Source organism: Salminus brasiliensis, chromosome 25 (genome assembly GCF_030463535.1).
Source record: "Salminus brasiliensis chromosome 25, fSalBra1.hap2, whole genome shotgun sequence".
In the NCBI taxonomy this organism is placed as follows: Eukaryota; Metazoa; Chordata; class Actinopteri; order Characiformes; family Bryconidae; genus Salminus; species Salminus brasiliensis.
Window position 1 is genome coordinate 7,004,730 of NC_132902.1, and position 288,358 is coordinate 7,293,087.

The 288,358-nt window shown below is 39.3% G+C and overlaps 4 protein-coding genes across 21 annotated transcripts in view; 3 read left to right on the forward strand and 1 right to left on the reverse strand.

The window, feature by feature from the left end:
- Positions 1-27,962: 27,962 nt before the first annotated feature.
- On the reverse strand, positions 27,963-162,390 carry ptpn5 (protein tyrosine phosphatase non-receptor type 5). 17 transcript variants are annotated; one of them, XM_072671269.1, is made up of 15 exons: positions 162,122-162,390; positions 130,157-130,335; positions 122,743-122,769; positions 119,500-119,610; positions 101,547-101,624; positions 101,202-101,440; positions 90,467-90,653; positions 81,648-81,732; positions 75,249-75,325; positions 73,748-73,885; positions 61,792-61,902; positions 48,627-48,787; positions 48,205-48,318; positions 46,802-46,974; positions 30,563-30,656 (listed from the first exon to the last, which is right to left on the reverse strand). In XM_072671269.1, the coding sequence occupies exons 2-15, from the start codon at positions 130,313-130,315 to the stop codon at positions 30,646-30,648; spliced, it is 1,671 nt and encodes a 556-aa protein (XP_072527370.1). In that variant the 5' UTR covers positions 130,316-130,335; positions 162,122-162,390; the 3' UTR covers positions 30,563-30,645. The 17 variants fall into 17 exon arrangements, 12 of the variants coding, with proteins under 12 accessions (XP_072527372.1, XP_072527374.1, XP_072527381.1 ...); XM_072671278.1 differs by lacking the exon at positions 46,802-46,974 and adding an exon at positions 45,189-45,283 and having other exon boundaries at positions 30,592-30,656; XR_011978529.1 differs by lacking the exon at positions 30,563-30,656 and adding an exon at positions 45,265-45,283 and having other exon boundaries at positions 46,199-46,974.
- A 24,236-nt stretch (positions 162,391-186,626) lies between these two features.
- Positions 186,627-215,847, forward strand: ptprja (protein tyrosine phosphatase receptor type Ja). Its single transcript, XM_072670898.1, has 26 exons — positions 186,627-186,792; positions 186,910-187,164; positions 187,277-187,540; positions 188,003-188,257; positions 189,171-189,422; positions 191,649-191,906; positions 192,873-193,154; positions 195,178-195,447; positions 197,008-197,271; positions 197,858-198,118; positions 199,521-199,790; positions 201,383-201,628; positions 202,772-203,041; positions 205,191-205,337; positions 205,952-206,159; positions 206,762-206,880; positions 210,153-210,234; positions 210,329-210,376; positions 210,636-210,723; positions 212,297-212,387; positions 212,676-212,749; positions 212,876-213,010; positions 213,111-213,227; positions 214,008-214,168; positions 214,293-214,428; positions 215,660-215,847. The coding sequence occupies exons 1-26, from the start codon at positions 186,627-186,629 to the stop codon at positions 215,813-215,815; spliced, it is 4,875 nt and encodes a 1,624-aa protein (XP_072526999.1). The 3' UTR covers positions 215,816-215,847.
- A 3,521-nt stretch (positions 215,848-219,368) lies between these two features.
- On the forward strand, positions 219,369-233,240 carry slc67a1 (solute carrier family 67 member 1). Of its 2 annotated transcripts, XM_072671282.1 has the most exons (11): positions 219,369-220,089; positions 221,714-221,811; positions 221,912-222,057; positions 222,604-222,736; positions 223,678-223,784; positions 226,307-226,414; positions 228,730-228,830; positions 228,982-229,083; positions 229,541-229,661; positions 230,085-230,296; positions 232,509-233,240. In XM_072671282.1, the coding sequence occupies exons 1-10, from the start codon at positions 219,988-219,990 to the stop codon at positions 230,261-230,263; spliced, it is 1,197 nt and encodes a 398-aa protein (XP_072527383.1). In that variant the 5' UTR covers positions 219,369-219,987; the 3' UTR covers positions 230,264-230,296; positions 232,509-233,240. The 2 variants fall into 2 exon arrangements, with proteins under 2 accessions (XP_072527383.1, XP_072527382.1); XM_072671281.1 differs by having other exon boundaries at positions 230,085-233,240.
- A 1,359-nt stretch (positions 233,241-234,599) lies between these two features.
- The window catches only part of otog (otogelin), a gene marked incomplete at its 5' end in the record, with an annotated part of 55,489 nt that continues 1,730 nt past the window's right edge, over positions 234,600-288,358 (forward strand). The window contains 54 exons of the mRNA XM_072670899.1: positions 234,600-234,664; positions 235,088-235,142; positions 236,260-236,329; positions 238,266-238,364; positions 238,866-239,023; positions 239,662-239,783; positions 240,652-240,860; positions 241,713-241,843; positions 242,603-242,709; positions 243,347-243,456; positions 243,725-243,850; positions 244,667-244,775; positions 245,452-245,498; positions 245,911-246,056; positions 246,895-247,027; positions 247,144-247,321; positions 247,758-247,882; positions 248,203-248,415; positions 248,862-249,027; positions 249,238-249,312; positions 249,420-249,463; positions 250,682-250,847; positions 258,966-259,073; positions 259,273-259,411; positions 259,566-259,700; positions 259,950-260,093; positions 260,687-260,806; positions 262,133-262,249; positions 262,427-262,583; positions 264,158-264,184; positions 264,335-264,502; positions 265,168-265,446; positions 265,618-265,726; positions 266,238-266,317; positions 266,918-269,373; positions 269,534-269,711; positions 269,980-270,128; positions 270,976-271,065; positions 271,276-271,462; positions 273,481-273,701; positions 274,874-275,012; positions 275,934-276,122; positions 276,279-276,488; positions 276,935-277,039; positions 277,372-277,476; positions 279,268-279,369; positions 279,486-279,584; positions 280,391-280,431; positions 281,265-281,340; positions 281,434-281,612; positions 281,766-281,870; positions 284,786-284,905; positions 285,577-285,622; positions 287,526-287,597. Of these exons, the coding sequence (XP_072527000.1) occupies positions 234,600-234,664; positions 235,088-235,142; positions 236,260-236,329; positions 238,266-238,364; positions 238,866-239,023; positions 239,662-239,783; positions 240,652-240,860; positions 241,713-241,843; positions 242,603-242,709; positions 243,347-243,456; positions 243,725-243,850; positions 244,667-244,775; positions 245,452-245,498; positions 245,911-246,056; positions 246,895-247,027; positions 247,144-247,321; positions 247,758-247,882; positions 248,203-248,415; positions 248,862-249,027; positions 249,238-249,312; positions 249,420-249,463; positions 250,682-250,847; positions 258,966-259,073; positions 259,273-259,411; positions 259,566-259,700; positions 259,950-260,093; positions 260,687-260,806; positions 262,133-262,249; positions 262,427-262,583; positions 264,158-264,184; positions 264,335-264,502; positions 265,168-265,446; positions 265,618-265,726; positions 266,238-266,317; positions 266,918-269,373; positions 269,534-269,711; positions 269,980-270,128; positions 270,976-271,065; positions 271,276-271,462; positions 273,481-273,701; positions 274,874-275,012; positions 275,934-276,122; positions 276,279-276,488; positions 276,935-277,039; positions 277,372-277,476; positions 279,268-279,369; positions 279,486-279,584; positions 280,391-280,431; positions 281,265-281,340; positions 281,434-281,612; positions 281,766-281,870; positions 284,786-284,905; positions 285,577-285,622; positions 287,526-287,597 (9,106 nt within the window). The remainder of the gene's footprint in view (positions 234,665-235,087; positions 235,143-236,259; positions 236,330-238,265; positions 238,365-238,865; positions 239,024-239,661; positions 239,784-240,651; positions 240,861-241,712; positions 241,844-242,602; positions 242,710-243,346; positions 243,457-243,724; positions 243,851-244,666; positions 244,776-245,451; positions 245,499-245,910; positions 246,057-246,894; positions 247,028-247,143; positions 247,322-247,757; positions 247,883-248,202; positions 248,416-248,861; positions 249,028-249,237; positions 249,313-249,419; positions 249,464-250,681; positions 250,848-258,965; positions 259,074-259,272; positions 259,412-259,565; positions 259,701-259,949; positions 260,094-260,686; positions 260,807-262,132; positions 262,250-262,426; positions 262,584-264,157; positions 264,185-264,334; positions 264,503-265,167; positions 265,447-265,617; positions 265,727-266,237; positions 266,318-266,917; positions 269,374-269,533; positions 269,712-269,979; positions 270,129-270,975; positions 271,066-271,275; positions 271,463-273,480; positions 273,702-274,873; positions 275,013-275,933; positions 276,123-276,278; positions 276,489-276,934; positions 277,040-277,371; positions 277,477-279,267; positions 279,370-279,485; positions 279,585-280,390; positions 280,432-281,264; positions 281,341-281,433; positions 281,613-281,765; positions 281,871-284,785; positions 284,906-285,576; positions 285,623-287,525; positions 287,598-288,358) is intronic.

Genomic DNA, 288,358 nt, shown 5'->3' on the forward strand with positions numbered 1-288,358 from the left:
TATAGGGTATAATAAAGGCTTCATAAAAAAACAAACAAAAAAAACCTTTGGAATACTGAGTTAGATACATAAAGGATATTAGACAGGACTACATTTTATGGTAGTCTTTAGGTTAATTGAAAATCAGACAGTCCAAGAGACAGACTAATTATTGAAATTTCTGGTATATCCAATTGAGTTTTTTCTTAGTAGAAGGGTGAATGATACACAGAAGTATCTTTAAAGTGTCAAGCGTAGAGAGTAGGTGGAACCTAAGGGGGGGAATGTAAGGTCAGCAGGTCATGTTTTTGTATTACATGAACACTGATACCCATGGAGTACACTGTACTAACATACACTTTGTATCAATACCTGACAACCTTTCTAATTAGCAAATTCAGCTACTGTCAGGTCAATCCACTTTTGATTCAGGTGTTCAGCTGATCACAATTTGTATAATCTTTGCTGAAGCACTAATTAAATTATACAATATGGATTTTAAGATCATTAAGATCTACCATGCCTGATTGCAAGTAGCATATTCGATAGTAGAGTGTGCACAAAATAGGTATGTTATAAAAGTAGTGTACTAGGTTATAAGTGCTGACCTCATGATTTGCAGTGACAATCATTGGCAGCATCATTCTCCTAGATAAAGGTGGGCCTTCCCTTATAATAATGTGTTTCACTTCAGCAAATGTTTCCATATGTTCAATAAATGACTAAAATGTGACATTGACATTGCTTTCTAAATGTTTGGAGGTCATATTTAGCCTTGAGCCAACTTAATTCAATAGTTTGAAACTTTTTTTGGAAATTTGTAAATCTAAATTAACCTTTTCCCATGTATTTAAATTAAATTAATTTAAATTAAATCTCTTTTTCAAAAACAACACCTAGTTTGAATAAACTCAAGGGAATGATACATGACAAAACAAATAGGCTTTCTTTGAGGTTTCACTTACAGTGTAATACTGACCACACTATCCTTCTTTACCTCCTTTGCATTAATGTTTTAATAGTACAGCATAAAAACTTAAAATTTTCATTGGTCTTTGACCTTTGATGTCAGATATGTATTTGTTTGTGTAATGCACTGGTGACTGTTCCAGCCTTGTAGTTCACTGGGCTGTTTGATTATATCATTATTTTTGCTACCTCAGCCTGCTAGTGGTTTTGCTGTTTAAGGGGTTTAGGTCACAATGCAACTGTGACTTGCATGGAAAATAATGGTGAATTAAGAGTTAGTCAATCAGAGTGCAAGCTTTGTGATCAGTTAGTGTACCAATTGAAAACTGTAGCATTTCAGATGCAGAGAAAACTGGTCCATCATTAGAAATATGTTTGGAATGCTTTTCTTCTGTCTGCTGTAGGTTAGTAGCAAAACATTTTCAACTGTAATGCGGGTTCATGTACATTACTGCAGACACTTGTGTTTCTTTGTATATAATTACATTGTGATTGATTAAGTGATTGTGTATCGTTGTTACCTTTTTTCCAAGTTGATGTCTATCACTACCAAGCAGAAAATTGTCACAGTAACCTGTATACTTTCAGCTTGCGTAACTATTATATGTGCTGCCATATTAGACAGTGTACACTTGTTTCAGCCTTAGGATAAATCTTTCTTGAGGGTTATGGCATATTGAGTTGAGCTATTAGTTTATTGGTTTGATTCTTGTTCCAAACTAAAGTCAACTATTTGTATTTTTTCTATTGGTGTGTTCTAAGCTTTCTAGGAAAAAAAGACTATATATAGTCTTTGAATGAATGTGAAGACTATATATAGTCTTTAAATTATATGCAAATATGATGCTCTAAAATGTTTGGGTTTTATTTCAATGTTTTGAAGACTTATGTTCCTGAAGTGGAAATAATTAAAAGGTCTTAATATTATGATTGGTTTTGTATGCAAGACATTGAGTAAGCTTTTGAGAAAAGTACCAGTTAAAAGATGTTGCCTCTGTATCCTTAAAAGTTTGTCTGTATGCCTTATGTTCGTCTATGCTCAGTGCCCATGTTTATAAGTAGGTGGAGTTCTATCCATCATTCTGTAAATTATTTCAGAATATTAAACACAACCTGTGCCATCAGCCACGGCCGTTACGTCATTTGGAAAAAAATATAATACATAAAACATAATTAAACATCCCCTATTTTACATTTTCCAGTAAATTACTGTCCAAAGACACCAGCTTTCCCTCAGCAGCCAGGCAACTAAACTTAGTAAAATTTTCTTTTTTGATGAACTGCAAGAGATACAGCCAAATATCCTTTTTCAGTGCTTTATATACAGCAAGGATTGTAAGACAAAGTAAAGCCAACTGGGGAAACAAAAAAATTGGACACTTCAAACTCCCTATAGTTCCCTATAGTATTTGTTTTCTCCATGTTTGTATGGTATGTTATGGTGTTACGATCTTATGGAAAAAGAAATACAACATAGAATACCTCAAATAACAAATCCTTGTAATTATTGACAGCCTTCACATGTAAGTAGAAACACTGTAATCTCCTCATTGATGTTCTCAAAGCTCCTTGTATATTTTTTTTCCTCTATCATTTTAAATAATTTTACAGTCACAAGTTTATATTACTAAATACAGTGTACAAAGGCACTTGAAGTTAGTGGGTTTTCAAGAATGTGACAGTGCTAATCTGCACTCACTGTGTGGGTACCTACATGTGTTTTACTGTAATAATTTCTTTGCAGCAGTGTAAATTAGTAGTTGTCTCCTTGACGTACAAAATGTCTAAGAAGATAATGGCTTAAACTATGGTTTTGCAACTGTGTTGAATGCTACTTGTTGCTACATGTTTCCTTGAGTGTATTTATTTTCACCAAAATTGAATGTAAGCATAAAATCTTAAAATATAAACTAACCTTGAAGTACATATGATACATGATAACATTAATATATGTACACAGGCCCATAACAATGCATTGTATATAAGGATCTGTATATTCATATACATGTCTTAAGGAAAGGGATGCGTCTCTTCCTCATTTAATTCAGGGAACAAATGTTTTAGTGCAGTATATTTAGTCATACATCTTCAGCCAAAACCATTTTCTAGTTTATGTACATTCTAGTTTTTGGTTTTAGAATGTTAGTGTGAGTTTAACAAGGGAAATTAACCATTTTTATCCAGGAATACTGCCAGTGAGCAAACAGTGGTGTACTCAATGCTGTAAAAAAAAAGTTTATCTATGAAATGGTAAACTGTTTAAGTGTTTATAGTAACCTTATACTTGCTTTCTGTAGTTTTGATCAGATGTATATACCCCTGGTGAAAACCCACTTAAGAGTTTGGCTTGAAATAAAATATGTACTGAATCAGTTGGTAATTCATTTACCTCTTTGGTAGACATGGGTAAACACACACACACACACACACACACACAATTTATTTTATTTATTTATTTATTATATTTTCATTTCTTCTATTGCAGTTATTTGTGCATGCTTTAAATAACTTGGTTTATACATCTGGTTTACTGTTTAAAAAAAAAAAAAAAGAGGTCATTGGGCCAATGTAAAAAGCTTACACAGAATGAAGGACATTTATCCTAGATGTGATAATCTGCAGCTACTTTCTGTTTGTAAAAGCAAATGTGTAATATGTCTTGTGTACAGTAAAAGAGCTGTGGATGTGGTCAGGGTTGTCAGTTTTTGTTTGTTTATTTTAGACTAAACTTTCTTCTAAACAATTTTATGTTCAGCTTTCTGAAGTAAAATCTGTCATTGTTGTTTTCCAACCTATATAAAGGGCCCTTATCAACATTTCTCCAGTTTAACCACAACCACTAATCCCTCAGGGACTGATACATTGACTAAATTTATTCCGTTTTTTTTTTTTATCAATATTGACGCCTTGCGTCTGTTTTACTGGAATTATTTTATGTATTACATGATTTATTGTAAGTTTATTTAATTATTATTTTAATAATTATATAGTAATGTAATTACTTTTGAGTTCAGAATGACATTCCGTATATTTACAGTTTAACATCTAAAAAAAGTTTAGTTCAGGTAGAAAATGTCGCTCAGACTCTGTACACACTGTCATATGCCTAGTGACAACACTATACTGCTTTATAATAGCAGTGTACCTGATCCTTTTCAGAACTTGCCTTAAACAATGTATTTAGTTTGTGTGCTGTTCCTGAGCATTTGCTGTCAAACAGATATAGTCTGTCTAATTTCACGTAGTGCTTTAGTTTAAAGAACTGCCTGAACTAAGAATCGAAACACCAGTCAGATAGCTGAAAATGTTGTATCAGTGTACTGACGGTTCTGAATTTCAAAAAGTATGGATAGCTTTTTGTTTGTATTTGCTCAATTTGTTTGCCTATTCTGTACTCTGTTTCTAATGCAGGGATGCCCAGTTCCAATCTCGGAGGGCATGGGTTCAGCACAGTTTGGTGATATCCCAGCTCTCACAAACCTTATTGATTATTACTGTTATGTAATATAATTAGGTATTAGCACAGGGACATCACTGAACTTCAGGAGTCTCTTCAGGACTTCAGGAGTTAAGCACCTTTGTTCTGATGCATTGCTGGTTATGAAAATGATATATGCTCATTTAGTATCCATTATTGTAAAAGTTATTAGAAGATAAAATAATCTACAAAAGACATAAAATAAAAAAATTCAACATTTAAGCAAGTGTATTTTTTTTCTTATAAAACAACATAAAATGAAAGGAGCACCATACAAAAGCACTTTAATGTACTTTGGGCTTGTGTTGCAGCCAGTGGCACATATATAATTTCACTGGTTGAGGAAATAACATTACACGAAAGACCTGTGAATTCTGGAAACTGAGAAGGATGCCTTCTACAGCAGGATAATGATCCTAGGCACAACTCAAAATAGATAACTTCCTACTTTAAGAGGCACAAGCTGAAGGTTATTCAGAATCTCACAACTACAATCATTTTGCACGGAAGGAAAAACCCTAGGCAATAAGCTGTGAGACTTGCCAAGGGGGATGTTGCCCAAATTTTGTGCCATTTTCTTTTTTGTTATTTTACAACATAAAATCTGGTAAATAATTATGGAAATAAGTATTGCACTCTGCATGGTCTGTACAACCCCTTCATAGTTTGTACACGTTTTCCTTCTTACTTTGAAAATAAAAATCTATTTTTAATTAATCAGTCAATAGGACATTTTCCTAAGAATGCATCAGACTTGTTTGGATGATGAATTTTCTTGGTCTTCCAGATCTCAACTTGTACTCAACCACTCAGATTTTCAAAGTTCTAGGCATCTACTTAAAGGAACACATGGCTGCTGATTGTGGGGACATGATGAGGCGGTTGATGTATCAGAGAATATAAAATGTTTAAATATATTCATGTGACCTGGCCTTTATTTGCAAAGTATCAAATCATAGCCCAAACAAGCTAATTAATGCCTGAAACCTTGGTACCAGCTGCACTACACAGTAAAAAAAAAAAAAATACTATTTGAGGGTTTACATCATTGCGTTTACAAAACATGCCTACAACTTAAAACATTTCATATTTTTTTTATTGTGAAGCAAACAACAAATAGAACAAAATAACAGAAAAGTATGCATAACTATGTGGCAAGATGTGGCATGTGGGATTTTTGCCCATTCCTTAAGGCAAAACTGCTCCACCTTTTTCAATACGTTTCAATACATTTACACATTTTCCCCTTAAACCACTCGAGAGTTGCTTTAGCAGTTTGCTTGGGTCATTGTCCTTTTGGAAGGTGAATCTCGGTCACAGTCTCAAATCACTGACAGACCCAAATAGGTTTCGATCAAGAATATCACTGTATTTAGCACCATTCATCTTCCCCACCTCGACTCGGACCACCACCATGTTTCACTGTGGGGATGGTGTTCTTGGGGTGATGTGTTTCGATTTGTGCCAGATATAGTGTTTCATAGGTGTCTGAAAAGTTCAAGTTTGGTCTCATCTGACCAGAGCACCATCCTCCCTACATCATGATCATCGATCATCGAGTGATTTATTTATTATTATTTTTATTTAATAAATAACCCAACCCTGACTTGTACTTCTCTATAACTTTGTCCCTGATTTGTTTGGAGATCTCCTTGGTTTTCATGGTGTTGTTTGGTTAGTGGTGCCTCTTGTTAAATTGGGGTTGCAGTCTCTGGAGCCTTTCAGAAAAGGTGTGTATACACTGACAGATCATGTGACACTTAGATTGCACACAGGTGGACTTCATTTGTGACTTCTGAAGGTATTTGGTTGCAACATAACTTTTTAGGGGCTTCATAGCAAAGAGGGTGAATACATATGCACATATCACTTTTTTTTATATCCACAATGTATTTTTTTAATATATTTTTCACATTTTACTTCAGCAACTTAGAATTTTATTGTGCAAATGCATCACACAAAATTCAGATAATAAAATATATAATATATAATATATTATATTATAATATTATATATAATATAATATATATAATATAATAATAATTAAAAAAATATTGGAATTAGTGACATTTAAACAGCAATTTTAGCAAAGCAATTATTCCCCTTTGTTGTATAAGCTTAAAATGAAAAAAAAAACACCTCTGTTGTACAAAACCATAGAATTTTATAAATAGTGTTTATATTTTGCTTATATGTTGGAACAGAACTTGAATGTTCTGTATAGAGTTAACACAACTGGAAGTACTGAAACTTTATTACTGTGGCTCTATTTCTAACAAATTGTTATTATATTTTATATATATTTAATTGATATATATTTCATGCACAATTAACCGAATGGACAGAATTATATGTGCTGCTCTATGCAACAGCTGTGATTGGCTGCGCCGTACTAGTGGTGTGCTGAAAGTGAGTGTTGTGACTGGCTCAGTTCATCAGTAGTCAACATCATATCTAAAATGAATCAGCTGTCCCATTTCCCCAATTACTGCTCCTTCTGTCCATTCCTCCTGCTCCTCTCCTCTCCTCGATTCCTCCACCTTCTTTTGGGGTAGGAGAGCAGGAGTAGCAAAGGTTTCTGAACACAGCCGAGAGAGTAGTACTGCAAATCTATGAATCAAAACAGGTCAATGGATCCCTAAATGACCCAAAAGAAGACAAGTATCAGGGACCTTCAAGATGTTTTTAAGACAAAAACTGTGCTCTGTTGTACAGTGCACTGAAGATACAACAGTTCAATAGTTCTTATAAAGGCTCTTAAAGACTCTTATTAAACTATGTTTATGGGACTATGTACAAAACTTTTTTTAGCCACCAATGAAATGGTACAAGTATTATCTAACTTACCTCTACATGCTTGCGCTAAGCTTGTAGATGTATGGGCAGCTTATGCTGTCTAAAAAAGATTTTAGCTGCATAGTCCCATAAATATGGCCAGGGGTTCTTTTATTTTCTTTCAAGTTTAAATTCAGCAGAATTTTATGAGCTAGGGTGATTTTAGCACCAGCTTGTTCTCTTGCCTATCGAATATGAGAATATATATATATATATATATATATATATATATATATACACACACACACACACAGTGGGGCAAAAAAGTATTTAGTCAGCCACTGATTGTGCAAGTGCTCCTACTTAGAAAGATGAGAGAGGTCTGTATTTTTTTTATCATAGGTACACTTCAATTATAAGAGACAAAATGAGAGAGGAAGCTCTTCTGTCCTCCACTCGTTACCTGTATTAATGGCACCTGTTTGACCTCGTTATCTGTATAAAAGACACCTGTTTACAGCCTCAAACCTTGGCCAAGACCAAAGAGCTGTCGAAGGACACCAGGAAGAAAATTGTAGACCTGCACCCGGCTGTGAATAGTGAATATAAGGGAGTTGGTGTGAATAAATCAACTGTGGGAGCAATTGTAAGAAAATGGAAGACATACAAGACCATTGATAATCTCTTTCGATCTGGGCCCCACACACAATCTCATCCCATGGGGTCAAAATGATCATGAACAGTGAACAAAAATCCCAGAACTACACGGAGGGGTCTGATGAATAACCTGCAGAGAGCTGGGACCAAAGTAACAAAGGCTACCATCAGTAACACATTATGCTGAGAGGGACTCAAATCCTGCAGTGCCAGGCGTGTCCCCCTGCTTAAGCCAGTATATGTCCAGGCCCGTCTGAAGTTTGCCAGAGAGCTTATGGATGATCCTCCAAACTCAACTCACCATGTTTGGAGGAAGAAGAATGCTGAGTTGCATCCAAAGAACACCATACCTACTGTGAAGCATGTGGGTGGAAACATCATGCTTTGGGGCTGTTTTTCTGAAAAAGGGGACAGAACGACTGATCTGTGGGAAGGGAAGAATGAACGGGGCCATGTATTGTAAGATTTTAAGCCAAAACCTCATTCTATCACTGAGAGCATTGAAGATGGAACGTGGCTGGGTCTTCCAGCATGACAATGATCCCAAACACACCGCTCAGGCAACGATGAAGTGGCTCTGTAAAAAGCATTTCAAGGTCCTGGAGTGGCCTAGCCAGTCTCCAGACCTCAACCCCATAGAAAATTTGTAGAGGGAGTTGAAAGTCTGTGTTGCCCAGCAACAGCCCCAAAACATTACTGCTCTAGAGGAGATCTGCATGAAGGAATACCAGCTACAGTGTGTGCAAACCTAGGGAAGACCTAAAGGAAATGTTTGACCTCTGTCAAGGAAGTATTGAGTTCAACTTTTGTTATTGACCAAATACTTATTTCCACCATAATTAAAAAATAAAATCTTTGAAAATCATATAATCATATAATTTTTCATTTTGTCTCTCATAGTTGAAGTGTACCTATAATGAAAATTACAGACCTCTCTCATCTTTCTTTTCTGTTTGTGGAACTATTTAATTGGTTTATACGTTTTTTAAAAATAAACTTAAAAGAACCCAATGGTGTTTTTTTTTTGTGTTTTTTTTTAAATGTTGGGAACATTGGTCTAACCACTTTTTCACAGACAAATAGCCATTAAAATGAATACAGCAAAAACATCATACACAGGGGACTACTTTCAGTGGCCTGACTCTGGACTACAGTTTGAGTCTAATGGAGTAGGGTTTGATACATCGAATGGAGTTTGGCAAGCTGGAGTAGCGTTTACAACTGAACGCCACCACAGTGATGAGCAGGTGAGTTCTCATTATTTAAAAACCTACAAAACTGGCGCTTTATTGTGAGATAGAAAACCGACAGAAACCACGCATTAAATGCTTAAATGTTTGTTAACCTACAGGTAAGTGGTGTTTGCGTTGTTTTACTCCACTATTAATGTAATCTGTTTTTGTCTCCAGGCAGCTTTAATTAAATGTATTTTTAGATAGTAGAGCACAAAGTTGAAAGGTCAGAGGTGGACCTATCAACGTTATAGGAGCCTGAGGAGGAGCAAAGTGATGAAAGCCACCATGCATTATGGATAAAAAAAGCAATGTGTAAGATAGGGCTCTGAACTTCATGTATCTTACAGTGTCTAGAAAGTTAAATAAGAGCCTCACACACACACACAAACACATACAGTACACTGGTGGTTTGGCATACTATTGATCCTGTTGATTTATATAATTAATATTAAATGTCCTAAAACTGAATTGCACTATACAAGAGCAGTTTTCTTTACTAAAATGATCAATCATTTACAAAACAAGGATTATACTAAATTTCCGTACTAACCTATTTACTCTGGGCTCGCATGGCAGTGCCCTCTAGCTTCAGAACAAGGTAGAGAACATATTTAGCAAAATAATGGTGAAATAATCTATGTTAATCTAGTATTTGTAATTATATCAAGTCATATGGTATGCTGAAGCAGCCACTTGGGGTCGCTAGGCAAGTCAGAATACACGGCATAAACAGCAACGAAGGAGTAAAGTCTGCACACTGAAAGACAATATGGATACTTTAAAGCTTCTGGAGCACTCGTAATGCTGATGGCAATTGGTGCACTTTCAAGCAACAGTTTCTGCTGTGTGTTGCAGCTATTGGTGCTCACTGTTCTCCTAAAAAGAATTAAACCAATGAAAGGTATGTTTTCCGTTTTTGGACACAGCAACAAAAGCTGTTTGACAACTCTTTAACTGACTTTAAGCTCAAAGCGCAGACCTGCAATTTTGATATGCTAAAGGATTTAATCATTTGTGACCAGATGTCAGTGACAGAAAGATAAGAAAACATCTGTTAAGAAAAGCAGAGCTGGAAGGAGCTCAGTGTCCACTCTAATTTATCCCAAAGGTTTTCTATCGGGTTGAGGTCAGGACTCATCCGTGTCTTTATGTACCTTTTGCTTTGTGCACTGGTGCAAAGTCATGTTGGAACAGGAAGGGGTCATATCGAAACTGTTCCTGCAAAGTTGGGAGCATGACATTAATCACAATCTCTTGGTCTGCTGAAGTATTAAGAGTTCCTTTCACTGTAACTAAAGGGCCGAATCCAACTCCTTAAAAAACAACCCCACACCATAATACCTCCTCCTCCAAACTTTACACTTGGGACAATGCAGTCAGACAAGTACCGTTCTCCTGGCAACCACCAAAACCAGACTCGTCCATCAGATTGCCAGACGAAAAGGCCTGATTAGTAGCTCTAGAGAACACGTCTCCACTGCTTTACACCACTGCATCCGATGCTTTGCAATGCACTTGGTGATGTAAGGCTTGGAAGCAGCTGCTCGGCCATGGAAATCCATTTAATCCATCCTCTGCGCACAATGCGCCTCAGCATCCACTGACCCTACTCTGTCATTTTACGTTGCTGTCATTCCCAATTGTTTCCATTTTGTGGCATCCTATCACAGTTCCACACTGGAGTTCACTAAGCTCCTGAGAGCGACCCATTTTTTCACAAATGTTTGTAGAAGCAGTCTGCATGCCTAAGTGCTCGGCTTTATACACCAGTGGCCATGGAATTGATTGTAACACCTAAATTCAATGATTTGTATGGGTGTTTGAATACTTTTGGCAGTATAGCGTATGTCAGGCAAGTGAGCTAGCCATCCAGCATGTAAAGACATTCAATGAACCTGGTTTACTTACTGGTGCAAATGATGGCATGGCCCTTGGTGCATTTTTTTTTTTAGAAGAAATCAAAAGCATGGACATCCACTGCCAAAGTTAAAAAAACAAAAACAGATGATGTTTAATTACAATCACTGTGGTTCACATCTTCCAAGATGATGCCCAGAAAAATAGCAGAAACCATTTTGCCAAACAGTGCTTCTTAAGAGAGAGAGATGGAAACAAAGCACAATCTGTGAATGCAATTGAAGACACATCTCGGGGTAAACATTCTTTGTCGGAATGTTGCGGTGTGAAAATACACCTGAAATTAAAACCACAAATAGTTGGCAGCAATCAAAGACTAAACATGTGGAAAATTAAAGACAAGTTATCAGAGAAAATGAAAAAAATAATTCCTCATTAGCATGTCTGACATCAAAGCTATGAAAAAAAAACAAATACACAGAAAATCAGTGCTGCTAAAGAGCTACAATGGGCAAGCAATTGATTGTCTTGGCAAATGCAGGCTGAAAATAGCAGTGAGATCAAATCCCATTTTTTCCATAATCACAGTGAAGGTGAACGCTGTTAAAGTCCTGTATTTATTTACTTGTTGTCTCTTCCAATATATGTTTGTAATACAGACTGACAAGATAACATAATTTCATAGACCTGGAAATACCCACAAATACACATAAAGGATCAGTTTAAAGGGCCAGTCATAAGTTCTCCAGTTACATGCTGTCCTTGTTTTTTTGGACTTCCGGGCAGGTCTTTTAGTAATAAGTAATGTAGAGCAGATGGGAAATCCGCAAGAAACTATCTTGTCATGAAAGCCAACTCTCAGCGAGAAAACTTGAAGTCCTCATCAATAAGGTTGATGCCAACCGGCATATTATATTTTTAAAAGTTGAAGAACACTAATTCAGCAAAACAGAAAACATGTCAGGAAATCACAGACTGGGGGCCCTCACCATCCACTCCTCCCCCACAGGGCCCTTCAACATCGGTAAATGCCATACTGGGCCCCTCAGAATCAGGCACTCCCTGTCGTCTACAAATACCACTGCCCCACCACAGCAGCCTTCACACACCCAGGCCCATCTGTGCAGAAACATCCAGGAACTGAGGAACTGTCAGCTTTGAGTAAACAGAATCAGCAGCACAATGGGGCCTACCGGAGAAAGAAATATTATATTATATTAATGTGTGCTAGTTGCAATAATTTTGTTTTTCTTCAACAGACCCTGTGTGATCCTTCCTGCATCCCACACCCATCCCACAAATTCAGAGTTTCAATAAGGCTTAGAAATTAGGCCTACATGCCCACCAAAATCCAACCCCTCGTCCTAATCGTTGGAGGTAGTTGGTCAGTTAACTAAACATTATATATTTAAAACCATTCTAAAGATTTTTTGTATCCCCAACCTGTAGCTATAAAGTGATGTCATGTTTCCTGCAGAATAAGCCATTTTGGGACCAGATGAGAAATAGTATTCCTGGGAAACAAACCCATTACACAGTGTTGAGGGAATTACCACTGCTAAATCTCTGACATATGTCTCTCCTGTTCCTTTTATTAAAAAATATCCCACAGCCTGCACAATGTGGGAATCCACAGTGGTCACTCATAGTTCTAAAATATCAGGTTAAAAAAATAAGCATGAGGATTTATGTGCAATTAAGAGTCTTTTGCTGTAAATAGTATTGTTATTGCTCTTTTAATTCTTATTTATATTGTGTATATAGTGTAAATTATTTATCCAAATTTTTGTAACTGAGTGTCTTGCTATCCCTTTCTGCTGTTACACTGGGAATTTCCCCACTGCGGGACTAATAAAGGACTATCTTATCTTATATTAATTACTAATACTAGGTCAATGCCTAGACTAAATAATGTCTAATTTACATAGCCTAAACATTACATGCATTTACCATAAATGCCTTTACCTTTTTACATTTACCTTTAACCTTACCTTTAACCCCCTTGAAGTCCTGACCATCATCCAAAAACATTGCCTCAATAGTTCGTTGATTTTGTTCACCCTCATCTGGTGAGGGCCACTCGGCATAACCATGCCTTAAGTCCAGCTGTACAGCTTTTGGCTGCACTGCGTTTTTACACCTCAGGCAGTTTTTATGAGGTGCTGGGAGATGGCCTTGGCCTCAGCAAGGCATACATCAATAGAGCTGTAACAGCTGTTACAGCTTCATGAGAGGATGACCTTTCCAACCACACCAGAGGCAGTAAAGAGATGCAACAGCGCTCACACCAGAACTCGAGCTGGCCATTGGATTGTGCAAGCAGCGTTTCCGGTGTCTAAGCAAGTCTGCTGGTGGCCTACAACTGCACCCCACAAAATGCAGCGCTGTGGTTGTGGTTACAGCATTGTTGCACAACATGGCCCTGAATACAAATGTGTTGTTGCCAGAAGACAAGGAGAACTGAAGATGCTGAATGTCTGCCCCATGATAGATTGCATCCTGCAGGCCAACAAATAGGACCGCAATTATTAGAAAATATGTTTGGTTCATAATCCTGCCCCACCCCAGCTCCTTTCTTTTTGTGCACAGCGTTTTCCTCCACTAGGTCTATTTTAACATATCATCATCATCATCATCATCACTTTTACTTATAGGTTAAACGCTTTCACATTTATTTACTCTCTGGGAACCCAGTTTGTAAATATGCAGATTTCTGCCATATAACACAGTCACAAGTAGGTGAACAATATCCTTTTCCGACTTGCCGACCATTAAAAAAAATACATATGCTAATAGCCTACAATAGGTTTTACAGCAAGAGCACATATTCTCCATATTCAGGGCTAAGGCAAGTTGGCTGCTTGAATGATTTAACCTACAGGCCACCATTTTGAACCAAAACCCAGACATACATAGCTTATTTAACCAGCTCCCGTTCCAGAAAAAGGGGTACACATTCTCAAGCAACTAAAAAAGGCTGTTAATAGCAACTCTGACCCATACCTTGCACTGCTTAGCTATAGAGCTTTGCCACTTGAATGTGGTCTTTCTCCTGCAGACTTGCTGTTGAATCGAAGAATACTGACGACACTTCCTTTTTGTTCAAGGAAAAGACAATGCACAGTGTTGCAACTGAAAGCAAAGCAAAAGACAGCTTATGATTAATCAGCAAAAATGTTTTTAGCCATTGTCAAGAAATGACGAGGTTAGGATCAAAGATCCTGATACTTCGGACAAGAAAGCTACTGTCCTTCAGGAAGTGGCTCCAAGATCATACACAGTAAAAATGAAGGAAGAACAAATTTTCAGGTGCAATCATCGCAATCTTCTGAAAACACCTGAGACCGTTCAAGAACACAGACTCTCACAACAGCACTGGAACACAGACACACCAGACACATCTGTGTTAAGAAGATTCACACGACACATTAAAAAATTGTGACAATAGTTAGTGTTATCTATAAGTAAGTAATGCCAGAAATCATGCATTCCATTTGCCATTGTTTGTTTGTATCTTTTCATTTAATTCACACATACATTGTTATTGTTTGTACTTTTTAATTTAATTCATGCATACTACCCCATTGTCTAAATGTTTAGATGTTATCTTCAAAAGAAAAGGGATGTAAAGGATATTTAATGACATGAAGTCATTTGAAAATGTTACTAACAACCGCTAGGGGTCACTAAGCAAGTAGGAATACAGGGCATAAACAGCAACAAAAGAAGTAAGATATGGGGAGACGGTATAAGTGAGCTAGTTGAGGCAAGGGCTCTTAAGGAATGTTGTTCATGTTAGTTCTGATAAGTTCTGTTTATCATATTTTTGTCTTTCTCACTGTCTGTTTTTGACTTCCAACTCCCTTTCTGCCTACTTGTACGTCTGTCTTTCCACCTGGCTGACTTTGCAACTGTCTGCCTTTCCATATGCCTGTCTTTTAAACGGTCAGTTTTTCTATCTGTCTTTCAGTCGGTCTTTCGACCTGTCTATCTTTTTACCTCCCAGTCATTCTGGCTGCCTGTCCTTTTATCTGCATTTACAACCCTGACTTTCCATCAGTTTTTCTGCCTGCCTATCTCTTCATCTTGCTTGTCTTTTACAACTGTCTGTCTTTCTCTCTGTTTATCTGACTACCTGTCTTTCCAACTGTTATTTCACCTGTCTGTCTTTCCATCTGCTTGTGTTTCCAACCACCTGTCTTTCAGCTTGTTTGTCTTTTCATCTGTCAGTTTTGCTCCTTTCATGTATATACAACTGTCTGTCAATCTATCTATCATTCCATCTGTTTTTCTTTCCACCAGTCTTTACCTGTTTTTCATTTTAGCTGGCTGTCCTTTAATCCGCATTTACAACCCTGGCTTTCCATGTGTTGTATGTGTTGTTTTCCATCTGTTTCTCATCTAGTTTGTAGTCTTTTCACCGGTCTATTTTTACTTGCCTGTTATTCTGTTATCTCTCTTTCTTTCTGTCTGTCTTTTTACCTGTTAACTTTCTACCTGCCTGTCTTTCCATCTGTCCGTTTTTGTGCCTGTCTGTCTTTCTATCTGTCTGTTTTGTCTGACTACCTGTCTTTCTTGCTGGCCTTTCTATCTGTCTGTCTTCCCAAATGTCTGTGTTTCACTACATCTGTCTGTCAATCTGCCCGTCTTTCCACTTGTCTTTCTTTCTGCTTATATTTTCATCTGCCTTCTATCTGCTGGTCAATCTTTTCCTGTCTTTACAACTGTGTCTTTCGGTCTGTTTGTTTATCTGACTGCCTGTCTTTCCAACTGCCTTTCTATCTGTCTGTCTTCCCAAATGTCTGTGTTTCACTACATCTGTCTGTCAATCTGCCCGTCTTTCCATTTGTTTTAATTTCCACCTGTACATCTTTCTGTCCCTCGGTCATTGTCCTTCTGCCTGCATGCCTACATATCTGTCCATCTTACTCTTTAATTACAGTCTTTCTTTCTGTCTGTTTATCTGACTGTCTGTCTTTCCAGCTGTCTTTCTATCTGTCCGCCCTTCCAACTGTCTGTCTTTTCACCTGTCCATCTGACTATCTGTCCATCTACTTGTCTTTCCAACGGTCTTTATTCCTGTTATCTTTCTGCCTGCCTATCTGTGTCTTTCTGTACTTTCATGTACTTATGAGGGCAGTCCCTCTCAGTGTTGTGTACAGAAAGACTGGAGCATTTTTGCCTTAGTTTCTTCTTCTTAAACTGGAACTCTTCTAGTCTACTCTTCTGGCTTGCTCACAAAGCTGCTGCAAAAACTCTAGTTACTACCAGACAGCTGAATCTGCACATTAGGTTTTCTGAGGACAAAATGGGGTGCCTCAGCATCCAAGACAGCATTTGCAGAGAAAGTTCATTATCAGTGCGCTTGCTCAGTGCGCTTGCTCAGTGCTGTGAAGCTGATGTTCAATGCCTTGCTCGGTTTGGCTTGCTTTCCACTTTGTAACACTTATTATATCTAACACTACACAGTTTTACTGCGTCACACACTTGCTTTACTTTAGCTTTACCCCTGGGTATCACCCATTTACATCAATATAAACGTTATAAATATAAACCGAACCAAAACACACGTGAACACAAACAAACTGAACCAAACACACATGAACATAAATAAACATGAACCGAGTCACTGAATCAAACACACATGAACGTAAACGGGCCTATGGGCAGCGGCCTCCCCTGGGGCAATCTTGTGGGTCTGACAGCAATTACACCTTTTGTTATACAGATGTTTATTTCCTTTGTGTGTATTGGAACAACACAAAAAGGACAAATGTGGCATAATTTTATAATTTTGGCATAATTTCACAGAAAAAAAGGACCAGGCCAAATTATTGGCACCTTTTCAAAATTGTGGGTCAATAAAATGTGATGCTTGTTTAAACTCACTTGTGGCAAGTAACAGATGTGAGCAATATAGAAATCACACCTGAAACCAGATAAAGAAGGCATTACATTCTGTGTGTGCCACACTAAGCAAGGAGATCAGAAAGAGGAGGAGAACTATCTGCCGATTTGAGAATCAAAATTGTGGAAAAATATCAACAAGAATCTCAAGGTTACAAGTCCATCTCCAAAGATTTTGATGTTCCTTTGTCCACGGTATCAACCCATGGTTACAACCCATGGCACTTCTAATGTTCATGGACGTAGACGGAAGAGAAAATGATGAAAGGTTGCAACGCAGGATAGTGCAGATGGTGGATAAGCAGCCCCAATCAAGTTCCAAAGACATTCAGCAGGCTCAGGGAGCATCAGTGTCAGCGCAAACCATCCATCAACATTTGAATAAAATAAAATGCTATGGCAGGTGACCCAGGAGAACCCCACTGCTGAGACAGAGACATAAAAAAGCTAAACTGCAGTTTGTCAAAATGTACGTAACCCAAAATCCTTATTGGAAAACGTCTTGTGGACAGATGAGACTAAGATAGAGTTTTTTCGCAAAGCAAATCATTCTACTGTTTCCCAAAAATGGCCTACAAAGAAAATAACACAGTACCTACAGTCGAATATGGCGGAGGTTCAAAGATGTTTTGGGGTTGTTCTGCTGCCTCTGGCACTGGGCACCTTGACTGTGTACAAGGCATAATGAAATCTAAAACATTTTGGTTTGCAATGTGGGGCCCAGTGTCAGAAAGCAGAGTTTACATCCTAGGTCATGGGTATTGTGAAGTTCTGAAGTGGCCAGGAATCTGGTTCTAAATCCCAATGAACACCTGTGGAGAGATATTACAATTGCTGTTGGGAGAAGGTACCCAGTTGAGAGGTGTAAGAAGCTTGTTCGTGGTAAGAGGAAGAGGAAGAGACCTTCTACTTTTTAAAATTTTGCTGGCTCTTTGATAGTTACTAGTTTGTATTCTGTGCTGACCCTTGAAGAAAGAAGAAAAAAAAGAAGAAAAGGGATATCAAAGAAAACATCTTTGATATCCCTTTTCTTCTTTTTTTGTGATTTGAGGTTCAGTAAAGCCTGCATTTGGATCATGAACAGTGGGAACTGTTACATTAAGTATGAGCTTTTTAGAGGATAAATCTCAGTGTAGTTAATCTCTGTCTCACTCTATATGTGCATAATGAAACCACCTGGTGTGTTCTGACCTGGGTTCTGATAAAAAAAAAACTGCAGCTACATCTTTAGCAGAAAGAGAGAGAAAAACAATAAAATATATAATAAACTGTTTACAATATAAAATGTATTGCATCACATACAGTTATGTGCAAAATAATAGCAGTGTGTTTAAAAAAAAGCTCAGTACTCATAATAGCATTTACTTACATACACATAAAGGCCCTGGAAGCACTGCACATTCAATTTAAAATGAAACCATGAACAAAACAATATAATTTTAAAACTGAAAATGAAGAAAAAAGAATATTAGGCTGTTCAAAAAATAGCAGTGTCTGTATTTTCATGTACAAATATTTACAGTATAAAGTAAAATTTGTTCACATATTTAGCTTTTCTGTTGGTCTGGATGTTGTCTGCTTGCTGGTGTGTTTGGGGTCGTTGCCTTCTTCAGCATAAGACAACATGACCTCATTCAGTATTTTGGTATATTTAAACTGGTCCATGGTGTCTGGTATGTGATAAATTGGGCCAGACTCCAATGTATGAGAAACATTCCCAAACAATTATGCTTGAACTTCCATGTTTTACAGTCTTCATATTGTACTGTGGTTTGAATTCAGTGCTTATGGGTCATAGAACCAATAAGAACAATATTGCTCTTATCTGTCCATAGAACTTTGTGCCACTTCTCTTTAGGACAGTCAATGTAATTTTTCTCCTCTGGGTCGGTCACGTGCAGCGGCGCGCAGGACTTCATGACACGGAACATCTTTCCATCTTAGTGATTCACAGACTCTTTTTGTGAAAGGACTCTTATGTTAACATTTTGGTTTGATTCTGCCTTCACAGTATCCTGTGTTTGAATTCACGTTTGGTTAATGTGTTTCATCTGTGGCTGACGTACTTAAGGAGGGCTAGCGCCAGCAGCCAGTGCAGAGGATTAATGTCCCTAGGTTCAGTTTACCTCAGAGTAACTAAAGACGATGTCCAGTAACTAAAGACGATGTTCTGATGCACCGTGGTTCAGAGTGGGTCCGTTGGGTTTTGCCGATAGCCTTATAGCTTAGTGGCTATCCTTAGCTTTGAAGAACCTGGTTAGCTACCGCCCAGCTCAGACTCTCAGCTCTCTGTAGTCTACTCTTTGGCAGGTTCAGGAAGGGCTCGTTTAAGGGACTTGGCCTAGCTTCAGGCACGAAGTTACGTCACGGTCTCGGGTTCAGAGACAGGCTCTAAGTATCCACGGTGCTCAGGGGAGTTAGCTCTCTCTCATGGTTATGGCGTTCAGGTTCGGTAGCGGTTCCCTCAGCTCTGGAGTCACGTAAGTTCTGAAGCTTGTTCCTGACTAGCACGGTTTTTGTTTCTTCACGTTTTCACCCAGGCACTGCCTGTTGGTTTTGGTTAGCGTTATCTCTGGCTCAGGCCTCTGCCTGGCTTGCTAGCCTAGCCCTCGTCTCACGTCAGCCTCAGGTGTGCTCTTTTGTTATGCCCAGTTCTGTTGTCACCGTTGTTGTTTGGGTTGTTTGGTTCCCCTGGTAAATGTTGCTGCTTTGTTCTGTGTTTCTGCCCTGTTTATTTTTATAATAAAGTCTCTCACACCCTGCGGGGGTTCACCCTCTTTGTGTCACGGATCATGACGTGTTGGACACACTGTCACTACATGTCTATTATTATAACCTTAAATAGAAGACTGACTTTGAAACATTAACGTATGAAAATGTGATGCTTCAATCCAACATCTGCAGGAGTTTGAGTTTGGACTGAATCAAACATTAAGGTAACATCCTCCAGCTGGAGAAACATTTTTATATAACACTGGCCCAGTAAGTACCGAATGTAGTGCATGAAAGTTAATGAAGAAAATTCTAATAAGCAAAAAGAGCGAAGTTAAGTAAGCTGATATTACTGATTTTTAGATATAGATTTTAAGGTTCAGTGGTTAAAGTTTAGTAATTACGATAGATAGAATATCCCAGTTGGTTGCTATTTTGCTGCTAAGTGCTAGTTGGTTGCTATGGTATCCCAGGTGGTTGCTATGATATCGCTAAGTGGAAGCTAGATAGGTGCTACAATGTGACAAAGTGATAGGTGTGGCATTTGAGGCAGTTGATATTATTTAGCATAATGGTTGCTTTACAATGGCTGCTGCTGGGCTTTTGAGTGTGCAAAGTGTGGCATGTTTAGTAGAGACCCCTTTTCCACCACAAGTTATAATGATAGTGTTTGCACTGTGAGACTGTCAAATGTGAGCAGCCCCGGATGCCTTAGGGAGAGCTAGCATCCACCCGCCTACTTCGGCGTTAGAGCCTTCACAATGGGGCGAATGGATGACGCCTCAGCGGCATTGCTGGAAAGCTAAGGCTAATGCTTATTCGTGTGTCAAACAGGTTTGCCCAGGGCCCTACTCTAAATTTTTAAAAGCATTTAGTGATTTTGCCGCAGTTTACTAAAAAACTGCCAGGCCTATCGACCTTATCTTACACTTGGATAGAACAAACGGTCTAGAAAATACCCTTAGATTAAATAAAATTACATGGCAAAAAACTTGTACCTTAAAAAAACAGTGCGGAACCTAGAGCGGAAATGGCGGACAACCAGACTAGAGGTGTTCCACTCTGCGTAGAAGAACAGCCTTAGTGAATATAGAAAGGCACTCCTTAAAACTCGCTCAGCGCATTTGGCCTCGCTGATCGAGAATCATATATACGTATATGTCCTAGATTTCTAAATTTACTAAAAGCCAAACATATACTCAACTCCAGATTACAGCTTTTCTAACCAGTAATGTTTTTATGGACTATTTTAATAATAAAATAGAAAACATTAGACAACAAATCCAACCCTCTTTATTAAATTAAACATGGCTGTCACCTGGTGTAGCTGTTTTAGAACATAACTTAGTTGTAGAACAAAGGCTGTAAGCCTTCTACACACTTTTACAGCCTTATATTAGCAGTCATAAAAACTTGTGATCCTAGTGTATTGTCTAATTACAGTCCCATCTCCAACTTAACATTTATATCCAAGATATTAGAAAAAGCTGTGGCCCAACAACTCTGCTTATACCTGAGAATGACGTGTATGAGAAATTCCAATCTGGATTCAGACCCAATCATAGCACAGAGACAGCCTTAGTGAAGATTACAAACTATCTCATTCTTGCCTCTGATCAAGGCTACGTATCTTTATTAGCCCTATTCAACCTCAGTGCAGCCTTTGATACAATAAATCACACTATTGTACTAGAAAGATTAGAGAACATTGTTGAAATCACAGGAACAGCCCTATCGTGGTTCAAATCATATCTAACCGAACGTTATCATCTCGTAAAGGTAAAATATTTATCTTCAAATTACACAAAAGTAAGACATGGAGTTCCACAAGGCTCTATTTTAGGACTGCTATTATTTACATTATACATGTTACCACTGGGCACAGTTATAAACAGACATGATGTTAATTTTCATTGTTTTGCGGATGACACACAGCTCTATATATCAGCCAAACCTGATGATAAATCTAAATGAAAGAAAATTGAGGACTGTGTAAATGATATACAACTCTGGATGTCACATAATTTCCTTCTTCTTAGGAATAACAAAACTGTCTGATTTATTTCTGGTCCAGCTAAAAATCTTGGAGTCATATTCGATTCAGATCTATCATTTGAGCAACATATAGCTAATATTAGTAGGACAGCCTTTCTACATCTTAGAAACATTGCCAAACTAAGAAATTTCTTATCTCTACAGGATGCAGAAAAGCTAGTACACGCCTTTATTACCTCAAGGCTAGAATACTGCAATGCACTTTTGTCAGGTTGTTCTAGCAGGAACCTCAATAAACTTTAACTTGTTCAAAATGCAGCAGCCAGGGTCCTTACTAAAACTAGAAAGTTTTACCATATCAGTCCAGTTTTATCAGCACTGCACTTGCTCCCAGTTCAGTTCCGTATTAATTATAAAATTCTACTATTGACGTATAAAGCCCTACAAGGCCTCACTCCTGAGAACCTGTGAGATCTTATTACATATTATAAAGCCAAGTCAAATTTATTTGTATAGTGCTTTTTACAGCAGTTGTTGTCACAAAGCAGCTTTACACAATCAGTAAAAGACAAAAAGAAAAATAAATAACGTAAAAAGACATGAAACCATGAACCCATGAAACCCTGAACCATCAAGATTACTTAGATCTCACAGTGCTGGCTTCTTAGAAGTTCCCAAAATCCTGAAAACCTTAGCAAGGGGAAGAGCCTTTTCTTATAAAGCCCCCAACTCTGGAATAACTAAGATGTTAAACCCTAAATGGACTCTTAACTATCTACCACTACTAATATTACCACTATTAACCATTATTTCTCTCATTACTCCTATCACTGCCATGATTATATTAAATTATACTACACCATTATTAAATTATGATTATGATTATGTTTCATGCTTGAGCAGTACATCAGTTTAAGTGGTTTCTTGACTTTTTGTCAATAATTTATAAATTGTTCTGACCCGAGGATGATGGGTCCCCATTGTGAGTCTTGGTTCCTCCCAAGGTTTCTTCCTCCAGTTCTTTTCCTTTCTTGTCACTGTTGGCTTGCTCACTGGGGGTGTTTTTTCTGTCTTTTACTAATTACTGATTGTGTAAAGCTGCTTTGTGATAACAGTTGTAAAAAGTGCTATACAAATTTGATTTGATTTGCTATACAGTCACTAAGGTATCCCAAGTGGTGGCTATGGAGTCTCAGGTAGTTGCTGTGGTACTCCATTTTGATGATTAAGTATTAGAAGTGCCTTTAAATCATTGATACATTTGAAGAGTGCTTAAATGTCTGCACATCCTTCTTTTGTTACATGATTATATTAATATAATATTTTAAACAAAAATCGAAGACAAAATTAAGATTTTGCCTTCCCATTACTCCTAATGTATTTCCTATCATTCCTATCAAGTAACTCATATTAGGAATAAATGAGAAGGTGTTCTTCTAGAAAATAGTGGAGTGTTTTTTGATGGAGTTTTTATAAGAACTGAATAGGCACTTTACAACTTTACACTTTACAAAAGTTTGCAACCCCATTACTCCAAATTTCTACTGTAATGACACTTGTAAGTCATGTCATGAGTACATGAGAAGGTGTTCAATTAGAATGTAGTGGAGTGATTTGATAATAATTAATAAGTAATTAATAATAATTTTATGGGATGTCCAATTGGGGACTATGCAGAACCAAATACTTTTTATAGAACACTTTTTACATAACAGACGGTCTGAACAATCAGGCAGTACATTGCAAGGCATATCAAAGCTAGTTTATTCAACTACAAAATGGGTTGGAAGGACAGTGGAAATAAACAAAATAAAAAAGTCACAATCTGCCCTTGCAACAGCCCTATGTACTGCCATAATATTTTGACAAATGCAAAACATACAAACATTCTAGCATTGAAGAAACAAGTTCAAAATTAATAAAAAAAAATTGTGACTTGTACATTTGAATTGTATTTGTAGAGTATCCACTATCCACTACTTCTAGTTTAAATTCAAAGTTTAAGCACAGTTAACAAATACAGAACATGACACAGTTAGATGACAACAAAAAGGCTGTTATAATAACAGGATCTCGCAAAATAATGAGTAATGGATAAATGAGATTAGATAAATGAATATGAACGATGGTAGGCTGTTAGAGTTTATCACTATCTACTTTATGTTAAATGTGCATGTGGTAGAGCAGATTAATTTTACTTTCTAACTGACAGGTGTTTCATTTGTTCATGCATTACAAGCTGAAAATACTATTGAATAGGAATGAAAAACAAGTATACAATAAAATAATCAAACAATTAGGAGGATTTAAGAACAGTACATTAGAATTCTATATATTAGTCACTTTTTGCTCAAAGAAGTTAATAAAAAGCTTGATAGACAGCTAGCTGGCAATATAGATACATACATACATAAAGAACAAACAAAAAAAACATAAAAACATGTACCTGCAACAGGAAAACAACAAAGAAAAGATTAATTAACTTTGACCATGTATCAGTTTTTTTTTCTTCTGTGTAGAGGGTGTTTCAGCACTCTGCCCTCTGCCCGTGGACTATCTACAAACTTTATACATTAATATAATCATTTTTGTCATTGAACCTTGCATGAAGCTGGCAAACATTAAAAAAAAATATATATATAAAAAATAATATAATATGAAATGTATTCAAGCTAATAAAATATTAATAAAGGTAAAGATTTGTGGGTTTTTTAAATTAATAACTGGATAATAAAATTTACTTTTTTCAGTTGTTCTATGCATTTGCATCATCTTCTCTTGGCTAGTTCAAACATCGACTGACCTAGAAATCAGTTCTCCCTGTGGCTACTTTTGGAGTGTATTGAACAAATGGAATGATCACATAATGTGACAAATACTGCTTACCAAGTTTGTGATGAGAAAATGTTTTTTTGGGTAAAAATCCTATGTTTAGCACATACACAGTGTATTGTGAGCTAGACATCCTCTCTATCAGCAAAGACAGGGCTTCATATTAAAATCAAAATGAAAAGAAAGAAAGAAAAGTATTCCGCTGAGAAATGAAAACTTGAATTTATATTTTTATAAGATATCAATATCCCAATCAAACCAAAAACAAAAGTAAAACCAACAGTTGTCATGGCGTGTGCGGCCAGAAAATGACGGGATGAACACTTGCAGAGATGGAACTAAGCAAGGTTTTATTCAAACAAAACGGGGAAACAAAAGAGGGTGCCATGAAACCAATGAACAGCAATCTGGAACAGGGGCAACACTGGAACACAAACAGAACATGACAAAACGGTGAACACAACAAACCTGGGACTGGGAGGAGCAGGGAGCAACAGGGGATAGATGTGTAAACTGCTGTGATCAGAATGTGGGAAGGGGACAAACAAAAAACACAAGCCTAGCTTGGTAAATCAGGGAGAGATAACTGAACTCAAGCTGCAAGCCTCCCTTGGGAAAATAGCAGGAAGAACTTAAACAGCCACAAGCCGTGCTTGGCCGAGTGCTACTTGTGCTTGGGCGATACTAAAGGGAAACTAGAACTGAGAACTCTCAAAGTAAACAAAGGGGTAGCCGGAGAACCAGCTGTCTGAACTAGATAACCGGGCAAGCCCAACCTGAGTATGCCGTGACTGCCTCGTGAGCTTAAGCCACCAGGGAGCATGAACTGGACGCAACGTAACAGGCTTGCCTTGAGAACCAGACTTGAACAGGATCAGATACTAGCCAACAGGAACACACCACAGACACATGGAGAATCAATTCACAGCAGTCACTCTCTGTAGGGAGGCTCCTTAAATGCTTCCAGTCCCAGGTGCAACACATGAACACGGAATGAACACAAATGAACCAGAAATTAGATGAAAGTCCTTATGTGGGCCTGTGGGCGGCGACCCAGGATCGCCCCGGGGGAGGGCACGATAACAAGGCACCGACAACAGTAACATTTTAGGGGTCCAAAAAGGTCATACTGTTCACATGTCATCCCAATGACCTAAACAATTAGCTGTAAAATGATAAATGTGGAAAAAAGATCAAGAAGATGGCTCCACCAAATATTAATGTGTGGCATTTGGAACATGTGAATCAGATTTTAAATGACAATAGTAATCTTATCAATCTGGTAACAAAAACTATTATTTAGAAGGGCTTTTTCTTGTGTTTTCCTCTCTGGCACTGTATACAGATATTCTCTGAGAAACTCAATGGCAATCTCAGAGTATTCACCTGAGTATTATCTAGAAAGCCTTAGAGTGGCACAGCCAAAATGTGGGATGAGGGTTTGTGGACAGGTTTTTACAGAAATTTCAAGTTACAGAACTTAAAGACTGCCCATTCCTCAACATCTTTTTTTTTGTTGGTGCAGGTACTTTTTCTTAGCAGGCTGTGCCTGGGATAAATGGTGCAAAATACATTGTGACTGAAGACAACGACTGTGACTGTTGCTTTACTTTTTCTTAACTAAATGGAAAAATGCTGTTTTTTGTAGCCATTGTTGTATAACTTTGTTCTCCACATATGCTGCACATATGTCTATAGAATGATGTATTAGTACTAATTAATACAATTGTACAATAATCAAGCAAAATTAATGATTGAAAGTTTTTGAACCCTTTAGAATTTTCTGTATTTATGAATATATCTGGCCTAAAATGTCAAGTCCTAAACATACATAAGTAGTACCAAATCAATCAAATGAAAATTATTAGGCTTAGTAATTTATTTATTGAGAAAATGATCTAATATTACATATCTCTGAGTGTCAAAATAACCTTTGTGAACCTTTGTTCAATTATTTTAACAGTGTTTTCAATCAATATAAAAGCAGGTATGATTGTGCGCCCTGTTTTATTGAAATAACAGGGATCTATCTACGTATATAAGACTTATCGTCACAACCATGTTCATGGAAGTGTATCATGGTACAAAGAAAATTTCTGAGGGCCTCAAAAGAAGAGTTGATGCTCCTCAGGCCGGAAAAGGTTACAAAACCATCTCTTAGAGGTTTCCACCAACCCACAAAGGGTGACCAACAAAGATTCCACTGCTGGGTCATCAGGTTCTTAATTTTGGAGTGCAGAGGCATGAAAACCTGCAGAAAATATACCAGGAAGAATGCATAGAAATCACTGTCAAACAATGTGTGCAAATCTGTCAGAAACTCCAAAGGACATTTAGTGTTGATTTTGCCCTAAAAGCAGTTAAACCAACAACTAATCTGATATGACTGAATGATAATGAAAGCAGTATTTCTTTTTAAAAGATCTGCTGAAAAACAATCAAATTTGTAACATTTTGTGAAGAACCTTTAAAGATGTTAAGTACCATCACTTGTAAAGTTTGTTCACATGCATACATCTCTATCAAAACATGGTTCTTCTATGGCATCACTCCTGTTGAACCAATTCAAGCACTATTATTTTTAGTGTAGTGTAGTGCAGCACTGATTGATAAAAATCAGGTTGTGGAAATGAGGAAGGAAATGATGGAGGCTATTAATAGCATTGGTAAGTCTTTTCCAACATGTAAATGAAACCTGTATTGTCTACAGTTTGGTTTGCTTTGTGTAAGGCAACCACTGACTAAATAAGGTTTCAATTACTGTGCAGAGACTATAAAGCTATAATAAAAAGTTGACATTTTATCAATATTTCCTGTAGCTGCAAATTATTTCCGCACGGTGTTGAGAAGGAATTTCCAAAAATTCCTTCCTACAAATGTGTTCTTTTTATAAATATTTCTTGAACTCTTGCAAGAACAGCCTTTGCAAGGTTATGTCATTTTGATAAGTCAAGACTCTACCTTGACCATTCCAAAATCATTCTGGAGTTGATTTACTTGCTTGCTTTGGCTCTTTGTCTTGTTGCATCTCTTCAGCTTGAGGTCACAGACTGCTGCTGTTACATTAATCTATAAAAAGTTTTGATTCACCTTTGAATTCATTGTTCCCTCGATGACTGCAAGGTGTCCTGAGGCAGCAAAGCAGTCCCAAACCATGATGCTCCCTCCACCATGCCACACCAGATAGGATGAGGCTTTGGTGTTGTTGTACTGTATTATTTTCTTTCAAAGATAGTATTGTGCATTTGTACTAAAAGGTTCTACCTTTCCAACTCCATCTGTCCATAGAACATTTTATCAGAAGCATTGGAAACTTAAGATGGGCTCCAAATTCTTTGCTTACTATATGGTGTCCTACCATGATTACTATTCTTGTTCAGTGTTTTTCTAATAGTGGACACACACATAAATGTGTTGGCTGTAGGTCTTCTGTTGTAACCCTTGGGTCCTTTCTCAGGATTTCCGATTGTGCTCTTGGAATGATCCCAACAAGACAGGTTGGGATGTATCAGTAACTAGTCTTTTAGTGCTTTTAGTTTTCTCAATGTACTCAATAAAAGACACACTTCAAATGACCATTTTAATGGAGAAACACATATAATGTTTACTTACTTTCTTGCAACTGGATGTTCTTATCAATGGGTAAAGAAATATTATCTTGAATGGCCAAGTTTCCATGGTTTGCAAATGCTGCTTAAAAACATCTGATTTAACTCAGCAGTTACATGCCAACTGTAGGTTGTGTTAGAGCAGGGAAATCATGCTGAACTTTGGCCCTCACTTTACCAACTGTTCTGAGCCATCATGCAAATTGCCCCTGCTGCTAAGAAGCTTCCTTTATGCCCCTTTGTATTTTTTGTCATTTTAGTCACACCCTTTTGAGAGTCATTTGGACAATTTGGACAACTGACTGATAAGCAATTAACTGGCCAGATGTGGTCTATTCCCGCATTATTCCATGACAAATTAAGAAGATAAAAAGTCAATTACAAGTAATTACAAGTTAAATTTGCATTTGGTAGTTGTTCATGGAACTCTCAATACGACACAATCAACAATTTGGCACATTCGCAAAAAGAAAGAAAGAACTGATGAGCTCAGCAACACCAAAATTTCTGCAAGAGCATTGACTTTACAGCATCTAGTCAGAGGGTTTGCAGAAAAGTAAGATTAGATAGAAAACACACAGAAAAAGTAAAAAGAACAAAGAAAGGAAGGGTATATAAGCATGTCATGGATGGCACTATTACGACGTCTGCTTAGTCAAATTCTGCAAGACTAATAAAAACATACCATGAAATCAACTCAAGAGCTGCTCAGGATTAAAAAAAGAAATGTTCTTAACAGTTGCGGTCACCAATCCTCAACCCAATTGATCATGCTTTACACTTACTGAAGACAAAACTAAAGGCTTATAGACCCACAAAGAGGCAGCATTAAAGGCTTTGGAAAGCATCTCATGCAAGAACCTCAGCAATTGGTGATTTCCATTGGACTTTCACTTTTCAGTCATTGTCACAAATTATTTGCAATGAACTACTAAAATAACTCATATATAACCTCATATATGACTGTTAGTTTGTCCTTTTACTTTTGAGACAGTGAAAACGAAAAACAAAAAAAACTATGGCTTTAATTTCTAAACTGTTAAGGAAGTAATTTTAACTCCTTAAATTAAAGCTGAAAGTCTACACTTCAATCACATCTTGATTGCTTCATTGAAACTTCATTGTGTCACTGTCCAAGTACTTTTGGGTCCTTGACTTTATATATATATATTTGTCTGGCTCATAATTAGATGCTTTTTGTTTCAGTTTCTGTACAATGCAGACTTTTCCAAAATACCTTGAAATAGTTTGTTCTCTTTGGCAGACTTTGCTTTTTAAATCTTGCTAATGAAAGCATCTTCATATTGTGACACAAAAATATATATTTACCCCCACACTAAAAAGTGTTGATTCACAGAGGTAGAGTCTGTCAGCAAAACATTCACTTAAATTTAAAAATACTGTGACACATTGTGGCAAAATGTGGAACGGAATGGTAATATACTTATCAATGGACATAGTACAATGACTTCAGAAGTATATAGCAGGTATATTGTTTGCCTGTTTACTAGGGAATGTCTTCAGCTTTCATCATGTTTCACTACACAGAGAGTTAATGACACAAAACACAGGATAACTAAACACACACATTGAAAAACAAAGAAAAATAAAATAAAAAAAGAACATTCAGATATTTCAAACATTATTGTGCATTCAAACAAAAAAAAAAGTCTTATGGAGGGCATTTCTTTGCTAGAATCACTGTTTAAAGGTCTTGAATCAATGTTTTCAATACAATGGTTTCCAGTAATCTGAAACTAAAAATATGCCTAAGTTTAAGATGCTTCTAAAATCACTGATAAATATATAATATTAAGAATTGATATATAATAAATTAATACACAATGTCAGAAGTGATCAAATACCAATGCACCTCTTCAGTCTATTAATACTTAAAATATTGATTAAATCACCTAAACATATCATAGTGTATTTTAACATATGCATATACATTTATATTATTAATAAACAGAAAATTACAAAGTATGATTTTATAGTGATTCCAGGTTTTTGAACTGTAGTGTATATTTATATTTAATTAATTATTTGATTTTTGCATCCAGTTTTAAAGAGAAAGCAATTTCTTTAAGACGATATTGTATGTGCTACAGGTTGAGCTTGAAAAAAAAAAAAAATTGTAGCTCAAATTAAAAATAGAGATAGTGAAAGGTATTTCCAGGGGCAGTTTTCTGTTTTAAGGCACTTCACAGAAGTTTTAGAAATGCTATCAAAATAGATATAGCATTTCTTGCCTTTTCAGGTAGTTAGGATCCATGCTGCATGCTAATAATTAATTTTAAAAGGGCAGGGGCAAGGTGAATATTGGTGTAGGTCTGGGTTGGTGTTTGTAGAATGTGTAGTTATTCATTTAGACTATGCTGTGGTCCTCCATGATTATGAAGTCTAGCTTAGTCCAAAGAAAAAAAAAGAGCAAAAACACATACTTGGTCATAATATATTACAGTCTGTCACAAGAAAAATGTTTGGCTCAGGTCTGGTGCTGGCAGATGTGAGGTGTTGATAGACCAACAGAAGGTCAGAGTTCGCTGCAGGACATTCTATTCTTCTGATCTCTGACTCAGCTGCCTCTCATACAGGCTGAGCACGTGATGCACAAACTGGTACTGCTCCGCCGTCTGAATCATGCCCCCCCTACACAACAACAGGATTACATATTACTGTTATGAGGTGTCTGTGCTGTATAGTGCCTTGGTAAAGATGAGGAAATGTTTTTGTTTCACAAATTGTGTACTACTACTAATACACAAATCCACGAGTCCACTGGAGCACTAATCTAAAAACATTTCTTCAAGTACACAGAAAAATCACTCATTGACCAGACCTACCAAAAGCCTGTGAGATGCTGATAAAAGAGGATATTTTCTCATCTCTACTAAGGGTGACAATAATTATAAATATTCTACAGGTTCTATTTGTATATGCACTTTAAATATATAGCACAAAATATAAGACAAAATAATATTTCTCAGCAGATAAGTTAAAAAAAAAGACAATATAAGTATGAAACCTCACACAATCAATTAAAAACAAATCAAAGTTTATTTGTCACATACATAGTCATAAAATTGTACAGCTACAATACTTAGGCAACTGTCACAGTCACAGGAAGGAAGATAAAAGGCACACAAATATACATTTGTAGAGATAGAAATAAAAGGGATTAATATATAAAATAAAAACATATAGAGATCAGATAAAAAATAAATATGCATAGAAAGAAACAAATATATAGAAAGAAAGAACAAATATAGCACCGAAAGAACATATATACATAAAAAACTAAAGATTATTGATGAGGTTGTAAAATTTGGACAGGAGGTAGTAAAATATTTGTTTAAAAAACAATGTAAATAAATATGTAAAGGAAGAACGCTATATAGTAGGCTTCATATAGTATTCACGTTGTATATGCAGGAAAATTGAATTAATGCCCTGGCTAAAGGCCCAGATTGCCTGGGGGTAGAAGCTCTTCCTCATCTTTTCTGTGTAAGTCTTCAGGGAGCAAAACTGTTTCCCTAAGAGAAGAGTCTATTTGTTTTGGAAATTCTTTACTAGCTTCCTTGCCTTAATCAGGAGTGTAGGCCAGGAAGCTTGGTCCGAATAATACACTCAGCTGATCGCACCCTCTGGAGAGCCTGCCTATTATGTTTGGTGCTCGTTTTAAACCAGTCTGTGAGGTTTTCTTTGATGATGCGTGGAAGGTTCTCTGTGGGCCTTCTTCACCAGTGATCCAAATCATCCAGGCAAAAGCCCTCCATGGACAGCTTGGATATGGCAGAATGACCACAAGTCGTGCAAGATGCGAACACCAAGGTACTTTAAATTGTCTGCTTTTTCCACTGCAGCTCCACTGATCCTGAATGTTTAGTAGCTCATATCCTGCATTTTGCTGCAGCCCACTCTCAGCTCATTTGTCTTCCTGATGTTAAGGAGGAGATTGTTCTCCTGGAACATCTACATTCTCTATCCCTGCCATAGGCTCCTAAAGCCACACTATGGAACTGTGACTCGAGTTTAGGCTGTGGATGGTTTTATTTACCCACAGCTTCTGACTTAAAGTCTAGTACTGCTAAACCATGTTTCAGTAAGGCAGAGGAGGTTGCAGTCCCAAAGGTCCCTTTGGAACTCAGAATATCACTGGGCCAGCTTGGAACCAAATAGAAACAAGAGTGTTGCTTTTGTCACTGTTGCAAGCCGTGGTAAAAAGAAAAAGGCTAATACAGGTGAAATTGCGGCAGCCAACATCACTAGCACCATCTTGGAATATTACAATACAATAGTTTTAATAAGATCTCCTGTCTAAATAATCCCCTAAAATAAATTCTGATGTATTTATTAATTCCTTGAGCCATTGAACTCTGTATCACCCTAAGTGATTGCTAGCTTTTGGCAGCTTCACTTGTATTCCATGTGTTGTTCAGATGCTAAGTCTTGTCTAAATGGTGTGATGCACCTTACATTTCAAGTACTTACAAGTGGACCCTATTATTTAGACCCCTGTTCTTATGCATTTTAATAACTTTAACCTTTAAAGTAATTGTCATGATCCACTCGGTCTGACAGTACCCCCCCTCCAAGGCGGCCAGGTGGGTCCCCCGATGGGCCAGCAACCTGCAGAGCATGAACGGCCACCGAGGAACCCCGCTAGCCTAGCTTGCTGGGACATGACCGCCGACGTGGAGGACGGCATCTTCTTCGCAGGGGCCGAGGCAGCAAGCCCCGCCTTTGCTGGACCTTGGGCAGCTGGTACAGCTTGCTTTGGGGCAGTTCTGGGTACCACCGCCGGACCAGACCTTAAACCTGGGGCAGCTGGCCCTGCTTGCCCGACAGGGGACGCAGAAGCCACTGCCCAGACACGAACCGAGGCGGACGAGACTGCCGACGTGGCTTGAGAGGCGGACGGGGCTGCCGAAGTGGCCTGAGAGGGCGCACTGGGCGCCTCCTTGAGTTTACTGGGCGCCTCCGTGGCTTGACTGGCAGGCTTGGCCGCCTCCTTGGCTCGACTGGCGGGCTGGGCCACCTCCTTGGCTTGACTGGTGGGCTGGGCCGCCTCCGTGACCGGTGAGGGCTCGCTGTGCGCCTCCGTGACCGGTGAGGGCGCCGGCATGACGTGATCCAGGGCCGCGAGCACCGCCTTGCCTGTAGCCGAGGAGCTGGGCACCGTAGCAGAGACCCTAGGCTTAGACCTAGGGCCCTGGACCTCAGGAGCAGATGTCGGCTTAAGGTGGCACCTGCCCACCTCCATGTGCTCGCTGACAGGTACCGCAGACGACCACGTCAACGATTCTGGACCCGTAAACCCACCCCGACGCTGCATAACCGGACCGGTCTGCCTTCCAGGCCCGGCAGCTAAACCCCCAGCTCTCTGTGACTTGGGCTGTGACATGGTGGGGGTAGGGCGACCTGGGAGCTGGTCAAGCCTGATGGCGAGCGCTATGAGCTCATCCAGCTCAAGCGACTCACCTCGTCACGGCAACTCCTGCTGCAAACAGGGGGCAAGCCCGTTGCGGAACTGGGCAGCAAGCACAGCGTGATTCCAACGCTGAAACACCGCCTTGAAGTGCTTCAGGTACTCAGAGAAGGGCTCCACGCTAAGCTCCTCCCAGGTGGCTATGGCCCAATCCAGAGCTTCTCCAGCGAGAAGGGATACAAGAAAGGCGACCTTCGCCTGGTCAGTGCTGGTTCCTTGACTACATAAATAAACCGAGCACTGAAACAAGAACCCCTCACAAAGCTCTGGATCACCAGAATACGTATCCGGAATGTCCATCGCATATGGACTAGTGACTTGGCTGGGAGAAACAATCGGCTTCATGAGCCTCTGGATGTCACCCAATAGTTGGGCGACTAGCTGCCATTGGTTTGCCTGTTGCTGCCTCAGGCGACCAACGGCCTCAGTAACACTCTGTAGAGAATGCTGCTGCTGCCCCAAGACTTGTCCTTGGGCGCGAGCAGCTAGATCTCTGGCATCCATCCCCGCTGTTCGGGGGTATTCGGCCGAGACTTCTGTCATGATCCACTCGGTCTGACAGTAATGTGTGTTCTTAAGTCCTTTAGGTAAATACAGTACTTATTCTAGCATGAGTTAAGTTGTTCCGTTTCTCTAAAATATCAGCATAGCAAAAAAACAAACCTTCTTTTGCCACAACATATCAATTTCAATGTTAATGTACATTATACGTTATGTTTTCATTATGCTATATACATATACACAATGTCATGAAACTAATAAAAACTAATTTCTTATGTTTGCATATTAGTCAAACTTGTTCAGATATTTTAGATTTAAGTTTATAAATGATAATTTCCTTAATTTAAAAAAAAGTCCCTGTGTAAAATCCCACTGATAATGACACTGATAATGAAGAGAAAGGTTTGTGTCGTAGGCAAGAGGAGTGCATGGAAAAATGGACCCCAAGCAAGAATTAAGAGACTCAAACTGCAATACTTGCCAAAAGTTACTTAGTAGTTGATTCTGTCCTTCTTTCTCTTTTGTTATTTTGAAACTGTAAAAGATGTGGAGAATGTAATCTTGTTTTAAATATTAAATAAATGTGTTGAAATTAGATAATCTATTTTTTGCTGAGCTATTCACATTATTAGATATTTGACCAGGGGTGCCCTTACTTTTTTTTGCCACTGCAAAAACACATGAGATCAGGAGGGTGGTAAAAGCTTTAACATGGTTTGTAATTGTCACCGCCCAGGGGCGGTCTCGGGCCGCGGCTCACAGGCGATCTAGAACTCCCCCTTCAACGTCTTGTCATGTTCATGTCATGTTTAGTTATGTTCTGGACTTTTATGTTGAAAAGGAATCTTGTGTTAACACCTATCATCGCCATCTTGGTTTTAGGTTGTTTGACATGTGTCTGTTCATCGTTTGGTATGTGCTACACCTGTGGGCTGGTGCATTTAAGGACGGCTAGAGCAAGCAGCCAGGGCCGAGAACTACCTTTAGTGTACCACATGCACCCAGGTTATTCAGGTAATGGTAGAGACTCAGTATTCACCGGTCTGGTCTGTAGAGTCCATCCTTGTACAGAGGACTCTCTCTCTACCTTGCTAGCTTAGCAGGTGAAGCTAACTAGCTAGGCTGCTCTTGCCTCAGGGTCTATTAGGGAGCTACTGCAGGTCTATGGCGATCTTTCGCCAGGCTTCATAGGTTCAGCAAGCTGGGGTCCTGGAGCTCCGGGAATGAGCGACTCTCCGGCTTGTTTCAGCAGTTAGCTCTCCTCACCGTCGGACCGGAACAGTCGTCTAGGTTTGGCGGCTGACTCCTCATGCTCTCAAGTCTAGTAAGTTCAATGCGCCTGACTAGCGCTACTCTTTATGTCCTAGTTCTTAGTTTTCCCAAGCTCGACTTGGAAGTTTATGTTTCTGAGTAGCGGTATTGGCTCAGCCCCGGCAGCTAGCACAGCCCTAGTGCCTCACCAGCCCCAGGTGTGTTCTTTTGGTTTGCCCTGTATTGGTTGTCATGGTTGTTGTTGTTTCGGTTCCTCCTTATCCCTGGTAGTCATTGCTGCATTTCTGTTTTGTTTATGGTTTATTGTGATCAATAAACTCTCTCGCCTTGGTCCATCCCCTGCGAGTGTTCACCCATTCTTGTCAGACCGTGTGGATCATGACAGTAATATGGCAAAGTTTAATTTTAAAAGCTTTTACCTGGGCAGTAGGTTCATTAGCTTAAAGCACTAAGAATAATGTTTATTTTTATTTTATATATACATTAATGGAAGTGAAATATACATTGCTCAAAAAAATAAAGGGAACACTTAAACAACACAATATAACTCCAAGTAAATCAAACTTCTGTGAAATAAACTGTCCACTTAGGAAACAACACTGATTGACAATCAATTTCACATGCTGTTGTGCAAATGGAATAGACAACAGGTGGAAATTATTGGCAATTAGCAAGACACACTTAATGAAGGGGTGGTTCTGCAGGTGGGCACCACAGACCACTTCTCAGGACCTATGCTTTCTGGCTGGAGGATAGTATGAGGACCCAACGTCCACAGATGGGGGTTGTGCTCACAGCCCAACACCGTGCAGGACGCTTGGCATTTGCCAGAGAACACCAGGATTGGCAAATTCGCCACTGGCACCCTGTGCTCTTCACAGATGAAAGCACATGTGACAGAGTCTGGAGACACCGTGGAAAGCAATCTGCTGCCTGCAACATCCTTCACCGTGTGAGACCATATGCTGGTGCGGTTGGCCCTGGGTTCCTCCTAATGCAGGACAATGCAGAGCCTGCTTTACCCCAGACCCCAGCTGCTAACCCTTGTGGGAAATCCTGACTCCTGACCCAGACCTTGGAGGAATCACTGTCTCCGTGTGTAGCTTGTTTTTTCTGCTTTCTATCACTTTCTAGCGCTTATTTTTTTTTTATATCTGTTTAGTCATCTACTTTTTTTGAAACTGCTTTTAGATTGTGTTTACAGTCCATGGGTTTATCAAAAAGACAAAACATTATTTCAGTGCCCAAATCAACTGCGGTAAGTTTGTACTTTATTATGGCTGTTGTTGGGCTTTTTGAGTGTGAGAAGTGCGGTATGTTTAGCCTAGACCCTTTTTAGGGTCACATAGTGATGAGGATAGCATTTGTACTAAATGCGAGCTAGTTGGCTTTCTGGTGGAAAAAGTGGACCAGTGTGCATAATGGGGTTATTAAAGGATAGAGAGCAAGAGTCACTGGTAGCAGCCCCTGCTTTAGGGAGAGCTACATCTTTGGCAAAATGTTAATTCGTCCCCCCCAACACTGTCTAAAGCGCACAATAACCGCAATGACAGCTGTACAGTTTACTAAAAACCTCCCACCCCTTAGCTTACACTCAGTCAGACCAAACAGAGCTAGTTAAATTAACAAACGATCTAGAAAATACCCTCCGATCAACCTTAGACAAAGAGGCACCGCTTAAAAGTAAAATGATAAGGCAAAAAAGGCTTGCACCGTGGTACAGTGATCATACTCGTACCTTAAAACAAACAGTGTGGAATCTAGAGAGTAAATGGCGGACAACCAAACTAGAGGTGTTCCACTCTGCGTGGAAGGACAGCCTTGGTCAATATAGAAAGGCACTCATTAAAGCTCACTCAGCGTATTTGGCCTCGCTGATCGAAAAAAACAAAAACAATCCCAGGGTTCTTTTTAGTGAGATCCCTAAACTTACTAAAAGCAAGGCAGATACTCAACCCCAGATTCCAACATCTTTAACCATTCATGTTTTTATGAACTATTTTAATCATTCATTGGCTCAAGTTAAATTCCGTATTGAATACAAAATTCTTCTATTAACATATAAAGCCCTCCATGGCCTCACTCCTGAGTACCTGCAGGATCTTATTACATATTACGAACCATCAAGACTACTTAGATCTCAGGGTGCTGTCCTCTTACTCGTTCCCAAAATTTAGAAAACCTCAGCAGGGGGAAGAGCCTTTTCTTACAAAATCCCCCAACTCTGGAATAACCTTCCAGATAATGTTCGGGACTCAGACACAGTCTCAATCTTTAAATCTAAGCTGAAAACTTATAGTTTAGCTTTTGATAATGAATGTTTCTTAAATAAAGGCTGCAGGTCCAGGGGTTCACGGACCCAGGGAATTGTAGGACACTGAGATGCTGGAGCTGCCGTCTTGCTGCTTACACGCAGGTTTGTTGACGGTGGAGCAGATAGATGCTGGCATTTTTAGGATGCTCCCATGTCTGTGTTACCCTCTGGCTCTCTCCTTTTAATTAGGCTGTTATAGTCGGACCTGCCGGAGTTGTCAGACACACTCTGATACTGCTCAACATTCTCTGCCCTCCATAAAATTCCTCTCAGAACTAACTCTCTCTTTTTACCTTCTCTGAGTAAATGGCCACCCAGCCCAACCTGCTGGAAGACTGCCCGCTGAGGTCCCCTTTACCTGCGTCAAACCAGCTGCCACCTACCAGTCCAACCAGCAGGCCCCCCATCCACCACCACACATAGCAGACCAGCGGCTCACCCGCCTACCATTGCTACCTCAACTGCCACTATTAATATCACCACTATTAACTATCTGTTGTATCTGGTTTGGTAATTTTTATCATTAATGTTTAAATAGTTCTGACCAGAGGAGGATGGGTCCCCCTTGTAAGTCTTGGTTCCTCCCTAGCTTTCTTTCTCCAGCTCTGAGGGAGTTTTTCCTTGCCACTGTCGCTGTTGGCTTGCTCACTGGGGGTCTTTGATCCTTCATGTCTTACGTTATTTCTTTTTTGTCTCTGTCTTTTATTAATTACTATATAGTAAAGTTAGCTGAGGTAACTTGACCATAGCATTTGTTTGTTTACCAAAAGACTGGCTGCTTTCCCCTGTGTAAATTTTGATCACATGGGATCAACTGTGGCTTTCTGTCATCTTGAACTGGCTTTAATTTACTGTAGATGCTGCATAGCGTGTTGTGGAAAGCTGAAAAATTGTTTTTCTTTATTTTGTATTACTCTGTATCCATTATTGTATTCTATTACTTTGTACCCTCTACTATCCTACATTGAAGCTTATGTGGCTATATTAGTACATCTGAACATAACAACAGACCTATGTGGTGGTACAGTGACTTTTTATTTATTAAGTGGATTGACCAGAGGAGGATGGGGACCCCCCCCTTGTCAGTGTCGGTTCCTCCAAAAGGTTTTCTTACAGCATTGAGGGAGGTATTCCATGACACTGTTGCCTTTGGCTTGCTCACCTTGGGGTTTTATGTTCCATAGTTGCAATCAAAATTATTCAACCCCATTGCAAATTAGTTATTTTTTTGGAACATTTACAAGCATTCAGCTGCTTGCAATAAACCAAACAAGAATAATTTCAACAGCTAAACACAACTAATATAACATAATATAAAGAATTATTCTGAAGCTGCAGAATTTTTATGACCAGCATCTTTAGTACTTAGTAGAGCACCCTTTTGCTGTTATGACCTGCTGCCATAAACAATGGCCTCCAGTTTACTAATGTTCTTGCATTTTTGAGCCACAACCACATTCATTAAATCCCACCAAAGATTTTCCATGGGGTTCAAGTCAGGCGATTGTGATGACCACTTTAGAATCTTTTAGGACTTCTTCTGAAAGTAGAGGTGTACAGGCATGGAGATCTTCAGCACTTACTATGGGCCTTAATGTGCAAACTGAAACCTCATGCTGCAGGCTTTTTTTTGCAGTCACTCTAAGGTTTTTGACCACCAACCTCCTCAGGAATTTTTTTTTTTTAAATCAACAAGCAAACAGTCGCTTTCCTAATAATGGAGCTATGTAATAACTGAAAGTTTGGAAGAAGGACCACACCCAAACCTCCTCTCTATTACTACGCACTATAAAACCGCTCCGTCCTTCTCGTTCTCATGGCGAAAATTTACACAGACCAAGCTGTTGCTGCCTTCTCAGTGTTTTGTCACCTTTGCCCTTGCTACCATGGACCTCCCATTACCTCCTCGGATGATCTCTCTCTCCTTCCCCTCCTCGTTCTGCTCCATGGCTCAGGACGGTTGTTTCTGTCTCGGCCACTCATGATAGCGCAGCCTTATCTGGCTCTTCCCGATGCATCCGCTTCGCCACCCGTCCCTTCCTTCATTTGCATCTCAGGGAATGCCGTGTCTCCTGCTGGTTCCGACAGTCCTCCTTACATCCTCTCCACTGCTCCTCTGGCCACCCCGCCTGCTGGTCCTCTTGTCTCGATCGCAACATGTTCTCCTGTGGACATGGCTCTCTTTTCTTGCTGCTCAGTCTCCAGACTCTGCTTGCCGCACATTCGTTGAGGGGGATGTTATTGCCTCTGTGTGATAGTCTCATCTTCGTGCCTTCTGTGTCCTTCCAACCTTCTTGGAATCACTTTGGACTCTGTCCTGTTCCAAGCCCCCTTTCTTCAGGGGGAGACGTACAACTGCCCTCTGGGAGCTCTACTCTGTTGTCCCCACTCCTCCTTGGGTGCATGAGTGGACAGGAAAGCAATGCTACCCCACCACTGTCCCTGCTCCTCCTGATGGTCCAATTATACTCAACCTCTATCGGGCAAGGGGGGTCTGGCTTCGGGTCCCATCAGCTCAAAGCCCTCCAGAACTCAAGTCCAAATTTCTCAAGTTCTCCTTCCTTTCCTCAGCTAGCAAGCGTGGTCCGCACTTTGCAAACAGCCTTTTATTCAGAGAAATTTTCAATAACCTTTACAGAGCAACTGTTTGCTAAATTATTTTGTTATTAGTTGAGAGTGATGACTTGTTGCTTAGTCACTTTAGATTACCAAAATCCATTTATCATTTTATACAACATTTGTGAGCCCGCTGGGGATTTTTTGATTGAGAGATTGCTTGATGAATCAAGAATTTTGTGTAAACTAGGCATGCACCATGCTTAATTCAAAATATATATATTTGAAGGAGCTCTAGCAAAACAGGTACAATATTTGTATGATCTTTCTATGAGAGACTATAAAGACTGTCAAATGGTTCAAAACTCATGGAATAAGTTCACACCAAGTACACCATAGTGTTTAACCTACACCAATCAATCTGACAATCTGCACAAAATAAGTCAGCTTTTAGACAGCATAATTCATCTAATGTCTGTTCTGCCAAGTGAGCAACAAATAGAATGAAGATAAAGGTGGTGATTTGAACTTCATTCAACAAAATGTAAATTTATCAGAATAATTATTTTTGCTTTTTTTCTAGACATGTTATAGACATTTTCCTGTGATTCCTTAGTCCAAGGGCTTCATTATATGGTGTTTATTTGAAATCAATGTTTACTAATAGTTTACTAATAGTCTGCCACTTGCATCTAAAGACAATCTGTCATTATAAATTGCAAAGACTGAGAATCTTTTAGATTTACTATTTGCAAGACTGCAACTAGATTTCTTTTGAGATTATTTCATTGAGATTATTATGCTCCTGGTGGAAATTAGCAAAGAGAGAAACTGTTGAACACGAACAGGAAACAGAAGCAGCATTTGGCCACAGCTGCCCTTGTGTGTGGACACAATCTTTCCTGCTTCCTGTTTGAGGCTGGAAAATCTCACCCATTGGTTATTTACAATGTCCATGTCAGGTTTTGCATGGATTTGTCTGCTACAGAGAAACTGTTTGAAAAGTCATTTGGTGTAAGGTCGGCATAACATGCAAACAAACATCTGAGTGAACAAACCCCAAGTTAGTCCTGATATTAAATGTGTTTTATCTCAAGCACACCTGATGCAACTAATGAGGCTCTCTGTCATCTGATTGCATTATCAATCATTCTAAATTATTTGAAAACTGCAGTAACTGCATTGAAACCGCGTCGCGGTCCACAGGCTTCAAGTTCAAGGACTCTTAGGTTCACGTTCATTGGTTTAAGTATTCACGTGTGTTTTGTTTCAGTGATTGGATTCACCTAAGGCTGGGGTACTTAGGGAGCTAACGCTGACATTCTCGTGGCCGAGAATGATCCTTGCTACGTGAAGCTGTATGGTTGGCTTCGCTGTTCCAGAGATTCTAGGTCTGTCTATGGTGTGTCTCTAGAGTTCGCTCTTTGAGAGCCGGTTCATGTTCAGGAGTATATCGCTTCATGGTTTGCAGTTTGGTTGCCCTGAGGATTCGGCGGCCAATTCCGTTGTTCTAAGTCACATAAGTTTAGTTGCGCCTGACGAGCGCGGTGTTACGTTTGTTTGGTTCTTCCCTATCTCGCCTGGCTCCCTGGCTACCAACCAGCCTCAGGTGGCTTTCAGGTTTAGCCCATGTTAGTTTGTCACGTTTGTCTTGTTTATCCATTATCCCTTGTTCTTGCTGCATTCTTGTGTTTTCCCCTGTTTTGTTTTAATAAATCTTGCATCGCACTGTCCCTGCGAGTGTTCACCCGTCATTGTCTAGCCTAGCCAGCATGACAGAATTCTCGGCCATAAACCCCCGAACAGCGTGGATGGGTGGCACTGAATCTGGCTGCTCGCGCCCAAGGACGAGTCTTGGGGCAGCAGCACCACACTCCGCAGAGTGTGTCTGAGATCGCTGATCGTCTGATGCAGCAACAGACGGACCAACAGCAGCAAGTCACCCAACTAGTGGGTGACATCCAAGGGCTCACGGAGCCGTTTTTTTCCCTTGTCACATCCTTAGTCAGTATCCGATGGACGTTCCGGATACGTATTCTGACATTCCGAAGTCAAGACAGCACCCCGCGCACCCTCCGAAGTCAAGACGACGCCCCGCGCGCCCTCCGAAGCCATGGCGGCGCCCCGCACGCCCTCCGAAGCCACGTCGGCGCCCAGCGCGCCTAGTCAAGCCACGTCAGCGCCCTTGCCCGCCTGTCAAGCCACGTCGGCGCCCCTGCCCGCCTCTGTTCATGATTCGGTAGTGGCATCTTCGCCTCCTATCAGGCAAGCAGTGCCAGCTGCCCGAGTTCCGGCCATGGTGGTGCTTGCTGCCCTGATGGCGATGGCGCCTCCAGCGTCGGCCCCTGCAACGGCCATGGCAGCCCCAGCGCCGGCCCCTGCGAAGTGGACGACACCCTCTGTTTCGACCCCTGCCAAGTGGACGGCGCACTCTGCGCCAGCTCCTACGGTGCCCTCCGCGTCTATGCCTGCGATTATGACGCCCACTGCGTCAGTTCCTGAGTCTGCGGCCCCTTGGATGGCGCCTGCCTGGGGTACTGATGACCATCGGCCCCCGGGTAGCCGCAGTTAAGTGGTTTTGGTTCTCGTCTGATCTCTTGTTTTATAGTCATGTTCTTGCTCACGTTTTTCACCCCAGTCTTGTCTTGTTTTCATGTTTTCTAGATTGGCCTGTGGAGCCTGTGCCCCGGGACGTGGCCACTCCGGCGGACTCGCCACCGGAGCCTGCGGAGGCGAGGGGACCCCCATCCACGTGGTCAGGCGGGGGCTGGGTTCCCATAGGCGTGGGGGCCGGACGCAGCGCATTATGGTTCGGGAGGGGTGTGTCCCATGTGGGAGCTAAGTTGTTGCTTTGTTATCCTAGATAGTTGCTATGGTGTAGCTGAGTGGTTACTAGGTGGTTGCTATGGTATCTCAGGTGATTGCTATGGTGGTGTTAAACAGTTGCTATGGTATCCCGTGTGGTCATAGGAGGTTCCCTAAGTCAATGAGAGTACACAAGAATATTATTAATATAGCAGACAACCCTTCTGTTAAGCAAAAATATTTTGTTTATGAAAGACTGAAAGATAGAGGGGTGTTAACAAATCTCATGACCGTATATTTGTAGTGGTCTGATGATGTGGTCACAAATGTTTTCCACTTGTCTCCCTCCCGAAATCTGTCCAGGTCATGTATTCAGGTGGGATGGATGTCTGTGTCTGTGCTTTCTATATGCTTCACAGGGACTGACTGAATGAGAAGGAGTATAAGTAGGGACACTAATGAGGGTATTGCAATCAGATGGCAACAGTTAGTATTCTAGGAAGTATGACATCATGACTTCTGGTGGACAGGTTGGGCATTACATGTTACAGTCTACTGCAATCACACTAATAATAATAATAATAATAATAATTGAAATGATATGGTATGTAGATTGTTGCCAAGTGGTTTCTAGGTGGTTGCCATGGCCTTGGTATCTCAGGTGATTGCTTTGGTGTTGCTAAGTAGCTGCTAAGTGGTTGCTAAGTTGTTGCACTGGTTTAGGTGTGTGATAGAATTTGGGGTGCAAAAGGTTTTACCCAAAAAACGGTTGGTCCAATAGCTCATCCAATATGTTTAGCTAAAATGTGGATTGAACACTTTTGCTCAAAAGCTCATCCAATGCGTTTGGTTAATAGCAGTGTCCACAAATGTTTGGCTACCCCACATTGCCAAACCTATGATCAAACATATCTAATATATTTGGTTAACTGAACTGTGTGCACAAAAGGTTTGGCTAAATATAAAGCATAAAACTGCACTAATCGTTCTGCAATAGTGTTCTAGAAAAGTAGAGGATTGAACACATTTCAGTGCATTCCTATGGGCAGAAAAATATGTTGCTAAATGGAAACTACATGTCTACATCCCATAATCAGACTGAACAATCTGGAGCCGGAATGGTATCGATATATTGAAAACCGTGGGACGAGACGCGCTTCAAAATTCAAAATAATAATAATAATAATAATAATAACAATATTTTTTTGAATAAGACAACAATATACTATAATAACATAAGACAAACAGAAACAAACAGTGTGATTCCCAAATGCTCATCCAATACCTTTGGCTAATAAGACCATAAAAACGTCTTGGGTTACTAAATAAGTTACATGAATCTCATCTCAGAACTTTCCTTATAAGTTACTATACTCAATTAAAGTAGTCACGTCACTGTACTATATGGTGACCATGATAATAATGCATTTTTATCCTTCTTTGCATAATTTGGAATCGTTTCTGCATTATAACTTCTACATGTTACCCATGTATGTATGTGCCTCATACTCACGGGTTAAAAGAGTTTAGCATTTATGTAACTGTTCTAGCTGAAGAGGACGGAAAATAAGCTTGTTATATAATTAGTTGCTTATTTAGAGTAAGAACTTTGAGTCCGTGTGGGACATGCTCACACACAGACACACACACATAGCAAAACAAACAGTGGTGCTTGTCCTCAGACAGATAAAAAGACACCTCAAAAAGACAAATTTATTGAACCTTTGAGCAAGTCTACATGAACTTTTGACATCCTGCCTAAGGAAGACTTGCTCCACCTGAACAAAGCCTGCTCTACCATTCAGGATCGCTTCCCTACTTGGCTGAAGCAGAGAGTGCCTGCTCGGAAGTGCGACAGCATTCCTCAGGGCTCCCCTTCTACTAGCTGCGGCAAAATGAGCGGAATGCAGAATACTGGTCACTGTAGATGGAGTGACCAGTGAGTTCTCAAAGGAGATGGCAAGATCGTTTTTAAGTCCAGCAGTTCCCGGGATGTACAGCAGCTCTGTCTTGCTGGGGTTTAACTTGAGCTAATCATTCATTTGAACATATGTGTGTGTATGACCAAGAGCACTGAACAGTTTGTATGTGTTTGTGTGTGTATGTGAGACGTTCAATATGAATCTCATATTTGGTCTCAGTTATTACCCAAAGAATTTTCAATGCTCCTAACCAGATGGATTGATTGACATGTTGTGAATGTCATGTGTTAAATTTAAATTGTTTTGGATAATTATTTACTTACATATTCCACATGTTCTTTTAAGACCAGTGTTGAGATGATCGGATATAAATCAGAGGACTAGTTTAAAATGTGTCTTTTTCAAACAATGCACATTTCTAAAAAAAAAATGGAGAAGGAAAACAATTAGTTAGTAAGGCTCACTACAGTGTATTAGAAAAGCATGATACATTTACTCATTTTAGTGTTTTGAAATGTGAACAGCGCACCCAGTGGCTGATACAGATCAAGCTTCAAATGGTAGTATTGCATGTTGGCCTTGTTTTTTGAGTATGACATCAGACTCTAAGTACAATGATCCAGGACAGCATATAGTAGCGGCATACAAATTGTCTTGTCATGGGTGGAGTTCTCAATAATCCTCCTGGACTTTCTCAGGCAGTGGCTGATGTAAAAAAACAAACGGTTTGGAAGCTGAACCAGAATGATTTGCTGGACTGTTCCTGTACCAGATGGTGATACAGCCTGTCAGAATACTCTCCACAGTGCAGGTGTACAATGTCCTGAGGACATGGGGATTCATACCAAACATTCATGTCTGAGGTAGAAGAGACGCTGTTGTACTGTCCATGTGAACACCAAGAAACTTGAAGCTTCTGACCCGCTCCACATTGGTCCCATTGATAAAGATAAGGGTGCGAACTCTCTCCTGCTTACTGAGGTCCACTATCAGCTCCTTGGTCTTGTTGATGTTTAAAGAGGGGTTATTATATAAGCTAACCTCCTCTCTGTGGGGTGCTCCTGTCTGTCTGCATTGGAGATCAGGCCCACAATTGTTGTGTCATCAGCAATTGTAATGAGGACATTGGAGCTGTGTCTGGCTGTGCAGTCATGGGTGTTCAGGGAATACAGGAGTGGGCTGACCACACAGCCCTGGGGCTCCGGTGTTGAGGATCAGTAAGGAGAATGTGATGCTGCCCATCCTTACTACTTGCTGGTGGCCTGTCAAGAAGTTCAGAATGCAGCTACACAGAGAGTGTTAACTGTAGTCCACAAACAGCATTTTTACATACGTGTTTTTCTTGTCCGGGGGGAGAGGGCAGCTTGCAGAGTGAGGGCAATAGCGTCATCAGTGGATCTGTTCCGCCCATATGCAAATTGTAATGAGTCAAGGGTGGCAGGTAGTGAGAAGAAGATGAAGTCCCTAAGCAGAAGGTCGGGGAAGGCTTTGTATGCCTCCCAGAAGGGTGTGTAGCAGTGGTCCAGAGTCTGTGGTTTCCATGTGCTGCACAAGATGTGCTGAAAGAACTTGAGTGCTACTTTTCTCAGATTTGCTTTGTTAAAGTCCCCAATAACAATGTATGCAGCCTCCAGGCATGTGGTTTCCTGCTTGTTTATCCCCTCATACAGTTTCCGGAGGTGCCAGATCTGTGTCAGCCTGCGGCGTTATATACACAGCATAAAGAACAACCAATGAGATCTCTCTCGGCAACCACACTGGCCTGCACGAGATGATAAGATATTCCAAGTTTGGGGAGCAAAAAACCCAATGAAGTGTACATTCCTCCGATCACACCAAGCATTGTAAATCAAATGCTGGATGGCCTGGCCTGGGAATTCTGGCTGACATCCATGAAACAGAAGTCCCTCGTTTTACGGTGGAATAAGATCTGTACCTGAAGTTTGCTCAGTTAGTTGTCCAAGGACTATACGTTTGCCTGTAGTATGCTGGGTAGAGGAGGGTGGTGAGTGCATCGCCTCAGCCTGACGAGGACTCCAGCTCTCTTGCCTCTTTTTCGGCTTCTTCAGCAGGTGCGTGGCCAGGCGGCCCAGAAGAATGACACTCCTTCTGTGTTTACAAACAAAGGATCTGTGTTGTAAAACTCGAAGGTTTGCGGTGAGTGATTGTCGATCATGACAGAACGATCTGTTGTGAAGTGTTAGAAAACTACGACGACTAGAGAGAGATTGCAACACAGCATTCAAGCTCTGTGCCATTTTGGGGTATCTGTAGCATTTAGATCTACCACACACCAGTTGAGAGAACGCATGTGGCACCCTTTCTCTTCTTCGCTGTCCAGTACTGTCTGTGCCTGGATGAGCTTTTGGACCAAGCATGAATTGGGCAAAAGTTTGGCACCCCACATTTCAGCCAGTAGTCAAATGCTTAGCAACCTAATACCTTAACAGCCACCTAGGAACACCTTAGCAACCAGCACCTATAACAGAGCAACACCTTAGCAACCACTCAGCAATACCTTATCAACCACCTACCACCATCTTAGCAACAGCCTATAGCAAACACATAGCAACACCTTAGCAACTGTCGAGCAATGCCTTAGCACCAACCTACCAACACCTTAGCATCCCTCTACCAACACATAATCAACTGTCTAGTAACATTTTACCAACCACCTACCAACAACTTAGCAAAACCTGTTATCTTAGCAACCGCCAAGCAATACCATACCAACTACCTAGCAACACCTCAGCAACCACCTACCAACACCAAATCAATTGCCTAACAACACCTCAGCAACCACCTACCAACACCAAATCAACCGCCTAGCAGCACCTTAGCAACTGCCTTATCCTACTTTAGCAATCAAGACCTATACCATAGCAATCACCTAACAAAACCTTTGAAACCATCAGGATGCTGTAGTATTTTTAACATTACATCCAAACACCATTCAGCTTTTCCAACATGTAATAATCTTGTTTGTCCAGCACATCCCACAGAAGCTCGATCGGAAAGAGGAATTTGAAGGTCAAATTAGATACTAACCACTGCATACCAAAAACACTCTGCAAACTGTCATTTTGAAGATCATCTGACCCAGTTGTGTAGCCATCCCAATTTGGACCTTGGTCAAAGTTGCTCAGATCCTTAGACCCATTTTTCCCACTACCAACAAATCATTTTCAAGAATTGACTTCTTCAATTGCAGCCTAATATGTACAGCATATTCCTCCCCTTGACAGGTGTTATTATTTACTTTATCTGTCAGTGGTATCATTGCTACTGGAACAGATACCTGTATCTATAAAAACACACATACACACATTTATTCTCTACCTGTCCAAACGTAGCTGGCTGGTGGTTCTCAAGATGTCCACAATTCCTTCACGTCTCAGCTGCTCACATAGGATAGTAGTGGCAATGAAGCAGCCAGTGCGGCCAATACCTGCACTAAATAGAATTTTACAGATAAAATAAATTCTTTTTAGGTAATATTACAGTAACCTAATTTTTTTTTGTTTGAGTGAAAATAATGCAGACCATTTTAGTTTAAATGCTGGAAAACGTGAAGTATTGTTAAGATACAACACTACTGTATTCACACACACACGTCTTTAAAACATAGGTTACACATACAGGTAGGTGTAGTCTAATAAACTGACATATTTAATGCACATTGTCTCTTCTGCTTGCACTACCTCACAATAAAAACTTTATGTGTGTAACTTAATGTGAAAATTATGAGTTTATAATGGTACCTGCAGTGGACAATGATGGGACCACTATGACGTGCAGCATTTTGCTTCGCTTCTTCTACTTCTTGAACTAGTTGTAAAAGAGGTGGGGCTTTGTCTGGAGTTTTCTGATCTGGCCATGATGTGTACCAGTAGTGTGTTAGACTGCGCTCCTCACCCTCAAACTACAAACACACACATACATACACACAACACATTTGTATGTTAAGAATGATATGTGAGAAAAGAGGTAATACATTTTGTAGTTTCTGCACAACAGATAAGCTTGAAATGTTGTGGCTTGTTCATCTAATGCATGTATTTGCTCATCAAATATGATGCATTTATTTGTTCTTTGAGTCTCATGTGGACACAGGATGACTGTAACAGGAGACATTTTCAAGTAATTCAACCAAGAGACGTTATAAATGAGGAGACCAGATAAAGTACCACTCTTTAACAAAAAGAGGCAATCAATTTGCTGGTTATAGATAAAGCCCTGTCCTTCAACAAAAATAGCCAGTGAGCTTGCTGGTAACAAGCAAAAGAGGGTCAGCGATACTGTGATGCTGTATCTTTATTGTCTTTATTGTTAGTTAGACAATGCATAAAACAACCTTAAGTTAAATGTAGTTATATCTGAGATATTTACAAATTTAGCTATTCTATATTATTCTATTATAATATATTATAGCTATTCTATATTATTATTATTATATATTACTCAACGTATTCAATACCATAATATATATATATATATATATATATATATATATATATATATATATATATTATATATACATATATCATATATATTATACATACATGTGTGTGAAAAAAATGTACATGCTTTTAACAAAAGCCAGCTTGCATTGCAGATATTTGTTATTTTCCCCTTTAAAGTGGTTCTTTCTATTTAAACCCCTGATAACTTTTTAAGTTTATTTTCAACTTATTTTTACATTTAAGATGGCTGATTCATTGTGATCAAATCAGTCTCTAAGGAGAACTACTTGTGCTTCCCCAATAAAAACAAAGCTTTTATTACATGTATCTTTTTTTTAGACCAACAAGTTGATAATTTTTCCAAATTTTTGCCAGAAAAATATTTTTCTCAGAATCAGCTTGAGATTGACCTTCCAGTCACAAAGCATGAGCTGCACACTCAAAGTCTCAGTAAAAACAAAACTTACATGTTTTTTTGTATGACTGTCTGTTTCTGCAAGACATATTTTATCATATTTTTCATTTGACAGCAAGTATGCCCAAATTGTGATTGATTAGGTTAACTGATTAGAACCCCAGTCTGCCACTGGGAAAGCTATGTTGTTATCCATTATGCTACACCATGGCTGGGGTTCAGTTCTCTAGTCAGACAAGTACACTATGGTACATCAATAACAATCCTTAGGATTGTCCTTGTAAAGACTCTTAACACTACATTTGCCAACCTGTGTATGATTCAAATGTAAGTCACTTTGGATAATAATGACTTACCTTTGTAAATATGTGGGTATACCTTATTGTAATCCTTTACAGGCTGGTAGTTGTCAATGACTTTGTTCAGGATCTGTATTTGAATATCTTTGAATGTGGCATCATGTGCTGCTTTTTCAGATATTAGTCTAGTCTGCTTTACATTGCCAAACATGTTTCAAATTTAACAGTTCTTACAGTAAACATGTCTAAACCCAATTGTCAGTTGAATTTGGTTAACTGTTTAACTGTTAAATTGTATACCATCAAGAAGTGGGCAATCACTTTTTCACATTTGTGAAAAAAGTATACATTTTAAATAGCTCTTTATTTCTTATTTTGAAATGATCTGGATAGTTTGAACATGAAAATATGCAAAAATAGAAATTTGCCCCCATTTTAAAAAGATAAAATGATAAATAAAACCATACACACAAATAAAAACACATGACAAAAAAGAACAGCAAGAAAATAGAAAGCGGCCACTTAAATATATAACCAAACAGAAATAAAAAAGAAGACACCTTCAAATCAAGCCATGATAAAAAAGGCTGCCATATTGCTGCACAAATGGCATGCTGTTTCTCAAACAAACACAATCTCTCTGCAGAAAGTTGCTGCAATACAAAAGAGTACAAGCTAATTGCTAAAGCTAGCATGAGTTTCAGTTTGATTTTGGAAAGCCACAAAAACATAAATCAATCAGCAGCATGTGTACTCCTGTACAATTTATTGTGGAATTAACAACATAGTTGCTACTTTTTATAAACCCAGCTGTTGTCCAATTCCCCTTTAAAAGCTGCAGGAGTGGCAGTTTTAGATTACATTTATTTTATATGCAGTAATTAATAACTATTAAATAACCATTATTATTAACTAACTAGCTGTTCAATTAAAATCTACAAGCCTACAATCCAAGAGCCAGAAGTTAGACTGTATGAAATTACATAACTCAATATGAATTGTATTTACCTGAGAAGTAAATTCCATAATAGGGAGATTTCTCATGGCGGCCATGTTAACTGTGACCATTGTAAGTACATTGATATACTGCAATAAAGTCAGTTTCATGTTCAGCATTTGTGAGATATTAATTTTGCTCTGCCTCACCATTTATCATAATGTAGGTTAATCTGTGAAGTCACGCATTTGAGTTCATATGATGTAAGACAACAACCACAATCTTTACTGAAGTTCGCTTTTATGTTATTATATTTGACAAAGATCAAAGCGCACCCCCGTCCTGCATCGAGCTACACTGTTAGGAACTCTAACACAACAAACAAATCTATCTAACAAACAAATCTATTACATTTTCTCAAAATATGACCTTGTTACGTCAAACCATGGTTAAAATATACACATGTGGACAAATTTGTTGGTACCCCTCAGTTAATGAAAGAAAAACACACAATGGTCACACAAATAATAAATAAAAATTCTATGATTTAACAGAATTATTTTAAAAAGTAAACTCATTAAACAGGCCTGGACAAAAATGATGGTACCCCTGAAAATAATGTGACCAAAGGGACATGTTAAATCAAGGTGTGTCCACTAATTTGCATCACAGGTGTCTACAATCTTGTAATCAGTCAGTGGGCCTATATATAGAGCTACAGGTAGTCACTGTGCTGTTTGGTGACATGGTGTGTACTACACTCAACATGGACCAGAGGAAGCGAAGGAAAGAGTTGTCTCAGGAAATTAGAAAGAAAATGATAGATAAGCATATAAGACAATCTCCAAGCAGCTTGATGTTCCTGTGACTACAGTTGCACATATTATTCAGAAATTTAAGATCCATGTGAATGTAGCCAACCTCCCTGGATGTGGCCGCAGGAGGAAAATTGATGACAAATCAAAGACATGGATAATATGAATGGTAACAAAAGAGCCCAGAAAAACTTCTAAAAAGGTGAACTTCAAGCTCAAGGAACATCAGTGTCAGATCACACCATCCAATGTTGTTTGAGCCAAAGTGGACTTCATGGGAGATGATCAAGGAGGACACCATTGTTGAAAACAAATCATAAAAAAGCCAGACTGGAATTTGCCAAACTACATGTTGACAAGCCCCAAAGCTTCTGGGAGAATGTTCTATGGACAGATGAGACAAAAATGGAACTTTTTGCCAAGACACATCAGCTCTATGTTCACAGATGGAAAAATGAAACCTATCAAGAAAAGAACACTGTCCCTACTGTAAAACATGGAGGAGGTTCTGTTATGTTCTGGGGCTGCTTTGCTGCATCTGGCACAGGATGTCTTGAATCTGTGCAGGGTACAATGAATACTATCAAGAGATGACTATCAAGGGATTCTAGAAAGAAATATGCTGCCCAGTGTCAGAAAGCTTGGTCTCAGTCACAGATCATGGGTCTTGCAACAGGTTAATGACCCAAAACACACAGCTAAAAACACCAAAGAATGGCTAAGAGGAAAACTTTGGACTATTTTAAAGTGGCCTTCTATGAGCCCTGACCTTCATGAGCAGTTTGCTCATGAAGAGTGGGCCAAAATACCTGCTGAGAGGTGCAGAAGTCTCATTGACAGTTACAGGAATTGTTTGATTGCCGTGATTGCTGTCATGATCCGTTAGGACAGACACAAAGAGGGTAAACACTCGCAGGGGATGGACCAAAGCGAGAGAGTTTATTGCAAAAATAAAACAGGGCAGAACACAAAACAAAGCAGCAATATTTACCAGGGGATAACGTTAAACTAAACAATAACCGTGACAACAGAACTGGGCAAAACAAAAGAGCACACCTAAGGCTGACGCGAGACGAGGGCTAGGCTAGCAAGCCAGGGAGAGGTCTGAGCCAAAGATAGCGCTAACCAAAACCATCAGGCAATGCCTGGGTGAAACGGGGTGAAAACACAAAACCGCGCTAGTTAGGCGCTTCTGAACTTACGTGACTTCAGAGCTGAGGGAACTGCTACCGAACCTACCGAACAACAGAACCGAACCTGAAAGAGGGCTAACTCCACTGAGCACCAGGGATACTTAGAGTCCTGAACCAGAGACCGTGACGTAGCTTCGTGCCTGAAGTTACGGGAGCTAGGCTAAGTACCTTAAACGAGCCCTTCCTGAACTTGCAGAAGAGTAGACTGCAGAGAGCTGAGAGTCTGAGCTTAGCGGTAGCCAACCTGGTTCTCCAAAACTAAGGAGAATAGCCTCTAAGCTATGAGGCTATCGGCAAACCCCAACGGACCCACTCTGAACCACAGTGCATCAGATAAAACACTGGACATCGTCTTGAGTTACACTGAGATAAACTGAACATTAGGACATTAATCTTCGGCCCTGGCTGCTGGCGCTAGCCCTCCTTAAATACATCAGCCACAGGTAAAACACATTAACAAAGTGTGAACACAAACACAAGACAGAACAAAACTGTGAAGGCAGAATCAAACCAAAGTGTCAACATAAGAGTCCTTGAACATAAAGAGTCCGTGAATCAGAAAGAATCAGAAAGACGTTCTGTCTCATGCAGTCCTGCACGGCACGTGACCGACCCCGAGGCGGGTGCGGCAACGCGGGCGTGACAATTGCCTCAAAAGCTTGTGCAACAAAACATTAAGTTAATGGTATCATCATTTCTGTTCAGGCCTGTTTAATGAGTTATTTTTTTTAATAATTTTGTTGAAGTATGGTTCAAAAGCAATGTCTGGCTTTCATTGGTTAATTTTTATAGCATTTTTATTCATTATTACTTTTGTCAGATTTATTAAGTTATTTCTGTGACCATTGTGGGTTTTTCTTTCATTAACCAAGGGGTACCAACCATTTTGTCCTCGTGTGTATGTATATACAGGGTGGGCCATTTATATGGATAAAATGGGAATGGTTGGTGATATTGACTTCCTGTTTGTGGCACATTAGTATATGGGAGGGGGAAAACTTTTCAAGATGGGTGGTGACCATGGCGGCCATTTTGAAGTCGGCCATTTCGGATCCAACTTTAGTTTTTTTCAATGGGAAGAGGGTCATGTGACATCAAACTTATTGAGAATTTCACAAGAAAAACAATGGTGTGCTTGGTTTTATATAATTTATTCTTTCAGGAGTTATTTACAAGTTTCTGACCACTTATAAAATGTGTTCAAAGTACTGCCCATTGTGTTGGATTGTCAATGCAACCCTCTTCTCCCACTCTTCACACACTGATAGCAACACCGCAGAAGAAATGCCATCACAGGCTTCCAGTATCTGTAGTTTCAGGTGCTGCACATCTCGTATCTTCACAGCATAGATAATTGCCTTCAGATGACCCCAAAGATAAAATTCTAAGGGGGGCAGATCGGGAGACCTTGGGGGCCATTCAACTGGCCCACGACGACCAATCCACTTTCCAGGAAACTGTTCATCTAGGAATGCTCGGACCTGACACCCATAATGTGGTGGTGCACCATCTTGCTGGAAAAACTCAGGGAACATGCCAGCTTTAGTGCATAAAGAGGGAAACATCATTATGTAGCAATTTCAAATATCCAGTGGCCTTGAGGTTTCCATTGATGAAGAATGGCCCCACTATCTTTGTACCCCATATACCACACCATACCACCAATTTTTGTGTTCCAATAGTCTTGGAGGGATCTATCCAATGTGGGTTAGTGTCAGACCAATAGCGGTGGTTTTGTTTGTTAACTTCACCATTCACATAAAAGTTTGCCTCATCACTGAACAAAATGTTCTGTGTAAACTGAGGGTCCTGTTCCAATTTTTGTCTTGCCCATTCTGCAAATTCAGTGCGTCGATCTGGGTCATCCTCGCTGAGATGCTGCAACAGCTGGAGTTTGTAAGGGTGCCATTTGTGAGTAGCTAATATCCGCCGAAGGGATGTTTGACTGAGGCCACTCTCCAGTGACATGCGGCGAGTGCTACGCTGTGGGCTCTTGCTGAATGAAGCTAGGATAGCCACTGATGTTTCTTCATTAGTGACAGTTTTCATGCGTCCACATTTTGGCAAATCCAACACTGAACCAGTTTCACGAAACTTGGCAAGCAGTTTGCTAACTGTAGCATGGGAGATGGGTGGTCTCGTAGGGTGTCTTGCATTGAAATCTGTTGCAATGACCCGGGTACTGCGTTCACCAGACATCAACACAATTTCTATCCGCTCCTCACGTGTTAACTTCTGCGACATGTCAAAGGCTGTAAACAAAGAGAAGTTAATGTAAATAACTCATGAAAGAATAAAGTTATGTTAAAAGTTTTTTCTTGTGAAATTCTCAATAAGTTTGATGTGTCACAAGAACCTCTTCCCATTGAAAACTAAAGTTTGAAAATGGCCATCTTGAAAAGTTTTGTCCCTCCCATGTACTAATGTGCCACAAACAGGAAGTTAATATTACCAACCATTCCCATTTTATTTAGGTGTATCCATATAAAAGGCCCACCCTGTATATTTCTTTCGTACCACAAAAATTATGCATATGTAATTACTCAAATAAATATATTAAACCCAATGACCGTTAGTTGTCATGGTCTCAAACTCAATTTGGAATATACAGATATATAAAATATATGTATAAATTATCAATACATTGATTTTCTTGTATGTAAGGAATACATTTCAATCTATTGCATAGCTGGTTTAAGACCATTAAGTCTAATGACCATTGAGTTCAGTAAGTTGATTTGTGTAATTGAATTTGATTAAAATAGTTTTAAAATGAATTAATTTCAAAAATAAGATTTGTACAGCATGTAAGGGATATATAGTCATGTAAAAAAACATAAAATACAAACACAAAAGTATACTCTCTTTGAATTTTATAATCTATGATCCAGCAAATACTCCTGAAGGAGTATCTCTGGCCCTATCACAAGGCGCACTGCGCTGCTCATTGCTATCTTATGCCTATATACAGCGCCCGCTACAATTATTGCCACCCCTGTTTAAGATGTGTTAAAAGCAAGAGAAATCCTTTTCTTTCTAAAAAGAACATGGCAACACAGCTAAAGTTGGCAAAATTAAATCTGAACAAACCACAAAACTTCTGGAACAATGTCCTTTGGATAGACAAGACTAAAGTGGAGATTTTTGGCCTTAATGTACAGCCCCATGTTTGTTGACAACCAAACGGTGGAGGGGCGTGCCCATAATATGGGCCATGCCTAAATATGCAACCAGGGATTCCAGAAGTCGGCTGCGCATGCGCTTTGTGGCCGACTTCCCTTGTTAGGCAGATAGCGAACACATGGGACCGGGGCTTCATTAGCCTAGACGTTTCAGTCTCAGTTGCCATGAATTTGCTCTGTTGCAACCTCTGTACAACAGCGTTTCTACGGTCTGCACAAAGGGAAAGTACACTGATCTTGATATTTTATGTTTGGTCTGACTACTGTTGTTTATGTTTTCTTGTCTGCCCTGTTATTTAGGTCCTGTTTGTTTGCCACTGTTTCTATCATTCTTGTGTTGTCTTTTGATCCGAAGCTTTGCTTTGTAATTCTAAGTTAATTGTTTGGTTTTGTTTGATCCAAAGCCTTTGTAGTTATTGGTTCCTCATTTTGTTTTGATCTAAAGCCCTGCTTTGCTGTTTCAGTTCATGAGTTTTGTCCTCTGTTGTACCCTTGTCACTGCCACTTGGATTAATGGAGAGCAGAGAATGTTGAGCAGTATCAGAGTGTGTCTGATAACTCCAGCAGGTTTGACTATAACAGCCTAATTAAAAGGAAAGAGCCAAAAAGTAACAGACATGTAAGCACCCTGAAATTCTAGCGTCCATCTGCTCCACCGTCCACAAACCTAAGTGATTGCATGCAAGCAGCGAGATGACAGCTCCTGCATTTCAGAGCATCACAGTAATCCAGCCTTAATAAAAGCGTGTAATAATCTGCATAATAATGAAAATTAACAACATCTAAGCTTATAACTAAGCCCTGTGGTAACATGTATAATGTAAAATAACAGCAGTCCAAAAATACAGTCTTGCGTATCTTTCGTTTGTGTAATTTGAAGATAAATCTTTTACCTTTACGAACTAATAGCATTCGGTTAGATATGATTTGAAACACGATAGCTGTGATAGTGTGATCTATTATATCAAAGGCTGCACTGAGGTCGAGTAGGGCTAATAAAGATATGTAGCCTTGATCAGAGGCAAGAAGTAGATTGTTTGTAATCTTTTACTTGGGCTGTCTCTGTGCTGTGATGACAGCTTTTTCTACTATATTGGATATAAAGGTTAAGTTGGAGATGGGTCTGTAATTGGACAATACACTAGGATCAAGATTTGGTTTCTTGATAAAACCTTTAATGACTGCTATTGCTAAGGGATTGTTAAAAGAGTTCTGATTATAACTGGGAGTATTTCTTTTAGTATTTTTGAGGTAATTGGGTCAAGTGTACAGGTTGTACAATTTGCTGAGGAAATAATTTTTCTAGTTCTGGCTGTGGAAGTGGGTAGAAGGCTTCCATCCTTTGTTCTACAACTAAGTTATGTTCTAAAACAGCTACACCAGGTGACGGCCATGTTTGATTTAATAAAAAGTGTTGGATTTGTTGTCTGTTTTCTGTTTTATTATTAATATGGCCCATAAAAACCGCTGGTTAAAGAAGCTGGAATCTGGGGTTGAGTATGTGCTTGGCTTTTAGTAAGTTTAGAAATCTCACTAAAACATACTAAAACAATACTGGGATTGTTTTTGTTAATCAGCGAGGAAAAATACACTGAGCAAGCTTAATTGAGTGCCTTTCTATATTCACTAAGGCTGTCCTACCCTGTAGAGTGGAACACCTCTAGTTTGGTATTTCCGCTTCCGTTTCTGCACTGTTTGTTTTAAGGTATGAGTTTTATCACTGTACCATGGTGCAAGCTTATTTTGCCTTATTATTTTACATTTAAGCGACACCACTTTGTCTAAGGTTAATTAAAGGGTTTTTCTAGACCGTTTGTTAGTCAATCTAGCTTCGCTTGGTCTGACTGAGTGATTAGACTCAAATTACTAAATCGTTTAAAAATTCAAAGTAGTAGCCTTTTGAAGTTAATGATCTAATATTAAGTAGACCGAGCTTTAGGTCTGAGGCGGTGCTGTGACCATTTAAATGTGTGAATTTAACACTAATTAAATGTAAATGTAAATGATTAAAACAAGCTGATTTAGATGTTCTATGTTTTTGGGTTTAATTTGGAACAGTCTCAATACGGTAAATCCAAGGTGACGCCTCAAAGCAGCACACAGGCGGTTGGTTTAGCCTGTCTGTCAGCTGCCTTGTCACTGGATTGTCAGCTGCCACTCTGGATTGTCAGCAGCCTTTTAAACTACTCTGCCGACTAACTAACAGACTATGCAGCACCAGCAGCCTCCTGTGTGGGGTGGACGCCATTCCTACCTAAAAAAACAGGCTTGCCCTCAAACGTTAACCAATTATTTATGAAGCCCACATGATTTTTCACATGAACACCATTTGGATATCCAGCCATTTATCGCTGTGAGTCTGCTGTAAGACTTAAGGCAATGCCTCATTGGAATGGGGCCAGAGCAAATTACGGCATTGAACATCGTCTGGGCCAGTTTAACCACCTCTTTAATGTTATCCTTAGTTACTTCTGACTGCCGCAGATGAATATCATTAGCCCCTACATGAATGACTATCCTCAAAAATCTCCTGTTTGCTAGCTGCTTAAGGTTGCCACTAATGTCCGGCACTCTGGCTCCTGGTAAACAGTTAATGGTGGGTATTGTGGATAAATAAATTTGTTTCAAGTATGTGATGCTTATTTAAACTCACCTGTGGCAAGTAACAGGTGTGGGCAATAAAAAAATCACACCTGAAACCAGATAAAAAGGAGAGAAGTTGACTCAGTCTTTGCATTGTGTGTCTGTGTGTGCCATACTAAGCATGGAGAACCGAAAGATGAAAAGATAACTGTCTGAGAACCAGAACTAAGGAAAAGTCCATCTCCAGAGATCTTCATGTTCCTTTGTCCATGGTGCGCAACATAATCAAGACGTATACAACACATGGCACTGTAGCTAATCTCCCTTGATGTGGACAGAGGAGAAAATTTATGAAAGGTTGCAATGGTCCCCAAAACAATTCAAGCTGTCCTGCAGGCTCAGGGCACATCAATCAGTCGACATTTGAATGAAATGAAACGCTATAGCAGGAGGCCCAGGAGGACCCCACTGCTGACACAGAGACATAAAAACTGGATTGCAGTTTGCCTAAATGTATGTGAGTAAGCCAAAGTTCTTCTGGGAAAATATCTTGTGGACAGATGAGACCAAGACTGAACTTTCTGGTTCTACTGTTTACCAAAAACAGAATGAGGCCTCCAAAGAAAAAAACAAAAAAAAACAGAAAGTTGGGTTTGTGTCCTAGGTCATGTGTCTTCAAGCAGGACAATGCCCCGATGCATACTTCAAAAAGCACCCAGATATAATAAAAACAAAGCTCAGGAGAGTTCTGAAGTGGCCAGTAATGAGTCCGGATCTTAATCTCATTGAACACCTGTGGAGAGTTCTTAAAACTGCTGTTGGGAGAAGGCACCCTTTAAATATGAGAGAACTGAAGTTTGCAAAAGAAGAGTGATCCAAAATTCCAATTGAGATGTGTAAGAAGCTGGTTATAAAATATATATTTATTAATTTAAATATATTTAAATTTTGGTTTTGTTTTTGTGTTGTTAGCAATACACACAAAGTAAATAAACACTTTTGACCATGACTGTAACCAAGTTATTGCTTGTTATTCACATTATCCAAGGTGGTTCTACAAGCTATTTAGTCATGGGATGTACTTATTTTTTCATGCATGGTTTTAGATTTTGGCTTCATTTTTGTTAAATAAATAATGAAACAGTGGAATCTAATTTTAAGACCTGCTAAGGACCTGATTTCCTGATGAATAAAAACATAGAATTCAAAGAGGGTGTACTTATTTTTTCATATTTTTATATCTGTATATAAATAGGTTGCGGTGAGAGCCATTGTGCTGTGGCTTAATTAAACATAATAAGTGAACTTCAGTAAATTTTGTGGTTGTAGTTTGTCCATCATATGAAAACAAAACTGCAACTGCAATGGTTAATTTACATTTTTATAAATGTTGAGGAAAAGCACAATGAACCTTTGAATACATTTTGAACATAAAACTAACTTTACCGGGGTATATCAATGTGTTTACTGTCAGGCCCTCGTCATCACCCCTTCCCCAGGGCGATCCCGAGCCGCCGTCCACAGGCCCAAATAAGGACTTCCTGTTTGTTTCAGTTGATTCATTCCTGTTCATTTGTGTCGATTCATGTTCAGTTGTGTTCATTGCCTTGTTCATGCATTTCACCTGGGGCTGGGAGTAAATAAGGAGCTTTACCCCCTTTGTTCACTGCCATGAACTGACTCATCTGGAATCTGTAGGACGCCCTGATGTTCCTTACGAGTTTCTGGTGTGTTCAGGTCAGCTCCAGTTCTCGACTCACATTCAGGAGTAGGTCTCCCTTCTACTCTCGTGGCAAACGAGGCTCGCTCACTTCCGTTTCAGGTTTCCAGGTGACCCACGTTCAAGCAAGGCGACCCATGCTCACAGCAGCACGCTGCTTATTCAGGTTAGGTTGGCCTTGCCGTTTGGTCTAGTGGCTGGTTCCCCAGCTCCCCTCTTTTGTTTACAGAGCACTGCTTTAGCCTCTGTTTACGTTAATGCCCCATCGCCCAGGCTCTGCCTGTAGGTTTTAGTTCAGGTTCCCTTTTGGTTTTCTCCCCTTAATATCCCTTTAACTCACTTGCCCCTTTCGCTTGCTTTGATTCCATCTCCGCGAGTGTTCATCCATCTTGGTCTGGCCATACACGCCATGACACCCACAAATGGGACAGGTGGGAATCTTGTGTGTGCATGATTGGACTGAAAACAACCCAGGAAACTTTTCACATTTATACATGAAAGAAAAAAAAGAATTAACTCTTTCTCTCACGCCCACAAATCAGAGAAACTTTTTTAAATTACAAATGGTACTTTCTGCAGAGGGATTTTTTTTTCATGAGAGACCATTTTCATGTTCACTGTTCTTTTTTATGTGGGTTTACCCTATTTAGCCAACAACTTATTTTATATACGACTGAAAGGAAAAGGTAAGTGAAATATCTAATTACACTGAAAGTTTAAAGTCTTTCATTGAGCACACTGAATAAACATCCAGAGTGCAGACTAGACAAAAAATAAATGACTCCTCGAATTTTAAAACTTGTAAATTCCCCTTTAGGACCAATCACTTCCACTCAATGTTTCCTGTATCACTCTTTCAGCAAATGATTGTTGTTTTGGGGTGTTTTGACCAGAGGAGGATATGCTTTAAGGCTTTGTTTCTCACAAGATTTCTTTCTCCAGCTTTGAGGGAATTCTCCTTTGCCACTGCTGCTTTTGGCTTGCTCACTTGAAAATGCATGTTCCTTTTTTATATCGTAGTACTGGATTTATGTATGCTCCACTACTTAATACAACTTTTTCCAATTAGTTATTGGAGAAATAATGAACCATTGTTTTAGCCTGTACTGTGGATGTTTACTCAATATACTCAATAAAAGACATAATAACTGTTTGAGATATTTGTTTAGTTTATTAGATTGTGTTTGCCATTGTGACTTAGATAAAACACAATTTATTAATAATTAATGAATAAATTCAGATAATTCCAATAAAGATCATTTTTGCAACTGTAACAGTGGTAGAAATAAAGACATTGTGAAAACACTTCATGCAGTCACCTTCACAGTGAAGTTCCTCAAACTGTAGTCATCCGCCTGGATAACCTGATTGACAGTGATTTCAATGCCTTCCCAGATGACACTGCTTTCTGGCCAGTACTCTGTGCATTTCTATCTCACACACACACACACACACACACAAACAAACACATTGTTACTTACACTATTATCTGTATACATATATTGCTATGTACATTTATCACATTTATTAATTTGGATTCAGGCAAAAATAGCTACACTTGTTAAGGAGTCAAGGTCACAGAGAAAGCCGTGAAAGCAAGGAAATAAAGTGGAAAAAGGCAAGACAATAGGAAGAAAAAAAATAGAGGTTGAGGAGAGAAGTTTATTTTATTCATTTAAATGTGTTAGTACATTGTCTAGTAAAGAGAGGTTTGGGAGATTAAAGGTTGGAAACAAAGTCATCTACAATTTTATGGTATTTTTTTGGTAGTTTTTCTTAGGTTAGAGTAACATTGGGTTTGATGAGTTGATGCTAAGAGGAGTTAGTCTTTTCTACTCTAGGTGTCCAACGTGGGCGTTATCTCTAGAAGATCGTTGTTAAGTGGTTGCTCAGGTTCTGAATACTGAGATGCAAAGGCTAGAAAAGAGTAAGGGGGAAATGTGTTCACTGTGTAAAATGCTTAGAATTCTGCATTAATTTCAGGTGAGCAGTTGCTTCTACAGTCACCAAACATTCTGTGTGTCAAACTGCCTAAAACAGACTAAAATGCTTAAAACTACTTAAATAAACACTCTAAAATAATATCTCTAATATCCTCTAATATCTCCTCTAATATACTCTATCTCTAAAATAAGCCTTATTTTAGAGATGTACTTATTAATGTAGCACCATGCAAGAAGAGACACCACCCAGTCCACACAATGCAAGATGAGGGTGAATCAGTCGAAAGGCTGCATCCAGTTTTGACAGACAGCTATTTTGAGATCTCCACTGTCACTTAATCACTGGGTGCTTCAGTCCCATCACGGATTTTGCGAATGAAGTCGAAAAACAAACTGCAACCCATTTCTTGGTTATTTGCTTGGTGAGATTACTTAACCATTTCCATTTGTTCATTGTGAAAATAAAACACATTCATAGTATTTCCTGGTTTCAGTTTAACATAATTTCATTTCCATGTTCAAGTTTAATACTGTTTTGTTCTATTAATCATTCATACTGTTGACTATATCAGAGTGAACTAGCCAGCCAGCAAGGTGCATGAGAATTGGCAGACCGTCAACATTGGTGCTCCTCAAGGATGTGTTCTCTCTCCACTGCTCTTCTCTCTCTACACCAATAACTGCACCTCAAATACACCTCAAATACAGTCTGTTAAATTCCTGAAGTTTGCATGAAGTGGTGTAAAGCGCCACTAGACTCTAGAGCAGTGGAGACGTGTTCTCTGGAGTGACAAGCTTCTCCGTCTAGCAAACTGATGGACGAGTCTGGCTCATTTATTGTTTCTTCTAAAATTAAGAGTATTACAAAAGAGTTTATCCTTCTTTTGTTGAAGTAACAAGAAGAGCATTAGTGAGGTCAGGATGTTGGATGATCACCACCTCACCTCATCTCCAACTCCGAAACTAATGAAAAGTATTAGATGGAGCATCATCTTTCCAGGGAACACAGTTCCACTTCTCCACAGCACAATGCTTGGGGGCTTTATACCTCTCTAGCTCCGGTGCCAATAGGGTCATGTTCATCTGCGCCAGAGAGCCCTGTTCTATAGGCCATTGTGCTTTTCCTTACTTCGAGTCAACATGGAACAGAAACAATTTACTGCAGACACATAAAGTGCAAACATAAATGTGCAAACATGGAATCAGAAAAATACAATAAATACAAAAGACATGAGACACATTAGACAGACAGGGCATCATCCTGACGTCTAAGGTTACTTGATGTTATGATGTAGCCTATTATGATGTGATATGGGAGCTTGATGGATTATTACATCAACAAGGGTATTTCTTTTGTTAGTAAATAAAAATATAAAAATATAAAAAATAAAAGAAACAGTAGAACAAAAGAACAATAAGAAAAACATAAAGCCTAGTTTAAATAGTAGTTTTGGTATTTAAGGAAAGATTGTAGTACTGACATCATGCCACCAGATCTGCCACCTCACCTTGTATGTGATCTTTTTAACTCCAGTAATCGCTTCAGTGACTGTAGTATCATCAGCAAATTAAACACTGTGTCCATTTTATCCACTCTATTTGACACACCTACCTTGTCAGCCCATCTTGCAGATTTAAAGTCAGAGATGATAGCTCTGTTCTATTGCTGCATAGTTTGTTTTGTTCATCCTCTAGTCCTTCATCAGTGGTCACAAGATGCTGCCCACAGGACACTGCTGGCTGGACATTTATTCTCAGTCCAGCTGTAAAAGTTGTTTAAATATTCCAGCAGCACAGTTGTGTCTGATCCAATTGTCCTAGCACAACACGATGTAATATATATATAATATGCCACCACCACAACCTGCTCTGTTAAAGTCCTGACCTTTGAAGAAAAGGTAAAAGCGGGCCAACTGCATATACAGAGAAATAGACAGATAGACTACAGTGTTTTATATGGTCAGTGGAGCAATGAACAGAGTATAGAAACAAGGAGGTGAACTTAATGTGCTTTTGTTTTAGTGAGGAGATTCTTCAAGATTTCTTTAGTGGAGGCTGGATTATTTGAATGCCTAATAATTTCTTGATTATAATATTTTCTTTGATTAGGAACCTGTTCTATAATAGGTTTTTAAAATGGCACAAAAATGGCACCACCATTTGAAGGGCAATTTTAGTAGTATTTAAAGTCCAATTAGGTGCTTTGTTTAAATTATATTCATGCAATGCTTTGCATTTAATTCATACAATAAAAATGCAATCCATTTTTCTAAACACTAATTCTTACTCTGTGGATTAATGATAAATCTGCATTAACTTTATTTTACTAGTGTCACAGCAAAGATAAAAGCTTAGGCTAACTGAACCAAACTGAACCAAATATGTAATTTTTTCTGACCATAGAGTAAACAGGAGCCATAATGCCATGTTCAACTTGACATTTAACTTAAACAATTAAAAAAAATGGAAAAATAATGTACAGTGGCAATGTCAGCTAAGTAACTGTGTTACACTTCAGGTTTTATTTATGGAACTATTTTAGTAATACAATATGTACCAAGAAACAAAGTATTCAAGTTTCAAGTCAATAACAGTTTAATAAAAAAACAGAAAAGCTGTGTGCTGCAAAGAACAGTAAACAAACTATCTGGAAAACAACTAAGTGACAGACCTTCGGACCAATGAAAACATGGCATGGGTGGGACTGTATCAGTCTGACCTTGGCCATAATTTTTTTTTGCCAAAGTGAATGCACTGGAACTGAAATAGGGAAATGCATGACTGGTCAAATTCTGTGTCTAAAAGGTGAGTAAGGAGATACGTTCAGACATAAGCTTCATGTCTTCTTATGTTATTTTTTTTCTGTCTTTTACTAATTACTAATTATGTAAAGCTGCTGTGTACATTTTATGCACTACATAAATCATAATGCTGTGTGATTCTGTAATAAAGCTGATAAGATCTATTTTGTCATGCCTTCGCTTTTTCATTGGACTCAATCTCCCAGATTTCACCTGGCTGGTCACGTGACTCCAAGCTCTCACCTGGCTGGTCACGTGACTCCAAGCTCTCACCTACGTTCACGTTCTCCAGAGTTCTAATCTGTATCACAGATGTTGTGGTTGGTGTGGCGCAACAGATAACAGCACTACCTGCCAGTGAGCTACCGCACCATGTGGGAGACTGGGTTCGATTCCTGGTCTGGGTGACTATGTTGCGCTACACCAATAAGAGTCCTTGGGTGAGACTCCTAACACTGCACTGGCTCTCCTCTGTAATAGGAGTAACCTTGTAAGTTGCTCTGGATAGGAGCATCTGCTAAATGCCATAAATGTAATGTAAATGTTGTTGATCATGTCACATGCATTTAGTATTTAAGTCCGGGGCTCTAGAGTAGTTTGGTGCGAAGTATTGTATCACTCATTTGTTGATCTACTGAACTTTGCTGGTGTGACTACTACGAACTTGGATTGTGTATCTGTTAGTAAAGCCTCTTTCACCTTTTACATCTGCGAGCATCTGACTTTGTCTGGAGCATTACAGTACTACACAACTCAATCTCTTAATAATAGTAATAGTGAATGTTTAATCCATTTTTGTTTGCACACTATACTACTGTTCAGTGACAACACAACTGTTCCAGGAAAAATTGCAGACGAGTCTGTCTGCTCTCGTTTTGTCACAAAAACGCACGCGAGAAGTGCTGGAGGATGATGCAATACTGTGTGTGAAAAAGGGTTTTTTCTGAAAAACATGAATGTGGATGTCTGCAAGAAACAAGCGGCTTAATTTAATGTGGATGCATGAAAAGATTGGATTTAGAGAGTCTTTTCACTTCTTCCTCGGCTTACCTCTCTTCTCATATTCTCATTGGTTGGAGCGTAACACTGCACTCATTGCCAGTCATAACCTGGTCATCACTTTTCACACTACAGGATTTCGACTTGCCGATAGGTCCAGATCTTTAACATGCTAGATATTTTTGTCAGTCACGTCTTTGAAAAATTCCAACATAGTGGTCTAGAGCAGATTTTTAAGCCCCGAGCAAACATAGATTTGCTTCTGAGCTGATGTTTTTCTCTGCAACTTCTCCAAAACCTTCCACATCAAGGCTAAAATCGTGTTGTGTGAACTCGGCATTGTATACAAATATGTGCTAAATATTATTTCTGTTGCATGTGTGCACATCTTTTTGGTGACGCTTTTTTTGTCTGTGGAATCTGTGGAAGTAGCTAGTGTTATACAGGGTGGGCCATTTATATGGATACACCTAAATAAAATGGGAATTATTAACTTCCTGTTTGTGGCACATATATGGGACTTTTCAAGATGGGTGGTGACCATGGTGGCCATTTTGAAGTCGGCCATTTTGGATCCAACTTTAGTTTTTTCAATGGGAAGAGGGTCATGTGACACATTAAACTTATTAAGAATTTTACAAGAAAAACAATAGTGTGCTTGGTTCTAACGTAACTTTATTCTTTCATGAGTTATTTACAAGCTTCTGACCACTTATAAAATGTGTTCAAAGTGCTGCCCATTGTGTTGGATTGTCAATGCTCTCCCACTCTTCACACACTGATAGCAACACAGCAGAAGAAATGCTAGCACAGGCTTCCAGTATCCGTAGTTTCAGGTGCTGCACATCTCGTATCTTCACAGCATAGACAATTGCCTTCAGATAGTGGGGCCATTCTTCATCAATGGAAACCTCAAGGCCACTGGATATTTGAAATTGCTACATGATGATGTGTTTCCCTCTTTATGCACTGAAGCTGGCACATTCCCTGAGTTTTTCCAGCAAGATGGTGCACCACCACATTATGGGTGTCAGGTCCAAGCATTCCTGGATGAACAGTTTCCTGGAAAGTGGATTGGTCGTCGTGGGCCAGTTGAATGGCCCCCAAGGTCTCCCGATCTGACCCCCTTAGAATTTTATCTTTGGGGTCATCTGAAGGCAATTTTCCAGGAGGAGTACTTGTGAGACCATTTGTGGGTGATTGAAAGTTGCTAGGTCTTTCAACATCATACACCCTCGCCCAGGCGTCCCAACCAGAGGTGATCAGGCCCCAGCTTGTGTTTAAGTAGCTTATTAAGTCCACAGATCCCTCCGCTTGATCCACAGCCATCTCAATGCTTTCTCTGCAGCATTAGAGATCTTCCGGATGGCTTTTCTGCTGTGCAGACATCAGTACCATATCTGGTTTGAGTGTGGTCTCTGCAATGGTGGTAGGAAATTCGAGCTGCCTGCCTAGGTACACCTTCAGCTGCCTGCCTTGCTGATGACAGAAGCCCCCCTGCCTGGCTTGGGCTTTGTATTTTCTTTCTTCCCGACTTTTACAAAGATAATGGAATGCTTTGCAGGTTGTTGCTGCCTGCTGAAGGAGATGCCTGTGCTGACGACATCTGCTATGACCCTCAGCACCTAGTCCTGGTGCCAACGATAGCAAACTTCTCCCAGGGCTTTGCGGCAGCAGCTCAAGATGTGTTCTTTTCTCTGGCACAGTGGCCACGGCAATGTTTCTTCCAGGCACCAGCAGAAGAGGCTGGATGATCTGGGGAGGACATCATAGACTGACTGAATCAGAAATTTTATCCGGTGTGGCTGTGCTCTCTAGAGCTCTGACCATGTGATCTTCTGGTCCACTGCCTGCTCCCATCGCATCCATGCCTCCTGTTGTCACCTCTCCACCAGCTGACTAGAGCGAACTTCCTCCACTCCCGTTTAGAACCTTCTCCTGGACCAAGTGAAGCCTTTCTTTCCCCTGGACTTGGTTGTAATAAGGTTGTAGTTTGCTACCAAGGCCAGCCTGTCCTGACGCCCAGTCTGTCCTGATGCCCAGCCTGTCCATCTTGTCCACAATACTGCTGAGGCTATGTGGCAGACCCAGCCACCTCTGCAGGTGTTGGGTGACCTTCCTCTCAAAGGAAGACCAGCAGGGCCCAGAGCAGCAGAATGCCATGCTGGTACATCCAGGCCTTGAACTTGCCTGGCAGCCCCAACTTGTCCACTGTTCTTTTAGGGTGTAGTCAAAAACCTTACCAAGGCTTTTAACAGGCTTTTCGCTGACTGGTGGTATCTGGACACCTCCAAGGAAGAAGTGAAAACTGTTAGTGACCTTCCCCCTTTTCAGTACCAGGGATCGGGACTTAGCTGGCTTAAAGCTCTACTGGGCCCAGGTGAAGAGACTTCAACAACATAATTATAGCCAGTGCAAAATGGTACATTCCATGATAATGTCCTTTTCCAACCAACAAACTGCAGATGTTATCGTTTCAGATGTGACTCTCAGACTGAAACAGTTGTAATACATTCTGGCAAGGCCCTTAATATTGTTTATTGTTGAACAGTTTGCCAAAACTTATTTGGTGTCATTTGTTGATCATTTTGGGTGAGCTCTATGGCCATGTGTTTTTGGTTTATAATATAAATAGGCTTACACACCTATGCAATTATGTAAAGATTCTTGGCCATTTAGACCTTATACCTAGGTTTCCTTTTGGAAATTACCTAAAACTATTGATAAAATGGTTCAAAGGCTACAGATAATTTACTCTGTCATATAAAGACATTAGGAACTCAATTGTTCCACAGAAGTTAATGTTACCTTACATTGTCCTACAACACTGAAAATGCAGCATTCGAGTGGTCCTGTTCCTCAGACCCTTGAGGGAACAGTTTGCCAGTTTAAAAAGAGCTGTCAATAGATAAATTCATCATTAACATGCCGTAGAGTGATTGTTGCAATAAAATTACTGCATTAAAATAAACTTTAAGGGAGTGGAACACGTTGTCTGCAAAGAGTATAGACATGCCACAAAGACTATCTTACTGACTGAACAATCCTAAAAATGTTTTGTCAGCTTTCTTTCTTGCTCTCTCTTCTGTACCTTAGGTTTAAAGGCTGTGTACATAAGTGTGCCTGGTTACATGTACAGTGTGGTTTTGTTCTCATTCGACTTATACATGTAAATTCATCCTAAGCCAACCTAGTAAATACTACATTACATTATATTTTGTTTTTGCAATAACAAGAGAGCAAAAAGTAAATATTAGCATAAAGGTATTATTATTATTATTAAGTTCATGATGCAGTTTGATTTTCTACAGACTACAAGAAAACTGTAACAATTTGAAAGAAATGTACATACCAGTTGTGTATAAAATCTTCACACTGAATGACTCAAGATTAACATTAACATAAAATATTTTTCGTCACAATATTCATTAAAATAAAACAAACATGGTTTGTGTTGTTGGTGACAGTGTCTACATACAATGTGCTGTAGTTTGAAATTTGTAGGGTCAAAATACTGCTGATATTATGTAGTATAGGCTATGTTAGCAGTCTGGGTGTAGCATTGTTGAGAGTCTACAAACGTAGTTGCAGTTGTCCCATCAAATTGGGTCAATAATGGAATGTTCCAGCTGACACATAAAATGAGTGACATTATCAGGGCTACAAGAAATGAAGAGTAGCTTGGAGACCAATGGGAGTCATTCAGTGTGAAGATTTTATACACAACTGGTATGTACATTTCATTCAAATTGTTAGTTTTTTGTAGTCTGTAGAAAAATAAACTGCATCATGAACTTTCCCATAATAATAATAATACCATTATTAATGTTGTACAAAGTAAAAAAAAAAAAAACATGGCCATAGTGCATAGGGTATGGCCATAGTGCTTATGGTCATACCCTTGTTGAGAATGTTATGCTAAATTTAAGTGAGTTACCTTTCCTTTGCAGCTATTATCCTATATTATTTACATTAGTCAATCTTGGTCTTGGAGTAACCTGCATTTTAGCTTTCCAAAAACAACACACCTTAAATAAATGAGTAGGGAGTGTGTGTATTACAGCAAGGAAAACACTAGAATTTACAATACTCCAGAAGTCAAAACTGTATATTCTCAGCATGTAGCTATTTAACCCTAGTCAGATAAGGATCTGGATTTAGTGTATTTTATGTCTGACAATGCATATAACAGCCAAAAGTGAGTTTTCTTTGAATACTGTTTTTAAATTATTAATATTATGGCTTTAAAATGTTTAAAATATTAAATCATATTACTTTGTGCTCATCTTAAGGTCATATGTTTTATATTCATATATACAAAACAAAATTATGAGTAAGTTCAGCTGCTTTAGCCGCTTTTTGTCTGGTAGATAAAGGAGTATAAAGCCCCGCAGCACTGGGCTGTGAAGCATTTGAACTGATTTCTTTAGGCTCTCTAAAGAAATCAGTTCAAATGCTTCACAGCCCAGTGCTGCGGGGCTTTATACTATATGTTTTTGTATATCCAGCCAATACTCCTGGGATATGTTTGAGTGGCATTTTTTATCTATAACTAATCCCCCATTCTCAGTACCTCACTAATGTTCACTAATGCTCAAATCCTCAAAGCAATGTCACAAAATCTACTGTAGGGTCTAGTGTAAGAGGGTGTTACAGCAGCAAAGGGAACAACTCCCTATTATTACCCTTGATTTCAAAAGAGACTGTTCAGGCTATTCAAGGAAGTACTGGTGGACCAAACGAGTAAGATTTTGATGTGGCACTGCCACTTACAGATCTTGGGTCAATGCTTGATCTGGAATATGCTCAGTAAAAAGAGCTCAAAAACAAAATGCTAATAACACATTACCTTCACATTTTTCAAATTATTCCGAAGGTCTCTGTTTTGTACACAGTTAACACAATTGTTTGCAGATCACTGTTTTAGGGCTTAATTTCTTTTCTTTTTTTTTATTGTATCTATTTCATCTTATAAGCCTAATTTAAAACCATTTTACAGCAACGTACATGTCTAGTGCCAAGCTAAGCAGTCCCAGAGCATCATTGAAGCCATTGTTTCGAAAGACCTATACCCAATGGCCCCAAATTCAGCCGATAGATTGTTTTACAGGATAGCCATAAGGTCTGTTGACAGAAAAGGTATTGGTAGAGTCAGGGAAGCCACTCAATACATTCTGACACTAGAAAGAAATTTTAAGACCAGCTATGTACTCAACATCATACTGATGTTTAGTATAGTGTAGTAAAATCAGTTGGTGGGGTTCAGATTGACCTAAAGCCTGATGCGCGACTCCCATTTCAAAAACAACATCTACTAAATGCAGCAGCACATTAGGGACTCAACCAACATTTGAGGAACTAATACAGACAGGAGTCCTCATAACACTTTCATATTACCAGTGAAACAGGTTCCGATAAAGGGTGCTTTTGTGTTACTGTCACTATTGTAACAAATTGTTTTTTTTGCTAAAAGTGCATAGGAACACCAACCAGACCTTGTTACAATGGGGAAATCAAACAAACATCAAGCTCCCAGAGAGAGTTCTGCAGACGCTATGAGAGCTCAACCTGCTACGTGATCCAGGCCTGTAGTCCACGGCGTTGCCTGATGACGGAGGCTGTCGGAAGTCTCATTGCAAGTGGTGCGAGCGAAAGCAGAAGCGCAAAAAGAGATCTGGGATCTGCGCAAGGCTAAAGACTAACCCTAGCCATCTGGCTAGTCCATTGCTATTCCTTGCAAACATTAGAGTACATTCGAGTCCAGCGAACTACTAGATCAGAGACTGCTGTGTTTTAGTCTTTGTGGAATCGTGGCTTAGCGGCAATATTCCAGACAGCGCCATTCAGCTAGTGGGGCTAACCTCGTTCAAAAAAGCAGATAGGAGCGCAGCTCTGTCAGTGTTTGGGAGCTGGGAGCTACATAGCCTTGTGGAGGGCATATGGCAAGGTATCCAGGCAATCACCAACTACAGGACAATGCCACTGTCCTGTGACTGTGATGCCTCACTCCCTGATACCCTGAACGACTTCTACGCACAGTTTGAGGCACAAAAAAACATGTCAGCAAAGAAAGACCATGCCAGACGGGCAGATGTGAGGATTTAACCCATGGAAAGCTGCAGGACTGGACAACATCCCTGGCAGAGTGCTCAGGGAATATGCAGACCAGCTGATCGATGTTTTACAGACATCTTCAACATATCCCTGAGCAGCTCCACTGTCCCACATGCCTCCAGTTCACCACCATCATCCCGGTACCAAGTCCAACGTATCCTGCCTCAATGACTACCGTCCCATTGAACTCACTCCTATCAATAACTGCAATTTTTCATGCACTTTATGCCACTGCATTTAGGTTTGAAAACACAAGGACTGTGATTATAAACAAAGTATGTTATTATGCACTGTAGAGGCCCTATGGCAGTCAAAAACGAACTGTCATTACACGTATGTGTGTAAATTTCTATATTGATGTAATAAAGGTTCCTGACTTCTTCCATTTAGGTTTGAAAATGCAAGGATTGGGATTGTCTGAAAACAGTTAATTGTGCATTGCAGAGCCTCCCAATTGTTTAATATAGAATTCTATGGAATTTTAGCCATGTAACTAAACAAAAGTCATTCCTGTACTTATCTGATCGATACATTGGAGTCAAAACATTGTTCGAAAGTATTATAGGAAAAGTATTTAATCATGCATTGTAGAGCCTTCCAAAGGCTAGTTTGGCTCAACTTGGCAGTTAATGTCATACTGTTATTACAAAGATGCATGTAAATTTCTGTATGTTGACTTCTGAGTTGCCCATTTAGGTTTAAAAACACAAAGTCTGTGAATATATGCAAAGTAGGTCATGGGTTAGTGCAGAGTCTAATGTAAATTTTAACTTAAGACAATGAAATTGCTATGCCTAATTTAAAGGACTATTTTAACTGGCCAATGAGGAAAAACATTTTTAAAACATGTAATTGCAATGTTGCAAGAGCTTCTGCACTGCTGTTTTGTGTGGTCAAGTAAAACCTATTAGATATAATAATTAGATATTGTTTAAAAGAACATCTAATTCTTTTGAAAATGTAATTGAATAAGAATATGCTTATATACACACCATTCATGTTTCAACCTGATTGTTGGTTCTAGTAGTTACATTTTTGTTTCTCCATATTTCCTACATAAATTCCACAAGTTAACTTTTTACTTATTTCTGGTGATTATTTTGTCTATGACATCACTTCATAACTTCACCACTCAATCCATTCTTGTTGAAAAATTTAATAATTATTTGTGGCTTTCCACCTAAAATATGACATATGATATGAGAAGCTCCACTTACAATATAGGAACACTTTCTAACTGTATAAATACACATTGTAGTCCAGATCTGTTTCTCTTTATACTTTGTTAGCACCCTTTTACCCTGTTCTTCAATGGTCAGAACTCCAGAGGACTTCCACAGAGCAGGTGGGTGGTGGGTCATTTTCAGCACTGCAGTGATGCTGACATGGTGGTGGTGTGTTCTCATTATCTCACTTACCTCATTTTTCTCATCAAGGTTGGTAATCATGACAATAATTGGGCAGTGTTGTTGCCAAACCATCCTCCAGAAATCCCCCACTGTATTAACAGTGGGACCTTGTGTGGCAATGTATGCCTTCTCCTGCCCACCATAGCCCTTAAAAAAAAAAAAAAAAAAAAAAAAAAAAAACACTTTAAGGAATAACTTAACTTCTAAACTAAATCAGCTCAGAGTAATCATTAACCATTTTGTTGTGTTGTAGTGACCAGGCTGCTTTTTTATAAGTAAACTTTAAAATGGCAAGGTCATCAAAGATTCTAATGCTAACTCTGAGGACACCGCTGATTTGCCAAGCTGTAGAATCTAAACACGATGCAATCAAATCACTATCCATCCATTCATCCATTTAAAGCCAAATGATGGGTCAGAGTTCCAAGTCACCGTCAAAGTTACAGCTTTTGTACTGCAAAGTTACACTGTCAACTCACTGTCCACTCTGACAGATACTTCTACCTACTTGGTCCACCTTGTAGATGTAAAGTCAGAGACAGAAGCTCATCTTTTGCTGCAGATATTTCTGGTTGGAGGGCTATTCTCTGAGAGTCATTGCTGGACTGAGAAGTTTATGGCGCCTATTTGGAGTGTCAGTTATTCTTCTGGAATACAATACAGCCAAATAACAGCATCATAGTGGTTGTGTTTTAATGAAAATGTAAGGTCATTGTGCTCCAGCCTTAACATTTGTGCAATTAGGAAGGCGCGGTATCGCAGGTCCTTCCTTCCTGCTGCCGTCAGACTGCACAACCAGCACTGCTCCCAGCGGACCACATACACACACACTTACACTACACACACATGTTCAGGGAATACTATGTGCAATACCCCCCCCCCCCCATGTGCAATTAAGAGTCTTTTGCTGTAAATAATATTGTTTATTGCTTTTTTAATTCTTATTTATATTGTGTATATAGTGTAAATTATTTATCTAAATTTTTGTAACTGAGTGTCTTGCTATCCCTTTCTGCTGTTACACTGGGAATTTCCCGGGACTAATAAAGGACTATCTTATCTTATCTTATCTAATTAATATAGCTTGAACTGGTTAGGATATTGCATTTCATTTGTACAAGTACAAGTTCATTACTATTTTGCTAATTTTGCTCTTTCAAATAAATGCTATTTTTTCAAGCTGCAGATAACGCAGTGCCACTTCATGGTACCAGATGCTGATTAGGGACTGAACCCCCTCTCCATTCCTTGCACAGTATACAAGATGTGTAATGTTGAAATTAAATGAAAAGCACTAATTCACTGGCTTATTATTGTTCAAGACTAACAGCATACAGGTAACAGCGGGATGAATTTACAATTGTACTTAAAACTTCACAGAGAAGGTGCTTTAAACAAAAAAGATGAAGCATATGATGTGAGATTACTGTAAAATAAAAAGTACAACAATATTTTTACACACACTGAGCCAAACTAAAATGAATCGATTCACATTCAAATATATACTCACCTTCAAATAGTTGGCATTAATGTAAGTGCTAAGGAAGTCCTCTTCTGTTGATTGAAGACAAACTCTACTATGTGTGTCTGGAACATTGACATGAGAAGTTGTGTGATATATTCATTTGTTTTGTTCTATATAATATCATATAAAAAATAGTGTTTTTAGACACTGTAACTATCTTTCTAGACATACAATTAGAATTAGGGGTTTTATAAGAGTGTTATGTAATTACATTGACATGCATCTAAAAAATTAAACAGTGCTTTTCTTGTGAACTTAATTGTATTGCCATTTAAACATTTTTTGTGACTGAAAAGATGCAACATGCAGACATTCAAGCACCCCTGGTCTTTTTTTTTAACTGTGAATAGTTAAGTGAGTAGAAAATGAACTAAACTGAAAAAACATGTGAAAAAAGTAAAGGACCACCAGGCAAATGTTTGGGCATCCCAAGACATTGGAGATGAACAGGTAACTTTTACAACCGTCTCAGACCTTAATTCACTTGTTAGGGCTATGGCTTTTTCATAATCACAGAGCCAAGAAAAATGTTAAAATGATAAAATGTTATGGTGTCTTTTACAACCTGATTTCACAAAGCAGCCTTGTAGTTATCCAGACATAAAGACAAAAGGAACAACAAAAACATGGTACACGTATAATATGTGAAAACAAGGTCCAGCGCGTTCGCTCCTCTCGTTGCAAAGTCCACATGTTGATGGAATTTATCCGGCGACAATGAACAGTCCATCTGGGTGTTTGGTCTCCAGATCGCTGATGGTCCCGTGCAGTTCACATAGTGCCTCCTTAACATTCATGAACTCCACCAGCGGAGAGCAGTACTTGGCGACAGTCACAGCGTTGTTACACCATTCCGTGTTGATGTAAACACACACGCCTCCACCGCTGGTCTTCCCGGACAGAGCCGCGCTCCTATCCGCTCTGAACGAGGCTAGCCCATCTAGCTGAATGGCGCTGTCTCAAATGGTGTAGCACAGCATAGTCACCCAGACTGGCAATCGAACCCCAGCCTCCCATGTGGTGTGGTAGGTCACTGGCAGGTAGATGTTGTTAACTGTTGCACCACACCAACCACTGCATCTACTAGGGAGCTACCAGCCTCTCCAGACCCCTGTAGGGCCTAAAAGGAAGTGTCACTCCATGGGAGATGAGGGAGGAGAGGCAGCCGAAAGTGTCCTGGCTCAAAAGGCCACCCTTCCGAAAGGTCACCTCTCGCTCACCTGCCACGACTATAATTGAGCTCCCTGTCGACAGCTTTGCTCCATGCGCATGGGGCACAGAGATGAGGCATGCCGATGACAGAACTGGGGTCCTCTTCCCCGGTCCTCCTGAAGGTTCAGCTTCGGGGTTCAAAAGGTGAGCTGCACATTAAGACTAACCCAATGTTCGCTCTCCACTGCCAGGCACAACAAAAAGGGGGCTTCTTCAAAAAAAGGGGGCATCTTAATCTGTGAGGCTGTCTTTGGGGATAAAGGGTATTTTATAAGCTAGGTGACCGCTAGGGGGATGTCTATGGGCCAGGTGCATAGGAGTGTCCATATGGGAGCGAGGAATTATTAGTAATTCCTCGCTCCCATATGGACATTAACTTCCCTAGTAAGTGATAACTGATACAGAAGATTGTTTTGAACAAAAAAATGGGTGGGAGACAGGAGAAGAGTCCCACTTAAGCCGGTCGTCTTCATGACCGGCTTAAGTGGGACCCTTCTCCTGCCTCCCACCCATTTTTTTGTTACTAGGTTACTAGTTCCTCGCTCCCGTATGGACACTCTTAAGCACCTGGCCCATAGACATCCCCCTAGCGGTCCTCAGCTTATAAAATACCCTTTATCCCCAAAGACAGCCTCACAGATTAAGATACCCCCTTTTGTGTCTCTGCCAATGACCAACCTGTGTAAAACGCTTCATGTACCACCCCCAAACCGACATACTTGTATTCATATTCATATTCATACATATTGTATATCACTCGCTCATCTACATATGGAAGTTCCTTCGCTTCAAGGTGGGGCATCATTTGCACAATCTGCAACAGTCAAACAGACAATCGGACTTAATTGCAGCCCAGGAGTTTTGATGCACATTACACATACTCAATACTTTTTCCCCAATCCGCATACATATACACTCACCAGTATGCACACATGACTTACTAATAAGCACAATTAATAATGCTGTTTTATGTAGTTAATTAGACATACTGTGCAGTCAAGCCATCGCTTTCATCATATAATGAAAACATTTTCAGTGCTGTTTTTCAGCATGATTTCTGACCAAGCAGCAAGGCAAGTGTTGAAACTGACTCATAAGCTTGCATACTACAGGGTGGGCCATTTATATGGATACACCTAAATAAAATGGGAATGGTTGGTGATATTAACTTCCTGTTTGTGGCACATTAGTATATGGGAGGGGAAAACTTTTCAAGATGGGTGGTGACCATGGCGGCCATTTTGAAGTCTGCCATTTTGGATCCAACTTTAGTTTTTGCAATGGGAAGAAGGTCATGTGACACATCAAACTTGTTGAGAATTTCACAAGAAAAACATTGGTGTGCAGTTTTAACGTAACTTTATTCTTTCATGAGTTATTTACAAGCTTCTCTTTGTTTACAGCCATTGACATGTCGCAGAGGTTAACACATGAGGAGCGGATAGAAATTTGTTGATGTCTGGTGAACAAAGGTACCCCGGTCAATTCCAGCAGATTTCAATGCAAGACACCCTACGAGACCACCCATCTCCCATACAGTTAGCAAACTGCTTGCCAAGTTTCGTGAAACTGGTTCAGTGTTGGATTTGCCAAAATATGGACGCATGAAAACTGTCACTAATGAAGAAACATCAGTGGCTGTCCTAGCTTCATTCAGCATGAGCCCACAGTGTAGCACTCGCTGCATGTCACTGGAGAGTGGCATCAGTCGAGAATCCCTTCGGCGGATATTATATATATATTATATATATGTCCTGTGACATTTTACTTGGAGCAGCCTGGTAAGTGAAAACTGGAGCAAGTTTACCACACCTGCTTAAAAAATTAATTGAATCTGTCCCCCTACTCTCGGCCCTCTCCCCTCGTCTCTTGTGCTGTTCTGCGATGACCTTTCAGGGGCCCAACACCAGGAAATGCTCTAGTGTGTGAGTCAGTTCCGTGATGTGTTGTCCAACCCCCCCGGCTGAGGCAAATTCGTATGTACAAGGAACTACTGCATTAAATTTGGTCTGTTAAATATGCAATCTCTAGGACCTAAAGCATTAGTTCTAGCAAAGCACGCAAAACTCAGGTTATGAAGCTAAATGTTAAGTGTTTAATTTTAAAAGGGCAGATCCATCTTCAACTTTGAAAAAGCAGCACACTTTTCTGCTTATGGCAGTCTATCATCCTCCTAGACCATATACAGATTTCCCTAGAGAATTTGCTGATGATTAATCAGAAGTAGCTTTTCAACTGATAATGCATTAATTGTTGTAGATTTCAATATTCACTTTAAAAAGTAAATTTCAATTTCAAATTAGTACGCTTTGGGAGAGAAATGAAAGAAACTTAAGCACGTTTCTGAGCCATGATGGCCGACCCATTTACAAATTTAGCTATTCATGTAATGACAGCTTTTTGTAAGCATGCTGATTAGTTTATATGATATGTAAATCAGTTCTTAAAGCTGAAATATTCGCAGCCTACACACACATTCAAATGTGTGCTCCTTCAGCCTTGCTCAGACATAGCTCAGCTAATGGAAAAACTTGCAGTAAGGTTTGAATGCTCTATATGCTTTCTTCAGGTGCTCCTTTTTACTTTCAAGTTTTTAAGCAGTGTGTGGTGTCACTAAGCAAATATAATACAACCATTAAAACCAAAGGATTAAATCAAAGAAATGTCCTGCTACTAAATACAGGGTTGGTATTCAATTGACGTTTGTATGCACTCATCTCCTAAGCTAAGCTCCTGCAGTTCTGATTTACGATACTTCATATTGTAGGTGTGGGCTAATAACAGCAAAGCCCATTGTTGCATTTGGCTAGCAGCTAGCGAAGCTACGCGTGCAGTCCTATAATCAATCAGCAATGTGAATCGCCTCCCAAAGGTAGTGGTGGAACTTTCGAACAAGTGAAAATAATTCCTAATGCGAATCAAATGCGATTGGTTGTTCCACTCCTAATGGCATTTTGTGGGAAATGACTGCACCACACCATAAGGTAAAGCGTTACAAGAAAGCTGGATTTGCAACTTTGGGTCAAAGTGGGTCAGTACCTCTCACTGTAGCAGTGCTTCCTTGGCCTTTTCAAATGCATCATTGCTGTTTTGTCCATTTCTATTGCCAGCTGGTGTAGTAGTATCAAGACTGTAGCCAGGCCCTTAATGAATTTTCCATAGTAATTCAGAAGCCCCAAGAACAAGCGAAGCTGACTGACATTCTGTGGGGCAGGGGCACGTACAATGGCCTTTACTTTAAAAGATGCTTGGTGAAGGTCCATAGAATCAATGACCCAAGTATTCCACAGTTTGAAAAATTCACATTTGTCTTTGCAAACTCTTAGACCATAGCCCTTTAAGGTGCAGTAATGTTGCATCAAGATTGTTCAGGTGTTCCTCCTCTGACTTCCCAGTTATTAGAATATCATCCAAGTAGCACTGGACCCCTGACAGGCCACTCAGGATCTGGTCCATCGTTCTTTGGAACAGTGATGGTGCAGATGTGTATTAAAACGCTGGCCTCCGGCCAAGCCAGCAAAGAGGTCATCGGTGTGTGGCAGAGGATACTGCTCAATGGACAGCACTGGATTCAATGTGACCTTGAAATCACAGCAGATTCTAACCGCTCCATCTTTTTTTTTTAGAACAGGTATGATGGGAGTTGCCCACTCACTAACACAAACTGGCTCCAGAATGTCACTTTTTACCAAAGCCTCCAACATTGCCTGTAGTTTTGGCTTAATTGCAAGGTACCTAGGCTTACTGTCAGGATTGACATCCAGTTTCACCATGGTTCCTTTCATAGTACCCAACCCATCCTTGAACAGCTCTGTGTGCCTGTTTAAAATGGCAGAGAGATCAGTGATGCCTTTGGACACCATTTGAACTAAAGGCCATCCAAGCTGAATCTTTTCTAACCATTAGTGGCCTAGAAGTGCTGGGTAATGGCCCTTTACAATGTAAAGTGGCAGTTTTGCTGACTGACCATTTAACTGCATTTGTACATCAAAGACACCTTTAATATTAACATGCTCACCTGTGTATGTTTTAACAAAATGTTGCTGGGTTCTAATACCAGCCTGTCCCTGACAGTGTCGTTTAAGACATCACCAAAATTCACAATGCTCTGAAATCGTCACACTTTCTCCCTTCTCTTTCTCTCACACTTTCTCTCTCCTGATTCCTCTTGTGAAACCTGAATCTATCAGATATGACCAGTGGTTCTAGAAAGAATTCTAACAAGAGGACATTCACAATGTCTGCGTAGGCCCTTGGTCACTTGGATGGAACATCCAAAGTTTACAACTGCTGTTTTTCCACCCCATTTCCTGAGTACACTCACAGTATCACTGGTGCAAGTAGTCCAGGAAGAGCCTTTACCATCCATCCATGCTGACAAGGTCTAAGTTATCTTTAGCTTGTTCATCGCAGTTAAGCTGCCCTCTTAGCCAATATGCCAGTCCGAGAGTCCAAGTATTACTTTTTTCCACTCGTTAACACGTTATATCGGCAGTACTTCAGCTAATACTGGATATACAATAAATAATCAGAAAGAGACAAAGGTGTGTAGTTAGCCTGAACAGTCGCGTGTTTACTTTTACATTTACATTTTTTCAGGGTCATCACAACTCATGAGGGAGAATACAATATATCCCAACATTCAGTGAATTACCACAACTACGGTCAATCAGACAACCAGACAATCAAGGACAATGCTTACGAAATACATCACAGTAACCTTGTTTAGACTCTAAACCTAATCTAAACTCTAATTTCACCATTAAATGATCTGCTAATCCTAAAGGTTTACATTCTTTTACCACTCACAGATAAGTAATATTGGATCATTTTCTTCAATTAATTAAAAAGTCAAGCCTAATGTTTTTGTCTTATTTTTTAAATTTCTTTTTAAGTTTTATGTCAAATTTAATACAATATTCTAAAACTAAGGTTCATCAACCTCAATCCTCAAGACAGCTTAGTGTTTACAGAGACTGTCCAATACCTAGATTGGCTAATCAATCTTAGATGAAAATAAATTAGGTTACTGGGTTTTATTTTTATCAACTCTAATGCTATAGTGTTTTACATTCATGTTATTCAGCACTCATTTTATTTGAAAAACTTTTTTACATTTTTATTATTCTCTAAAAACAAGCTTTTACACCATATATTTGTATATATACTCACTTGGCAGGATGGTTTTGTAGCGATTTTTCCTCACCACACCTGGGATGTTGTATTCCTTTGGATCCACAAAGTTCATAGGTGTCTCCTATTTAGGGAAGAACAGAAACAGGATCAAAAATAATGGTACCTGCATTGTAATTGATCAATGACTTGTTTAAACCTGAAGTGGACATTTGTGTTTGTGCACAAATGATTAGGGATATCTAATACAATCATAAGTGATTTGCTTATACTGTAGTACATTCCAGGGATGGGGGAGGGACAAGATATCAAAGAAAACCTCATGCAGGTCCAAAACTACAGACTTGGATCCAGAGAAAAGGGAGAAAATAGAAGACAGGCAGAGAGGTGAGCTAAGAAGTAGCTTGACTTATTTATCAAATACTGGGGCTAGTGTAAACTTTGCTTGCCAGCAAAACAGACTGCAAAAAAATGTGAAGTTGGGGAATGGATGGAGCTATACAAAATGACCCAGATGTACACTATATGTCCAAATGTTTGTGGACATCCCTTCTAATGAATGCATTCAGCTGCTTCAAGTTAAACCCATTGCTGACACAGTCCAAACATTGCCAAAAGAATAGGAGTCTCTGAGCAGATAAACATGAACCTATTGGCACCATGCCTGATGCCAGGCATGGGCTAGAGGGGTATAAAGCATTGGGCTTTGGAGCAGTGGAACTGTGTTCTCTGGAACAATGGTGCTTCATCCTATGCTTCTGGGATAAATTAGGGAGATTAGGATGAGATGGGGTGGTGATCAACCAACATCCTGCCATTGCTAACACTGAAAGCAATCAAATCCTCACAGCAGGGCTGTAAAATCTAGGAGAATGCCTTCTCTGGATGGTTTTACATGATAAACTCTTTAATACCTTTGATTTCAGAGGAAACAATGAATGAGTACATGTTCCAATACTTTGTTAATATAGTGTATCTTATATTTAATTGTCAGTGGTTTAAATATTTTGCTATTCAACATAATGTGTTGTATTTGACTCATGATTCAGTTTTTTTTATATGTCAAGTGTTACTTTATAAATAGTGAGTAATTATTGATGTGATGATGATGACATTTGTTGACTTTAAATGCCAAACCTGTTAATATTCTATAATAATATTAATATTGTTCATACAGTGTGTGTGCATGCATATCTGTGTGTGTGTGTGTGTGTGTTTGCATAAATATGATTATGTCCTTGCAGGCAAACATGTGTTTGTGCTCCTTTGTGTACACGCTTAAACTGTTAACACACCAGTAGAACTATCAATGTGTATGTACAGTGGAGGAAATAAGTATTTTACCCCCCACTGACTTTAAAAGTTTTAATACAAAAAAATAAATGAAACGTCTCATAATTTTATGCCAGCTTTATTTTAACAGTGACAGAATATTGAAAGAAAAACTGAGAAAATTACATAAATAATAAGAAATAAAAATGAACTTGAAATTCATTGAAGGAAATAAGTATTTGACCCCCTAGTAAAACATAATTTAATACTTGGTGGCAAAATCCTTGTTGGCAAGCACAGCAGTCAGATGTTTTTTGTAGTTTTTTTTATAAGGTTTGCACACACTTCAGGAGTAATTTTGGCCCATTCCTCTCTGCAGATCATCTCCAAATCCTTAAGGTTTTTAGGCGTGCATTTGGAAACGCGAAGCTTCAGCTCTCTCTATAGATTTTCTATGGGATTGAGGTCAGGAGACTGGCTAGGCCATTCCATGACCTTGATATGCTTCTTATGGAGCCACTCCTTTGTTTCCCTGGCTGTATGTTTTGGGTCGTTGTCATGCTGGAAGACCCATCCATGACCCATTTTCAGTGCCCTGGCAGAGGCAAGGAGGTTGTCACCCAGGATTTTGCGATACATGGCCCCGTTCATCTTCCTGTCGATGCGGTGAAGTTGGCCTGTGCCCTTAAAAGAAAAACACCCCCAAAACATAATACTTCCACCACCATGGTGGACGGTGGGGATGGTGTTCTTAGGGTCATATTCTGTATTTTTCTTCCTCCAAACACGTCGAGTTGAGGCCAAAGAGCTCAATTTTGATCTCATCTGACAACAGCACCTTCTCCCAGTCTCTCTTGGAATCATTAATATGTTCATTGGCGAACTTGAGGCGGGCCTGGACATGAGCCTTCTTGAGCAGAGGTCGATTGACAGTAATGTTGTACTTCCACTTCCGAATAATTGCACCAACAGTTGTCACCTTCTCATTCAGCTTCTTACTTATGGCTTTGTAGCCCATTCCAGCCTTGTGTAGGTCAACAATTTTGTCCCTGACATCTTTAGACAGCTCTTTAGTCTTGCCCATGGTGGAGATGTTGGAGTGTCTCTTGGCAGGTAGCCTTTTCACAGGTGTCTCTCATGCAGGTAACGACTTAACTGAGATTAGGGTGTGTCAGTGGTTTGTGGGAGCCAACATTAGTCATGGTTTTTAGGGGATCAAATACTTAGTTCCCTCAATGAAATGCAAATGATTTTTTATTTAAATATTTCATTTTCTAGATCTCTCACTGTTAAAATGAAGCTACCATAAAAAAACATAGACTGTTTCATTATTTGTCAGAGTAGAAACTTTCAAAATCAGTGGGGGGTCAAATACTCATTTCCTCCACTGTATGTGTGTGTAGGAGGAAGAGAACTGAACAGTTTGTGTGTGTGATTGTGCTTGCATGCATGGTGTGTTAGATGTCAACATGGTAAAGTTGAGCAATGTGGCCTTTGTGTGCGTGTGCACACTCTTAAATTGAGACTATTGAGGCTACAAGCTCCAATTTGTACTACTGTTTATATTTGCACTAACCATACCCAGATTTTTAATCTGCTGCATATGTCACTTTACTTTTGATGTAATTTCAGGGACCTCTGTACATATACTTTATTCATACACTTTATAAGTACATTGCTACATATGCCAATTTACTTCTGATGTCAATGTCAGGGACCTCTATTTATTTATACAAAAACTTAAACTCTTACATTCCTACAAATGAGTAAATTACCATTTCTATGCATCATGTTATTTAATGTTTATTTAAATGTTTGATGTTTGTTTCTTGCACCATGGGTCTGAGAGTAATGCAATAAAGCTGACTTTGACACTTACTCTGCCCATATTCATTGTGTATGTGTATTCTAAACATGTGTGTGTATAGGGTCCTCCTAAGCTGCAGAAATGTTGGAGGAGGGGTTCTGTAGCTTACTTTGCTGGGACACTTAACATTGCTGATATTTACTATATAAATGAAAATGTGAGATTGTGTGCAGATTTTGAGAAATAGATGTACATAGAATACCACATGCATGTATTTTGAAATGCCTAAAGTACTTCAAATAAAAATACTACTACTAGTATCAAATAATACTACTTAATTTATGTATATGTTAGAACAGTAACACCTTTTCAGTGGTTGATTTACACCAAACACAACATACTATCTCAGTCACATGTTGTATATGTTGTATATAAGTTATTACCCAAAGAATTTTCGAGACTCCGCCCAGATGGATTGAGTGACATGTTTTGGATACCCTGTGTGACAACTATTCCCAGACACTGTACTTGTTGATATAAGACCAATATTGAGATTATGTAAATTGAAGGACTAGATCAAAATAAGTCATTTTCAAACAATGCACATTTCTGAAAAACAGTTCCACAATTTTGTATAATTTGAAGATACAGCATTTAACTTTTATGAACTGATAATGATTCAGTAAAATATGATTTGAACCATAATAGGGCTGTTTCTGTTATTCAAACCATGTTCTCTAACCTTTCTAGGAGATACTGTGGTCTATTGTATCACTACTTAAAGATACACACTTTGATACATTTTTCAAGAGAGAGTGAGCATCCTTCATGTACATAATTGACATACCAAAAATCTCAGAAATCAGAAATCTCCTCAATACCTCAAAGGAGTAATAGAGTGCAAAAGAGTAATAGCTGTACTTAGGGGAAAATATATCTAACTAGACACAAAAGATACATAAAGAACAAGAAATGCAACACATGATACAGCAAAAAACATTACATGAAACCTATGCAGAAAATCCAACAAAAGAAACTTAACAAAAAAAATTCTTACTTTCACTGCTTAGGCAATGATGAATACAATGATAAATATAAAAAATACCTTGCTAATCAACTTTTCAAAACATTTTCATAGCTACAATTCAGGGACCATCAGGAAATATCACTCAAGATCCTAAATCAATAAATTAGACTTGTAATGTACTATAACAATCTGTAATCTAATAACAAAGTTAAAACAGAAAGGGGTGAATGCCTTCTTAAATAATGTACCAACCACCCAATACTTTGCCATCCCAACAAAGGTGACAATGTCACTGACACTAATAAAGGAGGTGAATAATTCTACACTAAGCTTCGACATTTTGTGATGACAGCAAAGAAGCAAGTGGCGGAAGGAGCAGCACACTCATTGTGCAGGGAGGATGAAGATGAACAGGTGGTTCACATGCAGAAAGCAGAAACACTGCTACAAACTGTCCAGTGCAGCCAGTGGAAGAGCAAGAAGCAGAGAGGAGAAAGAATAGGGATCTGGGGCCATGAAGAAAGGGGGGGGATGCATACATGCAGATAAGTACATCTTTTTATTATTACTCAAAACTTCAGACCATAGAACAATGCTATAAATATAAATGAAATGTAATGGTCACCATTTGACAGGTTTGGTGGACCCACATTTTCCAACTGGGAAAACAGCGTTGTTTGTTCTGGGTCTGACAATCACTTCAAATGGTTTACAATGAGGTTTACAACGGCCACTGAAAAAAATATTATATGAGATGGTTAGAGAAGGTTGTAATATACCATTGTATGTTTGTAAACTGAAACTAGAAAGTGGAATTTTGGAAACCCACATGTCATAGTGTAGGAACCCTTGCCCACCAGTAGGTGACTGCACCACCAATGCACATTTAACACCAGAAGAAGAAAATGGGTGTGGCTACACAGGTGATAAAAAGACTGTCCCAACAAAGAATCTCCCTCTCTGAGTTTGCCCAGCCAGGTAAACACCCAACAGAGAGAAAGAAAGGAACCAAGGGAGCCCTCTCCATTGTCGTAACAAAGGACAGCCAGCTCCTGATGTGCCTAGCTCTGATCTTAAAAACCTTTAGAATTTCAGCTGGACGTCTGATCAGCATTTCCACACAGCTACTTTCTGCAAATCAAACTTGCAACGGGTGGTCACAACCTGAACAAGAGTAAATTTCTTTTACTTACAACTGTGAACTTTTTTTTTGGACCAGAAGCAGTACCTGGACGGCACGTCAAGAATCTTTATTCTTCAAGGAATGGTGAAAATTTCCTCAAATCAGCTGAAGATGACAACCACTTAACATCTGGGTGTAGTCTAGAGAAAGATTCCTTATCTTGAGGTTTAATGCATTTTAATGTATTATTGTTTTTTTTCTAAAAGACTGTGGTTACTACTCATTGCGCACACACGCAGTCTCTCTCTCTCTTTCTCTCTATCGTTAATAAATGCTTTGTTTATGTACACTAAGTTGTCTGTCTTGATAGCATTCAATACTGGTTGTTGCCAAAAACGGAAAAATAATTAACCTTTATTAAAGCCTCCTTCAGAACGCAAATCAATCACCATTGTCTCTAGTTAGAAATTAGTGGTTGGGATATTAATGATTTGAACATATATAAAATTTACACAAATACAAATTTATTGAAGAGACTGACTTTTTTTTAATTGTTGAGAATTCTGTGTCTGGGTATCCACCCCATTTTATGATGCTGTTGTAAAAACATGCTAATTTCCCCCACAATAGCAACATGACCGGTTTCTGCTTTGCAAGGATGATCTAATGGCAGTGAGGTTGCATCATTGCACTGCTTGTGTGAGGAGGGGACTGATGAACTATACAAGGAACTCTGCACGGGTCCCAGAGCTTGCCACGTGCTTATTGGCATAAAGGGATCAAAAACACCTTAACAGGCCAAGTTACATGTAAACATTGAACCCCTTCTTTGCTATCACCTTCAATATTCTTGCATCTATTGATGTTGGAGAGTTTCGAGAGTTTTGCTTGAATTTCTTTTCAGGATATTGGAATAACTCCTTGTTGGGACATGGTGGCCATCCACCAACCATCCACTACTCCATTCATCTGGACCATCCTGGGTTGCACGGCACTCATAAGTAAACTTCAGTAAGTCTTCAAGTATGTCTGGGCCCACTGTAACTGTGTTGGTTGGGGGGGGGGGGGGGGGTATCCTACACCTTGAGGGTTGCGGGACCCCAGAGGCACCCACAGCTTCAAATGCATGTTTGCTGCTTTCTAATGCCATTTTAGCAGCTGCTATCTTAATCTGATGAATTTGTCCTTGCTAACCTTCCTCATTATGCCTTCATCTTAATCAGCCATACCTTTTCCTACTTGGACCAAATGTGAGATTTACATATAGCAATTAACTTTGAGACAGGGTGCTACACCACATTTTCACTTCAAGTACATCTATTTCTAAAAATGGGCACACAATCTCACTTCATTCATTCATCCCAGCAAAGTCAAGTGACAAAACCCCTCCCCCAATATTTCTGCAGCTAAGTCCCTTGGTGAGGGGACACAAACACACACACACAAGCAGGAACAGATATTCACAAACAAGAGAAAGACCTCCACAGTGACACATGAACAAGTCCAGTAATCAAGAATAGTCAAAATGTTCACAAATACCCATAAATCAATACTTTCAATACCTACTATATACACAAATCAATACCTTAATACCTACTATATACGCATAAAGTATAAGGGTAGAGTATACATGTACATATGAAGTCTAGGTCAAAAGTGTTGGCACCCCAGAAAATAAAGTATTTCTCGCAGAAAATTATTGCAATTACACGTTTTGTTATACACATATTTATTTCCTTTGTGTGTATTGGAACACCACAAAAAACAGAGGAACAATGCCATTAATTAATTTATTTAATTTAACGCAAAACTCCAAAAATGGGCCGGATAAAATTATTGGCACCCTCAACTTAATATTTTGTTGCAAAAAATGACAGAAATCAATCACTTCCTATAACCATCAACAAGCTTCTTACACATAATTATAGCTAATAAGTTTACAGTATTGGCTTGAGGGGCTCCGCCCAAAGGGAAGTTGGCCATTTTGGAATGAGTAACCTATTTTTGAACTCCTCCCAGACAATCAGTTGTTTTTTTGGTATTTGGTAGGAATAAACGTCTGACATATGTGATGACAAATTGCAAAAAGATTGCTGACAACTGACCACAATTGAAATTCACTATAGAGGTATATCAGTGGCTCTGTAGTGTCACCTACTGTTTAAATGCAAATGTGACATCTTGGAATGTTGGAAGTCTTAGCCAATTTGACACAAATTAATGTTTGGTAAAGTTTAATAATTCTTTGGTCTCTTGCCTCATGTTTAGCCAGTGGACTCAATAGCGCCCCCTACAATTTCTAAATAAGTTAATAAAGAGCAAGGCCCTTTACTCTCTCTGTTCCCCGGGCGCTGGAGTTGGCTGCCCACCGCTCTGGGTGTGTGTGTGTACTCACTGCCCCTAACACATGTGTGTGTGTGAGTGTGTGTTCACTACCAGATGGGTTAAATGCGGAGGACACATTTCACTGTACAGTGTACCTTTAAAGGTAAAGGTAAAGGTGCACGTATTTGTCACTGTACAGTGTACACTGTACAGCGAAATGTGTCCTCCGCATTTAACCCATCTGTGGTAGTGAACACACACACTAATAACTGTGGTTGACATAATATTTGTCAAATGACAGACATATTTCCTTTTGAGTTGTATTAGCTCTGTCCCACAGGAAGCCAGCCATATTAGAATTTGTGCATTCTTTCACATATTTTTTATGAAAAAAAAAAAAGAGACATCCTTGAACTTTTTTGAAAATTAGACATAAACTTCAGACAGATGTCATGAAAAATCTTCAGTGAGGACATAATGATGGGCAGTTGATTAACCTGATACACAACACTAGGCAAAATGCAAAGTTTGTCATGGCCACGATACAGTTGCTCAGAAATCCATAAAAGTTGGTTCAAACATAAATTACATCATTACACACAGTAACTTTGGTACAAGTGACTCCACCCAACCGGAAGGCAGCTATTTTGGAAGTAGCATTTTTTAAACATATTTTTTGCAAATTCTTTAGAAATTCTCAGACTTCATTAGATTCTTTTGAGAGTTGGTAGGAATACCAAATTTCAAAAGAATCTAATGTAGATCAAGGGCAGAGTTGATTTACTTTAGACACCAAACCAAAACAGGAAGTGGATGTATCTTGAAAATGCTTAGTTTGCTCAGCCTTAAAATATGTATGGTTACTAATGGACCAGTTCTTATAACACAAATATGTTTATTATCTGTCTGTACAGAGTCCGGTACAGTACAGTACGGTCATGTAATTGGTACTGGTACAGTAATGTTACCGCAGGTTGAGGTCAGCTTTGTTTTTGGGTTTGCCAGATAGTAAATGTGATTTGCGCCGGGTGTAGTCAACAACAACACCCCGCCCTGTTTTTCACCATTTTATGGATTTCCTCATGTACACCTTGCCCAAGAATCACTGCTTTCTGCTATATTTGTTTCTTGCTTTTGCTGTGCAAAGTGTGTTACTTTTCTTTGTTTGATTTTTGTTTAGTGGTATTAGTGGTATTGTTAAACCGAAGGTAAACAGACAATGCAAACCCCCAACAATCTCCTGCCTCCTGTGGGGTTTTAAATGCTTTTTTGTGCTTTACAATATAATATATAATTAAACTCACATAAAACTCTGCATGTAGTGCAGCGTCATCCAAAGCACGCATGTGCAGCTGTCCAGGTGTGAGTGGATTTGATGCATTCTCCAGGTACTCTTGAGTGCTCTGCTCTCGAGGGGACAGCAACGCTCCGTATGGCTCTGTGGTGCCGGGAGTGCACATATCCAAAGTCAATGACACGTTTGAGCCTCTTCTGCAGTGACACAAGATTTAGACAACAGAGTAGGGTTGCATATTAATGACCAGAGGAGTAGTTATAGTTAATGTAATGAATGTGTAGTGAATACCCTACCTTGCCTACTAATATACAAACACAAAAAACCCACTGTACAGGGGTGGAGCTCCACGAAAACCTTTGTTTTTTTTAATATATATTTTAAACACGTACACATCTGACACTTTGGGGGGTGGGGGTAATATAACTAAACACATACTGAAGAAATGTATTTTAAAAGTCATTTGCAATAAAACTACTATTTTTTCTGTGAGGAAAAGGTTAGGACACCCCCACATTCATTACTAATTCAAATTAGAATCAGGTGCAACACATTAGCTGTAGATGTTTAGAACATCATTAGAGGGAATTTATTTAGAGTCTTATTTAACCTCAGACATTTAGTTCAATTTGCTCTTGATTGGTAAAGTGAGTTTTTTTACCATTACCAAGGTTTTAGATGCATATGAGTCTGGGAAGGGATATTAAAGCTCTTTGAAAACTTTCACAGTTCAAACAATAATTTACAAATGCCAACATGGCCAAGTCAGGCCATCCTGAAGCATTCAACAGCAGACCACAAAATGCGTAGTCTCCAACAATCCTAAAATGTCATCACAGGCTCTACAGGTAGCTCTTGCCACAACTGAAGTCAAAGCACAGCCAAATGAAACCAAAGTTGAATTTTTGGACACAGTAACAGAAGACATGTTTGGTGTAAATTAGACACAGCATTTGAATACAAGAGCAAATACCAGCTCTCCAACATTGAATCCACTATGAATTTAGAAATTGTAATTAATAAATTGTGTGCTAACTTTTTCACTTGACTGTACAATATAGCAAGTAAAGTATTCTTATGTACTATGGCGCACCCCTGGGGAAAGAGGTGTGGCCACCGTGACCTGGTAGACAGGCTCAAAGACAACACAGGCTCAGATACCATTATTTTAATTCACTCTCCACCACACTTAAAACTAAACAGAACAGGCCACACAATAGTAACTTGTTTGGCATTTAGTCAACAAATGTAGTAAACAAATTAATAAGTTGTTTCCATTTAATGAATTTATAAGTCAACACATGAAATGTGAAAAATGAAATCGCGATATATGTGCACACAAACATACTCACACCCGCAAACTTAGACATAGGGTGCACACACCCAGGAGCACAAGCATGCAAACACGTGTACAAACACACACATGAATGCCCAGGTGATCTCACACACACTGCAATCCTGAGCAGTGTATCATATTGAAAGTTATCTTGTCATTTATTTCTTTTAGCCCTAGTTTAATCTGGAGCAGCTGTATTTAGAAACTGGCTCTTGACCTTAATCTCTTTGCTTTGCTTGTAACACACCCCTTAAAGGCTTAGACAGAGAGCCCATAGATAATGGAAATCATTGGTTTTCTTCATTCCAAGATCATCTCTTTTTGTCACCCGACTCCCAACAATCACATTATTTTTTAACTACCCCTGGCTTGCCTCAAACAACCATGTGATTGCTGGTCAACAAATATTTAAGTTCAAGTCATTAGGGTTTCTTTGGTACCAGATTTGGGTATGTTGGGTAAAAATCCTAGTTTGCGCTGACTAGTAAAATTGAGAATTGAGAATTTTGGAATTTAATTAAAAGCGTTACTTTGTATGTATCTCAAAGGAATGTGTTACTGAATATATTAGGACCTTTCAGTGAGCTTTCAAGACTTAATCTTTTGTATGATGCTTATTTCCTTTTTACTCTAAATGGTTACACAACAAAAATAATACACTAATCTTGCTTAAGATGTTGCTTTTTCTAATAGGTCTCCCTCATCATGTGGCGAGCCACAGGGTTCAATCCTAGCTTTCACATGGGAAATTATTAGACAGCAAGAAACACATTTTCGTAGCTATTATGAGAAAATTGCAGACATACTTTAAATTCAATCATATGTTTCAAATGAATATATCTTGAGTATTAGTCATATTTAGTTGTGCTGCACAGCATGGAGACCCAAGAGTTTCAGTAACTAACTTACTGAAAGTTAGTTCTAAAAAGCAATCAACCATAGCAAATAATGACCCAACTAATAAATGTCAGAAAATAGTTAATTCAGCCTTAAGACATAGATTTTTTTTGCTTTTTACTTTTTATTGCAGTTGTGATTTCACAGATCTTTAAGAGTTTACTGAGGTTTTGATCTCTATATTTAAGTAAAAAACAAACAGTACCTTGTGAAAGTATTAACCCCCTTGGAATTTTTCCTACTTTGTTGCATGGTAAAATAAAATTAAATCCACATAAAAATCTATTTAAATTAGTTAGTAACCTGTTATTTAAATACATTTTTATTTGGATTTTATGTAATGAACCTACACAACCTAAACAATCTACACGTGAGGAACAAGATGGCGCCGGTGCGTGGCGACGTCGCAGGTGTGCTTCTACCTGTGCTGTTTCTGTTTGTTTTAGTTTTATCATTACGTACTCAGATCCATGCTGTTCAGGACTATGACAGAAAGACTTTGCTGTGCATTCAATCCTTTGTTACGTGTACACCTGATTTAACATTAAATCCTGGACATGAGCTTGACTACATCTGTAATAGGAAATGTGTCAGTAGAGCCAGTGTTCTGGTGTGTCTGTGGACTTGGTTGCAGAATACCTTGCTAATGCACGGACTGGGTTAGCGGAATTCTCATTGTCACATCGGCTGGACTGCTGGATCTACAGGCTGCTGCACAATTCTGTCAACTTGGTCAACGGTTGTTTTCATGTGATTTTAAAACAGCTAATCTGCTCATCAAATGCAGGGGTATAAACTTGCATAATCTTCACACTATTACTCATATTTTTACATGGCTCTCAACTTTGATTGGGTTCTTTTACTTGGTGATTTTAATATACAAGTAGAGAAGGACACTGATGTGCTACAGAGTTTTTAGGAATCACAGAATCTCTTAACATGTCAACGCATTACTGGCCCAACTCAAACTAGGGAATTTTTCAGATCTGGTTTTAACTCTGGGTCTGACTGTTTAATCTGTCTGCGTAGAAAATCTTGCATTTTTGGACCATAGCAGTATTATCTTCAGGGCAGAACTTCAAGGCCCTATCTCTAAACCTAAACGCACTGTTCGCTTAATAATGAATCTGTAGTTGAATAGTCTTTTCTCTAAGTTACATCTTTTAGTGTCTCTGAGTAATCAAGTGAATGTACTTCTGTCTTAGATAACATTGCGTCTGTCAGAACCAGAGTTAAATCACAAATAAATTCATTATCTTCATTTAAAAGATCTGTTACTTACTAAACAGGTCTTGTCATGCATTGCTCCTTGTTGCTGCATCTGGTAAACATGTATTGTAATGTGGTGCTCACCTACAGCGGGGTTTGTACCCAGGCCGCCATGTTGATCACGTGACCAACGGCCCCAAGTGCAGAGCACTTAATCTTAAAGCAGGAAAAACTGAAGTGAAAATAAAGTCACCCGAGAATGGGGTGGGTTTGAAAACGAGTGGAAAGAAAACAAACGCTGTCTAATATGAGGGAAAAGGTGGGAAAACAAACAAAGGCTGCCAGGGGGGAACGCTGGCTACCTCAAAAACAGGAAAATGAAAAACTAAAGACAAAAGGACCTCCCGAAAGAAATAAGAGGTTACAGGGAAGGCAGACCCTCTTAACCTCCTCTGTTAAACAGTGTACGCCGGCACACCACCAACCGTACACGGGCCCAGCAGATTGGCGGGACCCACGGAACACAAGACAGGCTTGATGTTGGACACATGGAAGGTGGGGTTAACACGCATCGAAAGGGGGAAGGGCAAGGTGGTAGGTGACAGGATTGACCCGGCGAAGGATCTTGAATGGTCCAATGATAGGTCAGAGCCGGCCTCTGCCTCCTGTCCGTATATCGCTTTTGAGTAGCTACTGGAGACAGAAGGGACCTACAGGAGACAGTGCCTGACCATTTGTTCAGCCGACTGGACCCCCGTCCCTGTCTCCTGTCCTGGGTGTCCGTACTGGCACTCAAAGGGTGACATTCCCAGAGACGAGTGCCAGAGGGTGTTATGTGCATACTCCGCCCAAATTAGTTGATCAGACCAGGTAGACGGTGAGGAGGTGGCCAGACAGCGGAGGGTAAGCTCCAGGTCTTGATTGACCATCTCTGTCAATCAGACTGGGGGTGGAAGCCAGACATGAAGCCAACAGTCGGCAAAAGGCTCCCCAGAACCGGCGGTGAATTGGGGCCCACGGACACAATGTCGGAGGGGGGGGTCCGTGAACTCGGACCACCTGGTTGAGCACTAGCTCGGCCATCTCCTTAGCTGATGGCAGCTTTGGGAGAGACACAAAGCAGCCAGCATTGGAGAACCGATCCACAATGACTAGAATCACAGTGTTGCCACGTGACCAGGGCAACGCCATGATAAAGTCAAGGGACAAGTGGGACCAAGAACACATGGGAACAGCCAGTGGAAGGAGCAGACCAGCGGGCCTGGTTCTGGGGTCTTTACATTGGAAGCACACCAAACAGGAAGCTACATGAGTGCACAAGTCTCCGTCCATGCGGGGCAACCAGAATTGCCATTGCAGAAGCTTGAGCATGCATGCAGTCCCTGGGTATGCTTCCTGGGAGAACGCATGGCCCAACTGAAGCCCTCGTTCCCTTACAGGCCCGGGTACGTTAAGTCGATCCAGGCGGCCACCACCTGGATCAGGTTCAGTGAAGTGAGCACGCTTGACCGCATCCTCTAGTCCCCATTGGATGGCCGCCACATTCTGGGTTTTGGGGACTGCGGTTGTTGGTGTGTTCAATAGAGGAGGGGGATTCCTCTGACAAGAGAGAGCATCGGGCTTGATGTTCTTTGAGCCCGGAGGGTACAATAACGCAAAATCGAACGCAGTCTTTCACTCATCACCCTCTTTGACCCTGACAAAGTTGTAAGCACTGTGCAGGTCCAGCTTGTCATTAATGGTAATTTTATTGAGGCCTCTGTAGTCAATACAGGGCCTCAACCCCCCCCATCTTTCTTCCCCACGAAGAAGAAGCCGTCCCTAGCCGGGGAAGTGAATGGCCAGATGAACCCTAAGGCCAGGACTTCCTGGACATAGTCCTCCATTGCCTGATGTTCTGGTGCTGACAAAGAAAACAGCCTACCCCTAGGGGGGGTAGTGCCCAGGAGGAGGTCAATGGCGATGTCAAAGGGTCTGTGGGGGTACAGCAACTGGGCCTGCCATTTACTAAACACCTCCCAAAGGTCCCAGTACTCCCTTGGTACCCGCAAGGAGGAGCTGCATGGCCTGGACCCTACTGCCGGGAGGCATCTCTATCTCTCGAAAAGAGCCTGAGCCTCGGGTGGGTCTCGAGGAGCTCAGGAGGCTCTGACACTCTGCGCCCTACACTTCTCCTTGAGGCAGTTATCCACTCTTTGGGCCAACTCAATGAGTCGATCAAGGAAGGTGGGTGGGTCACAGTTGGCAAGCTCATCCTTGAGCCCCTCACTGAGACCATGGTGAAAGGCTGACATGAGAGTGCTGGCATTCCATCCACTCTCTGCCGATAGCGTGCAAAATTCAATGGCATAATCAGCCACCGACTTGTTTCCCTGACGCAGGTCGGGGACTGGAAGGTTGAAGGTTTGCAACAGTGCAGCCTTAAACCGGGGTTGAACTGGGTTAAACATACATGGGGTTGGTGCTCCCACACAGGGGGGCCCAGGCTAATGTCCTACCAGTGAGGAGAGAGATGATGTATGCCACCTTAGCATGCTCTGATGGAAAGAGGGATGGCTGCTGCTCGAAAGCCAGTGAACATTGAAGCAGGAACCCTCTACAGCCTCCTGGTTTACCAGCATAGCGCTCTGGGGCCATTAGAGAGTCTCATTTCGGTTTGTGCAGTCTTTTTTTTGTGCATTTTTTTTTAATTTTCAATCTAGAGTTTGCCCTAAGCATAGCACAGAGACAGCTCTGCTCAGAGTTTTAAACAATCTTTTAATATATGGTGACAGGGGCGAAGTTTCTGTGCTAATTCTTCTAGACATCAGTGCAGGTTTCTACACCATTGATTGTGGTATTTTATTAGAAATTATAACTTAGAAACATAGCATCAATGGTCTGGAATTTCTGGGATGACACTAAAGTGGTTTCACTCCTATTTATAAAATAGGTCATTTGTAGTGTCTGCTGGGGGTAGGATGTCTGCATTGGCATCTCTTACCAGTGGGGTACCACAGAGTTCTATTTAGGGTCCTTTGTTATTTTCACTGTATATGCTTCCCCTGGGTAACCTCATTCACAGTTTTAATGTCTCTATTCTTTTTTATGCTGATGATACTTAGATTTATTTAGCTGTAAACCAAAATGACATTGGGAGACTGGTCAGTCTTACCGACTGTGTCACAGATATTAAAGTATGAATGTCTCAAAACATTCTCAGGTTGAATGGGGACAAGACAGAAGTCCTTATTATGGGTCCGGAAAATGTGTCCACAGGGGTGCAGTTAGACCTTCACAAACTAAACAACAGTTAAAGGGTGACGGGGCTTTTGCAGTTATGCTTCCAGACTGTGGAATAATCTTACTACTGACATCAGATTGGTTCATGTTTTTAAGAAAGGTTTAAAGACTTATTTTTACTTTCTTGTTAATAGTGTCTGAACCTTGATAATATTGACTTTTTGACACCTTGATTGTTTTGTGTTTTAGATGATTTGATTTATCTTTATACATTTATCAGTTTATTTTGCCTATAAAGCACTTTAAAAAGTGCTATATATATATATATATATATATATATATATATATATATATATATATATATATATAATTATAATAAGATTATTTACTTACTTTACTTACAAAACAAAAGTCAAAATTTATGAAATTTCCCATTACCAATTAATCAGAGAGGCAAGATAACCTTAAAGAAGCTGGAAAGTGTCATAGCGGAGACTGGAGACTGAATGTCTGGCGCAAACCAATCACCCCAAGAACACAATCTCACAATGTTATTTAGCACCAGGGACTGGGAATTAGGCCTTTTAGAACTGAAGGAATTTCATTATTCCAGAAATTTGAGACTGGGACAGAGGTTGATCTTCCAGCAGGACAATGACCCTAAGCATACTGATGAAACAACACTTGAGTGGTTTAAGGGGAAACATTTAAATGTTTTGGAATTACCCAGTTAAAGCACAGACCTCAATCCAATCAAGAATCTGTGGTATGACTTAAAGCTTGCTGTACACCAACGGAACCCTTTTGCCTTGAAGAATGGGCAACAATGTGTAATTGCGGCAAAAGGTATCATTAAAATTATTTAATTATTTTCCAAAAATGTGTAGCATTTTTTAATCAAATTATCTTTAGAAATATTAAGTATTTGTCATGTTGGGTCAGGCATGGCAGGAAAACAAAATAAATTAAAAAAACAAACAAAAAAAAAAAACCACTTGCAGGGATGGACGATACAAGAAAAAAACAGGGCAACGTAACAAGCAATAACCAATCAGAATGTAACCAGGGGCAGAGCAAACTAAGGGACAGAACTAGAAAGCAAATATAAAAACATAACTTTGCAACACAAACAGGGCGAAACAACACACCTGGGACTGGGAGGAAGCTGAGCGGGATAAAGAAGAAAACAAAATATAACAAAATATACCTTTTATATATATATATATATATATATATATATATATATATATATATATATAAAATAAATAAAAAATGGTGGGGGCTTGGACGTGGCAGTAAACAAAACACGAAGCAAGGCTTCGGCAAAACAACGAACAAAAACTCAAAGCAGGGCTTCGACCTACAATGAACAGAAACAGACTGGACAAGAAATGCCAGGACCAGAATACTTTCCCCTTGAACAGAATGCAGTGGTACAGAGGTTGCAACAGAACTAATGCACAGCAAAGTCAGACTTCCGGCTTCTTATTTGGGTCTAGGGCCGGAGTCCTGCGATTGCCCCGGGGGAGAGCGTGATTACAAGGGCCTGACAGTATTCCATTAAGGGAGATATAAGCAACATAATTCACTAGCATTTCAAAAGACGACAGCAAAGTTTGACTCACAAAAATTAGTATACCTTCCGCTGGCAAACCGGTTGTCCTTTCTTAGACCACTTTTGGTCAGGTACTGACCACAAGATGTTTGATGAGCTCTCTCAAGACCTTCACAACCTTATTGTTGCAAATCATACTGAAGGCATTGGATACAGAAGAATTTCTAAACTATTGAAGGTTCCAGTGAGCACTGTTGGGCACTGTTGCACTCAACCACCATGGCCTGTGTGCATGTTCACCACGCAAGACTCCATCGAAAAACATGTTAAAGTGTGTCTAAAGTTTGCTCAGCAACATTTAGGCAAGCCTGTGGAATACAGGGAGAAATTAGACCAAAAAGTAACTATCTGGATGCCATTATAGACACCATGTTTGGAGGTCAAAAGGCACTGCATATCACCCCAAAAAACCCATACCGACAGTGAAGTTTGGAAGTAAAAACATCATGGTGTGGGGCTGTTTTTCAGCATATGGCACTGGCACACTTTATATAATTGCATGAAGGATGAATGGACAAATCTACAGAGACATTTGTGATAAAAATCTGCTGCCATCTACCAGGATGATGAAGATGAAACAAGGTTGGACATTTCAGCAAAACAATGATCCCAAACACACAGCCAAGGAAATTCAATTGGTTTCAGAGAAAAAAAAAATAATGCTAGAATGGCCCAGCCAATCACCTGACCTGGATCCAATAGACAATTTATGGAAGGAACTGAAGCTCAGAGTTCATAGAAGGAGCCCACGGATCCTTCAGGATTTGAAGAGTGTTTGTGTGGAAGAAAATTACAACTGTGCAATGCATGCAACTAGTTTCTCCATACAGGAGGCATCTTGAAGCTGTCATCACCAACAAAAGCTTTTGTTCGAAGTGTTCAGTAGGTGTGTTCAATACTTTCCCCCTGTGTCACTTCTCATTATTACACATAACTTCATTTATGGACATCTATGGTTTGATTTCTTTGCATGTGTGAATGGGTTGTTATGGACATCTGGTAAGAATTTCATGTCAATAGCACCTTTATAAATATTTTTACTTAGAAAAAAGTGGTGTCTAAATATGCCATGGCCTTTACAGAATACACACCACTTCAGTGTGAATTTCATGTTAGGGAGATTTTTTTTCTTTTTCTTTCTAGGGTACAACATACAGCCAGGGTGTGTATGTATGAACCCTGAAAAGGCACACAGTAGTAATAACAGTAGTAATAAGGCTTAGACCTGGCTCAGTTAAAGAGTTTTTCAGGATTCTTAAATTTTTGAATGTAGCATGATTGCAGCTTCCTTTACATGCCTGCTGAAAGGAAATAAGAAAACCCGAGATGGAATGTTGCTGCTAAAGGCGCGTTCAAAGCTTTAAAAAGACAGGTTTACCACTGCACCCATTTCTCAAACGAGGGAATTCAGAGCTGCCTTTTGTAGTGGAGGTAGATGGGTAAGAATAGGTGCTGTTTTGTCTGAACGCACACCACATAAATGTGCTTAGTTCTCCTGTAACCTTTTTCACAGAGTGTTCACAGACCATTGCAATCTAGAATACTTAAGGACAGCCAAAAGATTGTATGCAAGACAAGCATGTTAGTGACTATTTTTCAATTCAGTTTTAACTTGACTATAACTCATCACCCAGAATCCAAGAATGGCAAGGCTGATGCTCTCACACGTCTGTTTCCTATCTCTAACACCTCTAGTTCTCTAGTTATGATAGCCTGAAGACACAAAGGGCCCAATAATAATAATAATAATAATAATAATAATAATAATAACAAATAAGTTACAATTGTATTTGCTATTTGCTTCAGAGTAAGCATACATTTTGAACAAAAATGCTGTATCTGTTTAAAATTGTGGTAGTGTTAGCAGCATTCCTATTCTTGAAAGAAGATGTTCAATATTAAATCGGTCATCATTTAGAAAACATTACTAGAGATTCTTAGGCAATACAGATTGGCTAGCGATGTCTCTGGCGTCTTCTTTGTTCTGTGCATCATGCGTTGTGCAAACCAAGCAAGTGACACAGATTGGGCAGCAACAATTTTCTTCAAAACAAAAACTACTATCATGATATAAGTATGCTCAGACCTGGAACATTAACCATAATCTGTGGAAAGGCCAGTGGGAGAGGAATCATGAATCATGCTTAGGCACCTGGACCTATTGTGAGTACACATTAAAACTTATTGTATGTAAAATAATAAATTTCAAGAACGCTTGAAAATGGAAGGCAACTGTACATGGTGGGCATAAGTAATTATGTTTAAAACCCAGATTCTGATCTACTTTGTGGCACTATGTAAAGTATAAAATATAAATCAGCACTATATAACATTATACATTTCTCTAATATATATCACTGCCTGTATCTCACTTACATTAACAAATACATACATACACTATACATAACCTGTTACTTAGACATATGCATGGTGTTCAGTTACTTAGAGGTAAAGTGTGGGAATCACCTTTCCTGCAAGCCCACAGGTTTGACTGTTAGAGTAGTGGGGTCACCTTCTGTCTTCATATCCATAAAGCAGTCAAACACAGGTGTCTCTGGAACTGCATCCAGATCATAGAAATCCTCTTGCTTGACATCAGTCCACTCTGAGTAAGTAAAGGATGGCTGTCTGCTCATAGACTGGCGACGATCATCAGGGAAGCCAGTGGAGCTTCCTGGTACCAAGGTTCTAACACAGAACAATGCCTAGGAAGAATGAGAAAGCTGCAGCATTAAACAGCAGACTGATGTGTGCATAGAATATGCTGCAGGATGTAACAATGAGCTCTAGAGATTATGTCAGTGTACTCACTCCAGTACCAAGAATCACCACTCCAAGGAACAGTGTTGCTAAAAGTGGACACACACACTCAGCTCTCCAAATCTCCATCTGTAGACATAGGTAATTAGGCATTAATACTTTTGAGCACTTGACTGGGCTAATCATTAGCATTATTTCTTCTGCAGCACCTTGAACAGAAAACAAACCATTAAACAGCTGCTTTGCTATATTTCTTACATATTACTCTTAGGATCAGTGTTGATAACTTTAGGAACACAATATACCATATATTTCTGTATTAGTCAGGAACAGACAATAATAGACTCAGAGCTGTGCAGTTTTACAAATTCTATATTTGAGATCTCAATAAAATTGCTAATACTATTGATGATTTGATATAATTTGTAGTAACTACTAGATTTTTTTGTTTCAGGCCTTCAGGTTTACATGTTACTTAATTCTTCTTACCTTCTGAGTCAGTGAGGAGTATCTCTGTGTGATACTAATAATTACTAATAATTAGCATTAGCTTTATCTGAAGCTACAGAAATAGTTTAATCAAAAAGTAAGTACCATTTTCAAATTACCTTGATTTCTGCATTGCTTACTAATAAAAATGTGATGTCATTATTTTAAAGTCACAATTGCAGACAACCACAATCTAACTAAGGCTAAACTAACACACAAATGGTTATACTGTCAGGTCTTTAATTGAGCACATTGAGTAACCATAATAGTGTAGGCTAGAAAAAAGTAAGAAAGCATGTTAATGACTATGATAATGAGTTATTTTAGGGAAAGGTGTTTCAAAGAAGTAGTTGAGATTGGAGGTGTGGGCGAAAATAGATTAGTGTTTACCACATTGTGTAGCAACTCATAATGTACTCACTGCACATAATATAGTAACTGCACATATTTAAAAAGTAATGTAATGAAATCTCATTAATTATTCATCCAATAAAATACGATTTTTTAATATAACATAGTAAAGTATTATAGTGTGTTATTTCACATTTCATTTGTTTGCACTGGAACAACACAAACAACTGAAAATGGTAAAATCTGATATCTTTCCACACAAAACTCCAAACATAGACTGGACAAAATTATTGACACCCTTAGCTTAATATCTGGTAGTATACCCTTGGAAACAATAACAATCATTGTTTTGTAACAACAATAATTTGAACCATAACTGGAATTATTGAACTACTATTCTTTTGTCAACTGTTCCAGGTCTCTCGATTTGAAGGGTACACTTCTCCCAACTGCTGTTTTTAGATCTCTCCATAGGTGTTTTATAGGACTTAAATCTGGACTAATTTCTGGCCACTTTCCAGTGCTTTGTTTTGGGCCACTTTCCTGCTTGCCCCACACTGTGCTCCAAAATTCTTTGGTAGTCTTTAGATTTCATAATGCCCAGCAAAACAACCCCAAAACATGGTAAAATGATGAGATCAGTCAGCATCTGTTACTTGCCACACATAAGATTAGAATCATATGGTTAAAATTACATTATTTCTTACCATTTTGAAAAGGTATCTTGAAAAGTAAGTTTGTCCAGTCTATTTCTGGCATGGGAAGATATTAGATTTCACTTTCTTTATCACAATAACACAGAATGACTCCGAGAATTTGAACTTGACTCCTAATGTCCATCCATGCTCTCGGTCACCTGAGTACTGATGTTTTTCACCTGTGCCATGTCTGATTAGTATAGTATACAAGCTTGGGCTTTAGCTTTGCACTTTGATACAAAGTATTGTATCCCTTTTGGTGATATACTGAGTGAATTATCTATGTTTGTATTCTGATTTTTCGACTCTGCTTTTTTGCCTTTCTTTTTGAACTTATTGCTTATCTTTGTATCACTGGATTTCGACCTATTGCTCGTGTTTTTGCCACTGGACTTTGGATGTTTTCACTTGTGATGTTTGTTTTGCTCTACCTTTTGGAACTGACCTTTGCTTGTTTTTTGACTACAACTTTGGACGACTATTCTTGCAGTAAAGTTATTCTTTCATTTTACGTCTATGAGCATCTGACTTCTTGTGGAATGTTATATTCACTTTTTTGTGTCCAATGTAAACACAATTAATAACAATGTGAATACCAAATAATTTGTAACAAATTCTCTGCATAAATTTCAAGTCAGTTCTTTGGCTTTCTGTAGTTTGAAATATGGCTTTAATTTAATGTAGTACTGTGAAAATGCAGCATGGCACATTGCGGAATGGAAAAGTGCTGTAATGAAGTCACAAAGCACCTGTGTGTGTCAACGTGTGGTGCTGGTGCCTCAATCCTTGTCTGGACTGTTGGTTTTCATTGCTCAGTTTTATTTCACACAAACAGATCTCTACGTCACTACATCAGACGCCCTGACTAGACTCAGAGGAACCTTGGAGTAAGGTTGAGGTTTTACCTTACATACCCTACAGAATATATGTATGTATTTATTTATTTATTTTTATTTTATTTTATTATTTTTTTTGGAGGGGGCATGCTAAACACCCCTTCTAGTTTAATGCTGGTGTAATATAAACAATAAATAGTAGTACTACTACTACTAATAATAGCAGCAATTAGAAGATTAAACTTCTAAAAGTCTACCATTTATTTTGGGTGGGCAACTAGTAGGGTGAGCAGTTGATCTGAATCAGGTAGCAAAGAGAGCAAAAGTAAAGAGATGAAATGAATTCTGGATATATAGAGTACAAACAATGTGAACATTTTCAGAGTCTGGCTAGTGGCTCTAAAAGGAAAGAACAAGAATGTAACAGACACAGGAGCACCCTGAATCAATGTTCCACCATCCACAAACCTAAGTGAAAGATTGAAAGTGGCAGGACGACAGCATCAACACAGCACAATTTAGCTGGATCTGTAACCTTTATCCTTTCAACCTAGACTTGAAAATTGAGACAGTGTCTAAGTCCTCAATATTATTCCAGAGTTGGGAGGCTTTATTATAATTAAAGGCTCTCCCCCCTGCTGGAGCATTCTAAATTCTGCAAGAAGCTAATAAGTAGCAAACACTGTGTGATGTGAAATTGTGATGTTTGTAATAATAGGACAAGGTCTTGCAGGTACTCAGGAGTGAGCCCATATAGGGTTCAGCTTCCAAGATGGTGCAGAGAAAAGCAAAAGGTGGAGCTGTGTGTTTTTTTTTTTGGAACATAGCACCCAAGTTCTTTCAACACATCTCCACCAATGCCAGAAACAAGTTCAGGGGTTAAACACAATCACAGACTTTAAGGGGAGCTCTCGCTCTGCCATAAACATCAGTGCTGCACCCCTGGGAAAAGCACCATCCGTCACTGATTCCCACCCATCCTCTGTATCCGAAGCTGATGTGCACAAATTCTTTAGGTGTGTCAACACCCATAAATCTGCTGGCCCAGAAGTCATACCCTGGCATAAGCCAGTCACCTAGTCTTTGCAGACATCTTTAACACATTTTTCCCTCTCTCAGTTGTGTTACTCTTAATACCCCCCTCTGTTTTTCAAGCTTTTATCAATGAGGTGGAACACTGGCTGGAAGGAGCAAATCACCCTTGTTGTCTTAACCGATCTCAAGAATCTAGAATATCTACATAGCGCTAAATAAAATGAATGTTGACAGGCTCAATGGTCCTTGTTTTTCTCATGCTTCCGTTTTACTATTACTTATAGACCTGGCTCCAGAAATACTAAGGCAGATGCACTCTCACGTATCCATCAGGATGACCAAATGGCAAGTGAGTGTATGTTATGCATACTACCCCCAGAAGTGTCAGTATTGTCCATTAGGTGGGAAATAGATGAAGCTATTACCAAAGAATTAGAAAAGGTTGTTATCCCAACTCAACTCAACTCACATTTTTAGCTTCTTGCTCAGTATGTTCTCAATGCAAAACCCCTAAAACCTTACCAGTTGGGAAGTTGGTACCCTTACCGGTTACTAATTGCCCCTGGTCCTATTTGGCCATAGATTTTGTAACTGACTTGCTGGATAAGGTTTCACCATAATCCTCACTATAATTGTTTCGCTCGAGGAGTGAGATTTATCCCACTCATTATCTGCCCATTGCATTCCAGACCTGAAGCAGTCTTTAAGCATGTATTTTGTGTATATGGCATCCCAGAGGACATTGTTTACCTCGCAAGAATGTCCTTTTGTCCTTTTTTGAAAACATTGGGGTGTCCATTAGTCTGACCTCAGAGTATCATCCGCAATCCAATGGACAATGTGAAAGCATGAATCAAGAATTGTGTAAATTTTGGTATGGCCAGAAATGGAACTTGCACACAAACTTTTCCGCTGGTATGACTCCTTTCCAATGTATCCTGGGGCATCAACCTCCCTTGGCATCATGGACTGGAACGTCTTCTGATGTGCCTGCAGTGGACTCTGGGATGCACAGGAGTGAAGAAGTATGGGAGGAGGATCAAGCAGGCTTTTTAGTGCAGAAAGGAGCAAGCTGACCGCCACCGCAAAATAGCCCCAACCTATCAGACTGGGGACAGGGTTTGGTTGGCTACTGGGAACTTCAGGAATGTGAAAGGGTGCAGGAAGCTTCTGCCTAAGTATATTGGGCCGTTTAGGTTTGTACAGAGGATTAATGAGGTAACTTATAGATTGGACTTGCCCCCTAGCTTTGGAGTGTCGAGGTCGTTTCATGTATCTTTGCTTAAACCTGTCGTAACAGGTCCCTTGGGGGAAGCATCGCCGGGCGTCACACCACCACCGTCGAACGCAATAGATACCTGGAGGCAGAGACAGCAGCTTCATCACCTGGTGGACTGGGAGGGATATGGCCTGGAGGAGCAGTGCTGGTACCTGCTAGTGACGTCCTGGATCTGACGTTGATAGCAGAGTTTCACAGTAGTAACCCCGACAAGCCTGCTCTTCGTCCTAGGGGGCACCCTAGGGGATGTCTGAGAGCGCCTGACCCTCTAGATTTATACACCAGCCGATGTCTGAAGGAGGATTATTAAGGACTTCACCTACCAGAGCCACTGCCTGTTCTCACAGCTGGCCAGCGACAGGAAGTACAGAAGTATAAAGACCAGAACCAGTCTGTTCAGAGACAGCTTCTACCCTCAAGCAATTAGGCTGCTGAATGAACAATAGCGAAGCGTACTGGTCCACAGTCCACAAGCTATCACACCCCCACCCCATACAAACACACTCTGCACTTACTACTGGAATTCCTATGCCCACTCACACTACACACTAATGTGATGCTCACTTACAGCGGGGTTTGAACTAAACAAGTGTATGTGTGCCAACATGCGCGCGCGCACACACACACACACACACACACACACACACACACACACACACTGCACAGACACAGGGAAACAAACACAGGAGGAACACACAAAGGAGAGTGACACCCACTCAACCTTCTACTCAAGACACTGACTGGCACACACACTCGACCAGAGTCAAAAGATCCAGCAGCTTAAATAGCCTACTGCCCAGGTGTAGTGAATTGGGCTCAATTACTGGCTGGGGTGACTCAGGCCCTCCCCCTGGTGGCAGGAGGAGGCCTTTCCCTAGAGCTACCTCTTACAGTATTCATACCTATCCAGTGTCTTCCGTCAATAATAATGTAAACATTCAGATTATATCAAACCTGTACAACTGTTTTAAACAGCGCAATATTGTAAATAGATAGTCTGTATACATATATATATATATATATATATATATATATATATATACACACATATATATGTGGGTATAGTATATGTATTTTGTAAATATCTGGGTTTTTTGTTTTACTACTGTGGGGGACTACGCATCTAGGTGTTTCACTCACCTTTACACCTTTGTATGAATGTGATGTGACAATAAATGTGATTTGGGTTGATTCGTTTTTTTATGTCAACAGAAGAATTTTATTGTTAAACACGGCAGCCAGTGCAGTGCTGACAGATCTGGGCTTAAATGATAAAATATTCTGGCTTTAATTAAGGATCCTGGCTGCAGAATTTTGATCTAGTTGAAATGGAGTTCGGTTCCAGCATTTCACAGTGCATTGCAAAAGCCACGCCTTGAAGTATTATTGTTTCTGCAAGATTTCTAGCTGCTAAACCAGGTATAGTAAAGAAAATAGTAAGATTTATCTTGCCTGATAATTCCTTTCTTCCAGTTCTGGACCCCAGTCTTATTTATTCTAAGTTTGTAATCAGATTTGGCTGATGTTTGTTAGACACTGTTTGTGTTACAGTGAAAATGAATGCAATATGTACTTATTACTTTACCAATTGGCTACACGTATAGTGTGAATAATAACATTCCTAAAATAGAGCCTTACAGAATTCCATCTCTCACTTTTATATAATTGGAACATATGTCCTTGCAATATCAGTGAGTTCTTTGCACATCAGCTGTGGACAGACACTGTGTCTGGAGAAGGTGTGGTCTTTCTTGTCTTTCTCGTGATTAAAACTGACTGACTTCCGAATGAACTTGCATGTGCTCTGACTCGCTTGTCGCACTTCCGCCTCCTAGCACACCACTTTCAGTGTCTCTTTCTCTTAGCCAGCGGCTTCACGCAACGTTGTGGCAAGCCTAGCGTTGTGGCAAGCCTGGCGTCATGGCAAGTCTAGCGCATGTAGCTACAAGTACAAGCACTCCCTCTGAAAGCAAAGTCATACAACCACCTAAAAATATAGATTTGACTGAGCGGATCTTTTAGATAGCTACTGGAAACATTATATAGTCAATGGTTTATCTGTTGCTGAATGAACACAAATGTTTATTACCATATTGCTGCACCTTAAAAAAAAGCCCTGAAACTCAATTTTCCCATTTTTCATGTTCTAAAATCCTTACATTGTTTTAACGTTTATTGTGTAACCTAGTTTAAACCGATTCGCTCTGATCTGTGAAATTGCTGTCTTATTAAAGGCTGATATTATCGTTTCTGCCACCTGATGTCACAAATCAAAGTTCATCAAGTGTGTATAATAAAAAATCTGTATATAAATAAAATTAGTATTCTCAGTGATTGTATGTAATACAAGGATTTTTATGAACAAAAAAACATTTTTGTTAAACTTAATTACATTATAAGAAATTGCAAATCACTCAAATTGCAAATCACAAAACTAAAAACAAATGAAAATGAATGATTTAGGATCTAAATAAAAATCTATTAATTACCTTATATACAATAAAACAAACAATGTAGCACAATTTGGGATGTTATAATTGCTGCACAGCATCTTTTACATAAAACAAATAAATGGCAGTCAAGCTTAATTTGACTGTATGGGAACCCTTATCCCCTTCATATTGTGTGACAAAAATACAAATTAGTCAGAATTTTCTGGAAATAGCTTCTGGTCTTGTTCATGATGTAGCTAAATGTCAAAACAGCGTTTTGGTGCTAACAAAGGTAGTAATCAACAATCAAGTTCTCACTATGTGTATGTAATAAAACAAAACTTCTTTAGGTTAAAATAAATTTTAATTGGTAACTGTATTCCTATCTTTCTTCTTGTCTATATAGCAAGTGCATTTCCAAAAAAACAATAAAGTTGAGACTTATATACTTATAATTATAATTACCCAATAAACATATAATACAAATTATTATCTTAATCGTAAACCACTGTATCCTGATAACACTGTTTGTAAAGCAGTATACTTTGCATGGAACATCCCTGTTGACCAGGGATGTAGCTGTACACAACGATGGGAACAAAGGTTTACTGGATTGTTTGATCTTACTATTTGATTTTACTATTTAATTGCCAGAGTTTTTTTTTTACATTTTTGCATTTCATTAACATGTTAAATGTATGTTCATGAAACAAGCTTGCTTCATAGAAATCATTCAATTGGAATATTTAATCATGTTTAAATGTATGCCTAGTATGGTTCCATGAGACAAGGTTGTGTCCACACACATATATGTTCCAGTAAAATAAAAATTAATGACAATAGCTAAATGATGGCTTTTTGCAAGAGGTGCCACATAGCCAGTATTATGTGTCAGTAGCAGTTTTCTTATGTAAAGACTAGGCAGTAATTATTTACCTACAAAGTACTTCAATGCCAAATGTAAAAATGTCTAAAAAGGTTTGGTTTCAAAGATTTTCACTTTTGTGTAATGAAAAAGTTGTTCGGAACACTATATTACATGATGTTAAACCAGTGGTTTAACAATATGTTGAAATGTCTATAAGATTGTCTGTTTTTTTTTCTAAAAAATGCTCCCCTAGTGGAGTTCTAAGAATGTCATTAAGAATGTCATTGATCTATTTTTTGTTTAAACTACCTTCCACATTGTATTAAAAAATAAGATATAAGGAGAGGGGCAAACACTTTTACACCACTGTAACTCCACAGAGCACCAAAGGTACAAGGCTTATTGTTTATTTGTTTAGTTAATTTATTTTATTTGTATTAATTTATTGTCATGTTCACTCATCAAACTCATTAGTCAAGTCAGATTTATTTGTATAGCACTTTTTACAACTGTTGTCATCACAAAGCAGCTTTACATAAATAGTGATTAATAAAAGACAGAGACAAAGAAGAAAGAAGAAAACAAAGAAAATTAAACCCATGACAAATAAAATAAACCCATGACAAACAAAACAATGTACATAGGGTATGGGCTTTGACAGGGTTCAGGAGATCCATAGTGCCACTAAACGCAGACAATGGTTGGGATGAAGGTGATCAAACGCACCAGATTCGCTACCAGACAAAATTCAGTTGGTTTTATCTGACTCCATCCAACAGAAAGTCACCCATCTTGGTTGGAATGCTCAACTTTCAAAATGTCATGCTGTGTTTAGGGTTCTAGATCAGCAATTATTGATTATAGTGGAGCAGTGAAGTGATATAGGTGGATTAGTATTGCTTTTCCTGTCCACTCCTGCCTCCAAAGAAGAGGAAGAGGACGGAAGGGTCGACAAGGGAGCAGGAAGAAGCTGGATGAGAGGGGCAGCCGGAAGCTTCGCAGGAGAGCACAATGCAACCAGCAAAGACCCGGCAGTAGTACTCCAAGTCCAGAGAACCCCAATACATGGAGGGATTCCACTGCTAGTGTTCAGAATAGCTTGTGCAGAGAAGAAAAAACACCACCAAAATGAAAGACCAGATTTAGAATAATGGCCAGATAATCAAAGGAAGGTGGACCAAAGGATATTATGGTAAATGGAAAAGACAAGGGCAAATTCCAAACCCAAAATAAATGTAGAGTGATTGCCGCTGCACTAATGCTGTCCGTCTGTTCTTTGTGAAAACTCATGCAGAATAAAGTGATGCAGATGCTCATTCAACACCTGTCCCATTCAACACAATGCAGAGTGAGAGACGCAACAAGCCCATGTTCACACGCAAATAGCTTTCAGGTATGCAGTTCAACCTTGACTAGTTCAAAATGCTGCAGCCAGGGTCCTTCCTAAAACTAGAAAATTTGACCACAGTAGTCCAGATCTATCAGCACTGCATTGGCTCAGTGCCAATTCCATTTAAGTCAGTTAAATTGACTATAAAATTCTTTAATTAACATACATAGCCCTACATGACCTCTCTCCTGAGTACCTGTGAGATTTTATTATGTATCATGATCCATCAAGAATACTTAGATCACAGGCTGCTGGTTTCTTGGTAGTTCCCAAAACTCAGAAAACCACAGGGGGAAGAGCCTTTTCTTATAAAGCAACTCTGGAATAACCATGCAGATAATGTTCGGCACTCAGAGACACAGTCTTAATCTTTAAATCTAGGCTGAAAACTCATCTGTTTAGTTTAGCTTTTGGTAATTAATGTTTCCCCTTAGATAACGTTTGCAGATTCAGGGGTTCATGGACACAGGGAAATGTAGTATACCGAGATGCTGGCGCTGTCGTCTCGCTGCTTGTACATGATCACTCAGGTTTGTGGACAGTGGAGCAGATGGACGCCAGTGTTTCAGGGCGCTTCCATGTCTGTGTCACCTTCTGGCTCTCTCCTTTAAATAGGCTGTTACAGTCAGACCTGCCAGAGTCGTCAGACACACTCTAACACTGATCAACGAACTCTGCTCTCCATAAATCCATTCAGAACTAACTGTTTCTTTATCTCTGAGTACATGGTTGCCCACTGATCCAGCCTGACCCCTCTACCTGCATCAGACCAGCTGCCACCCACCAGGCTCCCTACTACCCATGACCAGACCAGCTGCACACCCTCCTACTACTGCTACCTGCCAAATGACCATGTTAAAACCTAAATTGACTCTTATCTATCTGCCACTGCTAATATTAACACTATACCACTTGCTCTGACTATATTGTTATACTAAACCATGATTATTAGATCATGACTAAGACAACAGTTTTGGTGGTTCTGTGAATTTTATCAATAATTATTCTGACCAGAGGAGGATGGGTCCCCCTTGATGGGTCTTCCTCTAGCTCTGAGGGAGTTTTTCCTTGCCACTGTCGCCTTTGACTGCTTATTTTCATGTGTTCTTATGCTGTTGATTTCTTGTACTTTTTACTAAATACTGATTGTGCAAAGCTGCTTTGTGACAACAACAGTTGTAAAACGTGCTATACAAATACATTTTATTTAAAAATATACAAATACATTTAATTTGAAATAGCTGGGATCTCAGGTTTTGCAGGTTGTTTAAAGCATAGTAGTATGATTTGGCATCAGATTCAGAAAGTGAGGGCAGAGATAAGAGAATACCATGCGGTATTATAAGACTTGGCTAATGCTTTTGGCTCTGTGCTGCATGCTTTATAGCAGAAAGCATTAGAGTTCTTTCATGTACCGAATAGGATTACAGAGATGATCCAAGCTTATTTTGCAGATATTCAGTTTTGCTTTATAATGTTCTGGCAACAGCTGGAAATTGTTAGCATTTACAATGGCAATGGCAGTGATTTTTAGGGTTTCTATCTGGGTCATAGGTAGGGAGAGATTGCATAATGGTACCTGGCTCCTGCCAATTACACAATACATGATGATGTGACAACCTTAACTATTCTGTGTACTCAGCAGCTACTGGACAAATTAAATGATAATCTTAGGTTGAAAAGGATGAAGGTTAGGTGTAAAGTATGTCAATCATAAAACTAAGCAATACCTTTTATCCTGAAGAAACCAGTTAAGAGTTTAGGTAAATGGTATGGTGCAGCACTAAAAAATAGAGAGTAGGTTGTAGGATTTAGGGAGGAAATGGTAGTGGCGATTAATAGCAATGTTAAGTCTTTTCTGACAAGTCTTTGCAGTTTCTGACAGTTGACTATTAAAGGGCATTACTTAACAAAGAAAACCCCTTCCCATTTCCTGCTGTCATCAATGGCATGGAAGAGAAATATCACAAAACCTACGAAAGAAAATAATTTATTTACACAACAAAGGTGAAGCCTACAAGAAGATCAGCAAAGCTTTACTTATCCGTCAGAATACTGTAGCAAAAGTGATACAAAAATTTAACAAAGATGGAGCTGCAACTGCATCTCCCAAAGACGTCCAGGCTAAGTTATCACCTAAACAGGAGTGTCTTCTGATGAGAAGGCTTGATGTAAATCGGCATGCAAGTTCACTGCAGTTAGCTAATGAAGTAGAAAGGTAATTTGGGGCGACTATTTCCTGCGATACAATACAGTGTACACTGGAATGTGATTTTGCCAGGGCCCATGCTAAAAGGGATGAAGACTACTGGGATACTCTGGAGTGAAGAGACTGAGCTAAATGTTTTTGGAACTGATGGCAAACTGTATGGTGTCGCAAATGTGAGGAGTTCAAAGAAAAATGGTACCTACGGTGAAACATGGTGGGAGCAGTGTCTTTATTTGGGGCTGCGTGAATGCTGCTGGTGTTGGGGAGCTGCATTTTATTGATGGTATCATGAATTCACAGATGTACTGCACTATTTTGTAAGAGAAGGTTCTACCATCACTCTGTGCCCTTAATTATTTTCAAAGTATGGAAAAAGAATGATGTTTTAATATGTTGCAAGCTTGTTCATTCCATGCCTAGAATACTTGATTCTGTTCTTAAAAATCAAAGAGGTCATACAAAATACTAGTATTCCTTTTTGCATCAACTAATTTGAGTAAAAATAAGTTATAGGTCAAACAAATGTTCTGTGAAACTCAGTCTTGTCAAACTTTTGAAACTTTTAGACCTGTCCAGAGGTCCCTGTGATGTGAAAATCGGCCTACATTTTTTCTGTTCCGAAGATGCTGCCACCCAGTAACATCAAGAACTACAGGCCAATGGCACTGACGTCACACGTCATGAAGACCATTGAAAGGCTAGTTCTGGATCAGCTACTTCTGGACCCCCTCCAGTTCGCCTAACAGAGCTGAGGACGCTATAATTGTTACGGTGTGGTGTGGGGTTTGGACTCAAGTGCAGTTAAAGTTTGTTTTATTATTGTCAAATGAGAACTCCTTTTGTGGTGTGTGCTTGATGACTGTTGGGCTTGAACTCCCAACTTTGATAATGGGAGCCCAGTGTATTTCCACTGTGCCACCACAGCTGTGAGGGGTGGCAGTATAAGCACTGAGCGTAAGCAACACAAAAAGGCGGGAAAACAAACAAAGGAAAACCAAACTAAAGACAACTCAAATTCTTTTCTCTTTTTCACTTTTCTCTTCACAGCTGTTCACTTTTCTCTTTTCTGTTCACAGCTTAAACTTTTCTTTTTTCTTTTTTTCCACAGCTGTTCACTTTTCTCTTTTCTGTTCACAGCTTAAACTTCACTTTTCTCTTTTCAACATAAACCCACTGTTACCGTTCGCCCCTCTACAAAGGTGCGACGGGGAAGTGTGTTTGGCTGGGTGTATTTATACCATGCCACACAGGTGGGTCTGGTCAGCATTGATTACCGCTGGGAATTCTGGGGCTTGGAGTTCTTTGCTCCAACCCCACCAGCTTTCCTACTTTGCTGGCCAGGCCCCCTGCTGGTGGCTGACGGTACATGCTGCCTGCTCACAGTACCCCCCCCTAGGGACGGCACCCGACGGCCCCAACCCAGCTGCACGATCACGCCTGAAATCCCTGATCAGCGTAGGATCCAGGATTTGGTGTGCTGGAACCCAGGACCGCTCCTCAGGCCCGTAGCCCTCCCAGTCAACCAGATACTGAGTACCACCCCGGACCGTACGCATGTCCAGCAAACGCCGGACGGTGTACGCTGGGGCACCCCCCACCATGCGTGGGGGAGGGGGCCGGGCCCGAGGTGCAGGGGCCCCACACACAAACGGACGCAGGCGGGACACATGGAAGGTGGGATGAACCTTCATACTTGCGGGCAGTTGCAGCCGGAAGGAGACCGGGTTCACTCGCCGAAGTATCTTGAAGGGCCCCACGTACCTAGGGGACAGTTTGTGCGAGAAACCCCACAGCGGGAGGTCTCGGGTGGACAGCCACACCCTTTGACCCACACGGAAAGATGGAGCACAACGCCTCTTGCGATCCGCAATCCGCTTTCTGGCCATCGAGGTTGCCAGTAGGGTGGCCCGAGCCTTCTGCCAGGTCCTACGACATCGACGGACAAGCTGCACAGCAGAGGGAACCCCCACCTCCATCTCTTGTTCTGCGAACAAGGGAGGAGAGTACCCAAATTGGCACTCGAATGGAGACATGCCCAGGGACGAGTGCCAAAGCGTGTTGTGAGCATACTCCGCCCAGGGCAGTTGGTCTACCCAAGAGGCTGAGTTCCCTGCCGTCAAGCAGCGGAGCAGCTGACCAAGGTCCTGGTTGGTTCGTTCAGCCGGTCCAGTCGATTCGGGGTGGAAACCTGAAGTAAGGCTGACCGTGGCTCCCATCAACTGGCAGAAGGCCCTCCAAAACCAGCTGGCGAATTGGGGTCCCCGATCTGACACTAGGTCGCAAGGCATTCCGTGCACCCTCACTATGTGCTGCAACAGCAATTCTGCTGTCTCTTGGGCCGAGGGGAGTTTGGGCAATGCAACGAACTTGCATGCCTTGGAGAAACGGTCCACGACCACCATTATAACCGTGTTGCCTTTGGACGGTGGAAGACCCGTCACGAAGTCCAGGGACACATGGGACCACGGACGAGCCGGAGTCAGCAACGGATGTAAAAGGCCAGGTGGTCGGGACCGGAGGGTCTTGTTTTTGGCACACACTTCACATGAGGCAACATAGGCACGTGTGTCCTTGTCCATTCCTGGCCACCAGAAGCGTCTCCGGAGGAACTCCAATGTCTGGACCGCACCTGGGTGGCCAGAAAATGGGGAAGAATGTCCCCATTGCAGAAGCGCCTGGCGAACTGCGGAGGGCACATATTGCCGACCAGGAGGACCACCCCCGGGGTCAGGCTCCCGTCGGAGAGCTTGCACTATGTCTTGCTCAATGTTCCAGCGGAGGGGAGCAACTATTTGAGAGGAAGGGATGATTGGTTCTGGCTCTGGATTGGGTCTCCGGGGTTCCCACTGCCGGGATAAGGCATCTGGCTTGGTGTTCTTTGAACCCGGCCGATAGGACAGTGTAAAACGGAAACGGCCAAAATACAGCGCCCATCGGGCCTGCCGAGGGTTTAGTCGTTTGGCCTGCTGTATGTAAGCCAAATTTTTGTGGTCCGTCCAAACAATAAATGGGTGTTGGGCCCCCTCAAGCCAGTGCCTCCACTCCTCCAGGCGTTGAGACAGAACCGCACCTACGCCTACATCTGAGGCGTCTACCTCGACGACAAACGGTTCATTGGGGTCCGGTAGCTGTAAAACCGGGGGTGAGGTCAACCTCACCTTAATCTCTTCAAAGGCCCTTTGAGCCTCCATGGACCAACGAAAGGGGCCTGGGGTCTTTCGAGTCAGGGCAGTGAGGGGAGCCGCCACTGTACTGAAGTTCCGCACAAAACGGCGAAAGAAGTTTGCGAACCCCAGGAAGGACTGGACTTGCCTGAGAGAAGAAGGACGTGGCCAGTCCTTGACGGCCTGAATCTTGGTTGGATCCATTTGGAGGGTGCCTTTGGAGATTATAAACCCCAGGAACGACACAGTCTCTGTGTGGAACACAGACTTCTCCAACTTGACGAAGAGACGGTTCTCCAAGAGCAGTTGGAGGACTCGCCTGACGTGTCCCACGTGTTCCTCCAGGGACTGGCTGTATATTAAAATGTCATCGAGGTAGACATATACGAAACGGTCCAACGCCTCCCGTAACACGTCGTTGATAAGACGCTGGAAAACTGCTGGGGCATTCATGAGGCCGAAAGGCATGACGCGATACTCATAATGCCCTGTAGGGGTGATGAAAGCGGTTTTCCACTCATCCCCCTGTCGTATGCGGACTAGGTTGTAGGCACTGCGCAGGTCCAGTTTGGTAAAGACTGATGCCTGCTGCAGTGCCTCAAAAGCAGTCGACATGAGGGGGAGGGGATAGCAGTCTTTCACAGTCATCGCGTTCAGACCTCGATAATCTATGCATGGGCGGAGTCCGCCATCTTTCTTCCCCACAAAGAAGAAACCAGCCCCAGCCGGGGATGAGGATGGACGTATGAAACCGGACTCCAATGCCTCCTTAATGTAGGAGTCCATGGCAGCACGTTCCGGAGGGGAAATCGCAAACAGGCGCCCCCTCGGGGGAGTGGTCCCCGGAAGATCTATGGGACAGTCGTAAGGCCTGTGGGGGGGCAGGATTTGCGATTCCTCCTTACGGAACACAGCACAGAGATCCCAATACACCTCAGGAACCCTGTCCAGATGAGGAATGACTGACTTCGGCTTAAGGTCTTTCTGGGGGGGTTCTTCCTTGTGACCCAGACAGGTCCCCTGACAATGTGGCCCCCAAGCATAGACTGAGCGGGTTGTCCAATCTATTCGAGGGTTATGGAGTTCCAGCCAGGGGTAGCCCAGCACCAACTGCAGATGAGGTGCCTGAGTCAGGTACAATTCCACCTGCTCAGTGTGCGCCCCAATCCGCAGTGTTACTGGTTGGGTGCGATGGGTCACGGGACCAGATCCCACAATCCTCCCATCTATGGCATGGACAGGTAGTGGGCGTTCCAGGGGGTCCACGGGAAGGCAGAGACTAGCAGCCAGTGAACTGTCCACAAAATTGCCCGCAGCCCCAGAATCCACAAAGGCTTTCAGCGATGTATGTTGGGAGGTCCAGGCTAGGGTAACCGGGAGGTGTAGTCCTGAGATGGGGGATACCACATGGTCTAAGGCCGAGTCCCCCGCTCGAGTTAGACCCTCTCGTTTCCCGACTTATAAGGGATTGTCTTAGACCTGTTCCCTGGGACAGGTCTGGGTGGTAGATGGTCAGGTAACCGGGCACCGCCCAGTTGCATGGGCTCAGGAGCCTCCCGTGGTGGGGGTTCCCAAGTGGGATTTACTGGTTGCTGGTGCCAAGAACCCGTAGCACGAGGGTTACGTGCTCTTTCTCTGGCTCTCTGACGTATGCGGTTGTCCAGGCGGATGCACACGTCATAGAGGTCGGTGAGCGTAGAGGGTAGGTCACGGGTGGCGAGCTCGTCCTTCATCTTGCCATTGAGACCCCGTAAAAAGATCGGCCTCAAGGCCTCTTCACCCCAAGCACTCTCCGCTGCCAGAGTGCGGAAGTCTATAGCATATTCTGCTACAGAGCGTGCACCCTGGGTGAGGTCTAGCAGGCGTGGGCCAGCGTCTCTGCCCTCTAATGGCTGGTAAAACGTCTGACGTAACGCCTTAGTGAACGCCTGAGCAGTAAGGCATTCAGGAGAGTTCTGCTCCCACAGGGCCGTAGCCCACGCTAGAGCTCGGTCCGTGAGCAGTGACACCATCTAGACCACTTTGGAGCGGTGGCTGACGGTGGCTGGTGGCTGACGGTACATGCTGCCTGCTCACAATAATCTACCTGCTACTTGTGAGTCTCATTTTTTTTTAGATATTGAGTGCATTTAACAGCCTTTGGCCTGCTCTTATGAGTGACAAGCTGACAGTGAAACAAGCAGATGGCCTGTGTGACATGTCCTGGATTGTGGACTACTTGACTGGCAGACCACAGTATGTATGACCCCAGCGCTGTGTGTAGGACAGAGTGGTCAGCAACATTGGAGCCCCGCAGGTAAGCAGTAGCAGTAGGGTTGCAAAGGGGTGGAAAATTTCGCGTAAATTGCCGTTTCCATGTTTCCATGTTGAACAAATGACTCAGTGGTTCTGTCCAACAGAAAGTTAACCATTTCTCATGTTCCATTTTTCACGGAACACATATTCTCTTAAACATTCAGTTGATTTAACTTCAGAAATATTTGATGAAAAGTTGCAAGGGAATAAATAATACTTTAATTTGTTGTAACAGCAGATGTGAGTATTGGAGGACTTCTAAAACATTTGAGAACACATAAAAGTAAAAGTTATATTGAGTAGACAGAACTATAAATAAGATTAGATATCTAAGCATTCAAATAACGTGAAAAACATCAGGGAACAGACTGCCATATATGTTTAACTATTTAAAATATTGATTTAAAAAAATAATTTTCAGGTCTACTTAGAATCTTGAAATCTTAAATTATTGAAAATATTACAAAGTAACGGCATTGATAAACCTTTATAGTAGTCACATGCTTTAAAATCTTTAGAAACATGCTTTAGAATCTTTAGTATTCTTTTTGTTTCTGATGCTGATTTTAGATGTCTGGTAGCACAATGCTAGCAGACACCATGCATACGTTGTTGTGTTGAAATACTTGAAAAAGACCATTTTTAGAATGTTCTCTGTGGACTTTGCTAGCAGTTTCTTCTTCATATTTTAACTAAACAATTCTAAATTGATTTTGCAGGTAGTACTTACCTGGTAAACTAATTTAATACTAACTCTACTTCATAAAATTACCCTAAAGAAACAAGACATTAAAATGGAAAATGTCAGATATGGTAACTAGAAAGATTAAAAACTTACAGCTTATTAAATAAACAAAATATTACACTAGAAAGGGTAAAATTCCACTGCACATGATCTGCTAGCATTGTAAATGAATAAACATTCGCTTTTTTTTTGTATTGTTCTGTAGATAGTCACCTGTTGGTCTGACGAGTCAGCAGTTGACAGGAGGTACTGCAGGAGGTCCAACACTTTGTGTGCTGCTGGGAAAGCTCTGTATCCGTTCAGCATATACAAAACCCACAAACCCTGCACACAACACATACATACAAATGTCAAAATGCATTTTGAGAACTATTCATGAAGCTATTTGAGTATTCATTAGTATTCATGAAATTTGACAACATTTTAGATATCTGCATGTTATATAATCAAATTGTTTGGATAAAACTATTTGAATATTTATTATTTATTAGTAATCGTTAAATAATAGAGCGCTTGAAGGTATATAAAAAAAACAAGACAATGTGATCATTCAACTAGATTTTGAATAAATATTTACTGCATCAAAAATAAATTGTTGGAGTGGTGATTATCCAACATCCTGTCCATGTCAATACAGTGTGTGTGTATGACGAAGAGGACTACTCAGGTTGTGTGTGTATGTGTGTGCGTTCCTGTCGGCAGGAGTCTTGGCTGCAAAAATGTTGGGAGAGAGGTTCTGTAGCTGACTAAGCTGGGACACTTAGCACTTAGTGTGTGCACATTTTGAGAAATTAACACAATGGGAATGCCATATGTATGTACAGTGGGGAAAAAAAGTATTTAGTCAGTCACCTATTGTGCAAGTTCTCCCACTTAAAAAGATGAGAGAGACCTGTAATTGACATCATAGGTAGACCTCAACTATGAGAGACAAAATGCTTCTTATGAAGCCACTCCTTTGTTGCCCTGGCAGTGTGCTTGGGATCATTGTCATGCTAAAAGACCCAGCCATGTTTCATCTTCAATGCCCTTGCTGATGGAAGGAGGTTTGCACTCAAAATCTCACAATACATGGCCCCATTCATTCTTTCATGTACACGGACCAGTCGTCCTAGTACCTTTGCAGAGGAACAGCCCCAAAGCATGATGTTGCCACCCCCATGCTTCACAGTTGGTATGGTGTTCTTTGGATGCAACTGAGCATTCACTCTCCTCCAAACACAACAAGTGGTGTTTGTACCAAACAGTTCTACTTTGGTTTCATCTGACCATAAGACATTCTCCCAATACTCTTCCGGAACATCCAAATGCTCTCTAGCAAACTTCAGACGCGCCCGGATTTGTACTGGCTTAAGCAGGGGAACACGTCTGGCACTGCAAGATCTGAGTCCCTGGCAGCATAGTGTGTTACTGACGGTAGTAAAAGGTAAAGGTGCACGTATTTGTCACTGTACAGAGTACACTGTACAGCGAAATGTGTCCTCCGCATTCAACCCATCTGGTAGTGAACACACACTCACACACACATGTGTTAGGGGCAGTGAGTACACACACACACACTCAGAGCGGTGGGCAGCCAACTCCAGCGCCCGGGGAGCAGAGAGGGTAAAGGGCTTTGCTCAAGGGCCCAACAGTTGCAGCTTGCTGAGCCTGGGAATCAAACCCACAACCCCGTTATCGATATCCCGACGCTCTAACCGCTGAGCCAACGTTGGTCCCAGCTTTCTGCAGGTCATTCACTAGGTCCCCCCGTGTGGTTCTGGGATTTTGCTTACCGTTCTTGTGATCATTTTGACCCCATGGGCTGAGATCTTGCGTGGAGAGGACATACAAAAAATTCAGCTTGGAGGTGTTTGCATGCATTCTGCAAAGCTTTGCAGCAATGACAAAACTGACCTGGATCTGGAAGAGTGCCTGCCATACGGCTGTCTCCACCCCCACTGTACTCTTCTAGTGTACAGCAACTTTGGATTACCCAAGTCATAATTGTGCTAAGCTGGGGTGAGGCAGGCTGTTGGATGTTGAACTAGACAGAGCAATGTAGGACACTGCCATTCTGCCATGGCCGAAATCTTGGTGGGATCCATGCTTATTTCTTTTTATTTTATTATTTTTTATTTAGTTTTTAATGTATATACTAATAACATAGACAAAAGAAAAACACATCATATGTTTATGTTATGTTTATATACATGTACACATAAATACATGCATACACATACATATACTGTACATAAAAGAAATAAATACATACAATTAACATGATGTAATGGGAGAGAGATATGATCATTTAAATTAGATTTATTTGTGGTTGTATCTTCAATCTGTTCCAGTGAAATATCCTTAATATAATCAATAAATGGTTGCCAGATTTATAAAATACTTTGCTATTATTATTTATTTGATAAGTTATTTTTTATAAGGGTATACAGCTTTTAATTTCAGAAAGCCACATTCCAACAGGAATAAGAGCATCTGATTTCCACTTTAGTGCAATACATTTAGCTGTGGTTAACATAATTTCAGTAAGCTGTAGATCAAATTTATTTCTAAAATCTGCATTCATATAATTTCCCAAGAGACACATTTCTGGGTCTACTGGAAAAGTTATCTGAGGATAACCGCTTAATAATGAAGCTTGTCTAATCTGGATTAACTAACAACGGAGGATAAGTCTTTTTGCTATCATTGTAGTAACCAGTTTGTAGTCTGTATTAAGAAGTGAAATTGGCCTGTAGTTGGCACACTGTAGTGGGTCTTTCACTTTCTTATAAATAACAGATATAATAGCATTAGATTCTGGAAAACGTTTCCCCTGTCTTGCTTGCTCTAATATTTCCATTAAAAGTGGAATAAGGAGATCCTGAAACACTTTATTAAATTCAGGAGGAAATCCATCCTCCTGGTGATTTATTTGCTGTGGATCAGAACAGGTCTTGGAGGTTCGTTTTTTTAGCAGGTTTAGAGTTGCCGTTATTCTCCAAATAGTCCACTTTGCTTTTAGATTTCTGACAGCCAGACATCTTGCTTGTTTGTAGGTGACCAAATACTTATTTTCCACCATTATTTGCAAATAAATTATTTAAAAATCAGACAATGTGATTTTCAGATTTTTTTTTCTCATTTTGTCTGTCATAGCTAAGGTCTACCTATGATGTCAATTACAGGCCTCTCTCATTTTTTTTAAGTGCGAGAACTTGCACAATTGGTGACTGACTAAATACTTTTTTTCACTGTATGCTATTGTCAGGATAAACCGTATTAAAGTCTTTCTGTCATCCATCTGTGCCCCTAATGATTTTGCTTTTCATATTCTGCATAACATGCCAAACCTTATTGCACTTAAGAGGTTATTGTGCAGTCATTGGGACAAACTTCAATGCTTCCATACATTCACAGCTGGATTGATCATCAAGAAATTCTGACTCTTAACCCACTGTTGTCTATTGCACTTACCAGATTTATGCTAGAATCTAGTAGATCCTTAGCGCATTCAAAATAGTAAAAACACAAAAATATTAGATTAGATGCAGTATTGCCTTAAATTAGGAACCTTTTAGAATAATCAGGTGGTGCTTTAACAATACTTTGTTATTTGACTCAAATTTCTGCATCAGCTAACACAAGGTTTAACTGACTTTTTGAAACTCATGCTCATCAGTGCCAAGCACACAGGTTCTATAGGAAACTACCAAATGCTACATATAAGGCAATTGTCGCTTGCCTTAAATGTAAATCTAAATGTAAAATAACTCCATTTCCAAAGCTGACATTGACATAGAACTAGGCCTATCACTTAGATAGGCCTAACCACCTACTTACATTAAAACTAAAAGAAGATGAATCCAGAGCATTTTTTGATGCAACCAGAATAAATAAGGCAGATGTAGTTCATGAACTCAGTAATATCAACAATGTTTTTAAATTATTTTACTCCAAACTACACTTTTCAATGTAAACTTTGACAGGAATTCTTACTTTCTAAAAACGTTTTTGGGTTATTTGACATCTTGTGACAGGACCTTCACAAATGTCCTTGCCATTTTTTCATGTTAGATCAGAGTATCCCAATTTTTTTAGTCATTAATATTTCTGATGCCGTTTCTGACAACGTATCTCTGTGAGACTGGATTTTTTATATTGGTGACACTCAAGACCAAATACAGGAATTGGCTAAATTAAATAAAATCAATTTATTTTGTATAGCGCTTTTTTACAACTGTTGTTGTCACAAAGAGGCTTTCCACAGATCCAGTAATAGTACAAGAAACAAAAAAAACATAACGCATGAGCAAGCCAAAGGTGAAAGTGGCAAGGAAAAAAACAGTCTCAACAGTGGGCACATGTGGCCATCTTCCGCCGGCCAAAACTACTTGAAATGAAAATGTCACCGTACCACCACATAAGACTTTTTTTTTCTGCTCCAGTACACTGATGCAATCATAACACATTTTACTAACGTAATCACAGTATGAGATTATGAGGTAAGAAGACTTAGTCCAAGATGGCGCCGCTGACGACGGCCGCCGTAACGACTGCTCTGACCACATCTAGCTTTTTTTAGTTAAATTTAGTGTTTTTAGCTATTTTATTCAAACCTTTTCATCATGGCTCATATTGTATACGACCGAGAGACTCTTCTTTCTGTTAATTTACAATTCACTCACCTTAAATCGCTGCTAACTCCGGATCCAAGCTGGCCGAGAGAAATCCTGAAGGAGGACAAAGAACGGGACGCCGAACTCCACAAGAAGCGACACCGAGGAAAGCGAGCCGGCGTCAGAGACAGACTGAGAGTCAGGGCACACAGGGCACCTCTGCCTAGTATTCTCCTAGCCAACGTCCAGTCTCTAGACAACAAACTCGACGACCTCCGGGCCAGAATCAAGTTCCAGAGAGACATTCGGGACTGCAACCTCCTCTGTTTCACCGAGACATGGCTGAACCCAGGGATACCGGACCACGCCAGCCAGCCGGCCGAGTTCTTCTCGGTACATCGCATGGACAGAACCGTGAAGTCGGGGAAGTCAAGAGGTGGTGGAGTATGTATCATGGTGAACAACAAGTGGTGCGACAGTGCTAATGTTGTGACCCTCGTACGCTCCTGCACACCAAACCTGGAGCTGCTCGCCCTAAAGTTTCGTCCCTTCTATCTTCCTCTGGAATTCACCTCGGTCATCGTCTGTACAGTGTACATTCCACCCGATGTACAGAAGGACACCGCACTGTGTGAGCTTCACGACACACTCACACAGCTCCAAACCCACCATAAGGACGCTGCACTCATTGTTGTTGGGGATTTTAACAACGCCAACCTCAAAAGTGTGGCAGCGAACTTTCACCAACACATCACCTGCCCCACCCGGGGCCACCGAACTTTAGATCACTGCTACACCACACACAAAGACAGCTACAAAGCACAATCAGTACCACCGCTTGGGAAGTCAGACCACGCCGCCATCTTTCTCCTACCAAAATATAAACAAAGGCTGAAGCAAGAGCTTCCGGTGGTGAGAGAGGTCGAGCGCTGGACGGACCAATCAGTGGCCGCGCTACAGGACGCTCTTGATGACGCGGTCGGAAAGTAGCGGACGACACCGTCCAGAAATCTACAGTCAAAACATTTCCCAACCAGAAGCCCTGGGTGGATAAAAGCATTCGGGAGGCTCTGAATGCGGACATCTTTAATCTCTCACTGACGCAGGGGATTGTTCCATCGTGCTTCAAACTGTCCATCATCGTCCCTGTCCCGAAGAAACCACAGCCAGCCTGCCTCAACGACTACCGCCCAGTCGCCCTCACATCAGTCGTGATGAAGTGCTTCGAGAAGCTGGCGAGAGACTTCATCACATCCACGCTGCCCGACACCCTGGACCCGTTTCAGTTTGCATATCGTCCAAACCGTTCCACAGATGATGCCATTGCTCACCTTCTCCCCACATCGATGACACATCTGGATGCTGGGAGGGGTAATTATGTTAAAATGCTGTTTGTGGACTACAGTTCAGCATTTAACACTATTATTCCCTCAAGACTCACCACAAAGCTGGAAGATCTAGGTCTCCACCCATCCATCTGTGACTGGATCTCCAACTTCCTCACAAACAGACCACAAGCTGTTCGGGTAGGCAAGCATGTCTCACCCACCCTCACCCTCAGTACCGGAGCCCCTCAGGGCTGTGTCCTTAGCCCTCTGCTGTACTCGCTGTACACCTCAGACTGCAAAGCCACTTCCAGCTCCACCAACATCATTAAGTTTGCTGACGACACAGTTGTGGTGGGCCTGATCTCAGGAAATAACGAGAAGGCCTACCTGGAAGAGATTAGAACCCTGGAGAACTGGTGCCAGGATAATAATCTCCAGCTAAATGCCAGCAAAACGAAGGAGCTGATTGTGGACTTTAGCAGGAAACAGCAGAAGAGCTACCAACCTGTCCACATCAGTGGAACGGCAGTGGATAGGGTAGAAAGCTTCAAATACCTTGGAGTGACCATCTCTCAGGACTTGTCATGGAGTTGCCACATCAACACCATAACGAAGAAGGCTTGTCAGCGCCTATACCACCTGAGACGACTGAGGGACTTCAGACTGCCCTCCAAGGTACTACGATCCTTCTACTCCTGCACCATCGAGAGCATCCTCACGGGGAACATCACAGTCTGGTTTGGGAACAGCACCAAGCAGGACAGGCAAGCGCTACGACGAGTGAGACGTTCAGCAGAGCGAATCACTAGGATGGAGTTTCCTGACCTGCAGTCCATCTACAAGAAGCGGTGTTGGACCAAGGCCAAGAAGATTGTGAAGGACCCCAGTCATCCCAACAATGGACTGTTTTCTCTGTTGCCCTCTGGGAAACGCTTAAGAACCCTGAAGGCTAACGCAGAGAGAATGAGGAGGAGCTTCTTTCCACAAGCCATCCGTGCCCTGAATGGGGACAGCGACTAGGACACTAAATTAAAATATCTACATACACAAACCGGACCCTCACTCACTACAATACACAACCATGGCTCACGGAAAACACACTACGGACAATAACGAAAATATTTCTTTTTAACTCACACATACACTCACATACAGATAAATATGTACATATGTATACATATATATATATATATATATATATATATATATATATATATATATATATATATATATATACATACACACACACACACAGACACGCACTATTTCATCTGTGTATATATATTTGTATTTTTATTTTTTTGCTTATATTTCTATATTTTCATATTTTTATATTTTATTTTTTAACTTAAATGTAACTTATTCTATTTTTATTTTTTATTTTATTTTTCTTTTGTACTTTTGCACTTTACTTCATTAAGTTAAGGTTTAGTTAAGTTTAAATGTAGATCTTTATTGTATAGCTTTGATGTGGGCAAACTGTCATAAAAGCATTTCACTGCAAGTTATACTGTGTATGACTATGTATGTGACAAATAAAATTTGATTTGATTTGATTGATTTGATCTGATTTGAAGAATTATGATGGTTGATCAAATCAAATCAAATCAAATCAATTTGTATAGCACTTTTTACAACTGGAGCTGTCACAAAGCAGCTTTACAGAATCAGTAATCAGTAAGAGGACAAGGGATCAACAAGACATAACAACTTAAGACCTCCAAGCAAGCCAAAGGCAACAGTGGCAAGGGGGAACGCCCTCAAGGCAAAAGAAAGAAATTTGGGAGGAACCAAATTATTGCTAAAAGTCACCACATAAGATTGTTCTACTGCTCAGGTGTCAAAAATAATCTTTATATCTCACCATATATATATATATATATATATATATATATATATGGTGGTCTTATGATCTAAATCAATTATGATGCCAAGATTGTTAGCTGAAGAACCAGGAATAACAATAAAAAACAGCCAAGTTTAACATTCAGTCTGATTTCTTTATTTTTATTTTCTTTATTTGTTGCGGCTTTTGGACCCAAAAGGAAAACCCCTGTTTTGGCACTGTTTAGAAGAAGGAAGTTATATGACATCCAGCATGTTACATCCTTTACACAGTCCTCAATTTTCTTTAATCTACATTTGTCATCAAGTTTGACTGATATACAGAGCTGTGTATCATCTGCAAAACAATGGAAGTTAACGTGGCAACATGTATAATGTAAATAATAACAGCCATAAAATAGAACCATGCGAAATTCCATATCTTACTTTTTTGAAGATAAATGCTTAACGTTTATGAACTAATAACATTCATTTAGGCAGTAAGGCAGTTCCTGTGATTCCAACCATGTTCTCTAACCTTTCTAAGAAGACAGTGTGATCTATTATGTCAAATGCTGCACTTAGGTCAAGTAGAACTAATAAGGATATAAAGCCTTGATCGGAGGAAAAAAAAAAGATTGTTTGTTATGTCCACTAAAGTTGTCTTTGTGCCATGATAGGGTCTGAATCCAGATTGGAATGTCTTGTGGTTGTTACCCAGGTGAGCAGAGTTGTTGGGACACAGCTTTTTCTAAAATGTTAGATTAGAAATGGGTCTGTAATTAGACAGTACATTGGGATCAAGATTCGGTCTCTAGATTCTTCTAGGTTTTATGACTGCTAATTTAAGAGCTTAGGGTACACGTCCTTAACTATTCTACTATTGTTAAAAGAGGTCTTATTATAACTGGGAGTACATCTCAGTAGTTTGAGGGAACTGAGTCAAGTGTACAGGTTGTATCTGCTGAGAAAATAATTTCCTCTAATTATGGGTGTGGAAGTGGATAGAAGGCTTTCAGCCTTTGTTCTGCAACAAAATTTTGCTCTAAACCAGCTACACCAGGTGGGACGTGGTCTACGCTGTGCGCAGACTGCTGGATTCTCTGAGGTGAGGGGGACTTCTACAGTACCTGGTGGATTGGGAAGGATATGGCCCAGAGGAGCAGTGCTTCACACCTATGCAGCTCTGGGTCCGCCTTGATTGGGCAGTCCAGCGGAGGGCACAGTCGTCGTTTCCACTCAGACTGTTTGCCAATGTTATGTTTTTGTTGTTTGCATTCATCTACACTTTGGAATTGACCTTGGACTGTGTTTTGACTAAGAACTTGGTAACGTCTCCATTAGTAAAGCCTCTTTCATATTTCATCACTGCAAGCGTCTGATTCTGTTTGGCTCATTACACTTCTTAGTTTCAGCATTCATTTGTATTTGATTTTATTTTTGATTGTATTTGATTTAATTTACAACGAAAGGCCTATCAAGTCCTCCTTATCAGAACCTTCCTGGACAGCACTGACAGTTACTCCAACAAAAGCAGGATCAACTCTTAACTCATAATTGGAAGAAACACTGAATGGGAAAATGTCCCAGTACTTTTGTTCATATAGTGTATGTCTGTTAAAGTGAGATTTTAAAAAAATAATTTAAGTCAGCAGAGAGTTTTGTATACAGCTTCAACAGCTGCTAAAACATGCTTAAACCATGGTTTGAGCCAGGTGACTCTCTTAAAAGGATGTGGTTAGCGAAGTTTAAATACTTGTTATTATTAGAGCATTTGACAGTCAGGGTCAATAGAGCCAATTCTAGAACTATTACTTTGTTTGTAGGCTATCTGTTACATTAGTATGTTATGAATATATGGGGAATCTAATCCAACTTAACTGCTAAACTCTACTATTTGGGGACCAAGTCTGACTTGGTTTATGTATTTATTTATTTTCCTTTTCCTTGGCAGGCCCTTGCTATGTACTTAGTTTAGTTAGCTTAGTGTACTTAGCATTACGATGTAATGTAATGCAATGTGTTCATTTTTGATAAAAGTAAATAAAAATATTGTTCACAAAAATACATATCAATAAGCCTGATAGCTTTTAAAAACAATTATTAAAAAATATTTTGGCCGCAGAGAGCAAAAGTATGTGGAACTGGGATCCAGTAGTGAGAAGAATGGAATCAATTAAGGACCAGCAAATTCTGGAAGGAAAGATTACTAAGTATGTAACAATATCAGAAATATGGTACCTCACTTAACGTCCACAGTATCAATGAAATTCTATGATTTTCAATACTAATTTCATTATAATGCCAAAAAATATTGAATGAAATTACATAAACGTATTACAACATGAAAAAATATGGCATTAAATAATGGCACAAACATTTGAAGTATTTAAAACTAACAATACTTTGTTATAAAACTCATTATAGCACAGCATGCCAACAGTGGTACCAAGCCTGGACATAAGAGGTAAACAAAAAAAAGGTAAACTTGTTGATTACAACAAGAAGACCACTGACATGGTGTCTAAGTATCAAGTCTAGCATTAGCATATAACCATGAATCTAGTGATCATTATATGTCAGCTATAAGATGGTAAAACCAACACAGCACTTCTTGTAGGTAGTCACAGTTGTTTATTTTAACTTTATGGCTTTACTTATTTACATTGTAATGGCATATGTGAGTATTGAATGTCTTCTAAATTGTCAGTTAGGACAAAATAAAAATTTAAGCTATGTGAAAGCTAAGTAGACAGAACTCAAAAAAGAAAGTTACTGTTAGAAGCATTCATATAAGGAAAAACATCAGGAAAGATACTGATACTTATCTGTTTTTGTTAAGTCCTGTAAGTGGCCACCAAGATCTAGTCTATAGTTAAAGTAATTGTTTTGTTTTTTGTTTTGGCATATGCTCACCGCTGAAGTTATATTTCCTCCTCCGATTAAAAACAAATTTATACTGGTTGATACAACTTTACAGAGTCTGGTGTTCGGTCTCACAGAGGGTCTGGGGAGAGAGCCCACTCTTATTTTCTGTTACACTAGACCAAGTTGTAACACTATACTGCACCAGACTCCAGCTCTCTAGAATCCAAAGAATAAATATGTTTGTTAACTCACTGTGACTTGAGAAAGTGTGTATAGCAGAAGAAATGCTCCAGCTGTAATGCTTGCTCTCCACATTCTACTCCACAGAGCCAATGACGGATGACTGGGGGTATGTGTGGCATCGCTACCTTGTTCCCTTGGCATATCTTGCTTAGTAGGAGACTCTGCCATGCTGCTCTCCTTTAAATGTTCTGGAAAACAATATGTAGCAAAATAAAGAAAGAATGTTAGAATATAAGACTCATAAGGACATGCAAGAACACAAATGTACTGTAATCTCATATATTGACAATTATATATGTAGAGGCCTAAATTATTTTAAAGAACATTTTAGCTTAATTAATCAAATTGAAGTGCAAATTCTTACTAGAGGTAACATGATAGGCCCTTGTTGTTTAGTTTGTCTTTTTGTGCACAGCAAGTAGATATTTTGTTAGATTAGCACATCCACAATTCTGCAGTAACTGGCTTCATGTACAACCACTGCAGAAAAAAATCACTCAGTGCCCAGAACTGTTCACACAACAAAGAATCCTTGTTATTATCCCACTGACATGGGTGAACAAATTACTTACAGTCTCCAAAGTAACACATGTTTTAGCAGCCAAATGAGGGTACAACAATCAGACTTAAAACAAACGGTATGCAATTAGAGCGGAAATTGCTGTCAACCAAGATGGAGGTATTTCACCCTGCGTGGATGAGCAGTCTTATTGAGTATAGAAGGGCACTCATTAAAGCTCGCTCAGCATATGTGACTTCGCTGATTGAGATTAACAAAAACAATCCTAGAATACATTTTAGTTTTATTTCTAAATTTATAAACAAAAGGTCAGGCAGATATTAAACAAATAATACAACCTGCACACTTGACTCAGTTCCCTTAAAACTACTAATAGAAGAACTCCCAGTTATAATTAGACCACTTTCAACAATATTAAACTTTGTCTCTTAGCTTAGGGCATGTACCCCAAACATCTTAAATTAGCAGTCATAAAATCTATTAAGAAGAAACCAAATCTTTATCCTAATGTACTAGTGTCTCATTACTGTACATATTCTGCCCCTGTTCCTGTGTAGCTACAAGCTCGGCAGATAGCCAACAGGTCTCCCAAGAAAAGCCGGACACCAAAATTCTTCCTAAAGCTTTACTTGAGACTCATTGTAAAACTACAAAGCAGAAACACAAAATACATCTTAGTTACATTTGTTTCCTCAGTGCACCCATGTGACACCGCACATTAAATTGAATAGAAACCAATACGTTAGCTTAAGGCTAACGCCTATGGAAGAATCCACATAGATGCTAGCGGTTAGCATTTACAAAGTAACTCGAGATATAGAACTTATTCTGTTATCAACCAAGGTTTACATCAGAGGTAGTTTCAGTACAAGATACACATCAACTGAACATGAAAATACTTACAGGCAAATGTTTTCCTGGCCACACAAACAGAATGAGAAAATGTGACTGTCTAGCTTCCCCATACAGCCCGAACCAGCTCCGGCCACACGAAAGTCACAAACAAACTTTACTGCAACAAATCCTGACTACTAGGGGTCTCCCTTTGCCCAATGTTTTAGCAACAGAACATCACACTCCCCGCCTGTTATAATGCCTTATAACACTATTCCCCTTTTACAAGTAAAATAACCTCTGAGACAGGCCTAGAATAAACCTTCTGGGTGCCCTGACGGACTATCTTTACATCCACTTTGCGGACCTTAGAGTCTTTGCTGGGAATGGCGTTCACCACCACTCCAACAGGCCACTCGTTTCTCTTGACTTGTGTGTCTTTAAGAAGCACAACATCTCTTTCTGCCAGGTTTGGCTTGTCCACATGCCACTTCCACCTTGGTTGTAGTGACACCAGATACTCCTGACGCCAGCGTTTCCAGAATGCATTAGCCAGAGCCTGGACCTGCTTCCACTGCTTGCTGTAGAGGTCTTTGAGGTTGTGCTCTCCTGGGGGTGGCAGCACTGGATCAATCTTCTGTGTCAAGAGCATAGAAGGTGTCAGAACAGTGGGCATGTCTGGATCAGAAGAGACAGGAACTAGAGGTCTGGCATGAGTGCGTCCGGATGAGGTGACATGAGTCAGATGGAGGGTCTTTATCTTAAGCAGTAGGGCATCCAGTATTCTACGAGCAACACCTATCATCCTCTTCCACACTCCACACGTGTGAGGAGTGGGGAGGGTTGAATGTCCATGTGCTGCCTCGGTCTTGAAGATACGTTGTCAATTCAGGGTCTTCAGAGTTTATTTTAAGCTCCTTGCATGCCCCAACAAAGTTTGTTCCTCTGTCCGAGCGGAAGAGATGAACAGGACCACGGACAGCTGTAAATCTTCTCAATGCATTTACAAAGCTTGAGGATGACAGAGATTCAAGCACTTCAATGTGCACAGCTCTTGAAAGTAGGCAGGTGAAGATGACCGCCCAGCGTTTATTCTCTGCAATGCCACCTCGAGTTAGTCTTGCACTGATGATCCATGGGCCAAATGTCGACACCTACGTTCGTGAACGGAGGACCTGGGTTGAGTCGTTCAGCAGGTAAGTTTGACATTTTTTGTTCTTCCATTCTCCCTCTTGTTACAGATCACACATTTGTGTATGATGTTTGACACCAGTCTTTTGCCTCCAATCAGCCACAGACCAGCAGAACGGACAGCACCTTCCGTCAGATGCCTGCCCTGATGAGCGACCTGTTCGTGGTAATGTCTTACCAGTAAGGTAGCTATGTGGTGCTTCTTGGGGACAATGATCGGGTGTTTCTCCTCCCAGGGTATGTCAGCCAAAGAGATGCGTCCTCCAACTCTCAGCAGGCCATCTGCATCAACAAAGGGGTTGTGAGCGTACATCTTCGTCTGCATCTGGGTCTATAACCGCAAATGTCTCCGTTTGTGAGCAGGTGTCTCTGTACAAGAAAGCTGGACCTTTAAGCCAGTTGGTGTCTTTCAACACAGCTGCTGGCACTGAGCGGGTCCCATGGTCTGCAGGGTTGTGTTCTGTGCTGACAAAGTGCCACTGCTCAGGGCTTGTGTACCTCCTGATGCGAGCAACTCTGTTGGCTACATATACATGAAATCTTCTCCTTGAGTTATGGATGTAGCCCAAAACAATCCAACTGTCTGTGTAGAATGTGGTCTTGTGAATGTCTATGTCCAGTTCGTCAGTGATCAAGTCTGCCATTTCGGTGGCCACGACAGCAGCACAAAGTTCCAATCGTGGGATGGTGTGCGGAGGGTGTGGTGCTAGTTTTGACTTACCCATGAGAAATCCAACATGACTGTTTCCCTCCATGTCTGTTGCTTTAAGATAGGCCACTGCAGATATGGCCATAGCGGACGCATTAGAGAAGACACAAAGTTCTCTGTGTCTTGCAGAGCACAGAGAAATAGGCACAAAGGTTCTGTCTATCTGAAGCTGTTCAAGCTCACAGAGTGAGTCAGTCCACCGTCTCCACTGTTCTTCCTTCAACGCTGGTAGGGTATCATCCCATTCAGCCTGTTTAGTAGACAGCTCCCTGACCAAAGCCTTCCCTTGGATTGTTACTGGTGACACGTATCCCAAGGGATCATAAAGGCCATTGACAGTAGACAAGATTCCTCTTCTAGTGAATGGCTTCTGTTCTCTGGACACGCAGAAGGTGAAAGTGTCAGACTTCAGGTTCCATGTAAGGCCTAGACTCAGTTGTAGTGGCAGGGGGTCTATGGTTAACTGGTCCAAATTCACTAGGATTTTGGCCCTCTCTTCAGGGGGAAAGGCATCCATCACAGCCCGGCTGTTTGATGCTATTTTTTGCAACTTGATGCTCGACTCTGCTAACATTTCCTGTGTTCTTTTCAGGACCGAGATGGCTTCGTCTTCAGTGGGAAAAGAGGAAAGCCCATCGTCAACGTAAAAGTTCCTCATGATGAATTGTTTAGGTTCAGAACCATGTTCTTTCTCACCATGCAGGGCTGCTTTTCTCAGGCCATATATGGCTACCGCAGGGGAGGGAGAATTTCCAAACACATGTACTTTCATGCGGTATTCTGTGATCTGCTTGCTTGAGTTGTTATCTTCAAACCACAAAAATCTTAGAAAATCATGATGTGCTTCCCGGACAATGAAGCAGTAAAACATCTGCTGAATATCCGCCATCACAGCTATGGGCTCTTTGCGGAAGCGCATGAGGACTCCCAGTAGGGTATTGTTCATATTGTTCATGGGAAGCTGTGGGGAGGCTCATGGCTGTCAATCTTCTCCTTTACGACTAGGTGCATGGGCTAAGAATGGAGTGGTGCCCACTTACCAGCACACTGGTTCTAAAGACGCTGACACTGGTTGTCCTGTGAGTTCTTCCCAGGCACACGTCTCTAATGATCACCCATCCACGGTTGAGCCGCTGGGCGAATGGCGAGCTGTGAGGGCCATTACACTGTTCTCGTACCTTGTGCACCTGGATCAAGTCCCGCCCGAGGAGGAGCAGGATAGACGCATCTGGGTCTACAGCTGGGATTTTATCCACCAGGTGCTCAAGATGAGGATGATATCTGGCTACCTCTGGCGATGGTATTTCAGACCTATTGTCTGGCAGCATGTCACATTCAATCAAGGTAAGCAACGGAATTTGTATGCTGCCATCTAGCGATTCCACAGTGAAGTTGCTGGCACGTCGTCCTGCGTTCTCAAACACCCCCAAACATGTCTTTAGAGTGTATGTTAATCCTTCTCCTTTAATGCTGAAGTGCTCAAAGAACTCTGTTCTGCACAGTGACCTGTTGCTTTGCTCATCAAGAACTGCATAAGTCTTCAGAGCTCTGTCTCTTTGCCCTGCAGGATACACAAGTACAAGACTTTGGAGCATGACTTTGAGGTGTTAACACTGCCGCAGACTTTTGTGCATTTGGGATTCACTGATGGGACAGCCTCCACTTCCTGTCGCTGCTCTCCGCCATGGTCTGTACCAGCCTGTTGCACATCAGCGTTCCATGGGGCAGGCCCTGGATGCAGCGCTGAGAGGTGTTTGTCACTGTTGCACTCCTTGCATTGCAAGGCTTGTCACAGTCTTTGGCAACATGGGTAGATGACGCACAGCACCTGAAACAGATGTGTTTTTCTTTCAGATATGCTTTTCTTTCATCTAGTGTTTTGTTTCTGAAGCTGCAGCACTTTCTCAGTGGATGTGGCTTGTTATGTAGCGGGCATTGTTTTTCGGGGTTACCATGAGTTGCTGTGAGGCTGCCACCGCCATTGCTGTCGGCTGAAACTTCAGTCTTTTTCACAGCAACTGATGTTCTTAACTGGTTACTGGTTAGGCTACTCTTTTCTGTCTTGGCTACGCACCATGATCCTGTTATACTGGCAAAGCTGGGGTCATTGCGTGTTTTCGCTTGTTCACAAATGAAGTTTATGAAGACTGAGAACGGTGGGTATGGAATTCTGTGTTGTTCTTTGTAACGTGATCCAACAGTTATCCACTTTTCTTCTAGGGTGTGCGGGAGTTTCTGGACTATGGGGCTGACTCCGCGGGAAGTGTTAAGATAGGAGAGGCCAGGCAAGTACCCATCCACCTTAGCTGCTTCAAGCTCCATCAGAATGTCTCCAAGTTCCCTTAGCTTGTGATTATCCCTGACTGAGATTTTGGGGAAATCTTCTACTTTTTTGAGGAGGGCGTTCTCAATCACCTCCAGTGAGCCATAAACATCTTCCAGTCTCTTCCACAGCATCCTGAGGCCTAAAGGTGGATTGTGAATGTGTACCGCTCTGATTCTTCTAGCTTGCTCAGATGATGATGGCCCAAGCCATTTACACAGCAGATCAAGTTCCTCTCTAGCAGAGAGCATTAAGTCTTCAGTTGAGCTGTGGAAAGATGCCTTCCAGGCCCAGTAGTTCTCCGGCTTGTCATCGAACTTCAGCAGGCCTGAACTCACCAACTCGCGTCGCATCAGGTACTTCGACAAACAGAATGAGAACATGTAACTGTCTAGCTTCCCCATACAGCCCAAACCAGCTATGGCCACACGAAAGGCACAAACAAACTTTACTGCAACAAATCCTGACCACTAGGGGTCTCCCTTTGCCCAATGTTTTAGCAACAGAACATCACAGTACACTTGCAATACGCTTGCACGCAATCACTCAGGTTTGCGGACGGTGGAGCAGATGGAAGCCAATGTTTCATGGTGTTCCCATGGCTCTGTTACCCTCTGGCTCTTACTCTCTGACTAGGGTGTTCTAGTCAGACCTGCCGGAGTCGTTAGCCACATTCTGATACTGCTCAATATTCTCTGTTCTCCATAAATCCATTCAGAACTAATTCTCTTTACCTTCTCAGAGTAAATGGCTGCCCACGTATCCAGCCTGACCTTTTAGAATACTAACCACTGGGGTCCCCTTAACCTGTGTCAGACCAGCTGCTGCCCACCAGACTGGCCACCAGACTCCCCTGCCATCCATGTCAGACTAGCTGCCCACCTGTCACTCCTACCTGCCTAACACCTATGTTAACATTTACATTACTTAAGTATGTCTTTACTCGTAACTACCTGCCACTATTATTATTACCACTATTAACAATCATTACTCTTATAACTCACTTCTATGATTATATTAGTTGGGATCAAATAGGTAAGATAGTGGTTGGGTAAACAATTTTACTGATTTATCACACTCTGTGGCTAGTGAATATTAGGAATCCAGGCCTAGATACCTAATGAGCAAGCAGAGGGCAAAGAAAAACTTCTTAAGAAGTATAAAGAGAACTTGAGAGGAAACAAGGCTCAGCAGGAAATCCCATTCTCTTTTGGTTGGCATCGATTGTGGAAAGTTACTATTGGCTTTATTAATGGAAGTATTATGAGTCAATGGAGGAAAGAAAAACTTTATGGCCAAAAGGCAGAGATCGGTTGTTAGAAAGTAGCAGTTGCTTTAGGGTATTGGTGTTTGATTTAGGCAGTAATAGCAAGGTAGATGACCAAGTTAGTCTGCCTGTTTACTACAGATAGTGGTTCAGTTATCAAGGTAAGAAGAAACTGTTGTGATTCGAGAAGAATTACAACAGAAGGTAAAATGAAAATAGGTAAAATGAGCCCAGATGCATGTGGAGGCATGGATTGTGCAAAGAGTGATTGGACAGAGCGAGTGAGAAAAAACTGAAGATGGCAGAAGATGCCTGAGGTGTAAGTAGTTGGGAGTCAGCAGACAGTGTGGGAAGAGTGAGGAGGAATGGGATGATTGAAATGAGTAAGGATGAGTATCAAGTGTCAAGAGTTGACATAAAACCGCAGATGAAAGAAAGAGAAAGAAAGAAGAGCTAGGAATACACATTTAGGAAAAAACACACAACCACAAGGTTATGACAAATGCAAATGCATAAAAGCATACAACATACAGAAAGGCAACAGCTTTGAACATTTAAATCCACAACAGCTGCTGCAAATATGTCAACAGGAGAAAATACATTCAAAATTATTTAAACTGCATATGCCACTGTATGAAGGGCCGAACAGAAAAAGCACTTTGGGTCTGTCACGCCAGTGTCTGTTGTGACCTGGCACGCTAGCCTAGCCCTTGTGTCTCGCCGGCCTCAGGTGTGCACCTTTGTTTTGCCCAAGTTCATTTGTCACGTTTGTTTGTTTTGGTTATTCATTATTCCCTGTATTCCCTGTATTCCTTGAGTTTTTCTTGTTTACCCCTGTTTCGTTGCTTAATAAAGCATTTTCGCTTTGGTCCCCTGCGAGTGTTGGTGGTCACCCTCACTGTCTGACCTAGCCACTCATGACAGGGTTTCACAATAGAAACACTGGATAGATTGAAACTTAAATACTGAATGAGCATAATCATATTTATAATGCTTATAATTATTTTCCTAAATAAATCGCACGCCGTCAAAACAACTAGGCGTGTTTAAAAAAATTTCCCTTATTTTCTATTCAATCTTATATCAAACTAATATTTAGTTTAGATGAACATACTATTCTCAAACATAAATAAACCAGCAATAGCTCTGTTTCACTGTTCAGTGAAAAGTTAAACAAAGTGCCACATGAACTGAAATAATACCTAATAATGTCTTTATAAGATCTGCCATTAATGAGCATTTACTCCAATTCATACAATTTTATGTAAAAGTCATATCTTAAGGATGTGTAGATAAAAAGGATAATTCTTTAACCCTGATGTTTGCATGCTTGCAAACACAAGAGTTTACACAAATTCAGATAATCAGGGCTGAGCATCTAATCAGCATCTTGCCCCAAAGATATTAGCCCCAGAATTGCCCCAGAATTGCGCTGTCTACTAGTTAAGATGATTTTAGCATCAAGATGCTTTTGAGAAACTGGATCCAGTGCAGTATTTGTCATCATACTAAATTTGTCTTTTTTATACATGTTTACAATCTTTTTAAAAGCTCTGTAGTTTAGAATTATATTTTCAGAATAACATTACTTTGTAATCAAACATGCAGGCAAACTTTTCAGTACTTTTTACCTATTGTCTTGGTTAAAACTGGGTCTTTTCCAAGCTGAAATCCTGTAGTGTGAAAAGTGTCACATCCAGGTTATGACTAGCAGTGAGTGCAGTGTCGCGCTCCAGCCAATGAGAATGCAGGGATAGAGAAAAGCCGAGGACGAAGCAAAAGCACTGCCTAAATCCAGTCTTATCGTGCATCTACATGTGTGTAGTGCAGGGGCATAATGTAGTTTCTATCAGAACACACTGGCATACACTCAACCATAACACCTACGTTGTTATTGCAAAAATGTATTTTTTTTTTACTTACAGCTCCCTCTGCAGAACAGGCAATCCCTGCTGGCCTTGCATCCAAATCCACTCATCCATATTGTTTTCCCATTTGTTTTTGTTTTTCCAGCGCATATCAGCACACAAACAAATTTAGCCACTCTCTTCTTAAGGACATTCACATCCATGTTTTTCAGAATAAAAAAAAACTCAGGCACGGTATCATGTCACCCTCCCTCACTTCTTTTGTGTTTTCGTTACAAAACGAGAGCAGACAGACTTCTATTTTTCCTGGAAGGGTAGTAGGGTAGTTGGGTAGGGTAGTAAAATGTCCCTACCCAAAAAAGTATGCTTACATAATCCATGTGATGTATTTTTTTTTGTGTGATGTGTTTTCTCTTGGCTGTTAGATTTGGCTTAAATTATAATTATTATTAAAACCATGTTATTTTTTTAAATAAACGTGGTTGTAATTGTGTGTGTAATTTGTTTCACTTTTTTATGTATTGTTCATTGTACAATTATTTAGTCAATACTTGAATTAAAATGCAGTCATGTCAAATGGCACTTTTGGTCAGGTGTAAATTTTGCAGGTATAAACATTTCGAGATCAGGAACACAAAAATGATGTGATTTATGTGCAAATTCGTTGTGCTTGTTTTTCATGATAAGACTCCTTGTGACTCATGATTGTTTTTCATGATAAGACTCCTTTCTTTTAGATATGCTTTAGACATGTTTTAAATATGCTCTTGAAAGAATTCCCGCCAAAATATGTGAATGCATTGTATTAAAAAAAAACAACAACAAAAAATGGTGTACAACTACTCATTACCTGACATAACAATTAAAATATCAAAATTGCGAAACCAACACAGTGCTTCTAGTAGGTAGTCACAGTGCCCAGATGACCAGAGCTTGGAGCTTCTAGATATAAGTAAGTCAAGTGTGAGTTTCCCAATAGCTTCATAATGCTAAGTACTAAGTTAAGTAGTTCCTAAGAACATTTGTTATTAACATGAGTTTCCCAAAAAACTCATGATTAATCCAACCTACTCCTTATTCACAAAGTGCTTCTTTTGGTGTGTTTTGCCTGCATTTCAGCACCTGAAAGCCAGGGATCGCTAACTCTCAGGGGAAGGAATCCACAAGGGAAGGGAAAACAGATGAGTGCTAAATATTGCATGCCTGATTGGCTGTACCTCAGTGCAGTAAGTATCCTGTAGCCCTGTCAGTAGTAGGCACTGATCCAGCTATGGTCTAGCTGCATTGGCAATTGAACTGTGCCTTAAAAATTGAGATTCAGAAGGCTGTAAAGTTGTGACAGCTGGAGTAGGGGCTGGACAGCTTGCTCCTTTGCCACAAACATCTGCTCCACCCTTGTCTACTGGAATGCTGTCTGTGGAATGTACACCTTCATCAAGCCACTCTGCTTCGTTTTAACCTGATGATTTTGCTAAGTAAACAGATTAAGTTGATTCCCATTTTGTTGCTTTTGAGTGAGTTTGTGCTTATGTGTGATTGTGGTGTAGTTCGTGTGTGTGTCTGTGAGTCTCTGTCTAACTGCTCATTCACACTGTTTTTCTTCCTTTACGTTCTAGGTAAACATATTCAGGTTTCTGCTGTCGTAAACCTGGTCATTTTATTGCAGACTGCCATGTTCTTTAAGGTACCAGAGCTGCTTAATCTTTTATTTTAGATAGTGTTCTTAGGCTGTCAAATGACACATATTGTGGTTATGATGTTCTCATTCAGGAAATAGAACTTCTGTTTAGGTGTGATATTTTTACTCAGTTTGAGTGGTGCAAAGGTAGTTCCTGTCCCTGAAATGATTAATTAGACCAGAATAACTGTGGGAGAGGATGCTTTGTGTCAGAAGTTTCTTTCTGTTTTTCCTCAATGTGTGGTGACGCATGCTCATACAGGTGGTGATTTAACATGTGTGATTTGGAATTACTGTCTGTGAAATTATTGTTCAGAAAGTTTTATTGACAGTAAGCTTTAAAGTCAGCTTATGATCAAATCAAATCCTTGTATATTTATTTGGAAAGAGCTTTATTACAACTGGTGTTGTTACAAAGCAGCTTTACATGACCATTGTTTAGACAATGGGCAGGCTGCATACACAATAAGTAGAAAAACAATAAATATAACAAATTACAAAATGTGCAATGTACATGTGCAAATGTGTGCATGATGGCTGGGTGATTAAGGTCCAAGCTACTGTACTAATAGTAAAATGTAAACCAGGGATGTCTTGTGTGTGTGATTGAAGAGTAAAACAGGGAGTTCAGGAGTGTATTCTGAGGTAGACTAGCCTGGTATTGTAGCAGCATCACATATGTAAACTAGGTGTACAGTGCAGTAATGAGTATAGCAGCTATTGTTCAAGTAGAAAGAACAGTACATTGCTTATATACAGAGAGGAAGTTTCAGTTAAAGTACATACTGCAGTCCCTGAGCTAGTGGAGCTTAGTGTACTTATATAGATTGAACTGGAGGGACTGGAGAGAGAAAGAGATGCACCAGTGTACCACTCTGCAATGAGCACTCCCTCCCTGTATGGTCCCTCATCATTATTAGGGATGTTGCAGATTATTGTTGTATCATCTGCAAACTTGATTGTAGTATTGGATTTGTGTTTTGAGATGCAGTCATAGTTGTATAGAGTGTACAGCATGGGTGAGTGGATGCTGCCTTGTGGGCAACATTTGCCGAATGTGAGGGTGGAGGAGATGTGGTCACCCATTGTAGTCCATGATCCAGTTACAAAGTGTATGGTTTGGAGACCAGTCTGGATGGAATCATGATGTTAAAGGCAAAGCTAAAAGCAACAAACAGCATTCTGTTTGCAGTGCAGTAAGCATTGCCAGTGAGATGGCATCATCAGTAGATCTGTAATAGCACGGTAGGAAAACTGATCAGGGTCCAGAGTGCTACGAAGGCTGCTCTTTATGTAAGCCAGGATCAGCCTTTCGAAGCACTTCATCACGATGGGTGAACGACAGTGCAGTAGTCATTCAATCAAGAGATGGTGAGTTTCTTTGGAACTGGGATGATGATTGTGACTTTAAAGCAGGATGGAACAGTAGACTGTGCCAGAGGGACGTTAAAGATGTATATGGAGGCAGCAGCCAGCTGGTTGCCACATGAATGTAGGGCTATATTTCACCAAAAAGGGGTCACAGGAATCAGTGTTTAATATAGTGAAAATCTTAGTGATAAGCTAAATGCATATCACCATGAAAGGTCTGTCAGAACTAAATGCCAGTTGAGCCACAACAGTGATTCAAAGCACCAACCAACATGCTGAAACGTTGAATCAAGACAAACATCAGCACCTTTGTTGTGGACCGCAGTCACAGAGCAATTATCTCTGATATTCAATGCAATACAAGGAGTGATATCAACAGTTTCTCCTGCTTCATACCAACTTGCCGGAAAACACACATCATGTCACCATTCACATACATTGGTAATTTGTGTGCTCATGTAAACAGAAAGCACACTGTCTGCTCAGTTGCAGAAAACACTATGAACAAACAACAGCAATGGTTTTTTTTAATACATTATGAATAGCATTGTGATTTATTTCCATCATTATATTTTTACTGTCCTTCTAAATACAGACAAAATAACATCATCCCATTACAAATTCAAATACTCAATATCAATCTATATCAGAGACAAACATTGCTTTTGTGCCCAAGTATTGTGGCATAATGCGTGTTTAGCAAAAGGTGATGACCACATTTGTTCACTTCGTTATTTGTCTTTGTAATTCATTAAATATTTTACATTCCCAACTGCAGAAAATGGTCAAGTGACAGGACCATTTTGAAAGTCTCAATTTCTGGCCTTCTGCACTTAAACACATCCCAATAGTTTTAAAACTAAAACTACATTGTTTTAGGGGCTTGGAACACAGTGGTAGTGTGAAGGACATGCATAAACATAGAAATAGTGATGTAAAATAGTAAAATGTGATGACAAAATTGTAGTATTGTGGACAATGTCTACGTTATTAACTGCGGTAAGTTATGAATTTATTTCACACACTAGCCACCTACTGGACAGGGTGTAAATTACTCACATTACATTAGATTGCCCTCAGTGTTCTAAGACTTCTGTCATTTTCAAAAAAAACAATTCCACCTTTACACAGTTCATGTTCATCTGCTCCAGAGAGTTCTATTTTACCGATAAAATAACTTCTTTACAAAGATTAGGCAAGCTGTCTGTGTGAATATTTACACATCTGTGTCAGCAATGGGTGCAACCTAAAGTTAAAGAATGCATTCATCAGAAAGGTGTTCCCAAATATTTGGACATAGTGTAGATGTATCATGCAAAGTCTGACCTTTGAGCAATGCTTATTTGCATAAATACATTTTATAGCGGTCCTCTGCACCAAGCAATTCACATACTTGGGCATCAAAACTTCCTGTCAGCCACCAAGAGTTGCAACTCAATTTCAGCCCATTACTTAAAGCAGCATTATGCACACATTGGTATTTATTGCTCTTGGGCTTCCCTTATGGTTTGTAAATTACTTTTACACGTGTCATTAATAGAAATTGCACTATAAGCCCCCCTTCTGGACAATTATAAACATGTATTTGTTGGCATGCTGAGAGATACAGAACTTCATCGAAAAAAATGAGTAATGAGAGGATTTTACACAAATATGAAGGTTATGCAACGTTATGTAATTCTCGTGTTGGCTTTGTTGCCTACTATGTTGTGAATCTATGTTTACAATTTTCTCTGAGAAAAGCAGTCTGGCCAGCTAAAGTAGATAACATTTACATTTATAGCATTTAGCAGACGCTCCTATCCAGAGCGACTTACAAAAGTGCTTTGCTTTTACTACAAGAATAACCTTAGCTAGTTTGGATAGACTAAGATTCTAAGATACCTCTAAGATTAGATACTACCAAACACAAGTCAATATGGAGACCATAATACTGTACACATTGCCTGAGTACTCTCGGAGGAGGTGGGTCTTCAGTCTGCGTTTGAAGTGAGCGACTCTGCTGTTCGGACAGTCAGGGAAGGTTCGTTCCACAACTTTGGTGCCAGGACAGAAAAAAGCCTGGATGCTTGAAGAGATGGCGAGTCAAGCAGAGCCGTATTCGAAGCTCAAATGGCTCTTGGTGCAGATTGCCTTTTGACCATTGCCATCAAGTATGGAGGGGTTGGTCCATTGTTGGCTTTAGGCCAACATCAACATGAATCTGATGTGGGCAGCTACAGGAAGCCAGTGAAGAGAAAACAGCAGCACAGTTACATGACTGAACTTAGTATTGCTGAATCATACCAAATGTAACTGGACCTACACATTACTGTAATCATATCCTTTACTTATTACTTACCCTATACCTAATCTCTTATGAGCTACATCTTAGGCAAAATGTTAATGTTGTTGTCAGCCCAGCAGCTGTTTACTGGACCCTGTACTTTGCTGCCTCATTTTGGTTGTGTTTGTTTGTTTTGTTTGGTCATTAAAGACTATTTCCTTGCATTGCTCTGTCCCTGCGAGTGTTCCCTTGTCTCGCCTAGCCAGCATGACAGAATTCTCAGCCGACACCCTCCGAACAGCGGGGATGGACGCCTTGGATCACGCTGTTCACGCCCAAGGTCAATTCTTGGGGCAGCAGCAACACGCTCTGCAGAGCATGTCAGAGACTGTTGGCCACCTGGCGCAGCAACAGGTGGGCCAGCAGCACCAAGTCACCCAACTAGTGGGTGACGTTCAGGGGCTCACGAATCTAGTAAAGACTTCGTTGGAGCCTGCTAGCTCTCCCAGTCCCGTCTACACACCCCATAGCGCGTATCCGGTTGGCAAACCGGATACGTACAGTGGCAATCCAGAACTTTGCGAGGGGTTCTTGCTTCAGTGCAAGGTCTTCTTTAAGAATTCTCCGACCGGCACTGACCAGGCGAAGATCGCCTTCATAGTATCCCGGCTCGCAGGGAGGGCTCTGGATTGGGCCACTGCCACCTGGACGGAGCTTAGTGAAGGATCCCTCTCGGAATACCTTAAACATTTTAAGGCGGTGTTTCTACACCCCCGAGAGGGACTCACCAAGGGCGACCTGCTGCTGCGCATGGAGCAGGGCTCCCGGTCGGCTGCTCAATACTCCCTGGAGTTCCGTACTCTGGCGGCAGGGAGCGGATGGAATCAGCTGGCCCTCTTGGCCCTGTTTCGTAACGGGTTGAACCCCCGTCTGGCCTGTCGGGGCGAGACGTTGGAGCTGGACGACTTCATCGCGCTCGTGATCCGGCTGGACCAGCTCCTCGGTCGCCCTACTCACCTCAGACCCTACGGAGCTGGGGGATCGGTCGCCTGCCCCAAGAAACAGGCCAGCCAAGGTGCACCAGGGAGTATAGTATTCTCCAGTTCAGCGGGTACGACGGCCTCCGCCTCACCAAGTACACCGGAGAGTGAGCCCATGGAGGTGGGTATCGGCCGCTTGGCACCGGAGGGGAGCTGTGTTTCTACTGCGGGGATGCGGGGCATCGTCGCAGAGACTGCCGGAGGAGGATCCTGATGGCTTCCCGCCCAAACACCGATGGGCGCGGGGAGGGGACTCCTAATGTGGTGAGTCTGCCCGTTCCGGGGCTAGTGTCAAGGTCGATCACGTTGCCAGTAGTAGTGACCTACCAGTCCCAGTGTGTGTGTGTTGCAGCGTTGATCGACTGTGGTGCGGAGGGGAGCTTCCTGAGGGCCGACATCGTGGAGCGTCTGAGAATCCTGGTGGAGGAACTCCAGAGACCTCTCCACATCACCTCCCTGGACGGGCAGCCCATGGGTCCTCGCCCCATTACCCACGTGACCACTGGGGTCCACCTAGCCGCGAGTTTCTTACACCAGGAGGAGGCCTCACTGCTGGTACTCCCGGCCTCCGAGCATGCTCTGATACTAGGTCTGCCATGGCTTAGTAAACACAACCCTCACATCTCCTGGCTAGACAGGGAGATGGTATCTTGGTCCTCATATTGCCGCACACACTGCCTCAATCTCACCCCCCTTAGCATCGGGTCCACCTCTGTGAAGAGCCCTGAACCAGAATCCCTAGTCGTCCTGCCGTCCGAGTATGAGGACCTTGTAGATGTCTTCTCTAAGTCCGGTGCTGCTAAGCTTCCCCCCCACCGCCCGTACGACTGCGCCATCGACCTAGTGGAGGGAGCGGTCTTACCTAAAGCACGAGTTTACCCCCTCACTAGGGAGGAGGAACGGGCGATGGAGGATTATATAGACGAAGCCTTAGCACAGGGGTACATCACGCCATCTAAGTCTCCTGTAGTGCCAGGGTTTTTCTTCATTCAGAAGAAAGGGGAGGGGTTGAGGCCGTGTATAGACTACAGGGCACTTAACGCTATTACCAGGCGCTTCCCCTATCCCATGCCATTGGTCCCGTCTGCCCTCGAACAGTTGCGGGGGGCCCGGGTGTTTAGCAAGCTGGACTTGCGCAGTGCATATAATCTCGTGCGGATCAGGGAGGGGGACGAGTGGAAGACGGCGTTTATGACCATCAGGGGGCATTACCAGTATCGGGTCATGCCGTATGGCCTAGCCAACGCCCCCTCCATCTTCCAGTCATTCATTAATGACATCCTGAAGGACTACCTCGGACGATTCGTGGTGGTCTTTCTGGACGACATACTGGTGTACTCCCCCGACCTGGTCACCCATGTGCGCCACGTCCGCCTGGTCCTGGCGAGACTCAGGTCCCACCAGCTGTTTGTTAAATTAGAGAAGTGTGTGTTCCACGTGCCGGAGATACCTTTTCTGGGTTACATTATTAGCGAGCGGGGGGTTCTTATGGATCAGGCAAAGGTTCAGGAGGTCCTGGATTGGCCGTCACCAGGCTCGGTCAAGGAAGTACAGAGCTTTCTAGGGTTTGCAAACTTCTACAGGAGGTTCATTAGAGACTTCAGTAGTTTGGCAGCGCCCATCACGTCATTGCTTAAGGGAGCCCCGCGGCCGGCGTCCAAGTGATGCGCCACACTCAAGCGTGCTTTCACGTCGGCCCCATTGTTGCGCCACCCCGATCCCCGTAGGCCGTTCGTGGTGGAGGTGGATGCCTCCAGTACAGGGGTGGGGGCCGTCCTGTCACAAAGACAGGAGGTAAGCGACCGCTTACACCCCGTTGCATTTTACTCAAAGAAGCTCACAGGAGCAGAGCGGAACTACGGGGTAGGGGATCGGGAGCTCATGGCGGTCAAGATGGCGCTGTCCGAGTGGTGTCATTGGTTGGAGGGCGCTGCCCACCCATTCCTAGTACTTACTGACCATAATCTCCGGCAAGCTAAGTGTCTGAACCCCAGGCAAGCCAGGTGGTCCCTGTTTTTCGCCAGGTTCCAGTTTCACATCAATTACAGGCCGGGCTCCCGTAACACTAAGGCGGACGCCCTCTCCCGCATCCACCAAACAGCGGAGGGGGGGGAGGTCGACCCGGTACCCTTATTACCACTTTCTGTCTCAGTCGCGGCGATTCAATGGGACCTAGATATGGAGATAGCCGAGGCGCTTTCCCGCACTGTCGTTCCTGCGGTGTGCCCCCCAGACAGGGTCTGCGTACTGAGCACGTTCCGGAAGAGGCTCATTGGTTGGGCCCATGCCTCTCCAACGGCCGGCCACCCAGGTGAGACCCGTACTTTCCACCTACTGGCAGGAAGGGATGCGGGCAGACATTCACCGTATAGTTGCTTCCTGCAGCACCTGCGCCCTGTGCAAGACCCCCAAGACGCTCCCCTCGGGGAAGCTCATGCCTCTGCCCGTCCCAGACCGCCCGTGCTCTCACCTGGCGGTGGACTTTGTCACGGATCTGCCCGAATCGGGGGGTTACACGGTGGTAATGACGGTGGTGGATCGTTTCTCGAGGGGGGTTAGGTTCATCCCGTTCCCTACGCTGCCGACCGCTATGCAGGCGGCTCAGGCCCTGGTAGACCGCGTCCTCTGGAATTTCGGAATCCCGGAGGACATCAGACCGAGGGGCCCAGTTTACATCCCGGGTATGGGGGGCGTTCTGCGAGCATCTGGGGGTGAGCGTGAGCCTTTCCTCTGGGTACCACCCTCAGTCTAATGGCCAGTGCGAGCGCACTAACCAGGAGCTGGGGAAGTTTCTACGGATCTACTGTCACGACTACCCCAGCGACTGGTCGCAGTATCTGGTTTGGGCCGAGATGGCCCAGAACTCGCTGAGGTGCGTGACCACTGGCCTCACCCCCTACCAGTGTATGTTAGGATACCACCCCCCGTTGGCCCCTTGGACTGCTGCGGAGACCCGAGTGCCAACAGTCGATGCATGGATGCGCTGCAGCGAAGCCGTCTGGGCCAAGACCCATCAGCACATCCAGACCTTCCTGCGGCGCTATAAGACACAGGCCGACCGGAAGCGTGGGGAGACCCCATCATACGCGCCGGGAGACCGTGTATGGGTCTCCACACGGGACATGCGGACTGGTCTTCCGTCCCAGAAGTTGGCAGCTAAGTACATGGGTCCATACGAAGTTGTCAAACATATTAACAAGGTTTCTGTTAAGGTTCGTTTACCCCCTCACTCACGTATACATCCGGTGTTTCATGTGTCGCAGCTCAAGCCTGTGGTGCCTGGGCCCCTGGACGAGGCCACCGGACACGCCGCCGGAGCCTGTAGAAGTGGAGGGGACCCGACTTCAGTATCTTCTGGACTGGGAAGGGTATGGTCCGGAGGAACGCTCCTGGGAACCGGCTGGAAACGTCCAGGACCCGGCATTGGTCCAGGAGTTCCATGAACGCTGTCCGGACAAGCCGGCTGCCAGGCCTCGCGGTCGCCCCAGGAAGTTGCGGGCCCCCGCCCGTGGAGGACTCACCAGTCAGCAGGGGCCACGGCCCGTCTCATCCGGGTTCTCGGGTGTATGGCCGGCGACCGGGGCGTCCCCGTCGGGGGACCCAACCGGCCGCCTCAGGGGGGGGGTACTGTCAGCCCAGCGGCGCGATTCCGGGCCGCGATCCACAGGCTCCTGGGGTCTTTTAAGTTGATGTTGAGTTGATTTCTATGTTCAGGTACTTTCTGTTTCACCACCCGTTGTCTACCAAGGACTTTTATGTTGACAGCGGTCGAAGTAAGATGCCATGTTTTCTGTTTATCTCTGATTTGTTTCACCTGAGTGCTGGGGTACAAAGGGAGCAAACGCAGATGCCTCGGCGCCGAGAATTACTCTTGCGATGCCAAGCTGTGAGGTTGGCTTCATGTTCAGGAGACTTCTAGGGAGGTCTACGACTTCAAGTAGTATATGCTCTATCGGAGCGGTTTCACGTTCAGGAGTTCACTGTCTGGTTCACCGGTTGGTCGCCAGGGAGATTTGGCGTCCGGTTCCCTTGCACCCTAGTCGAGTAAGTTCATCAGCGCCTGACGAGCGTGGTTTTGGGGTGAGGTTTTTGTTTGCTAGTTTCATTGGTTCCTTTGCGTTCTAGCCTTCCTCCCCCCGTTTGATTTGTCCCCTCTCGCTTTGCTCCCGGACTACTTTCCAGCCTCAGGTGGTCTTCCAGGTTAAGCCCCATTTCAGTTGTCACCTGTTTGTTTTCTGTTTCTGTTTATTGGACCCTGTACTTTGCTGCCTCGTTTTGGTTGTGTTTGTTTGTTTTGTTTGGTCATTAAAGACTATTTCCTTGCATTGCTCTGTCCCTGCGAGTGTTCCCTTGTCTCGCCTAGCCAGCATGACAGTTGTCCCCCCGCCACTGTCTAAAGCATGCAATAACCCCAATAACCGATGTACATTTTACTGAAAAACTCAAACAAAGCTAGATAGATAAACAAACATTCTAGAAAAAACCCTTCAATCAACCTTAGACAAAGTGTAAAATTAGCTTGTAAAATGTAATGTAAAATAACAAGGCAAAAAAGGCTCGCACCGTGGTACAGTGATCAAACTCTTACCTTAAAACAAACTAGAGCATAAATTGTAGCGGACCAAACTAGAGGTGTTCCACCCTGCCTGGAAGGACAGCCTTGTGAGAATACACTCATTAAAGCTCACTCAGCGTATTTGGCCTCACTGATCGAGCAAAACAAAAACAATCCCAGAGTATGTTTTAGTGAGATTTCTAAACTAACTAAAAGCCAAGCACAAACTCAACCCCAGATTCCAGCTTCTTTAACCAGTAATTTTTATGGACTATTTTAATAATAAAATAGGACATATTAGACAACAAATCCAACCCTCCTTATTAAATCAAACATGGCCGTCTCCTGGTGTAGCTCTTTAAGAACATAACTTAGTTGTAAAACAAAGGCTAAAAATATATATATATTTCCTCAGCAAATTGTGCAAACTGTACACTCAACCCAATTCCCTAACAAATGCTAAAAGAAATACTCCCAATTATAATCAGACCTCTTTTAAGTCTTTTAACTCTTTTAACTTTTAGTAAGTTCATCCCTTAGCTTAGGGCAAATCTTGATCCTGAGGGGAGATGTGCTGTCTCGACGGCTTCTCCATTTTAGACTTAGTCTGATCCACACAGAGTTTGTCTAACGAAAATTTGACCATATCAGTCCAGTTCTATCGCACTTCATTGGCTCCCAGTTAAATTCCGTACTGACTACAAAATTATTCTATTAACATACAAAACTCTACATGGCCTTGCTAGTAACTGTGATATCTTATTACATATTATGAACCATCAAGAACACTTAGATCTCAGGGTGCTGGCTTCTTAGTAGTTCCCAAAATTTAGAAAACCTTATCAGGTGGAAGAGCCTTTTCTTATAAAGCCATTCAACTGTGGAATAACCTTCCAGATAATGTTTGGGACCTTTAAATCTAGGCTGAAAACTCATCTGTTTAGTTTAGCTTTTGTTAAGAAAAGCTAACAAAACCTGAGATCTAAGTGTTCTTGATGGTTCATAATATGTAATAAGATCTCGCAGTGTCCAACTGCTCCACCATCCACCAACCTGAGTGATCGCATGCAAGCAGCGAGACAACAGCTCCAGCATCTCAGTATTAGGCTGTTATAGTCAGACCTGCCGGAGTCGTCAGACACACTCTGATACTGCTCAACATTCTCTGCTCTCTATAAATTCATTCAGAACAAGCCCAACCTGCTGTAAGACTGACCGCTGGGGTCCCCTCTACCTGCATTAGACCAGCTGCCACCTACCAGTCTGACCAGCAGGCCCACTCCTCATCACCACCACACATGCCAGACCAGCAGCACACCCTCCTACCACTGCTACCTGCCTAATGACCATGTTAAAACCTAAACGGACTCCTAATTATCTGCCACTATTAATATTACCAATATTGACTATTATTACTCTCATTACTCTAACCATCACTGCCATGACTATATAAAGTTATACTACACCATGGTTATTTATATATATATATATATATATATATATATATATATATATATATATATATATATATATATATATATATAGTACAACAGTATAAATGGTTTATCAATCATTTGTAAATAATTCTGACAAGAGGAGGATGGGTTCCCCTTGTGAGTCTTGCTTCCTCCCAAGGTTTCTTCCCCCAGCTCTGAGGGAGTTTTTCCTTGCTACTGTCGCTGTTGGCTTCCTCACTGGGGGTCTTAGATTTTTCATGTCTATTTATGTTATTGATTTTTTTTTTGTTTTTTGCCAGTTACTGATTTTGTAAAGCTGCCTTGTGACAACAACACTATACAAATACATTTGATGTAAGATAACATTTAAGGTTACCATATCAAGCTAGAGTTGTTGCTGTACCTTTACAGGACAAGTGAGGATGTGAAACCCATCACTGTAGCATCAAGATTATTTAAATATGTTTCCATTTATTGTTTACTTTGACATTCAAAATGGTAGATGGTTGATTCTGAAAAGTGGGGTTGCAGACAGCAGACTGGTTCGCCAGTCTGGAATGTAAACTAAACAAATTAATTGTGAATGCAACATGCTGTGTTTTACGTGATAATGTCGCAGGGCATTCTGAATGAAGGGATTTTACCTTATACCTTATTATTTTGTCTTATAGACCAAGCACATTACTTTCCAGAATGGTCAGCCCATATTGGACTGACACAGAGAAAGAAACAGCATGGTACAGGGCTTCCTGATGCTCCACCAGTCCCTCCATCGACTTTACCAGCTCTTTAACCTAGATCCCTTCACCTACCCACACAGAATGCAAATATGATGAATGAGTTTTACAGAGATGCTGACCTGTAATTCCACCCTGTGGAAGCCTGAGAATTTCATATGTGATTGTAAATGCTACACTAATACACCACCACCGTGTCAGTGTCACTGCAGTGCTGAGAATGACCCACCACCCAAATAATACCTGCTCTGTGGTAGTCCAGTGGAGTCATGACCATTAAAGAATGGGGTGAAAGAAGGTTAACAAAGTTTGCAAAGAAACAGATGGACTACAGTCTGTAATTGTAAAACTACAAAGTGCTCCTATACAGAAAGCGGAGGTGAGAAAATGGTCCTTTATTGAAAATACAAAGAAATGTAATTAATAGTGGCTGGTCAGTATGTACCCGTGTAAAAATTGCTAACCAAGTATTTTATTTTTCTCAAGATTCTAATCCACTTTAGCCTTACTAGACACACATGGACACAAAAAGAATCAGACCCCTCCTCAACCTGCAGTTTTTTTATCTGTAAGTGAACAATGTACTATTTAGTGTTAAATGCAACACATTTTGTCTGCAACAAACACTGGTCTGCTCCATTTTAGTCTAAAATGACCCTTACAAATTCAGATAACAAAATCATAATTCTATTAAAAGTTAGGGCAATCGAAATTTTACTAGTACCTTAAATATTTTAAATTCATTTAACAGTGTTTTCCTGTTTTTTGTCCTGTATGTCACAGTGGTTTTGTATGTCTTCATCTTGTCTACACGTCTTGAAGCGTACATACTACACATTTTTAGAGCTAAACTCCGAATGTGGAGAAGAGCTACGAGACTGCAGCCTGTAGAGGCTCTTTGGACAACAAACAAACAAAGAGGCTCTGGACTACATACGTCTGCTGCGATCATCATAGAAGACTGGGAGAGACTGTTGTATTTTTGTGTTTATGGAAACTTGGCTCAACAACAACGTTCCAGCCCACATGCTACCGGGCGGACAGAGCTCTTGTGGAAGGAGGTAGGACCCGCGAGGAAGTGTTCTGTGTTTACATTAATGATGCCTGGTGTCACGATGTTGCTATGGTCTGCTCCCTGTTAGTGGAGTTTATGGTTATCTACAGAGGAAATTTACAGCTATGATAATCATTGCTTTTTATATCCCTCTGAGCTCCAACAACAAAAATAGAAGTGAGCCACTAAACGAACTGTATAAGCACATCAGTAAGCACCAAGATATTCTAGCACTATTGTTTCAGCACAGCACTGGACCAAGTCACACACCACACCACCCTGCAAGTGATCACAAGGCACTCCCCCTCTCCCCACATCGATGCCTCTGACCACATCACTGTTAGGCTAATACCAGCATACAGACCACTGGTTAAAGTCACCAAACCAGTTTGCAAGTAGGTAGGATTGTAGCTGGATAGGTTTTCAGAAGCACTTCAGGACTGTTTCAACACCACAGATTGGAATGTATTTAAAGAAGCTGCTACCAACAACACCACAGATCTTCAATAGTACTCAGATACTGTCTGTTCATACTTCACCAAGTGTACTGATGATGTAACTGATCTTAAGAACATCACTGTTCAGGCCAATCAAAGGCCATGGCTGACAGAAGAGGTGAACAGCCTCCTGAAAGCCAGAAACACAGCAAGAGATCAGGTGGGCATCAGGAAGGCTAAGAAGCAGTATTCTAGCAGGATAGCTCATCACTTCCGCGACAGCAAAGATGCACGGAGATGTTTGTTGTGGACTTCAGGAAAATGCACTCCCAGAAGAGCCAGAGTCCCAACCCCCAACATGTGCAAATTCTACAGAGGTGACCCGCTGCATCACTGTGTGGTGCGGCACCTGAACCACGGCCAGCCCTGTTTCCCTTTTACCCCCTTAACATACAAATTATGGATCCTGCACACAAACAATTTTTATATATATTTATTAGTTGTGCCCGTGCTACTTATAAAATGGAATTGAGCTTGGGGAGCACTGCTTTTTAGGTGGAATTGATGTGATGTCACAATGAGCCCTTAACTCACACTTTCACTTTTTAGGTGAAACAGCTTTAAAGGTGGATTTGCGCTTTATTAGCACTGAACTTTAAGGTGGAACTGCTTTTAAAGTGGAATTGAGCTTAAGCAGCACTGCTTAACACACACACACATCCAAACTCATGCACAGAGCCCAATGTCTCGAATGCTCACAGCCTAATGCTCAGCAGCATCAGCACACACAGTGAATTCTTTAAAGTGGAACTGTGCTTAAGGTGGAAATGTGCTTAAGGATCACTGAATTTTATAGTGGAACTGCTTTTATGGTGCAACTGCTATTAAGGTGGAACTGCTTTTAAGGTGGAATTGCATATAAGTAGCACTAACCTTTAAGGAGGAACTGCTTTTAGGGCACTAATTTGGAAGTGGAACTGCTTTTAAGGTAGAATTGCACTTTAGTAAGATTGTCCTTTATTAGTCCCGCACAGCAGAAAGGGATAGCAAAACACTCAGTTACACAAATTTAGATAAATAATTTACACTATATACACAATATAAATGAGAATTAAAAAGCAATAAACAATATTATTTACAGCAAACGACTCTTAATTGCACATGGGGGGGGGGGGGTATTGCACATAGTATTCCCTGAACATGAACATGTGTGTGTAGTGTAAGTGTGTGTGTATGTGGTCCGCTGGGAGCAGTGCTGGTTGTGCAGTCTGACGGCAGCAGGAAGGAAGGACCTGCGATACCGCTCCTTCACACACTTGGGGTAGCACTGAACTTTAAGGTGCAACTGCTTTTAAGGTGGAACTGCACCTAAGTATCACATAATTCTAAGGTGGAAATGCTTTTAGGGTGCAATTACATTTAAAATGCGTAGAATTTAAGATGAAAATTATTTTAAGGTACTCCTGAGTTTACACTGACACTGAAATTAAGGTGGGACTAGAGCACTAATGCAATCAGCCAGCAACACCAGAGAAACCACCACAGAAACTAGCAACAGCAGCAGGCGGTGAGAACAGTTTAAGCTGCGCAACCATTCTGCATTTCCTTCAGGAAAAGCACATTTCTAGTTATTCTTCTTCTCTTTTATTTCTGCCATTTCTTTGCCGCGTAACTAGTCCCGCAGTTTCGAAATATTAACACAGTTTTAAACTCCAGATCGTCCGGCCCGATAGTGTGGTGCGTGTATACAGCTTTTTGGTCGGACTTTGACTCATACAGTCCCCCAACTCTCAAAGCCAAGATTGAATGAGCTATGGCTTTTCTGAAGAGTGTGTGCATTTGCCTCCTCCACTCGGTTCGGAAAAAACAGTTTACTGTAGCTTCCATATATTTACAACAAACAATTCTGTGTTTTGCAACTCACTTAACCTTTTATGGCACAGCATGTCGACAGTGGTACCCAGCCTGGACATTAAAAAACAACAGGTAAACTTGTTGATTAGAACAAGAAGAGAACTGACCTTGTTCATAGTATTAAATCCATAATTGGCTTACAGCCATGAAGTGTGATCTTGTGATCATCCGCTTCAACCGCTTTCTTGTATAAAAACTGGTGTTTTGACTGTCAAACTGTGCTGTTAAAAGTTAAAACCAACACTGTGCTTCTAGTAGGTAGTCATAAAGGTCAGATAACTAGAGTTTGGCGCCTCTAGGTATAAGTAGGTCAGATGTGGCATTTGTAGTGTTTAGAACACCACAGGGGTTGTGCTAATATCACTTGTTGATGAGCCATAGCAGCGTTAGTCTAAACATGCTTATGGTGGCCTTTCTGAACACAATTCACAAACAATAACAGTGACAAAACGTATTTACTTTGAATTCTGTGTACAGATCTAGATGTCTATTTTTCAGGTGCTTTGAAAGTTCAAGGTATTTCCTATTTTTGTTCTGAATGCTCTGGTCATCTGTTGTTGTTATGGTTACCTTCCTTCCTTTTCTTCCCCCCCTGCATTATTATGCTGCCCTCGTCAGTTCTGGAGAATTCACAATCTTCTGTATCTATGACAACTGCAATAGTTTCAGTTCCTTTTAGTGCCATATAAAAAATGTCATGTTTTTAGAATTTTAGTATCAAATAGGTACAGGAGTATCGGTTCTGAAGACATCCTTAATAAGGATTTCTGGTGTTCGCAAATGTCTATTTTATAACGAAAACATTATCTGACCCGTTGACTGACTCAATGTAGACACGTCTTGTTTTTACTGGACATATATTTCATCCAATCATAAGATGCTGGTTCTGGTTAAAATGCCCACTTGACTTTAATTGGACAGTAATTGCATTTCTTTATGGCACGAAAAACCACACTGCTCCTAACAAAAGGCAATCATGTGCATTGTGTTTGCCTTGCCACATTCACAAATACAGTTGGGCTGATTGCTTTTTTTTAGGTGGTTTGTGTTCAATTCTGATATAAATTTAGCATTTCATTCTTGACATGCAAACACAAACACAAACACATTGTTTTCAGAAGCGTGAGAGACATTAAATCAGTGTAATGGATATTTTACTTTTCATTTTGGCACATTTTCCGCAGATCAGTGTTTTAAAACAATCTTGTGCATGCAAACGCCTTAAATATTGTCTTCTGCATGTATTGCCATTTCTTTTTAAATCACCCACAACATTTCTACTACATGCATCTGCAGTCTATAACACTGTATCAAATCAGCACTTGAGGTCTTGGTAAATGAGGTCCCTGAGTATTCTATTGTAGCAACATAGTAACATTGTTGTTTTTTTGGCAACAATGGATTATGGATTATGACACTGGATTATGATGCAGGAAATGTGGAAGAAAAAGGTGAGCAAGGACTGGTTGTATGGAAACTTTTTGTTATTCATCCTATAACCACTTCCATAACATTAATACCATCTTCTTGTTTCTATGCTCATTGTGCATGTTAACCTCCTTTCACTCTGTTCTTCAACTATCAGGACCCCACAAGACTACCCCAGAACAGCAATTATTTAGGTGGGGGACAATTCGCAGCACTGTAGTGACACTGACATGGTGGTGGCTTGTTCCTTGTTCCTTCTCCATTTTTTCCATGCTGATAACTTTCAAACCATGGGCTTTTACACATGAACCAATGAGATTGTTAGGCCCCCTTTCCAGATAGATGAAACGGCCAGTACAAGATACTATGCAGCTCGTCACTTCAATTGACTTCCAGACACAGAGATGAGAAGACGCTTTAAAGAGTGGTCATAATGGTTAAAGACATAATCAGGAACTCAGCCATGTAGCGATTTAGTTTTAGGAAGAAGTTTAGCTCTGGGTGAGTTATGCTTTCGGGTTTTTTTTCCAAGTGTGTAACCTCACACCTATGTTCTGGATTTATTAGTACTTTGAGTATACCCAGCCATAGAAGACCAATATACCCAGCAATATGAACAGAAACTAGTTAAAGAAAGCCAAGCCATACCAAGCAAAACCAGCACAACAAAATCTACTTCTCCACAGAGCCACGCTATGACCTGGACCAGCCCAAGTCCGATGCAGATCGTGGAACAGCCAGACAAAATTGTCGAAGCAGCCTTTCCCAAAGGGGGAAAGGAATCTTGGTTCCAAGGGTCATCACTTGTCCCGCGGTTCTTTATTATAACACATGAAGTCCAAACTATATTGATTCTGATTTCCACTAAATTAATCTCAAATCCGTTATTAAACTCCTCATCTGGTTGCATCAGCTGTGTTCATTAAGAGGAAGTAAGAGGATAGCTGAATTGTAAGGATCCTTCCTTTCAGTTCATCATCAAATTTATGTGTCAGCACATGCTAACACTATTCCCTCTGTTATTAGAAAAGATGCCCAGCCCAGTTTGTTTCCCAGATGAATGTTCCAGTCCAGGCCAAAGATCCTTGGCCTTGAATAAGGGTGAGATGAAAGGGGATGAGCTGCTCTACCTCATGTCAAACAGAGCTTTGGTCTGTTGTCTGTGGTGTTCTGCGCGGTGGTAGGTGTTATGCCTGGCACCCATTACCATGAAATCTGCCAATGAGCAACAGATTCACAATTCTGAAAAATTAATCTCCCCACACTAAGCAGAAGGCCTCCTTACCGGAATTTAGCAAGCAGACACTTCACTGTGCAGCCCTGCAACCTCCATTGGCTACTGCTGGAGCAAAAGAGTGCTGCTTCCCCTGCTGTGCCTCTTTGCTACTTTCTTTCAATCAGCAAGAGCGCAGCCTCCCTTTTCTGAATACTGAGACACTGCTCCCTTGCTGTATCTCTGAACAGCAGCAGCTTCACCCCACACAGCCACCATGTAATATTTCATACATACCATGTAATATTTCTGTTTTATTTAATACATTTTGTATTATTGTTGTTTTATTTCCTATTAGTACACTACGTTATTGGCTCTCAGCTGTAAATTTACTAGCTGTAAACTGGGGTTAAGAACAAATTCAGATTTGCTTTATTTCTCTTTAGACAAATAAAACATTTTGGGTCTGTAACTGAGAAAAAGAAATAACAGCACATTTTGCTGTACAATAGAAAAAAGACAGATAAATGACATGAGTCTAGTATCTGAAGTATCAAACTGACAGATCCTTTTAGCCCAAAAGTTACAAAAAGGTAACTACTGCAAATACATGGCTGTCAACGGTAGGGTCTCCTTGATTCCCATGGCAACAGTAAGCAGGGAAAACTGCGCCGCTCACTTGCTAATGGTGGAGCTGCGTTTTTTAAAATGAGCAGTTGTGGGCGACAGTGTGCTGAAAAACTCAAATTGTGAAAGTATGGTTCATTTTCACATATGGATTGGCCAACACCTAGTCCAGACCTGAACAAATGAATGCAACATCAGACAGAAATAAATGTTGTGACATTGCAAAAGCTTGTGGAAACGATGCCACAGCAAATGTGTGCCATAATCAAAGCTAAAGGCGTACATTACACCACAAATGGGATGTTTAAAATAGAATTTACAAGCACAACAATCTGTACACAGCTGACAACAATTCATGCCATATGTGGATCTGCACAAACATTTTTTTGGCAAAATGTTATCACCCTCCTATTCCATGCCTTAACCATCCAAATCCATCCGTCACTAACACTAATACACCTGTTAGAAGACAAATCAGCAATAAATATAACAAAAAGAATCTAAAACATTCTAATTCTAATTCTAATTTTTTTCTGTTACATTTTTAAATGACTGTTTTAAACTTTATAGTGTGTCTATCTTATAATATAGTCTAGCTGACCAACCTGACCGCTTAGCTCCCAGTTCCTTTAAAACACTTCAATCAAATCACTTTGTGCAAAGTGTGTGTGTCTGTGTGTTTTGTATAAATATCTAGTAGTACATACTTGGTAGCTGTTTGTCGATTACTCATGTGAAAAACTGAATGAGCTATGGCTTGTTTGTTTTGTACACTAAAATAAGGTTTAGGGTTGTTTTTGCGTTTCTCAGTGCAGCAGACGTCAGCTGAAATCATGTCTGTTAATGACACTAAGAGGACGCCAGAGGGCACTCTGCTACAACAAAGAGCGGAATGGGCTTTAAAAGCAAATACCTGATCCATTAAAAAAATGCCTGGATCGACCGTGATCCAGAGTCACTTCATCGAATCAATAAATCCAAATATAGAACAGATGTGAGTGATTGAGTAGGTTATCATGTTATGTTAACTGATGTTAACCGATAACTGACCAAACTCGCTGACTATGTGACACATTCTAATGTTCTGTTCTATATCTCTCCCACATTGAAATATAAATAAAACAAATCCATGAAATACTTAAAGTGAAGATAATCCAACAGACATTATGACTAGTGGTGTTAAAATCACCTCTTTTAGCAATAGTAAATCTGTCTCTTAAGGACTGTGTAAAGGATGTAAAATGGTAGAACTTCCTTCTTCTAACAATAACTGACAAAACAGAGGCTCTCCCTTTAGGTCCAAAAGCCAAACAAAAAAACTGACTTGGCTGATTTTTCTGTAATTCCTGGTTCATCAGCTAAAACTCTTGGCATCATATTTGATAATTACTTATCTCTACAGGATGCAAAAAAACGATCACATGCTTTCACTATCACATTACCTCAAGGCTAGATTACTGCAACACACTGTTATTAGGCTGTTCCAGCAGTAACCTTAGTAAACTTCGACTAGCTGTTTGATAATTAATGAATTGGTTTCCCCTTAGATAAAGATGGCACATCCAGGGGTTCATGGACACAGGGAATTGTAGTATACTGAGATGCTGGAGCTGTCGTTCTGCCGCTTGGATGGTGGACAGTGTTTCAGGGTGCTCTCTACTTTTAATTAGGTTTTTATAGTCAGACCTGCCGGAGTTGTCAGCCACACTCCAATACTGCTCAACATTCTCTACCGACCTGACCCGTTAGAAGACTGACCGCTGAGGTCCCCATTACATGCGTCAGACCGGCTGCCACCCACCAGTCCGACCACCAGGCTCCCCCACCACCCTTGTCAGACCGGCTGCATACCCTCCTGCCACTGCTACCTGCCCAATGACCATGTTAAAACCTAAATGGACTGTTAACTATCTGCCACTATTAATATTACCTTAACTATCTAATACTAATACCTTAACTATCATTACTCTCTTTACCTTTACCATCACTGCCGTGACTATATTAAGTTATACTACACCATGATTATTATATTATGATTATGAATATGTTGCACACCTGAGCAGTAGAACAGTCTTGGTGGCTCGGTGACTTTTATCAATAATTTATATATAATTCTGACCAAAGAAAGGATGGGTCCCCCTTGTGAGTCTTGGTTTCTCCCAAGGTTTCTTCCTCCAGCTCTGAGTTTTTCCTTGCCACTGTCACCTTTTACTGATTACTGATGGTGTAAAGCTGATTTGTGACAACAGCAGTTTCAAAAAGTGCTATACAAATAAATTTGATTTGTTTGCACAAAAATGTGTATAATATCTAACCTTGAAAATACATATTTTTTAATATTTGGGGAAGAAAAGTCAATATAGTCTGGTCCCATCTATTTCAAATTTGCATAGCATGTTTAGCATCCTTTAGAGACCTAAAGACACTGATGTACACACATTCTGATGCTTATATTTTCTAGGTATATCTTTAACAGCAAATATAACTGGCAGTAAAACCCATGTAGTATGTCAGTTAGGAAACTGTATGAGGTAAATGTGTTCAAAGAACTGATGAAACTTTCATCACCACTGAATTAATTATTTCAGTGGGTGTATGTATCAAAAAACAAAACAATTGTGTACATGTTTATTTTATTAAATATGTCTGCTGTTCACTCATTCAACATACTCAAGAGAAGAGTTTAAAGGAATCACTAAAAGGCCAGTTACATTACAATAATAATAATAATAATAATAATAATAATAATAATAATTATAATAATAAAGCATGGTCTGTTTCTGTTATATAGTTTGGAAGTGTTTGGTAATGGGTGAAGAGGAGATACAGCACTGCCTGAATTAATGCACAGGGCAAACTGGTTGATGATGGTAGAGACTTTAGAGACTAATTGGTTGGTCTCCGGATCCTCATTATAAGATTATAGCAGTTAACCTGTTTATGGACAACCGGGTCAGGTGATCTGAGTAATCCGGACATTTTGTAGCAAATTAAAAACAATTGCGCACCACAGACACAAGATGGTGGTTTAGCCTGGTCTACAGAAACAGGTTCCTCTAACGGTAAAGTGACCTGTAGTGTACTTGTTGAATGCGGAGTTTTAAAATGTCAGAATTACAAGAAAGTTCTCTGAATCAATTGACTGAAACGCGATTCTTCAAATATTAAGGTTAGATTAAAAGAAAAATCAAGTTTTATAAACCTGAGAAATGCTTAACACGGAATGTCACTGAAACAGCTTCCAATGAATTACTAAATGCACACGAGAACAGACATCGCAAGAAAACGAGGGAAGAGGGAAAACGACCCTCTAATGGGTGATATCACAAGAGCACAATAGCATCATCTCATCTAAATACCGTTTCAGTGTGCAACACATTGCCTATTGCTGCTACTTGCCAGATCAGTGATACCATCAAAAAGAATCAGAAAGAAAAACGCTTCGGAAAAAGCCCTGGCAGAAAAAAAAACAGAAATGCGCTTACCTTACAGATTGATGGAGACGATGGGAATGAGCGCAATGGCTCATGTAGCATCATTAATATTCACATCACAGCTCTCCTAGATTCGCGCGGAGGAAGAAAAGGTAGTGTGATATGCTGCAGTTTCCGCAGAACGAACAGAAAGGCCTTCCACCGCTCCGCCCGTGCATTTAAGTCCGCCGTACTTGCATCGGTTGAAGGCTGAGGTGTGTGTGTGTGCGTGCGTGCGTGACGTGTGTGACGTATAAGGTGTAGTTTGTCGTGTATTTTTGTTTGTTAGGGGTTTTTTTTTTTGACGCATGGACAGTCTCTTGTAGATAGGAACTGAACGTGTCTGCTTGGTAACCTAGACAACGGAGCAACGGTCGGATTGTGTGGGTTTCAGAGAATGCTCTTTCAGCAGCTCGACTTCATTAGCGGGTCCTTGCTTTTCACCAACCTAAAATATCCAATCTGTTGCTTTAATATCCAGAGAGAATCTGAGCTTTGAGTGCGGACCGACTATTTTATCATTTTGAAAAAAGGGATCATGTTTAGAAAAAAGTCCTCAGAGCGATTAATGCACACACGCGTGCGCGCGCACATACATGTATGTGCACTCTGTCTTTTTTGGACTGAGCTAAAGTAGTATTCATGTAAATGCCATCATTTGTGTATTCATGTCATTTTAATACCACGCTGGTGTTCTGCAGAAATTGCCACCACTACCATCTAGTGGCAGAATCTGTGCCTCACTAAAACTGTTTTTAAGAGAGATTTGATTTTCTCAAATCTCTCTTAAGAGAGAATTGTTTTTCTCCCAAGTATGTCATGGTTTCATATTAAATATTGATAATTATACTTATTAATGTCATATGTATACCTGAAAGGGTAGGTTAATTGCAATATAAACAGATACTTGCATGCCCACATGCTGTATTTTCACTGTGTCCATTTTATTTAAACTTTAAAATGCAGGCCTGGTGATCAGACTTTATTTTAACAGAAATACCACCCAACCATTTAAGGTCCACTCTTCCTAAATGAAGAAGAACCATATTGGGAAGGCTACAACTACAAAAGTAAAATGTTAGGCACATGTTATAAGAAAGACAACATTTTCGAGGAAGAGAGCAAACCTTATATGTATAAAGTGTGTGGTGTGTTGAGGTTGTGGTGTATAGTGTGTGTAGTGTTATTAGGTGGTTGCTATGGTATTCTGGTTGTTGCTCTGGTATCCCAGGTTGTTAGTAGGTGGTTAATATGGTGTTGCTAGGTGGTTGCTAATGTATCCTAAGTGGTTGCTATAGTCTTACTAGGTGGTGGCTGTGGTTTAGCTAAATGGTTGCTATGGCACACCAGGTGGTTGTTATGGTATCCTAGAAGTTTGCTATGGTGTTAAGTGGGTTCTTCCTAGGTGGCTGCTTTGATATTGCTATATGGTGGCTAATGGTTGCTATGGTGTCTGAGGTGGTTGCTAGGGTGTCCCAGGTGGTTGCTATGGTGTTACTATGGCATTCTGGGGTTTGCTATGGTGTTGCTAAGCAGTTGCTATGGTATACCAAGTGGTTGCTATGGTGTTAGGTGGGTTCTTGCTTGGTGGTTGCTATATTCTACTCAGAATTGAGTCGCATTTATTGTATTTATTGTATTTATTGTATGTATACTTGTTCTGGAAAAAAGTAATTTGATTTCACTGTGTACGTGACTTGACCTGATTTTACATTTTACAAGAGCAGACATATGTATAAAAATATGTGCCCATTAACTTAAATTCCCAAAATTCCCAAATGCACAAGCACACTTTTCAGATACGTGATCCTGCCAATAATAATAAGAATAACAACAACAAGAAAACAAAGAACAGTAAGTTGTTTTTTTCCAAATAGGCACTAGCAGTGGAAACCTTGCCTCAATGTACCCTGCCACAAACAACACAAATCACCTGAATGCCTGTCAGCGATTCATTTAAAGAGACCAACTTCAAGCTAGAGCATCAGAAATCCTCAAAATCTAGTTGCATCAAACCCAATTCTGAATTAATCAATTAAATTAAATGTAATTAAATACTTAACATGTAACAAATCATTTTATGGTTCGGTTCACACTACAGTTTAGACATCACAGTTCAGTACAACAAATGCACTGGACAAGTCTTTTTAATGTTTATTTTAATTTTTATTTCAGACACGATGATTTCGAGCAAAGCTCATCTTGGCTAGTTGGTACCTGGTTAAAGGCATACAACTGCAGTGGTTTACAGAATTGTCCCTGTTCTATGCCACTGTTCTATATCAAACTCATATAAGGAATGCTTACAGGTACGTTAAGCTGTGCTAATGCTAATACACTGAGAACTTGAAGCAGGAGCACTGCCAATTGAACAGGACTCTCTAGAGCAGATAAACATAAAACATTATTCATTGTTTAAAACACCCTGTCACAAACTGCTACTGCAAACACACCTGCACCATGAACTCTGGATAACAAACACATACATATTGTTTTAATTGTCTTAAATTGTTCAGTATGGCCAACTGAATATGTGAATGTAAGTATGGTAAATGTAATATGAATTGTTCAATACTTATTTTAAGTGCCACAACTTCAATAGCCCTAAATCATGGGAAAAGTATTTACATGTCCTCTGTCACTATTTTAGTGGCTATTTTAGAGTTTTTAGGTGCTGTAATTGAAAGGCACTGTAGTAAACTTAAGTTTGCTTTGGTTTTTCTTAAACATTTTCTCTCTTTCCCCCCCATATTTGTTATTTTTCTTCTGTTCCCTTCGGTTAATTTTTTCCAAAAAAGCATGATCAACTCTTTTAAATACTATCAATTTTGGAAGAAACAATGAATAAGCGAGTAACTGTAAACGTAACGTAAATGTAAGCATTTCACAGATTTTTATTATCATAAACCTGTACATTTAAACAGTGCATTATTGTATGTATAGTTAACATAGTTCATGTTTATATATTCTGTATTCTTATTTTGTATATACTTTTTTTTATTACTACCATGGCGGACTATGCACCTAAGTGTTTCACTCACTTACACCTATGTTGATGTGACCGGATTGAAAGTCTTTAAAGCAAGAGAATAAACAAGCTCTATTGTGATTGTCTGTCTAACTCAAAGAGCAAGTAAAAAAAAAACGTTTATTTGTCTCTGACAAGCTGGAAATGTTAAAACCAAAAAGAGTATATAGTTAAACCAATTATTTTAAAAACGAAAATACAGCAGCCCCTCCTCCCCCTGCCTTGCAAAATGGTATTATCTATCTTTTTCTCTCAGTGCAGCATCGCGCACACACACGATGTGTCAGTGCTGTATTTGACTGTTGTCGTGTGTCTAGTAAGTTTTGCAAAGGAGTATTTTTGTACTTTATTATTCAGAACCCATTTCAGTCATTATCAGCAGTCCATATTTTAAGCACTCTTTATTCTGTTAGTTAGGAGTCACTATCTGACATTGTTTAAATTTAGCAGGCTAATGATGCAGGTGGTCCGTTTAAAAAGGAGTGAGAGAAGCTGTAGCTGCTGTGATATAGATTGGCCTGTGTGTTATTAGAGAGTGCTAGAGTAGTGCTGTCTGTGTGTGTATGAACTAATTCACGTTACAGAATGATAAGATATGAAAAGATTATACTATAACGTAACTATGTGGGTGTGGTCAGCCAGTCACCTATGGATTTTCAATTCTTTTTCCAGAAAAAAAAGGCAGGTTCAACATGATCTTGTAATAGTATTGATAACTGATTATTAGAATTGGTTTAAATGAAATACTCATTGCTTGTTTGTTGCATTTGATAATTGGTTAGCAGCTCAGAGAGGAAGCAATGAGAATAGAGAGGGGGGGTGGCAGGATAGAGAGCAAGAACCAGATGAGTAAGCTGACAGTTAACGTTATTCAGTAGCACACAATTATAATGCCAAGGCAGCGTTTCTTTTTTACTGCACTAACTGCAGTAGAGTCTACAATAATATGATCTCCTGTTTTTTTTTGTGGATTCTCACTAACATTTTGTGATACACTGATGTGGTGGTGGTGTGTTAGTGTGTGTTGCATCGGTATGAGTAGATCAGATACGGTAGAGCTGCTGATGTTTTTAACCTCAACAGTGTCCCATGGGCACCATCCTGTGACCACTGATTAAGAACTAGAAGATGATCAACACAAACTGTGCAGCAACAGATCAGCTTCTGTCTCTGATTTAACATCTACACAGTGGACCAACAAGACTTCGGAAGGTAATTGGTTGCACCAGAACTTTTTAGGGGCTTCATAGCAAAGGGGGTGAATACATATGCACATGCTAATTTTCAGTTTTTTATTTCCACAAAAATGTTTTATATAAATGTTTCTCATTTCACTTCACCAACTTGTAGATGCTTCACATACTTCACAACCTTGACTCTAAGTCTGGATCATTTATTTAATTTAATTTCAGAAGTATGTATATGTTTTTAATATACGCCAGAGTTAATCATTCAGTCCAAACAAAAGTTTGCATATTATCATGTATTGGCCATTATAAAACCCTGATATCTTGTACGGAGAAAAAAGGGGGCTCGAGTATTTTAGAATGTGTATTGCTCAAACACTACCACTACCATTAATGTATAATGAAGAATAACTCTTAATTGCTTGATTAGTTCATGATTGGTATGTGTCTTATGAAGGTAATATATTATTATTAGCGACAACCTTAAGCAGCTAGCAAATAGGAGATATTTAAGGGTAGTCATTCATGTAGGGGCCAACAATATTCATTTGCGGCAGTCTGAAGTAACTAAGGAAAACATCAAAGTGGTAATTAAACTGGTCCAGACAATGTCCAATGCAGTTATTTGCTCTATGTCAGTGTCACGCCACCGTGTTCTCCATCCACTTCTGTCAACCACAATAACTACAATTTCCATAATTTCCCATATCATGGCGTCATCATGCCACCTACCTCAGCCAATCAAGACCAGCTCTCCTGTTCAAACTGTTCAAGGTGCGTGTGTGTGGTACTAATCACACACACCTGTTTGTCATTTACCTCTTTGGATATATACCAGTTTATACCAGTTAAGTTTGTCTCTTTTCTGGTTTGCACATTGGCTTTGGTTGTCTGGTTGTTTTTGATTTAGTCTCATCCATGTCTTCTCTGTTAGCTTTGTTAGCTACTTGTGCTTTGGTAGCTTGTCTGGTAGCTTCACTACCAAATGTGGAAGTGTTCTTATTTTTTACATCCCGAGCGTCTGATTTGTCACCTTACTATTACAGTTAAATGATTCTTTCACCTGCCGTTTTAGAATGAATAAAAACCTTGTTTTTTTACAAGAAGAAATTGCTCTGGGAGGGTATGGTAAGTTAATTGCTCACAAATGTGCATTTCTGTGTGTACTAAATGGTTTGAGGACTGATTGATCTGTGCTACAATACCATATATTTGAATTGAATAATATTCTGTTTTGTTTTGTTTTTTTTTTGGGGGGGGGGTGTTTCCACAAGATATTTTTTATTATTTATTTTAACTTTATTTGAACTTTTATTTTATCTATTTTACACATACAGTTATCCTACCGAACAGTTACTTACAGTAGAGAGGCGCTCTTGGAGTTATAATAACCTTACCTCTAGCCTTTCTGATTACGACTTTTATTCGCGCTCGGACACCACCGACACCAGACAGCAAGGCCCAGCAGCAGTGATCTTGACGGCCTTAGAACTGCTGATGGTGAAGTGCAGACCCTTTTATCAGCCGAGAGAGTTCAGTGCTGTGTTTATCCTGGCTGTTTACATTCTGCCATGCCTGAACTTGGCAACGATACTGGGGCTGGTTCATGACGCAATCAGCAAACAAGAGATTGCACACTCGGATGCCGTGTTCATTGTCACCAACGGTTTTATCCACAGCGACCTGAGGACTGTCCTCCCCAAATACCATCAGCATGTGAGCTTTCCAATGAGGGAGAACAACATTCTCGACCTAGCAGAGAGCAGAGAGATTCGACCAGCCACACTACACTACCAGAGGAGCTAAATGAGTTCTATGCTCGATTTGAGGCCCTCAATCTCCATGGCCAAGGCGAGCATAAAGAACATATCGCTTGCTGTGACGTTAGTGAATGTGTGCAAGGCTCTAAGGGAGAATAAACCCACTGAAGGCAGCTGGCCCAGACAGCATCCCCGGACATGCACTCAGGGTTTGCTAATCGGAGCTGGCAGGCTCTTGCATACATTTTTGTGCTATCTTGCATCAAGGCCACCACTATCGCTCCCCTCCCTAAGAAAAGTGTTGTGACCTGCCTAAATGACTTTACTTTTACGGTATTTAGCTGACGCTCTTATCCAGAGCGACACAATTACTCGTATTACAGAGGTGGGCCAATGTAGTGTTAGGAGTCTTGCCCAAGGACTCATATTGGTGTAGCACAGCATAGTCACCCAGACCGGGAATCGAACCCCAGTCTCCCATGTGATGTGGTGGCTTACTGGCAGGTAGTGGTGTTATCTGTTGCGCCACACCAACCAACCAAAAGACCATCGCCCTGTTGCACTCACCCCAATTGTGATTAAGTGCTTTGAGAGGATAGTCATGAGTCACATCCAGGAGAGTGAGAATGCTGTTTATCGACTACAGTTCAGCATTTAATGCGGTCATTCCAACCAAGTTGACAGAAAAGCTCCTTACTCTCGGACTGACACCCACTCTCTGCAAACTGGGTGCTGAACTTCCTGACGGACAGACCCCAGTCAGTCAGAATTGGCACCCGCACATCCAGCACAAGAACTGTTAGCACTGGGACCCCTCCAGCACTGGCACCCCCCAGGGCTGTGTGCTGAGCTCCCTGCAAGCGAAGTGTTCTGTGTGCTCCCCTTGGCCATAACCACTTTCTGTCTGTGGGGGTTAAGGGCCTCAAATCGAGCATAGAACTCATTTAGCTCGTCTGGTGGTGTAGTGTGGCTGGTCATGACCTCTCTGCTCTCTGCTTGGTCAAGAAAGTTGTTAAAAAGGGAGAAACCAAATAAGTATAATATATATATATATATATATATATATATATATATATATATATATATTTATATTTACAAAGGTTCCGAATTTTAATTTTCTCATTGAAAGTGATGACTTTCTGTATTTGATGCAGCTGGTTTGATAATTTCATAATTTAGTTTAGTAACATCCGTGTAATGCTTGGTTAAAACCTCTGACCATGTTGGCTTCTTTAACTGTATTGTATTATTGTGTAATTATTAATCATATTAATTCTTGAAATAACCTTTACTGTGTTCAGTGCTTTATTAATGTTTCCTGTTATCTGCTTTATATAAAAACAGTTAATATATTTGTCTTTATTACCTTCTTGTTATGTTATTGTCAAGTATTGTCTGATTGATATATAATTTTTTAATATTGTACAATAATTGTGAGTTTTTCTGGCAAATCGATCCAAATGATTAAAAGGTATTAATTTTGAGTACGTCTTAAGTTTAAACAAGATGTGCACTTTGTAGCACCTATTGGCTGCCACTGTAAGTCATCCTTGACTGCTGCCATGGCCTGCACCACTAGGTGCTCTCCCCACCCTTGCGAATCTGGCCTGGGACCAGTAAGACTACTAGACACAAGGCTGGGTGCAGGGTCTGGACCTATTGGGGGTGTGTGGTGGGGAGGGGCTAGTCACATCCACTGGGGAAGTCGGCAGCGTGCCGAGGATTGCAGAGGGCAAAAGTGCTGTATCTCTCTCCTCCAGCTCCATTCGGTTGGCGGCAGGTGGAGCGTTGGCCAGCATCCTCCTAGTCCTCTTGACAGAAACAGTAGCAACAATAACCATGCTCACCAGGAAGGGGCTATGTGTCTGCATTCTTCATCACTCTCTGCCTATGATATTTGAACAAAATACCCAGTATTTATAGTCAGAGCCAGAGAGCAGTAGGTGGAGGGTGAGCAGCTGGTTTAATGTCTGTAGAGCCTGTTGGTCAGTCTTCCCTCGGTGTGAGACAGGACAGGTGGAAAAAGAGATGGAATTAGTTCTGTTTGGATTTATGAAGTTCAGGTATGTAAACATTATTAGTGTGGCTATCCAAAAATCCCTGTCCATAAATCCCTATTATCTAAAAGGAAATCTTAGTTACGAAAAGTTAAACTAAAAAAGTGAGTTTTCAGACAACATTATCTGGAAGGTTATTCCAGAGTTGGGGGGGGGGCTTTATAAGTAACAATGATTACTCAGCTGATATTTGTACATTTGCTTACCCTGCAGCATAGAAACAGTGCTGTTATTTTATTTCCTTTTTTAACAAAACAAGATCATTAGATCATGGCTTCCCGCACCAAGGCTGACCACAATCTATAGATTTTACTCTATGTCCTGAAGGGGCAAGGAAGACCTGTGTGCATACTAAAGACCTTTCTGAAATTTTATTTAGAATAGTAAATAGTCTGATTCTGCTTCTAAATTCTATAGACATGATGATCTTGAAAGCCTGCCAAATGTTGCATAATAAAACAAAAGGGGTGGGTCTGGCAAAATGTCTGCTTTTTTAAAAATATTTATTTCACATTTATTCAGAAACAGAATTCATGTTATATGTTTATATTATTAATATAATATAAAATAAATAAAATATTATATGATCATAGTAAAAAAGCAAAAATGCTGTCAACCAACTGTAGGCAATAGGAGGATCTTTTTTGCTTTTGTGAAGCGGACAAACAAATTGTATTACTTGTTTCTTTAATCTGTAAAAACAAGTAATGAACAGAAAATGAAAAGAAAATCCTTCAATGGTTTTATTTTTTATTTTAAACTCAATTAATAAAATATAAACAAAACATCAGATCATATCTTCAAAAAAGACTTCAGTAAGCTTTAATTTCCATAACTCTAATGCTCCACCCAGAGATACCATATCACGAAATACAGCATGGATGTGTGATAAGCTGGACACAAGGATCAGAGACAAAGCAGCTTAGTATACCCCTTATGTTACAAAAGTCTCCAGTACAAACTAGAGCTGTGGAGAGAAGACAACAAAAAGTCCTAATGATATGATCTACCAACATTTTTCATTCTGAGTAAGCAAATGTTTGTGGATTCTTGTTGTTATGGATCAGAATTTTATAAAAATGTTGGTCCTAACAACTGGTCTTTCCTATTTTGCTGTCGTTATCCTGGTAAGTTAACATTATTCTTTACTTTTTAGAACAGCGCTTAAGAGTTTTTTGTCAAAGTCATTTTGAACAAAATGTCATTTTATGTTTTAAGTATATGTTTTTTAGTATATAGCCTTTTCAGGCTGTCCTACTAGTGGTAAGAAATGGATTTTGAAGAAATGAATTTCACGGAAATTAATTTTGAATCTTATTTTAAATTCAGAAAGGTTTGTTGATCTTCTGTTCATCATGATTCACCAGTTCAAGTATAGATTTGGAGCATAAAATAGTACAGTAATTTAAAACATCCTTACCATAATTCATTATAAAGAACAACAGCATAATAGTTGTATCACATTATTTTGTTTGCTTTTGAGCACTCTGAGGCTATGAAATTATGTGGACATAAAATGTATCCCATAGTTGATAAAGACAAATTCCTAGCACAGATATGAGGTGCTTCTAATATGAATTGTGCTTGATACTTTTTACTCTTACTGGCAAACTATTCAATGGCTTTAATGGCATAATGGATTTTCCATGATGTGGTGTTTAAACCAGAAGTGCACACAGTATCTATGCAAATTCTCATATCATATGTGTGTGTGTGTGTGTGTGTATGCATGTAACAGAGAGGAAAAAGAAATAAATAGAAATTTTCTGTATTCAAGTACTGAGATACATTACTTAATTTAAGTGTAATGAAATCAGGACCTGCTGTCAGAGACATTTTACATTCTACTATAAAGGCCAATAGTGAACTCTGTGCAAACCATATTTAGTTGCCCATGTGGTGTACTTAGCAATTAATTTCCCCAGGAAAGAATGTTTTGCATAAGAAGCCCATGGAAATCAGTCCCAGCTCTGTGTTGTGATAATTTTGGCCAAAACATCTCTGTTATTATTAGTAGTTGCCACATTAAACAATGTTGGACATTTACATTAGTTGTATAAAAGACTAGTCTATTTATGGTGCCATTTCATTAGCATACCCTTAAATACCAAGTTAACATTAATCCAAATAAAAATATTGTCACTCTATTTTATAATAATATTTATACAAAATAGAACATTTGTTTGTGACAAAATGTTTAATATGTCACGACATCTCTTCCCTCTGGGCCCTCATGTTTATTTTAGTGTCACAAAGCTGTCATCACATATGTAGTATTGCAGGGTAGTACTGCAGAATGTACAGCAGACACAGTGGTGTACAAAAAGCTATGAAATATTCTGTAAATGTTCAGGGTTTTTTTCTTACCAAATTCACTTTCTTACCAAATACTCTTCTATTTTAAATAAGTTTTTACCAGGAAAGATACAGTACTTGCATCTTAATGTTTATAATAAATCACAAACAGGTTGATTTAGAAACACAAGGAAATACATAGAAAATAGGAATAATGTTTATTTAAGATGTCAGGATGGACAAAGGACATCCCAGGTGGACCTGGTCGTGCCAAGGTAGCCAGTAAGATACAGCATTTTTAAAACATATATATATATATATATATATATATATATATATACGTGTGACATACTTTATATTGCATATGAATTTGAGTCCCAATCTTAATCCATAGATAGATTAATCCATTTAATATGATGTCGGTCCACCCTTTGCAGCTATAACAGCTTCAACTCTTATGGGAAGGCTTTCCACAAGCTTTAGAAGTGTGTTTATGGGTATGTTTGGCCATTCTTCCAGAAGTGCATTTTTGAGGTCAGACACTAATGTTGGACTAGAGGCCTGACTCACAGTCTTTGCTCTAAAAGTGACAGTTTTGTAAGTTCTTTGCAGAGATATTTTTGCAGGTGAAGCACAGTGTGTTTGTCCTTCTGTCCTTATTGCTAGGGCAGACCTGAGGTCTCTTTCTTTCAGAGCCAGGTGGTCTCACTGGGGTTGTGGCTGTTGTGGTTGATGTTGAGGCAGGGCTGGTTGAGGAGGATGCTGCTACTGATGCTCTTTGTGTTGCTGTGGGTGTGGACGGAGTGTTGGTGAGCTCTGCAGCTGTCTGACCAAGGCTTCAGTGTCTGGGTCACGGGCCATCCGTTCCCTTTGCTCAATGTGTGCCTTGACAAGGGATCTTTCTGGCTCCGCAAGAAACATCTTTTGCTTGTTTTTTTGTTTGAGTTCCTCCCTTGGTGAATGTTGGTCCACAAAACAAATGCATTGTATGCAGACACATTGGCCATCTCCTGGTCGTTTTTTTTCTGTGCCCAGCTATGTCCAAGGTCATAGCTGGTAAAAAAATGATCACAAGTACATGTTGTGACCTTGCAGTCCACTAGTAATATTGAGGATTTTTTTTAGGGATGCCGCAGACTTGCCTGGCTTACTGAGCACGTATTGCCGGAAGGGGCATTTTGCACAAAAAGGGAGAAAACGTTCATCTACTGTCACCCCTGGCCCTGGGTATAACACCAGTTCAACAGATCAAAACATGTCTTGATGTCACTCACTCCTGTCACAGCAAACCTTGTGATCCCACTGGTCATTTTGATGACATTTGCAGCATCTGCCTTGCCATGTATGTCGGGAGGTACTTGGCTTACATTAAATCTTCTTTTTACGGCATTTAGCAGACGCTCTTATCCAGAGCGACTTACAAAGTGCTTTGCTATTTACCCAAGAAAAGCCTTAGCTAGTTAGAATAGACATGATTCCAACCATGTTCTCTAATCTTTCTAGTGGAATAGTGTGAGCCAATCGAGTAGAGCCAATAACGATACGTAGCCTTGATCAGAGGCTAGAATGAGATTTGTAATCTTTACTAGGGCTGTTTTAGTGCTGTAATAGGGTCTGAATCCAGATTGAAATTTCTCATACATGTCTTTCTTACTCAAGTATAAGCAGAGTTGTTGGGCCACAGCTTTTTTATATCTTTATATCTTTAATATCTTTTTTTTTTGCATGTGTGTCACACTTAAATGTTTCAGATCATCAAGCAAATGTAAATATTAAACAAAGACAACACAAGTAAACACAAAATGTGTATAAATAAAAGGATTTTATTATTGTGGGGGAAAAAATCCAAACCTACATGGCCTTGTGTGAAAAAGTGTTCGCCCTCATGTTAAAACTTAAAATTGTAAAAAAACAAAAATTAACTGTGGTTAATAAACATCTTTGTAAAGCTGAGTCCAATATATCTAGCCACACACAGGCCTGATTACTGCCACACCAGTTCTCAATCAAGAAATCATAGGACCTGCCTGACAAAGTAGACCAAAAGTTCCTCAAAATCAGGGTGCGATCCAAAGAAATTTAGGAACAAATGAGATACAAAGTAATTGACATCTATCTGTCTGGAAAAGGTTATAAAGCCATTTCTAAAGCTTTGAGACTCCAGCAAAAAACAGTGAGAGCCATTATACACAAATGGCAAAAACATGGAACGGCGGTGAACCTTCCCGCCGGCCGACCAAAAGTACCCCAAGAGTGAGCGACAACTTATTCAAGAGGTCACAAAAGACCCCACAAAACATCCAAATAACTGCAGGCCTCTCTTGCCTCAGTTAAGGTCAGTGTCTTTTTGGAAGGCATATATCCCATTATATCTGTCGACCTGGAAGACTTGCTGTGGTAAATGGAACCATGAATTCTGTTGTTTGCCAAAAACTCCTGAAGGAGAATGTCCAGTCATCTGTTTAAGACCGTAAGCTGAAGCACACTTGGGTTCTGCAGCAGGACAATAATCCAAAACACACCAGTAAGTCCACCTCTAAATGTCTTAAGAAAAATAAAATCCAAAGAAGACTTTGGAGTGGCCTAGTCAAAGCCATGACCTGAATCTGATTGAGAGGATGTGGCATAACATTAATAAGGTAGTTAATGATCGAAAACCCTCCAATACGGTCAAATTACAACAATTCTGCAAAGATGAGTGGGCCAAAATTCATCCACAGTGTTCGTCCAATTGCCAGTTATTGCAAACGCTTGATTGCAGTTGTTGTTGCCAAGGGTGGCCCAACCAGTTATTAAGTTTAGGGGGCAATCACACTGGGCCATGTAGATTGGATTTATTTAAATTCATTTAAAAACTGCTTTTTGTTTTTACTTGTGGTTTTTTTTGTAATATTTACATTTGTTTGCAAAATGCAAAAAAATAAGATATCGGGAAGGGGGCAAACACTTTTTCACACCACTGTAACTGGTAACGTAAAGGTTTTTGGTACAGAGAATCTCGAAAGAAGTGAAGGTATCACTGTTTTTTTCCACCTCCATTGTCTGATCATCTAGGGCTATGTAAGTAATTATAATTAATTTAGCGCTAATTATTGTTAAGGTCTAATCCAGGTTTCAAAGAGACAAAAAACACTGAATTTCTGATTACTTATAATTTCATTTACAATGACTGCTTTTGAGTTTGGCGATCTAAAATTAAGTAGACCAATCTTTAGTCTGAGACAGTACAGTGTAGCAATTTAACACTAATTAAATTATTACAATGAGCTGATTTAGATTGGGTTTGATTTGGGGCACAGTATACAGTAAAACTTGTGATGCCTTAAAGCAGCTCGCCAATGGTCATTTAGTCTGTCTGTCTTAGTCCTGGTCCCGGGTCTAGATTGTCAGCAGCCTGTTTTCTGCCAACTAACTAACAGACTATGCTGCATTAAAGTATGTAAATAAGTAAGGCAGCACCCTCCCATGTGGGGTGGACACCATCCCTACCTAAAAAAACAGGCTTGCCCTCAAACTTGAAGCCCACATGATTTTCTGAATACCACTTTGACATCCAGCGGTTCAGCGATGTGAGTCTGCTGAAAGATTCTTATTGGGATGGTGCCATTATTTAATAAACCCACTTGTATGTTCTAGCATGTGCTGTGCTTAGAGGTGCTGACAGAGATTTTGGGCCCAGTGAAAATATGTTACACAGGCTTTTTTATATGCAACATGATACTTCTCTTCCAACTTGCAGTGCACTTCACATTGCAAGTACATTTCACATCTGTTTTTAGGGTAGACTAAACCATTTTATGTAAATAGAAGGGGAAGGCAAGTCAGGCAATGCAAAGGCTCTGGAGGTTAACTTTTTACCAAACAAGAAAAATAAAAGAAAATGTTTTCAAATGCATATCTGTAAATAAGTATATGAAATTTAAAAAAAAAAAAAAAAAGTTGCTGGCACTGGAGCAAATGCAGGTCGCCTTGGAGCTAGCACAGGAGCAGAGGCGGCAGGGGCCGGTGCCACAGGATCCGAGATGGTGAATACCATTGCCAGAACATGAACAGAAGCAGCTGACATCATTGGCATGGAAGTCACAGCATATAACACCGGAGCAGGAACAGAGACTGCTGGCATCACTGGCCTTGGAGCTGGTGTAGAAACAGATGGCTTATGAGCAGACACTGAAGTTGGCAGCCTGGACGTGAATGCAAGTCACATTTATTAGAATTAAAACAAAACAAAGCAAAACAGGATATAAAATAAGCAAGAACACACAACAAGACATGACCTGCCATAAAACACAAAGCAAAAGCATGACACTTTTTTCACTAATTTCTATTATTGCTTTTGTATATTTATTTCTTTATCTCCCTTACTAATTATTTTTTTTTTTTCTTAATTTGTTCAGTTACTTTAATTGTTTTTAGTTTAAGCTGTTTTTTTCTTTAATATAGTCTACACTGAAAAAGAGGGTCACCCTCATCAAACTGATTGATTAAACTACACAAACATTACCTTCAGAGGAATGGGAGAAAAGAGAGACATCTAAGTCACACCTAAACAGCATTATTATGACAGGGGACTTGGTAAATAACATGTAAAGACACACCTCCAATAACATCACGTGAAAATCCAAACAGCAAAGCCAACCCATTTTTTTTAACACAAAAGCATGCACTAATGGAACAGAAGCAAATAATGAAAGCTGCCACATCACCAAATATGGCAGCATCAGGGCATCATCCTTATTGGCTATACATATAACTAAAGCAAAAAAGCTTTTCACTATAGTTTAAAATGTATTATGCCTGCTGCCAAAGAAATTAGCTGTGAAATGTTGTGAGAAGGTGTGATTTTGTGCTGCTAATATCCTGTTCTACCACATCCCAAAGATGTTCTATTGAATTCAAATCTGGTGACAAGGAAGGCTACTGGATAACACTGAACTCATTGTTTTGTTATGAAACCAGTTTGAGATGTCTTTTGCTTTGCTTTTTGCATGTTATCTAAAAGCATCCCTCAGAAAATGGGTAAACTATGGCTGGGTTTGATTGATGGGTATTCTTTTCCCACACAATTACACCACCACCACATACCTGGGCTGTTGGATTCATCCATGGAATCATACTCTTGCTGCCAAATTTAGATAAATTCTGAATTTATCAGATGAGGCTGTTTTTTATCAGTCTTCAAAGTCTACTGTCCTGTTTGGTGAGCCTGTGCCCACTGGAGCCTAAGCTTTCTGTTCTTGGCAGACAGAAGTGTGAAACTCCTGCTGTTGTAGCCCATCTGCCTCTAGGTTGCAACACAGAGATTTCTGTGATTTTCTGTAATGGTTGAAATTTCACCTAAAGCATCACCTATCTGCATAATTTTATGTACTGCACTGCTACCACATGATTGGCTAAATAGATAATTGCATGAATAAGTAGGTGCACAGATAAGTGTTTATCAGCATATGCTGTGTGCACTATTTCTGAGAATAAACTGTCAACTGTGGCAGAACTGTCTTTGAATGATCACATGTCAGACAGGCTGAACTGGTCATTGTTAGAGAAGGCACAGATGGGGCTTCAGGTATGACTCGAAGGCTGTCTGATTTCCCAGAATTTATCAATTTACACGCTGATGTTAGATTGCTATCATAGGAGAATACATGACCAGGGGTTTTAATTAAAAGAGTTTAAACAGAGATTGCCTTTAGATAAATGTCCTCATTGGCATCAAACTTGAGAGACAAGGAATGGAAGAAAAACCTGCTTCACACTGTGACATTTTCAACGTGCTCAGTGGTCAGTGAAGAAACTGTTTTTAAGTTTGCAGACAAAGTATCAACATTTATTACTGGAATTCTTTGGTTCACATGGTCCACCTCTTTCGCCTCTTCCACCCCTTCAGTTTTAATTTTGTCACCAGATGCTCTCATTTCCTCTGATTCAATTAGGGAATTCATAGTGAATTCTACAATGGACAGCTTTTTAGGCCCTGCTGCAGCAAAGCAGCCCTAAACCATGACATTCCCACCCCCATGCTTCACAAGTGGCATGAGGTTCTTATGATCAAATGTTGTGTTTTGTTTGCGCCAAACATGTCTTCTTGGTCTGCGTATAAGTGTTCTCTAGCAAACGTGTCAGTTGTGCCTTAATGTTTTGACAGCAAGGATTTCCTCATTGCACATCTCCCATTACAATTTATCAAACTCTCTTTCTGATGGTAGATGCATGTTCTTCGACATCAACTGTGGCAAGAGGTACACTATATTGCCAAAAGTATTCACCCACCTGCCTTTGCATATAAACTTAAGTGACATCCCATTCCTAATCCAAAGGATTTAACATGATGTCGGACCACCCTTTGCAGCTATAACAGCTTCAACTCTTCTGGGAAGGCTTTAGTGAGTGTGTTTATGGGAATTTCTGACTATTCTTCCAGAAGCGCATTTGTGAGGTCAGACACTGATGTCGGACAAGGCTTGCAGTCTCTACTCTAATTAATCCCAAAGGTGTTCTATCGGGTTGAGGTCAGGACTATGTGCGCAGTCATTTTGACTGCACACATAAGAGACATGGACAGTTACAATGATCATAGGTACAACATCACAAAATTAAATAAGGGATGAAATGTCCATATTTAACATATACCTTGCAGGAAATCCAAAATACGTAACCATGTTTCAACAGTAATATACTTAGCAGTATATACTTGGTGTGGCGCAACAGATAACACCACTACCTGCCAGTAAGCTACCACACCACGTTGAATACTGGGGTTTGATTCCCGGTCTGGGTGACTATGCTGCGCTACACCAATAAGAGTCCTTGGGCAAGACTCCTAACACTACATTGGCCCACCTCTGTAATACAAGTAACCCTGGAAGTCGCTCTGGATAAGAGCGTTAGCTAAATGCCATAAATGTTAAGTTGCGCAGCCGTACATTCACTTTTTGCTATGTTAAGTAAGTTAACAACCCTGATTCCAAGTGAAGTCCAGGGGTAACTGAGTTTTGTAGGATTGCCTTTTAGCTGCAGTAAATCCAGTAAACAGTAGTTTATTCTGTAGAACCTTTAACCCTATATTGTCATTCAGGAGACACAAACATGGGTCATAGTTATATTCAGTTTTCAAGTAAATCAGACAACTCTGATTTAACATATTCCATTCCTAAAAGGCTTTTTTATGACAGGATGTGTTGTGCTTATGCAAGGTAAATATTTAATGTATGCGTTTTAGAATGTAAAATAATGATACCGATATGACATGTTTTCCATGACCAGAACATGTAGATAATCAGATAGTAGTAAAATCTGTCTGTAGTGCAAAAAATACCATTTATTTGATACTACCATGACAACAAATAATCTGGCTACCATGACATTTGCTAGCCACAACACTTTGGCATGTTCTCATAGATATTGGCATAATTGTATTGGCCACTAGTCCAACTGGTGTCATCTTGTATAGGCATAGGAGAGAGAGGGGTAAGATAAGCCAACGGGTGAGTTGAACCACCACATGTATCCGGGCTACTGTACATATTTTTTTCACAAAAAAACTATAGGGGCAAAACTCTTGGGGGTAAGTTAAACCAGTGAAGTCAAGTCAAATATATGGTATTAAAATTAGTGCTTCATCCTAATAATGAATAAATATAATTGTGTATATACTCACAAGCGCCTACTGCAGTGCACTGTATAAAATCATGCATATACGACATAGAAGCTTCAGGAAATGTTCACATTAAAAATGGGATTTTAATTGTGGTGTGATTGTTGGTGTCAAACAGGCATTATTTCTAGAACTGCTGATAGCCTGGGATAGTTTTATTCATGATTTTGTAATAATAGAACACTGGCAAACAATCTTCAGGTTTTAGAGCTATGGACAAAACAACTGCAATATGTATTTCATAAACATAAAATAGAATTTAGAGTTTTAAATATAGCTTTGACATGTATTAAGAAATAGATTTAATTAATATATTGTTAGTAACTATTTTCTCAGATGGCTTAATGTACCCTATCATCTGGAGCATCTTGGATTTCCCTTAAAAAAAGACCAATTTTTGGGACCCCATATTATGCCTGAGTTAAGCACCTTGCTAAGGTTTTAACTGATGTCAAACATTCTGAACATGTATTGTATTTCTTTAGAAATTTTTTTTTGGTCTAGGTTAAGTAAACAAACAAGCTCATCTTACCACACTTTTCACTATGTCATTAAGTACTGTTTAGCTACTGCAATGATAGAGTATCACTGTAATGTAAGTTTATTTAACATATATAAATAGATAAATGTCTATTGGTGAGACGGCAGCTAAAACACTACGTAATACTGTTTTATGACACAAACTGTTCAACTAACTTTCACCCCAACTATACCTTGCCCAGAAGGTATGCTCAATAAAAGGTTATTTAGATTTATCCTCCATCCACCCACCAATCCTAGGTTCTATGGTAGGCATTTCCACTGAAGTACAGTGTGGCTAATAAGTTACACATAGCAACAGATTGACCATAGTCTGTAGTTATATAAAGATGCACTTATATGTCAGTTGTATGAATCATTGTCTTTCATCATGGCAAGATGGCAGTTAATGGCTGAGTACAATCAGTTGTTATCAGTGTGTGGGACAGTCTAAGTTGAGATTGTGTAGGAGAGACATGGAAATGTTATGCCTGCCACCATGTATTTGCATACACTGTACAGAACAGTGAGAGACCTGAGAGCATAGCAGGAAGTGCAGCTCTTATACAATCTGTATTAGTGATGATCTCAGAAGGGCCAGAACAGCACATGCACCAACATATCTCATGGGTATTACTCAATTTCAGGTCTCAAAAATGTAATCAAGCAATAAACATTTATTCACACTTTATAAGGGTGGCTCACCTTTTCAGTGTAGGTGTGTATAAATAACAAATAACAGACATTAAAATAAAGCAATAAAGGCTAAAACATAAAAACACAAACACAAAATAATAGCACAAATGTATTTTCAGAAAAATACACTATAATGGCAAAAGTATTCGCTCGCCTGCCTTCACATGCATATAAACGCATATAAACCCATTCTTAACATGCTGTCGGGTCACCCTTTGCAGCTATAACAGCTTCAACTCTTATGGGAAGGCTTTCCACAAGCTTTAGGAGTGTGTTTATGGGAATTGTTGACCATTCTTCCAGAAGTGCATTTGTGAGGTCAGACACTGATGTTGGACAAAAAGGCCTGGCTTGCAGTCTCTGCTCTAATTCATCCCAAAGGTGTTCTGTCGGGTTGATGTCAGGACAGGCAGGCCGATTAAGTTCTTCTACACCAATCTCGCTCATCCATGTCTTGTTTACACCACTCCACTGTCACTTTGCATTGCGCTTGGTGATGAAGAGCTTCGATGCAGCTGTTCGGTCGTGGAAACTCATTCCACAAAGCTCTCTATGCACTGTTCTTAAACTAATCTGAAGGCCACATAAAGTTTGGAGGTCTGTATCAAATCAAATCAAGTCCAAATTATTTTTGTATAGCGCTTTTTACAATTGTTGTTCTCACAAAACAGCTTTACATAATCAGTAATTAGTAAAAAGACAAGAAATCAACAACATAAGAAGATATGAAAACCTAACCTAAGGAGAAACCTTGGGAGGAACCAAGACTCACAAGGGGGACCCATCCTCATCTGGTCAGAACTGTGTATAAATTATTGATAAAAGTCACCAAACCACCTAAACTGTTGTACTGCTCAGGCGTGCAATATATTCATAATCATAATATAATAATCATGGTGTAGTATAACTTAAGATAGTCATTGCAGTGATGGTAAAATTAATGAGAGTAATGATAGTAGTGACTGACTCTCCAGAAAGTTGGGAACCTCTGCGCACAATGCACCTCAGCATCTGCTGACCCTGCTCTGTCATTTTACATGGCCTACTACTTCATGAGTTGCTGTCGCTTCCACTTTGTTATAATACCACTGACAGTTGACCGTGGAATATTTAGTAGCTAGGAAATTTCACCCCTGGGCTTGTTGCACAAGTGGCATCTTATCACGGTACCAAGCTGGAATTCACCGAGCTCTTGAGAGTGACCCATTCTTTCACAAATGTTTGTAGAAGCAGTCTGCATGCCTAGGAGATGATGTATGCTCATTATGTATGAGCCTTGCTTTCCTTCTCCATGCTTAAATTAATCATTATTTAACTTCTTGAATTTTGTTTCAAAACCGTGTGGGTTTTTTTAATGTGTTTTTTTTTTAGCAGTCTAATGAGTTTTAGCATTGGTTTGTTCTTATGGTAAATCCTCTGTATTTCCATTTATAAAGACATTTCCTGATTATAATCTTTGACAACAAAAAACAGGAAATATTAATAATTATAATATACGCTTTTATTTTGGAAATAAAAAACAGAACATTTTCATGTGCATATGTATTATTTGCTATGAAGCCCTTAAAAAGTTCTGGTGCAACCAATTACGTTTAGAAGTGCTAAGTGAAATGAGGTCCACCTGTGTGCAAGTCACATGATCTGTCAGTATATACAGCCCCAGAGGCTGCAACACCATTAAGCAAGAGGCACCACTAACCAAACAACACCATGAAGACCAAGAAGATCTCCAAACCAGTCAGGGACAAAGTTGTAGAGAAGTAGAAGTCAGGGCCCAGTTATAAAATATATCCAAATCTCTGATGATTCCTCAGAGCACCATCAAATCCATTATCATAAAATGGAAAGAACATGGCACCACAACAAACCTGCCAAGCATGGGCAAGGAGGGCATTAATTAGAGATGCAGTACACAGACCAAAGGTAATCCTGAAGGAGCTACAGAGTTCCCAAGCAGAGACTGGAATATCTGTCCATGTGACCACAATAGAGCTGAGCTTCATGATAGTGGTGACAGCATCATGCTTGTTTTTCAGCAGCAGGGACTGGGAGCAGGGAGTCGAGGGGAGGATGGATGGTGCTAAATACAGGGATATTCATAAAGACCTGTTTCAATCTGTGTCAGTGATTTGAGACTGTGATGGAGGTTCACCTTCAAACAGGACAATGACCCAAAGCATACTGCTAAAGCATCTCTCGAGTGGTTTAAGGGGAAATGTGTAAATGTATTGTAATGGCCTAGTCAAAACCCAAACCTTAATCCAATTGAGAATATGTAGTCAGAAAATTGCTGTTCACCAGTGGAAACAATCTAACTTATTTTACCTTATTTGTTATTTGCATCACAATAAAAATATCAAATATTCAAAATATTTTAATTCCAGGTTGTGGGGTAACAAAACATGAAAAATGCGAAGGGCGGTGAAAACCTTTGCAAGGCACTGTACCTGATTGTACATTCGTATATAATCTCTATGGCTTTGATGCATTGCACTTTGTATGATGCATTGTATTATTATCATTATTATTTACTATTTTCTAACTGTAATGTTAATCAGAATTTACATAATGACATTATACAAAACTTAAAGTTTTCTTTAGTGGTCTTTAACCATGTTTTTCTCCCACAGGTTGCTTATGGGCAGTCCACTTGTAAGTATGATGCACTCATTTGTCAAGCCAAACCCAAGACACAATTGCTTTTCAGTGACAGTTTACATTATTCTGTATTCTTTTGTAGTGTATTAGTCATCACTGACTTTTAGTGAGATAGATATATATATAATTTCAGGAAATCAAGAATAATTATGGCACTCTTTGGTACAGTTTAGTACATTTATGGCATTTACATTTACATTTATGGCATTTAGCAGACGCTCTTATCCAGAGCGACTTACAAAGTGCTTTGCTATTTACCCAAGAAAGAAACCTTAGCTAGTTAGAATAGACTAATAATTCAAAGATACCTCTAAGCTTTAGACATTACTAAACACAATACAATAAGGCGACCATAGTACTCTATTCACCCAAGTACTATCGGAAGAGGTGGGTCTTCAGTTTGCGTTTGAAGACAGCAAGCGACTCGGCCGTTCGGACACCCAGTGGAAGTTCATTCCACCACTTTGGTGCCAAGACAGAAAAAAGTCTGGATGCTTGTAAAACATATAGGAATGGTATTTTTTTTCTAATAAACCACATAACTATAAAATACATGAGTAAAAATATTAATTTGACATATGAATTTAAAAGTAATCAAGGTAGGTATTTAAAAGTCGTAAATATCTTGCTACAGCTAACACTGTAGTCCATAATAAAAACATCATACTAGCAGTAAAACAAAACTGACACAAACTGCAACATCACTATTTTGAGCTTTAAAACAACATCAAATTCAGCTAAACTGTTCATAAGCATCTCTTACAGTAGATTGAGCTCATGTGTATAATTTGGGCAATATGCACTTACAGTAATAACAATTTTATTTTTTGCATGTATTTTTCTCACTTACTTAAGACAAAAACAAGCTGAATAACATAAAATACAATAAATACATACACTTGAAACACAATACATTTGAAATAATCCTTTCATGTATTAAAGGACAAGAAGTTAACATACTCTTGTTCAAAAGAGTAATTGCACCTTTAGTTACTCAGATAGATAGCTAGATACAAGTTTCCTTTCTGTCTGCCTTTTCATCATTTAAACATAACATATGACTAACATTACAAGAAATCTATTTAAGAACAACAACTGAGATACTATATTATTAACAATTACCTACTTTTCAGTAAACACGTGACAAGTACATTAGTTCTTGTCTTTTGCTCATCTATTGTTTTTACACACAATGGTTAAATAGCTGTGTTAAATGATACTTTAATCAGTTGTAATGACACTTAATGAGTGGTAGCCAGTATCTTCTTGTATTTACTAACTTCCATTTATGGATGTAATATTTTGTACTTTCCACAAGTTTTACTTCTGCCTTACACTTACATATGAAGTACTTTACTTTTCCCTCAAGTCCCTTTCAGTCATTAATGGTTTTGGAGGTTTCATTGTGTCAACTTATTGTGTTGGTTTAGTTCCTGTTTAATTCTTTGAGCTTGCTTAACTCACTTTAGAGCTTTAGTATTTTGTATTTTAGAGCAAAAGGATCAACAAAAAGTTCCCTATGCTAATAGTTTCTGATGTAACTTGTTACTTGCATGCTTTTATATATAAATGCTTGCATTAATGTGCTGCATTCTGAAGAATATGTAAGAAATGTCTCTGTGCACTGTGTGTATTGCAAGAAAGAAAATACATACACCGTAAAACAAAATCTGTAAAAAAAATAATGTACTGGCAAAACATTATCATAAATAACAATTCCTTCAATTTTTTATTTAAAAAGTACTTCATTTTATATAAGGAATACTCTGTAAATGTAAATTTTTTCTTGTAAAAATCAAGTTTATACTTAAAACAACCATTTATTTCACCCAATGGAAATAAAACCTTTGTACACCAACACCCTAACAACCATCATACATGGTTGCTAGCTAGCAGCATCCTACCAACCACCTAACAACAATCTAGCAACAATTTGAAACAGCAAATCAACCACTTGGAACAGCATAGCAACTACTAGCAATAACATAGCTCCTATCAAACACTCGCAATTATATTGTTTTGTTATATAGTTTTTATATTGTCCATCCATCCATCCATCCATATTGTCGCCAACAGATATAATCATCCCCATGTGCCACTGGCTCATTCTCACATTCACTTTATTCTATTGTATGATGGGTGGTGATAGTCAGCCTAAACTTCAAAAAATTAGCCTGAAATTTTGAACCATTAGAAAAAAGTGGTCAGTTTGATCTGTACAAAATAACGAATAATAATACAAATAATGGCAAAACATTCCCGTATATATTTTCCATTATTTAAACAAACAGTTCCTTTATATTTTTGTTTAAAAAGTGTATATATCCTTCATGTGCCTGTGACTAACTAGCAGCCAACAGAATGATGATAATTTAGATACATAAAATATTTCTTACTCTGAAAGCAAAACACTGAGACGTAAAGCTAGCTAGATTTTTCAGCTAGTTTCTAATGAAGCATTTTGGTTATATTTTCCATTAGGACAGTGATTGACCAGAGAATTGGCTCTTTTTTCATGGCCATCCCAGTTTCCTGGAGTCTTCTGTTTCCCATTTATGTGTCTGCCACAGCACCTAGGAGAATATATTTCTATTTATAAAGTATTAATTATTTGCCTTTGTTTCTGTTTAGGCAAACCATGTACATACAAATCATCCCTCTCAATGACTGAAATCACTATCTGGACAGAAAACAGTTGGTCATGCAATGTGCAAAATGCCAGCATACAGAAAACTAACATCAGTGTTATTGTTGGTGGTCTCATGCCTGGATCCACATACTTACTTAAAATCAACTGTTCAGAAACCTGCTGTGGCAACTTCTCTACCTGTAAGTCCTAAAATATAAGACATATATATATATATATATATACACACACACAACTACAACATTTGTAAGGTATATCCTTATGATAATGTGTGCTGTGTGTGGTGTGTCTTTTTGCAGATCCAGCATTGGTGGACAATATCAGTGTGGTCGATCAGACCAACAACAGTTTGAATTTGACATGGTTTGCTCCCCAGGGGCATGTGGATTCATATGAGGTGAACATATCCAACGTTCTGCTCAACAAAAGTCTTATTACCATTTTCAACCAATCACAGTTCCAGCAGCTCCTTGCAGGTAGCATCTATAACCTCACCATAACCTCTGTTAGCGGAGAACTGAGGAACACCTCTCCTGTTTTCCAGATTGCTACCAGTGAGTCCTAAATACATGCACAGAAGTTCCAATGTAAGCTTGATGAAGAGTGTTGTTTGTGTGTGTCACTGTGAGTGGGTGACCATTTGTGTGTCTTTAATTCCTCCTACAGAGCCTAACCCTCCAAGAATGATAAGTGTAATTGGCCAGACAAACGTGTCTGTCTCCATCATCTGGGGGGTGCCGATGGATGGATTTCATCTGTTTTATGAAGTCTCATATAAATCCAGTCAATCCAACATTAGCACCTTTCTGACAAACAGCAGCAGCACAAATCTTACAACTCTGTCACCCGGCAGTCAATACAGCATTACTATATGCACTGTTGGAGTGGTGGGTCTGAAAAGTTCCAGTGTCAGCATCATCTCATACACACGTAAGCATAGACAGACATGCAAGAGTGCTCAAGTCCTACAGTTTACCACAGTGCATCCTCATAAAAGAAAAAATTGGTAACATTTATGTACTACATACATACAGTACATACAAATATCACACACCATTTATGTCTAGGGCCCTATAATTTATATAGTTCTGAGAAAATATATGGAATCATGAAATTAAGATGTTTTTTAAAAATCTAATGATTAAGAAAAACATGGAATTTAGAGACTTAAACATGACCATAGTCAAAGCTTAGTTGAGCACATGGTCTGTCCCTGTGCAGTATCCAGGTGGCCTCTTGTTATAAAAACAATTGGGAAAATTTTACACCAATTTCATACGGGCCCTACATATAAATCTACACATACTCAAGACTGAAAATCTATCTGGTAAAAGTAAAGAATATGTATTGAATATGTATGGTTGCATCTGTGTGTGTGTGTTTCTTTCTCAGTTCCAAATGCTGTGCAAAATCTGGAGGCCTTTCCTGTGAATACCAGTTCAGTTTATCTGGTTTGGTCCCAATTGTCTGGAAACTCCAGTCTTTTGTCTTACAAAATCCAGCTCAATGACACCTTCTTCATTACGTCATCTTTCAATTTACTGCTCACGCAGCTGCAGCCAGGAACTTCATACAACTGCAGTGTCACTGCACTCATAACTGGTGCAAATGTCTCTGGTCCATCACAGTACACATATTGCATCACCAGTAAGTAACTTTTACTAAACATGTTAAATCTTGCAAACGCTACTACACATTAAAATCTAAAAATGTTTTTCAGATATAAGACAAAAACATAATGCTCATTCTTTGTGTATATTATTCTGTTTTCATACTTGAGTCTATATTACATTTTACCAATTAAAACATGTACATAAAGGAACCAGCCACCTGAGTTAAAGGTGATGTCCATTCTCTGGGCTGCATGTTAGAGTGGCGGTGTAGCCGAGTGAGGTTGTTTGTCAGTGCAAGATTGTCTAGAGTCCAGTGCAGTCCAGTCCAGTGGTGGTGCAGTCACAGAAAGCAGCAGCCTCAGCTTTCCCTTCTAAGGCACTTGCTCTTCAGAACATGCAGTAGTGTCTTCAATTGCAGTTGAGGCATCTCTGTGTGGCCGCGCTGATTGAAAAACCTCACAGAGATTCAGAGACACACACAAACACCAGTGCGAGTAATCCCACATTTATCTATAACTCATTAGAGCAATAGTCACTCACAGCCGCTCTTGTTTATTGTGTTATTCTTAAAGTTTCTCGCCTCTCATGCTGTGGTCAAAAGGGTAGTGTCCATTCTCTGCCAGTGAGAGCAAGTGTTATATGCTGAGGGATTTTAGAATTATCATATAATAACTTAAAATTCATTCACCTTCATCCCCCCTGGAAACTATGTTTGTGCATACCACTACAACTACTACTACTAAGGGAGGATAATCTGGACATGCAGAACCCAATAGACAAGGCAGGGTGCAGCTGGAGCTACTCACATGAGGGAATCAGAGCAGAGAAAGTATGACAGAAAGTTGTGCAGGTTTTTCAGGATCAGTTTACTTTTTTATTTATGTTTAAATTGCAATTATTGTGAACATAAGAAAATCAGTTTTTAATGCATGTCTTCTCTCTTTTAGAACCAAGACCAGTGGCTAATTTAAATGCCTCTTCCAAAAGCACATCAGCAATGCGTCTCACATGGTCTCATCCGGATAATAGCAAGTTGTCAAACCTGTATGAGTTGAGTGTAAATGGAGCAGTAAAAAAGAATGAGACAAGTGAGACAGCTGATTTCGACAGTCTTATCCCTGGCACCAACTATACCTTCACTGTGGTCACAATAAAAAACAACATCCGCTCAGATCCTGCACAGATCTCTGCATTCACAGGTATTAATTACACTACAACACACAAATAATAAAACATCTGACAAACAAATGTTGGAATGTTCCCCTTTATTATGTTTGAGACAAAGACACATTTTCCCTGATAAGCCCCTCTGCTCCACAGTTTAAAATTTAAAATCAAACCAACTAGATATTCATTTACGTCTGGCACACATTCCAGACCTTAATTTAAGGGTATTTGCATACATATTGGTTACACCATGTTGAAACTACAACATGGATACGGTGTACCAATTAAAAGAAGAAAGAGCTAATGAGCTAATCACAAACTGACCGGTAGGCCAAGGAAGACCTCCACTGCTGATGGCAGAACAATACTCAATTGTCTGACTGACAGATCAGAAACAAGGTGGGTGTATATTAGTCAGAGAATACTGTTCACAGAAGACTTCATGAACAGAGGCTACACAGCAAGATCCAAACCACAAAAACAGAATGGCCAGATTACAGGTTGCCTTACGAGCGGGAACAGCAGTCCTTTGGGATGGAGAGGTAAATTCTCCCTGTTGTGACAGTGTTTTTATTTGTTTCTTGATGAAGATCACCACCAGGATGATGAAAGCAGGTATAGAATCAGAATCAGACAATACTTTATCCCAGGATCCCAGGATGGAAATTGTTATGGGCACTTGTTACAGTTGCAAACATTCATGTAAGAAAGAGCCAACATGGAATGAAGTAAACTGTGTCCCTCTGAATTAATTTGCTTATGACTTTGAACTGTGAACTAGCGCTAGTGGAACTCAACAACCAAAAATGTAACAACACTGGAGGAACGATGGGAGAGAAGGACAACAGTACAAAAAGATAGGGAAACAGAGCCAGTTGGCCAGATTGAAACCACCATTGGCAAGAGCTTGTGTGTAGAAGAATCATTTAACCACTGCACCTTTGAGGAAGCAGGGGGCAGACCTGTGCTAGAGCAGAGAAAAAAATAATAATAAAAAAAGGTGGGCTAGCAGAAAACAAACTGAGGGACACATTTTAGGTTTTGATAAAAACTGCCAGGTGGATGTTCTCCTTCAGGATTTACTGCAGACAAAAACAGACAGCAAAAGTCATGGTTCCATGAATTATGACAGGTTATCCCTGACCATTTTACTACCACCACAATTTTTAACTGTTGGTATGGTGTTCTTAGGGTGGAATGCAATGTTAGTTTCATGTCAGATGTAACGGGACCCATGTATTCCAAAATGTTCCACCAAAAAAAGTTTGTGGTTCATCCAGGCATACATGTGATAAGCCTCTGTGTTATTTTTGTTAAATTAGTGGTTTGCACCTTTCAAGTCTCCCATGGATGTCCTTTTTATTGTTGAATTTTGGAAGTTAATGTTTGCAGTAGAGATATCCCTGGTGGGTGTTTAGTAGGGCCATTGCATCGAATGTCCACTTCATGGTGGACAGTCTGAGCTTGTACTCTCCCACATAGGCAGTAGCCCAAGCTAGTGCCTGTTCAGTTAGGAGATCATGTACTCTTACAACTAAATCATTCAACCCTCATTGCAAAATAGGTTTATTAGCAAATCCTAAAACTGTCAGCTGTTTGCAATAAACCAATCAAACAAGAACAATTTAAATTTGAGTTATTCAACCCCTAAACAGGAATCCCTCACAAGAGTGCACATTTGCAAACCAGGTGTTGTGATAAATTTGAAGAAATTTAAAATGTGCTTGTTTAATTGACTTCTTGCAAACAGCTGGAAGTTTGTAAATTAAATCTAATTGGGTTAAGTAATTTTGATTGCAACTGTATGCTACCCAAAGCCCTTCAGTACAGAACCTAGAGGAGACCCCTATATCCTACAGGTTCACCACTGTACCTAAATGGGGAAGGTAGCGTGACCTTCACACTGGTAATGGGAGGTGGCAGCTGGACAGGCTGCTGGTGGTACAGGCTTGTCCTGGGGTGGACTGGCCATCTGCTGGATGCCAGGGTGAAGTCCTGCTACTGTAGGGCCAACTGAGTAAGAGCTTCATCAACAATCCAAGAGGGAGAGAGGAACTTATTCTATTCCTTTCCTAATAGAAATTATCACCAGGATGCATAATGACAGAGAGGCAGAGAATTAATTGGAAGACAGTTGGTTTTCAGTTTGTAGTTTGCAGTTTTCAGTAGCGTTCACAAAATAATGTAATGGTATACCTACATGTTAATATATGCTAATACACAAATGCATCTTTTGTATTTTTTTTTTTTTTACAAAGGTCTTGATAAAGCATCAAACATTTCTGCTGTGGGAACAAGTACGAGTATGAGGGTGGAGTGGATTGGCCCTGCTGGCACAGTCTCTCTCTACACAGTCACACTTCTACTCAATGGAACCATTCTTCAAATACAGAATCAGACTGATGCAACGCCTGTTCTGTTCTCAAACTTATTTCCCGGATGCCTTTACACTGTCACTCTGGCCATCAGCAGTGGGCCTGTACAAGTGAATAGTGGAAGTGTGCAGAATGCTACATGTAAGAGTACACACACAATTTATTCGTAACTCTATAAAAAAAAAAAAATCACAATGTAAAAAGAAATGAGCAAAAAGCAAAATCAAAAGAGAGCATTACATCACAATGGTGACAGGTATTTATACTGTACACACACACACACACACATACACACAGGTTTAAGTCTTATGAGTGTAACATTGTAAACCCAGGCAGGTTTGTAGGATCCATAAGCAGGTATTAATAACAGAAGGCAAAGTAGCACAAAAACACAGTCCAAGTAAACATGGTCAAAGGCACAGCACAAAAAGTGGTCAGATACCCAAAAAAGCAACAGTAAATACAAAGCAGAAAGTCCAGATACAGTCCAAAAATCCAAAGTCACAAGGCAAGCAGAGATCAAAAAACCCAGAAGCCAAACCAACACCATAGAGAATGTTTAGTATTGCAGCAGGAGAAACAAGGAGCAGCCAAGTGAGAGGTGCTACTTGTTGAGGGACTAATTAGTATTATCAGATGTGCGTGATTGATACTGGCTGGGATTAACATAAATTAGAAATAACATTTCTGCAAGTAAAAACTAAATTTAAAAAAGTAGTAAACAGAGACAGAAATAAATAACATGTTTCTAAACAACCTTTAAAGAAGTAAAACCATGAGTCACATGTCCTGAAAGGTATGTGCATAATTACAAAAAGCTTTAGCTAGACTGCATTTTCCTTTTATAGGTGATCCCTTGATTTCTAACAAAATCTCTTATATTTTGTGCAGTTTGACGGGCAAACAAAGGATCTTTAGCATCCTTGCACTGCTGACATTTGGTCATTGTTCCCAGATGAGAAAAGAGAAAAAAAATTATGTGCATTGTTCAATTTTATTATAATATGTTGCTAACAAACTGTTGCCTAAATGGTAACATGTATATTAAGACTTATTGCATATGTTCTATGTTTCTATGTTCTGATTTTCTGTTTACATTGTTTTCAGTTCCATCTCCACCAGGTGTGATTAAACTGACCCAGCAGACCACCGATTCTTTGAGCATTAGTTGGGGTCAACCACTCAACATGAGCTCTGTGGACTACAGCTTTAAAGTGCTGTACCAGTGTAATAGCACTAACATCTCCAACAGTTATTTGGGTGTAAGCAGCAGCAAGAACATCAGCATGCTATCTGGCCTCACTGCAGGATCACCATGCATCATCACAGTACAGACGGTGGGAGTACTTGGCTACCTCAGCTCTTCTCAGGAGATAATAGCATACACACGTGCGTAACTGAAATCTTTACTAAACACTTAAAAAAAACTCATAATTCCACCGTAAAACACAGACCAGACTTGCAAAGTTAAAAATTGATCAGCCATTTTTCAACATGTTTACTCCCTATATAGTTCACTGCGACCCATAAAGCACTGCAAATTGTAGAGTAGAATTTCTAAGGCTATTATGCAATGCAATGGTGTTTTCCCAGAAACAAAGGCCTCTTGTCATTTTAGTTTTTTTCTTGTGGTAATTTTAGTTACAGCTTTTATTTAGAAGTATACTTACATTTATATAATTAAAAGAGTGTGGTCAGGACTTTGAAAGGGCTATTTCAATCCCAAAGCCATTTCTGATGTGTGTTTGGAGTTCTGTTGGAATGTAATGCTGGGCAAACTAACCAGATGCTTGCAGATGTAAAATGAGTTTTAATCAGGTTATAAATTGTAACAGAAACCAGCATGCACAATAACCTGAAGGCCTGAAAACAAGCAAAGGTACCAGACACAGACATAGCCAAAGGGTCAATAGTCAGAGTACATAACCAATATATCAGACACAACCAGGTAATGACACACAGGTTTAATCTGAATGTTCAATGCATGGTTGGTGGATTAAGAACATGTGGTTGTGATGTTAGACAAAGGGGGCTTTCAGTAGAGTGTAGTTTAGAGTTAGTTTAGAGTCAATATAGTCAGCAGGAGAGACTGTAAGCCTGACATGGAACACCCAGTTGTGTCCACGGTTCATCTATCTAGCTGGTGGTTTTAGGGTTTTGTTGAAAAATTGTGAGGTTGTTTCCTTACTATTCCAGCAACAGTTTCTCTGGGAGCAATACACCCCTAAACATAACTCTAAGCAAAACAACATTTGTCTCGTTTTGACTCATTGTTTCATCTGACCAAAAAACTGAGTGTTTTCTTTGTCCAACAGCAAACTTTAGTAGAGTTTGTTGATTTTGGAGGAGGGTCTTATTTTTCTGCAGACTCTCAGTCAGTGTCTCTCTATTCATTTCACAGTATGGAAAAATGCATATAGACAGTGCATGGATGTAGACAGTGACAATAGCAGCCTCCAGTTCATGGTAGACCAGTGCCTTGGATGTGTAAATTAATGATGATTTACATTGATATCTACATGATGGGCATAGAAACTCCTGACCAAAAGAATTATTACAGATGTTACACAATATTGATCAGGCTAACAATTACTAAAACTGAAAAATTAAAAATGAAACAAGTCTTCTCAATGTGATGAAATTAAAAATACATAGTACTGAAATATATATAAAATCACACCTAATTTATTAAATGGAAATATTTTTTAAATGTTAACATGTGCATTCACATAAAATCACAATATATTGTTTAATTAATTATACTTTTATGCTGATATTTTTATATTTATTATGTATTAAACTTTAACACTTCCAGATAAATAATTATATCATTTTCTCAGATTGTCACAGAATTCAGTTTTAAAGGTACAGTAACATAGACTGTTGACAGAATAAAGTATTGGTTTATGACTCCTTTTGGTATATAAAACCACACAAAACATAAATGTAGAATATGGGCAGTGTATATAATTACATAGATATGAAAAAACACAAGTTTACTAATAGTGGTTTATTCAGAAATCCATGTAATTCTTCTAAAAGGGTCCAAACATGTCTAAGATGATGACATTGACTTGGTAAAAAAAAGAAATACATAAAGATCCTTATTATGAACACTATAGGCACATAGTGTGTATACATCTATGTATGCACAGAATTTTACCTACAGATATTCTAGCAAAATGAAAACATAGCCCACAACTTAATGGAGATCTAGCAAACACAAAGGTAGTTGGTAAAACAGTGATAAAGCAAAACAATAAGGGTATTTACCATGTTAGTACTGTGTATTACCCCTGCAGAATATTAAAACTGAATGTACATTTAGTCTGTACGCTGTCACACAAATCATACATTATTTAGCCCTGGGTATAATTGTACTTGTAATGTTTGTGTGTGCATGTGTTTACAGGGCCGAACTCGGTCAGTGTTTTGAATGTGGACTGGTTCAGTGAGCACATTGTATTTCTAAGCTGGAAACATTCTGACAGACTGGCCAGCAAATACTCCTACCTAATCACTGTCAGGAGTCTAAATGGCACAGAGATCCTTCAACTAGGAGTGAGTAACACTTCAGCACAGTTGCAGCCACTGCGGTCAGCCAGCCAATACAACATCAGCATCATCACCCAGACAGCTGATAACACCCAGTCTTTGCCGATGTCTATTACAGCCTTCACAAGTAAGTAATCTAGTAAAACTTCACACTTGATGGTACGTTCTTCTGGCACAACATGGGGGGGCTTTGTTTATGGGATAAGGCACATTGAGGGTGGCCCTTTTATCAATGTTGCTAGGCAGAAATCAAAAGTAAAGCCATGTTGTACTTTTTAAACAGTTTCCCTCATTTTAGGGCACCATAATGCTTCCTGCAGGTCATTCACTAGGTCCCCCCTGTGTGGTTCTTGGATTTTTGCTCACCGTTCTTGTGATCATTTTGACCCCACGAGCTGAGATCGGCGTGGATCCCCTGATCGAGGGAGATTAGCAGTGGTCTTGTAGGTCTCCCATTTTCTGATTATTGCTCCCACAGTAGATTTCTACACACCAAGCTGCTTGCCTATTGCAGATTCAGTCTTCCCAGCCTGGTGCAGGTCTACAATTTTGTTTCTGGTGTCCTTCGACAGCTCTTTGGTCTTCACCATAGTGGAGTTTGGAGTGTGACTGTTTGAGGTTGTGGGCAGGTGTCTTTTATACTGTTAACGAGTTCAAACAGGTGCCATTAATACAGGTAATGAGTGGAGGACAGAGAAGCCTCTTAAAGAAGAAGTTACAGGTCTGTGACAGCCAGAAATCTTGCTTGTTTGTAGGTGACCAAATACTTATTTTCCACCATTATTTGCAAATAAATTCTTTAAAAATCAGACAATGTGATTTTCAATTTTTTTTTCTCATTTTGTCTCTCACAGTTGAGGTCTACCTATGATGTCAATTACAGGCCTCTCTCATTTTTTTTAAGTGGGAGAACTTGCACAATTGGTGACTAACTAAATATTTTTTTCCCCCACTGTATCAACTCTATCCCCACTGTATCCCCATCTATAACTATAACGTCAATCTTTAAACCTCCTACATAGTAAGAATAAACATAAGAAAATGTGAAAACAAAACAAAACAAAAACTTTGTTGACCATAAAACTTTAGCTATGTACCTAAAACAAAAAACATTTTGTGATTCTGGACCGTCATAATAGCAAAACTTAGCAAGCATCCCACAACCATGACATTAAAGTCTTTAAATTCTTATCCACAATAGATACTATTGACTCATAATTGTATTTTACTGCAATCTTCTTACATTACCTTCTTCCATCGCTCACAATGTATTTATATTCAGTTACATTCTTAATATACAATGTATAAGCAGGTTGGACTATTGGAACACTCTCCTTTCTGGCCTACCTTAAGCTACAACACACCAGCTACAGTTGATTTGTATTTTTTTATGATCTGTTTTTTGATTGTCTGCAATAATTTGTTTTATTTTGTCTACTATTTTATAATACTTTATTAATTGTGTTTGATTGGTTTTAATTATCATAATATCTTAATTATTCAACTTTTATTTATATTATTAAATATTTGAATTTTATTTTCTGAAAGGTGCCATATAAATAAAGTTTAATTGACTGAATGTATAGTACATGAGGGCCTTCACAATACCATACGATGTAATTACATATACAAATGACCTATTCAGATGAAAACTCTAATAATTCAAACGTATGCATGTGTTTTGCAGAGCCACTGCAGGTTGTTTCCTTGGTTGCAAAGCTGCTCAAGGTCAATGAAGTATGGCTTAGCTGGATGCATCCTCAGGAGTTCCATGATGGGTTCTCATATCGTGTACAGATATCCAACTGCACAGAACCCAGTAGAAGCGTGCAAGTTTTGTATGAGAACCTCACAATAACAAACCTGCAGCCAGGGACTCTATGTTTGTTTAGTGTTTACAGCTGTTCTAATGCAATCGAGGGGCAACCAGTCGAAATCTCTGTTTATACCAGTATGTACAGTCACACACAGATTCACTAACACACATTAACACTTATCATACACAGATCTATCACTGGATTTATATGAAAACATTGTCTTTTCTCTAGCAGTGTTTCTGGAAATCTGAAAAGCAAAAAACACTATAAAACTCTCATGATCATGCCAGCTGAATACTGGATGCTAACATCTTAAAACGTTTTATGTGAACTATGTTCACATGTTAAATATGTAAATGCCATGGCCAAAACCAACTTTAATGCAGAGCGAAGCACAATTACTAACAAACTGGTCTCCATATCTGCTCTCACACAGAGTCAAAATCTGATTAAAAAAAATATATAAAAAAATAATAATAATAAAAAAGCAGCATCATTGATCTGTTGTTGTGTTACTGAGAGATGTTTTTTTTTTTTTTTTTTTTACATATTTATGCTGGAGAGGATTTTCCAAAACCTCCCTTTTTAGTCACCTAAAACACCATGTTTTTTATGGACAGGAGGCCAAAACACAGAGAACAGGCTATGTTTAAATAAAATCCAGATACATGTGGACTGAGGTATTCTATTCAACTTAAATCTTTCACTTTTTCTCTCTAGAGCCCTTTGCAGTGATTCCAGCGATGTCTAATAATGGCTCTAATGCTTCTGTTGTGGTGTCATGGACTGCACCTGCTGGTCATGTTGCCCAGTACCTGCTTAACATCAGTAATGAAAATTGGAACTATTCTATATTGCTTAACAATACTGAACACACATATACCTTCACTCAGCTTGCTGCTGCAACTGTCTACACACTTACATTTGTTACCATTAGTGGACCATTTGAAGAAGCATCTCAACCAATTAAGATGGCAACCTGTAAGTATGTGAATTTCACACAATACAAAGCCCAAATTAATATTCACATACCACACACACACACACACGCTGGGACTGACTCAAAGAGGGTGAACACTCGCAGGGGATGGAACAAAGCAAGAGAGTTTATTTCAAGAAAATAAACAGGGCAGAACAGAAACAAAAGCAGCAAGATGATAGGGTGTAATACTGAACGAAACAATAACGGTGACAACTGAACTGGACAAATCAAAAGAGTACACCTGGGGCTGACTCGAGACGAGGGCCAAGCTGGCGAGCCAGGGAGAGGTCTGAGCTAGAGGAAACGCTAACCAAAACAAACAGGCCGTGCCTGGGAGAAAACAGGTAAAGACAAAACCGCGCTAGTCAGGCGCTTCAGAACTTACGAGACTCCAGAGCTGAGGGAACCGCTACCGAACCTGAACGACAGAGCTGAACGAGTGCGAGGGCTTACTCTCATGAGCACCGGGGATCCTTAGAGACTGTCTTTATACCAAAGACCGAGACGTAGCTAGCTTCCTACCTGAGCAAGGCTAAGTCCCCTGAATGAGCCCTTCCAGAACCTGTCGATGAGTAGACTGCAGAGAGCTGAAAGTCTGGGCGGTAGCTAACCAGGTTACCCTAAGCTAAGGAGGTTAGGACCCACGCTGAACCTTGGTGCCTCAGATACCACACTGGACACCGCCGGAGTACACACTAAGGTCTACAGAAGCTAAGGTGGTTACGACGTTATGGAGATAATCCTCAACCCTGGCTGCTTGTGCTAGCCCTCCTTAAATATGTCAGCCCACAGGTGAAACACATTAACGAGGCGTGAATACAAACACAAACAGAAACCAGAACCGTGAAGGCAGAAATTAACCAGAAATTCAACCAGAGTCCGGGTGAACACAAACTGAGGCGAAACACCGTTCTGCCTCAAGAAGTCCTGCGCACTGCGGCACGTGACCGACCCCGAGGCGTGACATATGTACTCAAATTTCCTCCCACCTTCCAAAACACATGATAGTTGAACTGGTCATGCTATATTGCTCCAAGGTGTGAGTTTATGAGTAAATGGCTGTGTGCAATAGGCTGGTTCCCTGACCATGAGGTATTCCTGCGTTGTTTCAGGGTAGTCTCCAGTCCCATTGCAACCCTAACCAGCATGAAGTGGATAGGAAATGGCTGTGAGAGAGAGCAGAGAATAATAGCGGTCCATTGTATATCACAAAGACCTATTTTGTATCTGTATAGGGATGGAATACTGAATATGTGTGAGAGCATTAATTTGATAGTCTGCAAACAGGCAGAATCATGCCAAATCATCCCAATCCGTTTGTAGAGGTGTCATTCTGGTAACTCATCTAGCTGAGCCACTGTGCAGATGTCATTATGATAATGATTGCTGTTTGTATTACAGATCCAAACAAACCTGGAGGTTTGGAGGTGTTGTCTAGGACAACAGACTCTCTGCTGCTGGGATGGACTGCAGCTCATGGCATGAGACCAGGCAGCTTCAACTACAGTCTCACCTACCAGCCTGACTCTAACTTTACCACCTACATCACTGTCAATACTACATTTCTACTGACCAGTCTGCTCTCTGGGACATCCTATAACATATCTCTTAGTACCATAGGCCCATGGAACTTCCAGAGTAAAGCAGTAATCAAATACTCCATAACCACAAGTAAGTTGTAAAATAAACACTGTCCTCTGAAATGACTGGAAGTTCAAAGCTTTTGTTTTCTTTTTGTTATAAATGCAAGCAGTTTGAAAATAACACGGCACTTCTTTTATTATTGTTATTTTATAAGATGCACCCAAAGTGCATGTACACTAATGTCCACATATTCTGTCACTGTAACATGCCCATTACCATATGTTTCAATGGCAAAACAGCTTATTTTCCATTCAATTTTTCCCCTTTAAACTGTATTTTTTCTTATTTGATTGTCTAATTCCAAGTTATTTTTCTCTGTGCTAATATTGACACATTTCCTCCAGAAATAATTTTTAAAGATGTTATTCTGCTATATTGTAAGAAGGCGGGGTTAAATTTAGGAATGACCAGTTCGAGAGCCTTGGCTGGAACAGACCATCTGCATTGGCATAGTTGAGCTGTAGTTGAGCTGTTAGGAAACTAGCTAGTTAATTATACCATTATTTATCATTTCGTGTTGTGCTGTTGGTTCCAATAACAGACACTCACCAAATTCCAATATAAAACAACAATATAAAACATTTCCGAGTGGTGCTTGCTGACTCTCACCGCAGCTTGGGGGTTCAACTGGATTGTAGTAGCTTCAGTTCATCTTAGCGGCAAACAGAGCTGAGTTCTGGTACTGTAGTATTGAAACATAACACTAACTGGACAAACCGTATATCCAGGTGAAAAATCGCTTTGCTTTAAATTCAAGGCAGTCCGAGATGCTTGTTCTAGAAGAACACGTTAGGTTTGCCAAATAAGTAGGCAAGTCTAGCTCCGCCCAAATATGACCTCAAGCAACGTGGATTCTGTGCATTCCCTCTCTTCCTCTAGACTCTGGGACCTTGATTTCCAAAGGAAGTGCAAAATTTACTTTCATCAGAGAACATAACTTTGGACCACTCAGCAGCAGTCCAGTCCTTTTTGTCTTTAGCCCAGGCGAGATGCTTCTGACGCTGTCTCTTGTTAAAGAGTGGCTTGACACAAGGAATGCGACAGCTGAAACCCATATCTTGCATACGTCTGTGCATGGTGGTTCTTGAAGCACTGACTCCAGCTGCAGTCCACTCTTTGTGAATCACCCCCACATTTTTGAATGGGTTTTGTTTCACAATCCTCTCCAGGGTGCGGTCATCCCTATTGCTTGTACACTTTTTTCTACCACATCTTTTCCTTCCCTTCGTCTCTCTATTAATGTGCTTGGACACAGAGCTCTGTGAACAGCCAGCCTCTTTAGCAATAACATTTTGTGTCTTGCCCTCCTTGTGCAAGGTGTCAATGGTTGTCTTAGTAATTAGCCGATTAGAGCGTGGCACCAGGTGTCTAAAATATTGAACCTTTTCACAATATTCAAATTTTCTGAGATACTGAATTTGAGGTTTTCATTAGTTGTCAGTTATAACCATCAAAATGAAAAGAAATAAATACTTGAAATTTCTCATCACTTTTACATTTTGGCTGTTAAATCAGATTTATATCAAACTGTGTCTATCTGTCTCATGTATCCACATTCATTCTGTTCAGAATACTGAAAAAAAAATCAATCTGTAAAAATTATATGTCTTTGTTTACAGAGCCTGAGGCAGTAAAGAATCTAAGGTTGACTTCCACATCAAAAAATAGCTTGTCTGTGGAATGGACAGGGCCACATGAAGGATGTGTGTATGAAGTATGTGTGAACAATGTTTCTGTAAGAAACACAAGCTTGGAGCAGATGACACTGGGCAGTCTGACTCCTGGCACTCTTTACAACATAAGTGTACAGAGTGCTACGTCTGATGGTACCAAGGGAGAAATTCAGCTACTGCAAAATTGCACAGGTTGGTGTGCATACTTTTTTTTTTTTTTTTTTTTTTACAGAACTAGCCTCTGAAAGTGAAAGTAATATTACAGATTTTTACATGAATATGAATGAATATGTGGTGTAATACATTGATGAACATCCCATTCTAAATCAATGGGTATTAATATGGAGCTATAGGCACCCCTTTGTGGCAATAACAGCCTCCACTCTCAATATTGATGCTGTGCTGTACAGCATTCTAGTGTTATTTATATCCAGTGATCTTAGGCTTATGTGCAGCTGCTTTATCATTGCATTACATCACATTTGAATCCATGTAGACGAGTTAGCATTAATGTATGGTAAGCTTATTGCTTGACACTGTGTATATTTCTGTTGCTTGACTAACTAGAAAGAACTCTAGGACATAGACCAAGCAAGGTAACGACTAGACCTTGACTAGACAAACATAAAGGCATAAACTGAGTGAGCTAACAACTAGATACTGATTAGAAACACTTAGGAACATGAGTAGAGCTGGGTAACAACTGGCGTGACATATTGCTTGTATTTCTAAGACCTTAATGCCTATGAAAATATAGAATATTCTATTGAAAATATTGCTATTGATGATGTGTCTATCATGGTATATATAGGTATTGTTTCATCACCCAGGCCTAGTTCTTACATAATTGGCTGTCTATATAACTTCAGGTTCACATCAACCATCAATAAGTATAGGGGAAAATGTGACAGCAGTGATTTTGAGCATGGCATAATTGCTGGTGCCAGACGGGCTGGTATTTGGTATTCAATAACTGCTGACCTCCTGGAATCTGGAGTTTATTCAGAATGGTGTAATAAAAAAAATAAAGGAAAGCAGTTAGTAGTGAGGCGAAAATGCGTTGTTGAGAGGTGTCAGCGGAGATTGGCCTTATGGGTTTGAACTGACAGAAAGGCTACAGTAACTCCATGTAGGATGTATGATTGTGGTAAGCAAAAAAGCATCTCAGAATACACAACACATCTGACATGAACACACACATTGCTACACATTGGATTTCTTTTTTGTCACCTAAGAACAGAAAGCTAAGGCTACAGGGTTAATGGCTGAGGCCACATTCCATCTGTGTAACACAAATGATGAATATGGTTGTCTTGTCTTGTCTAATGTGTGCAGATGCAGCTGCAGTGGACAGAGTGAGTTGTTGGGGTCCTAATTTAACTTTAGCCATGCTAAACCTCACATGGAGTTATCCTCGTGGCTGCTACATGGGCTTTGAGATTCAGCTGTCTACCTCCACCACACGTATGACTGCAACCACCACTGACCTGTATTACATGTTTACTGGACTGCTATACAACACTTACTATACTGTCACCCTTTGGACAATGGGCTGTGGGAAAAAAAGTTTAGCAACAGAGATAAGTTGCAAGACAGGTATCACAGGTAAGCAACATTGTAGTCTTTTAGTTATTATTTCCAGTGCCTTGAAAAAGTATTTCATTTTATCAGTTTTGCATTGCAAATGTCTTGTATTTGAAAGACTGACCCGCAGAATTAATTAATTTGTAGTGATTTTGGTTTTGATTATTAACTACAAAATACTGTAGTACTGTTGTTACTGTAAGATGTATATTTTTGTGAGCAGCAATGTGGGAATTAACCTGACCCAGAGCACAAGCAAAGGTACTATTCAGCAGGTGTGGTTAGCAGTGCTTCAGTAATTGTCAATAAGATCAACTTTTCTCTGTTGTCATTTTCTTTTTTTTTTCAAATTTGATCATTGCAAATTTTGGAAGTAATCCAAAAAGCTGCACACTGCTATTATTAAACACTGTTATTATTGAAGCGCAGTCACATTCAACAGCAGACCAATTGAGAAGACACCCAACAATTGTTTATGGTGATGTACACATGGGTCTGTTGTATCAAGAACATTATAGTTCATTACAGGTTACGCTAATGCAGTATGAAACCTGATGTTATGAAGTCACCTGTTCTTGTTTTGTAGTGTTATGCATACAGACCAGGCACCCCTGGACAAATTGCATCTGTTTTGGATTGTCTAAGTGAAAAAAAGTTCCTCCTAGTACCTCCTTCACAATGAACACACCACTGCACATTCTGTATCACAAGTGGAGTTATGACATATGTCTATAAATTAGTTAAGGAACAAGGACCACAACTTCTTTCTGGTCCTCAAGCCCCTTATATACCCCCGCTTCTCAACTCTGTGTCGAACAAACGGGGGGCCCATCTACATGCGCAGACCACAGGACTCCAAGCCAAAAATATTGTGTCCTACATATTAATAGTCTGCCCTCTTGCTCTGTCTCAGGGTCTGGTCCGCATTAGCAAATTACTGTTTAAGAGCTTAAGAAAAAGTTGAAAAAAAAAAGCTAAAATAAATAAAAAATAAATTAACGAAAGCAAATATAAATAAATAAAGTCCAAATTTGATGCTTTATTTTCAGTTTTATGTTACATTTAGAAAATAAATCAAAATTGTGCTCTGACTTTAGAACTTACGAGGGGCACCCAACCTTTTGCATAAGACTGTGTAACTATAACTGCTCTTTAGCTTAGGCCAGGCATTTTAAGGTATTGAGGAAGCATTTTAAATACAGGCTTCATGGGAAGTCTTAGGGTGACCTTTAAAGTGATGTAATGACTTTTACAGTGCAATCCTTGCTGCTAAAAGTATACTCAAACCTCAAAGGAGGGATTGCTGCATCTTTTTACCTTAGATTTTCAACCTATATTTTTTCCTGATACATGGATGAACAGAAAGCAATGTTAGTATTTTAACTTTATTTAACTATTATTTAGCATAGTCTTTTTTCTTATTTTTTTATTTAAACAAAATCAGCTTTATTATTTTACAAATCAGTAAATTCCTGTATTGTAATCAGGTCATATAAATAATCCACAGAAGGGGGCTGTAACTAACTGGACACTATTTAGGTCTGTGCTTAAAGTTCAGTTTTGCACAGAATAAAATCCAAGAGCTTGTATACGTCAATGAGCACTGCTGGGTCAAATGTGAGAAAATGGAAGCTTAAAATCATAACACCCAGGCACTGCCTAGATAAAAAAAAGCATCAGAACAAGAAGTAGACTTGTGAGGTAAGCCGCAGAGAGGTCAACAATCACTTTTAAGTATATTGAGTTTAGTTTAGTGTTATTGCAGCAAAAGATGGTTCTACAAAGTACTTGTCTAAAGGTGTTGAATACTCATCCAAGCAGCATGTTTTAGGTTTTAATTCATTTTAAAGCCATACTGACAAACAAAAAAAAAATACAAATGAATGGTTTACAGTACAATTACTGACTGGAGAAATTATTCAAAATCAATCAAATCTGCTGACATTTAATACTTTTGCAAGGCACTGTTATTATATAATATTTGTATCAATTATAGCTTAATAATCAATCAAAAAATTTAACAATTAATCAAAATGATTAATAAATATAATAGATTTGCATATATATGCATTTGCTCTACACGTGTTGCATATTTTATTTACTTGTTTTATTTTAACTCACATTAACTTATTTTTGTCATTGTGGGTGTGTATGTGTGTTGGGTGTGTAGATCCTCCTGTGCCTCACATTGATAAAGCTGTGGTTGTGGCTGCTAAGGAATATAACAAATTCAGTCTGACTATGCAGCGTGAGCTGCTGAACAGCACAAATGGCCCTGTCCTTTATTATGGCTTTCTCATCACTTCAGATGCCAGTGGTATGACTGCTCTCATATTTGACTCTTAAATCCAGTTCAATTCTACTCTTCATTATTGGGCTTTTTAGCCTCTTATGATAAGTTCTTATTTTTTTTTATTGTACAATCATTGTAAAAGTCATGGCAAATGTCCTGTCTGGCTCACAGACACTTTTGTTTTGTTTGTTTATTTTTGTTTATTCTTATAACCTTTTTGAAACCTAAAAATCCAAATAAAATTTTTTTTAATGATCTCTTGAGCGATAATGAGCTATAACGTATCAAATTTGCACATCTGTGGAGTGCACAGTATATGCCTGAATTGGTAAAAGCATATATTAAAAATGCTAAAAGCATAACCTCCATCAGAGGATGTACTGTAATCTCTGCTTTCTGAGTTAGTAAAACATATGTCTAAATATGCTATTTTGTCTATGTGGGAAGAACATTATCAGTACCTCACCTGCACACCAATGTCAACAGTAAATTATTACAGGGCATTTGACAGCATAGTCTGAGTAAACAAAACCCAAAAAGGAAAGCTCTTGTGAAAATGCTCCCAGTTGTTGTTGTTTTATGCATGTACAAATTTGTTTCTGTTTAATTAAACATTAAATGTGATTCTCCACTTGCAGTATCAGTAGACAACAGATCTCAGTCTGACCAGTACCTGACACAGACATATATGGACTGGCAAGAAGAAAAAACTGGGACTTACCTCTCTCTGGTGTGTGAGAACATGGGTACGACCTTTGAGGGAGAGCAACTTACGGTTGTCATTGGTGACAGCACTCAGTGGAATGGGTACCAGAATGGACCACTTAGTGCTAAGGGCAGCTACAGGTAAAACATATGAACTGACTCCCTTATACAACTTAAGAATAACTGCAGTTTCTTAAGAATAACTTCAGGACCTAGACCCTGGGCACCTTGCAGCCTTCAAGTCAACCACGAACTCCTCTGTATGCCAAAGTATTCTAGAGTCAAACGTGAAGCCATCTATCCAACAGCTAAAGATTGGCCGAAATTGGTTCATGCAACAGAACAATAATCCCAAGCACACCAGCAAATCAACAACAGAATGGCTGAAAAAGAATCAGGGAGTTGCAATGACCCACTCCTCAGTTTAAATACTGTTCCATATTCCATATTTCACATATGGTTATTCTATTTTGGCCTTATTTTAGTTAAATAAATAATACAGTGGCATCTGTTGTGTGTTGTTCATTCGAGGTTGCATTTACCTAATTTTAAGGACCAGATGTCTTTCCATCATAAAGAAATGGATAGAATATAGCAGGCCTGTATGAGCAGGCCTAGAGCAGTATATATTATACACACACACACACACAAACACACACTCTCTCACACACACACACAATCACACACACACTTGTAATACATTTCTTTAAGAAGTTAATTTCATATTTTTCTCTTTAATACAGTTTTGCAGTTGTTATTTTTACTCATCTGGTTTTACAACATGGATTAGTGGTGGCATCTCAGTCCTACTACTCTGTATCCCACTTTCACCAGAACGTCATTGTACTGCCAGAAAATCCAGGTAAGAAAAGAAATAAATCCTTATTCTGTTGATTCCAAGCACATAATGTACATGTTTCATTGTGAACATGAACACAACATTGTGACTCACATACATATAAACTAATTACAAGGAATGTTTCTTTGATAGAACACATTTGTACTGCCCAGATGACATTATTATTATTATTATTATTATTATTATTATTATGGAATTCCAAAGGTAAGTGCGACCAAGAACAAGTTCCTATGCTTAGAGGGGTGGTATAATTTGAATGATGCAGCTTGTTAGACTGGCTGAATCTATCTATCTATCTAAATTTCCACATGATGAAGTAAAGGAAAAACTATATAAAATGTAAAGGTGTACTGTAAAGGACAACTGTAAGCTTTCAGAACATATTCACTAGATTAAGTGAAGTCTTTACAATGTACTGGAGGGATAAAATACATTTTTTCCAGAAGACCTCATCTGAATTGGTGTTTGTGGAATAATGAATAATGTTATATTTTGAGTTCTTCATAGCAAACCAAGTTACGATCTATGTTCGCCTAAAAAAGAAGGCTATGTAGAATTGTGTTATTTAGCTTTTCTTTGGTAATGCCTGTGCACCCACTGTAGAAATAAAACTGAAAATTAAAGTCAAGTCAAGTGGGTTTATTGTCATTTCAACTACATACAGAGTACAAAGTGAAACGAAACAACGTTCCTCCAGGACCATGGTGCAACATAGACAGTGCATACAAGACACAAGTGCAACACAAACAAACAAGTGCGGACAGACAACACAACACAGTACAGACAGAGGATAATAAATAAAGCCTATAGACTTCAAGCATGTCCTTTAGAATTAATTACTTAAAACACGAAAATATTAAATAAACACTGTTAATCTGACACTGTTAATAATTTTACTTATAGTTACATATTGCTGCACAATTAGCATCAGCAACATGATACCAATTATTTCAAATGTTGGTTAAAGCATAACATGCTGATTAACATGTCAAGAGACACCAATATATAACCTATCACTGCATATATATAGTAATGCAAGAAATACGTGCGATGCAATACCAGTGCAAGTAATGTGGGTGAAATAAGTGTTGACGTCACAAATTTTCCAAGTAAATAAATGTCTAAAAGGTGCCATTGACATGAAATCCTCACTTGATGTCAGTAACAACCCATTCAATCCACACATGCAAAGAAACCAAACATAGATGTCCATAAATAAAGTTATGTGTAATAATCAGAAAGGACACATGTAATGAACATGCTTACTGAAATTTATTTAATACTTTATACAAAAGCATTTGTTGGTGATCACAGCTTCTAGACGACTCCTGTATGGAGAAACTAGTCGCATGCATTGTTCAGGTGTAATTTTGGCCCATTCTTCCACAAAAACACTCTTCAAATCCTGAAGATTCGTGGGCTCCTTCAATGAACTCAGCTTCAGTTACTTTCATAGATTATCAATTGAATTCAGGTCAGGTGATTGGCTGGGCCATTCTAGCAGCTTTATTTTCTTTCTCTGAAACCAATTGAGAGTTTCCCTGCTTGTCTGTTTGGGATTATTGTCTTGCTGAAATGTCCACCCTCTTCATCATCCTGTTAGATGGCAGCAGATTGTTTTCAAGAATGTTTTTGGTCAATTCTTCCTTCTTTCCTTCCTTATATGAAGGGTGGCTATATAGTCCCTGTATTTCATGGTCTTATATATGGTAAAATGATATTCTTTCCATTTCTGTTTATGGCCCAAACAGTGCTAACTGGAATCTTCAGTAGTTTAGAAATTGTCTGTAACAAATGCCCTCATTATGCTTTGCAACAATAAGGTCTCGAGAAAGCTCACTGATTTGTGGCAAGATTGCTTTGAATTGCTTTGGATGGATTTTAGATGATGTCATATCTTTCCATGGCTTTTTGCACCTCTCTTTCGGCATGTGTTTAGTACTTTTTCCCTGTCCCTGACTCAAAAAAACCCCAAAAAAACCAAAAAACATTATTATCATTATATTTATCAAATTACTTACATTTTACTGTAACTAACATTACAGGCACTGTGTTTCTATCCTAAATCATGTATTCTGTTTCTACCAAACCCCGGAAATATATTAGGTAGAAAATTAGAATAGGTAGAATAGGTAGAAAATTAAGCTTGGTCTTAAATGTTTATGCACTTGACAAACATTTAATAAGAATAGTGGATAGTGATTCTTTTGTCATTGTGGAAATGTTTTGCATGAAATTTTAATGAATGGCAGTAATACCGTAAATGTTACTTTCCTACCTGACAGAAACACTGAATAATCACACACAGAGCTAGTTGAGTGCTGATGGTGCCCCCAGGTGGATGATCTTAATTACCACTAATCCATGTAGACTAGCTCAGTAGCTGACTTCTGGACTGTTGTCTTCACCTCCCTTTTGTCTTGTAAAATGATGTTTGATTACATTTCATTAGAAAAAAATGGATCAATATAAACCAAATAAAATGTTGAAAATTTACAATGTTTTCCTATATAATAATTTAATAGTTCATTACAATTACATTACAATAACATTTTAACAGGTAATCACTTATCTGTAATTAAATCCATTTTAAAGTAACCCCCAACTCTGGAAATTATAAGTTGATTTGTTATAGTGTATAAGGAGCTTCCAAGAAAGACTAATATTTAAAATGTGTAGATAGATTACTAAAGTCCTGGGCCCTCACCCGTCCACAGTTAGATTTACAAATAAAAGACATTTGATGCTTCAATTTCTGCAAGGCCACACTGCAATGGAACAAGTGACAAAATAAGGACAAAATTGACAGAATACCAGGGAATTTGTCTGTGACATAAACTTTAAAGAGATCAGTGATCCACAGCAGGAGCAAATCAACTTTGAGTTCTTAGAAATGTAATTATACTATTATTTAATTAAGTAATATTTTTAAATTTGATTAGAAATGAATTTACAAAATGCCAGTGATACTGCTACTACAATACAATTTTTTCACCATGTCTTTATTCAATGTTTTTTTATGCACATTTATACTTCATAAACTGGCATAGTAATTACTATAATACTATTATTGTAGTATTCAGATATCAGACATGCTTATGCTGGTAATCACAAGTATGATGTGCAATGTTGCAGCTAGATTATAAAACTTAGAAAATGCCTTCTGGTACTAGGTCAGCTCATTCAATTGCAATTATAAATTCTAATACTAATAATGATATGCAGTGAAGGTTTATTTACTTAATACTTACTTATTGACTCTCACTCTCTAAAAGTGTTGATTTCAGGAGCTACTGGAGGAGCTACATGTGCTGCTGTTCTACTGATTGTAATCTTGATTTCTGTTGTTTTAAGGCGGTGAGTTTATTCTTCAGTAGCATCAATATTAATTTGACGGCAGATTATGCTGTGTGATTGGAGAATGTAATGTTAATTTATATTACCTTAACAGAAAGCAAAGCAAAAAGGATTCTCCAGGTGTTCCAATCCACTCCATACAGTAAGCATAATACTACTGTTCTCAACTCACAAACTAATATATATGATCAAAAAGATCAAGTGGAAAATAATAAAATATTTTTCTGTTCTTTGTCCTAACAGAACCAAAGTGTAAGTAGTAAACAGTTTATACCATGAGTTACCTGAAGCTTGATTTACAATTGTATTGTGTATGTATGTAATGGTAAGTTATTACAACATTGTGGCTTTAATGTACATTGTATGTCAGTGTTTCGTTCCATTTGTGTTGCATATTACAGTAGCCAACCATTCAGAGTAGAAGACTATGAGGCCCACTACCAAAAACAGAGAGCAGATTCATTCTGTGGATTTGCCACAGAGTTTGAGGTATTTTTTTCTGCAGTTTTTACTGAATTAGAATTTTTAAATGTTTTGTGATTAGTAAAAGTGTTATGAATTGTATGTATGAATTATTGTGAAAGTGGGCACCAGTGCTAAGCCTGTCTACCTCAATCATGGCCATGTCCAGACAGTCTTTTTTTAATCATCATTATTACATGGCCTCAGTCATCAATAAAAGTGAGACTACGGTTTAAAAACAGATAGCCACTGTCATCAGGATTGCACAAAAACTTTTCCATTTATTTCAGGAATACAATTACAGTGACACACCTTTCTGATGCAGAGAACACCTACATATAAAACATTCAAATCAAACCAATCAGATGATTAAACTATTAAGAAGAACAGGTGAACTCATTGTTTGCAAAAGGGACTAGTACGTCAAGGAAAACCTTCACTAATGATGGCACAACTGTCTGTCTGAAAAATCAAAAACAGCCTTCAGGGGGTGGGGGTGTATTTGTCAGAGACTAGTATCCAGAGAAGACGTAATTAACAGAAATACGGAGGCTACAATGCAAGATGCAAATTACTAAACAAAGAGACTATAGTAGAATTCTGGGGAAAGGGCTAGTGGATAGATGAGACCAGACTGATGTATCAGAGTGATGGCAAGAGCAATGTAGAGATATAAAGGAACAGCCTATGATCCAAGCATACTACCCCATTAATGAAACAGGTCATGGCATGACATGTATGGCTGCCACAGATACTGACGCACTTATCATCATTGATGATGTAACTGCTGAAGGCAGTAGCACAATTTATTTTTAAATGTATAGGAACATCTTATCTGCTTAGTTTCCTGAAAGATAATGATCTGAAATGCACTGCTATGGCAACTCAATTAAAAATTATATAGTGTCTTTTATAACAAATCACAGAGATCCGGGTCCACGCCTCAAGCGCCACAACATTTTGTTTTTCAAACTAAAAAAATATAAGTCTTTGCCAGTTTAATCACACACTTACTTAATTTCAATTTAATTAAGCATTGAGAATACTTTAGGGAACAAGGCCCCACAAGCAAAAACTGGAGATGCATTAGAGGCTTGGCAAAGCAAAAGAAAATACTCAGCACCTGGTGATGTTTACGAATCACAGACTTTAAGTATCGTATAAGCAATACGATACGACTGCTTTATTGTACCTATCATTATGTCCCACACATTATGGTGCCCTAAAATGAGGAGCTGTGTAAAATAAAAATGGAAAGTGTACTTTCAAGTGTAATCACCTCTGATTAGCTTGATTTGAAACATTTTTTAATATATTATAATTGTTTGAGATGCACTAGTATACTGAAAGAAGGGTATATACTGAAATATTACAGATCCTTTGTGATATGAGGCATACTGAGAGATAGTCCTCTCAGTTGGTTATAGATAGCCTAATAGTGCTTTCACAAAAGGGATTGGTGCTTTTTTCCATTGCTAATTACAGCTGTAATAATGATTATCACTACCATACAATAGTTAATTAAGAATACCAAGAGCTAATCTCCCATTAGCCAAATTGGATAGCATGTTTGTGTATGCCTGTGTATCTCTGTATTTAGGATCTGAAACTGGTTGGAGTTAATCAGATGAAGAGTAGTGCTCTGGCCCCTGAAAATAGAGCCAAGAATCGCTATAACAATGTTCTTCCATGTAAGTCACCAGTATAAACATACACATAAGATTAATGTATATAACAAAATGTTCATTCATTAATGTGTGTGGGTGGGTGGGTGGCTGGGGGGTGGGGGTATTTTTAGTCTTGTGAGACAGCCCAAATGTTGCAATTATGTGGAATTGTAATTACTTTGTATTGTATTGGCACCTTTGGTAACTTACTTTTAATTCTGATCAATTGCCTGTTCCCATGCAGGCATAAATTGTTAAGAAGAAATTGTTACATATTCTGATCTGGATGTCCTCTTCATATTCTCACTGCAGATGATACCTCACGTGTAAAGCTTTCTGTACTAGGCAGCTCTTTTGATGATTACATCAACGCCAGCTACATGCCAGTATGTATGGGAAAAATTGATTTATTAGGCAAATACACAGTGCTATTACAAGAGGGTTAGAAATGTAATCATATATCTAGATCCTAAAGCAAAGGGTGTCCTGGTGACTGTGTGTGGTGGTTCCAGGGTCACACATCCAGAAAAGAGTTTATTGCAGCACAAGGTCCTCTACCTTGTACGGTCAATGACTTTTGGAGGATGACATGGGAAAAGAACATCCACACCCTTGTCATGCTAACCAGATGCAATGAGCAGGGACGGGTAAGAAACACATTGTATTCTCTGTATTCACTTCTTTTTCCCAATCACTGAAAACTTCCTGCCTTTTATAAAAACCTATAATTCATTATTTCACTCACAGGTTAAATGTGAAAAATACTGGCCTTCAGAGTCAAAACATTTCAGCAATCTTACAGTGACTACTACTTCAGAGATCATAATGGAGGACTGGACCATACGGGACTTTCATGTGAAAAATGTGAGCATGTTTGTTTTCTGAGTAACTGTATAGAGAATAGGCAGCTATGTAATTGTGTATTGCATTCCGGGTATTGGTCACCATATTTTAGCATATGCCGTACACAAATCAACACATTACAAAACATGAATGGATGGGGCGAAGATCAAGCAAGATTCCTGCAGATGCTGAACAAGGAAGCAAAGGAGTGCTATGTTGAGAAAATAAAGGAAATTAACAAGCTTGATCCATACAAACATGAAGAGTGGACAGTTGATCTCAAAAATCTTCTGCAGACGTTTCAAGACGTGTTTTCCAATCTTGTTTGTGGTGTGCGTGCTTACACAATCGAGCAATTTAGATATGATAAATCCCTCAAGGCTCACATTCATTGACCATTTCACAGTGTTTTTACATTACATGATCTGAACACCACTCAACCATTTAATTGTAACTGCACCTTGACCTCACTACTCTGTCTGCTGTAGCTTTCACGTCCTAAAATCCCACAGTACCTTGTACACAATTGGTTGATTGGTCTCAATCCAATTCTCTATAGACAGTGTCTAAGAGGGTTATAGGATACTCTCATCAGATGAATGGTAAAGCCTTGTTCTTCATGTCAGTGCCTATACCACAACCTATACTTCACAACCTGTAGCTGTTCAATGTATTGTTACATAAGCCAATAATGTTATATGCATAATTTCTTATTTATATTTGTTATTATGTATTTTCGTTTTACACTCTCCAAAGCACTGAGCTGTATTTCATTGTTCCAAAATCTCCACCCTACACCAGGTAAAAACAGCAGAGACTCGATCCATTCGGCAATTTCATTTTACGGCCTGGCCTGATCATGGCGTTCCTGAAACCACAGAGCTTCTCATCAACTTCAGACACCTTGTCCGTGAACACATGGACCAGTATTCACGGCACTCACCAACACTTGTGCACTGCAGGTACTTCAACACTGTTCTCGAGTGGAATGGCATACACACTAACCAATTCTAATCAACAAGATTATAATAAATTATTTACTTGAAAGATGAACTGTTTATATACTATATCCAATCTTTATTGCAGTGCAGGTGTGGGTCGCACAGGAACCTTTATTGCCATTGATCGTTTGATATTCCGGATTGAACGAGATGGAGTTGTAGATGTATATGGGATCATCCATGACTTGCGCATGCACAGACCACTTATGGTGCAGACAGAGGTACAGCAGCAACACAAAAAGGGGATTTACAGTTTTACAACACCACATACATTTTTTTCTTTTGTACGATGTACAAGAGGCACCATTGTTGGAAAATATATTTCTCAGCTTTTATTTACACTTGAACAAAAAGTGGCATGTCCAAAAGTATTCATTCCCTTTGCAAACTGTCAAAGTCTATGGAAAAATCCAAAGTTCTATACCATTCCAAAAAGTCTAAACTGTTCTAAAGCATCCTAATAATCCTGATTTATTGGGAACAGCTTTTTAAATTAACTCAACAGGTGAAAAACAGCAGCTCTCTGCAGCTGGTTTGTGGACAGTCATGGTTAAGACAGAAGAGGCACACTAAGAACCTGCAGCTGCACAAATTGAGGCCGCTCAGTCAGTTGAAAAGGGAACCTAATCACAGTAAACGGCACTATGAAAAAGAGCAATGCATGAAGATGATCAACTACACCATAATAAGGCAAGGCAGAGAAACTTGGTCTTATGAACTAAAAATCAGGGTGATGGCAAGGAGACCCTCTAAACTAGAAGAGTTGGAGCTCATCACTAAAGATGAATGTGCAAAAATACTAATTGGACATGCCACTTTTTGTTTAAATGTAAATAAAAGTTGAGAAATATTGCCTCTTGTACATCGTCTTATCTTTTGGGTGACTCCTGTGTCATTTCCGGTCAAAACCACAGAGCAAGAGCTCTTCTTAAAGTCTGTGATCATGTTTAACCCCTGCCATAAGTGGAGTTGAACTTCTACTTTGGCTCTGTACTCTGTACGTTTGGCTGCTTTTATGGTCTTACAAAAATAATAGCCGGCTTTTTTATACTCTTCTGTATTCCTGGATACATACGCTCAAAGCTGTGCAAACTTCACTCTTCTCACTGCTGTTGTCTGACAGAGGGTCCCAGGGCATCCCAGCCATCACTCTAAGACTCTGCAACAGCTTCTACTCTGAAGCTGTCAGACTTAAACAAGGACTGAGCTGAGACCCCCTCTCAACTCACACTCTCTCTCGCTTTCCCCTTTCTCACACACACCTCTATTAATTCTCATATCATGTGCCTTCTTGCACATCTGTCAGGTTACTTGCTGCTATACTGTAATACAAAATAATGTTCTCTTCTTTCACAGTAATCGCTGTGTTTACGTACTTCATAAACTGTGTTATGCCTGTGTATGTCATAACACATTTAATACCTCTTTTCCATTTCTGCTTATTTTTTTTAGGATCAATATGTGTTCCTTAACCAATGTGCGGTGGACATCATAAGATCCCGGACTGGCACAAATGTGGACTTAATCTACCAGAACACAGCTGCACTCACCATTTACGAGAACTTTGAACCCATGAAGAAATCAAAAAATGGCTATCACAAGGCATAGTTTCCCCAGGGCATGGCTGTGAAAATCTTTGTTTCCACGTTTTAAAAGACGGTTCATAAAACTAAATATATATTATTTAAAATGTATTTAAAATGAAAATATAAGTAGAACACTTTTTTCATAGCTTTTACGTTATGGGGATAGTGAGGCACAACCTAATGTAGTGTAAAATTTTGCATGGATATTTTATGTAATTAAACAGACGTCTGTGTATACATCACACTTTGTTTTATAGAGTAATTTTAAAGCATGTAGCCACTTTGCAGTGAGACCTAACCAGGTTAAAAGTACAGTCTTGCCATGGCAAGGTTAGCAGTAGCACAGTAATATATCATTAAGATGGGAGTTTCTCCTGCCTCTGCCAGTTACAATTAACCACACCTACAATTGCAATCAAAATGAATTAAACAATTTTTAATTTTTAAACAATTAAATTAGGTCTATTACCAAAATGTACAAACTTTCAGCAGATAGCTTAACTCAACTAATACAAAATGGCACTTTTAAAGACTACTGCAGCCTTAGAATTCAACCCCTTCACGACAACCCTTTTGCTGTTATGACCTGCAGCAAACGTGATGCATGACCAGACACCAGCTTCTGGCAGTGATCGATCTTAGCCTATTCTTCAAGGGCAGTAATTCTTGTCATATTTAGGGGAGAGTGGGATAAGATGAGTTGTTTAAGTTGATCTATAAGGAAATATGAGACATGAATAAAACTCATTCAACACAAGTTTAGGATGTGTGGAATCAGTTGGAACTATACCAATGTGATACCATGTGTGCCTGTAGGCATGTAGCTCAGTGCATGATTAAACAAATGGCAACCAGGTGCTAATGATCAATGGCCTAAACTGAATAACTGAAACAGAAGCAGCTGTACAGACAAAATAAAGCTGGGTGAGAGGCAACCATGCTAAAAAGACAAGAATGTGATAACTTGTAGTTTTAACCTTAAAATCTTGCATCATGGCAAAATTTAACACAGCAACAAGATATAAGTCGATCGTCCTACATGAGCAAGGTCTCTCCCAAGCAAAAAGTTGGTGTTTCCAGATGATCTTTTACAGAAGAACTAACACACAGGCAAAGCTGAGAACAAGAAATGCAGTGGTGCAGAAGACCTGAAGTACCTCAAGCTTATTTCTCTTAAAAATCAAAAGATGTTCAGCACTGCTTTTCAGCTCAGAACTAGCAAAAACCCTGGCATACCCAGAAGGTTTTTTAAAATGGTCTTTATGGAAGAGTTGCAACTTAAAAGCCACGGATCAGAGGGAGAAACACAGCCAAAGGTGTTACTATTAATAAACACAAAGGTTAAATTTAACTCACACTCTTTATCTTTTAACTCAACTCTTTATCTCTAATAATATCAAAATAAATAAAGAAATCTTGAACAATTACCACAAAAATTTAAATGTTGCCATGTCTATAGAGCAGTTGTCATCCTGGAGATCAAACTTTCTGTGGAGTCTAGCTTCAACCACGATCTACCCCACCAATTCACTTCTTCAGACGTCCTTGTTTGGCTATATCAGACTAGTGATTAGTGTTGGGTAAGTGGGAGCAGCCTGATAAACGCGGAAAGCAACTAAGTAGATCTTCAGAAGGGTTGGTGACCACTAATATAGAGTATTTCTATATTAGTAATTAGTATTTTTTTATTAATATATATATATATATATATATATATATATATATATATATATATATATATATATATAGCCAATATTAGTAGATCAGCCTTTATGCAGCTTAGGAACATTGCCAAACTAAGAAACTCCTTATCTCTACAGGATGCAGAAAAGCTAGTACACGCTTTTATTATCTCAAGGCTAGATTACTGTAATGCACTTTTGTCAGGTTGTTCCAGCAGGAACCTCAATACACTTCAGCTGGTTCAAAATGCTGCAGCCAGAGTCCTTACTAAAACTAGAAAAATTGACCATATCAGTCCAGATCTATCAGCTGTCTTCATTGGCTCCCAGTTAAATTCTGTATTGAATACAAAATTCTTCTATTAACATACAAAGCATACATGGCCTCGCTCCTGAGTACCTGCGAGATCTTATTACATATTACAAACCATCAAGACTACTTAGATCTCAGGGTGCTGGCTTCTTAGTAGTTCCCAAAATTCAGAAAACCTCAGCAGGGGGAAGAACCTTTTCTTATAAAGCCCCCCAACTCTGGAATAACCGTCCAGATAATGTTCGGGACTCAGACACAGTCTCAGTCTCATCTGTTTAGTTTAGCTTTTGGTAATTAATACTTCCCCTTAGATAAAGGTTGCAGGTCCAGGGGTTTGCGGACACAGGGAATTGTAGCACACTGAGATGCTGGAGCTGTCATCTCACTGCTTGCACGCGATCACTGTGGACGGTGGAGCAGATGGATGCTAGCGTTTCAGGGCGCTCCCGTGTCTGTGTTACCTTCTGGCTCTCTCCTTTTAATTAGGCGGTTATAGTCAGACCTGCCGGAGTCGTCAGAGACACTCTGATACTGCTCAGCATTGTCTGCTCTCCATAAAATCCTCTCAGAACTAACTCTCTCTTTTTACTTTATCCAAGTAAATGGCCACCCAGCCAGACCTGCTGGAAGATTGCCCACTGAGGTCCCCTCTACCTGCATCAGACCAGCTGCCACCTACCTGTCTGACCATCGGGTCCCCCACCCACCCACCACCACCCATAACAGACCAGTGGCTCACCCTCCTGCTACCTGTTTAATGACCATGTTAAAACCTAAATGGACTCTTAACTATCTGCCACTATTAATATCACCTAATATCACTATTAACTATTTACACCATGATTAGTATATTATGATTATGATCAGAGCAGTTTAACAGAATAGATGGTTTGGTCATTTTTATCAATAATGTTTAAATAGTTCTGACCAGAGGAGGATCGATGGGTCCTCCTTGTGAGTCTTGGTTCCTCCCAAGGTTTCTTCCTCCAGCTCTGAGGGAGTTTTTCCTTGTCACTGTCACCTTTGGCTTGCTCACTGGGGGTCTTTGATCCTTCATTTCTTACTTTTTTTTGTCTGTCATTTAGTAATTACTAATTACGTATAGCTGCTTAGTGACGACAACAGTTGTTAAAAGCGCTATACAAATAAATTTTACTTGACTTGACTTTTAGAACACTGCATAATATTTGGTAAATGATGCACTTTTCTACATCAGCCTACTAAGCTCCACGGATATTTAACACAGGCTTGCCTTCGGCACCGAGGGGGTTCTGAGGCCGGAAAGCACCCAGTCATGTTTAAATCTTAGTTCAGTAACCCAGTCTTTTATTTTATATAACACAGCTAAACGCTCATATCTAGCAATGAGCTTTTGATATCTTGATACAGTCACATATTGTCTTCGTGATTTGGTTACAAAGACCGTCACTACACTGACCTGTGAGACAGCGTGTGCTACAAGGTACCGAGGCAGCTACCCACCGTTTCAGACACAGCCTTCATTGGCTGTTATCACGTGACTTGTTTGAAGCGAAGTACCGACACATTGTGTCGACACAATCAAACTTAACATGTCTACCGGCTGCTCCGAACGAGGAACCTTATTTCTACAGTGTTTAGCCTGGGGCTGGTTTGAACTTTCGGTTTCTCTATGTGTCTGAGCACAAAACAAAGGCTTCACTTTGGATCTACGAAATATACATCATATTAACGTTACTCCTACTGTTGTCCACAGGATCCTGTTAAAACTGACGGATGTGGATGCTTTGTTATTGTTTTTTGCTAGCTACCTAAACACAACCATTACCGGTGTTAGAAAACGAACTTCTACAGAAGTCGATGTCGAAAGCTATAGACAACACTCTGCACGTATCATATTATTCGTGTGTGCCAGTTGTGGGCGACTGCTTACAAACCTAAAACGCGGTCCTGTTCGTTCAGGTTTAAGACTGGGTTCAAAGTCCAATGCTTCTGTAGCTTAAAGGGTCGACGTGCTAGAGAACTCTGAATGTGTTCATTCACAGCGACTTGCGGACGGACCATACATTCATATTTGTGAAGTGTTTCCCACTATGCACGGCTTTTCCTGATGCACCAAGATCGGAAAGAAAACAATACGCGTTAAATTGAGTAACGTTTTTTTTTGACGGGGACAGTTCAGCTGGATTACACAAGAGTGACTTCGCTTAACTACTGACCATGGAACCGCCGACTGCAACAAAAAATAAGATTATCTATGCCACTTACATAATCGCTGCTTTGGACATCACACTGCTTTTCGCACAGTTTTCAGTAACCCCGGTAGGAATCAAAGTTTTTTATTGGCTACTATATGTGTATTGGTCAGAACATGATATGTAAGGCTATTGTTCTAAAAACACTAGCTAGTTATGTATCAAATTAATGCGGTTTGGGATGTGTGTGTGCGCGCGCGCGTGTGTGTGTGTGTGTTAGTTTAAACATTTGAAAGCAAACGGCATAGTACAACTTCCAGCAGATCTATAGTTTGTCTAACCAGGCCTTCATTAAACAAATCCGATGAGCTGTTGGTGAAAGGTTCGAACTGTGTTACACTTGTAATCATGACAGTGCGATTTGGTATTGTCCTGCTGGAAAGCAGGGACAAGGGATGTCGCTAGAAAGGTCACTTACGTAGTTTATGTTAAGCGCTAATGATCGTGAATAGAGACTGTAGAGTAGCGCCCTCTGTGGTCACAAAACTTGACAGTCAGATAAATGATCAGGCGCATATTACGGCCTCGCACTGACACAACAGCGATGTAGATGTGGAAAATTCTGAATCAATTTACAGCTGTAAAAAAACAGTTCTCTAAGTGTTAATTAATAAAACAATGTAGACTGAACGCAAAAGGCAGAGCTCGGAAGTGCAGCGTGACTGGACAGTTTGTGGCGAGCGAGAAATCTGACCCGCACTTTGGCTTCTATTTTGACAAATCCTTTTGAGATCTTTTGCTTTGCTCTTTTCGAGTTGGGTGAAAGCTTTGATATGGTTTGCTTGATGGTCTTTTGGTTTGCAGCCAGTTTTCTCCCAGCTCAGAAAGGGTGAAGCCAATTACAAACTTACAACTTTTATTGCCAAGATGTTGCATCCGTATTCGTGGGTTTTATTCTAATTTTCATAAGCTATTTTCACAGAATCATATGTTACCCTAACTGCAAATTGTATCACCCATGAGTGGGAATGTGTTATATGTGCTCCAAACAAGAACAGTAAATGAAAGCCACATAGTGACAAAACTGCATGGAAAAAAATACACATCAGTATGCATCAATAATTGTTATTCGTTTTGTAATCATATCACAGCCCTCTGAATCGTAATTGAATTATGAGGTGCCTAGAGATTCCCACCCTAATATCTGCATTAATGGGAAACTCGCATGCAATGACGGATGCTGGTTTTTGGACCCGACAGCTTAAATTGTCTTTTTTCTCTTTGGCTTGCATGTCTCATCTGTTCCAACAAAGGTTGAAGTATTCCTAAGCTGAAATCAGTTACATATGCATGATGGTTTTTTTAAGACAGTGATGTGTGAGGGATCAGAGATCACAACCCAGTAGTGGTTGTTGTCCCTGTTCTTTATGCACAGGCATTTGGACATTATGTACTGTAGAGGTGATTTGTGTGTGGGCTGGATTGTTTGCTGAAATGTGTCAAACTGTAAAGCCTTGCTCTCTTACCTATATGACTTATGTGATTTGATAAAAGTAAATGTACTTTAAACTTAATGTAGAAATTGACATATTTAGAGTGTGAAATTATTTAATTATGAGACATGCTCCATAGGTGTTATGGGTTGGTTGACATTACTAAATACAATTAGAAACTGACTATTATCACAGGAATATTTTTGTTTTGATATTTTGTTTCTAAGCAGATAACCTTTTGTATTTTGTGTTTGGCAGTATTTGGCAAGAAGGCTGGGATTTGACACACTCTGGTTTGGATACCTGCAGACAACAGTGGGAGTTATTCAGCTCCTGGGGGGCCCTGTGTTTGGCAGGTGAGACACGGGTGTGTTTTGTGGTTTAGTAAATGTGACATAAATGTTCAGCATGATTAATTGTTAATATTACATAATATCGTGTGTGTGTTTTTTTCAGGTTTGCTGATTTGTTCGGAGCTCGTGCTGCTCTCTCTATATCTTCCTTGGCATCCGTAGTTTATTTTTTGTTGCTGGCAGCTGCAGACAGCACCGTATGGCTTTTTCTACACAAACTACCTGCTGTGTTCATGCATGCTTTACCAGGTATAACAGACCTCAGTGCTTATAAAGTCAATTATAACCCAAGGTCCACACTGTAAGGACAGTGCCACAAAGCATTGGGTTACACAGGAAAAATGAGAGGCAGGGGCTGTTATACTTTTTTTATTATTATTATTAGAATACTGTTGGGTATTTTGAGGAACCTATTATGTATATATTTGTATCTATTCAATACAAATAATACCATCAAAATTGAGATATGATATAAGAAAAGTTTTTATAGTCATTAGAAGCACAAAAGAAAATTGCAGGTGTGAAGTACTCACATTCTTTTAATATATACATCTTAAATGAAGACATTTGAGTAGCATAGGATCTCTTCTTAAAATAACATCTTGCATGTGTGACCGTCTCCTAAAAATACTTGATCTTTAGGTGAATAAAGGTACATCAAACTACGATTAAGGCAGGTTAGGTTAATTACGTTGTGTATGATTTAGACACTCAATATCCTGAAACTAAATACCTGTGTGTGTGTGTGTGTGTGTGTGTGTGTGTGTGTGTGTGTTCATGTGTGTTCATGTACAGGAGCACAGATGATTGTGGCAGACCTGTCTCCGAGTGAGAAGCGAGCTGATGCCCTGGCAAAACTTGGTCTGTGTTTTGGCATTGGTATGATTGCAGGATCAACTTTGGGGGGCACCCTCAGCACACGCTATGGGTATGTCTAGACATATTGCTTTTCTTTTTAAAAAAAACTATATCTAAATATTTATATCCAAGTTAGCATTTAGTCAGCATTTAGTGTTAATCTTACAATTATGAGCATGCTGACATGAGAAAACATCTAAAATATTCTCATATGTTGTAACCAAAGTATTAACTGTATTAACCATACTTATTAAATGGCTAGTTAACTCAGTCACTCACTTTGTGGAAACCACTCAAAACACGCCATAAGAGTTCACAGATTCACTGCGCCCTGTTGCCTAATAGGACAGACTACTGCGCATGTGCACGGAGTGTATGCTGCGCGCAAGAATAACAAGTTCACCGCAACATAAGCTGTTCTGCCTATGACTGGAGTTAAAAATGAGTGAACAAATTGAGCTAGGAGACAAAACACAAGCACCAACACCCTGTCTGCGTTGTTAGATTTAGTTGGTAAACCTGGCTCGTCCTCACTAAGGAATACATTTTAAATTTGTTAGGATGTTTAGACATATGCAAAGTAAAATGATAAAACTTTTGAAAATGACAATAAAGAACATGAAATATAAATATAAGGTAAAATAGGACATTCATATTAAATTACAATTTAATGTGAAAAAAAGATACAAGTTTGTAATGTCAGTAACACTTGCACTGTTTTTTTTTGTATTATTTGCACTTGAATGCTTCAGTAATTAAAGTAAATAAATAAGTAGAACAAGCTAGCGCAATGCAAGATGGTTCCGTATCTCTTGCATGCATGTAAGCTTGTCCTTCATGAGGGGTGTCTCAAAGCACAAAGCACTGTAGGGGGAAGCCCATGAGCAGCCAGTTATTTGGGTTATTACTGCGTTCAAGCAAAACCTCAATAACTTTGTGCCTATATGGACATGCAACAAGGTCCGCCCTGAAATGTGGGTAGTTGTATTTTTGTTTGTGTGTGTTTTACAGGGAGAAGTTTACGGCATATGTGGCTGCTGTGGGGAGTTTGATCAGTCTACTGCTGGTGCAGAAATTCATTCCTAAACACACCAAAAAACACAACGCAAAGGAGAACAGTATGATGCATTTTATATTAGATGCAAATTAATATTAAAAATAGAAATTCAGTGCTTTAGAGAGCCCTTGTAAAATGACATGTGGACACCACATTCTATATACCAGTACTTCTATATAGTTTCTCTACAAGATGTTTTATGTTGAAATGCACCTTTTTAACCACAGAATGGCCTGTATGCATTATCATACCTGTAAAATTCAATGGATAATTAATAACTAAAAACAAATTTAGAAAAACAGACAAGCAAACTTGTCCTTGAACACTTGTCCTCATATGAGTGTGCACTAATTAAATTAAATCTAAGAAAAATCAATCCAAGGCCATTACAGAAAAATAGCCTTAAAATATTGATTAGCTGGCACAACAGGATTGTTACAGTAGCATAAAGAAAGTTTGGGCAGCACTGGACAAAATACCATGTGTGAATAGCTAAATGAGTAAATAATGCTATGTAAGTGGTAGATTTATTTTTTTTGTTAAATCTAACAGAAAACAGCAGTTGGAGTCTTATAAATAAATATATCCCTTAAAAAACAGTCTTGTGCATTTAAATAAACTGTAGGTTAATTACTGTAGGCGGTTTTACAACTTAATGGCTGCAACATTACAGTGTTTCTGAACACACCAACACCAACTCAATAATAGGCAGTTGATAAGCAGTTCAGTTAGGTGTGTTGAAAGCAAAGAAAACACAAACTGCAGATACTGCAATAAAGAAAAGCAGTCGAAAGTAAGGATGCCCCGATCAAGTTATTTTGCCCCCAATTGAATCAGAATCTCTTAATACTGAGTGTTGACCAATACCAGTCTGATCCGATGTGCTGCTAATTACCACTGAAGTAAAATCACTTGTGGTACACACACTGAACTGTTGTTTGTCGACTTCTGATGTAAAATAACTGTACAGGGTGGGCCATTTATATGGATACACCTAAATAAAATAGGAATGGTTGGTGATATTAACTTTGTGGCACATTAGAAGCTTGTAAATAACTCATGAAAGAATAAAGTTACATTAAAACCAAGCACACCATTGTTTTTCTTGAAATTCTCAATAAGTTTGATGTGTCACATGGTCCTCTTCCCATTGAAAAAAACTAAAATTGGATCCAAAATGGCCGCCATGGTCACCACCCATCTTGAAAAGTTTCCCCCCTCGCATATACTAATGTGCCACAAACAGGAAGTTAATATCACCAACCATTCCCATTTTATTTAGGTGTATCCATATAAATGGCCCACCCTGTATTATTACAACGAGGTGAATGTGAAAAACATCATTTTTTTTATATATAGTGTGTGCTGTAGTGTTAGCCTCCACTCTGTTTTGAACAAACTCTTCAGTGCTAGCTTAAAAACAAACAAAAAAAACATATATTTCGCCCATTGGTAAAACAGAGCGCTTCAGCAATAGTAAATAGTTTATAAAAAAAGATCTGATATTAGAATGTTGCACTGTAAAATAGTTCCACACTGCAGACTTTAAACTCTTTTGAAAACCTCACTGCTGCCAGCTGGGCATAATGTCCACTAATGTATAATGCAAGCAGTAATTATTAATAATCATCCCTACACCATAACAGCTAGTTTCATCTGTCCAAAGGACATTTTCCCAAAAGCTTTGTGGCTTGTTAATATTAATAAATTACAGCCTCGCTTTTTTGTTCGCTTTCAACAATGTTTTTCTCCTCTGACATCTTTCATTAAGTCCACTTTGGCTAAGATCTGACACTGGTATACATTGACCTTGAAGATCCCCTCTCAAGATTCCCCTTTTTGGAAGTTGTTCTGGGCTCTTTGTTTACCATTCATAATATTATTCGTATCTTCAATTTGTCATTCATTCGCCTCTTTTGGCCACATCCAGGGTGGTTGGCTACAGTCATGTAGACCTTAAACCTCTGAATAATATGTGCAGCTGTAGTAACAGGAGCATCAAGCTGCTTGGCTAAAATGTTATAGCCTTTACCTTTAACATGTTTGTCTATACTTTTCTTTATGATCTCCTGAGACAACTCTCTCCGTAGCTTTCTGTGGTCCATGTTCAGTGTGGTACACACCAAAAATACAAAACAGCACAGTGGCTACATTTCACCCTTTAAATAGGCAGACTGACAGATTACAAGTTTGAAGACACCTGTTACTCCACTTACAGGACAGACCTTAAAATGACCCTGTGGTCAAATAATTTTCAATCTGTTCTAGGGATACCATAATCATTCTGTTAAACCACAATTTTAATGCAATGTCTGATTTTCAGCAGATTTATTTTCTTTTTACTTATGTCAGTTTAGTGATCATTGGGGGGGGGTTTCTTTCTTATACTGAAGGGTACCAACAATTTGGTCCATATGTAAAAGTAAAATTACATATTGTAAAAACTATTTTAAAAAACGTCTCAATAACAATAATCTGAATAAATGTTATTACTTACACCTCTGTATGTATGTCACGGTTAAGCCATATTTCTTCTTAGGTTTCATGTTATAAGTGTGTGTGTGTGTGTTTGTGTGTGAGCAGGACAAGGAGCTGGCTCTGTGTTTAACTTGGGAGAGATCATCAGACTGATGAAGTTTCCAGGTGTTGCGAAAACTTTCAGTGTGAAGATAATCTCAGGACTTCCATCAGGTGAATTAACAGTCTTTCTCTGTCTCTCTCTCTCTCTCTCTCTTTCACACACACACTCACAACCAATTAATAAGCCAGTATTTGGCGATCAAATAAAAGATACAACAAATTGACTATTTTGTATCGGGTATAAATTTAAGTTCACCTCCAAAAAAATTGTTCCTGGAACAACTATTAAATATTTTATTTTCCCCAACTTTGAGTTGCATCAGAAGACTTGTAAAGGTCTGTCCTGATTTTAGCCAAGGTTGTGTTTTTAAGAAAGGCTATAATATTAATTATCCTCAAGATTAACTCTTGTTTTAGGAGAGGTTTCTAATATGATTAGGAAAATTAGGGTTTTAACTTCAAGTGATTTGAATAAAAAAATTGAAAATGGAGGAATAAATCAGATTGGCGTGGGATAAAATTACGATAGAACACCAAAGCTCTATATACAGTGGGGGAAAAAAGTATTTAGTCAGTCACCAATTGTACTACCCTGTAATCGATATCCCGGCGCTCTAACCGCTGAGCCACCACTGCCCAAGCTGGGACCAACGTTACAAAGGCTACCGTCAGTAACACACTACGCCACCAGGGAAGTGTACATGAAAGAATGAATGGGGCCATGTATTGTGAGATTTTGAGTGCAAACCTCCTTCCATCAGCAAGGGCATTGAAGAGGAAACGTGGCTGTGTCTTTTAGCATGACAATGATCCCTAGCGCACTGCCTGGGCATTTCAAGGTCCTGGAGTGGCCTAGCCAGTCTCCAGATCTCAACCCCATAGAAAACTTTTGGAGGGAGTTAAAAGTCCGAGTTGCCCGCCGACAGCCCCAAAACATCACTGCTCTAGAGGAGATCTGCATGATGGAAAGGGCCAACATACCAGCAAAGGTATGTGCCAACCTTGTGAAGACTTACAGAAAACGTTTGACCTCTGTCATTGCCAACAAAGGATATATAACAAAGTATTGAGATGAACTTTTGTTATTGACCAAATACTTATTTTCCACCATTATTTGCAAATACATTCTTTAAAAATCAGACTAAACCTGAAGGGTGTAGGAATCTTGGACGTCAGTTGAATTGAAAGAAAGCTCTGATTCAAGACATTTGTAAATCAGTACATGTAAGAAAGTAGTGGCTGTCTCTGCCCTCTGACTTGGTGATTTGTGGAGAGGGAAGGGAATTTCTCACTCAGTAAAAGCATTAATAAAATGAAATCAAATTTATTTGTAAAGTTTTTTACAACTGATATCACAAAGCAGCTTTACACAATCATCAATTAGTAAAAAGACAAGAAATCAACAACACAAGAAGACATGAAAACCTTAGATCCCTAGTGACCAAGCCAAAGGTCAAAGGACCAAAGGACCCATCCTCCTCTGGTCAGAACTATGTATAAATTATTGATGAAAAGTCACCATCATCTTAATGTGTCTAATGGTGTAGTGTACTTAATATAGTCATAGCAGTAATGGTAAGAGTAATGAGAGTAATGATAGTTAATGGTGGCACAGCTCCAGGGGCCTGGGGTTATGGTTTCAATCTTACTCGTTACTCAGTCCACACGCTGACTGTGTGTTATTCTTGAACTGAAACTTGGCACTGATTGATCGTGAATCTTGGTTCCAACTTCGGCACCCAACCCTAACTTTTTGCTGGTATTTAACTGAATCCACTCTTTCCCACATAGGAAAATGTGGGCTGCAACACAAGCCCAAAGCATGATTGGACTACAATGGTGCTTAACAGCTGAGAAGCTACTTTCATTCAGTTTTTCATACTTTGCTTACTTATACCAAGAAAGTTTTTTCTTTTTTAACTTTGTCAGTCAACAAGACTTGTTTCCAAATTGCATTAAGCTTATTTAGATTCTTTGAAAACTTCTGACACTGAATTGTACTGTGGGAATTCATAAAAATGTTTCTTCTGACATCTATGAAGAAATATGAAAGTAATATGGCATCATAATTGTGCAGTAAAGCAGTACTCCAGCGTCTGCTTAATCTTTCTGGAGATCTTTTGCAGTCAAACAGAATTTTTTATTTGCCTCACAAAAGGTTCTCACAAAAGGTTTGCTAAGGTTAAACTAAGTTAATTTCCATGTTTCACATTTACTAGGTGGAATTTGAGTTTGTATGGAATGTTTCTCTTGTTTGGAGACACATTATTGGCATAATTTGCTTCACCCATTTTGCAGCATTTTTGAAGCATATCCAGTGAAACTCTTCCAGTGAAATTTCAAATGAATTTAACTGTCCTAAGTGTGTTTTAATTGTAAAATAATTTGACCTTGCTAAAAATATTACATGATTTTATGTTTTGCAGGTGTGTTTCAGGTCATGTTCTCTATTATTGCCATGAACTTCTTTCAGCTCCAAGCACAACAAAATGGTTACCTAATGGCCTACTTTGGTGTTGTACAAATGGTACGTACGTACATACATACATAAGTGTACAAACTAATCTGTACATTTTTGTAGGCTGTTTTTTTTCCTCCTTCAGCCCCATGTTCCAGCCATGTGTTCTGCTTTTAAAACATGCATGCATGTGTGAATGGGTGTCTGCTGTGTGTCTTAGGTCATTCAGGGTGCTGTTATTGGACGCATGACGTCCAGGTATTCAGAGAACTCTTTACTGATGCTTGCGATAGGCATGTCCAGCCTGGTGGGACTTGCACAGGTACACACACCACACACAGGCTATTTAAGATTAATGAAGATGCTGCTTTATTCATATTTGCAATACTTTTCTTCAGATTGATATATTATAATATATATAAATACATATTACATTTTAATAATTAGTACAACAAATGATGACATTGGGAAGTTTTTTCTTACTGTATGTAACTGAAGGTTCTTAGCATTCAAATAATAAACCTGTATGATACTATAAGTTAATAGACAAAAGTTTTCTTTTTTTGTTCATTGGTTTAAATATCAGAATTAATGTGTTTGTTACTGTTTCATTGATTTCAAGCAAATAAGCAGTTAAACTGCTAATGCACAGTATCTGTACAACATTTTACATACAGAGGTCTCTCTGGGCATCTTCCAGGGCACAATTATACTGTGACAAGCTTCAACCTGTGCTTTTTTGAATATTAAACTGTTTCTTGTTTGTTTTTGTTCATCAGGCCCTAACCACCAATGTTTTCCAATTCTGCTTTGTTGTTGTGCCAATGATGTTCTCATTGAGCGTCTTCAATGTCATCACAGACAGCATGTTAACAAAGAGTGTCCCAGCATCTGACACAGGTAAAGCAAGCACAGCATATCAGTGCTGCCCTGCAAAAACCTTTTATTTCTGTTCTTGCCATTTCTCACTTATTGACATATTTGAAACTGGTAGTGGTCTTTTACAGTTTCTGATATCTTCCTTTAAAAGTCCCTCCTCTTCTCTTCTAAGAGAAAACAACATACTGTTAATTTTTTTTTAAGATTAGGGTAAAGCATGCCGTATCTTAATTTTATTTGCTCCATAATATACTGCATGTTTTAGTTGTGTGTATATACTTGTGTTGAAATATCAGTCATATTTTATTTTTCTTGGATAGGATTTTGATGCACTGCTTTCACTTAAGTGCAGTTTCTCTGTACATTTTACACCTGTGATTTCAGCCCTATTAATGTTATAGATTGGCATCACTTGCAAATAAGTGTGTTTGTGTGTGTGTATAGGAACCATGCTGGGTTTATGTGCTTCAGTACAATCTCTCCTGCGCACAGTTGGGCCAACCATCGGTGGTTTCCTTTATGAGACTTATGGAGTGGCATCGTTTGGATACATTCAGTTCACAGTCAATGCCGCTGTCTTTAGCTTTTTGCTCATTTTCCAGAGAAACATCCACAAAACATGAAGATTGGGGACATTTTGTATTTAACCTTAGCATGTTAGTTGATTCATTTTTTTGTCTTTAAAACAACTGCTGTTCTCAGCCTTTTACAAATCTCATGCAGTGACATGACACATTTACATATACTGAAGATTAGTATTACTTTTCAATCAAATAATTGATATCTTAGGAGTTCTATGGACTTCACGATTCAATGTTTAGCACTTGTTTTATTCATTCAAAAAAGGTAATGTAACAACGAGAAAAACAGATTTCATGACGTGGGGATAAAACAATCTTGAATCTGACACTGCAGATGGAATAAAATGTTCTGCTTTGCCCAATAAAGATCTGTGTAAAAATTTGTATTATTAGTTAAATAAGTTAATTAAATAAAAACAGGCATACTCTTTTAAATAGTTTTCTCCAAAAACAAAAGGTCAATTCATTAGTTAGTTTTCAAAGTCAGTTTTAAATACACTGTGTGCACGATTATAAGGCTTGTCTTATTTTTGAGGATAATAATCACCAACAACAGTGCTCTTGGTTAATCCATCAAACTATAACTATTTAATGCCTTTACTGGCTAGCCATGCAGAGGAGTACTTGGATGCATGTGAAGGAGCACTGTCCTGCATCTCTCTGAGAGACTTTTGGTGTGTGTTTTTTTTTTGTTTTGTTTTGTTTTGTTTTTTTTCTCATTTTTTGGCCCATTTTGCCTAAAGAAAAAAGCTGTGCCCTGTGCAATTGTGCACACCTTGATGTAGGGTGTTTACCTCCTTAGGCCACACCCTCCCTCATTACACAGACTTTTAGGCTAAATCTATTAAGCATTCAAGTTTATCCAGCTTGGAGTTTGAGAATATGACTTAAGAATGATAATATGGCCAAAATACTGGCCTAATAATTGTGCACACTGTATTATGTAAAATGAGTTTAGGCCAATACAGCCCACTACTAGGAGAGCCAAGGGAATTGTAAATGATCAACAGCCATTTTAATACTTTCATGCATACTGATTTCTTCATATGTTGTGTTATTTTGTGGGCCAAAGCAAACTATACTTCTCAAAGCCTTCATTTTATACACCATGAAAATGGAATAAACCATAAACCTGTATACAGTCCCAGTTATGCAAAATAAAACATACCATTAAACCACCAGAATCTTATAAAAAACATTTGATATTTTTGGTCATACTGCCCAGCTCTACTGTTAATACTTTCCTTACTGTGTATGTTCATGTACTTTCCCTTTTAAAAGCACACTACTGCTTGTGTAGTCATGTGACTTCACTAGTCTAGTCTACACATGGATTCAACATTGAGGAGAACAAAAAAAACGTACATAAACATTCCTTCAAATAGTTTATTAATTATAATCGAGTGTTCATCCAGACTGTGCCCATGCTCTGTCACTCATGCACTAACCTGGATCACCTGTTTCTCGTTTAGTCATCTGTATTAATACCTGTCTGTCAATGTTTTGCAAAGACTTTTTTCCCGTCTGATTGTATATTGACTTGATTATACCTTATTACTTATGTTTTTTTTTTTTTGTTTTTTTTATTAAATTAATCAAAAGAACAGGCAGGTATATACATTAAGAAGTACACTGTCAAAAAGATTCCATTTCCACCACAGTCTGTGCATTCGTTGTCACACTTATTTTTGATGATTTCCATTGTCCCATGTAAAATGATTTTTATGGTTTTGACCTGTTTACTTACTACTTGTTTGCTTGTCTACTTGATTCTATGTTTTACAGCTGTGTGCTTCTGGTTCTTTCCTCAGTGTTGCATGATTAACCTCCTACTATTAAACCTAATTCTCTTTTACATCTTTACATATGTAAGCATCTGAATATGATTTATATGAAATCTTTAATACAGAAGTAGTAGAGCCATTCAAAGAAGTATGACTGTTCAGTGTTTTAGTTCTAAAACTGTGACTATGCTAAAATAAAGTATGAGCAATAAGAACCTAGCCCTGAGCAATAGGAATTAGCCCTGAGAGGTTAAATGCATTTTGGTTAACTATCCAAAGCACCATGTTCCAGCTAAAGTCATATGCTTACATACACTTAGGTCTATTTGGCCTATTGTGTCTTTTTTGTTATCATGGGAAAATCTAAAGAAATTAGCCGAAATACCAGGAAAAGACCAGGAAAACTCTGGAACATCATTGGGGACAGTTTCCAAATGCATAAAGGTACCACATTCACAATGATAATATGCAAATTTAATCACCAAATATGTTCCGTCTCCTAGAGATAAATGCACTTGAGCGTGAAGAATACAAATGAATCCAAGAAAAACTGCAATTGCCTTTTAAAGACGCTGGAGGAAACATGTACAGGTATCACCAGCCCAACCGTGAAGCATGGAAGGTGGCAGCATCCTGTTGTGGGGGTGGTTTGCTACAGGAGGGTGCACTTCACAAAATAGATGGCATTTTGAGGACAAGAAATATGTGAAGATATTGAAGCAAAATCCCAAGACATCCCAAAAGGACAATGCCTCCAAGCATATTTTTTTAAGTTGTCGCAAAACAGCGTAAGATAAGATAATCCTTCATTAGTCCCACAGTGGGAAGATTCTCAAACTGAAGTGAAGGAAGTGAAAGTGAAGGTAATGAACTGGCCTTCAGAAAGCACTAAACTCAAAATGTATGGGCAAAACTGAAAAGGCTTGTGTGAGCAAAGAGGCCTACACCCAGTTCTGTCAGGAAAAATGGGCCAAAATTCCAGCAATTTATTGTGCGGCTACCTGAAACTGAAGAGTGAGAGGGCATTTTTGTTGGCAGTGTGGCAGCAATGAAGGGGTATTGCTCTTTCCACGATGTGATTTGGCTTTTTACCTTTGTCCACATTTTGAGTAAATAAGGTCTTTTAAATAGTTCTTTAAAAAATATTTTGTAAAGTATACATTCTACAATATTTTATATGTTGTTATAAATGGTATTACATTATAATAAAAAAGTGACACAAAATGTAAAATGTTTCAAGTTGTCAAGTCTTCAAGTCAATGTGTATGGTATGTATCCACTGTTATGTGTTAAAAGTTGTGTGTGCTCTGCATGCTTATTGATTACCTCCGGTTAGCGCAATATTCATGGGTAAACATCACAAAAAGTGAGCACGCTGTTGAATAAATTCAGCTTAAAATACTGCCAAAAAAGCAACTAGAATGTATTTCCATATATTTCCAGATTTATATTACTAAATCAAATCAAACAGAAGTCTAGAAATATGGTCAATAATATGACAGTCCAACTCATACAACTGTATTAAAATGTGAGATAACACACTTACCCATAGAAATGCATTGACTGTCACCAGGAATTGCAAATATTCACCTTTGTCACCTTTATAATCTTCAGTGTGGTGATAGGAAATGTTTAAACAAGCACTTCTGTGTTGGAATATATGGAGCACATGAACACATCTATTTGAAAACCACAACCCATATTCTCAATGCATTAAAAATACACATTAAAAGAGCACATGAGCAAACGGGTAGCGTCGCATAGACACGGGTGTAGCGTGTGTCGCGACACAGGTAGTGTTTCACGTGCAGTGCCAAAGGCGGCAGTGACGCATGATGGCAAACTAACGCTTTATCACAAAACGCATTTTCACAAAGTGTCCGTGTTGTTTCCATTCAGTTTCCTTGTGTTATTCAAGATTTTTTGCCTTTCCCTCAAAGTACATTATTTGCTTAAGTGTTCCAAAAGTGTGCATGGCGAATCATATTTGCCCCCCAAAAAAACCCCGACGGAACACCAGTAAAGCTCAGTATGTCCAGAACTCACTCACCTGATGTCGCGAGCGGGTTGCGGTTTGATTCCAGCTGTCTGAATATATTATGCTAATGAGCACGGGCAGGGAGGAAGCTGCGGCTCACGTGGGCAGAAAGTAGAGCGGGCGGCTCAGTGTGAAGAGAAACTTCAGCAACGTTGAGAAAATGTGTCGGTAGTTGTGTGCGCTCGCTCGGAGACCGTGAGGGCAGCTTTTGAGTCCACGTAGGGTGGTATTTATGAATTACGAATGGATACTAATTTAAACCTACTACAGAAAATATTTTTGTACCCTTTAGTGTTCTGTTTTTGCTTAATTCATCAAGGTAAGAGTTTGAAATTTTATTAAATGTTTATTCAATAAATGTATAATGTAAGTTTTTTTTCTTTCATTTTAAGTCAACGTGAAATGTTAACCAATGTTTTTTTGTTTGTTTGTTTTTTTGTTTGTTTTTTGGGAAACTTCTCTGACATAAGAATGTCTTTAATTAACTTTAATTAAGATGCTAGCAGTTTCTAAGATTATGTTTCAGGTAATTGACCCCAAAAGTAACTAATGTCTCTTTTCAGTGTGTATTTCGTGGGGCATTGAAAGAGTGAATTTAACGAACCACTATGATCATGAAACGTAAGTGTCAGATTTTTTAAATTATTATTATTTAGTTTATTATACGTGTACGGATAAATCAGCGTAACGTCTCCTGAAGCAGTACAGGGTACCAATATGACTATGGATTTCAATGTTTAAAGCCCTGCCAAATCAGCTTTCTATTTGTTTAAATGGCAAACCCTTTAATCTGTATTTTCTTATAATAATTATAATAATAATAAATATGATAATTATAGCTTATATTAGTATTATTATTATTACTATTATTAATATAATTCATGGTGATATTGTTATTTTACATTGCTTGATTGTAGGATGCTAGTACATATGTAGAGTATCAAAGGACAGTGTCTCGCAGTGGAGTGCTTGCTTTTTTGTCTAACCCAAGTGCTGATTACCTGTGAGGAACAAACCATGCCTTGTTCTTTGTGTGTCTCGCAGCAAGAGCAGCGGGATAATGCTGGCGAAATGGGACCCCGGTTCCCAAGCGGAGCAGGTATGAGGGATGCGGAGTGGCGCTGAAGCGTTGCACTGAAACACTACGGGTGCAGACACCTGGGCTAAATGCAGTGACATTAGGTTAAACACGTATAATTACAGGTGGAAATATGGCCTGCTACAGAATAGCTAAATAAAAAGTTTTTCTAAAAAAAATATTTTGACTGTTTTAAGTGAGCTAACACCATTTAACATCATTTACTGGCCTAAAACCCACAATTTATTTGGATATAAGACAAGCTAATTAAAACAGGCCTAAATATAGCACACTCAAATTCCTTTCAAAAAGGTTAGGCTGTTGTCTGAATACGTGTTTCGAAATTCACTATTGAACCACATTCATTTTAGCTAATATTCAGTTTTTTTGTAAAATGCACAGAGACCCACAGTTTATACTCAAATGCCGTTAACGACTGCTGTACTTAGAAATAATGTTTAATAAGTGAGGAGCGAACACTAAAAGCACTACTTGCTTTGTTGTGTTTTGGGGATAAAGGCCGTCATTTCGGGCACAGCAGGCTGGTGTCAGGTGTCCCAGCGAGCTGCTGAGCCACTATTCACAGCCCCCCATTCTGGGGGACACTGGCCTCCTTCATAATGTGTCGTCAGAATCCATCTCCTTTGTAGTCACGTAAGCTACATGAAATTACTCAACTCTCAGATATCAAGTGTGATGTGCAAGAAAAGAGCAACAGAATAGTCCAGAGTTTCGGTCAGATAAGAGAGAACCACTTAGTACTAAATTGCTTCGCCAAAACTAATTTCATGTTGAAGAATGAGTTTATTCGCGTCAGTCTGATCGAAATTGTAGATCACTGATTAATAGCACAGCGCCCTAGTATCTCTCACACACCATTTTTTCGAACGATCAAATCCTTGAGAGTAATACTATGTCAGAGGTAAGTAGAATTTTTCTTATTGAAAGGAGTAGAGTTTGCATGAGCTAATTAAACGGTTTAACCACTGTTACCAAGGACTTAGTATTGGTTTACTGATGAGGAGACATTTCCAACTTTTTATGCCCTTCCTGTTCTACCTCAGGATAAATTACACTGCCTTAGTCTGATTTATTCATTAAGTGCAGTGTGTTAACTCCACTGAATTTTTCTCCATAGGAAGCACAGCTGTTCAACACATCCTCAGAGCAAGGTGAAACGCTGAAGTGGGAAGGCCGCAGAGCCAGTGGTAAGGCCACTTCCATGTGTGCTGTGTCCTAGAGGATTAAATTTTCCAGCCAGTACATCTTTTACATATTATTTAAAGTGGTGCACAGTGAAACAGCCCTGTTTTAACTTTTTTTTTTATTTATTGTTTCACTTTTAAATGTATAGGTTCCTAAGTGGTCCTTAAGTTGGAAGTATGCATATAAGGAAAACCTTTCATTGGTACAGAACTTTTATGCAGAGGTTTACAAAATGTATATTTCAAAGAACCATTGATTGAACTTTCTTTAGGAATTAAAAAGTGATTATTTTCTTTGGCATTACTTCAAAGAATCCTTTCCCTACCCTTTTCAGGAATGCGTAAGCAAGAAGGAACATCGCTTTCTGCAAACATTTGTTTATGAAAAATACTATACATGTGGTTATTATGTTGTATTAGCCAATATATTTGTCTACTGTATACTGTTTTAAAACGTAATTATAATTGAATTATAATTATATATAATATATAATTCTAATAATGAGTTCTTCCTTAAAACTGGTTTGAAACAAGCCTCTGAACGGCCCAAACATTTATTCATTTTACTTTGTTAAGCCTTTTAGAGATGTCATGTGCAGTATAAGTACAAAGATAGGTTTGCACAAATAGAATTTATACCTTGGTAACTAAAATATTACTGAAAAAATATTCAAATAAATAATGCTAACATAAAAACAGTAACCCACATTCCACCTGTGGAACATATTTCTGTTTTTGTTACATAGAAAGAGAAGACGTATGCATTACTGAAGCATCTGCAATTCCAACTGCTTGAATTTTGAATTAATCAGCTTAAATGTGTCAACTACCTAAAGTAACCTTGGGGCTAAGGTCTTCTTTGGAAATAAATGACCTGTATTGCACAGACCTTTGTGCTATGATGCTTTTGAAAAAAGGACTGTAGGACTGTAGGACTGTCTTATATAAACTCCATCTTAGTAGCCGGTTGGTCACACAAATGGATCAGTCTAACCAGGCTGCTTGATAACGTCATTAGAAAGGTCCCGCCTGTTGCCTTTTTCATTTATTTATGGAAATGAATTATAAAAATTAAATAAAAAACAGGCCTAGGCTTGGGATCGCAGCTAATGACTGAAAAAAAGACCAAAAACATGGACAGCATATCCAATCCATATTCTAAAAAAATGAAGCCACCACAAGTCTAGCACACCTAATGGCTAGTTGCAGTATTATGCATAGCTTCACCCATCCCCATATGCTTTGTCTTTCCATCTCCACTGTCTAATTCCAACAGTGGAATTAACAGACATTAAGTGCATTAAGTGTTCTTTGCAGTTTTTTCGTGATGTCCGATGTTGATATAAAACAATCAGTGAGATCTAATTAGTTGTTAGCCAGACAGCTTACATCAGTCTAGTTAGACGTGCTGTGGTCTGGGCCAGGACTCTTATTTTGTGGTCTAGACTAATCAAAATAATAAAATAAATGTGACTCTTTCACAGTGTTCAGAGAAAACAATGCTAAGCTCTTGAGCTCTAATTTGATAGAAATGTAGTGGCATCAGTTATAACAACATTTAATTGTCAAAAATGTTTGTGAACCCACTATGGGGAATAACCTCTAATCTCACTACCTTCTAGTTAATTTGTGTTTTTTCCCTGCTGTATATTTAACATAATGTTTGTTTTGTTGTACAATCCTACGTGTGCTTTATATATGCTATATTAGTCATTCTGTGGACCATTCATTGTTCTTTTTGATGTGAATATGTACATTTGACTTTCTAGCTACTTAACAGGCATTCATGAACAATTAGATGTTCAGAATTTGTACTGGCCACACACTCTGACACATGATAAAACACATGGATACAATCTACATTAGAATTTGTTGAGGGTGATATGTCATGCATTAGTAGGACATAACACTTTACTTTTTTGTTTGTCTTTTTGGATAGTTCCTTGCACAATCCCCTGCTTGAATGGGGGTCAGTGTGTATATCCAGATTCCTGCAACTGCTCTTTGTACCATGCCACTGGATCACACTGCCAAACAGGTACTTACCATTACCATTTAGCATACTTTCAGTTTTTTGGTTGCACAGTTGTCACTGTTAATGTGAGGGCCATTTATAGAACAGTTTTGTAAAACAGTATCTGTCAGACCTCTGTCTTTTGGCACATCTGTACTAGGGTTTTTATTTCACAAAAATTAACCAACATAAAAAACAAGGCACAAGAATGTTTACAAATATAGGCCTAACATAAATTACAGTACATATGATAGAACGTATGACACCTACACCTACTGAACTACACTCCTTGCAGTACATAGTAACCATGGACTGAACAAAGCAGAAAAAAAGAAGAACATTTGTGAATATCGGAATCTTTGTAAAAACGGCACAAGTGTGTTTTAAGAAAAACGTTATATTTAAGAACAGTTGGTAAATGAGGCCCAATGTCTATGAAGGACTTTATCCCTTGACTTTGGAACTTGAAAAATATCTGCTGAACCTAAGCACCAAAGCATTCAAGTAATTTGGGAGATGTTTCAGTTGCTAATTCAGGCTTGGAGAGGGAGATGACATGCCGATCATGGGGACAATACAATTACGAGACTTTTGATGGGCTTTACTACTACTTCCCTGGCAAGTGCAGCTACACACTTTTGAAAGACTGTGAGGATGACATACAGCCAAGTGTGTTGATACAGGTACGTTCAAAGTAAACAAATACTGCTGAATAGGTAGATTGTTGTTTAGAATAGCGTGCAAGTTTTAATGTTTAATTTTTAACATTAGTTGTAGCTTTATTGATCTGTCAGCAGTTTTTGGCTTGTTTCAGTTCTAACAGTATGTTGTGCAAATAAGCTGTATTTTGGGTTAGTAGGTTCAAGTGCTCTCTGTGTGTGTGTGTGTTGTGTGACTCTCGCCTGGGAAGATATTTGTTGGCCAGTTTAGAGAAAGTGATCTCATTATTACAGTCATTTATGTCCATTCCAGTTTAATACAGTAATTACGGGCTGAGCCAAAACAGCATTGGCTTTGTTCTCTGAGATTCACTGATGGGAATCCAGAGTAGTGAAGCTGCTTTGGCCTGGGCTTTCTGTGAGCCATTTGCTTAAGTGCCAATATCATTTGTCAATGAATTAAAGGGATGGCCGACAGTAATTCAGAGCTTTGAGACTGCCAGCAAGGCTGACTTTAATCACTGGAGTGTGATGGCTAAGAGTAGGGATCTACATTTTATCTACATTTTAAAACCGTTTTGTCTGTGCAATGCTACTCTACCCTTCTGTTCTGTCTCTGAACTAACACAGATACTCCTACTTCTGTCCTTTTGGGTTTACAGGTACATAATGATCCAGAGTGTACTTCTTTTCCATATTCCTGCACACGCTCAGTAAGCCTTTTCCTGCCGTGGGAAGGCGAGATTAGGTTGCAGAACTTAAACGTCACTTTCAAAGGTCAAAGGTAAGAAATCCTCGCACAATACAAAACTTTCCATCCCTTTGACATCAGAGTGCAAAAAGTGTGTTCATGTGGCTGGTATGTGAGTGATTCACAGTACTTGTTTCCTAGCACAAACACACTTGCTAAACTCATGTGGGACTGAATAAATAGAACAAGTGAACACAGACAGTAGCGTGCAAGTTTGGCTGTTTGGCTGTTTTGTTGCAATCGCCTCTAAATTGAGGATAACACATATTTCTGTAACACAGAGCATGGTTAAAAGAGAAATTATACATGTACTGTACATGAAGCTTGTTGAGCAGCAGATCTTACCAGAGGGAAAGAAAGCTACGGTTGTTGCAATTCATCCGGAGGACTTTGGGTTGAACCCAAAGCCAAGGAACCAGTGCGTATAGATCCCGTCGATTCTGTCTCACCTTTAAGACTGGAGCTTAAGGCACAGAGATGTTAGGGCAAAAAATTGGAATTGGAAAAAACAATCCAGCTCATAGTCTTTCGAATCTTGTTTGTTTTTACCCATTCTTCTTGTTCTTTGAGATTATTTGGCCATCTTTTAGATTTTGAAAACCTAAACAGGGGTTTAGAATTGCCTGTCCAGAAATCCTATGAGAGCATTATCTTCTTATAGCATTCTCCTGTCTTGAGGGCATCAAATAATTTAATTTTCAAAGTGCTATACAGTGGTTTAGAGAAGTACATAGTTTCTGATTGTTAAGACAAAGACATTGTCCTTTAAGAGTCAGACCTTTTATAAAGCTTTGTAATTTGCACCTCCTGGTCTTTCCTAATGATGATTTTGAACAAGAGTTCCTAAGTAACTAAATGTATATGTATGTATGTATTTATGTTTTTTTTTGTCATCTTATAGTCTGAAGCTTCCCCATAACATCCACGATATTGAGCTTGAGCAGATTGCTGACTACATACTGGTATCACAGCCTCAGGTATTCACACTGGCCTGGCATGGACTAAATGGCTCCATCTACATTAAAATGAGTCCAGAGTTTGTGGGTCGCACATGTGGACTGTGCGGCAACTTCAACGCAGACATTAAGGATGATCTCAAGACCAGCTATGGCAAGTTGAACTTAAGTTATAAGTTAGTTTTAACTGTTGGTCACTGTTTTTTTTATTTTTTACATCTGTGTGCTACTCCTGCATAGTGCACCACTTGCAATATGCTTATCTTATGCAGTTGCACTCAAAATTATTCAGTGCCCATTGCGTTTATTAGCAACCATCTTTAGGTTTATTAGCAAAATTTACAACTATTTAACTGTTTGCAATAAACAATACCAATTCAAATAGATCAACACAACTAAAAGAATAAGTATTTTCTCCAAATTCAACACAAAATTCCACTTTTAATGACTGCTGCTGTTCACTAATAGTCTGGGGTTTGCATGCTGCAACCGCCTTTTTCAAATCCCACCAAAGATTTTCTATGAGGTTTAAGTCAGGGGACCATAATAGCAACTCAAGTATCTTCCAGGACTTCTGAAACCAAGTCTTGATAGACTTCTGTCAGGAAGCTGAGGCTTAGGCCTTCCAATAGGACAGTTAGCCTAATGGGACTTGAAGAAGGCAGTAGCAGCACACAAACCCAAGAATTTTTAGTGAACTGGATGCCATTGCCCATGAGGACTGCTGCCGTGAAGGGGTTGAATAACTCTGAAACTGCAGTAGTTCTTGTTTAGTTTAATTGCAAGTAGCTGAAAGTTTGAATATTAATAATTTACAGCGGGGGTTAAATCATGTAATGACAGTACTGTATGTATATATATATATATATATATATATATATATATATATATATATATAAACCCTTAAATGTATTTAGTGCTGTGCTGTGGTAAGTTTATATGTTTTGCTTTATTTATGCTATAATTAAAATTAATTTAATGTTGTGCTTTGATGGGTTTGTTCCAGGAGTGGTCACGGAAGATCTTGCTATGTTTGGGAACAGTTGGGTGGAGGAGGAACCACAGAGGGCCACGTGTTCAATGATTCCTTATCTGTACCCATCTCCTTGCTCTGCACAAGATTCTCATGTTTTATTGGTATTTTGCACACATATACAAAGTTCTTAACACTGTTTTCAGAGTTTAGTATTTCAAATAAAATAAAAAAATAAGGGTTCTTCTTACATTCGTATTCAAACCACAGTTATGGAAGCTCCAAGCATATACTCTACACTCTATTTAACACTCTATTGTGGTCAGACTGTGAACCTCAAAGAAAGGTACAAGATGACTAAAGAACATACTACAGAAAAACAAAATCAGTAATTAGTGTTTGAATCTCCCAGTGAAGATTTTATAATAATAATAATAATAATAATATAATCAGGAAATCTAATCTGCATTATATAACATAGACAAATGAAAAGGCCACTAAAACATCACTGACAACATGATATAGATTTCAGTAGTTGAAAGTGAAACAATACCCAGTTTATAATATAAAGAGATCAGCATAAATCTAGCTTATGTGTATATATACAGTACGAAAGGCACCATTATAAAAGACAATTTTAATAGACAAGCAGGAAAGTTGTTTTGTACAATGCTGTAGATAGCACTTTTGGTCAAAAGCTTTAAGTATGATGCAAACCCAACACTGCATATGCCTCAAGAAATACCTTACATACAATGAAGAATGGTGGTGGCAGTGGGGATCCAGTGTGGACTTGACTTACTTATTATAAAATGATTTGCAATTGCCATTTGTAAAAGTGTTGATAGCTTTCAGGTGCACTTGACACATGCCTTTCAGAGGCACATGCCTTACTAATGTAAGACTCTGTCTCTTTACTACAGAAAGTGGAGGAGGTGTGTGCATCTTTACTGAAAGAGCCATTTAAATCCTGTCATGAGTTTGTCAGTCCATATTCATATATGGCCAGTTGCTCAAATGATCTTTGTCTGTAAGTAAAACAGTACCCTGCAAATGAATGCACCACATACTGATACCACATGGAAAACCTTTTTTCCTGACATTCAGACTACTCTGAAGTGCTTTTTCTGTCGGTTCTTTTATTTGCATGCAATGCCTGTAAACCTGTTTTACTATTAACATATTTTAGGAGAAGATAAATATATTGCAGAGGTGCAATAATGCATCCTTTTTATATCAATTAGCCCAGTTTACACCAGTATTTAAAGGAATACTTTACCCAAAATGCAGACATTGCTGAAAGGTATACAGCAAGAATTGTAAATTGGCAAATAAATGTTAAATCTTGTAAATGTGTATAGTATTAGTAGACATTATTAAAGTATCTAATTGGAAATATTAAGTATATTGACTAGATTTATTTAACTTGCTGAGATATGATTTATGCAAAATATGTAGACAAATTCCAATCATACAAATACCATGTAAATGTAACTGAGATTGTGCTTTTACTTGCTGTTAGCCATGTTTAAAATTTGCATGAAATATTCCCCAACATTGTGTTATTCTTAACGAATTAGCTTGATGTTCCCCAAATAAAACTTACACTGATTGTAGATGGCAAGTATTATGAGGTATCCAGTGTTGTTTTCTGATCAAATTGGTAGGTCTGGTCCCAATGGTGATGTAGTTTGCCAAGTGTTCACAGAGTATGCAAGAGCATGTGCCCATGCCGAACATCCGTTACACAATTGGAGAACGCATTTTCCTGTGTGTGGTATGTTACACTGAAACATTTGCCATGTTTCTAAATTTTCTCTGTGTAAACTATGTAACTAAAATATGTACATTTTCTTGCACATACATCTCAACCTGAATGTGCATGTTGCCTGTTTTCACTTTGACTATTTTACTAAACATTTAACATTCAGTTACATTGTTGACTGTGAACATTAGATTTTTTGGTATAAATAATATAATATTTGTTTCATTTGTATAGTATGGAGTAAGGAATAGTAAGGAATGTGTGTGTTTTTTTGGTGTAGGTGTTGAATGCCCTGCAGAGCTACATTACAGAGAGTGCATTACATGTTGTCCTGTGCGCTGCCACACTGAGCAAATGTGCATTGACAGCAAACTGCAGTGTCTGGACGGCTGCTACTGTCAGGATGGTAACCTTTTATTTATTATCAATATTATATATGGAGAGTTATTGTGGTGCCAAAATCTTTAAATAAATAAAACAAATGCAAACAATAAGGAATAGGACAGGATAGGAATAGGACAAATAGGACAGAACACCAAGTTGTATCAAGTGCTGTAATAAATCAAGATAATAAACTGGTGCCCTGTCCAAGGGGTATTCCTGCCTTTCTACCAGCTGTGTCAAAGAATATAATACATATCTTAGGCAACTGAATTATCTGAATTATAAATAAACTGAATTATCTTAACTGACATTGCTACAATGTAGTAGCAGTGTTTGCTAAATGCTAATAATGTAAATAATGTATTAGTGTACTAGTAACATTATTACACAACTAGACTTGTTGACCCTTTATTGAACGCTGCTAGTCGAGTTAGAACAAATACATTGTAACTGCTTAAAACTCTGCTAAAAATGAGATCTATATTTTCTGCACTCTGTACATTGTGCTTTTTCATGTTCAGGAACATTTTACAGTATTTAAAGTAGGCATGGCTAAGGATCAACAGAGCTGTCAATTCAAAAAGAGTCAAAATGCTAGTAAATATGAGTTGCACCATGACAGAATATCCTTTGAACAAGTAACTTTAGGTTCTCATTATTTGTATTTACAATATGTTTTATTTAGTTTAATGTTTTATATTTTAGTTATGGATTATTATTTCAAATCTTTGGCACAATTAACACTATAATAATGTATTAAATGCTGTGCTTTAAACTGCCTGACATAAATGATGTATATAATCTGTAAACAGACTTTGCATGTGTGTGTTGTGGACAGATCTGATCTATGAAGATGGATTGTGTGTGAAGCCATCAGATTGTCCATGTGAGCACCGTGGAATGCTTTATCTACCAGGGCACACCGTACAAGAGGAGTGCAACAACTGGTCAGACATAACAGCAATTTGTACACAGTATCTAAGCACACACTTAAGAATGTATCAATTCACACACAAACTATTAATGCAGCACTTTCACAAGCAATTGGAAAACAGCATTTTTAACCCTATATAAATGTTACATACACTGCAGAAACACGTACCACAGTTGTAGGTTTACAGTTACAGACTGTAGCCCATCTCTTGTGAAGCACAGTTTATCAAACACCCTCCACCCCATCTATCAATTCAAAGGGGTCACCATAGGACCACCGCGGACCAGATATTATTTGGTCATTCTTGGTACAGTGGTGGTACCAGTATGGTAGTATGTAGTATGTAGTACGCTGATAGGGCATATCAGACATCTCATTGTCACTTCTTGGGTAGGAATAGTCTTCCAGTCAAGTCAAAAAAAAAAGGCTACAAAGGTAATAACAGAAATTGTGCATTATAAATATTAGCTGTTCTTTATAACTGCACAGTGTTCTCTACCTACCTAAGATATTCCAACAAGCTAGTTGTATCTAATATGTAGTGCCCAGTACATTTATAAATGTTATATATGTTTATATATATATATATATATATATATATATATATATATATATATATGTTAATCTCATTACAGAAATATTTATGTGGATGGTACACTTGCATATTCTTACTTTTATGTGTCTTTCAGCACATGTGTTGGTGGTGTGTGGAACTGCACAGAACAAAATTGCCCAGGTTGTCTCTCGCTTACTTTGTCTCTATATTTTTAGTTTGTGTATATATTATGTATGTGTTTGATAAGTAACATGGTTTAAATCCTGCAAATAAATTCTTCTAAGCCTCTAAGTATGGGTTTCTGGTCAAGTAATGTAAAATTGATTGAACATGAACACTTGAATAGTAGATATAAATAAACATATCATCTCACTCAGCTACAGTGTACACTATGTACAACTTTGGTCAATAGTTGACATTAAGTAGTGGAATGCAATGCATTCTGTTGTTAGAAAAAGCATTTTTTATTATTGCCATACGATTTTGGAAATATTGTAATGTTACTTTTTTATGGTTCTTGTTAAAAAATCAGTAAAATTTATTCTGTGTTTCATGTGATTGATAAGGTTGTTCTGTGTGTTGAATCATACAGGGGAGTGCTCAGTTACAGGGGATATGTATTTCCAGTCATTCGACGGTCGCGTTTACACATTCCTGGCTACATGCCAGTATGTTTTAGCCAAGAGCCGAAACTCCGGTGGGTTCACTGTAACGATCCAGAATGCACCATGTGGGCCTGTAAGTCTCTCAACACATATTATTGCAGACCAAGCAACACATAGTATAGGTATTTAGAATGCAGTATGTTTTAGATTTTTAGAAAGTGCTGGACAGATAAACCGCACTTCAATAACAAATCCAGTTTGTTTGTTCTCTTTTAGCTGTATCTTCCTGCTACACTGCTTGAATTAGTAGTCAGATTAAAGAAATAATGAAAATAATCTCAAATAAATAAATCTACAAATAAATACATTTGTAGTCTTCAGTACAGTTTTTGGGTGGAGATGAGTGTGAAGTTTATGTGGCGATAAAAACCCTTGTGTTCTTCTTCAGCACATGAAAAGCCTCAAAAGATGGAGAGATCCTCTTTCTCAAAGCTTCTGTCTCCTAAACCTTGCAGCTGATGATGGTAAAACTCAGCGTGCAGAGAACAGCCTGGTGTTCTCTGTCACCTGTCTGGAATCTGAACAAGCCATTCAGCTTATCTGTGTCGTCAGAATGACAGAGCCAAAGACTTTGTAGTGCAGTGTTAGAGAGAGAGGGAGAGAGAGAGAAGCATTTCAGCAAAGTGCCTGATGAGGGATGTGTGTATGGGCAGACTGCACCTGTTGGTGGCGTCTGTAGTGCTCATGAATGAAACAATTCAGATTCGGCATAGGTTATCTCCATGTGAACAGCACACACATACACTCACATTCTTTCACAGACTCTTAACTATCAATGCCTAATTTCAAAACTACATAATTGTTGAATTATCAAAAATGAAAGCATTCAGTGTGATGTCTGAGGGACTTTATTCCTGTGTGTGTGTGTGTGTGTGTGTGTGTGTGTGTGTGTGTGTGTGTGTGATATGTAGAATCTGGATGGGGCTTGTATTCAATCAGTGAACTTGGTCTTGAATGAGGATCCTCGTACAGAGGTCACACTCAGCCACAGTGGAGAGGTATACATGGCCAGCCAGTTCCGAATCTTGCTGCCATATTCTGACGGTAACACGTGGTTTAAAGTTGTTTCTGCCCTGGAGGCAATAATACATTGGAATATTGTACTTTATACCTGTGTTTCTGGAATAAATTTTAGCACTTGCTTGTGTGTGCCTGGGCAGACATGTTTCAGATCCAGGAGTTGTCATCCATGTTTGTTCAAGTAAAGACGTCACAGGGCTTACGGCTACAGTACAACTGGAGAGAATTCCGGCTGTACCTGCAGCTTGGGGAGCTGTGGAAGGATGACACGGTGGGGCTCTGTGGTACCTTCAATGGCAATATACAAGATGACTTTCTGTGAGTATCACACCATTATGTCTTTATCTGACTTTCTGTACAAAGCCCAACGTCTAGTCAAAGTACCAATATCTTCGACTGATGAGACAGATGAGAGATAACATTTTACTGTTAATATAAAGCCACATACTGTCTGCAACAGAGGTATGACAAAAGAAATTTGTCAATGTTAAATTTGCTCACGTTTGTATTGAGAAACCTCCTCATTTATTGTTTCTTCCAAAATTTGAGGGTATTAAAGAGCTTATACTGCTTTTGTTGGAGTAACTGTCTATACTGTGCAGGGATTGCATTCAGCAATAAGACCATGTAGCGAGTGTACATTTGCACATCTGCTATGGGTGTAACTTAAAGTGGTTTAATGAATTCATTACAAACCGTGTTTAGATCTGTGTGTTGTGTACCTTTATTTACTGATGGATGTTTTGGACTTTAGTGCACCCTCAGGCATGATTGAGAGCACCCCACAATTGTTTGGGAATGCCTGGCGTGTATCATCAGCATGTGTGCCACGGCCTAGCTTACCACAGCTCGACCCCTGTGATAGTCATCAGCAAGCAGGTAATTAAAAACACATTAACACAGACACTCATTCAAGGGCCTATCCCTTTTCATATATTAACAAATATCTCTATTGGATTAAATAGTGCTGACTTAGTGATATGAAAGATTTAAATAAAAATTAAAGCAAGAAATACTATGCAGCCTAAATAGCAAGAATCTCTCAAATTACTAACTTTGTTTTTATATGCTTGGTAGTAAATTCATGCAGGCCCTGTGGTAAATAGTAAAAAACAGTTGAGTGAATTTGACAGTCCCCATGAAGTTATTCAGTGTGGAAAGATACATGAACTAAAGTGTTTGTGTGTGTTTGATTTTAGCCTCTTATGCTGTGGAGAAGTGTGAGGTGTTGATGCAGGAGGTATTCGCTGTGTGCCATGAACATGTGAGTCCAGTGGGCTTCCAGTTGCAGTGTCGTGCCGATGTGTGCAAGTGTGGAACTCCATGTCTTTGCTCTGCCCTCGCCCACTATGCTCGCACCTGTCGGAAACATAACGTCATCATTGAGTTCCGCTCACATGTGCCCGAGTGCTGTAAGTATTTGTGAGGTTTTACCTAAAAAAATGGGCCTTTATATTGGAAATGAATCTTATTACACATTATATTTACTGCTTCTTACACCAGGCATACATAAATTATTGTGTCTCAAAGGTGTGTTGTTGGGACCACGACTTTTAACAGATACCACTTTTAACTTTGGTATCAGTCATAGCAGCATAGCAAAGACACAGGATTTTGCAGAAGAAAAAAAATTGCAACAGAACATCACTTCTCCTCTGGAGATTTTATATAATTACAACCTACATTAAATGTTATTCTCTGACATTTTGTATGCACAATTTGTAGCTGCATTAAGGCACAACTTGAGCTACACCTTCTCACATACATACATCTGGCCCTCAAGCATGTACTGTGCATGTCTGTGTAGGTAATTTCATTCATTACACTCTTCCCAAAATCCATTTCTACTGTTTTGCAGCTTTGGCATGTCCACCAACAATGGAATATGGTTTGTGTGTATCATCATGTCAGCGGCGCTGCCTGTCTTTGTCAACACTGCAGTCATGTGGAGAGGAGTGTGAAGAAGGCTGTGTGTGTCCACAAGGAACATACTACAGCACACACACACACACCTGTGTTAAAAGGTACAGTAACGGACATGACATGTAAATGTAGCCATATAGATTAATACTTTTAGCCTCCTGAGCCAAGCACTCCTGTAAACAATCCTTGTGCGGTAATGCTACATTCCATGTACTCAACATGTACCAGCAAGCCATTCTGGCTAATTCTTCGAGACTAATCAGAACAAAATAACCGGGCGTAATATGCGTTAATGTTACGTGTCTGCATAGGAGTGAATGCCCATGCAGTTTCCTTGGAGCAGATTACTCTCCTGGAGATGTGATCATGACATCATCGGGTGTACAGTAAGATTTTTCCAGTTAATTAACTAAGTGTAAGATTACACTTTTTACTGTTATTATCTTCTGTTGTATTACACTAACCCTGATATTGTGTTGTTATTTTTACCTAGAATTTGTCAAGATGGACAAATTGTCTTACAAAGCATTATAACTGGTGAGTGGCATTTAAATTGGGTCTCTAGTTTAGCTTAGCTGAATCTGTAAATGCCAAACAGCAGTGTAATGCCACCTGTAATGGCATTTCCTGCACTAAGCTGTGCACTTAACTGTCTCCAGTTATTCTGGGTATTCTCCCAAATTTGTATGATTTATGTTCTCTGACTGTTTTTTTTTCTAATGTTTCCTGTTTGTTTTTGTTCTGTCGAGTTGCTTTCTAAATGTATCGAGCCTACGTCAACTTTGCTTCTTATTTCTGCTTGTAGAGACCTGCCATGCAAACCTTGCTTGATAGGCTTAGTGCTAAATAGTGTTAAATACGGGCCTAACTGGAGTTTTTCCTGACCGGGTCATGTCTCTTTTCCCAGCAATGATATTTACTAACTTCTCCCTAAGCATTCCAAAATATGGTCTTCTGTGGGTTTATGAACAGCTGTTATAAAGCTATCTACATACTCCCCATTCTTCTGTTTCTGTTGGGTAATTCTGGGTCTTTTGAAAATAATATATTATAAATATATAAATTATACCTCCCACAAAATGTTCATCGTTATTGTAAAAGTAAATTTATGAAATGTGCAATAACTTGTGCTACATTTTGTTTTTGTGAATATTTGTGAATGGAGTTCTGATCTCCAAAAGGTAAAATAGTAAAAGATGTTTGTTTGTAACATTTTAAGCATGCTTTTGTATTAGTTTTGTTTTATATAATTTTACAGTGGGGAAAAAAGGAAACAAACAAAATGCAAATGTTTGGGCACCCCGAGAGATTTAAGTTCTCAAATAACTTTTACCAAGGTGTCAGACCTAAGTTAGCTTTTAGGGTTATTGCTTGTTAACAATCATTGTTAGGAAATAACAGGTAATGCAGATTTCAAACTTTATACATATATTTGACTCCTCAGATTTTGCCCCAAGCCCCAATTAATGCATAGTGGAATTCCAAATAATTGATACTCACAAAGCATACAAATAAGAAGATAGCAAAGTGTTTTCAAAAAGCCTTAACAAGCTGTGATAGCTGTGAAGGCTGTGTTACTAAATACTGAGCATGCATGGTGCTAAAGCATTTGCTGCATTTGCTTTATTTGCTTGTTATTTTAAAATATTAAAGAAATTAGTTCTCAGGTATGGGGTCTCTGTGTGTGTCTGTGTACACCTAGGTGTGTCTGTGATTTCCTTCAAAAACAAAAATGCGCATGTGTTTTTCTCTTAGATAAACTGTGCCCTCCCGGGCAAATTTATGAGGACTGTGGGAATATGGTGGATAGACCTTCAGGCAGTAAGGGTTTGGCCTGTGACCGCACATGTGAGTCATACCTGCTAAACCTCACCTGCTCCTCCCATGAGCCCTGTGTGCCTGGTTGCATCTGTCCTGTAGGGTAAGTACAGTGATACAGCTAATGTGTTACTCTAATTTTGCATTGCTGCAGTTTTTATTTAAGCAATAGAACACAAGAGGGAGTGTTTTACGGCAAATGACAGCACGACTGTGATTTGGTTGCAGGCACAAGCCAAAGTTGAGTAATGTTATTATTTGTAGTCAGATTTTATCAGTGATTTAAAATATGCTTTTGAAACAGTAATTTGACTTTCAGTTCGGAGTAGTTAGGTCTCTCCTCATTCATAGAGATGAGAGCCTTCTTATGTTACTAGAAATTATTGCATGGTTACAGAGTGAACAGACTTCCTATGAAGACTTTAGTTCAGCTCAGCATTTTTCAATTGTTCACCATGCATCAGCAGTTTTAAAAAGCTATACTGTTATTACAAATATGAGCACAGTTAGAACGCTTCATGGCCAATCAGAATGTGAGGTTCGAACTAACTGTTGTATACATTTATTTTAGGAATAACAAATGCTAAGTTAAATTTTGTGTCACAAAATAGGTTGGCCGTATTTTGGTACATTTTAAGTGACACGTTTTTAATCAAATCAGTTATTTATATAGCGCTTTATACAACTGGTGTTGTCACAAAGCAGCTTTACAGAAACAGTAATTAGTAAAAAAACAATAAATCAATAACATAAGAAGACATTAAAACCTAAGACCTCCAGTGAGCAAACCAAAGGCAACAGTGGCAAGGAAAACTCCCTCAGAGCTGGGAGAAACCAAGAGTCATAAGGGGAAACCACCAAGACTACTGCTCAGGTGTGCAACATAATCATATCGTAATATGATAATCACAGTAATCATGGCGTAGTATAACAATATAGTAATTAAATATAGTAAAACAATAAAGTAATTCCATACATACTTACATGCCCAAGTTGAATCAGAAATATCAATATAACCTATATTCTATGACCAAACATGTTTTAAACAAATCAATTACAATGTGTTTGACATTTGTACTATGTGTATGTAGTAATGTTTAAAAATGAGAAAATGAGGGTCAAGTCAAAATTATAAGTAAATGAGAAAATAAGCACTTCTTTCAGTTTTTTATAAATTATTATATTTGAGAAAATAAAACGTTTTGATTTTTGGCTGCGGGATTAGCTGACCTTTGGTTTGTACCGAGTGCAGATCGAAAGCATTTCAGTAAGACTTTATGAATAGTCACAATTGCCAGTGCTTATAGACAAAGCACTTTGTTAGATTATTTGACACAGCTGCTGAAATGACACAGAGATCCGCTTTACCGTGGAGGAGAAGAACATTAGCTGCTTTTCTGTGCCACTAAGCACTTGTGGCTTCAGTATGCACTGTGACAAGAGTTCTTTTCTGTTGTAGTCCACTTCCTTCTTCTCCCTAGCATCAGATTCCCATTAAAGGCAGTGGAGAGTGCCTGACTCCTGCATTGCAGATGGATATTTGTCAGTCGATATGTTTAATGCCGATGTCGACACAAGCACACTGAGGTTAAGTGCCATAACATGAGCTTAGCTTTTTAAAGCCATTCTCAGTCACAACACCGTGATAAGAGTGCTGCCTTTCCATTTTGCCGTTGGCCCACAGGAGCAGTATTTTATTATTTATTATATTTGTTATATATATATATATATATATATATATATATATATATATATATATATATATAGTGCACTGTTTATGTACTAGGTGTAATCAAAAGATACAGAATTGAAAAAGAAATACCAATAGTTATTTAACTTTAAATATCAAAGCTCATATCATATTACATACTGTATATCATATTAAGAAAACAACTACAGCATCAGGTAAATGCATAATTAACACAAACAATAAAAATGCATGCAAATAGACACAACATTAATATGTTTTCAGGTGTAGGGTCTTCTTTTTCTTGTTAGTAGTTGTCTTCTTTTATGAATGCCATGGGATATTAAAAGAACTGCATTTCTGCATTTTCTTCTAGAATATATCTAACTGTATTAAGTGTTTAGTATATTAAATCTTTAATGTGCATATTGTAACATCCACTGAATGTTGAAAGGTTCAGACCTCCAGAGAGCAACAGAGGTCAGACCTGTAGAGCTGTTGAATTACAATTGCAAATGAATAGTTAAGAGAGTGAAATGCTGTTAAATATTCATCAGTGTGATGAATAGAATGAGCGCAGCGAAGGATAGAGATTGAGGGGCTAGACTGTACACAAGGGGGGTTGTGATATTTAAGATGGATCTTGTGTGTGTGTGTGTGTGTGTGTTTGTGTGTGTGTATGTGTGTGTGATTCACCTATTCCTGACTTGTTGACCTTTTAAGCGGAAACCTATCACATAGTGGCACCATGGGAATGAAATCTCAGCACTGAGGCTCTGTCATGAGTGTTTAATAAGTTCCTGCAACTCGATAGTTTGGCATCTGGACTAGAGTAAATATGACACAAAGGCCCCTTATGCCAGAATGGGAAACATGCTGGTGATGGTATTGATAAGTCTACAGCTGATTAAAGGTGCCATTGATGGGTAATTCATTGAAGAGCATAGTCTGACCTGCACAGTGAAGTGAATTGCAACATTATGAGTGCACCATGATGCTCATTAGCATAGAGATACAGTATATACCATTGCATATAGTTGACTGTCATTGTAATAGCTGAGGTGGAAACAGTTTGTGACCAGAAAGTGCAGGATAAATGCATATAAAGACTCAAATGTCCTTTTAAATTAAAACAGCATTTACTTGCCTTTTAAAATTGTTTATCCATCATAAACAATTCACTTTTGTTTGTAGTGCTCATTCACACACTTATTGGGATTTCCTAAAACAGTTTTAATGTACCAAATCTTGTTTTACTGCCAAGTAATTCAGTCTGATTAAACATTCTTTGGTATCCCATCACCCCCTAGCCCCCTCCTTCCAGTTCCATTCACAAAATGTCAAGGTAAACCATATCCTATGACTAAACATACAGGCTTATTCAATACATGTCACCATGCTACAATCTGCTTGTCAAGGGCATCAGTTCACTAGAAACATGCACAGAATGCATGCTGTTGCCACCCCTTGCCCTTCTAGACATACCACAACTCAATTTTATTTATACAGTCTGCAGTATAATTACAAGGAACTGTACTGTGTTGGATGTGGAACAGTGTATCTATAGTTTTTGATGTTATTATCATAATGAAGGCAAACGAGTTGAAGGCCAGAAAAAATTTCTTTAAGCATTATTTAATTAGAAAAAACTAACCGGAAGTACAGTCATGTTTAAGTTGGGCAGCAGTAGATTAATTTACATACATAGACAGCATTGTCCCTTATCTACAAATTCATTTATGTAATCTGTTATTTCTTAATTGTGCTTTCTTAAAAGTGTGTATTAAATATATTTTTAAGAAACCTTATTGATTATATTAAAATTAAAACCACTTAGTTATAAGTCTTGGATATAAGTATACATTTTTAAAAATAATGCCTACTGGGATAGGCAGTAGCCAACATGACAATTAATTTTTATATATTGAGAGTTTCCCCTTATTTTCATACATAAATTATCTTCCTGGCTACATCTCAATGTCTCTTTCTCTCTATATACATAAACATAACACATATATACATACACATACACACATGCAATGCATTCGGAAAGCCTTCATACCCTTATACTTTTTATATTGAGGCCTTGTTCCCCATAATGATGAAACCGAAAAAAAGGAAAAAGGAAAATTTCACATGGACATAAGTATTCAGACCCTTTACTACGCCCCCCATTATTCTTGATCATCTTTGAGATGTTTTTACACCTTGATTGCAGTCAACCTATGGTAAATTCAGTTCAATTCAGTTTACAGTGCATATCAGGACAAAACCCAAGCCATTAGGAGGGAAAAAATGCCTGTAGAGTTTAGAGACAGGATTGTATGGAGGCACAGATCTGGAGAAGGCTACAGAAAATCAGCTGCACTGAGGTTTTTCTTAATGACAACCTGATCCAGAGCTCCTGAGACCTCAGATTGGGCCAAAGGTTCACCCTTCAACAAGACAATGACTTTTACCACACAGTCAGGACAACACAGGAGTGGCTTAGGTACAACTCCTGTTAATGTCCTTGAGTGGACCAGCCAGAGCCCCGACTTCAGCCTAACAAGAGATGAACTGCAAAGAAAAATGGCAGAAAGTCCCCAGAAAATTAAGGTGTGCAAACCTTCTGACATCATACAGACACACTGCCAAAGGTGCTCTAACTAATAATTGATTAAAGGTTCTGAATACTTAAGTTAAAATGTTAAATGAAGTCAGATCAGTGCATCCCTACTATATACACATATGCTCTTTCACATTCTCTTTGTACCCACATTCTCATACATACTCACACACAACATCAGCTGCTCTCACAGCCAAACTCAGAAAGCAGTCTGTCTGGTCCAGTAAAGTTCATTACAGTCAAAGTGTGTTTTAGTGATATTTGATATGTGCACTGATCTCAGGCAGACAAGTTACTATATGAACTTGTTCACACTGCTTGGATGGTCCAGTTTTTAAAGGATTTTTATTCATTTTATTTATACAGTCTGCAGTTTAATTTACGAAGAACTGTACTGTGTTGGTTGTGGAACAGTGTATAGTTTATAAAGGCCAGAAGAAATTTACTCTATGAACTTCACACTGCTTGGATGTAATAGGTCCAGTTTTTAAAGGAATTTTACTCGCTATGCAGATATAACTTACAATATATTAAACAAAGATATGCATCCTCATTGAGAGGTTGCTGAATAGTATGTTTGTGAATGTTTAATTAACTATTAGGAGGCGGACAGCTTTCTTGGCTGTTTTATTGTGTTAGTAAATCTAATGATTCAATGTATAAATTTGTCATGAGTTTTGCTGACCCTCCTCCTCCCTAGGCTCACATACATTTTTGTTTCTATCCATCTGTCTTACTTCCCTTTTTAGGTTTAAACAGTGTTTATGGTGGCAAGCTTATGCTGCTTCTGGTAGTGGAAGATAGAGCAGTTTTCATGAACAGGTGAATTCCTACCCTAATGAAGGAAAGCAATTATGCCTCTAGCTGTACTGCTTATTTATTCTGTAAACAGGTGCACAGCTGGATCAAATGACTGATAAGCTGCTTAAAGACATTCCTGCTACCTCTATCACTAAATCAGCACATTTTCATTAGGCCAAAGGCAAGAAAAATAAAAGGTTTCAAAAGGTTGCTGTTCTATATTTTACCTTTTTGAAAAGGTCAATTAGGGGGATGTTGAAATTCAGTGTGCAGGTTACACAAGTCTCTTGACTGGACATGTTGTTTTGTAAGCAGCCAGCATAATTGATTTTCTTAAAAAGCAACAGACATTATATTAAGTTACACTACACCATGATTTTTATATTATGAATATGTTACAGACCTGAGCAGTACTACAGTTTAGATGGTTTGGTAACTTTTGTTAATACTTCATAATCAGAATCAGAATCAGAATCAGAATCTCTTTATTTCACCAAGTATGTTACACATACAAGGAATTTGTCTTGGTGAGAACAACACGTATGACAAGTAACAAAAACACAGAACACAGATTATTTACAGTATTAAACTAAAGGAAAGGTAGTGTAAATAGTGTAAATAGTTCTGACGAGATTGACTTGACTTGATATTAGAATCAAACAGAGGGATGTACCACTCTAAGAAAACAACCTTCTCCACAGCCTAGTTGAAGCATCGTTACTCTGATCGAGTGAACATTTTTGATATCAGTAAACAGTTGTATCATAACAGTAGCCACATTAAATGTAGTCTGGGTATATCATATCACATAGTGTGTGTTTTGGGCTTCATATACATGCAATGAAATGTATAGACTGTAGACATACAATACATGCATTAATGACATCTTTCTGATTTCTATTTTCTTTCTTTAAGTGATGCACAGCCTTTTGGACAGTCTGTATTTGACTGAATTTAAAACCAAGCCCATAAGGTGCATCTAAATAAGCTATTTTTAAAATTGTATTTATTTGGCCACTTAATTAAACAGTATACTAGAGAGACTCTTAATTTATAGGATTTGTTTGCAGTAGGGTGTAAGGTTAATTATACTTTTCAGTATATTATTAGTGTTCATGTAAACATTTTTGATAGTCTAATTTTTAGACTTTTATAAAATCAAATGTTTGTGTAATTGTGTAATTTTAATTTCTTATCCTTATGTGCTCAATTCAGTTAAGTTTGTTTTATACTAAACAAATGCAAGTATCTATGCAACCCTATAGATGACTAGTCAAAGTCTGCGACTGATGCAAAAGAAACCTTGAAATCCAAATTGAGCGGACAGAGCATCCATACTAACATACATCTGTGCAAATCCTTTTGTAATCACATTTAAGACCACCTCAAAAGTATGATTTTTCTGTGTCTAGACTATCAAAAACAGTCTGGATACAATCGGATTTGGACTAACATAGCCAAAGAGATTAATTATTGTTATACTCATTTGTGGAGATATACTCCCACATTCAAGAGTAAAGACAATATCATCTGGTTAGAAACAAAGTTGTTTTTTCGGTTCTAAACCAGCATTGAACGGCGCATTCAGAACTGCTCCTCCAGTCTTGGCCAGTACTCAATGGATTTGACTGCAGTGTTTTATAGAAATTTAGCTAAATGGTCAGATAAGATAATGTCTTATTATATAAACTGACACTAAAAAACAGTGTGTCCTAGTGTCAATTAACAAAACATCCTTCCCAGGTCATGGGGCTGTATTATTTATAGAAACACAAAGAACAAATCAGATCTGTATCGGCTGACCGTCAGCATGAAGGTACTCTGATCAGATCGGGGGCTAAAAACTTGATCTGCACAGCCCTGGTCTTTAGTAACGTAAAGGTGAGTTTTGAACGGACTGACCTGCTGGTATTGCTTAATGGTAATATGGAGTTCATGGAGTGTAAGTGAGGGAGATAAAGCAATATTGTTTGAGAAAGAGAGCTAGAGAGTATGTGATGATCATCTGCAATGCTTACAGTTCAGTTGTGATTATGGATTCTTTGAAGGCAGTAAGTGATCTAGCGTTCTGGCAGGTTTAAAAAGAAAGCTGTTAACACCTCTCTATCTAGGGTGTAAGTTTACATAGTGCTCACACACACTGCACTGGGAACTTTCAATCTCATGACCCGTTCTGGTCCCTAAGGCCAGTGAAAATGATTCAGACTGTAATATTACAAGATCCTTATCTGTAGAGAAAGAGTGAGGGGGTGAGAGGGAGAAGAACTCCTGTCACAAAATGTTTAAAATTCAGTTTACTGAGGCTGGAGCTGACTATTCAGACTTTGCTTAGGACTATGCTTGTGTGGTTTAATGATAGTTTAAATGATATGGTGAAATATTGGATCTTTTAACAAGCTGACTGTGAGAGCTTCCCTCTGGAAACCTTCTACATATGTGGGGAAAAATGTTAAAGTTCCAGGGTGAACTCTGGAGTAAATATATATCCACTTTACATGGATGGTCCATTGTAGATGCCTTGTAGCTTCATTTCTGATATTTAACTAACATTCAACTGAATGTCTCTTAAATGCAACTGAAGTTTAGTGTAAATGATTGTCTGTTGAATGTAACACTACATCTTACCTTAACCTTAACCATACCCTTTAGGGTTAGGTTTAAGGGTTAAATTTAAGGTTTAGGTTAGGATTTAGGGTTCATTGAAGGGTATGGTTAAAGTAAGGGTTATGGTAGAGTGTAGGGTTACATTCAAAATATATAATTAGTCCAATAGTCATTTACATTCAACTTAGAGTTAAGATGCATTTAATAAATATTCTGTTTAATGTCAGTTGATATTCTATTATAGAATTTCCAAGTAAAGTAATACCGAAAATATTCCCAGCAGTCTTTCGTCCTACAGACGCTTGTGTGTGCGAGGGATTAATGCATTTTTATTTTCAATGCATAAACTTCATATTGTGTGTTAATAGTGCACACATGCCTATTTTTGGCATGTAGTGCATATGTTCAACTGAAACCTGGTCTGCACTTAAGTCTTTCAACACATACACCCACAAACATCCTGCACACAAAAACACTACATATTTACTGTGTGTGTTTGTGTGTGTTCATTTATCTCACAGGCTTTTGAAGCATGGTGATGAGTGTTTCGAGCCTGTTGCTTGCCCATGTTTATGGAAGGGTAAAGAATATTACCCAGGAGACAAAGTGTCCTCTCCTTGCCACCTGTGGTGAGTGTCATTTTAAGGAATCTAGAACAGAGCCATAGATTTAAATTCATAAAGTGTAAAGCCCTCACTGGCTTATGTTCATCAAATTCACATATACAATTGCATACAGAATTTATGACTTTTAAGTGCCACATTTCTATTATTTGTTGTTCTATTGGCATTGTGTAAACACAATGAAAAAGTGTGTATTTTGTGTTAGTGTGTGTCAACATGGCTCGTTCCAGTGTGAGTTCCGTCCATGTCCATCAATGTGCACTGCATATGGAGATCGACACTACCGCACATTTGATGGACTGCTGTTTGATTACATTGGAGCCTGTAAGGTTTATCTGCTGAAGGTAAGAGATGTGGGCAGTTTATACTGGATATTTTCTTTTGTATCATTAAAAAAACCCCACCAAATTCTGTTTATAATTTTTGTCTTTCTTTCTCTCTCTCTCTCTCTCTCTCTCTCTCTCTCTCTCTCTCTCTCTCTCTCTCTCTGTGTGGCAGAGCTCAACTGACGTGATGATTAGTGTAACTACAGAGAATGTAGACTGCTTTGAAAGTGGTGTGATCTGCAGGAAAGCTCTCCTCGTCTCAGTTGGAAGATCCTTTATTGTTTTTGATGATGAAAGTGGCAAACCTGTGAGTGATCCCACCTAATCTCCTTAATACAAAACAAAAGCAGTGTTCTATTTCAGACTGGAAGTTTGATCCCAGTCTGCATATACCAAGAAAGTTTTATAATCAAGTTAAATAATCAAACCTTAAATTCCATTGATATTGTGCAAATGTGGCTTAGTTCAGTAGTCATTATTAATTGCTTAGAAAGCAGTTAGCAGTGATTTCTTCAAAGTAAAAAAACAAACTAATGATTCTTTTTCCTTTGTGCAGAGCCCATCGAGCGTGATTGACAGGCAGGATGTGTTGATATGGAGTGCAGGTTTCTATACCATCGTCCACCTGTCTCAGTATGAGCTGTCAGTGCTTTGGGACAGAAAAACCACCGTACATATACAGGCTGGACCCCGCTGGCAGGTCACACAGACACTCAGATACTCAGCAAACAGCATGCACAAATCCTCTATCAATTGTATTAGTAGTCATCAAATATTGTATGAATATTTGATGGTTAATACCCCCAATTAAAACCAATTTCTTGTTCATGTTGTACACTCATTCTGCCTCAATATGAGTTTATTTTCTTTCATTTCCACTTTTGTGGAAAGTTTTCTTCATTTGTAACAGTTATTGTAGTAAAATAATGGACAGGGAATTTGGTAATAGTATGGACAGTATAGTATAAATATCATAATAGTATAAATATCATAAATGTATAGTTTGCATTTGCATAAAAACAGTTAATACACAAATATATTCTCAAATTTAACAAATCTGTTATTTACAGGGTATTTGCTTGCAGTTTACTTAACTGTTAATGGATGTTTAATAAACGGTGTCCAGTAGGACAATCAAAATATTTAGCCACCATGCCGTTGTTGTCATTTCATTGAGAAAATGTTTTAATGAACATTATTTAATATCTGAGCTTAATCAGGTAAACAAGACTGCTCTACAGTCGGTATACCTGCCATGTTTAAATTGTAGTTATAATGTGTTTATGTTTTCAGGGTAAACTCTCTGGATTGTGTGGGAACTTTGATCTGAAAACAGTGAATGAAATGAGAACTCCAGACAACATGGACTCAGCCACACCACAGGAGTTTGGCAACAGCTGGACTGCAGTAGAGGCAAGGCAAACTTTACTCAACCCATACTGAAATTTGTCATGAATAATGTTATATTTGTTTGTTTGTTTGTCTTTTTTCTATAATTTGTTATAGCAGTGGGCGGTTACAAATAAGTGTTTTGAATATGAATTCCATTTTTGTTGGACGTGATGATGGACCTATTTTCTCCTTACAAGATTAGAGGGCAAAGACAAATGAGTTGGGGGTGGGTCGTTGGAAAAGGGGAGCTTGGTAAAACTTTTTTTTTTACCTCGCTTTTGCTCACTAATTTCTCTACAAGCAGTTTTTAGATTAGAAGTTAGATTACAAGAACTAATTCAATCAACATTTCACTTGACCATTGTTTTTGTGAATGGAAAAATTAATAAAATACTACACTCAGCATTTTTTAAAGCATGTAAGTACTGTTCAAAACAATATCTGTGAATATACTAAGGATACATGATCGATCTACCCCCATTCTTAACAGTTGGCGAGCCATTATTTTCATGAAATTCCATGAATTTCCAAACATACCTTTGTACATTGTGACACCCTTGTTTTCAAAAGGCATAAGGCAATTTTTATATTCGTGTTAAAAACTTCTGACACTGAATATTTTGGTGAGGAAAGTGTTTTCTTCTGATTACACTTCCATGAAGATTATATTTGTGCTGGTGTTGCTAAATAGTAGAAAAATTCACCACCACTTCAGAGTATGCTAAATCTTCCTTGCTAAATCTTCTTGCTAAATCTTTTGCAATCAGTTTTGATTTGCCTTTTTGGCAATCTTGTGAGCAGTTCTCTCAGGAAGTTAAGACCTTAACCTGACCTCCATTGTTACTCAGTCTCCATTTTTTAATTTCCTCATCTTGACCAGGCGTGGCTAAACTTGTATAAACCACTGTGTGAGTCCCCTTAAATACAGAATGTCCTTATGTTGTTTGAAAATAAAATAACAAATGAGCTCCCAATGAAAACAGGTCTAGTTTACTTTCTTTATCAATAGGTAAAACAATATATTTCTATGGAGAGGTTACACCTGGAGACAATTTGAAAAAGCATTATGAGGTGGTTGACAATAGAGATTAATGCTCTATTTGCCCACTGTTGTTGTTTTTTTTTTCATTAGACATAGAATAGAATTATTTTGTTTGTCATACAAATATGTAGAAAATGAGATTTTGACCAATTTAAATACAAATACATATGCATATGTAGTTTGATGTATTTTGATTTTTTTCCTGTCTGTGTCTGTCTCTCTCTTTCTCTTTATTACATGATCGATCACATGCACACATTGACTATATCTTTGTGTATGTACTTGTATGTGCGTCATGTCTTCAGTGTGTTAACAGTCCTGATATAAGGCATCCTTGCAGTTTGAACCCTCTCCGTGAACCCTTTGCTAAGAGGCAGTGTGGAATTTTGCTCAGTGAAGTGTTTCAAGTTTGTCACCCGGTGGTGAGTGAAGAAATTACACTCATCATGGTTTATAGCAGGAGCTCTTCTGGAAACTATTTACATGCTGAATTATGTAAATGTATGAGTTTGTGTGCACTGCATGGCAGGTACTATGTACACTGTGTGTGCATGTGTTGTATGTTGAAATGTGTCTGATGTGTATGATTTTTTGTGTAGGTGGATGTCACATGGTTCTATATGAACTGCCTGGCAGACACATGCGGCTGCAGTCGTGGTGGAGACTGTGAGTGCTTCTGTACAAGTGTGGCAGCGTATGCTCATCGCTGCTGTCATCAGGGAGTCACTGTTGACTGGCGCTCCCCCTCCCTCTGCCGTAAGTGGTTGTACAATAAAATAATTTGAAAGGTCCAACAAAACCTGAAACCTCTGCTACAATTACCAATTACCTCATACCAATTCAAAGATAAAAAAAACTTTAATTATCTAATAGTCTCTAGGGTGAAAGATCACCAGGGTTGGACATCCCTGTTATACAGTATAAGACTAAGAGCAGTGCTTTCCAAAGTTTAAATGGTTTGGTTGACTTCTGCTAATAAGCTCAGATGTAGTTTGGGTTTTTGGAGATTTGAGATTTGTCTTTTTTAATAGATTCAATTAGTTTTACACAGCAATGCCTAAAGCAGTCCAGATGCACACATGTATACTTTGGATAGAAATTTAGGGTGTTACAGGCACCTTTCTTTCATGTCTTTTATTTTAACTTTGACTATATTATTACATGTGTTCTTTGAATAAAGTATATCATCGCTGTCACGCAAAAACCTTGAATCTCTAAAAGGTCAGCTGTAACACTTTGTCAAAAAGTGAAACACTGAGATACAGTTTTTGTTTGAGAATGGCAACATATTTTATCAAATGTAATATGTACCCATTATGATTTATGAAAATACAGAAGCATTAATTAAAATAAATTAAAATAATCCTTACACTATCTCATTAAAGTTTTAAAGTTTTTGCATTATGGAATTTTTTTTTGCATTCGAATTTGACCACAGACCATGTGCTTATATGATGTTAATAGAAGCAGCTTGTGCTACAGGAACAATATGAGCCTCTGTGAGGAGTCATAAAAATGCATTACCACTAGTAGCAAATTGCCTCAGGACTCACCTGGAAGCAAACCAAGACCCGCAATATTTGGCAACCCACGTTTCTCTTCTTTGGTGTGTGCCAAGTATGGTGGAGTGAATAAATGATGATGATAGGTTTGCACCAAGTGCAGTTAGAAAGCTCTGTAACAGTCGTTTCAGGAATCGTTTCAAGAAAACCACCAATTATCTATGACAAATAAATGCTAATACCTACACATTTTACTTTTTGTAGCTTTTATGACATCCTATTCTAAAACCATAGGCATTGAGTGCGCTTGGTATTGTGCTTGAAGATGTAAGCCTTGCATGCAGCTGCTCGGCCATGGAAACTCATGCTATGATACTGACATTGTGCTGATGTTAATGCCAGAGAAGGTTTGGAACTTAGCAGAGCTCAGTAGAGCGTTGGCAACTTCTACACACTACGCTTTTACTTTTCAATTAACACCAATTACAGTTGATTGTGGAATATTCAGAAGGGAATAATTCTTTTCATTCCCATTCACAAATGTTAGTAAAGACAGACTGTATGACTGGGTGCCTGATTTCATACACCTGTGGCAACTGGACTTAATAACTCCCTGAATTCTATATTTAAGAAGTATGTCCCGATACTTTTGCCCATATAGTTTACATAAAACAGGAAAATATTTTAGGATAATACACTGACATGACATTAATGGTCAGAGGAGAAAGAAACTGCTGGTGTTGCCAGCTCAAAGCAAGACCTAAGAGGAAACTAATAATGGCTTGATGATTAGAATGAAAATAATTCTGTATTTGTTTCTGATTGCAGCGTATGACTGTGAATACTACAATAAAGGTATGCATACATTTAAATGCAAACACAACATGCACTACATCGGCAAGCATTGCACAACATTCCATGATCTCTAATTTTGCAATTATTGGCTGTGTGTGTGTGTAAATGTGTGTGTGCGCATGAATGTGTGTGCAAAATATCATTACACAGTTCTAGGCAAAGGCCCATTCAGGCTGATGACATTTAGGCAGAGGAACGTAATATTGGCAGCTAATCAGACAAGCGGAATGGTGTTCATGAAGAAAGGATTGACTAGTGATGATGGGGTTGTGACAATGTTCATGATGACTCCAGGACTCAGCAAGACCCGACCACACGGTAAAACATTCACATGCTTAAATGCATTCATACTCAGTCATGCAGTACAGGCTAGATAAGTGCACCCCAAATACCTACAGTGTCTTTTAGATTCTGCCATTCATAACAGCTAATATAAATACTTCATTCTCTATCATCAGTGTGCGTTATAGAATGATTTGTCTTTACTTAGAGTGTTAAAGCCTTGTTTATGTTTTCCTTAACGTATTCCTTCAGTTTAGGTTGCTAAAAAAGCTGTTACATTAACATTCATCATTATTGAAGTTTGGAGCTGTTTATTTTTAGATAAAAGTCACAACGCTAAGCATTGTCTTTTGACATATTGAGTGACCACAGTTTGTTATGACTCAAGCATTTATGAAGTATGAGGGTGTACTATGTGACCTCCCTTCAGACATTGTTATAGACAGTCATTTTAGACAGTCAGACAGTCATTTTAATGTCACACAGCTAAACAATTCTATAGTAAATATTAAATGCAAAGCAGGGAAGGATTTTTTGTGTGACTTATTTGGCATAATCAATTCATCAGCTGTCACAAATTGCTTACTTGCTAAATAATAATAATTGTTATAATAATACTAAAAATATATTTTTTCACATTTTTTATATTTTTAGAATCTTCCTGCGTAATGTGTGCTGAATGATGCTTTTTTGTGCTTCAGACTCCTCACTGGTATCGTTGGAAGCACTGGATAGGCCAAACTATTTTCTTCACGCAGAGCGTAGTGGCCAGTTAAAGCTGCGTAAGTGGGAGGAAAGCAGGGCATTTTGGGATGCAGCAACATTTGTACTGCATAGAGATACTTGGATCTCTGGATTTGATTCACTGGAGTCAATTATGTGGCCTGGATTCTTTTTGCACTACATGCTGTCGAGACTCCAACTCCTGAAGTACAACCACTCAGATCGCTACCGTAGAGCTACTCTCTTCAAACTTGCCAGTAAGTCATGCATAAACACATGGGCATGATCAAATCTGCTGATTAATTTCATTTTGATGATATATTGGCCAGCTTTGCACACATGTACTTTTTGGTTTCTCTGCACGCACCAGGACATGTACATTCCTTCATTTGTGATTTCCTTGTATATTTTTCTCTGTATTTTCTTAGGGACCACCACAGTCAGTCCTCAGTGCCAGTGGCGATATGAGTCCTGTGTGAATCCATGCTTCAGAACATGCAGTGATCCAACAGCTCGGAGCTGTGTCGCTATTCTAAGGTAAAGTAACACAGGTTTGTTTTAATGCAAATTCAGGTCATTCATATGTCACATTAGATAGTAATAGGGGTGTAACACTAGGTGTATTTGTGCCGAACTGTCACAATACAGGGGTTACAGTTGGGTACACACAGTCTCATGGACAAAACACAGTATGCGCTATTAGAGTAAATATGGCAATTTCACCTGGAAACCATAGGCTCTGAGCGATTTGATTTGCATGGTATTGTGGGAACTGTAGTGGTTTAGGAGTATTGACATGGTCTCTGTAGTCTTGGTTGTCACCTACCCTCTTCTCTCTCTCTCTCTCTCGTCTCTGTTCCCCTCTCTACCACATTTGAAGAGTTGTTTGCCTTTTTTCTTGGCCTCTCATTGTTCTCACTTTTTGGATTTAAAATGACTTTTAGCATGTTATTTCAACTCATGATGAGTACTATGTGTGAATGTTTTTGTGTGTGAAAGAAAAACATGCATATCTGCATCAGCTTATGTGAGGTGTTTCGCTCTGCAGGGTTGAAGGATGTCTGCCCCAGTGTCCAGCTCACATGGTTCTGGATGAGATCACTCAAAGATGTGTCTATCTGGAGGACTGTAAGATATTAGACATCACGTTACTGCATATTTATTTTTTAGCTTTAACCTGCTGAAGTACATAGCACAACTTGTGACTTTATTCCTCTAGAACATAGAAGTTAATTGATTATCTGTGCCTAATATCTCTGGATAATATTGTGTGAATTGTTGTTTATTGTATTCTCAAACTCTCAGCAGGCCTGGATTAAGGACACATGGGGCTCTGGGGCTATAGCAGCTCTGAATGCCTATAAATCTATAGTATCACCAAATATGTCTAGGCTGTTTTTTTATTATAATGTGAATATACACAAATTTGTTACTTTGCAGGTCCATTAGCAAGATAAACATATATATTTTGGGCTGCATCATTTTACCAACAAAACTTGAATAAAGGTGAAATGATTTAGTTTAAAAGTTTACTTACAGATAAAAAACAAAAACAAAAAAATACACACTACAAAACACTACCAAATGACTTTCCCTCCACTCCTTAGCCAACCAATGGTCCTAACTAGCCCAAACAAACAATAATCTTGGCAAGCATTAATGTTAATATCCCCTCTTGTCCTGTGATAGATACCATTGTCTGATAGATGGTGTTGTATTTGTGTTTAGGTATTAAGCCTCCAGTGATACTCCCAGATCTCATCTCCACCCCTACTGATACCACCTTTTCCATGTCCCTGGCTACATCAGTTGTGTCCACCACGAGCAGCCTGTGGACAGAGGCACTCAGCGTAACCACTCAGACTACTCCAGAGCCTAGCAGTATAGCTACTACAACTACCATCACATACACTGCACACATACCAAGCACTACTCTTGTAGCAGAGAAAACTGCAACAACTGTGGAAACATCTGCCTCCTCTACAAAGCCACTGACTACTCCCAAAACCACAAGAATGCCCAGCACTGCCTCTCTCACTCCTCTCATCACAGTCAGGACAAGGACAGCATCTGCTTCAGCCTTGCCACTAGTAACCACAACTCTAAAGCCAGCAGTGGGTTCTTCAGCATCCTTTAGCACCATGTCAACTGTAGCCTCTAGTGCGGATATACCCCTTAGCTCTACAGTGCAGCCCAGTAGAGTAAGCTCTACTCCTCTTTTAGTATCTACCAGTAGAAGCACGACTGAGTACACTTCTACCACATTTGAAACGTCACTACTGAGCACCACCAGGACTGAACCTGCCATAGTCCCTGAACTTTCCACTATTACTACCAGAACTATAAAGCCCACTGTGCTTTCTGCAGAGAGTGCAGAGCCTTTTACTGCTGTAACTTCACCAGTAACCAAAGCACCTGCATTAGAGTTGAGTAAGTCTGCCACCACAGCACAGCCAACTGTATCTGCTCCATTACACAAACTAACTGTCATTCCACCTACATTCACTCCGGCACATTCCACACAGTTCACTCCAGCAGTCAGTGCCCTCAGCACTCTGAAATCAACACCAGAAAGAGGCACTGAAACCACAATACCATCAGTGGCACACACCACAGATAAAACTAAGCCTACTTACCTACCAGCGAAACCCAGTAATACAACTCTCCCGACACAAACGGCATCCTCAGTGCCTGTGACTTCTATGTCAGAGCAACCTGTGACCTCCAAAACATCACCTGTATCCACAGATGTAGCCCAACCAACGTCAAAAATCACAAAAGTGTCTTCTGCAGTCCCTGACGTAGAGATAGTAGAAACCACAGCCACAACAACCTATGAGCCAACGCCTACACTCTATACCACTCACGTACCCTGGTCTCCTGGTGCCCGAACCACAGATAAAACGTTACATACATCTGGGACTACACAGATCATGTATACTCCGCCCATTCCAGCAGACTTTTCTCAAACCAGCACCAAAGCTGCAATACCTCCACTAACCACACGCACCACTGTTCTTCCTTCACCTACAGCTTATGTTACCTCAACCCTAGCACCGTTACATGTTTTACCAACTTACACAGCTACGTCCAGAACTTCTCCAGCGGTGACAACAGCTGCTGTATCTACTGTCACCAATGTAAGTTCCTCAGAGTCCAGCTTGAGTCAGTTTTCATCAACGTCTGCTCACTTCAGCGAGACGGTCAGTACATCTCCTTTAGTTACATTTGAGACCAAAACCAAGACACCAGTCCATACCCCAGCATCGACCACATTTGCAATCTCTACCTCAGAAACCACAGTGGCACCAGAGATATCAACAACTGTTCCAACTGTGGTAGTCAGCACAGCTGAGCTTACAGCTGAGGAATCTATATTAACTTCAGCAGCCTCCAAGTGGGCAGTCACCTCTGGCACATCCACCATAACCTCTGTCACTGTACAGCCAAGAACAAAGATGACTCCTGTCCCTCCACACACTGAGAGAGCTGCACTTTCTACCACTGAAGCCACCCAACCATCAACATGGTCACCTCCATTGTACAGTTCATCCACATCACTTCCTAAGGTGTCTCCATCAACAGAAAAAGTGACTATAAAAGTCACACCCATACACAGCTCAACCTATTCTGTTTCAACCCCACAAAAAACTGTCAGGACCACCAAGGAAACACATGTTTTTCCAGGCACTGAAACAGCCACAGCGGTTGCGTCCACAAAGGCAGTGCCATCTATTGCAGGTCCTTTGGAAACAGTAGAGCCTGTTTCCCATACTGTCCCTTCAAGCCCATTCTCAACCACAACCGGCACAGCGACATCACCTCAAAAACCTGAACACACAACAGAAACTGGCCATACCACAGCATTAGTCAGCACAACCACATCAACTGCCAGTTTGGCAGTGCCATACGATACAACTGCTGCTGCTGAAAAAACTACCTCTTCTACAGCTACATCAGAACCCCCACCAATTTGGTTGACATCAGCATCACGAAAGACCACAGAACACTCACCGACTCCCGACACATCCCAAACAGTCACCTCTGCAACACCTGAGACAACCACCTCTCCTGATGTGACAGAGCCAACACACTGGGTGACTAGAACAAAGGGGCCTAGTTTAACTACGATTTCATCCACCACCACCGTCACAGAGGGTGCTACTCCCGGCAAAATCTGCACTGTGAGTCAAATAAAACAGGATTGAATATAGCCTTTTTTATTGAGTATTGAGTCCGAGCACTGATTTTGCTATTGAAGTTATTGATTCCTAAGCATTTTTAATTCAGTAATTGTGTTGTGTGCTTGTGTGTAATGTTATGGTGCTGACTGTGTCTTTGTAGCCGCCACATTCAGAGGTGGTAGATGAGTGCACCAAGCTCATTTGTGTGAATGGCCAGCTGCTTTTGTTTAATAAGTCCCAGAGCTGCCCCTATGACTCTAGTCCTCCAAACTGTGGCTTGCTTGGGTTCGCTGTACTGGTCAATGGAGACAAGTGCTGTCCAAAATGGGACTGTCCATGTGAGTAATACACACCACTACACACTTCTGTAGATGTGTAAATGTGATTTTATTTGGTCTAATTATATATATATATTTAGATATATAGATATAGATATATATATATATATACAACTTGACACATTAACAGAATGCCTGGGCATGTGTATAGATCTTGAGTTCTACAACAGCTTGGAATTCAGGTTGGAAAGTTGGCTCTGGCAATCAGACTTTAAAACCAGATGTATCTGTTTTTACAATTACTCCACTGTTTAATGTTCATTTGTAGGTCGCTGTTCAGTATTTCCGGATCTGAATGTGGTCACGTTTGATGGGAACAATGTGGCCATTTATAAAGCTGCATCCTACATTGTGACCCAGCTACCCAATGAGACTGTCAGCATCTTGGTGCAGGAGTGCCACAACTCGGACAACACAGTGAGACAGACATCTTGTTTGCCATCTTGCCTCTTCCTGTTATGCAGGGCCCTTCTGCTATGCCCAAACTTCTTCTTTACCCATACTTTTCTCCTCTTACTCTTCGCATCGAAGTTTAAAGCTTGCAAGGTTTATACAAGGCACATAATAAGGCTGTGGCACTGGAAGTACATCAGCTGCTAATTGCTATTGGTCTTAGCAATACTATATTACTGAGAGTTCCATTATACAAATAATTCTCTAACCAGTCCCTAAATGTTTTAGTATATGTTGTAAGCATCATGAACAGTTACTGATATTTCTGTGGATTTTTTTAATAAAGGCATGCAAGTGAACTAACAAATAATAATAATGTATATTATTATAATGTTGGCAGTCACACTAATGGTAAGTGAGGGGAGAATCTGCCCCAGCTTACAAATTGATAGAAGCCAATAGGGAAAAAGATTTTACTCAATTATGTTGTATTTTACTATAATAATGTTGCATTGCCCAAACATCAAGTCAACACTACACCACTGCATTTTATCAAAACAACAATGATGCCTGTTAATTGGAATAACATTCACAACATGTTCCACCTAAATGCCAGCTAGTTTATTTTTGGCTGCAGTTTAATTGTGCAATCAATGAATCAATCATTCTCCTTGATTAAGGTGTGATGTAAGTTGTAATATCTATTAATAATATAGTGTGAATATAGAGTAAGAGTCTTTGAGGCCTTATTAAAAAGTTGAAATATATATGTGTGCCATCATGTAAATTTGTGTATTTCTGCATTAAGATATTAGAAGTGTTGCTATATTGTAGTTGGATGTGATTTCTTATTCCTGGTTTGTTTCTGCAGCTTGTGTGGAATTTTACTAACCTGTGCCTGGCAGCTCTGAACATTACACATGAATTCAATCAGGTGCTTATCAATCGACTACAGAGACGTGTAAGTATCTGTCTGGGCACTCAGTTGTACATGTACATGTAAAAAAAATATTAATCACAATTTTGTTTTATCATTTAAATAGTACTTGGTGTCTGGGAATGAATGTAGGCTGCAGCAAAATTATGTGTTTATAACTACAGTAATACCAAATTGGCATTTTTACATTAAACTAAAATATATCTAAATATGATAATGTCCTTTACTTTACAGCTTTATGTAAACTCTAGGTATGCAAAGCCACGGTTTAAGAAGTACGGATTTGAGGTTCTAGATACAGGGAACATGTATCTGATTCGAAGTCCTGCAGGCCTAAAAATCCAGTGGTTTCACAGCACAGGCATGATGGTGATTGAGACAGAGACGTACACTCACAGGCTCTCCACCATGGGCCTATGTGGTATGTAGCAAACATTTACAAAATATCAGAATCTTTCAAAGTTGTGTATAAACAGTGTTGAAGTTTCAAAATGAGTCCAAGTGGAAGTGGACACAAAGCCACAAAGCAGCCCACTTGAATGACTTGTTTTTGTGTGTCATTACATTTACATTCAGGACATTTAGCATATGCTCTTATCCAGAGCGACTTACAAAAGTGCTTCGCTACTTACCCAAGAATAACCTCAGCTAGTTTGAATAGACTAGACAGAATAGACAGCTAGAACAATTTAGGCTAAAAATTTAGACACTACTAAACACAAGTCAATAAGGAGACCATAGTACTTTATACTTCGCCCAAGTACTCTCGAAAGAGAAGGGTCTTTAGTCTGCGTTTGAAGACGCAAGCGACTCTGCTGTTCAAACACCCAGGGGAAGGACATTCCACTGCTTTGGTACCAGGACAGAAAAAAGCCTGGAGTTGTCTTCCGTGGATTTTAAGGGATGGCGGGTCAAGCCGAGCTGTACTTGAAGCACAAAGGGCTCTTGGTACCATTGCCATGTAGTACGGAGGGGCTGGTTCGTTCTTGGCTTTGTAGGCCAGCGTCAGGGTTTTGAATCTGATGCGGGCAGCTACAGGAAGCCAGTAAAGAGAACACAGCAGAGGAGTGACATGGCTGAATTTAGAAACATTGAAGACAACCCGTGCTGCTGCATTCTGGATAAGTTGCAGGGCCCTGATAGTGCGCAAAGGGAGACCAGCTAGAAGAGAGTTGCAGTAGTCAAGTCTTAAAGTGATGAGAGACTGAACGAGCACCTGGGTGGCCTCTCTATAGAGGAAGGGTCGAATTCTCCGGATGTTGTACAGGAGAAACCTGCATGACCGAGTTACGTTTGCAACATGACTTGAGAACAATAACTGATCATCCATGACTACACCAAGGCTTTGAGCTTCTATAGAAAGAGTGACCAGTGAGTTCTCAAAGGAGATGGCAAGATCGTTTGGAATTCCAGCAGTTCCCGGGATGTACAGCAGCTCTGTCTCACTGGGGTTGAGTTTAAGGTGCTGAGCTGCCATCCAAGAAGAGACATCAGCGAGACATGCTGAGATGTGGGCAGAAACTTGTGTGTCAGGCGGTGGGAAAGAAAGGATGAGTTGAGTGTCATCGGCGTAACCGTGGTAAGAGAATCCTTAAGAGGATATCACTTCACCATGAGAGCTAGTGTAGAGTGAGAAAAGAAGAGGACCAAGCACAGAGTCTTGTAGAATGCTAGTGGAGAGACTACAAGGAGCGGACGTGTCCCCCTGCCATGTTACCTGGTATGAGCATCCCTGCAGGTACGAGCAGGCAGAGCCAGTAATTCCAAGGCCGGCAAGGATAGACAGGAGACAGCTCCAGAGAGGTTGAGGAGAATCAGAACCGATGACTGTATGGTAGATTTTGCTGTCATGTGATGTTATGAAAACCAGCCTGCAGCACTAGCCTACCCAGTTATGTTTAAATTACAAAGAGTGTTTTAACTGCTATTTCATAAGATGCAATACAGGGCATCTACATGGCAGAAAAACCTTGTATCTTCAGAACAAGGAAATGTTCTTTCAGTGGAAGTCGATGTAAAAAAATATATTCCAAGTCACTTTGGAGTTTTTCTATTTGACCATTTGTCATGAACTTTTGACAGAATGTACAGAATGACTGCTAGTTTCACATCAAATCAAATATCGAAACATCTTAATGTTACAATGACTGTGCACTACCACACAGATTTATTTTTTTCCTGCTAAATATTACATGAATCACACAGGACCCATGGACACACCTGCCTTGTACAAGCCTCTACTTGCAGCATTCTGTCATACATGCATCATATTGTCACCTTCTTTCCACTTTTGGTTCAAACTACAAGTATAAACACATCCCTAAATAGGAATAAAGGAATAAACAGGCATTTTCAAACCTTCAAAATATAACAGGAAAATATTACAGGATGCAGCCCTTTAATACTCTAAACCTAACTGTTCTTTTTCTGTTGCTGCAGGTTGTTGTGATGGTAACCCGCTGAATGATCTTACCCTCTCCAATGGCTCTGTTGTGGCAGAAAGTGAAGATCCAGCTGTGTTCATTGATAGCTGGCAGGTTCCCAACACCACCAGCTACATTAGCCACAGCAGAAGAAGGGAGGTTAACTGCTCTACCAGTGACTGCTCCGACTGCCTCAACATGCTCAACAACCTTACTTTCATTGCTTGTCATCCCTTTGTATGTATATAGCATCTTAAACCTTACACTCCACATTTTTGTATAATGTGCAATACTATTTTAAGGAATACTTCATCTTTATTCCGCTCAATCACAGTCTGCAATTGTATGATCAGGCCTATTACCATAGACAATAATAATTCCCTGTATTTAGAAAACAACAGAAAAGTTTGTCAATGTGTTGCTTTAGGAGCTGCCTTGAGGCTTCTGTTTTCATGTTCTAGAAGCAAAACCCAAAACATTCTGAAGTGAGCCAGATTATTTTTTACTATAGTTCACATTGGATGCGATGAAAGAGGGGAAGTGCAAACAACAAGCCCAGCTGCAGCAGAAAAAAAGAAACAGACTTTGTAACTATGTCATGAATGGCTCATGTAGATGTTGTGTACCATTATTAACACGGTTCCTGCTTTAAAATGTTATAAATTTTTGACTTCACTGACATACACTACAGTGGCAAGAAAAAAAGTAGGTGAACCCTTTGGAATTTTATGATTTTCTGCATTAATGTGTCATAAAATGTGATCTGATCCTCATTCAAGTCAAGCATATTGACACACATAATGGAATATATGAAATGGAATTAATTGCTGGTTGACCCCTCCTTGGTAGCAATGACCTCAACCAGGCACTTTCTTTAGCTATTAGACATGCACATCGTTCCAGAGAAATTTTAGCCGATTCTTCCTGGCAGAACTGCTTTAGCTCTGTCTGTACGGCTCTCTTCAAGTCAGTCCATAGCATTTCTACAGGGTTGAGATCTGGGCTCTGATCTGGTCACAACAAAAGGCAGATTTTGTTTTTCATAAGCCATTCTGTTGTGGACTTGCTCCAGTATTTTGGATGGAGCACCACCATTCAGAGATCACAGTTCCACTGCTCCACAACTAAATGCTGGGGGGCTTTATACCTCAAATGAAAGGATAGGTTCATGTTTACCTGCTCCAGAGAGTCCTATTCTATTGTCTGCACTTCTCTGCAGATACCAGACAAACTGTGTGTTTGCATTTGCACATATGTGTCAGCTGAATGCATTCATTAAAAGGGGTCCACAAATATTTGGACCTATAGTGTACTTCTTGTTGAGGTCACTGTATAAACATATGCACTGCTTAAAATATATAATTCTTGTATATGTTACAACTGTGTGTTTTATGTGTGTTTTGTGTCAGGTATCTCCAGCTACATTCTGTGAAGTTTGGGTGCGAGATGCTGAGTATGTGAAGAATCCTTGCGTGGCTCTTGCTGCATATGTTGCTTCTTGCCATAAGTTCAACATCTGCATTGAGTGGAGAAGCCCAGACTACTGTCGTATGTTTGAACACCACACACTTGATCACATGCTCTGTTAACTGTAGCTATGTCATGCTGGCTAGGCGAGACAAGGGAACACTCGCAGGGACAGAGCAATGCGGAGAAACCGTCTTTAATGGACAAACCAAACAGAACAAACACAAACAAAACGAGGCAGCAAAGTACAGGGTCCAATAAACAGAAACAGAAAACAAACAGGTGAAAACCGAAAGGGGATAAACCAGGAAAAAACCACCTGAGGCTGGAAAGCCGTCCGGGAGCAAAGCGAGAGGGGACAAATCACAAACCGCGCTAGTCAGGCGCTGACGAACTTACTCGACTCAGGTGCTAGGGAACCGGACGCCAAATCCCCTTGACGACCAACCGGTGTACCAGACAGCGAACTCCTGTACGAGAAACCGCTCCGATAGAGCATAGACTATTTGAACTTGTAGAACTTCCTAGAAGTCTCCAGACCATGAAGCCAACCTTACAGCTTGGCATCGCAAGAGTAATTCTCGGCGCCGATGTCTCTGCGTTTGTCTCTGCGTTTCTCTGCGCCGCAGGGCTGACAAGCTATATGAGCAGTGGTGATGCTATAATTGGGCCCAGTGGGCCTAGGCTCACCCATTTTTAGCACTGGACTACCTGCTAGTAAACTTAAGTGCGTAAGTTAACTTTCATCATTAAAATCTTTTGAATAACAAAAATTGTCAAGTACTCAAATACATATTCAAAATGTTATTTTTAACATCAACCAATCAACTAACCCATGAGCATAACTGTGAGGTGTTTGCTAAGGGGTGCTCCTTTGTATAGCTAATGTCCATAGCCCAGAAATTATAACTACTGTTGAAAAAATGGAAGCAGTCATTTTTAATCAATGAAGTTTTATATTTACTGATTGTGTGCTCTAATGTGTGTTTATGTTCTTTGTAGCATTTATATGCCCTGAGTCCCTGCAGTACCAGGCTTGTCTGCCAGCCTGTACAGCTCCATCGTGTCCAAACCAGGAGTTTGAGTATGATGCTGAACAGTGCTCAGGCTTAGCTGAGGGCTGTGTGTGCCCACAGGGAACTCTTCTTCATCGTCCTTACTCCGCACTCTGCATCCCACCTAATAAGTGTGGTATGCCCCCTCATATCTCCTTACCCTTTCTTGTTTTCTCACATTGCTTTCTCCTTTCTTTTCCCCGCTATTTCTTGCTTTCTCATGCTATTTCTTTCTCTCTCTTTTTATGTTGTCTGCCTGTCGGTCTGTCTGAGTGTTGTATTGTTTCTATAGCCTGTACAGATAGTTTTGGAGCTCCGCATGGTCTGGGTGAGATATGGAAGGCATCAGTGGATGGCTGCTGTATATACAAGTGTGAGAGCGATGGCATTGTGCCTGTAGAGTTCAACTGCAGTGACGTCCCACAGCCGGTCTGCACACGAGCAGGAGAGATCAGCATTAGTGTTGCAGATGACAGTAGCTGCTGCCCACAAAGAGTCTGTGGTCAGTTATACACATCCTTAACACATACAGTATGCATACATATATATGTCTGTGTGTACATATTGTATATTGTGTATTTTTTTTTACATCAAGTGTTTAAGAATATTAGTTCCTTTTAAAAAGGGCTCAGTATTATTTCTGAGACAGTAGGTTTTCCTACTGTGATGATGTACATTTACTTACCATATCTGTCACTAACTGTGTGTCATCTACATGACTGTCATGTAAAATGTGGTTTACAAATTGCCTTTTATGTCATAAAAAATTTGATGTGTTACTATATATTTGATTATTTACTATGATACATTCATACACTTTGATATTTGCCAGTCGACAAACATGGACACAGATCACATGTAAATTCCATTTCAAATTCATATTTTGAAGTTCATATATACTGTTATTTTTCTGTCTTCCTACATGCTAAATGCTTTGTTGTGATGCAGTCTGTAATCAGACTATGTGTGAGATGGCACCTCTGGCATGTAAATTTGGTGAGAAGATGGTGTCCTACTTCAGATCGGACTCCTGTTGCCCAGAGTATGCCTGCGGTGAGCTAAAAAGTGTTTTGTATGGTGTGTGGAGTGTGGGTGTATGGAAGGAGTACTCCCATGCTAGTAGTCTTCTGGTCTGTGTATGTCTATGTGCATGTCATTGCAATATTGTAACAGTCTTTGGGCCTATATACTTTCTATACTCTTATAATGATTGAACCCATTGACATCATAAATTAAACAAATCCCAAATAGGCAAACTCACAAACAGCCACAACATTAATATAAAGGCCATACATATGCACTTATGTTATGGCTACTACTCCTAAACCAGCAACCAGAGACAAGACAATAATATTTTTCCTGTAAACTATACTCTGTCTCCATAGAGTGTGATCCTGATCAGTGTGTGCTGGATGTTCCTGTGTGCCGTGAGGATCAGACACTAATAGCCACTCGTGCTGAAGGAAGCTGCTGCCTTGCATATATTTGCAGTGAGTTTTATTTTAAAAGACCATCAGAATATATTACTTTTGAGAAACCAAGAATGTTAAAAAAGTTAAAAAAGGTTAAAGGTGCACATATTTGTCACTGTACAGTGAAACACATTTAACCCATCTGTGGTAGTGAACACACACACACACTAGTGAACTAGGGGCAGTGAGTACACACACACACAGAGCAGTGGGCAGCCAACTCCAGCGCCCAGGGAGCAGAGAAGGTAAAGGGCCTTGCTCAAGGGCCCAACAGTGGCAGCTTGCTGAGCCTGGGAATCTAACCCACAACCCTGTTATTGATAGCCCGGCGCTCTAACTGCTGAGCCACCACTACCCTTGTTCCAGGAATTAAGGCTCAGAATGACCAGAAACAGTTAAAAGGAAAGCAATAAATGTATCAACTGGATTTTTAAAACGCTATCGGATAACTGATGTTCAAAAAACATAATCATTCTTTGCAATTATTGGCATCCTTTGTTAAAATGTGTTCTTATGCTTTTAATATATATATATATATATATATATATATATATATATATATATATTATATAGAAAAACAATGCAAAATCCAACCTTTAATTCAAGTGCATTTATTCAGTGGGAAAAAATCCCACATTCTGTAATTATTTTACATGAAATCATGTTAAATACTGATGTTAAGACTTTGTACAACCCCCTTTTGCCAACAAAACCACGCTTAACCTTTTCCTATTACATTTCACAAGATGGGAGAATACAGAGAGAGAGATCTTCGACCATTCCTCTTTGCACAATCTCTCTAAATCATCCAGAGTCCTGGGTCCTCTCTGCACTCTCCTCTTCAGCTCACCCCAGAGGTTTTCAATCGGGCTAAGGTCTGGGGACTGAGATGGCCATGGGAGAAGCTTGATTTTGTGTATATTTGGCCACATGTTTAGTGTCATTTTCTTGCTGACCCCTATTCAGCTTTCGGGCAGAGGCCACCAGATTTTGATTTAAAATGTCCTGGTATTTCAAAGAGTTCATGATGTCGTGCACCTTAACAAGGTTCCTGGGTACTTTGGAAGAGAAACAGACCCACAGCATTACTGATTCTCCCCCATACTTCACAGTGGGCATGAGGTGCTTTTCTGCATACTAATCCTTTGTGTTATGCCAGACCCACTTGGGGTGTTTGTTGCCAAAAAGCTCTAGCTTGGTTTTATTTGACCAAAGCACAGGGTCCCATTTCAAGTCCCAGTACCGCTTAGCGAACTCCAGACGTTTATGCTTGGAAGTGAGAAAAGGCTTTTTCCGTGCATGCCTTCCGAACAGCTTGTTGGCATATAGATGATGATTGTTAGACTTTGTGACCCAAAGATGCTACTCCTTGATGCAATTCTCTAACAGTAAGCTTTGGAGAACTTTTTACTTCTCTTACCATCCTCTTCACTGTGTGTGGTTGCAAGATAAACTTGCGTCCTTGTACAGGATTGTTTGCCACTGTTCCAGTTGTTTTAATCTTCTTGATGATTCCTCTGACCGTAGATATGGGCAGGTGTAGGAGAGTGGCTATTTTCTTGTATTCATTGCATGACTTATGAAGGTTGACACACATCTGCCTTACTGGAATGGTGTGTTCCCTTGTCTTTCCCATGTTGAATAGTGGATAAGAAAAATAGGTCTCTGTGTCACGTCATATTTATACCTCAAGGAAACCGAAAGTGACCAGGGGTGCCAATAATTGTGGAGGGCGCTGTATATCTGTGTAAAGCAACATAGTCTCTATCCCATGTATGTGTGTTCTGAATGGGTTTGTGTGTGCTATAGTTTGTGACATATGTTCCGAAGCCATACCTGAGTGTGAAGATGGAGAGCTGCTCACAGTGGACTTAAACAGTACAGAACGTTGCTGCCCAGTTTACCACTGCTGTAAGTCACACACACACTCAACTTGCATTCTCTCTGATGTCTATTTTTTATTATATATACAATTATATATAAATTAGAACACTTAATAATTTACTTGTTTGTCTGTGTACACACAGTGTGTGAGCCATCTCGATGTTTAGTGATAAGTTGTCCGTTTGGAATGGCTGTCATCTCGACTGTAATTCAAGAGCAGTGCTGTCCATCACAGACATGCGGTATGCCACACCTCCCTGATATTTTGATATGTTTGTTTATGTGAGGTAAACTGTAAACATTGAGGAAAACAGTTAGATTAGTTTTATCTGTGAAAAAATCGTTTTGGCTGCAACAAACAAAACAATGGAGATAAAAGGGTGGAGTATTTAATATATAAAAAAAACAGGGGAATTGATTATACTTTGTTTTGCAGCATGACTGGCATCAGCAAGCATGACCACACTCAAATGCAACATACACTAAGCTGGTCAAGAGCTGGTTAACCAGCTAGCTTTCTAGTATAGGGTATGTTTTTGCCCATATGACCAGCTTTTCAACCACATGGTGCCCAAGACCATCTTAGATTATCTAAAACCAGCTGGATTTTTCAAAAGGAATGATGCTGAACACACCTCAAAATCAACAGTAGACTACCTCAAGAGGTGCAAACTGAAGGTTTTGAGCTAAACATTTTTGGAAAACTATGGATAGATTTTAAAAAGAGCCGTGCAAGCTTTTTGCAAGGAAGGGTGGGCAAAAATACCCCCAAACAAAAACTGAAAGATACATACTTACCAAAGAGGATGTTGCTGAAAATATTAACCATGAAGCGTCTCCAAATATTAAAGGTATTAAAGAAATGTGTAATTTTTAATGTCATGCCTTTCAGAAATCCGGTCATCTTTTACTTACTTAACTTCACAGTAACAGATATTGGGACCAGGGGCTTTTGCATGCTACTGTACAAATTGCCTTACATAACCTCATGTCGTAACAATGGCCCAGTTAAAATAAGGCTTAACAGGCTTCTCTCGTTCTCTTTCAGAATGTGCATGTGAGAAGATTATCCAGCCTAAATGTGCCTTGGTGAGTCAGTTTAGTTGAGCTACTTAGTTTTTCAATTTGATTGTTTAACACACAGTTTATTTCCACTGTTCCGCTTATTTATCTTATTGTTCCATTTATTTTGAGCTTTTTTAAAGTTTCTATCCGTGCCATAGTTACAACCTCAGTAACTCTGTACTATTTTAACATGCAGTAGTTAAAATACTAAAACACATTTATCTCTTTAATTCAGAGAAGTCAGGATTTTATTAGATTTTTTCTGCTACGCTAATTTAATGTCATATAATTACATGGTTATATTATGTAAGTTATGCAGTGATTTACATTCTATATTTGCATATCTGTATTTTTTGTGTTGGCAGATTTGGGTTTGCATTACTTTTCTGTCGAACAAAATAAAGCAATTTTTTTCTTTCTGTAAAGCAAGATTGTACAAACAACAGTAACTTCCCCAAATTCTTCGAAACATCATAGAATACCCCTTTTTACTTACAGACACACGTGGTAATGAATTTTAAGTTATAATATATAGTTATGTTATAATCCACCACCATATCTATGCCATTTTCAATGGCCTAGGAGTGCACACCTCCCTGATATTTTGATATGTTTATGCATGTGAGGTAAACTGTAAACAGTGAAGTAAACAGTTAGATGAAGAAATCTTGTAATGAATTTTAAGTTATAATATATAGTTATGTTATAATCCAACAAAATATCAATGCCATTTTCAATGGCCTAGGAGTGCACAACAGTTAATGCTAGATTATACAAGGGATACCTGTTCTTTTTTTCTAATTTAATTGGTTCTTTAGTTGTCTTCTCAGTCTTTTCCCTCTGCTGTTGTGTTAAAGGGTGAGCGTTTGCAATTAGACAGAGCGTTTTTGGCAGATTCTGAAAACAAGTGTGGCTGCAAAAGACATCAGTGTGGTGAGAAAAATACTGACGTAATAATATGGCTTTGTGTTTACATAATCTTCATTTTATATGTATATTTATTTGGCTGTGTATCTTCATAAACAGTTAGAGATGCAGTGTGTGTAGATGGAGAGAGAGGTGTAATGAAGCCGGGACAGACTCTGATGGAGCACAGTGTCCGGGGTGTATGTTATTCCACAAGGTGCACACACATTCTTGACTCTGCCACTGGCTTCTACCGCATACAAGCAACAAGTACAAACTGCACTGCACAGTGTCAGCCTGTAAGTACTCTTCATGCACACATGCTGTCAGGAGAGTAATACCTTTGTGGTATTAATACTTGTGACTCTATGTACCTGTATTTTCAACTGTATTTGTATCTGTATATTGAGTGTAGATGTAAACTTACAAATTCTATGTAATCTGTTCTTCAGAACCAGGTGTATGTTCCTCCTAAAGACCAGAGTGCTTGTTGTGGAGTGTGTAAGAATGTGTCTTGTGTGCACCGCAGCGACAATGACACTGTAGTTTTGTACAAGGTAAGACTCTTTCCATGAGCTACAGTACTAATACAGCACAGTTCTGATTATCTATATGTATAAGTATATGCAGTATATACAGTGCCCTCCATAATTATTGGCACCCCTGGTTAAGATGTGTTCTTTAGCTTCTAATAATTTTTTTTTCTAAATAATATAGGACCACGATGGAAAAAAGAGTAAAATCCAACCTTTAACTCAAGTGAATTTTAGGGGGAAAAAAATCCCTGACTAAGAAATAATTATTCTTCATAAAATCACCTGTTCCACAATTATTGGCACCCCTAACATTTCCTAGGAAATAAATGTAATTAAAGTATTTCTGTCAATTCTACAGTAGTTTACGAAGTTAGTATGTAGGAACATTTAATTAGTAAATCACAACTTCCTGTTTCCCTGGGGTATAAATATGAGGTGACACAGAGGCCATTTCTCTTCAACATGGGAAAGACAAAGGAACATACCATTCAAGTAAGGCAGATGTGTGTTGACCTCCACAAGTCAGGCAATGGCTACAAGAAAATAGCCACTCACCTACACCTGTCCATATCTACTGTCAGAGGAATTATTAAGAAGTTTAAAACAACTGGAACAGTGGTAAACAAGCCTGGATGAGGACGTAAGAGAAATAAAAAGGTCTCCAAAGCTCACTGTTACAGAATTGCAACAAATGGTAGCTTCTTGGGGTCACAAAGTCTCCAAAACAACCATCAGGCGCTATCTGCATGCCAACAAGCTGTTTGGGAGGCATGCACGGAAAAAAACTTTTCTTACTCACAATCATAAACGCAAACGTTTGGAGTTTGCTAAGCAGTACTGGAACTTTAACTGGGATTGTGTGCTTTGGTCAGATGAAACTAAGATTTACATTTACATTTATGCCATTTAGCTGACGCTCTTATCCAGAGCGACTTACAAGGTTACTCGTATTACAGAGGGTCAGTGTAGTGTTAGGAGTCTTGCCCAAGGATTCTTATTGGTGTAGCGCAGCATAGTCACCCAGACCGGGAATTGAACCCCGGTCTCCCACATGGTGTGGTAGCTCAGCGGCAGTTAGTGGTGTTACCTGTTGTGCCACACCAACCACTAAGATTTTTGGCAACAAATGCTCTAAGTGGGTCTGGCATAACACAAGAGCTGAGTATGCAGAAAAGCACCTCATGCCCACTGTGAAATATGGGGGAGGATCAGTGATGCTGTGGGCCTGTTTCTCTTCCAAAGGCCCTGGGAACCTTGTTAGGGTGCATGGCATCATGAATGCTCTGAAATACCATGACATTTTAAAACAGAATCTGGTGGCTTCTGCCCAAAAGCTGAAGATGGGTCATCACTGGGTCTTTCAGCAAGATAATGACCCAAAACATATGGCCAAATCTACACAGAAATGGTTCACCACACACAGAATCAAACTCCTCCCATGGCCATCTCAGTCCCCAGACCTCAACCCCATTGAAAACCTGTGGGGTGAGCTGAAGAGGAGAGTACAGAGGAGAGGACCCAAGTCGCTGGATGATTTAGAGAGATTGTGCAAAGAGGAATGGTCAAAGATCCCTCTATCTGTATTCTCCCTTCTTGTGAAACATTATAAGAGAAGATTAGGTGCTGTTTTGTTGGCAAAAGGGGGTTGTACAAAGTATTAACATCAGGGGTGCCAATAATTGTGGCACACATGATTTGATGTTAAACAATTATTTCTTAATGTGGGATTTTTTTCCTACTGAATAAATTTACTTGAGTTAAAGGTTGGATTTTACTCATTTTTTTCCATCGTGGTCCTATATTATTTAGAAAAAAACTCAAAAACTCAGCCAAAGAACACATCTTAACCAGGGGTGCCAATTATTGAGGGCACTGAATTTTAATTTTTGTTATACCATATAAGTACAGTGTATTTGAGGTTGTGGCACGGATGCTCCTGTATCTCCTCCTAAATGTTATGAGGTTATACACATGTGGCTGGGGTCGGAGGAGTCCCTGGTGAACTCAAAATATGCAAAATATTGTTGTTACACTCTATGATCCGCCTTGCCATTTATCCAATGCGGGTTTAACGTTATCTTAGACTGTGGTGTGCCTTGCTTTTCATGATATGGGGATTATTTAAATCAACAATCCTGTGGACATCATGGACATCAGTCTCATTTATTCATATAACTAATTTTGTCATTTCAATGTATGTAATATTCTGAAGTGAAAAGTAACATTGAAATGAGACACAACCTAATATTCACCACATTATTTTAATAACAAAAGAATAAAAGAAACAAATGAGTGGGCTACGGTTTATGTTGACAGTAGGACTGGGGCAACTTGTCTATGGAATTGTAATCAATGATTGCATAATTAGCGTAACATTTACCATGCATTGTCTAGCACATGTTATTCGGCTGTATATAGCCGAATATTTCTGTTTACCGCAATGGCTGTGTACAAGGCAATAGCTTAAACTATCATTAAAGCCAGTAAATTATTTAAATAATTGTGTTTTATGTAAAAAATGATTAGAGGAATTATAAAAATATTAAGAAATATTCTTTCATTTTTATGGTTAAATTACTTTAATGGAGCACACACACAAACTAATTTGTAGTAGTAGTCCTAGTTGAAACATAACATGAAGCAATAGTCACATTCTACTAAAAAAAAATCTCTGGTTTGTTTTAGATAATAATGACTCTTACTTTCCATTTTTCCATTTCCAAGTCAGTTTAGCCTATGCAATGTAATTTGCTTGTAGACAGAATTCATAACGTAGTGTTTTTTTATTTCACATTCTTTCTATTGTCTCAACATTGTAGAAAAATTAAACTTAACATTTGACAAAAATGTATTGTTACAGCATTTGCTCTTATATCTAGTTACATAGAAATATTTCAGTTTCTGATGTGGTTTACTCTCTGTCTGTCATCCTGCAGCCAGGGAAGAGCTGGGTGTCTGACTGCATGCGCTATGACTGTACAGACACACAGTCTGGACCAGTACTGGTTTCATACTCCTACAGCTGCCCCCCCTTCAATGAGACAGAATGCATGAAGGTAAACATACAGTACATACACACTCCTACATTGTTCTCATCTGTATAGAGTCATGGACATGAATGTTTGGCAATATCTGGCTTTCAGTAATTTATTTAAACTGTTCTTTTTTTGTTCTAGTGTAGAATGAGTGCACAACTTAAAAAAATTGTTTGGGGCCAGAGGATTCAAAAATCAACACAGGGTCACTAATTATACAAACAGGATCACGGATATACTTGCATCCACTAAGATTGTTAATTCAGTGGTTCTGAAAGTTCAAGAATGTCTTTCAACTTGCCAAAGTCCTTTACTAACTTCCTGTTAGTGATCATGATTGACTACAGCTGGTAGCTTATCTGTGCTCACATTAAAAGAGTTTGACACCAATGTGCATAATTGTACAGAAGCCACTTTGCCAAAGTCAGGAAGACCAAGGCACAGGTCTGTTGGAAGCTGCTAGACCACCACTGACAGTTGAAACTTGTTGTTCCAAAGAGCAGTTATGTGATGAATGGGTATAAACTTCTAACGACAACTGTATCTAATTTTCTGGATGAATAACTTTATCTTTACATCTGTTAAGCTAAGATATAAGTCAAATAACACAAACTTTTGAATTTAAATGTTGTCTTGTGGCCATTGCTGTTTGTCCATTTTTACATAAACATCAGAAATGAACTTTTTTATAGATTGGAGGCACAGTAGTGACATACATGGATGGATGTTGCAAAACATGTAAGTGCTGTTGTTTTGCTGTAATGTTTGTTTCAGTTAACTTACTATGCCATCTCACCTTAATTGTAAATGGTATCTTTTTAAATTATCTTTTTAAAGTGTTTCTGATTTAGTAAGGTTTTAATGTAAAAGTTACAGACCCTGTGGAGTGATATCTAGAAATGACACATATTTACAAGCATTTTGTAGCTTCTCGCATCTCTGCTGGGGGCGTGCCACCGGTTTCACTCTTGCCACTTACTTTGAGTACTTTTATTAGTGCTAAACTGCCAAACATAAATAACTGCATGATGGAGATTGTTTGAATTAAATTCCATTTAAAGGAAAATGACTGTTGGAAAGGTATTTTGACATGACAAATATAAGGTAAAGGCTTTGTCTTGACCATTTATTGTTTAAAACTGAATCTGGGTAACTTCAATACATCAATGTCTCTTGGAACAAAATGTTTAGACTAATTTTGTAGTTCCCTGGATTAACCAGATTCTCTCCTAAATATTTCCAAATGTAGCTAAAATTCATAACTCATTAATTCAGTATTCATATAGAAAATTTATATGCTAGTCCAAAGAATAACATTCAATAAGATAAGCTAATCAACTCACATTGTAGTCTGCAGCTTATCTTAGTTTAAATTGTGTAACTCAATAGATTAGTAAACAAATAAACTGAATACTTTTTTGCACCTCATTTTGACAACATATAATAGAGCCAGGAGATTGAACTATTGGATTTGCCAAGAACTGGACTGTGAAACACAGTGTCTATATGAGTTTGAGAAACTTTGTTTTTATTCCTTGCAGTACGAGTTATAAATACTTAAAGGAAAATGCAAGCAAAAATGTAACATGATGTAGCACTCACCCCAGTTGATAAGCCATGACATGTTTGGTTTCTCATGTTTTCTTCTTTAGGTTAGAACAAGAGATGCTAATCTAAAGTAGCTAAGAAACATGCCCACTAATCTCTCTTAACCCTCTCAAAACACATCCAAAGCATTATTTGTTTTGCACAGAATCAATGTAGTTTAGTACATGGTGCAGCCTTATTTAGTCTAAAACAGGCAAAAAGTGAATTATGGGGCAGCCATTTTGAGTTATCTGAACCACTTTTACCTCAGCACAATATGCGATATCATTCCGCACCATACAATGTTTAATGTAAAACAATGTGCTATGTTCTCAAAATCAAAAAAGTAATACAAATTGCATAATTTATTACCACAGGAAAATAGCATGCTTACACAGTGATTATTTTAAACAGTACCTTTACTGAAAGGCACTTTTTCTAGTCTGTGGTTCATTGCCAAAAGCCACAGTATACACAGTATATATGTTTCTGCACCATATGCTAAAAAAACATTTTCCTTGTTCTGTTTATACAAAATGTATTCCATACAGCCTAAGCTGTATATGTAGCTATATGTAAATAAGCTGGACTTACCTACCTACTTATACAAGTAATATAAAGATTAGAGAGATAAGACCTTTGTGACCTTTAAGAGCTTTGTGACAGACTGGGCTGATACACTGTACTACTGGCTGTTCAGTAGTTTCAACTTTAAAGGTTAAAAGTTAATAGGCTCTTGAAGCCAAGAAATTAAGATTTTGGTATAGTATTTACCGATATGACATTGGTAAGAGTCCAGTCTTTGTTAGCAACGTTAGCCTAGCCTCTTCTGGCATGTCACATAGCAAACATGTCTTGGCTGATCAATTGCATCTGTGGTAAATTGGTAAATTATGCTAAACTATTCCATTATTACTATTGTACCGTGTATAATGTAAAATAACTGAGTCAGTATTTTGTTGTTAAATGCAGGATAAAGAGAGTAACAAGAAACAGGTTACTTAGTTTCCCATAATATAAGAACAACTGTAACACACTGTACTGATCTCCTCAGGCACTGGATACTCACTCTTCCCCTTCCCTGTTAGCACACTGAAACCCACAATTAGCACAAACTGTGAACAAGGTACCTAATCCTCATGTTAAACAATGAGGCTCGCCGTCACCATTGTTGATTGCCAACAATGTACTTCCCTATCAAAAGACAGGACACTAAAAAGACTTGAAAAGAGCTCACTACTGAAATAAAGACTGAAATCTCAATTTACTTTGAACTTTTAAAAAATTGCTTTCTTGATTGTAATCTTTCCCCATTTTGCTTTGTTGGGCAGTGCATTGTTGATTGCCAACAATGTACTGTTGGTAGTGGCCAATTAGTGAATGTTTGAGTAATTCTTGCATGATTCAGATATAATGGACCAATTACATTGTATATGTGTGTTTGTGCATGTGTGGGTATGTCTATGTAGTCTTTCGGTATGGGGTGCGGTAATTCTTTGGGTGATGTGGCACAGTGACCTCATACATTTTGGTTGCATTTCTTAGATGCCCCTGAAATGTTTTGGAAATGCCAAACACAATGGCCACATTACCCAAAATATTACATTGCTTGCTATCTCTAGACTGTAGCTATAGATACAACCTCTGTTGTAGCTATTTATACAACCTCTTGCTCTAGATCTAGCTCTAGACCACTAGACCATCTGATTTATATTTTTAATATGTTTATTATTGCTTAAAAATCAGTAGCAATTTTTGTTTTGCATTGAAGTGGTGGGGCATTGTTGTTGGATATTAGAACATATAATTGTCGAAAGAGTAGTTTAGTAATAAATATTTGCAGCCAAGTGGGGAAAGAATAGTGTTCATATTAAGCACCTAAAGTTA

Excerpts from the sequence above, each read along its gene's own strand:
- ptpn5 (XM_072671267.1), bottom strand. The coding sequence starts at position 130,315 with ATGGCAGAGTCTCCTACTAAGCAAGATATGCCAAGGGAACAAGGTAGC. Across the intron at positions 75,326-81,647 it reads CTACAAAACCATCCTGCCAA|ACACACATAGTAGAGTTTGT; the intron begins GTGAGTATATAT and ends TCAATGTTCCAG. Across the intron at positions 46,975-48,204 it reads AGCCAGCTACGTTTGGACAG|AAGGAGTGTCATTCTTCTGG; the intron begins GTAGAGAATAAA and ends TTGTAAACACAG.
- ptprja (XM_072670898.1), top strand. The coding sequence starts at position 186,627 with ATGACTGAAATCACTATCTGGACAGAAAACAGTTGGTCATGCAATGTG. Across the intron at positions 199,791-201,382 it reads CAAATACTCCATAACCACAA|AGCCTGAGGCAGTAAAGAAT; the intron begins GTAAGTTGTAAA and ends CTTTGTTTACAG. Across the intron at positions 210,724-212,296 it reads GATTTGCCACAGAGTTTGAG|GATCTGAAACTGGTTGGAGT; the intron begins GTATTTTTTTCT and ends CTCTGTATTTAG.
- slc67a1 (XM_072671281.1), top strand. The coding sequence starts at position 219,988 with ATGGAACCGCCGACTGCAACAAAAAATAAGATTATCTATGCCACTTAC. Across the intron at positions 226,415-228,729 it reads AATCTCAGGACTTCCATCAG|GTGTGTTTCAGGTCATGTTC; the intron begins GTGAATTAACAG and ends TATGTTTTGCAG. Across the intron at positions 228,831-228,981 it reads ACTTTGGTGTTGTACAAATG|GTCATTCAGGGTGCTGTTAT; the intron begins GTACGTACGTAC and ends TGTGTGTCTTAG.